Below are 283980 nucleotides of genomic sequence, written 5' to 3'. Positions count from 1 at the left end.
ATCCTAACTCAGCAAGGGGGCAGCGCTTCCACGCCCGCTCTGCCACCCAGAAAAAAGTTTGTCTCGTGACAGTAAAAACGACAAATTGATTTAATTATCAGAGCTGGAATTTAGGCAATTTACCTGCAGAACCAAAATGTGATGCGATGGTTTTTATTTGTGCAGTGGATTGGTGACCGGGCTGAGACCATCGGCTCTCTACGCTCGACAGCCCCTGTTTGATCAAACATGGGATCGAACCCAAACATGGGATCGAACCCAGGCTCTCGGCGGTGCAAGCTCATCCGCCCGTTGTAAGCTTACACGCGCCATCATCGCTGGGTCTTTGCGGTGGGGTGCCTTCTAATATTTATTTTTTATTATTATTATTCTAACACAGCGCCTCCCAGCATTTCGCTTACCGAATTGTCGGTGGGAGTTGATAGCGATCAGGGGATCAGGCTACCCGTGTTCCCGTGTGGTGTGTCCGGTGCAGGTAAGTGTGCGATAAGCCCGATTCGCGAGCCCGATTGCGAGCACACCAGCCGCATACGTCCCCAACGGCCGTTGAGCTGAGAACAGGCGTCAACTGGAGCCCTATCTGTCGCAGCTGCTGCTCCGTATCGTTGATTTTCTGGGGGGGGGGGGGGGTCACCTGGTCGCTGGGGAGGAAGGTGACTCTGAGTTCACGGCAGCAACAGGATCCACGCTGGCAACTCGCAAGCAATAAGCGAAGCTCATGCAGAGTGCGAGAATGCACTGGGGCGATGATATTGATAACGCGTCCGTTGGCACAGCTGAGGTTGTTGGACTCCGATGTCACTCCGCGTGGCGTATGTTAAGCGAGCCCCTGTCCTGTGAAGACGTTTAAGCCAAGTGTTTATAAAGTACGTGTGCAGCCATTAGTTGTGTCTGGTCAATCCACTGCTAGATCGAGGGCTTCATCGCACCGATCGGGTTGTGGGAGTTGTTTGACCATACTTCACCACACTGGGTCAGTGGGAGCGCAGGTTGGTGAAGGCGTGGGAGCAGAAGATGTTCGGGCACAGACCCGGCAGCACAGCAACCGATTTTGCAGCGCTGCCCTTTTGCTGCCCACAACGTGGTCAGGTTACATCTGCACAACGCCTATAACACCTGTTGTGTCATCTAACCTTGACGTACAAATCATGCCTATCATCACCATCGCCATCACACGGCAGGAGACGTCACATTGAGCACGGCCATACATCCATCACACGTGAAGCCAACAACGCTCGCTGGCATGTTTATATAAAACACGAGGTGGGGGGAGAGGAAAAGGAGCGGCCAGGTTGGGTGAGTCGGGGGGGTTGGTTGGGGAAGGAGCTGTGGAGGAGGGCAGAGTGGTGGAGGCGGGAGGTGGTGGCGGTGGTGGTGGCGGCGGTGGTGGCGCTTGGGTACGCGGTGTGGCTGGGGCTGCAATAATTAAGGCCGATGATTGATGGGAGCTGTTCGAGGCAGCGTGCCCTGAGACTCAAGGACCCGGAGCCGGAGATCCTTCATCTCATTAAATTACACCGCGGATTGTTGAACGAAAAAATAAAAAATATTAACAGACACTACCTCCCCCCCCCGCCCCAACACCCCGCTAACGTTCACCTGTGCTCCAGAAGTACGTGGTGGTTTTGGGGAACACAAAGGACGACTTGAGAAGAGTTCGTCTGGAGCTCGACTCGCAACCCCTGCGGGGCATGCTTCGAGTCCTCGTGATTTTTGGCGAATGATACAAAAAAATGTATAATAATAAAAAAAATACAATAACGTCGATTTGTAAATCTACGGCTCCGACACCGCCGCACGCGGTGTCCGCTCGCCGATTCTGGAGCGATACTGTAGAGGGCCACTCGGAGGAGCGAGGAAAACTTCGGACGACTACTGGACGTGCGTCAGTTGAACACGGAGGCTTTCGCGACCAATATCATCCATCTAACCCCAAAAATAAGTAATATTTAAAACTTATTTTATTAAAAACACGCTTTAATGAAATGTTCCGTACGAGTAATTGGCAGAACTCCACGACTCCAGAAAGTGGCCGCGAAGCTTGCCATAACGTAAGGGGCCGTGGTGATTTACAGCCAACGTCAGTTGAGCGTGGACAATTATAGCCAAGCCGAAACATAACATATAAAAAATATTGTTTTAAAATATTTTCTTTTATTTTTTATGATAGAATATAGCATTGTCATCAGTATGACATAAGTATACCAAGTTTGCAGTCGATACCACATTGGGAAGTGTGTTAAAATTGAGTTACAAGATTTGAGGATACGACAACGACAACAGAGTGAGTTAAATAAAATCGTGTGATAATAAATAAACTCTATGATGGACGACTGGATATTTGTGGAATTAGAAAGCTTCGAAGCTCATCAAATAAATTATCTGGTTCTGATTCCGAGCGGGATGGCAGCAGCAGCCACGCGGAAAGCCGGCACCACATCCCCCCTCATCGCCCCCACCCCTCCCCACGAAGCTCTGCGGTCCTCTATATATGAAGGTGTTATCAGTCAATTCATGAGTTGTTACACATTGGAGGTAACCGGGGCACCCGCAGAAAACCCACGCGTGCGAGGTGAGAGCACTGTATTCTCTCCCTATGGAAGCAGTGGCGTACACATTTGCTGTACTGCCTTCGTAATCAGACAAGCCAGGGTATCACACACCTCGATGCCCACGCGAAGGGAGTTTCAACCCTCGCTGCTGCCTCCACAGCGCTGGATCAACTTGCAACTCGACGCCGCCGCTGCACCTCCGATTAGCACGGTTGGGTGCGTACGGTGCGAAAGAAGTTCAACATATTTATGCATTAATTATAGGTCACGTGCATGGCCACCATGATGACGATGACGACGACAATTGCGATGCTCCATTGGAACCTGATTTGCCAGTAAAAAATATGATAATTGTTTTTTTACCCTTTTATCTGGCAACAAAACAGATACCTTTTTTTGGCGTCATCTGGTCCAACACCATGTGAGACTAGGCTCTAAGGAAAGCTGTCTCGGGTGTGGACCAATCAACTTCAAGGACAGTGCATACATTATCAGAGTTATGTTTTTTGTTTGCATTATGACTGCAGGTATTGTGGTCTATGTAAACTATGACTCCTTGTAAAAAAGGTGTCAGTTTTCTTGCCAGATAAAAGGGTAAAAAAACAATTAATTGCGATGCTGTCCCAGATTGATCACTGACAGTGCACGAGCTCCCCAGCTTGGGAACTCTCCACGGTAATCATTTACAGCTCCTCGACTCCGCGTCAAGTCCGCTATGCATAGTCACAATCGTCGTCGTCATCATTGCCATCAGCCATGTTCTATCCACTGCTGTGATGAAGGCTTTCCCAAGCCGCCGCCATCTCTCACGGTCCCGCGATGCGACGATTCGTCCAGCACCTGCACGCGAGCTGATTTCCTCTCTGGATCTCAGCGGTGGATGTCCATCTGCCCTATTTTTGGCTGCCACTCCCAAGTTAGTCTCGACCCACCCATCCACTCACTCTTCTGGACGATCAATATGATGTCTCTAACTTGAGTGTGTTCGCGAATTCACGTGATTCTCCAGCTGCGTAGTCGACCTTTTTAAAACTTAACAAACAGCAATTTTGACCAATTATTTTAAACGAGCATTTTTCTTCGTGGCAGAGGGAAACGTAAGAGTCCTAGGAGGAGGAAAAAAATCCACCACGCAATCTTTGCAAGGGATAACGGTCAAGGATCCACACGGGCAGATTCACGAATCATTCGCCGTGCAGTGCTTGTACTTCAACCGCAGCCCAGCGAGTCTGGGAGTTCATTCACAAATATCTGTGCGATCCACCGACCCTTGCCCGCGACGCGCTTGTCTCGGCAGGCGTCCGCCACGCGCCACGCGCCACTGTAACGCGCAGAGTAAGCGTCGCAGGGCGGGACAGACGTTGCCTTCGCGTGTCCCTCCACGTTCCTGCTCGCTCTGCCAAGCCTCACTTGTCTGACGCTCCAATTCACAGTCTGCCTGGGCTTGAGGTCTCCATGGGTTATTTTTCAACCCCTGGGTGGAAGGGCGCGGAGACGTGTTCTGGAGTTCAGCCCCAGACACCTCCAATGGAATTATAGGCTCTGTGTATAATGTTCCACTTCAATACCTTAGTTTAAAGTAGTAAACAAAAAAATATCGCGACGGTTGGGGGGGGGGGGATACTTTCCAGTACTCAGCCATGGACAGCTCCAACTGATATGTTGCCCTGTGTATAATGTGTCCATCACATTTAAATGAGATTCCAATTGGAATCAAATATTGGAGGGACATGCTATTACCAAATTAATAAAACAAATTGGAGGCGAATGGGACCACGGTGGCTAGGAGATGTTAACTACCTCGCCAGGCATGCAGCAGGTCGTGGGTTCTATCCCGACCCTGACACTTGTATATGTGCATGTTCTCGCCGTGGTCGTGTGTATTTTTCTCTAGGCCCTCCGGTTTTCCCCTCCACATTTAGAAACGTGCGTTTAGAGCACGTGGCTGCAATAAATGTCCACGTGATAAGCCACCTAGTTGAGCGGTCATTTGTGGACAGGTCGCTTCTGAAAAAAAAAGCTACGTAGCTCAGTGGGCCTTACCTGGTAAAATAAAAATTGTTTAATCGAATTCGGTAAAACAAAATTCAATATTTCACTGTGTGGTGAATACGAGACATTTCTTAATAAATAATGAGTCACGAAGCAGTCGTTAAAGAGCCGCATGCGGCTCTGCAGCCGCAAGTTGCCGACCCCAGGCTTGGGGGGGGGGATTGTGGGGGGGCACTGCGGCGTGTGGGGTGGCAGCAGCGCCGGTTAATCCGAGTAGCAAAAGTAGCTACAAATGCTACGGGCCCCGCACTTTCAAGGGCCCCGCGCTAAATGCTTTCAAGCTATCAATTCCGGTTCAGTGATTCTTCACTTGCTCTATTACTAGAGTACTATACTGCCTTCAACTTTTATGAACGACTGGGTGTTTAATAAATACAATTACTTTGCTATGCAAGTAAAACATGTATGTGTTTTATTATTTGCGTGTGTGTTTTTATTATATTTAGGACCCCTTTATAACATATGCCACAGGCCCAGCACAAGCTTAATCCGGCACTGGGGTTGGGGCGGTTAGTTTCCGGAGCTAAGCCTCGGACAGCTCCGGATGATGTTAGCCCCTGGGTGTCTCAAACTTTAAGGGCTTTGGGCCTCCCCCGTGAGCTGCCACTGGCAGGCAGCTCAGACGCGCTTTTGTTGTGCTCGCTGCCCTTGAACTCGCTGTCTCTGTGCCAGCGGCCGACCTGGCGTGCATTCTTCGGTCCTGTCGGTACAGGGGTCTCAGAGCGGACGACGCAACGCAACGCACCGGACCTGGCACTGACCAACGAGCTATTAATTAAAAGCGAAGAGGGCCAAAAATGAAAAAGAAAAAAAGGTAGACATTTCACGCATACGCCATACGGATGATGATTATTATTGTTACGCAACGCTCTCCAACGTGCACTTGTTGACGGGAAGTATTTAATTAGGCCGGACGGAAAACGACGGGCAGCTGTCAGAGAGGAAAAAAAATAATCCCTTTGCATTTTTACAAATAGTACGGTACTTTAAGTAATTATGTTTTCGCGTCGTCAAGTTTTGGGTAACAGTTTGATCAAAGTGGCCGCTTTTGAATTGGGTCAGTGTCTACTCGCTACACAGGTTCATAGCACAGTTTAAACAATAAATAAATATTGGATCAACTTTTAGGAGAGTTATCATGTGGATCCTCCCTCCCCCTCTCCCACCTCCGACAGAGAGACAGACATAGGGAGAGCACGCGAATGCATTGATCAATTCGACAAGTGTTTTGCTGAAGAGTCACCTTCATTCATGTCCGTGGAATATTGTGCGTCTTATAAATTGCATCATTATAATTACCGTCCTCATCGGGGAAGCACAGCAAGAATGAATGCACACATGCTTTCCTTCTTAGTTGCAAAACATGGGAAATACGAGTGTGTCGGCATCAGACACAATGCACTTAGACAGACGCTTTGTCACCCAGGATGTAATGAATAGCGTCATCGTCATAACGACGGCATTAATAGTTATTTTGAGTCACGTATTACTATATCATTGTAAGCCGAACTAGGACATTTGGGCAGTTCACCAGCGTTGAATCAAGCGAGCCTGACTGCTGATGAGACACTGTGTGTCGAACCGGGTCTAGGGTTTTGCTTGGGTTGAATCAACGCTGCTGAAATTATACACTCCCAGAAGGAACTAGGGCCGTTGGGTTGTGTACATTTTTTTCTAAGTGGAGACACGGAGATGATAACGGAGGAGACGGATCGTCTGCCTATCTATTCTGTTACCCAAGAAAGGTTACGGCTTGGGATGTTTGGCCAATTCCGTTTTGAGATGTGTATCGCCCTTGTAGCTGTTGTTGTTGTTGAATGTCAGAATCAATCTGAATACCCAGAGAGAAGAGTGGCATTGACTCTGCAGTGGTGTTATGGCGCAACGGTTCTTTAGAAAAAATACACCGAGACAACAGAGAGAAGCACGTGGGTCAGAGGACCGAATGTCACATTTCGAGACATCGTATTGAATGTGACTTCCTCGCCTACTTGATACAGCTATCGTGCTGTGACGGTTCCACCTGAAGACGGAAGCTTGTGTTGCCTCCGAAACGTCGTGATTTTTATTAAATTTTTAATTTTACTTTCATTAATTTAAATTTTTTTACCCACGTGACTTTACCGAAAAAACCTAAGAATATCAATACATCTCAGGCAAAGGTAAAGAAGGCGAAGCGCTGGAATTTCGTTGCCCTCTCCGGGTTATCGGCGCGAGCGAGCGAGCGAGTGCGAGCGACGCCAACCAACATGGGAAACGCGGCGTCGTCACGCCGCGCGCTGCCCTCGCATTTCGCTGCTCCTCACTCGTCGAGGGGTTCGGCGACTCAGAGATCGAGGGACGGCGATCGCATCGGACAATGTAAAACAAATTGCGTAAAGAAGCAACACAAACAGGTGGCGCGTACAATGAACAATCGATGCTTTGCCCGAGAGCCAACCCCTCTCCTCCATCCTCTCCACGTGTACCACCCCCATGTGCTGTCAACACGTGGGTGGACATGGGGAGCGGTGAAGTAGCGGTTAACGGACTGCACTAAGAGCCCGGCGACCCGAGTTAGATTCCAACACCCGTGACGATTATCTGAATAAGTCTGTCTCAATTCGCAAACACCGACACCGGGGAGACAAAGGCGGCCGGGCGCGGTGCATGCCATCCACCCCTGCGTGTGCTGCGCCGGCTCCAACAGTCTAAGATTGTATGGACAATCTGTCCCTTAGTGGGTTTGTGCTGCATGTTGTGTTTGTGCGTATGTGCGTATGTGTGTGAGTTTTGTGTGAGTGAATGAATGTGACGCTGTGTGTCTGTGCGTATGTGTGGGTCCGCATGTATGTATGTTAAAGGCTGTACAGGGGATCTTTGTATACAGAATATGTAAGTTTATGTATGCACGTGTATGTATGTGGGTCCGTGTGTGTTTGTGGGGAGCGGTAGTGTAGCGGTTAGAGCGCTGCGCTACGAACCCGGCGACCCGGTTTAGATTCCCGTTCACGGCCACTAACAGTGACAATGATCTGAACCGGTCCTGGGCCTCTCCTTGGTCGACTAAGCCTCAAAGACGAGTCACTGGTGCGATGTCTAAACATCGCAACTGGGGAGACAAAGGCGGTCGGGCGTGGTGCTGGCCATCCACCCCCTCGTGTGTCGTGTGGGCCTTCATAGCTGCTCGCTTACAGCACTTGCCCCAACGGTCCGTTGAGCCTATACGGGAGAGCTTTATTTTTGTTCTCGGGTGACCGGTACTCTGACCTGGAGATGACACATCCGTGGGCTCATCCCACCCCCCATCCCCCACACCCCCCACCCCATCCCCCCCACCCTCCACCCCCATCCAACACCCCATCCCCCACACCCCCCACCCCATCCCCCCCACACCCCCACCCCCATCCAACACCCCCACCCCCATCCCCCACACCCCCATCCCCCACACCCCTCACCCCATCCCCCCCGCCCGCCCCGCCCCATAATCAGTCACTTGCAGGTAAGTGACTTTCCCTTGTACTCGCCCATGTACAAGCGCCTCTTGCATTACAATCGGCGACTCGCGCGACTTGCAGGGCAAGCGGGCAAGCCATCCAGGAGGGTGCAGTCTACTTGAAGGCACGAGGACATAACATAACATGTACACGCTTCTCCTCCCAGTCTTATTAGACGGTACATTTCGACAAGAGTGGAAACGTTCGGCTATTTTCATTCGTCTTTGCGTGCACTCGGCGGCGGAATGGTTACACATCAGTGGGGTTGTTTGGTGATTGTGTGTGTGTGCCTTCGTCTTGTGTACGTGGTGATGGTGGGGAGCGATGGCTCGGTGGTTGACGCGCTTGGCTACGAACCGGCGACCCAAGTTCGATTCCCCGCAAATGGTCAACACCAGTGACGATTATTTGAACATTGTCCTGGGCCTCCCGTAGGTCAACTCAGACTCAAATGAGTACCTGGGAGACAAAAGGCGGCCCGGCGTGGTGCTAACCACCCCCTTGTGTGCCGTCTTCAGACGTGCTCGCTTACAGGACTTGCCCCAAAATATGCTGAGGCTATACGGGGTTTCTTTGTCTTTGTATATGTGGTGGGGTCACTGAGTGTGCCTAATTGCGTCTGCGTGTGGTTTGTCTGTCTGTCTGTGTGTGGACATAAAGTGTTGGTGGCCGTAAAATGTGGGTGTGCATTTGCAATCCACTGCTGGACGAAGGCCTCCCCGTATGGTGCGAAAGAAGTTTGGGGGGGCTGGCGGGCTGGTGGGGGAGGGGGGGGGGTTGACCTTACTTCACCACCCTGGTCAATGCGAGCTGGTGCACGAGGGAGAGCCCCAGGACACGTTCGGATACCGCTCGCCATTGATGTTAACCTTTGCTGGAAATTGAACTCTGGTAACCGGTCACATTTGAGGTGGCCTCGAGCTGTAGGTGCAAGTCATGGCAATATCGCTCGCCGCATCTGACGTCATCACCTCCACATTCATTCACGTTTCACTGGTCGGGCGGTGACACGGCCCAGGGGCAGCCGCGTTCGCCGCTTTTCCGCAGAGGTTCGCGGATGGATTCCTCTAGGCCACCCTGGTGAATGGGGCCGGTGCGCGCCGTCTATAAACACAAACGATATCAGGGCTATTTTTTTTCTTTACTCACTCTCGGTGGACGTCAATGATCTCCCGATGACGTTCAAAAACTAGGAAGGCCACTGCGTGCGCCGTTCAAAATTTTACCAAACCTTCCAAATTTGAAAAAAATTGACACCGCGAGCCACTCAAATGGGATTTCACGCAGCAGTAACATCGCCCGCCTTTTGAAAACCCACCGCAGGCAGTGTCGGTAAAACAGCAGCGCCTTCCTTCGTGATGTTCGCCCTGCAGCTCTCTAAGAATGATAGCGCCAATACAATAAGCACTAAATGATCACTACGTCTCCCATCAACCCGTGCGCTTTACAGTAGAGGTAGCGAAGTCGGTTTTAAATTCCGCATCTCTGCAATGGCAGCCACGTTTGAGTGACACTCGTTACGGTAACGTCCCACGGCACTTGGCAGTCTGGAGCGTAGTTTATCTGCCCCCGAGGTGATGTTCGGCTTGCCTCGCCTCTCCCCCCCCCCCTCCTCTCTCTCTCTCTTGACACCCGCCACAGACAGGTCTGGCTGTGCGGTGCGAAGCAAGTAGGGACAGGATGGGCGAGGCGAGTTGAGTGAATGAATGCACGAAGCTTCTTCTTCTTCTTTTTTGTTGTTGTTGCAAATCCGCAAGCGAAGTCGAAAAAAAGAGTTGGTCGAACACCAACGGCAATCTCCGGATTGTCAGAATATTTCGGATAATAAGACGCACCCCCGAATCAACTTGTGCCCGGTGTTTTAATTAATTTGGTCACGCAAATACCCCCCCCCTCCACCACAACTTTTGCTTCAAAATATAGGAGGGGGTAGTGCGGCTTATGATTAGAAGAGTGAACTACATTGGGGTCACAGATGAAACGTAATGTATTATTGAATACCATCCGATCGTATCAATGCTCATTCTGTTTAGCGCTTAACATTTTAACGTTCATTTGGTGAACATTGACTGTGCCGTGACCTCCCGGCCACCCTCCTTACGCAAGGTTCACGCCACCGGGGGCTTAGGCGGTGGCTGCCGGTTTGCGAACGTACGATTATCGTGTCTAGATCTGGGCTATCCGATTCATAAGTGATCGGTTACTGCGCGGAGCGTTCAAATAATTGAGCTTTAAATATCTCCCCATCGTTTTCACGTGTCACCACCGTTCCCACGTGTCACCACCGTTCCCCACGTGTTCACCAAGGTCCCCACGTGTCACCACCGTTCCCCACGTGTTCACCAAGGTCCCCACGTGTTCACCACCGTCCCCACGTGTTCACCACCGTCCCCACGTGTTCACCACCGTCCCCACGTGTTCACCACCGTCCCTACGTATCCTACACGACACGAGGGGGTGGGTGACCAAAAATAGACTGTAGGGGCAAGTGCTGTTAGCGAGCAGCTATGAAGGCCGGAACGGTACACGAGGGGGTGGGTGGCCAGCACCACGCCCGGCCGCCTTTGTCTCCCCAGTGTCGATGTTTACACACCGCACCAGGTACTCATTTAAGGCTGAGTCGACCTAGGGGAGGCCCAGGACCGGTTTAGATAATCGTCACTGGTGTTGGCCGTGAGCGGGAATCGAACCCGGGTCGCCAGGTTCATAGCGCAGCGCGCTAACCGCTACACTACGGCTGCCCATGCATACACACATGCCCACACACACACATATGTAGAGACACGCACACACGAACCCACACACCGCTCACGCAATACGTTTCTCCGGGTCTCATTTTTCCAGTTAGATAATTCCCACGCCGAACTTTTTTTACCCCCCCCCCAAACATTCGGTGCGCCACCTCAAAGGCTTCCATTGTCCCTCGACTTTGAAGTGCAGCGGCTAAGAAGCAGGATGAAGCGATTCGTGGTGGGGGGGGGGAGAGGGAGGAGGATCTTACAGAGAGAAGCCCCGATTCTGCGAGCTCTCCCAGAGAGTGCGGATGAGAGACAGAGAGAGAGGGGAGTAGGGGGGGGCACGTTTGGTGTGGAAGCAGAGACAAGTCGTGTCAGCGCCGCCCGCTCTTTGCCAAGAGGAAGACTTTGAAAGAGACTCGAGCAGTATCTCTGGTGTCGCAGTAGCCCGCTCGCTTTTGCTTGCTGCTCGCGTTCGACGCGAGATCGACTCCGTCTCGGTCGTGCGAAGTGATGCGGATAATTACGCGTTAGAAAAACTGACAAAAAAATAACCCACGAGCTTGGAAATCGTCCCACGAAAATATTGTTCGAGCCGCCCTCTCACCCCCCCCCCCCGAATTGTTTATCGCTGCTGCTGCTGCTGCTGTTGTTGTTGTGGCCGCCGCTGCTGCTGCTGCTGGCGTGTGCGTGCGTGTGTTAAGTGGTGCCGATCAGATATTGGGATTACTCGGGGAATATTATTGCATGGCTGCTTGCCCCAGCATTGTTCTGTGAATGCACTGCACTGACACTCGTTTTAGGTAAGGGCCCCTCTGTGTCTATGCTGGTATCACTCTCCCTCCCCTACCTCCCTCCCTCCCCCTACCTCTATCCCTCACTCCACATCCCTCCCTCTCTCCGTCTGCCTTCCACCTTCTCTCCCTCGACCTCCCTGCCTCTCGGCATCGCCTTACCTCCCTCCCGCACTCTCCCTCTCGGCATCGTTCTACCTCCCTGGCTTCGTCATTGTGCCTCAATCTCTCCCTCACCCTCACCACCATTCTACCCCCCCTCCTTCACCCCCTCACCATCTTTCTACCCCCCCCCCCCTTTCACTCCCTCACCACCTTTCTACCCCCCTCTCCTTCACCCCCTCACCCTCACCACCTTTATACCCCCCTCCCTCATTCTAAATCCCATCCCTCCATTCCAACTCCCTCCCTCATTTTCTCACTCTCTATTTTTACGATCAGTGGAAACAAGAATATGCTCGGTGTAGTCGGCACTTTGCTTCGTTCATCATTTCGTATTTTTTTTAATAACAACTTTGCTTTATGTAAACCCCCACCTCTCGCTCACTCTCTCTCTCGCTCTCTCTCGACCACCACCACCACCACCCCTCACTCACTCTCTCTAGCCCCCCTCCCTCGCTACCTCGCTCGTTGTCTTTCTCTCCCTCCTCCCCCGACGCTAATCTCACGGCAGGGTGGTTGGGGAGTGGGTAGGGGCCGATGCTGTCGCTGCTGCTTCTGCTGCTGCTGCCTGCGGCTCCGTTTGTTCCCTCGCTGTGTGCGCGCGCGTGTGCGCGCCCAGCAGTCGTTCATTTATCGGCTAAGATCTTCTCCAAAGTGGCCCCTCCCGTGGGGGGGGGGGGGGATAGACCACCCACGGAATCCTGTACTCGGCTGTCGTGGCAAAATATTAACAAACGATTGCAACATTGCTGGCGTGCTTGCAGGTGAAGCTTACCTGGGTCAAAAAAAACCCCCACAGGCTTACACTCGAGATTCTTTCCACACAAGTAGATGTTGGGATGAAACCGCTTTTTGCGTGTGTGTGTGTTTGCTCTCTTGTCCCTTCTCCACGTCTTCTCTCTCTCTGTCTCTCTCTGCTCCCGCGAGAGGAGGGCGACGCACGGCAGAGGGCAGGTTCCGTCGTGCGGGTTCACGGGTTGCGTTCGAGGGTGCAACCGCAACACCGGTGCCCCCCCCACCCCCCCCAACCACGTCCCCCCTCCCCACTCGTTCAAAGATGTGTTGTTTTTCTTTCTTGCTGCCTGTACATCCGAAACAAAGAGAAAGGGCGAGCCAGGGCCAGTCATAAACCCTTGACCTCGAAACCAAACAAGCATTGTCCGCGCGACGCCGCTCTGCTGCGCACAATGCCGTCGTGGCCAGACGTCATTTGGCGAGAGGCCGCGGCGACGCGAGGCTTCTCGTCGCCGACTCGTGATCACACGCGTGGCCACGCGTCTCCGCTCAGTCGGCGCGGATTTCCTCCTCCCAGTGAGCATTGATGCGGTGGCGGCGGTGGCGGCGGTGGCGTGTGTCTCCCGTTTACAGCCCTGGGCCAGGTGGTGGGAATTCCACATTGCTGTGGCGGAGGGGGTGAGCGTCTATCCCCGCGTAGGACAACCGCTGTAGATTTTCAGATAAAGTGGTAATTATTTTATCCACCCCCGGAGGGATGATGGGCTGAGTCAACCAACACACACCCCACCACATCCGCCCCAACCGGGATGTGAACTCGCATCCTTCCGCTGTGTCCTCCACTTAGGATTCTCATGGCCGATGCAACGATCCATGTTGGTTTTATGGAAGTGTGAAAGAGTAGGCCAACGTATCCTAGAGAGGAAGGGTGGCAGATGACGGGGAGCTCTGCATGCATTTATGAGCTACCCGTTGGAGGCCGTCGGACTGCGAGAAGGGCTGCGTACAGAACGAGAGAGAGCGAGAGAGTGAGCGAGAAAGTGAGCGAGAGGTGGGGGTTTACATAAAGCAAAGTTATTATTAAAAAATAAAAATTACGAAATGATGAACGAAGCAAAGTGCCGACTACACCGAGCATGTTCTTGTTTCCACTGATCGTAAAAAAGGAAGGGTAGGGGGGGTTCTCTTGAGCTCCCTCTGCAGTTGGAGCCCCTTCCGTCAGCATCTGGCTCCCAGCGAGTAATTGCAGGGCCTGTGCCTTAGCCAGTCTCGCCCCCGTTGGCAAGCGGCTCTGGAAGTGCGCCGCGGTGTTTTTGCGCGCACGGCTTCGGTGGGCGACGCGAACTGTCGTCAATGCGGCCTCGTCTCGTCTACGTGCGGCTCCATAATCTAGAACAAACTTTTCGTTGGCGCGCTTCAGTGGAATTGGTAGAGAAGAATTCGGTTATCTTTTGCATTCTGTGAGAGGAGCACTTTTCTCCTAAGCACACAACTGGCCGGGCCTCTCCCATCTCGAACACGAGCGGCTCGTGAACTATTAATGTAAGCGTTTCGCAAAAAACACACCAAAGTCTGCCTGCGGATTATTTTTTTCACATTTATTTTTTTGCCTTCCCCCCTTGTCCTCTCTCTCTCTCTCTGTCTGCCCCACACCCCCTCTCTCTCTCTCTCTGCTCGCCGCACCTTTATCTGGCGGCGCTGATGAACAAGATGTCTTTTGGGCTGTCGTGCTGGGCGAGCGAGCACAGTTGGTCGCCCAAGCGGAAAATGCAGATCAGCTGGGATAGGCCCCCTTCTCCGAGCAAGGCATGACACCAGAAGCACAGCCCCTGTAGGTGCCGTGGGTCTCCGAAAACATCGCCACATTTGTTGAAGAGAAGATCTCCCGTTACGTCTCAGCATACAAAATACACATGTTCCCGTTCACGACCCATCAGCCTTTTGGCTTTCTGGGTCAACGCGTATATACAAATACAGCAGCACTCATATAAGCGATCAAACTCTGGGTCGGTTTTTGACATTTTGGAACCCATCAGCAGAGCTGGGTTTGTTATTGATGCAAAACAAATTCCGCTGGATGAACAGATGTTATTGGTAAGGGCGATCCACGTAAAACGTGGGGCATTGTTCAATGGGAAAAATAAAGCGATACGGTAAACAAACTCATAATGCTTAGATGGGGCTTAGAGACAGGATCAAGACGTTGAACAAAAACACTCGTGTTTTTTTTTTTGAGTCCACGTTCTTTTTTTATTCCCTTCAACCTGTTGACAAAGGGCTGATTGTGATGACAAGGGGGGACCTTCCAATAACACAGCGTGGCATGAGCAGCAGCCTCGGCAACTGAGTTGGTAGCCCTTAGCGGTGTCGAGTTAGTAAAGTTATAGGCAGGCCTTAATTTATTATTGAATATCTTTATGCCCCCCCCATCCACTAACAATCCGGACTCCCTCCCTTATCACTTGTGGCGGGGGGAGGGAGCCAGGAGTTTTTTTCTGGAGCTCAGCCCCAGACAACTCCAGCTGAAATTAAGCCGTAATTATAGAACTCATCTTATCCGTAACAAGACAAAGTGGGACGATTGTGGAACACTTTACAGATTACTGTTTACGACGGCTTTTATTATTTATTTATTTTACCAGGCTAGGCCCACTGAGCTATGCAGCTCTTTTTCAGACGTGACCTGGCGACAAATGATAGCTCAACGAAGTGGCTTGTCGTGTGGACATTTATGGCAACCAAAGACTCGAGACCCGTGTTTCTAAATGTGAAAGGGAAAAAAAAGGATCCAGAAAAAAAAACCCACGCGACACAGTGAGAGAAAACACCCAAACTCCAAATATACAGCAGGCATAAGGGTCGGTATCGAACCCACGACCTCCTGCATACCAGGCGAGGTAGTTAACACCTCGCCACCGCAGCACCCAGATCCTACCTCCTAATCGATTAACCACTGGGACTCTTTTGCGAGTAGGTCACCCCCAACTTGACACTCGACTCACCCATGGCTCCAGTGCCTCACCTGCCTATCGCTGCGTCTTCCCTTTCTCAGGCGGGAATTTTTTTCAAGACACGTTTCTGCTCAGCCGTGTTTGCTTGTTCACATCAAAGTCAAGCCTTCACGTCGCAATCGTGGCTGGCGGCTGGCTAGTCTCCTATCGGTTGTCCCACACTGCACGTGATCCCACTTCATCGCTCCATCTCTGTCTTTCATCGTGGCACAGTGCTGCTTTATTATTATTATCGTTTGAAAATCACCCGAACCTGGCGTGTGATAAATCTCCATCATTCCGCGAGCTGCCCAACGACCCGTTAGCTAACCTAAGTGGACGCCGCAGGCAAAGACGACTTGGGATGAATTTTCCAGGAGACTGGCACGCGATACCCCAGCATTCTTGCCGTTCAGGAGAGAACACTTATCATTTCGGTGACGCACTTTAAGTATTTAGGGCCCTAATTTAGGGTTTATTCGGCATGAAAGCGGTTGTGGGTGGGGGGCTGCCGTGGTGGCGGCGGTGGTTCGTGTGCGGTGGGGTCGTACACAGGTCAGGCACTATCGGATCGGTCTTAATTGTGAAGGTGTGTTTTGGGATGTCCCTCTGGCTCTGCCAGCATATTGCTATGTCCGAGGCTCCTGGACCTGATCAGATAAACCCCCTGTCTCTTGTAGCCGGTACAGGGCCCATTGTCAGCCGAGACAAGTGTTCCTGTCACACACGAGCAGATTTTTTTTTTTGTAAAGAAATGTTTACGAAAATCCCTCGGCCAGCTCCCACAGTGACGCGCCACGGCCCGCCCGCTTGACACGGCGTTTGTTGGGGTCGCGCCTCTGTCGGTTTACACATCGCCAGCCGTGATCTTTCCACCGCTGGACGAAGGACACTTCCCCCGAGAGCCGTCCCCCCCCCCCCCCTGACGGGTTCCGACAATGTGTCGACCGAGCTGGCACCGGGGTGGACAGAGTGGCTCATTTCGGGAAACAATCTTCAGTTCAGGCCCGTACACGCAAATCAAAAACACTGCATGACACAATGCGTGAAGAATTCTGAGTTATTTGCTTTTCAACCCTTCGAGCCACGAAATGTCTCAGAATGTAACCGCTGACGAGTGGCGACCGTCTGAATATTTCGAGGTGGGTGAGAGGTCACGGGTGCTCATCTTGCACCGCCACCTCCCCCGCCCCCCGCTGGGCGCGACTCTGAGAAGTGGCGCTGTGGTTGTGAGCGAGCGAGCGAGTGGAAGAGCGATGGATGGGGGTCACCCCCCCCCCACCCACCCACCCCCCACGGTGTCTCGGCAGTGGGCGCGTGCTTCCAGCAACGCTTCGAGTTGCTGGCGAGAGTCGTGAGTTCATCGCGACCGCCCGACCGCCCGCTCACTCTCTCGCCGCGAGTGTCTCCGTGCCCCGGACACTGCGTACCCAACAGCGCAGTCCCTCAAAGTTCACTTTTTTTAATTTCGGAAAAGACTGGGGGAGGGGGGGGGTATTTGTTGTTGTTATTGTTGTTTACTTTCATCCGTAAGCATCATCCCGCACATCAGGGAGGGTTGCTGATGTGCAATGGTTGGAGCGCATTGGGCTTGCGATCCGCAGTGCCGCTGCTTCAGTTAAATCTCAACGGTGTGGCGGTTGAAAAATAAATCGGTCAGGTCGACAAAATGTTATTCTCTCCTTAAACAAGTTGGCACCATTCCGGCACAAATTTGCGACGGCGCAAATTTTCAGAAATTCCCCCAGCTCTGCCCGCCGAGAAGTGCAAACGGTATGCACCGCAGTCAATCTTCAGGTCGCGTGCGGTAGGGTAAAGTGTGTGTTTTTCCCCGCACCTCTTCCAAGACGTCTTGCAAGCGTGGAGGAATAGACCAAACATACCTTCGAGGGGAGGGGAGGCCCTTGGCAAATAATATTGGCATGAGAAAAAAATTGCAGGGCTTTGCCTTTACTTTGCAAGCGGGCACTTCTTCAATGATCACATCTTCCACTCAATCACTGACAATAAGGTTTAATGTGAGGATGAGTCGGTGTGCGGTTTAGAGGTACATTCCACACGTGTGCCATTAGAGATCCCACAATTTGTTTCCTATCGAGGATGTTCGAAAGTTTGCACGCGTGGAATGTGCGTTCTGTGTTGTGGCACCTATTTAACCGTGCGTACCTCTGGAAGAAAAAAAAGGAGGAGACCTGAAAATGGGTTCTCACCTGGTCCTGGTGCAATCACAAATCATCTGTTTGGTCAGCCAGGCACAACAACACTTGGATGTAACCCAGCACCACAGAGGCGATGGTTGATGGATCGGGCAGTTTTTATCTGTATTTTACCAGGCAAGGCCCACTGAGTTATATAGCTCTATTTTTCAGAAGCGACTCGGCCACAAATGATAACTCAACGAAGTGACTTATCACGTGGAAATTTATATCAGACAAATGCTCGAAACGCGTATTGATTCTAAAGTGGAGGGAAAAACTGGAGAGCCGGAGAAAAAACCACGCGACCACGGAGTCGAGAAATGCACTTTGTGTTTAGTTTGCTGTCCTTACCCCCGAACCTCCGATTAGCACGGTTGTCTGTGTACGGTGCGAAAGAAGTTCAACAAACGTACATACCAACATACCATAGTTGAGGAAGGCATGGGGAAACAACCTCGACTTTTCTTCCACAGCAATGCCTCAAATATTCTCGCAGGGGGCGTGGGAGACCCCCGTGACCATCACAGCATGGGGGAAGCTTCATCCATCCAGCAGTCGATCGGACAGGGGCTGTAAATTAACGATTGCTATTATGATTGAAGAAAAAGGTTTTAATGTGGTCACTGAAAAACGCTGGAGATAGCGATTGAGTGAAAATTGCAGGGACCGGTTTCAGGTTTCAAGTTGATTTGCTTAACCAGGTGAGCATTCAAGGGCCCAGGATAGAATCATTTGCAAGCGTGATGAACGCGGCTCACCGATATCACAAAAGCGACACGAGTGAAGGTGCAGTGACGAGGCGAGAGCGTGAATCAGAAGTTTTGAAGGTGCTCATTATAATCGCGACCTTACGCGACATTATCCCCGTCCTGACAGACGGACCGACGGACGCATGTCATCGCAACCTCGCGCGCATTACCGAGACGAAGCGAGAGGTATTTGGGCCGAGACGGATTGGGAGATTCGAGGGAAGGGGTTGAAAAAAAAAATCAAAGGTGACAGCTTTTATTGAGACCTCTCAGCTGGCCGCCTCCTTCATTCAGGTCACTGGAGGGCGTGACCTACGACTGGTCACATCTGACAATCGACTTTTTTTGCATGACTGAGCCCTTTTCTTTTTGTCCCTGGCATGATCCTCATGGGTGATTAGGTAAGAAATGCCTCTGGATTGTGCGCCTCCCAATGCGGTTCAGGACATTGGAGCAATTTTTTTTGTTCTGCTTGATAATTTCATCCGGTGATCTTATTTGACGCTCAAAAGGCAGCGTTGCGAGAGAGAGCGTGTGTGCGTGTGTGCGTGCGTTCTGTTATTCCCCACTGAAGTCTTCAGCCGAGCGGTCTTTGCGAGTGGTCACTTTGCGCGTACGCCTCCTTTCTTTTTACTTCGTGTCACGCGACGCTCTTTGCGTTAGCGGCTTCAACAGAAACGGCGATTCGTGCCATCGCGACCGCTCCGGCTACTTTTGGTGGCGAGATGTTAGCTCCCTCGCCCGGTGTATGCAGGAGGTCGTGGGGTTCGATCATGACGCCTGCATATTTGGGGATTGCATCTTCTCTCCCCGTGGTCACGTGGATTTTTCTCTGGGTGCGTCCCGGGTTTTAGAGTATTTGGCTGCGATTCATGTTCACGTGATAAGCGACTTCGTTGAGCTATCAGTTGTGGCCAGGTCGCTTCTGTAAAAAAAATACATTGCTTAATTGAGCTTTCCCGGTAAAATACAAATGTGTTTTGTTTAAGTGTATGTTGAACTTTTTCGCACCCTACATAGCCGACTGTGCTCATCGGAGGCGCGGGGGAAAGAAAGCAAAACTAAATACAAAACGCAGTTCTAAATAAAATTAGTTTTCAATCAAGATTTCAAAGTGCACAAGCTCCAGTGGATTCCTAATAGCGGAAGGAAGAGCGCTCCAGACGCATCTGAGATTGCGCGATGCGGTGATCGTTATTGTTCGATGGCGAGCCAAGATCCGCTGCTGCGAGGATGACCGGAGTTTGCGTGCTGATGGTTTGCTCCTTGACGACATCAGCGAGGTGGTTGCGGTTGATTTGTGGCAAGCACTTTGTGTGCAATGAGTGCGACCACAATGCCTGTATATGAATACGTGTGTGACGAAACGTCATTTAAATTAAATTTCGATTTAAAGCTTTCGTGACTGCAGGGATTCATATTCTTGGTTCTTTCGGTAAAGTCACGCAGAAGGGAAATAATAAAATAATAAAAATAAAAACTAATAATATAAAATAATTTCCCTTCTACGTGACTTTGCCGAAAGAACCAAGAATATCAATTAAATTGCCTAATGCTAATTATAAAGTTAAACGACACATGCGCCATCGAATCGTGCGTGTAGAAATAGTTATTTTAATATGTATATACGATGCAGTTAATGGGTTCACGTGATTAATTACCGCAGGGTAATAAAAAAAATCGTCAACTCTTTAAGGAAATAACCTTCGGTTGAATAATAATAATAATAGTGCTTACTATGTTTCCGAAGTGCCTTTTATCAAGGACCTCAATGCGCTGCCCAAGACACATCAGCAGACACTTGGCGTGACGATAGCTCGTGAAACGAGCAACTGAGACACGTCCAAAGGATGAAATGAATACTAACAGCCAATTCGCTGAATCGGCCAAATGTTGCAGAAACGGAAGTGGATAGATTCGATTCAAGACTAGATTTACAAATGTCCACAGATTCGGAGATCCTGAAATCTTGTGGGATTGAGTTGCAGAGTCCGGGGAATCCTTTGAAATAGTAAACAAATGGACTTTAGAAGGCTCATTCGTACAATGCTTAAAAACGAGATGAAATAACAACCACATTGCCAGTAAGTAAATGATATTCACCATCCGTTAACCGGCAATGTGACTCAGTGGTTGGGCGAGGGGCCCGCAATGGGAAGGTCCGTGAGTTCCAATCCTGCTTGGGGCGTTACTTCAGCCCCATCATCCCTCCGGGGTCGATACATTGGGGAACCACTTTGTGGTAAAGTCTACAATGCAATGGTTACTCTTTGGTTCTTTCGGTAAAGTCACGTAGGTGAATTAATTGTATTTTATACCTACGTGACTTTACCGAAAGAACCAAAGAGTATGGAGTCCTGCAGTCACGAAAGCTTCAAATCAAGAATGAAATGGTTGTCCTATGGATAGACCCGTCCCCGCCATATGCATGTGGAATGTTCTAGCACTTGCTGTAAATTAGGCTGTGAATAGGAGATGAACAGGAGCCTTAACGCCTCAATGCTCATTTGACTTCTGAGAACGAGGGAGAATAAATGTCAGTGTACCGTCACCTGCTGGGGCCGCTGCATTCATCACAATGTAGTAAAGTGACGACAACAACAAAAAGCCTCTCGTCTATTGTCGAAATCAATCGTGGCCGTGAATTACGACGATCAATCCAATCGCCATCGGGGGTGAATCGTTATGCCCCCAATTGGACCCCACGAACGGGGGGCGGGGTGGCTGGCGAGTGACGCAGCTCCATGTACATCATCGTTGACACGTGACCTACCCACTGCTGGATCAAGCCTTTCCCAAGTAGCCGCCGCCATCTCAAGTCGTTCCTAAGATGCAAACGAAAAAATCCATCTAACACGCGAGCGATCTCCGTAGTGGGCGTCTTGTTCAGTGCGTTGAATCCCTTGCCTGCCACTCCATCGTGAGGTTTGACCGCCGGTCATCATCCCTTCTCGTGAGACGTCCTGACCCAATCCCACATTGTTGTTGGATTCACCAACGCACAGAATCGTGTGATGCACATCCGGGAGCTCTCAGCCGATGCTTTATGCAAAACCACCGACTCCTGTGGAACTGCGTTGTTGGTCACCACGACATGAGGGACCGTCAACAAATTAAGCAGAATTTGATCAACCGACGGGCATCAGTGAGATAAAGAGACAACTTGCAGGCCACTTTCACCCTTATTTATGACTCATCAGTAGAGAAACGGCCACCAATGCTCACCGCCTGCCAAGTCTACCTCTGGGCATCTCGTACGTTTCTAGACGCCGCTTCCACACCACGGGGACCCATCAGCACTTACAGAACCAACAACTCGCTTTGCTCAACGGTCAGTGCGCACAAGTTCCCTCTTCCCGTCTCCCGGTGTCGTTCCAAAGCATGCGCCTCCCCGCGGTTCCTCTTTAGAGGCTTTTCAGCCTTTGTTCCGTTTTGTTTTGCCAATGTCCATGGTTCTGACCCATGTGTCATGAAATTAAACAAATTATTTGATGATTCTGCTGCTGCTGCTTTGGCAGGGGTGCACGAGCACAAATAATCAAAACACTCATTATATTCATCAATGACACTGTGTGGTCTTAAAAGAAAAACGATACGTGATCGCAATGGCCCTCCTTCATAGTACACAAATAGAGATGTATTAAGGGTCGGATACTGCACTCAACACCATTGGGCTCGATGAGAATGAAATATCAAAATATGCTTTCCAATGACGAGTTTTCTTTTTTAACTGCCATACGAACACTTACCTAAAAATAGCTGTTGAGTAACAGACAAACCCTCGAATAAGAATAATAATAATAATAATAAAAAGCTTGACTAAATAATCGCCTTCATATTGGAGCAGCGTAAAGAACACACCGATTGAAAACGTTTGTTTTCTGGGCACACCGCTCTCCATGGCGAGGGCTCACGAACAATCGCGTGGAGTAGCAACGCGTAACGCACGAGTCGGCACAACGCGTGCAAGGCCGTGTGAAAGCGATATCTTGGGCAGTGCCAGCGCGCTCCCGGTAATTGACTTGGCAGAGTCCGCAAGTCTTACACGCGGGCTCCGCTGTCAGGCTAATTTAGTGCCGTGCGTCGCGACCCGAGCGCTTCACGCCAACAGCGGGAGCCGGAGGGGGGGGGGGCTGGGTGGGAGGTTGTTACCCCCCCCCCCACACACCGCCCCCCCACCCCTGACGAAGTTGGCTGGCTGAGCGGTCACTGTGGCTCGCCGACTCGCTGGCTCGCTCGCCCGCACACTGGGCACACGTCGCGTCGTCTCTGCGAGCGGTGCCAATGTGGCTCGCGGAGTCGGTGACGGAAATATTCATCCGTGTCGTGGGGTGGGGGGGCTCCTTTTTATCCTTTTCTCATAATTTTAGTCAACGGTGACTGCGAGTGGAGGAAAACCTTCGAGCGTGACGATGAGTGCGACCACGGCAATGAGCCCGGCTGCCGTCGGGGATGCGCTCCTGAAAGGTGCGACGTCAAATATCGATACGACGGGAGCCGAAGCGGTGTATGGGGCAGCGTGGTGGAGGCGAAGGCTGAGAGGCGACGGATAACGACGAAGAACCGACGACGATGCTGTCAGCGACGCACGCGCGGGGTTGAGGCGACGCAATTCCAGGTGGTGGGATTAATGAAGTGACTACGCATTGGCGGAACGACGTTGAAGGGGGGAACGTAGATCGGGGCATTGCAGTACTGTCCAACTACGACTAACATCCGCGCTGGATACAATCTGTACCGTGGCAGCCGAACAGCCCTTCCTGCTGAAGTAAATACGATCTTTTTTTTCTTCTTCTAGATTTGAAGTTTTCGTGACTGCAAGGATCCATACTCTTTGGTTTATTATTTTTTTACCGACGTGACTTTACCGAAAAAACCAAAGAGTAGAACTACGATCTATCCTATCTGCCTGTCTGCCTGTCACCAAAACACCCAGACGTGATTGAAGATGATGAAAGGACGTGAACGAGTCTGCATGAGGCCGCTGACTGAAGCTGAAGTCAGATCGCAGTGGACGTTATCAGAGACCGCTTCGGCTGTGGGAGAGCGGCGATGTTAATGTAGCGACAGTACGTGCACATTGTTTTTTACCCTTTTATCTGGCACCAAAACTGACACCTTTTTTACAAGGAGTCATGTTTGCATTGACCACAATACCTGCGGTCGGAATGCAAACAAAAAACACAACTCTGATAATATATGCACTGTCCTTGAAGTTGATTGGTCCACACCCGAGACAGCTTTCCTTAGAGCCTAGTCTCACATGGTGTTGGACCAGATGACGCCAAAAGGTGCACAACTCAAAGACAATGCACCATCAGAGTATGAGTGCTCGGGGTAAGCATTTACACCATTGAAACCTAATTTGCCAGTAGAAAAATATGATAACATTATCAGAGTTATGTTTTTTGTTTACATTACGACTGCAGGTATTGTGGTCTATGCAAACATGACTCCTTGTAAAAAAAGTGTCAGTTTTGTTGCCAGATAAAAAGGGTAAAAAAACAGTTATCACATTTTTTCTACTGGCAAATGAGGTTCCAATGGAGTACGTGCAGAATCGTATTCAGTGACTTAGCTGCCTTTTAAAATAAATATATGTAGCGTAACTAGTCTTCACCGCTCACGCCGACATTTAAATAGCTGAGAGACGGCGACTCGGTTGGGGAATGAAGAGGATTAACTCACTGAACGTGTACAATCATATTCAGTGAGTTCACCGGCTTTGTTACGTTATCTCGCTGGCGACAAAAATTCCTCATCCCTCACACCGACATCTAAATAACTGAGAGTGTTTCACGAAACGTTTGACTGCTTTCGCCGAATAGAACAAGGGAATTGATGAATGAATGACATCCACAGATTAAGACTTCGCTAACATTCCACAGGAAGTCTGCTTCAGTTGAACAGCATCCGAGATCGTCTTAGAAGAAGAAATCCGCAGTGCTAAGACTGCCGGCCGCTTGTCGTCAACTCGACGGCCACTACACTAAAGGATGCCGGCCCATTCGACTGCCACCTCCTGTCTGGCCGCTCGCTCACCACACACCACGCAGGCGCTCGCACGACTGCCACCGCTGAAGCCACTCGTCGTCTACCGCTTGCTGCTCGTCCTGCGATTGCTTGCTGTCTTGTCTCTCAGCAGCAGTGGCAGCAGTTGCAGCAGTTGTAGCAGTTGCAGCGGTGGCGGCAGTTGCAGCAGTGGCAGCAGTTGCAGCAGTAGCAGCAGTTGCAGCAGTTGCAGAAATTGCAGCAGTGGTAGCAGTGGCAGCAGTGGCAGCAGTTGCAGCATTGGCAGCAGGGGCAGCAGTGGCAGCAGTTGCAGCAGTGGCAGCAGTGGCAGCAGTGGCAGCAATTGCAGCAATTTCAGTAGTGGCAGCAGTTGCAGCAATTTCAGCAGTTGCAGCAGTTGCAGCAATTTCAGCAGTGGCAGCAGTTGCAGCAGTTGCAGCAGTGGCAGCAGTGGCAGCAATTTCAGCAGTGGCAGCAGTTGCAGCAATTTCAGCAGTGGCAGCAGTTGCAGCCGTTGCAGCAGTTGCAGCAGCGGCAGCAGCGGCAGCAGTGGCAGCAGTTGCAGAAGTTGCAGCAGTTGCAGCAAGATCGTCTGGCCCTGTGGTTGGCACGGAGATGAGGCCGCACAAACTCATGCCCCCGCCGCCGGCGAGTGGTAATAGATTTTTTTAATTTCGGAAAAAAAAGAAACCTTTCCCCCCCTTCCGACCCCCCAGTTCTTGTGTCACAAGTCCATCACGGAGCGTCGTGCTCATTGTGCGCCACTGGGCCAGCACTAATGAGGTCAACACGCGGGCCTCACACAGTGCGGCAGTGACTTAGTCTCTGCAACATCGTCTCCACCAACCACCACCACCACCAACCACTACCACAACAACCACCCCGCACTCCTCCTCAACTTCTCACTCTGTTCTCTCCTCTCTCTCTCTCAGCCAAGTCTTAGAATCCTTTGGCTAACCCCCCCACCCACACCACCACCACCGTCACCCACCCCTTCCCGAAAGAAAAAAAACACATTATGAGCCTGCGGAAGTGCACGAACCATTAGCAGGCAGGCGAGAAAATGTGTAATCTGTGTACGAATGAGACGTGAATGTCTATTTATCACGAGCTGGCTCCGAATCAAGCATTACTTATGTCGGGCAAACAAAGGCAACGAGACGGAGCCCTGGAGTTAGCGGAATGGGTTGTCAGCTATAATATGCTTGTCTTTGTCCGGGAGATGATTCCAGCTCCACATAAATCTCCGCGCCTCATTCAGAGTTAATCGGACGTGAAGCTTGTTGCTATCGGTGTGTATTTGCAATGAAGTCCCTCCCGTTTTCTAGACTCCGTGCGGTTCTCATGCAGCGGTTGAATAAATAAATATATAAGTGAACAATAAAAAAAAACTTAAAATAAAAGAGTTAATCTGTTACAGGCCGTACAAAGGCGACGTAGGAAATGGATTGATGCCCTGCGTGGAGGAGGAGGAGGGTGGTTGTAGGTGGTGGCGGCGGCGGTGGTGGTGGTGGTGGTCGTGGTGGTGGTGTCTCAAATATTGTAAGAAGACGTCACCCCCTGCGAGTGGCTGGCTGAGGTGCAATCTGCTAGGAAGTACTAAAGGCGGTCTAGAGGCTGAGACCAGGAAAGGCACCGGCGGAGATGATCTCCCAAGCGAAATGCTGAGGGAGGGTGGCGTTTGTGCACAGATTGCCCGACATGACATCATAACAACAATCTGGACCACTGGACGGGTTCCACAGGATAGGAAGGATGCCCTGGTGGTCCCCCTGTTTAAGAAGTGGGACCGCACAGACTGTAACAAATACAGGGCATCTCACTCCTCAGTGTGCCGGGAAAGGTCCTGGCAAGGATTATTCCACATCGCCTTGTCAGGCACGCTGAGGAGAGGCTTGCGGAGCCCTAATGCAGTTTCAGGAAAGGGCGGTCCAGCACAGATGCCATATTTTTTGTCCGTCTGCTACAGCAGAGGTATAGGGAATTCCAACAAAACCTACATCTCTGCTTTATTGACCTGGTCAAGGCCTATGATACCATCAGAGGGTCAGGGAGTCCCTGACCCTCTGCTCACGACCATTAAGGACCTTCATGATGGTGAGCGGGCCCGGGTAAAACTTCGTGGCCGTAAGTCGGAGCCATACCCTGTTCACATTGGGGTGTCCTCTGGCTCCCACATTATTTAACATCTTTTTAGACCACGTAGTTCGTGAAGCCTTAGATTGCTGTACCGGAGGAATTTCCATCTGGTACAGATACAAATGTATGCCGATGACCTGGTAATTGCCGCTCACTCAGAGGAGGAGTTGGAGGCGCTGCTGCTGAACCTGGAGCTTGCCACTAAGAGGTGGGGCCTTACCATCAACCCCACCAAAACAAAGCACCTGCATGGGTATTTTGTACCATCGGACACTCCACCCCCACAACTCCCAATTGGTGATTGGGCAGTTGTGGAGAGAGTGGAGAGTTTCCCATACCTGGGCAGTGTGCTCATGACCGGCTCCAGTTTGACATCAGAGGTCTCACTCCGAATCAGTCGAGTGACATTATCTTTTCATCGGTTGCGTAACGCTGTGTGGAAGCTACCTGGTCTGTCGCTCCGCACGAAGCTTCAGGTCGTCCCGGCCACGGTCATTCTCTCCCTTCTCCACAATAGCTAAACGTGGACTCCCTGAATGGAACATCTTCGCTGGTTAGAAACATTTAGGCTGGCCCGCCTACGATCCATCCTGGGTTTAACCTGGCTGGATTGTGTGAGGAGCTCACAAATCCTTGAAAGATCTGGACAAAGTCTCATCGGTGAGCTCTTCCGGCAGGCAAGGCTGCGTTGGCTGGGTCACGTAGCCCGCATGCCAGTCACCGCATGCGCAAACAGCTTTTGTTCGGCCAGATAGAGGGGGCTAAACGGGTGCGGAATGGGCTAGAGAAGAGATGGAGTGACGTGGTACAGGAGGACGTGGAGCTGAGTGGACTTGCCGATGACTTGTACCAGCGGTGTCAAGATCGGCCTCTGTGGAGGAGGCTCGTGAAGGACGCTACTGGGCAGTTGAAGGCAGTCGCCCTCCAACAACAATAGAGGGCGGAGGAGCTACACTCACAACAGCGAGCGGAGCGCCGGGTGGCTAAAGCACAGCAAGTTGGCACAGTAGGGGGCACAGATCGTGCATCTGCTGGTCATCTCAGTCAGTCGACCCGTGGCACCTGGGTCTGCCCCGTGACCTCCTGCCAGTGGGCGTTCGACACTTCACGTGGCCTCAACGTGCACGTAGCCTGGCACAAGCGTCGTGGTGACGTCACCGCCACTTAGTGGCGAATGGGGGTTGTTGTTGTTGTTTCTGGTGGTAGTGAGAGCGCTGTAGTGGGAGCGCGAGAGTGGAGTTCAACGATGCCCCCTACTGCCCGCACGTCGCCCCGCTGGCTGGCTGCCTGCAGCTCCTGGCTTAACGCTCGGTTGGTCACCCATCCAAGCACTATCCAGGGTCAAATCTGCTTAGCTTTTGAGATCAAACGAGGCAGGACGTACAGCGGGTGATTTGGTCAGTGGCTGTTTGGTTCGGTCTACCAGCACATTACCAGTAATAGTCGGTAGCGTATGTTTTTTTTATTTTGTTTCATTGCGTATAAGTGCTCAGAATAATTGCATTTGCTTGTATTAATTCGCCGGTGTCTCGTTATACTCTTCTTGCATCGCTCTGTGAGTTGTGTGTGTATGGGGTCTAAATGGTTTTTTGACACCAATGTATTTGGTCTCAACTCCTGTGTGGGTGCTGCTGACAAAAGGTTTGCCCGCTGTAGAAGAATCACGGTGGCAAGATGTTAACTACCTCGACCGGTATACAGGAGGTCGTGAGTTTGATCCCGACCCTGACGCCTATTGTATATTTGGAGTTTTGCGTGTGTCTCTCCCTGTGGCCGCGTGGATTTTCTCCGGGTGCTCCGATTTTTTTCTCTCTACATTCGGAATCAACATCACGTGTTTCGAGCATTTGGCCGATATAAATGTCCACGCGATAAGCCACTTCGTTGAGCTATCATTTGTGGCCAGTTCGCTTCTAAAGAAGCGCCACAAAGCTCAGTGGGGCACTGCCTGGTAAAATAAAAATGGCTCAGTTCATAGTTTATTTACCGCGGCACATATCGCCCTCGTGTTTATATCCTCAAATCCAGATCGCGTACGGATAACTCGAATGCAGAGAACGACAACGAGAGGATCGTCTCGAGCGCGGTCTTAGCTTTGCAATGTTGTTTGTTTTGCTTTTGCACCGTGTATTTTTGTCTGCAATCGCTCTCCCTCGCTGAGTGATGAACCCTGGTACCATCTCAAATGCCCCCCTTCCTTTGTTTCAGCGCCTCGAGGTGTACCGTATGGGAGGCTTAGCGGTATAAATAATAAATGGCGATGATGATGATGATGATTTGAGAGATGGAAAGAGCAGCACGTGGATTAGAGAGAATGTCCCAGTTAATTGACCAAACGTGCCAATGGAAGACACTCGTGAAAAAAAAATAACTTTGGACTCGGTGTTTTCCCCCGAGTAATAGGGCGTGTTCAATACAAGTAGCATCATCCAAGGTATCAAGATAAGTACGTGGGTTTGGGTCGGGCTCGCCACCAGAAGAGATAATGACGCAGTGACGGCCAGAAATGCGTCCAAGGCGATGCGCACCGGGGAGATGGAGCGATGGAAATCTGTCGATTTTGCAGGCGCTGGATGGATTGTTGCATTGTGAGCAAGGCACTGGATCGTGGGAGGTGGCGGCAGCTTCGGCAGGCATCCATCCAGCAGTGGACCGACAAAGCTGATGATGATGAGTCTGACATTAATGAACAGAACCTCCATCACCCATACTCTTAGGTTGTTTCGGTCAAGTCACGTAGGTAAAAAATAAATAATAAAAATAATAAAAATAATAATAGAAATAAAATAATAAATCAAGATGTTCCGGAGGCATCACAAGTCTCCGTCATCAGGTGGGACCGTTACAGCTACATTTGCTGATGATGATGAGTCTGACATTAATGAACAGAACCTCCATCACCCAGTTGAACATCGGCGCTCCACACAAATTGATGTCATTCTCTTCCCACCGCCCCGCCATCCCATCACGATCCACACAGGGACAAGCACGGTGGTGGGAAGGGGGGAGGGGGGCCTGCAAGTTGCCGTATTTGGGAAGGTTGTGAGTGTGGACGATGGGGGTGGCATTGGAGTGAGGTAGTGGCGGTGGCGGCAGAGGAGGAGGGGGGGGCGTGGGTGGGGGCCCACAGCGGCGTAGGTCGACATTAAAATCGTTACACGATCATCCATTCTCGCGGCACCGCAAGACGCGGCGAGTAATCACCAAATGGGATTTGCCGGGGGGCGGTGGGGGGGGGCTGGGGGTCAGAGGGCGGCTTTTCTTCGCCGAGCATCCAGTTGGGTAGGGACACGGAAAACTCTCGTCGTTCATGCTTCTCTTTCTTGCGGCGACTTTATTGGTCTAATCCCTGAGCACCGTTCTCCCCCCCACCCACCCACCCACCCCCACCAAAAAAAATATCCCTACCAGATCTGGGGAGGGGCTGGGGGGCTGCTATGGAGATGTTGTGTGTCGGCAGCAGAACGGAAAAGCCGATGCATTTCAGTCGGGGTGGAAAAAAACAAGCCGAATTGAGGCGCTGGGAACAGGGGCGAGGATTGTCCTTGTAATCTCACATTTTAACCAGAGATTTATTTTCGCTGTTTTGTGTTTCCAAAGGCGCCAACGCTGAATAATGCATGAGGTTGCCTCGGTGCCTCTCTGCGGGAGCACTCCGTCCCTGCCAAGATCCACCGGCTCGTTACTCTTGCACCGCGTAATTGAAGCGATTGGGACCTGGGATTAGCATTTTAACAGCGCCGCACTTCCAAGGGCTTTGCGAATGGAACGCCCGAACACCCAACACGCAGACCCCCTCGCCCCCTACTCGCCTCCCCCCCCCCCACTCCTTTGCCCTTATTCTTCATTGAAATTAAAACCGCCAAAATATTTGTCAATTGTTTGAGAAGTAGCAAAGGAACCCGGGCGATGCTCTGAAGCTGAAGTAGCGAGTCATCTGCTGGTAATTTGCCTCTGGCAGAGCGTAACAAGTATGTGCTTTTATTATGCTGGTACGCCATGCAGATTTACATATCATTGTTTCGATGTTTAACACGGAGTAGGTTTTCGCGACCAATGGCATCGTGTTAGATCGCGTAAATATATGAATGTGTCGTTCAACCTGCCACCACCCGATACAGACAATAAGTAAGGTTTGTCACCGAACATGACAATTCGTTATTAGAGCAAATCCACAACATCTACAATCCCAGTACGACGTTTCGCCAGTAATGTCAATCTGGCTTGCCGCCTGATGGTGCCGGTATGAATCGGCACGTTCTGTTCACGTGACAAACCTTACTGATTGGCTGTGTCGGGTGGTGGCGGGTTGAACGACACATTTATATATTTACGCGATCTCACCCCCCCCCCCCCCAAAAAAACTGTACGATCAATTGTTTAAACGTTTTACCAATGTATACGCTGCATACATTAGCAGAAAGTCACGATAATTCCGTTTGGTTGTGGCTGAGTGTGACTACATTAATTAGTTAATACGTTAATACCCACGTCTCCATGACATGCCCACGCAAGATTAAAGCGTGGTTATTTAAGCGATCGCGCTCCCTTAGCCTGCTTGCTGCGATCTTTCACAAACTCCAACAGAGTATGCGTCCCGATGTCCGTGACCACATCGCCCCCAATGCACTGATCTCCCCAGAATTCGAAAACTACGTGGGATTGCGTCTGGAAAAAGTGCTTTGCATGGGCGCTGTATGTTTGCTGCTGGGCAAAAGTCGTCAAGTGAGGACAGTAGAGTACGTTCGTTATACTGCACTAAGCCCCAATCTCTGTGCTCCCCAACCTTCACAAACAACCCACACTCATTGGTGTGGTGATGTATGGTCAAATACCTGCATGCATGCACGTTGAACTTCTTTCGCACCGTACGTAGCCAACCGTGCCAGTCGGAGGTGCACGTGACGTGCACGGTGTGCGGAGGCCTCCATCCAGCAGTGGACTGACAAACAGGGCTGTCAACATTATTTGTGAAATCCCACTCCGCTGGTTCTGTCAGCCGACGTTTGCCGACGGTTCTCCTCTGCGGCGGAACACACCCTGCACTTGTGCAACATTCACGAGCACGAGGCAAGGCTGAGTCAAACAGCAAAGCCATGATCACCACGGTTTCACATGTGCATTTGGGGGGGGGGGCGGGGGGTTGTTATAACAGTGAGCGGTGTAGCCGAGTCGGCGTTGCGATTTTGGTGCTCGAAATTAAATTCCCGCGCCAATGCGGACATCTGCTTTGGCTCCGGCCCCGTCCGTCCGAAGTAGCATTGCAGGTTGTGTCAGTTTACAAGTTAAAGCACTTTCACTTTGTCCGTGCTGTATGTATATTATGAACACTTTAGCATGAAGGTCTCTGTAATGTTAATCGGGCGAGTGCTAAAGCTGTGACAGCGAACACCCGGTGGATGGACGCACGGCGGGGGAGGGGAGGAGGGCTCTCTCAAGGTGAGTTACAACAACAACAGCCAAAGAGAGCGCGTATAATTAAAGACGTTTCACTTCTTTATTAATTCCGTCAAACGTCCTCCCACGCGAAGCGGCCGATGTAAATTAATGCCCTTGGTTTGCCCATTGCGACGCAGAGTCGAGCCAAAATACCACAAGGGGTGGCATGCACCACGGCCACCGCGTGCAGACTCATGCCTCCGAAATGAGACGTCACCGCATCGAGGTTTTTTGTCGATTGGAATTTTTTTTTGGTGATTTTTTTTAGTTTTTCCCGACGCCCGCTCCGCCCTGCCAACCGCCCCCCCGCTCTCCCACCCCTCGCTCACCCCCCCCCCCCTCTCTCACCACAACCGTGATAGCAACCTCCTCTACGACGGAGAGCATTTAGTGGCAGCTTCAAGCGGCCAGCTTGTCGCGCTTGGTACCGAGAGAATGGTGGCCGTGGGGTTCCCTCTCGCCGAAGGGCTCGCGGCGGCGCTGAACATTTGGGCCGAGTCTCCGCCGGCCGTGTTTTTATTCGGTGAAAGCGTCGTGGCCCATTTCCAGCGTCACGTCAAATTTTGTTTTTCTCCCACCTGCTGAAAGCTCCATCTTTTTTATTTTATATTTAATTTCTCTCTCTCTCTCCACCTGCTCTGGTATAAGAAAGAGGTGCTGGCTGCTATCCAGAGCATCTGCCTGACCGGCACGCTTCGGCAAGTACTTATTTATTTTATACTCCCTAACATAACTGTGTGTTTCTAGATGCACACATATAAAGACAACGATCCCCCTATAGCCTCTAACAGACTGTTGGGGCAAGTGCTGTTAGCGAGCACCTATGCAGGTGCGGCACGGCCTATTGGGGGGTGGGTGGCCAGCAACCACTCCTGGTCGCATTTGTCTCCCCAGTGCTCATGTTTAAACACCGCACCAGGTACTCATTTGAGGCTGAGTCGATCTAGGGGAGGCCCAGTACCGGTTCAGATAATCGTCACCGGTGTCGGACTTGGGTCGCCGGATTTGTAGTGCAGCGTGGCGCTAACCACTACACGACCGCTCCCTCAAGACAAATATCCCCATGTAGCCTGTTAACAGGCTGTTCGTGAACACCACGAGCGTGTTTACACGAAGGCCAACGCATGCATTGAGAGTACAAATGTGCAGTCATTTTGTCCATCCACTGCTTGATGAGAGAATCTTCACGCCGTGATAGTGTTGAGAGTTGATGTATGTTCATAGCTCAGTGCGTTCACAACTGATCCACCACTCCACACTGCAGGTGCGTGAACATCCAGGGATTGAGCCCTGGTCCCATACCTCACACCACAGCAGAGTATGGGGCTGTTGCTACACTGTGTGCCGCGGTGGAGAGATGTTAACTTCCTCGCCTGGTATGCAGAAAGTCGTGGTTTCGATCCCGACCCAGACGCCTGTATAGTGTAGGTTCCAAGTTTATTTTGCTTAACTGAGTGAGAAGGTTCAGCCTCATTTGAGAGTGACCTCGGTCACCAGAGTACAGTGAAGCAAATCGACATCGGAACAAAATAACAAACTAGAAGACTAAAACACGCTACAGAAAGAATCGAAATCAGAGCACAAGTATAAGCAATTTTAAATAAAATACATTTTCGGTGGTTGGGTGGTTGGTGGATGCCACGGTGGTGAGATGTTAACTACCTCGCTAGGTATACAGGTGGGTTCGATCTCGACCCTGACACCTGGTGTATAAGTGGAGTTTGCACGTTCTCCCCGTGGTCGCGTGGATTTTTCCGTATTCTCTGGTTTTTCCTTCCACTTTTAGAAACACGCGTTTCGAGTATATAGCTGCGATACATTTCCACGCGATAAGCCACTTCGTTGAAGCTGTCATCTGTGGCTAGGTCGCTTCTGAAAAAGAACTACGTAGCTCAGTGGGTCTTACCTGGTAAAATAAAAAATAAATGTTTTTAGTTTAGTCTCTGCTGTCATTCCACACCCCACTGCTCGCCCCGCCCCTGTGCAATGCAGCGCATTTTGCGTTGCTGAGCTGGGGATCGTGCTGATTGTGTGATGCTTACCACCACCACCACATCCTCGCACGTTTCATTGCAGTGACTATTGTCCTGATTCAGCTGAAGCCCTCGACTTCTGTCAGAATTGTCAGATCATTGTAACCGCAAGTATTTCTTTTCTCCTTGAGCTGAGGTGTAGCTTTCTATCTGTTTTCATTCTTCGCAAAACGTTAGTCGCTATTTTTATTGTGCCAGCTAAGGCCCCGACTGAGCTGAGTAGCTCTTTTTCAGAAGCGACCTGGCCACAGATGACAGCTTCAACAAAGTGGCTTATCACCATCATCATCATCACCACGTGGACATTTTGTCGCAGCAGCCAAGCGCTCAAAACGCGTGACGTTGTTTCTAAATGTGGACGGAAAACAAGTAAACTCGCAAAAACAAAGTTTTTCACTATAAATCCTTTATATGCGTGGCATCGGGGCGGCTAGAGTCCTCTCGTCCTCTGGCTTGAGATGGCTGCCACCTATGGGTCAGATGATTGTCTGGCAGCATTAAACAATTGGTAATTAAATATTTAAAAACATTTCCCTAAACAGTGTAAAATTTTGGATTTTTTTTTCTCACGAAAATGCATTGTCACGCACAACGAGTCTGTGTGCAAAATGTCAGCTCGATTGGATCACGGGAAGTGGGTTAAAAAAACGACCGAAAGATTTGCACGGTCCTAAGCAAGCAAGCGAACTTAATATAAAGGATTTTAAAACCCGGAGGACCCGGAGAAAATCCCACGTGACCGCCGCGGGGGAGAACCACCGCGCGGGTTCCAAGAGGTAGCCCCGAGCCGCTCCGCAATGCGCGTGCAGGCGGCGTCTGGCCGCGTCGTTTGACCACACGGAGTCCGACGTTTCGCATCGGGTGCTGACGGCTTGTTTGGGGAACGTTGTGAATACTCTTAGTTTTTTCGGTAAAGTCACGTAGGTAAAAAATGAAATTTTAATAAATAAAATCATAAAAATCACGACGTTTTGGAGGCAACACAAGTCTCCGTCATCAGGTGGGACCGTCACAGCCAGATTTGCTGCATGAAGTGTGAACTCCGCGCGCTGGCAGCGAAAGGACGGATACTAACCTAAACAACAACAATACGATGGAAAGGCATTGTTTGTAAGAAATATATAAAATTATATTGTCTACTTCTATGCTTACAGAGTGCCAATCAAAACAAAGCTTTACATGTTGGGGAGGGGATGTATATTATACCCGCTGACGTTTTCTTTTCGCGAAGCTGTGGTCACGTAAAACCCAAGGTGCAATCCGCGACATGTTTACAAATCTGCTGAGCCTCCAGTAATTAAACAATGTCATCATCCATCGTGGCATATTCTTACATTTCTCGCTGATGAAACGACATTCCGAAAAAATGAAACAAGCTATTACCGTACAATGCACTTGATACCAGAAACACCTATTTATTGTAATTACTGCCCATGGGAGGCTTTGAAGCCTTCGAAAAAGTAATCATCGGCTTTGGTGGAGCCTTGAGTATTCGGGGCCGAGGCGCTTTGATATAAGGCGTGGCGGGGAGCCGAGTGCCTTCTAACTAAAGGATCAGACTGATCTTTCATCTTCATTAGAGTCGGAATTCCTCGAGGGCCACTGAAGAACTTCAAGCTCTCAGGGGCCGGCGCGCACAGCTGCGATCCGCCAAGCCCCAGTGTCTCGCATATTTATTTTTATTATTATAATGTTTTTACTCCTACTTATTTACTTAATTACCCGGGGAAATCCACCACTGAGTCCGAAGGCTCTCTTGTTCACCAGGAGGGCACTGTTGAATTGGGATGTTGGGCCGACAACCAATGACATTATAATGTTTTCACAGCTACGGATGGAAACGTGGGATCTTGGAGAAAACCCGTGCGAGAACAGGGGGAGAAGACACACATTCAGCGCAGGGAGGAGTGGAACCCAGGCCATTCTTGCTGTGAAGGGCACAACGGTTACCACTGCACCACCTTGCCCCTCTACCATGCTGTCATATCTATTGGCTCTACAGTCCCCATCTATTCACGCTCCCTTCTTCCATCTTAACCGCCTGCCTCTGCCACGGCCAGAGCGAGCCCCAGGCTGTTTAGCCGGCCTGACTCTGTTGACGTGACCCAGAATGTGGAAACCGGTCCGGCATTTTGCTCGTTTAAATACGCACTTTTGAACAATATTGGTCTGGAATGCCGATTGGCTGACTGACTCAAACATGTTTTCATTTATATTTTGAGACACGCGGTGGAGTTCTGCAATGCGTGCGTACGATTTTTACCCAATCCCCCAAACCCATATATAGTTCGCGAGATCGGTGCTGGCTTTTGTTGTGTATAACTTTGTTGTCCTTTCACCTGCACTTCCAATTGGCACGGTTGACTACGCACGGTGCGAAAGAAGTTCAACGTACACACAAACAAATAATACGTGGTTCATATTATTAGGTTTTTTCGGTAAAGTCACGTAGATAAAAATTATAAATTAATAAAGTTAAATAAAAATAAAATCTTTTTTTATTTTATTTCATATTTATATTTTATTTTACTTTTATTAATTAAAATTTTTATCTACGTGACTTTACCGAAAAAACCTAAGAATATGAATCCTTGCAGTCACGAAAGCTTCAAATCTAGAATACATACGTGGTTGGCATTGGCCCTGGTACAAGGATTTAAACTGAGCTCCCTTTTGTCCGAGCCCGACGCTTGGACCTCTCCATCCCCCGAGCCCCTGTGCAATTGCACCCACATCGCACACTCGGCAGCTACGCCGATGGGTGTGAGTTAAGCACCGAATTGGGCAGCACCTAGGATGAATAACGGATGGTATGGACATTTTTAAATTTTACTGGAATAAAATTGAGCGACTGTTTCGCAGGGTTTAAGTTGAAAATGCAAGGAGAATTGACTGCAAAGAAATGGTTGAGTGGTTTATCGCAGAAGCATAGAGGCGGTTCAAATATTCAGAAGGGAAACCAATGCTCAAGTCAGACTATGGCATCTTTCACATTCTCGGGGGTTCAACATAACACCTCAAAGCCGCTATCACGAGTGACACGGCCATGGAAACTACCTCCAGATATGATCAATATAGTAACAACAAAACAAATAGTCACGTAAAAAAAAAGAAGCGAAGCGAAAACACTTCGCCGACACTGTTTCGAGACCGTCTACGCAGAGATCAGAAGCTCCCATTGTCGTGTCCACTCGTCTCGCGCGATTGCAAATCCCCCGTCGGTCTCGGCCGGGTGGCGTTCGGCTTTCCGACGCGCGATGAAAATAGCCAAACGGTGCCGCTGGGGTTTAATAAATCAAGCGACGACTTACATTGTTTCAATAGTTTGAATATTTCCCGAGCGGACGTCGTCATGTCGAAGGTGGCGTGCGCGTGGTGGCGGCGAGCTTGGATCGGCACCGGCCACCCCACCCCGCCCTCGACGTGCGCCACCGCCGCGTGCTTCTGTGTCGGAATTTGGCGAGGCGTGCCACCAGAGAGACACACAGAGAGAGAGAGATGGGGCGGACTTGGGGGGGAGGGGGCTCTTTTGGAACCAGCAGTTGGAACTCTCCTCCTTGCTGGCCGCGGTCCCCTGGCGACGGGACTGCGGCTGTTGGGGCTGCTCTGGGCACGCTGCGCGCGGGTGACATGAAAGCCCCTTGGACGTTGCCGTGTTCAGCACAAATAAATAGAGCGACGACGCGACACGATGAGCCGTTGTGTCACCGAGGGCTGCAGGTGCGGTGCGGGGGAGTCTGTGAACGCTGCTTAAACCTTCAGACGAATTTGCATTCGCATGCAAATTCGCGTCGTAATCTCCGGCTTTTAGTGTCCGTGGTGCATGACTCTGCGGTGTGTGTCTGTATTCTATGTGTTCCGTGTGTTTTTGTTGTTCTGAACGCTGTTGGTTCCGTGTCTTGTTCTGTGTTATTGTTCCATGTATTGTTGTTCCGCATGGTGTTGTTCCGTGTGTTGTTATGCCGCGTGTTGTTCCATGTATTGTTGTCCGCATGGTGTTGATCTGTGTGTTGTTGATCTGCCTGTTGTTATTCCACGTGTTGTTCCGTGTGTTGTTGTTCCGCATGGTGTTGATCTGTGTGTTGTTGATCTGCCTGTTGTTATTCCACGTGTTGTTCCGTGTGTTGTTGTTCCGCATGGTGTTGATCTGTGTGTTGTTGATCTGCCTGTTGTTATTCCACGTGTTGTTCCGTGTGTTGTTGTTCCGCATGGTGTTGATCTGTGTGTTGTTGATCTGTGTGTTGTTATTCCACGTGTTGTTCCGTGTGTTGTTGTTCCGCATGGTGTTGATCTGTGTGTTGTTGATCTGTGTGTTGTTATTCCACGTGTTGTTCCGTGTGTTGTTGTTACGCATGGTGTTGATCTGTGTGTTGTTGATCTGTGTGTTGTTATTCCACGTGTTGTTATGTGTGCTCTTGTTCCGCGTACTGCTCGGCAAGTGACCGTGCCGAGCAACGCGCGGCGGGGCCCGGAGACGCACCGGAGAAGTCATCTCTGCGGGCTCGGATAAACTGGTCCCATTTTTTTCATCACTTTCTTTTGTTTCAGGTTTATTTTTGTGTTTTGCTACAGAGCACGCGGCAAGTGACATGTGGGTGGAATGGGGGGAGCAGGCTGACTTCAAATGAGCACTTGGTGCAGTGGTGTCTAAACATTTCCACGAGGGAGACAAAGGTGGTGCTGGTCACCCACTCCCTCGTGTGCCGTGCCGGCTTTCATAGGTGCTCGCTAACAGCACTTGCCCCAACAGTCTGTTAAGGCTATATGGGGTGGGAGGATCTTTGTCTTTGGAGGCTGCCGAGGTGTTTTTTTTCTACTCCTATTCTGCTGTTTTCTTCGCTTTTGGGCTCGAAGGTTTTCACTCCGGCCTAAGACTCAGTCTGACATCTCCCAAAGAGATGCCCATCATGGCCGTAACAAGTAACGCAATTTTAAATGTACGTAGCGACTAAATTACCACCTCGTCTCAAGGTACTGCACAGAGACAGTGGAGCGAGGGCAGAGGTCAGCCATCTCGTGTTTGATGAAGGGATAGGAGACAATCATAGGCAGATAATGGCGAAGGTTATTGCATTTGGACTTGAATATGGGCAGGCAGTCGATAGCACCGAGGGCTGGGGGAAGGGAGTTCCAGACCGTGGGGGCAGCAGAGGAAAATGAGCGACCTCCCATTGAGCGAAGGTTGCCTGGGGGCTTAGGCAGAAGCTTTGCTTGCTGTAGCGTGAAAGTGCATGGAGGGGAGTAGAGCGAGATGAGACGGGAGAGGTAGGAGAGTGCGTGGAGGAGAGTAGAGTGAGATGAGACGGGAGAGGTAAGAGAGTGCGTGGAGGAGAGTAGAGTGAGATGAGACGGGAGAGGTAGGAGAGTGCGTGGAGGAGAGTAGAGTGAGATGAGAGGTAGCAGAATGCGTGGGGGAGAGTCGAGTGAGATGAGAGTGGAAAGGTATGCGAATGCGTGGAGGGCAGCAGACTGAGACGACAGCTGAGAGGCCGGCAGGGGCAGACGCTGACTGAAATCTTCGAGTTGATCCGGGATTGGATTGGGAGCCAGAATGGGGATTACACGATCAAGCAAGTGACAAACGAGTGAACATGTAAACATTGCGATACGAGTCAGAGCAACTCCGGTAAAACAACGCATTCTGATGCTGCACGCCAAGGCACTGCTCCTAAAAGTTAGGCGGCAAATGGAAATAATAATAATAAAAGAATACTGGCCAATAACTTATTTGGCCGAAGTTAACCCTTCAAAACTCATGAAAGATTGCATCCATTCAAAGGCTCGTCCCCTCCTGCCAAGTTACACCAATAATGTTACGAGGCACTCGGGGCGCATATTAACCCTAATTCCTCCTTCTTGGAACGCAGCGGTCGTCCCTCACAGAAGCCAAATTCATCGCTGCAAGCGTCCAGCAGATGCCTATCGCGCGCGCTCAGCCTCAAGAGTGGCCGTAGGAACCACGCGCGGTTTCTTTTATAGATTGCAGCAGCCGACCCGAGATCGTTTTTTCCCCCAAAACGCCAAATACGTCAATGGCAATTTTGCACGCTTCGGAAGAAAAAAAAATCAATGAGAGGCTACCGCTTGAAAATAAATTAGCGTTATAGATTCTCATCAAAAGCAAAAAAAACAGGTCCGGGTTAGGGTTAGAGGTGTTGGTGAGCGAGCGGGTAAATACGACACGTCTGTGAAAACCTACGGCGCACACGTGACATAGAGCTTTAGAGCTCGTCGGATTCCTCCAGCGCGAATACATACACATTCTCATTCTGCGTTACGTGGACAAATATGTTACATAATCTCCGACTGCGTGAGCCGCGTGCAGACAGAGATGTATTGACTCGGTTGCAGTCACTAGTCTGGGTGGGTCGTGGGGGGGGGATTGTACGGGGCTTACTCTAGACCATTGTGCGAGCTTCTGTGCGAGACAGCTCGCGTTACGGGGGGGTGTGGGGGTGTGACAAGCGCGGTGCCGGCGATGCGAAGCCCCCCCCCCCCTGACGAGACGCGGTTTGTGTCGTGCGGGGTTTACCGGCGACGCCACAAAGCCCGCGTGGGGACCCGAACCCTCGGGCGTAGCTCGGAGGTTGTCGGCAAGCAGCGGGCGGCTCCTGTGCCGCATGCGGCTCTTTAAGGACCGCTTCGTGGCTCGTTATTAATTCAGGGCCCACCGTCTCGTAGATTTTTTAAACAAAATAAAAAACTTTTTTTTTTAATCTTAACCAGGTAAGGCCCCACTGAGTTATGTAGCGCTTTTTATTCAGAAACGACCCGACTCTCACGAATGAGAGCTCAACGAAGTGGCCTATCGATTGGAAATGCACAGCAGCCAAATACTCGAAAGGCACTCGATTATTTATTATAAATGTGGAGGGGAAAACCGGGCGGACCCGGAGAATTATCCACGCGAGCACGGGGAGAACATGCAAAGTCCAAATATACACGCGTTCAGGGTCGGGATCGAAACCACGACCTCCTGTATATCAGGCGATGTAGTTAACATCGCGCTACCAAGGCATTGCAGCTCTTGGAATATTATTTTAAAAAAAATTGTTACCGTACAAGAAACAAAACAATCGCTGCTCTTCTTATTTTGGTTGTCGACTCGTGGTCTAGCTGCACGGTGGAAAGGCAGTCCCTCTTAACTCACGGCGACGCGGTTGTCCTCTCTCACACCTGCCCGCAGTTGAAGCCACGGCTTAGTGGTCGGAGCTCTCTGGGGCTGAGCTCCAGAAAATGAGTGATTATTGCACGTAAACTAACACTCCCTGGACGTAGTGCACCGCGTGCCCAATTATTCTCTCGAACAGAAGCCCGTGGTAGATGTTGTATGCAATAATGTGTTTCTGGAGCTCAGCCCTGGACACCTCCGACTGAAATTAATCCAACGCTCTCGCTTCGGCTGAGACTGCTAGTCACGTGCCACCTCCACGACCCCGTCTCCCAGTGTACTGACGACTGAAAAAGAGAAGTTTCTCGCTGGGTGAAGCCCCTAATTCCTCTTTGCTGTGCTCAATCTGTGCACCATGTCTCGCTTGCACGGCCAGCGGGGAGTGTGCTCGGATGACGATGATGATGAGAATGATGATGATGAGTTCACATCACATCCCTATCAGGCTAAACATATTCTGTGAAGCCCCTCGACTTACTCATTGACCTGTTTCGTACGCTTAGAGCTGCACTGGTTCCTCGTCCCGTGGCTCTCTGAGCTTACTGACTGCGGCTGCTCACTGCCTGGAGCTGTTTTATGGGCCAGAACTGGACCAGTGAGGGTCAGTGGAGTCTGGTTCTCAGTGCTCATGGAAAAGAGACATCGGATAGCTCTCACGTGCCGCGTTTGGGTGACATCCTGGGGCTTAATTCCAGCCGGAGCTGTCCGGGGCTGATCTCTGGAAACCATCACCCCACTTCCACCACCACGTCGCACTCTGGTGACAAATTGAGCCTGGTGATGTCACTCTTCTGTTCGTACGTAGGTATGTTGAAATTCTTTTGCGCCGTACGTAGCCAACTGTGTTAATATGAGATGCGGGAAAGTATGTTGACACAACAAGTCATACTTTTAATAATCTCACTGTGGACTTGAAGCTTCTTGTAGCTGGTTCAAAGTGTGTTTCCCCCCCCTGACATGAAGAGCAAACCGAATTCTTGAGTCGTTTCATCTTTTTTTCATCAGGATTCTCGCTGTGAGTTTTTGAAAGGAAAATCTTCGCCCGTATTTGTTCTCCCTGAATTTATAGCGAACAAGTTTTGCCCACATGTCCCCCACCTCCCAGGTGAGCCGCGTGATGACTCCTGCGACCTTGATGATGCCCATAGTTGGCATCATTCTGATAACATGACGAACCCAACGCTGAGATGCATTGTAAAGTCTCATAATCATTAACCACGGTGCGAGGGAGCGAGGGGCGGGTGGAACATCGTAAGAACAGTTTAATACGTAGACTTTTGGGGGGGGGGAGGTTAGATCGCGTCAATATGAATGTGTCGTTAAACCCACCAACACCAGACACAGCCACAGATCTGGCTGTCGTGTGATGAAGCTAGTTGTAATTGCTAGCGAAACGTCGTTATCCGATTGCAAATGTTGTGGCTTGGCTCTCCAACACACCGGTGTGCTGTACTAGTGACGAATTGGCCACGTTCTGTTTACGCAACAAACCTTACTTGTTCGGCTGTGTCGGGCGGTCGCGGGTTTTCACGACACATTTATAATTTTGCACGATCTAACCCAAAAATAACCTCTATTGCGGATAGCAAGAGCAATTGGTGCAGTTAACGAGTAAGTGAGTTGTAACAGGAATGAGAGGTTTTAAAGAAATTGTTTAATATTAAAATAAATACGCCGTGGTCACGTATTATACAGGAAGAGATCCACAACTTCGTGAAACTACTTGGTAATAATTAAACGAAGCTCTTATTTTATTTCAATATATTATTAAGCTCATCCATCTGTGGATCTTCCAACACAAAGCCAAACGATGGATTCGTTTTTTTGCATCTTTCTATCTTTCGGGTATCATCGTCAGTGAGGCCTGTATTGCCAGATGTCATGGGAGCAGGAGATAGCGGTATTAGCAATGGATTCTTGAATCCATCTGTGCAGAGCTTTGGCTGTTGTCCCTCTCATGTATGTGTTGTGATTATCCAGTTTTGTGCCGCGTGTCAAACCCTCATCGGTGGAGTTCGCCGACTTTTTCAGTGCAGGACCCTCCTTGGAAAGGAGCTTTGAAACTCAGCGAGGCTTGCCTGAGTTTACAGCATCACAAGAATGATCATTCATTTTTAATGGAAAGTTCTCATTCCCGCCACACAGTGTCAACTCAGCCCCACCACCTTCATCTCCCTCAATGGGCCGGCAAATGAAATGTCAGCCTGCGAGGCAGCTCCACTGCATGAGATAACCAGTTGTTCATGGGTTGCCTTCAGCAGCAAGCCGGACTGCTGATGAGATCACTGAATGTCGAAACCGGCCCCGAGTTTGCTTGTATTGAACCAACGCTGCTGAAAGATGAATTTCCCATAAGGCCGTAGGGCCGATGGGATTTGTGAGGAAATCAAAAAATGTATTATAATACGTGACAGTATTGTTTTTTTTTATAGGTGGAGAAACACAGGAGGTGCTAAGTCTGCTTATTTACGTTTGCTGCGGGGGAGATGACTTAATGAACCATGCAACCAAACAACCCTCTTGTCCTTAACAGCGCAATTAGTTCCCGCGCGTAAACAAAGATCCTACATCCCGTGTAAATATAGATACATACAGTACACGTTTAAATATAGAGACGGCTCAAGTGGCCGGCTTAGGTTTAGAGGGGCCGCAATAAAATCACACCCAATCCACCCCCCCCCTCCTCCCACAACCTCAACCTCTTCAATTTTCCCTTTCGGCCAAGGGCTTCGCCTTTCATGTGGCCGCTTACATCACGGACATTGCCTCACAGTGAGAGAAACAAATACCATCAAACAGTGGTGGGGGGGGGGGGGTTTAAAAGCCATGGGAGGGAGGCTCGTGTGGAGCCGCCGAGCACGGCGAGATCTCTCTCTCTGTGATGGGATTTGGGAAGACTACGCACCTGCGTGTGTGTGTGTGGTGCAAGGTGTTAGCGGTCGTTGTGGTGGATGATGGTTGGCCTGGTGGTGGTGGCACATGCACACACACATCTTGGGGAGTGACTCGCGCAGCGGTTAGCGCTACGCTGCGGCTACGAACCCGGCCACCCGAGTTCGATTCCCGCTCATCGCCGCACGTTTATCTGGTGACGAATATCTGAACCGGTCCTGGGCCTCCCCTAGGTCGACTCAGCATCAAATTGGAACCCGGCGCGGTGTTGTAAACATCGCCAGCAGGGAGACAAAGGCGTGGTGCTGGCCACACACCAACTCGTGTATCCGTGCCAGCATTCGGAGGTGCTCGCTAACAGCACTTGCCCCAACAGTCTGTTGAGACTGCACTGCGGATCTTTGTCTTTGTGGTCGTGCAGGCGGTGGTGACTCGAAGCGGTGGTGACTCGAAGCGGTGGTGACTCGAAGCGGTGGTGACTCGAAGCGGTGGTGACTCGAAGCGGTGGCACGCACACACACATTGTGGAGAGGGGCCACTGCCCCTTGACCCCCCAGCCCCCCCAAAAACCCGCACCAGGTTGGTTTGCCCCCCACCCATCCACCCATGCCCCCCTAATCTCCACAGCAAGATAATCATCTCTGCGTACACAGGCAGGCGGTTGTTTTTCTTGCTGCCTCACTCATATTTTTGTTTACTTCTCCGCGTCTCCGTCTCTCTCTCTCTCTCTCGCTTTTTTTTACTTCTTCTCTGTTACATTTTACCTTTTGCCCGTTTCCCTCTTTGATCTCTGCGAAAGACCTCACGTATTGACCCCTGCAGCCAACATGCCTTCGCTCGTCCTGAGTGTGTTGGCTGCTCGCCGTTATCGTTGCGCGCAATGTGTGTTCAACGGTGGGGATTCGTGCTTCAACCATGTGCCGAGTTAGGACTGCGAGTGTACCTGCATCTGGGAGTCTACCTTTGCACGTGTGAGTGTGTCTCTGTATCTTGCGAGATCATCTCTGGCTCTGTGAGTGTGTCTCTGTGAGTGTGCCGCTGTATCTGCGAGCGTTATCTCTGCGTCTGTGAGTGTGTTGCTGCGTGTGCGAATCTGTATGTGTACGTGTGTGTGATTGTGTATGTCTGTATCTGTAGGGGGGAGCGGTAGTGTAGCGGTTAGCGCGCTGCGCTATGAACCTAGCGACCCGGGTTCGATTCCCGCTCACGGCCAACACCAGTGATGATTATCTGAACCGGTCCTGGACCTCCCCTAGGTCGACTAAGCCTGAAATGAGTACCTGGTATGGTGTGTGAACATCGCCACTGGGAAGACAAAGGCGGCCGGGCGTGGTACCGTTCCGGCCTTCATAGGTGCTCGCTAACAGCACTTGCCCCTACTGTCTGTTAAGGCTATACGGGGGATCTTTGTCTTTGTCTTTGTCTGTGAATATATATCTGTGTCTGTATCTATCAGTGTATCTCTGCTTCTGTGAGTGTATTGTTGTACAGTATGTAAGTGTGTCTCTGTATCTGTGCGTGTCTCTCTGTCTGTCAGTGAATCTCTATATCTGTGAGTGTGCCACGTCTCTGTATTTGCGTGAAATATCTTTGTGTCTGTGAGTGTATATTTGTATTGTACCTCTGTATTGTGAGTCTATATCTGTGAGTGCATCTCTGTATCTGTGAAAGCATCTCTGGAAGTATATTGAGCAGTATCTGGCAGAGAATCTTTGACCTAACATTTAAGCCAAATGTGCAGATTTACGGAGGTGCTGGAGCAAAGCTACTTGAAATACATTACTAGAACCATACTCATAAATAGAATATACTATTATTTTTAAGTGTATATCATTATTAAAGAAACATGATTGGAGTTACATTGTGAGACAAATGGCTGTACATGTATTTAAACATTGAATTGTGGCGTTCTGAGTTACATTGAATCCGACATTATATTCTTTTGTGATTCTAAAGCACCCAGCTCATCCCCAAGGGCTTTGTATCACCAGTCCAGGTCAGACAATGCCAGTTACAATGTGAAAAGTGTCAGATTGTTTTCCCCTCGTGTGCAGTGGCACACCCAGTCAAACAAACAAGGTCACTCATTTTGGGGACACCACTCAATGTACCGCGTGTATATTGAGTTTTCACTATATAATGTGGGGTGGGAGCGGTGGTAGTGTTTGCCGTGCCGGTGCTGTTAACCCGGTGACCCAAGTTCGAGTCCTGGCCACGGCTAATATCAGTGACAAGTGATATCAAGTGCTGGTCCTCGCCTGCACTCCCTTCCTCCCTTCAACCTGAACTGATCAGCATGGGGAAGTACGGTCAAATGTATCCCATAGCTTATAAAGGCATAATTGATTGATTGGGAATTCCTGCAATACGTGTGTGTGTATATATATATGATATATAATGTATAAAAAATGTAAGGATTATTATTTCCAATGTTTCATTATTGGAATGGGTTACAATTAACGACGTTCATTTCCACCTAGTGAAGGGCATTGTACGTGTGCTTAAGGCAACACTAAAACCCGTAACAGGTTGGCAATGAAAAGGCAACCGTTTCGCACTCGCCGTGGTCTGCAATCTTCATAAACCTTCATAAACCACTCTCGTCCGTCAACGGAGGAGTAATGGCAAAACTATACAAACTCTTTGCTGAATATTGTGGCTTGCAGACCCCGAGATTGGCATTTGCTGAACATATTTGTTTTATCATATGGGCTTAAAGAGAACAGAAATAATGGGAAGGGAAAAAAAACATCAAACATGGTCTGTGACATACACGACGACTGTATAAGAACGTCATAGGTGGCAACTGCACTCCCCCCCCCACCCTTGTGTCCCCTCCACCACCCCCTCCCACCAACCCACTTCCCCAGGTGCAGCTGTACGCGGAGAAAATCGTGCAGCGTGCGGTCAAAACCGCCACGGTTTGTGTTGTGCTCATCGCAAATCCATAACAGCGTCTGTGATGGAGTGTCCGCCTCTGTGATTAAAGATTCGTCAGGAGGGCCTTGCTGGGCCCCGCGCGGCAATGCGGCCAAATTAGAGGGCAGCCTTCACCGAAACCAGCGCTACCCCACGCCGGTGAAAGCGTTTCTAAATATAACGAGCCGCTTACTTCATCTTCCAATTATTTCTCGTCGGTTTTTTTTGTTTTTGTTGCTAGCGGTAGCCCGCGCGCGGTTTCGCGTTAATTAAAATTAAACCGGACCGACGTCTTCAATTTGCCCTCTTGGTGGCAGCGAATTGTTGATCATACATCGTTTTATTTTTTTCTTTAAGGGAGTCGTCTTCGGTGGCATTTTTAACTGGCAGGTTTGGCGGCGTGTCAAAATTACTTACAGTGTAAAATGTTTGTTTTTTTAATGTAGAAAAAATCTATGAGAAAAAAAAACCGAACGCTCACTCGCAATCTCCTCTGCGCGGGCACACACACACACAAAACAGGTTTTGCTTTAATATTCGCGGCGCAAAAAAAAAATCAACCAACCCTCCGCTGCGCTTTTGTTTTAAGAGCAGGGTTCTTAGATGTGCGCGACTTGAAACGGAATAAAACATTTTTTTTTTGATCCGCGAGTCAGCGCCACCCCCCCAACCCTCCTCCTCCACCCTTGCATCGTTTTCGGCGGCGGCAGGAAAAGCGTGCCCGCGTCTGATGAGTTCCCAAACGGTGTGTCGCGACCGCTCGGCGAAAACAGTCCTAATGAGGGTGCCCTCAATCTGGCGAGCGACCACAAGAAAGGCGTGCGCGGCCGTTTTATCTGACAAGGGGTCTCTCTCTCTCCTGCGCTGACGAGGCCCGCCGTTTGTCGTGCCTCTCGCTTCTGAAGTCCGCAATAAAAAAAAATGCAATTGACTGCAAATGTGTTACTTTTTTTTGGGGTTCGCACAACGCGCACGAGGTTTGCATTGGTGTGTTTCCCAGAGCTCGGGGTGCTAACCCCGATATTTGCCGAGCAAACACGTTGACCACCGCGCTAAACGGAGCCTCGTAAAAAGGTCCGCGCAAAGGAACGGTAAAAAGGTAAAACGCCCAGGTGCTTCGTGGGAATTCCATGCACATCGTCGTCGTCATTCGCAGGCAAAATGCATGCAGGTGTAACGAATAACAATCATAAAATAAAAATTATCAGGACAACTTACAGCGTCAAGAGAGCTGACCTTCATTAGACCTCCTTTGCCAGTACCAAAATATAATAATAGGGTTTTCCCCTTTTTTCTGGCAACAAAACTGAAACCTTTTTACAAGGATTCATGTCTGCATTAACCACAATACTGGCAGTCAAAGTGCAAGCAAAAAACACACTCTGATAATGCATATATTATAAACACACTATGATAATGCATATATTATCATAGTGTGTTTTTTGTTTGCATTTTGACTGCAAGCATTGTGGTTAATGCAGACATGAATCCTTGTAAAAAAGGTTTCAGTTTTGTTGCCAGAAAAAAGGGGGAAAACCATATTATTAGAGCTGACCTTGTCCACAACGGTGGCATCTCACCCGCATTGATTCGAGTGAACCTCACTCGACTGATGAGACACTGCGTGTCGAAACCGGTTCCTAGAGTTTGCTGGGATTGAATGAATGCTGATGACAATGTGCACTCCCACAAGGCCGTACGGCTGATCGGTTGTGCGAGAACTACTTTTATTTTTGCATTAGGAGGCGGATTGCGAGGGAGACATTGACCGCCTGTTTTGTTCGGCTATCTTTTTTTGCTAAGATATTTATTTGCCAAAGATTGCTAAATCGACTCACTGTGATAACACAATTGGCATTATTAGGTGGAAGTGTGGCTCAGATGCCGGAGCCGCTCGGCTGGTAACGCTGAGGAGCTGAGTTGGAACGCAGGAGGCTGCCTGTGAATCAACCGGGTGCTCCGAGTGTGGTGAGGGGACAGTCTCAGCCTGCTCACTGATGACTGCACAACAACACAAATCCCGACCCATTCATTTGGGTTCCGCACTTTCATTTGGCGAATTTCCAGCTCTCAGAAGTAATTGTGATGTATTTGACTGTCGCGTGGTAAACATTACTCCCAATGATGCAGGGGTCGTGCGGGAGGTCGTGGGTTCGATCCCGACCCTGACACATGGGACAACCGATAGGAGACTAGCCAGCCGCCAGCCACGATTGCGACGTGAAGGCTTGACTTTGATGTGAACAAGCAAACACGGCTGAGCAGAAACGTGTCTTGAAAAAAATTCCCGCCTGAGAAAGGGAAGACGCAGCGAGAGCCAGGTGAGGCACTGGAGCCATGGGTGAGTCGAGTGTCAAGTTGGGGGTGCCCTACTCGCAAAAGAGTCCCAGTTGTTATTCGATTCGGAGGTAGGATCTGGGTGACGCGGTGGCGAGGTGTTAACTACCTCGCCTGGTATGCAGGAGGTCGTGGGTTCGATCCTCGACCCTTACGCCTGCTGCTGTATATTTGCAGTTGGCGTGTCTCTCTCTCTCTCTGTCCCCGTGGTCACGTGGATTTTTTCTCCATGTTCTTCGGTTTTCACTCCACATGTAGAATCAACATCACGCGTTTAGAGTATTTGACTGCTGTAGATTTCCACGTGATAAGCCACTCTCTTAGAGCAATCATTTGTGGACAGGTCGCTTCTGAAAAAGAGCTACTGTATATACCTCAGTGGGCCTTACCTGGAATAATAAAAAATAGCTAATATATTTTTAAAGAATTTATAGTTTACTTGAAGGGATATCGCACACAGCTGCGTGATATCTGCCTCGTTGGGCCATTCTTTGACACGATGGGTCGTATGTATGTTTAACTTCTTTCGCACTGTATAAAGACAACCATGCAAATTGGCGGTGTTGGGGAAGGACAACAAACTAAACACAATAATCAGTTCTGAAGAAATGAGTGTTCAATGTAGATGATTTAAAAGTGCATAAGTTCAGTGGCTTCCTTAATATCGGAAGGAAGAGCGTCCCAGACTGCCGCAGAAGCGCATCTGAAAGCGCGCGATGTGGCGACCGCCTTTGTTCGATGCGCCAGCCAACAGCCGCTGCTGCGAGGACGACTGGAGTTCCCGTCATGGTTTATGCTCGCTGACGAGATCATCAAGGTATGGCGGTTCATTTGTGGCAAGCGCTTTGCGTGTGACGAGTGCGACATTCAGAACGTATTCGCTCGGCAAACCGCAAGTCGGTGGAGCTGGGCGAGAGCAGTGGACGGACACGGTTTTCGGATCTTGCAACGTAGCCAGAGAATTCGGTTTTAAAATCCTTTATATTAAGTTCGCTTGCTTGCTTGCGTGCTTGCGTGCTTGCGTGCTTGCGTGCTTGCTTGCTTGCTTACGACCGTGCAAATCTTTCGGTCGTTTTTTAACCCACTTCCCGTGATCCAATCGAGCTGACATTTTCCACACAGACTCGTGCTTGACAATTAATTTTCGTGAAATTTTTTTTCCTAAATTTTACACTGTATAGGGAATTTTTTTAAAATATTTTATTACCAATTGCTTAATGCTGGCAGACAATCATCTGACCCATAGGTGGCAGCTATCTCAAGCCAGAGGACGAGAGGACTCTAGCCGTCCGTTTCATGATGACGCAAATGTTGACTAACCACATGGCATGAAATCCCTGCCCCACGCTGTACAATGGAGACTATTTATAGAGCAGTTAAATTGAAGCCGCCAGGTTCTTGAAAGTGCTAAAACGGGTCAACGCTAGTGCCCTCGGGAATATACAGGGCATGTCAAGAGGTGATCTTTCATTTTTAAATCCTTTATATTAACTTCACTTGCTTGCTTGCTTACTCAAGAAAAACAGAAATGAATAATAAAATTAAACCGATGCCACGCATATAAAGGATTTATAGTGAAAAACGTTGTTTTTACGGGTTAACTTTTTTTCCTTCTTCTTCTTCCACGAGCTCGCAGCTCGCTCGATGCCGTCACGTGCCAACACGGGGCAGCCGCAATCGCGATGTCAAGACGCGATCTGTCGCGGGAGAGAGGGTGGCACCGCGCTCTGCGGGAGATACGAGCGTTGATACTTTCGTCTCGTAACGTGACATCAATAGCCGAATGGGAACATATATATATACACACGCGCGCACAAAAAAATGAGAATATAAAAGAACAACAACAAATTTTGATAAGCAACAAAAAAAAAACTGATTGATAAGCTTATCCGCGCACTTGTGTTACACATGCAGGTGGTTCCCGTGCGGTGCCTGGCTTTGTGAGTGAGCCGCCAGTGATGAAACTTATGAAGGTGGCATCAGCAACGCGGCTTTTTGATCAACAAACAAAAATACATCTTCATCCAAACCGATGTTCGTTCGCCCTGTAATAATGCATCTACACATCGGTTGACATCGATTCTACAGCCCATAGACTCGACACTACCCGTAGGTAAAAAATAAAATTACTAAAAGTAATAATAGAAATCAAATAAAATAATAAATCACGACGTTTCGGAGGCAACGCAAGTCTCCGTCATCAGGTGGGACCGTCACAGCTAAAATTACTGCATCAAGTGAGGCAAAGTTCCAAGAGACGAGCTCTTAAATACAAGTTAAGGGGGGAGGAGGTGGGAGGGGCTTATCTGAATGTGGTGACTTGTATTTAAGGGCTGGTCTCTTGGAATTTTGCCTCACTTGATGCAGTAATTTTAGCTGTGACGGTCCCACCTGATGATGGAGACATGTGTTGCCTCCGAAACGTCGTGATTTATTATTTTATTTTATTTCTATTATTACTTTTAGTAATTTTATTTTTTACCTACGTGACTTTACCGGAAAAAAAACCTAAGAGTATGAATCCTTGTAGTCACGAAAGCTTCAAATCTAGAACCATCCGTAGGCTCAACACTGCCCATAGACTCAAAACCGCACCTCCAATGAGCACGCTTGGCCACGTACGGTGCGAAAGAAGTTCAACACACATACATACAGAGTGTGGGGGGAGGGGGAGCCCAGTGGAGGGGCAGAGAGCCCAGGGCAGCCCTGGTGTTCGTGTTGGTCGGGTAGCGTGTGCCCTCTCCCGTGCTTCTTATAAGGCTGTCTGTGAAACGTCGGACAACCACTCAGGGTTCATACTCTTAGGTTTTTTCGGTAAAGTCACGTAGGTAAAAAATAAAATTAAAATTAATAAAAGTTAAATATAAAAATCACGACGTTTCGGAGGCAACACAAGCTTCCGTCTTCAGGTGGAACCGTCACAGCACGATTGCTGTATCTTCAGGTGGAACCGTCACAGCACGATTGCTGTATCAGCTGTATCAGCAATCGTGCTGTGACGGTTCCACCTGAAGACGGAAGCTTGTGTTGCCTCCGAAACGTCGTGATTTTTATATTTTTTATTTTTATTAATTTAAATTTAATTTTTTACCTACGTGACTTTACCGAAAAAACCTAAGAGTATGAATCCTTGCAGTCACGAAAGCTTCACATCCAGAACCACTCAGGGTTATTTTGTGGTTAAGCAGTGGAGAAGGCAGAGTGGTAAAGCAGTAGGGTAGGTAGGATGGTAAAGCAGTGGAGAAGCTAGAAGCAAATCTATACATGTGATCGTTGTTGAACAATACAGAGACGATACGCATGGCAAGTGAGATGAAGGAGGGTTAAAGTGAGTGTTGCACAATTCACACGGAAAGAGAAGACAGATTACTCTTTGGTTATTTCGGTAAAGTCACGTAGACTTCACCGCAGGAACCAAAGAGTAATTCCTGCAGTCACGAAAGCTTCAAAGTCTAGTTACAAGACAGATTCTCCGGCTGGGGAACCGATCTGTGCTGACGAGGTCACGTGCCGTGGATGACACGGGCTAGCAAGAAGTGACCGTGCACCAACCAAGCCCTTTGCTCATCATCAGCGCGGTGAAGACGAGACGCGTCTGTACGTCGGACGTTAAAGCAAAGGACATCACCATCGCCGTCGATCTAACACGTCAAGACCCGACTCACACCTGGACAAGTCGACCAACTGCATCAACCACCCGGCTGTCCGTACCCTCCCCCATCAATTCTAGATTTGATGCTTTCGTGACTGCAAGGATTCATATTCTTAGGTTTTTTCGGAAAAGTCACGTAGTTAAAAATTTTTTAATAAAAATTAATAAAAATTAATGAAAGTAAAAAAAAACTTTTACTTATTTTTATTTTTTCCCTACGTGACTTTACCGAGAACACCTAAAAATAAACTCCCCCATCAAGCCGTGACTTCGCGTTCACCAGGGACAGACGCTGCCATTGACTCTTCCGCCGTGGTGCTCTCACCTGCTTAGCGGTCGCGCGAGAGGCATTCTGATGCAGACCGTGGACGTGAAATCGATACAAATCCAGTCACCGCTCTCTCTCCCTGACGCCCTGAAACCATTCCATCACGGCGATGTCATGATCGCGCATTGTACATTGACGCTCGCCGGAACGTAACACAGAGGGCTCAGAAGTCTATTGGTGCCAGCGGTGTTCTGAATTAAGTAAATTGCGTACAATATTAACCATAGCTTGAAAGCTAAGGACCTTTGTTAGGTTCATCTTCTTGGTTCTTTCGGTAAAGTCATGTAGAAGGGAAATAATGAAATAATACAAATAAAACACAATACATTTTATTATGTTTTATTTTTATTATTTTATTTTATAATGTTTTATTTTTATTATTTTATTATTTCCCTTCTACGTGACTTTACCGAAAGAACCAAGAAGATGAATCCCTGCAGTCACGAAAGCTTTAAATCGAAACTTTGTTAGGTTATTTGCATCACCATATTCGCCGTACGACGCAGTCGGTAGTTTTGAGTGAAGCAATTGATAAGCTTATCTTTATTTTCATTGGACCGAGTGTCAGTTGTATACGTTATGACTGGTGCTTTGACTTTTAATCAATTAAGGGACGTGTTTCCATTAAAACTGTGTGTGTGTGTGTGGCAGGATGGTGCGTCAAGTGTCAAATCCATCCGTTACCTGCGAGATATCGAGGATTCTGGACAATAAGGTTTGCGTCTCTCATTGTGTATAACGCATCAATCATCCCCTAGACGGAGTAAAATATTAAAACAAATGACAGGTACCTTCCAGAACGAGAACACACACACACGTAGAATGTCGTTCATAAGACTCGGATGTTTTCGACTCAAGCAAATTATGTACTTACTGATCTTACATTTGGGCGAATGGGCCAAACAATGCCCCGACGAAGGGAGAGAAAAAAACAAAAAACAATGCAAAGGAGATGGAGAGAACGACGCAAAATGTAATTGATTCGCAAGTCAAATCGTGGTCCCTGAATTGCAACCAATCAGCGTTTTGCTAGGGTGGGTGGCGCTGTGTGCGTCCGACGTAACTGATGTTGAGAATCAGTTGCGCGCAATATTTGATGATTCTTTTTTTTCACCCTCGCTATTATTTCAAGACAATGAGCTGTACGATTCAGAAAAAAAAATCTACAGACGCATTATAATAATGACGAATGGATGAAGACCTCTCAGCACCGTGTTTGGTCATGGGAGTTTGCCTCTACGATCATACTTCACAACGCGCTGGTCATTGCGGGTGTCAGGAGGCTGGGCGAGGACTGGTTCCAGATATCGCCACTGAAGATAACCATGGGCCAGGAACCAAACTCGGGTCGCCGAGTGTCACAGCGCAGCGCGCTCACCACTGCGCCACCACTCACGCCCGTCGACACCGATGTACAAATGCATAGATCATTGCTTCCTCGGCACACACACACACACCGAGACACAAAAGGGAAGGGTTCCCTCCCTCCCCCCCGCTTGTGAATGGGACAGAGTCGCAAGCTTTTTCTCATGACGCGCAGACACACACACACAACCGATGATTTAACTCACCCTAGCGGGGCGATGGAGGGAGGGGGCATGGTGGGGTGGTGGTGGTGGAGGGATGAGGACCGATATTAAACCGCAGCACATTGCGAGGATGTTTCCCCGGTGGCCAGCACTACGGGACAAAAGGGTCTCCGAGGCCCGCCGCGCCCGTGCGGCCGTGTGGCCGGTCCTGAAGAATGTCGGTGGCAGGGCGGAGTGGCTCACTCTAATTAACGAGGACACTCGCCCCTCCGCTCTCGCGGCGTCGCGCTGGGCTCGCGAACCACTCCGCGGTTCCCCCAAAACCCGACGGAGCCATCCGCGATGTGAATCAATCGCTGACAAAGCCGCTTTGGTGTCGAGGCGTTCATACTCGTGGGGTGGGTGGTGGGTGGGTGGGTGGGGGGACAGCCACACTCTGTGGGTGTCGTGGATGTCCGGACAGCCGCAAACTGTTTAGACGTGGCTAAGATAGCCCATAATAATGAAGCCTAGGCGATAACCAACGTCTTCTTGGTTCTTTCGGTAAAGTCACGTGACTTTACCGAAAGAACCAAGAAGATGAATCCCTGCAGTCACGAAAGCTTTAAATTGAAAGATAGCCAACGTGTTTAACTAAGAGACCCCCCCACTGCATGTCTCGATATGGCCAAGAGACATCCATCCACGTGATGTGGGGGATCGTAGCTTGGACAGAATATCTTTCAGGCTGTCAAAGGGAGTCATAAATTGAGAGAGATTTTTTTTTAATTCAAAGTTTTGAGCAACTTCCGTTGTTCCTCTCTCTCTCTATCTCTTGCTCTTTTTTATTTCTTCCAATTCGTTATTTTCATGAGCTGACATCGTAGGCGTTTTCACAAAACGAAAGATAAACGCGTGCCAAAAATCGGGGCTGTCAGCGTAATGCGCATAGCGTGGCAGCGATGACCAATCACAGCATTAGCAAATACCGGCTCCTTGCGCGTCTGTAACCCTAACCCAACAACCACGGTGACCCAATCACCCGTGGAACACTCCCAACTTCTTACGGCGTGGCTGTGACCCTGAATCGAGATCTGTGAGCTGAAGCGATCTCGGTGCGCTCTCACAGAGACCGGTTAGCAGTAGCACAAAACAACATCGAGGGGTATCTGTGCATCAGCACTGCCTTAGGGCAACAACACTCAACCATGTCTCACTCTCCCTGGAGACGACACGGGCCCCATCAGGCAGGAGAGTACGCGCCAAGTCTGGCAACAAATGCAGTAGAATATCGCATGTCCGACTGGCTGGAGACTACTCAAGGTGTAGGCGGACATGTGAACAGGTCACGGACATGTGAACAGGTCGGACATGTGAACAGGTAGGACATGTGAACAGGTAGGACATGTGAACAGGTAGGACATGTGAACAGGTATAGAGAACGAGAGTTCCACCACCGTGCACAAACACCGCGCCGGGTGTCAGGCGGCTAATTGGCTGGCGACCACACTTGAAGGTCGGATGCGCAACGCTGTTGTACAAACGAGTCAGTCCTTCACGTGTTCTTCTTCCCCTGGGACTCTCTTGCCTCGTGTTGCTGGGTCTTCGATGGCTCAGGCTCGGGGGCGGGAGGGCTCTTGCGGAGACGAGGAGGAGAAGATGAGAGGGGGAAACCGGTGAAGGGGGCGAGCGGGCGAGCGAACGGGCGTGCCCAGACAGGGGGCGTTGGGCGGCTTGGCCCGGGCTTGAATGACTGGGGTGCTATCCCGTCCGCTATCAAGGGCTGTCATCTCCCCCGCACGGTAAACACAGCCTACAGCTGCTGGGAGCCACGACGCGCCGCTGCGCGACTGGAGCCTCGCGTTGCTCCCTCGCACGGCGGGGGAGCGAGCAGAGAGAGAACCGGCGAAGGGCGGGCAGCGCTCTCTCTCTCCTCTCTGTCTCTCGTTCGACGCGCGCGGGACCAGCGGGACAACATCTGTCGGTGTTCACCCCGGGCAAGGCTTCTGTGCGCGTCGTGCTCAACATCAACACGCAGCCGTCGTCGTGGTCGAAGCCCCGCTGGTGGCCACCGCGCGTACCTCGCCGACGCATCGCGGATCGACAGAGATCTGTACGGGACAGCGGCCGGCCTCTGCTCGCCGTGGGGTCTTCCCCTTTGGTCGCTGGACGCGTGGAGACCACTCCCGAGATCTGCGTCGGCAAACGGCCCGCCCTGCCTGCCCCCCCTCCTCCCCCCCCACTTCTTCCTTGCGCACACGTTGTCCCACCCAAAGGCAGCCCGTTTGTGGCTCATCATCGACACGCATCCACGGTCTTACGAAAGTCGTCGTAGGCTTTTGGGTGTGCAGCTCTCGGGCGTGCCGCGTGCTGTTTGTCACGACGTCTGACGTATCGCTACAGGTGGCGGAAGCTCATCTAGTTCAAACAAATCGGATGGGTTCTGTGCATCTGTTTGTATAACCCTACGACAAAATTGAGCGAAATGAATCACGCGGTGCCTCGGATAGGACACGACACCGCAGGGCTATGAAGTCAGCAAGCGGGCTGTACCCTGCTCGGCACCCCCCGCACAGACCGGCGTGGTGAAGTATGGTCAAATAACCCCCATGTCCATCACAGCAATGGGAGGCCCTCTTTCAACGTTGCTACGTAAGCCTGAGCCAGGGTTGGGCCTGGTTAGGGTTAGGGTGGCCGACATCCAGGGAGCATCAGATGTTGTAGGTTTGGGTGCCAGATGGTGAGAATAATCCAGCAATGAATTCGTGAATCTCTCTGTACGGAACTTTGAAGAGTGCTGTGCCCTTGTATGCTGCGTTGGCTGGGTCATGTAGCCCGCATGTCCAGCCATCGCATACCCAAACAGCTTTCGTTCGGCCGGATAGAGCGGACTAAATGTGCGCGGCACTGGCTAGAGAAGAGATGGAGTGATGGGTGAGTGAGTGTGTGAGTGAGTGAGGGGCATTGGCTCGGGAAGAGATGGAGCTGATGCGGTACGGGAGAATGTGGAGCTGAGTGGACTTGGCAATGACTGGTTCCAGCGCTGTCAAGATCGGCCTCTGTGGAGGAGGCTCGTGAAGGACGCTACTGGGCAGTTGGAGGCAGTCGGCCCTCCAGCAATAACGGAGGGCAGAGGAGCGACGCTCACAACAAGGAGCGGAGAGCCCTGCGTCTAAAACACAGCAAGCTGGCACAGTAAGGGGCACAGGTGGTGCATCTGCCGGTCACCTCAGTTAGTCAACCCATGGCAACTGGGTCTCTTCCGTGACCTCCTGCCAGCGAGCGTTTGATACTTCACGTGGCCTTAAAGTGCACCTAGTCTGGCACAAGCGCCGTGGTGACATCACCGCCACTTAGTGGCGAATGGCGGTGGTTGTTGTTGTTGTTGTGAGTTTTCTTGAGATACTCCAGTTTCCACCCCACATGGCAAACGCTCACTCGTGAAATTGTCGAAAACATGCTCATAGAGTACAGGACCCCACTGATAAAAAGGTCTTGAGACTCATTCGGCGTTTTGGGGTAATATAAAGGACATTCATTTATTATTACTATTATCACTCCTGTAATTCGTTTTTCAGACTCACTCACTGCATGGCAGTCGGTCAAACTTCCTAAGTTTTAATTTTAAAAGACAGAGCACACAAGCAGTCCTTTTGTACATGGCTCACGGCCTGTTCAACCCCCCCCCCCTACTCAATTAAAGTGAGCGTGTTTTTATTGAGGATGTAATTTTTTTTTTACATAGGGGCAATTGAAACGTCCACGCATGCTTTTCTTTTGGCTTCAGGAGTCAATTCGTATGAGTAATGAGAACCAAGCCCATGCCATAGTTTCACAGAGAATATAGTAATAAGTTACAGCCTTTCGTCACCATACTGCTAGATGGATGACTTCATCCAGCAGATTGTCGTTGCAGATTTATTAAGGGGGTGGGGGGTGGGGGAATTCCAGTTTCAGATGATCACGTGACACCGATGTTAGCCATGGCCAGGAAGCAATCTCAGGTTCGATTGCCAGCCATGACTCATGAGCCTCAGGGTTGAGTGCCATGCAGGACGGTGCTGCCGCTCTTCGTGGTTTGTTCCCGTGCCAGCATTGTTCCTCCCAGTGGTCATGGACACATGACATCAGGCTCCAAGCGGTCTTCGCCAAAGGGAGAGGGGGAAAAAACGATCAATGTATGAAAACTTTAATTTGACCAGGTAAGGCCCACTGAGCGATGTAGCTCTTTTTTAGAAGCGACCTGGCTACACGTCATAGCTCAACGAAGCGGCCCATCACGTGGACAATTTCTAGCAGCCAAATACTCTGAACGCACGTTTTAATTCGCAATGTGGAGGGCAAAAATCGGAGAAAAATTCCACGCGACCACGGGGTGAACATGTAAACTCCAAATATAGAGCGGGCGTCGGGGTCGGAATCGAAACCCATGGCCTCCTGTGTACCTAGCGAGGTAGTTAACATCTCGCCACAGGGGTGCCCGTCCCCCAGCAGCATCTCGACTGCTCTTTTACACTCAGGCTGCGCTTACCCGGCGGATTGGGCTATGGCAGGGGTGAGGCACCGTTTCCTTGCTGGAGGACGAACACGACTCTCAAACATCTGTGGGGGCCACACATTACGGCCCCCGGCAGTAACAGAAGTGCCGTAGCATGCGGGGAATTTAGAAACACGTTGTTGTTGTTGGCAGGTAAACAAAGAAAAAATCCCCCCTCTAGCACCCGATTAGTGAGGCTAGGATGCTCGCATCCTGATCAGCGCCAAATATCATTTGGAGGTCGTTCTTTCTTCGAGCTGACCAGACGATGTTAACGTGAAACGAGGTTGTGTGTGTGTGGGGGGGGGGGGTGACACGGGGGCAGCGATAGTGCAGCGACCCGGGTTCGATTCCCGCTCACGGCAAACACCGGTGACGATTATCTGATCCGGTCCCGGGCCTCCCCTAAGTCGACTCAGCCTCAAAATGTGTAGCTGGTGCGATGTGTAAACATCGCCACTGGGGAGACAAAGTCGTTCGGGCGTGGTGCTGGCCACCCACCCCCTCGGCCTTTATAGGTGCTACTCGCTAACAGCACTTGCCCCTACAGTCTGTTAATTCTATACGGGGGATCTTTGTCTTTGGGGTGACACAGGGGCTTTCCCCAAAGTCCACTTCCCATGACACGGCTCGTCTTTGATGCTCGCGAGCACAATTTGGCTTTAGAAGGGCCCTGTCCGCTATCTCAATCGGCCGAGCGCCGCCCGCGTCCTCGGCGTCGGCAGCGGCGCTGCTCCGCTTGTCCGCCGATCTCTGTCCACCGCCAGCATCACGCGTCGTAGCGCTGGGTGGCCTCGCACCGACAGAGAGAGAGAGTGAGAGAGCAGAGAGATTCCGGTTCAGCGGGCTGCTTAAAAAATCGCTGAGAGCGCTGCCACCGTGGGTTCTCGCGCCGAGCAGAAGGGACTCGTTGGTTCCCCATTCCAGACCAGTGCTGAACCGTGCGCCTCGCTCGCTACACCGCTGAACTGCACAGGTGTGTGTGAGTGTGTGTGTGAGTGTGTGTGAGTGAGTGAGTGTGTGAGTGTGTGAGTGAGTGTGTGTGAGTGAGTGTGTGAGTGTGTGTCACGGCCAACACCAGTGACGATTTATCTGAACCGTGCGCCTCGCTCGCTACACCGCTGAACTGCACAGGTGTGTGTGTGTGAGTGTGTGTCACGGCCAACACCAGTGACGATTTATCTGAACCGGTCCTGGGCCTCCCCTAGGTCGACTCAGCCTCAAGTGAGTACCTGGTCCGGTGTGTAAACATCGTCACTAGGGAGACAAAGGCGGTCGGGCGTGGTGCTGGCCACCCACCCCCTCATGTACCGTTCCGGCCTTCATAGGTGCTCGCTAACAGCACTCGCCCCTACAGTCTGTTAAGGCTATATAGGGGATCTTTGTCTTTGTCTTTGTCACGGCCAACACCAGTGACGATTTATCTGAACCGGTCCTGGGCCTCCCCTAGGTCGAATCAGCCTCAAGTGAGTACCTGGTCCGGTGTGTAAACATCGTCACTAGGGAGACAAAGGCGGTCGGGCGTGGTGCTGGCCACCCACCCCCTCATGTGCCGTTTCGGCCTTCATAGGTGTTCGCTAACAGCACTTGCCCCTACAGTCTGATAAGGCTATACGGGGGATCTTTATATTTGTGTGTCTGGGAGGGGGTGAGTTTGAAGCGCCACATGCGTACACTTTGCGCACACGACGTGGAAACCGTGTACACGCTTTGCATCGCTGCAGCAACTCGTGAGTTATTCGGCACTGCGCGCAAAGACGACCTCCAATCGCCCCGCCACCTTTGCAACTGCAAAGACTTATTGGGAGATGCTCTGTTAGCGAGCACCTATCAAGGCCGGCACGGCACACAAGGGGCTGGGCGACCAACCCCACACCCAGCCGCTGTTGTTTCAACATTGCTCATGTTTGCGCACCGCACCAGGCACTCATTTAAGGCTGAGTCATCTTAGACGAGGCCCGGTTCAGATAATAATCGTGACTGAGCGTTCGGCGTGAGCGGGAACTTAACTCGGGTCACCGGGTTCGTCGCGCTGCGGGCTAACCACTGCGCCACCGCTCTCCACACACACACAAAATACAAAGAGAAAGATCCCCCATATAGTCTTAACAGACTGTAGGGGCAAGTGCTGTTAGCGAGCACCTATGAAGGCCGGAACGGTACGCGAGGGGGTGGGTGGCCAGCACCACGCCCGACCGCCTTTGTCTCCCCAGTGGCGATATTTTTACACACCGCACCAGGTACTCATTTGAGGCTGAGTCAACCTAGGGGAGGCCCAGGACCGGCTCAGATAATCGTCACCGGTGTTGGCCGTGAACGGGAATCGAACCCGGGTCGCCAGGTTCGTAGCGCAGCGTAGCGCTAACCGCTACACCCACCGCTCCCCACGCTCTCACACGCTCACACACACACACGGAGAAACCACGCGCGTCGCTGTTGTGACACGTGCAGCGGTCCCTGCTGTGACCCCGCGGGATTGTGCGCTCGCGAACGTCGAAGCGCCACCGTCAACGCCGTCAATGCCGTGGTCGCGACGCGTCCTACGGCGTGGCACGGGTTGCCCCGAGCTCTGCCAGGCAGCCCCACGGCGTGGCACGGGTTGCCCCGAGCTCTGCCAGGCAGCCCCACGGCGTGGCACGGGTTGCCCCGAGCTCTGCCAGGCAGCCCCACGGCGTGGCACGGATTGCCCCGAGCTCTGCCATGCAGCCCCACGGCGTGGCACGGGTTGCCCCGAGCTCTGCCAGGCAGCCCCACGGCGTGGCACGGGTTGCCCCGAGCTCTGCCAGGCAGCCCCACGGCGTGGCACGGGTTGCCCCGAGCTCTGCCATGCAGCCCCACGGCGTGGCACGGGTTGCCCCGAGCTCTGCCAGGCAGCCCCACGGCGTGGCACGGATTGCCCCGAGCTCTGCCATGCAGCCCCACGGCGTGGCACGGGTTGCCCCGAGCTCTGCCAGGCAGCCCCACGGCGTGGCACGGATTGCCCCGAGCTCTGCCATGCAGCCCCACGGCGTGGCACGGGTTGCCCCGAGCTCTGCCAGGCAGCCCACGGCGTGGCACGGGTTGCACCGAGCTCTGCCAGGCAGCCCCACGGCGTGGCACGGGTTGCCCCGAGCTCTGCCAGGCAGCCCCACGGCATGGCACGGATTGCCCCGAGCTCTGCCAGGCAGCCCCACGGCGTGGCACGGGTTGCCCCGAGCTCTGCCAGGCAGCCCCACGGCGTGGCACGGGTTGCCCCGAGCTCTGGCAGGCAGCCCCACGGCGTGGCACGGGTTGCCCCGAGCTCTGCCAGGCAGCCCACGGCATGGCACGGGTTGCCCCGAGCTCTGCCAGGCAGCCCCACGGCGTGGCACGGGTTGCCCCGGACTCTGCCAGGCAGCCCACGGCGTGGCACGGGTTGCCCCGAGCTCTGCCAGGCAGCCCACGCTCAGCGGGCTGGGCTGGGCTGGACCCGGCGGTGAGGTGATGAGGCTGCGGTTGCCGTTCTCGGAATGCTTACAATGTAGACGTGTGGTGATTCACCCGCCCACCCACTCACCAAGCCACCGCTCACTCACCCACCACTCACCCAACCACCGAACAACCTATTTTGAAACGAACTGATATTTTTTTTATTTGAACAGGTAAAGTCCACTGAGCTATTTAGCTTTTCGTTTCTTTTCAAAAGCGACCTGGCCACAAATGATAGCTCAACGGAGTGGCGTATGACGTGAAAATGTATAGCAGCCAGCGTATTGCTAAATGTGGAGGGGAAAACCGGAGGACACGGAGAAAAATCCATGCGACCACAGGGAGAACGTGCAAACTCCAAATATACAGCAGGCGTCAGGGTCGGGATCGAACCCACGATCTCCTCCATACCTGGCGGGGTAGTTAACACCTCACCACCGTGGCACCCACTACCAACCCAACAACCGCCCACCCAACAACGACCCACCCACCGCAAATATATTTTATTTAAACTTGATTATGTATGTGCACTGTTTTAGATTCCTTCCGGAGCGTGTTTTTTGTGTTTAGTAACTTATTTTGTTCCAAATTCTACTTGCTCCGCTGCTGTTGTGTTGATGTTTTATAACACTTTGGTGACCCAGGTCACTCTAGCAAATTAGGCTAAGCCTTGTCTCTTTAATTCTCAAACGGTTGAAGCGAAATAAACTTGAATCCTGAACTTGAACGCACCGCAGATATTTAATGATCTATCATGGCAATAATTATTGATTTTCTTTGTCGTTTTTTGTCCTGCTTCATTTGGATTGTTTCTTATTTTACATGGAAAGTTAAATGCAAATGTTACGTCTAGGCTGGCAGTGTGAACAGAAGTGTAGAAATGAGACAGAACAAATGAGAAACAATATAATTGAGCTGCCATGATTGTGGGGCGATGATCAATTTCAAGACTCAATGATTTCATCATTGATTACCATCGTAATTATTAACATAATCAATAGCACAGCTATCATCATTGTCCTTTGCCAACAGCAACATCATCATCACCATGATCACCATCACTGCCTCCACGATGGTCATAATCACTCCCATCATTGTCCTCATTTTCGCCATCATCATCACCATCAAAGTCATCATCACCAGCAGAAACATCGTCAGCAATGAATCCACCTGTGCACGGCACCCGATTCTGGAATAGCCCCAAAACGGAGTTGGCACCTCTCTATGAATTCTAGATTTGAAGTTTTCGTGACTGCATGATGATTGCTTGTGTTGCAGTCGAAACGTCGTGATAATTTGTATTGTTTTATATTTCTATTATTTTATTATTTCCCTTCTACGTGACTTTACCGAAATAACCAAGAATATGAATCCCTGCAGTCACGAAAGCTTTAAATCAAAAATGTATGAATTCATTTCGATTTTGACCCGGGGTCCCGCCATGAGGTTGAATTGCAGAAAGCCACGACGCTCCGCTTGTTGGCAGCAGACTGCTTCGCTTCACGTTCACAATGTGCGTCTTGTTTCCCCCCCCCCCCCCCGTTTGCTTGATTACCGGAAAACGAAACCCGAACGACAAACAGCTCCTGCAGATAAGTATAACTACAGGGGCAGTGCTGATGGAAATTCTGGGCTTTGTTTTATTAATTTTTTTAAGTTATGGTCAGGTGTACCATTATACCACGCCAGTGACGTCACTGTGACGTCACTGGTATACCATTATACCACACCAGTGACGTCACTGTGACGTCACCAGTGTCACTTGTGTGCCATTATAGCACGTCAGTGACATCGCTGTGACGTCACCAGTGTCACTAGTGTGCCATTATAGCACGTCAGTGACATCGCTGTGACGTCACCAGTGTCACTAGTGTGCCATTATAGCACGGCAGTGACATCGCTGTGACGTCAACAGTGTCAGTAGTGTAACATTATAGCACGCCAGTGACATCACTGTGACGTCACCAGTGTCACTAGTGTAACATTATAGCACGCCAGTAACATCGCTGTGACGTCACCAGTGTCACGAATGTAACATTATAGCACGTCAGTGACGTCACTGTGATGTCATGTGTTCTTTGCATTAAAACTCTCACCCATTGACAGCAAAGGACACACAGAGCCCGGTTTTGTTTGCCGGTTTCTTTTTACTCCTTGAACCTTTAATCGCTCAAATTATTTCCTCGTGTACTTCATAAGGACACGTGGACGGGAGACACGCAGCAAACATTCTCATGTCTATGTTTGCGTAGAGGGATGTTCCGGCTACGATAGGGCGAACGCACATTGAGAAAACAACCTCGCCAAGCCCCCCCCGCCCCCGCCTCTGTCCCGTTAGAGTAGCAGACACCTGACACGTTAAGAAAGCCCCGTAGGCACGGTAATCATAGCTGCTTGTATTGCAGCAATTCAATGCACGCATTCGTCCGTGTGTAGCTGTGTGTGTGTGTCTGCCTTGTGGGGAGCGATAGTGAAGCGGTTAGCGCGGCGCTGCGCTATGAACCTGGCGACCCGGGTTAGATTCCCGCTCACGGCCAACGCCAGTGACAATTATCTGAACCGGTCCTGGGCCTCCCCTAGGTCGACTCAGCCTCAAGTGAGTACCTGGTGCGGTGTGTAAACATCGCCACTAGGGAGACAAAGGCGGTCGGGCGTGGTGCTGGCCACCCACCCCCTCGTGTACCGTTCCGGCCTTCATAGGTGCTCGCTAACAGCACTTGGCCATACAGTCTGTTAAGGCTATACGGGGGATCTTTGTCTGCCTTCATAAGTGGGGAGCGGTGGTGCAGCGGTTAGCGCGGCGCTCCGCTATGAACCCATCGACCCGAGTTCAATTCCCACAGCCAACGCCAGTGACGATTTTTATCTGAAACGGTCTCGGGCCTCCCCTAGGTGGACTCAGCCTCAAATGAGTACCCGGTGCGGTGTATTAAACATCGCCACTAGGGAGACAAAGGCGGTCGGGCGTGGTGCTGGACACCCACCCCCTCGTGTGCCGTGCCGGCCTTCATAGGTGCTCGCTAACAGCACTTGGCCATACAGTCTGTTAAGGCTATACGGGGGATCTTTGTCTGCCTTCATAAGTGGGGAGCGGTGGTGCAGCGGTTAGCGCGGCGCTCCGCTATGAACCCATCGACCCGAGTTCGATTCCCACAGCCAACGCCAGTGACGATTTTTATCTGAAACGGTCTCGGGCCTCCCCTAGGTGGACTCAGCCTCAAATGAGTACCCGGTGCGGTGTATTAAACATCGCCACTAGGGAGACAAAGGCGGTCGGGCGTGGTGCTGGACACCCACCCCCTCGTGTACCGTTCCGGCCTTCATAGGTGCTCGCTAACAGCACTTGCCCCTACAGTCTGTTAAGGCTATACGGGGGATCTTTGTCTTTGTCATAAGTGCTCGCTGACTGCACTTGCCTCAACAGTCTGTTCAGGCTATACGGGGACCTTTGTTTTTGTTATTTCGGGGGAGCGGTAGTGCAGTGGTTAGCGCACGGTGCGATGAGACCAGCAACATCGATGAAGAATATCTGAACCTGTCAGGGGGGGGGGGTCCGCTAGGTCAACTCAGCCTTCAAATTAATAGGGAGACAAAGGCGGCTCGGCGTGGTGCCGTGCTGGTCTCAATAGGTGATCGCCAACCAGTGCATATGGAACGTTGGGCCAACGTTGGGCCAACTGCTCCAACCACGTGCCAACGTCAGCCCAACGTTCCATGTTCAGCGAGTAACAGATTGGGCACTTGCCCCAACAGTCTTATTGAAGTCTATGCCGGGGCAATGCGACTCAAAGCATGGGCCGTATCGGGAACCACGACACGAAGTCTCTTTCTCTCTCTGCTGAAGCCCGCTCGTCGTGACCAGCAGCAAACCTCGACATTGCCATTTAGCCTCCTCAACAGATTGCCATTACGGCAGGGCTAGAAGGCCGGTCGAGGGGTGGGGGTTATGGTGGTGGTGGGGGGGAGATCTTTGTCCCTTTTTTCTACTTATTTAATAATTTACTTTAGCCGACGATCATTTGAAACATTCTGCAGCCTTTTGTCCAAAGCATGACTTGGCGATCTGTGGGGGTGGGGGCGGTCGGGGGGGTGGAGGGGGATGCTTCTGGGGTGGAGGTCGACTTCGTGTACTGGGGAGGGTGAAGACTCAAGCTGGCCAAACACTCTCTTCTTCCACGCGCCGACGAGTGGGGAGTCTTCAACCGGCGCTTTTCACGGAGGATGGCGGAGAAAGCACAGCAGCGACAACGCAAAAAAGCGCCCCCCCCGCCACCACCTAAATAAATAAATAACACACAAAAATCCTGGCCCGCCAAAGCAAACCCCGCGCGGGCGTGTCTCTGTTTTTGAGTAAAAATTTAAATTGACTTCAAAGTTTGTGTTGGCGGCCCCTCCACAGTTTCGAGAGGCTGCCGCTTACGGCTCAAGACAGTTGTATTTGAACTTGGAAGAAGGTGGTCAGGATCCCAAACTCTCATCACCTCCCCCCCCCACCAACTTTATTTTCTGGAGAGGGCGTGGGGGGTCAATGGGAAATGAATCCCCAGCGATGACGGCGCTTAGAAGGGCGACCTCCGTGCACAATCGGGGCTCGCGGGGCAGGTGTGGTAGGCAGCAGAGTGCGATTATTGCGCTGTACTTCTATGCTTCCGCCGACGCCTGGATGGATAGGAGGCTCAGAGGTAGAGCGGGCGGCTGGCAACTGGGAGGCTGCGAGTTGGGAGTCTTTACAATTCATGAACTCCCGAGTGGAATGACGTGACGAGATATAGGGCACCGCGAGAGAGAAAGAGATCAAGTTAGAGACGATGTCGCGAGATTCGAGGGAAGATACAGCCGACAAAAGGTGTCGCAAAACGAGAGAGATGTGGACAAGGGACAAAGGTGGAGTTAGACCAGAAAGTACAGACAGAGGTGAGCTAAAGTTGGGCTAAATTAGAGAGACACACACACAAGCAGACACACAGCCAGATCACGGAAGAGATGCAGACGAGCTAGAGATGAGCGAATTTAATGAGTGATATTAAAGTAGATAGAAAAAATATTATAAGTCTTACCCTGTCTTGCCATAAAAGAGGTGTTAATATGTTCAAACACTAAATAGAAACCTCTTGCAAGAATCAGGTTTGCATCAACCACACGGTACTTGTGGTGAACATGCAAACAAACATGCTCTGATAAGATATGGATTGTCTTTGAAACTGATTGGCCTACACCAGAGACAGCCTTCTTTATGGCCTAGTCTCACCAGTCTCAGACCAGAGAACGCCAAAAAAAAAACTATCCAAGTTTCAGAGCATTTATATCTCAGGTCCAGCTGGTTAGGTTGATTAGACAGTTAGGGTGATTCGGAATTGAGATTGAGCTGGTATTCGATATCACCTATGCTTTCATTAATCCGGACCGCCTTGAGCTATTTGGTTCCATGAGCGTTTTGCTCGGTCTCCTGCTGTCCAGCGCCATCTATTTCCATCCCCACTCTCCCTCCTCCCTCCACAGTTATGATTCCAACGCCGCCGCCGTAGTTTAACGCGGGGGTAATACGTTATCCCTCAATTTTAATGGGGGGGGGGGAGGCATTTGCACGTAATTTCCAGCGTTTATCTGCAGTCGAGGGGCCCCGCATTGAGATGAACAATGGAGTGGCTGTGAGCGCGATGCCAAGGAGATGTGTTGGCACCGAGGCGCACGTGGGATAACGGTCAAAATGCCATCGCCAAATTTGATTTCTAATGTCAAAACTGCTTAAAACGTGAGCGCGCAGCCCCCCCCCCCCCAATTAAAGCCTCCGCAGTTAAAATAGGAAATCCAAGAGGCCGAAACACGCCCGCTGTTGTATTAATTTACCCTGCCGTGCTGTTTCACCTGTCCGCACTGTACCCGCCTAAACACAGATGACGGCCGCTGCCAGGGAAGAGAGGGATAGTGGGGGCGGGGGGTCCCCCGGCACCACCCCGAGGAGGGCCCCCGGGGTAATGTTGACAACGACAAAGGTGTCGTTGTTTCCCTGCGTCAGTGCCACACATCGCTCCGTCCACATCCCGCCCGCAGCAGCCACCCCGCGGACCCCAACAACGGAGTCCCCGTCGCGCGCCCCACGTCGCAGCAAGGAGCAGGGGAGGAGGTGGATGGAGAGAGGAGGAGGAGGGAGGGGGGCAGGAGGATATCTGTAACGTAACCCCAACGTGTCCCGGGTCCCAGCGATTGCTATCGCGTCCCAGCTCGTCAATGCGGCCTCAGTGCGAGCGCGGGGAGGGAGGTTCGAAAGTCGTGGCGCTCGGAGTGAGTGGTGGTGGTGGTGGTGGACTGGCGACAGGACCCCCCCCCCGCCTGCCAACCCCCCCCCCCCCCCACATCAAAATCACCCCGTGACCCTATCAACAACCCTCCACCGATCGCGTGAGATCTCAGAAGCAAAAGCAGAGTCGAACCGTGTCGTTGAAGTTTCAAGATTGTAATTTCGATTTTAAGCTTTCGTGACTGCAGGGATTCATATTCAAGTCACGTTGAAGATAAACAATACAATAATAATAAAATTACATACTTTTATTTTATTATTTCCCTTCTACGTGACTTTACCGAGATAACCAATAATATTTCAATATTGTGTAGTTGAACCGGCTGAGAACTCACATAGATCCGGAACAGCGCTATTTGCAATAATGACGAAAGTAAGGTGAATAGGTAACTGACAGTCAGTTTAAACACGCAGTGGGCTTTCGCGACCAATACCATCCGTAATAGAGGTTTGTTTTTGGGTTAGATCGCGTAAATATAAATGCGTCGTTAAACTCGCCGCCACCCGGCACGGCCAATTAGTAAAGTTTGTCACGTGAACAGAACATGCCAATTCGTTACCAGTGCTCAGATTGTAAATGTTGTGGGTTTACTCTCCAACGCACCGGTGTTGCTGTACTCGTAACGAATTGGCACGTTCTGTTTACGTGACAAACCTGACTAATTTCAAGTGCTATACAGCAATAAAACAAATAGAAATCGGACACAAAAACAACCGCTGCGTTATCATTTGAGAAATCGAAAATTATTGCACAAACAGAACATCGATGGAAAATAACGAATTCCGTGCAGCGTAAGTCGGCTCTTTGAATTGAAAAATATGTTATAAAACGAAAAACATGAAACACATATTATAGTGATTATTGTACGAATACATATGTAAACATACAATGATATGCGAGTCAAATGAGAAATGTTAAGTCTTTGGGCTATGTCTTATGCAAAGTGAATCTATGGACAATGTCAGTGTGTGGTGACTTTTGTACTCGTATGTAAGTATGTACGAGTGATATGCAATTGCAATAAAAGTTATAATAAATAATTGACAGCTCGGCAGTAATTGTGATTTAGGTGGGAGATGAACCAAGGACATCCCACGTGTTTGGGGACTTTACAGAGAATGAGTCAGAAGAAAATTCTCGCACTGTGAGTCGGTTCGTTACGGTGGGGTAACGGATGCATTGGTCCAGCGCTTACAAATCAATGATTAGCGTTTTACAATGCTTGCATTGAATTGCGGATGTGGCAATCGATTGCGTATTTCAATTCATATCCCATGTACGTAATAAGTCCCCCGCGTTCCCTGCAGCCGCTGAACGCGCTGCAATGTAAAGACAATAATCGATCTTACAATGAATCACCACGATGTGGTGGTGACAACAACGCGCCGTCACGTGAGCAGTGGCACAACTTGTTAGCGGTTGTGTGGGAGACTGCCTGGGAATACCATGCGCTATTAGTTTGGGCTGTGAGGTGAGACCAAGAGACGACAGAACAGTGGATTCATACTCTTAGGTTTTTCGGAAAAGTCACGTAGGTAAAAAATAAATAATAAAAATAATAGAAAAAATAATAGAAATAAAATAATAAATCACGACGTTTCGGAAGCAACACAAGTCTCCGTCATCAGGTGGGACCGTCACAGCTGGATTTACTGTCTCAAGTGAAGCAAAATTCCAAGAGTCAAGCTCTTAAATACAAGTTTAAGGGGGGAGGGAAGGGGGAGGGGGTTATCTGAATGTGGGAGCCAATGAGTGGAACGTGTTGGGGGGGAGTGGGCGGGGCTAAAAGAGAACAGTAGGTGCATCTTGTTGATGTTTTACCCGATGTTGGTTGACAATCCAAATACACTGGATTGTTGAATCTATTTGTGCGGAACTTTGAGCCTTACCCTCTCATGCACGTTGGTGGGTTTTCTCCGGGTTTTATGGTATTAAATTCAATTGGACCAAACATCCCATTTGTAGCATAACCCTCCTGTAGACTGTCCAAGACTTTGTGAAGATTTCCTTGATAAAAAAAGGGAGTAAATATTTTTGTTATCATCATCATCATCCACCCTCAGCCTTCCTCTCTATGCTTGTGATATGGGTTGCCGTCTCTGTGCCTGTCCTAAGTGGCCACTTCACCTGTTGCCTCGTATCGAGAGGGCATCACAGGTCACAACTGAAGGAGGCCACCCTCTATGGGCATCTGAGCGCGGACACAATGGGGCGTTCAAATGGAGCCCCCGCCGCGACTGAAAACAGGAATGAGAAATGCAAATTTCCTTCAGAAACAACAACACGGGCGAGAAATCGCACACACACCAAACATGGCTACAACATTCAATTTTAGTGAATACATTGAATAATGACACATCAATGGGCAGCTTTGTATAAGGGCGATTGCCTGACACGCACCCGCCTGTTATATATATTCCTGTTATAAGGCGGTGCTAATGATGCATACGATGCGCTGTGTAATTCACGCTGGGCTCCACCGTCCACGCTGTTTCCTTTATTGTTGTTTTTGTTTAAATTATATTCAGGAGAGGCTTCATTTCAGCCGGGCCTGTCCAAGTCAAGGACCCGGCACACCACATCCGGTTTACCTGTCGCTGTGAAAGGGCTTCTAGTCACGGCGCCTCCTCAAATCCTTAGCAGTGACCTGCAACATATACCCATCGACATGAGCCCCAAATAAATCTACACTCTTCTTAAATGCTTGCCCATCACGCGAGGGACTCACGCGTGCCACTGATCGGCACTCTGCAATGTGGAGTGCAATGATTGTAATTCACCATCATCATCATCATTTTCATTGAGACGAAATTATTGCGTGGAGCGTCGGTTGCAGTGGTGAACGCACTGAGCTACGGACTCGGTGACCTGAGTTGGATTACCGGCCACAGCTAACATCCGTGGTGAGTGATATTTGAACCGGTCCTGCATTCCCTGCTTTTACCAAACCCGCACTGACCGGGGTGGTGAAGTGTGGCCAAACGACCACCATAACTAACTTGGTGTGGGGAGACCTTTATCCAGAATTAGATTGACAAATGGCTGACAGATATTGTCAATAGATGTATATTCATATCATTGTTGCCCATGACCAAATAATGTAGAAAATCAGATATCACAAGCTAAGCAGGTGTTGGGCTTGGATAGTGCTTGTATGGGGGAATTTCGCGCACAGAAACAGGTTTCCCCGCACCTTCAATTAGCACGGTTGTCCACGTACGGTGCGAAAGAAGTTCAACGCACATACATTATCACGGAGCGTGCGGGGCCTACGTGATGAGCACTGCAGACACATTCTCGGTTGTACTGTACGTGTATGTTTCCAGATCTACAATGCGTAAACAAATATTTGTTGCCGTAGGCTGCTTCAGAGCAACGTTGCCAACAGAGGGCTGCACCATGCTGCAACGTCTCTATGCTCGGAATAAAGTTGTTCTTGGGTTCGATCGCGAAGACAAAAATGTATCGATAAACCCGCCACCACCCGACACAGCCAATTGGTAAGGCTTGTCACGTGAGCAGAGCGTGCCAATTAGTTACTACTTGAGCACACCCGGTGTGTTGTAGAATAAACCGACAGCATTTGCAATTCGAGTACGGGGCCGTCCATAAATGACGTCACGCACCTGGGGGGGGGGGGTGTGTCAGACATTTGTGACGATGTGTGACGACGGGGGGGGGAGGGGGTGAGAAATGTGACGTCACATCAAAATGCGCAACTTCAAATAAATATAGACAACGCGTTCTACTTAATTAAATATACTTTTTAATAAATGTTTTCTCCTACAACATCAGAGTGCAGCGCCACATTAACTACGCGCTACAATGGCAGTAGTTTAAAGCAATTTGAAGCATGTTTTATTTGGGGGGGGGGGGGCAGAGCTTCGTGACATCATATTTGAGGGAGGGTCTGACTTTTTGTGACGCCGTGTGACTAGGGGGGGGGGGTCAAAAATCGTCCAAAATCGCGTGAAGTCATTTATGGACGGCCCCTACGACGCTTCGCTGGTGATTACAACCAGCTTCATCAGGCGATTCGCCAGGATGGTGAAGAAGTCCTCCTCTTTGGGTCTTATCCCCCCGACCCACGTCACAAACCCAGAATCTAAAATCGTTATTCATCCTGGACAAATCCGATGAGCGATTAAGCTCTTTTTATTTCACAGATGTCCAGCAGGCGGCGGCTCAGCAAGTTACACTCTGACCGACGTTGGTGAAAGTACGGGGAAGCCTCCTCCTCCACAACCCACAAGGCATAAGGGAGTCCTCATCCAGCATCCGGTTTGACAGAAGGGCTGAACATGCATGCCCGGTGCTGTACATGTGTTGCGATGCAGACTCAAAGGGTCGCTATACAATTGTTGCTTTACTGTAAGTACACGCAAACTAACATAGCAATTTTAAAGGGAACATGGGTTCATACTCTTAGGTTTCTTCGGTAAAGTCACGTAGGTAAAAAATAAAATAAAAATTAATAAAAGTAATAATAGGAATAAAATAATAAATAACGAAACAAATAAAATAATACATCACGAAACGTCGTGATTTACTATTTTATTTCTATTATTACTTTTATTAATTTAAATTTTATTTTTTACCTACGTGACTTTACCGAAGAAACCTAAGAGTATGAATCCTTGCAGTCACGAAAGCTTCAAATCTAGAAGGAACATGGGTTGTTGATGTCGTTGTGCCGTCACCGAGAGGAAAATGAAGATCTCGACGTTTCGGCTGACCGGCCTTCTTCAAGCGAGGCAAGCGTTGCCTGCGATGGGAGCTCTGCAAAACTCAACTCTTTCGCTGCACCACGAAGCATCCTCCGTCTTTCGCCCCGTGTACAGAGGCAATCATCATGGCAGCTCCACAGGCAGACAATGGAATGTTTGGTTATGAAAGCTCCGAGGCGTGGACCTCTATACCACAATTCGCCAGGGAGCTCTTCGTCAGTAGCGGCTCCTCGTGAAAGGGGCAGGGAAGTGTGCCCGTCTTACCGCAGAACCCAACACAAAGATAATTACAAAAAAATAGTCTCGAATTTTTTTTGTTCACATGTTTTCAACGAACACCGATGCCTGCCTTTCCAACGGCGAATTTTTGTTTTATTGAGCGAGCTAATAGCTTGAAAAAGTCAACAGCTTCGCTGTAAACGCTCCCCCTAAACATACCCACGATTCCAAAGGTGCCCCGACGTGAGTAGCACGGTCGGCTACGTGCGGTGCGAAAGAAGTTCAACAGACGTACAGAGAGTGAGCCCAATCACCCTTCCCCCTGCGCCATGGGCCACCTCAGTATTAGAACGTGTGTTTATACTGGAAAAATCCCGATGAGCTATGAAGCACTTTTTTCCACAATAGTCCAGGAGGGATCTGGCGTTGTCGTCCGCGGAAGATTTGTATCCCTCCACCCCCCTAACCCCCGTAGTTCGTGCTTTGTGTCCTGGGCTCTTGTTCAATAACAACAACACAAATCAAATTTGTTTTAAAGCGGGTGTTTGTGCTTGTGACATTAATAATGATAAAGTAATTTCCAAGTGCAATTCATTGCCGAGGTTTAGAGAATAAGGTGTGGGGCACGAGACAAGTTTCCGAGAGAAAAAAAAATGTAAACTGTATGTTGTGTTATATCTACGTGGCTTTACTGAAAGAACCAAAGAGTAAATATGTATTTACAAACTTTAAATGCCCGCTCTCCATACCCCTTCACCATCACGCTCTGAAAATATAGCATTTGACGTGGGGCATTCTTGAAAGGAAATGAAGGAAGGTTCTAACCTAATGTGTTTCTACAGCCATCTCGCTACAGTCAAAAAAGATGTCATGTTCGACTGTATTTAAATTCAGGAATTAATGTCACCTACTCCGTGACGTCACTGCCCAAACCATAGCCTCAATCGTGGCCACTCTTGTGGTATTGTTCCGCGGCGGACCGTTCGGCCAGCTCTTGCGAATACGCAGACTCCCCAATTAAACCAAAGGTGCAACACATCAGAGGTGCGGTCCTGCAATGTCTTGCGCATGCTACTGAAGGCGCGAAGGAAGAGTGGGCCGAATATCCACGAAAGGGAGCTCTGGAGAGCCCCCCGAGTGGATAATTGGCCTACTCCTCCACGCTAGCCGGACGCTTTGAACGAGGTGGGAGTACGCACAACTTTAACCCACCACGCACGGCCTGCCGATGGTTTCGCGCACTGCACTATGAACACAGCTACCCGAGTTCGATTGCTGGCACATGGCAAACATCAGTGGTGAGTGACAGCCGAACCGGTCCTAGGCACCCCCCTCCATCAACCCGCATTGACCAGCACGGTAACGAATGGTCACAAAGACAAAGGAAAATATCACCCGTATAGCCTTAACATACTGATGGGGCAAGTGCTGCTAGCGAGCACCTATGAAGGCCGCAACGGTACACGAGGGGGTGGGTGGCCAGCACCACGCCCGACCGCCTTTGTCTCCCCAGTGGCGACGATTTTACACACCGCACCAGGAACTCATTTTAGGCTGAGTCCTCCTAGGAGAGGCCCAGAACCGATTCAGACAATCGCCACTGGTATTGGGCCCTGAGTTGGAATCAAACTCGGTTCGTCGAAGTTCGTAGCGCGGCGCAGCGCAAACCGCCGCGCACGACCCACAAGGCCGACACGAGCTTTGGGCAGGCTTCGTCGTCGTCATCATGCAAAACATTACCCGTCATGCAATATATTGTCCGTCATGCAATACATTGCCCGTCATGCAATACATTACCCGTCATGCAATATATTGCCTCATACATTACCCATCATGCAATACATTACCCATCATGCAATACATTGCCCATCATGCAATACATTGCCCATCATGCAATACATTGCTCATCATGCAATACATTACCCATCATGCAATACATTACCCATCATGCAATACATTGCCCACCATGCAATACATTGCCCATCATGCAATACGTTGCCCATCATGCAATACGTTGCTCATCATGCAATACATTGCCCATCATGCAATACATTGTCCATCATGCAATACATTGCCCATCATGCAATACATTACCCATCATGCAATACATTACCCATCATGCAATACATTGCCCATCATGCAATACATTGCCCATCATGCAATACATTGCTCATCATGCAATACATTACCCATCATGCAATACATTATCCATCATGCAATACATTGCCCACCATGCAATACATTGCCCATCATGCAATACGTTGCTCATCATGCAATACATTGCCCATCATGCAATACATTGCCCATCATGCAATACATTGCCCATCATGCAATACATTGCCCATCATGCAATACATTGCCCATCATGCAATACATTACCCATCATGCAATACATTGCCCACCATGCAATACATTGCCCATCATGCAATACATTGCTCACGACCACTGACGTGTTGCCACCTCAAGCGGTTTGCTGAAGGCCGCTCGGCCCACGGGACCGTTAGAGCCGCGACAGGCGCGAGAGCGTCGTGGGGTTCACAGCTCAATCGAGCTCAGGGTTCGGTGACAACCCCCCCTCCCCCCTCGAGTGGCAATCAAAGGGCGAATGTCTGCGGTGCGAGGATTGAGTGGCGGCCCACGGCGCAGAGAGGGTGTGCTGGCAGACATCGAGAGGGCTGTTGTTTGACGAGCGCCGGGGCTCAACCCTGCGACTGCACCGAGGCTCAGAGCCCAGCCCCAGAGGCCACGTTCGACCGGGGGCAACGTGCTGGCAGTCGGCACTGGCAACGGCGTTCAACTCGTGCGGCAAATTGGTACGGCAGAGGCGTAGGCTGACAGAGTTGTGGCCAAAGCAAACACGGCTTACTGCTGCCTAAGTTGCACCGCGTAGCTCTCGGATGTGTTGTTCGGATCGATGTCCGACGGTTTGACTCCACGTGCTGGGAAAGAAGGTCTGTAACGCGTCGAGCATCGTGCCGAACGTCGTGCGGTACAGCGCAAAAAAACAAAACAGAGTTTTGCTGAAGAGCGCGTTTGATGAATGAATGAAGATCGGTCGAGAAAGTACACAACCTGGGGTAGTCACGTGACTGCCGTCTGTGATGACACTGGAACTGAGTTGTCATTCCTGTGGCCAGATCGCTGCTGAAAAATAAGCTAATAGCTCAGTGGGTTTACTTGGCAAAGATTTTTAAATATATATAGTTTAGTTTTACGTGGATTTTTTTTGGTCAGTGCTTTTTTATTTTTCCTATACGTTGCACTCGTGTTTTTGTATGATGTGTCGTTGTAACGTTCTCACCCGGTGCCCCTTACTTGGACATCCGTGCAAAAAGAGCCGATATTGCTCATCGGATTCCTCCGGTATAAATACAGATTCTGATCCAGTCGTCCACCGGGCAGAACCGGCGATCAGATTTATTCCCAATGGCAACAACAACAACAACTGCCAATGGCTCGGCAAATCATTGTCTGGCGACGGATTGTTCTGAATTGTAACCCCCCCCCCCCCCCGGTGCATCGCGGCCTTTGCGAGCAGAGCCCAGGGAGGGTACGCACGCTACATGGTTGGGGAGGGGGGGTGCAGGGATGGGGTGGGAGCGGTAGCAGGGGGGGGGGTCACTCGTAAACACGAATGGCAGAGAGGACGGTCTTGGAGCGGGCGGGGTTCGGGCAGGCGGACGAGCCCGTTAATGTGCGTGTTGGGATGTGGCCAAGACACCTGCCTGGCACTCCCAGGCCCCGCAGGTTTGTTCCACACATGCCAGGTGCATTACAGAGTGCATTTTCGTTAACCACAGACCAGGCGTAGAGGAGGAGAAGAGGGGGGGCAAAGGAAATAGAGGATGATTTATAAAACAATTTTTTTTAAACGTAAATCGCATAGCTCTCAGAATGTCAGCAAATAATTTAAATGTCCTCCAACGGGGCACATTCAACACGGCTTGAATTCGTTGTGCTTCTGTGCGCGGGGAATTGATTGAGCTTGGCTGCGGCTTGCTTGGAGGCATCAGTTTCTGTCTTAGACGTGCCCAGTGGGGCCCCATGCTCTCACGGGACCCTGGGTGAGCGCAAATTGCCTCTCTTTGTTAATTTAGAAAAATATATTACCCTGTTTATACAGTAATGCGCTAAGTTAATGCCTTTAATTACAACGTGCATTTCTCTTCGGTCGCGTTAAATTATGGGAATGTATTTTTTTAAGTGCTCTCCGGAATGTGATTTATTACTTTAAATAAACGTTTTGCCAATGTATACGTGTGGCGTTTCTAAAAATTGCACACACACGCACACTCACTTTGCAAGTTTCTATTTCATTTCACTTTTAACGTGTCAAATTAGTCTTGTTTTCTGTATATTAGTTCGTACAGATTTTTAATTTAACTTTATTAAAATCAAATTTTTGCATTTCACGTGTGATGTCAGTGTTTTATATTTTAAAATAATAAAAATTGCGGCATTTAGGCAGCTTGTAAGAACGGTAATACTGCTTAACATTGCTTAACATTGCCACTACACAAGCAATGTACAGTATAGCGATCCATTACAATTGCGCAGTACTAAGTGTTGCTGCACTACGAACTTCGCGAGCGACACGAGTTCCATTCCTGGCAATGGTCCACATCAGTGGCCATTGATATTAGACATTGTAACCGTTCCTGGGGGCCTTGAACAGCGATGGCCGACCAGCGTGGTAAAGTCGAGTCAAACAAGCAACCAATGACCAACATGGCACATGGAGACCTTCATCCAGAAATGGATTGAGAGAGCTGGAAATTATAAATCAGTTTAAATTATTATCATATTAAATATCCTGTATCGGATGGACCTGTAAACTCCGTTCATCTCCACGCCTACCACCAGTCCACCACGACTTTTCCCCTGTCTGTGTCATCGGATCTCGAAAGCTAAGCAGGCAGTTAAGCAGGGTTGAGTCAGGTTATCGTTGGGATTGGACACTGCCTGCGAACGTCAGCTGTTGTAGTCAAAAGTCAAGTCAAAAGTCACTTTATTGTCAAGTGTGTTACATGCATGACATACAACACAGATGAAATTACAGTCCTCTCTCTTGGTCCCACGGTGCAACCAAGCAATTAAAAAATGAATCACAATTAACAGACATAAATAAACAATAAACAATCGGCGATCAACACAAGATACATAATCAAAAATGTAATAGACTTAAAATAAGCAACAGTCAAGAATTATAAAATGTAAAATATTATTTAAATAAAATATTTAAAGAAATAAGATATTTAAACCGGTGTGGTAGTGCGATGTAGTGCAATGTGCAGTCCAGAGATCAGGATGTACGAGTGAATGTGTGTGTGGGGGTTGGGGTCAGGGGGCAAAGGGTATGAGCTGTGAGTTGGCCCAGAGATGGCAGCACAGCAGTTGATTCATGAGCCTATCTGTGTGGAGCTTAGAGTGTTACCTCCGTAATACGCACAGTGATTTTTTTTCTGGGTATGCCGGCTTCCTCTGGCATTGAGCAAAACATTCAACAGCAGAACTGGCCAAACAAATTCCAACGTGGCAGGACCCTTCTGTAAAAGGGTCTTGAGAATCACCGAGGCTTTCTTTGGTTAAATCAAAGGTATTACTCCAATTAGCACGGTTGGCTAAATACGGTGCGAAAGAAGTTCAACAAACATACCATTTCTTCCACATGGCACAGTCGTTACGTTCACGTCGAGACGACATTTCATTCGGCGCATCAGTTCGGTTCAATTACATCGTCTCATAATATGTATCATGGTGGGGGATGGAGGGGAGGGTTGGACCAAGGGTAGAAAGTAACAGAGGAGGAGCAACAATCGTTCTCATGAACAGAGTTGGGAACCACCAGTCCGGAGAGTGCTTTGCTGGTAGGGACTTCGAGCCCCTCACCCCGGTGACTTGATGGATAGTCACGATCTCAGGCTGCAAATCACTTCGAAAATCAGTTCTCATGCGTCCAAATTGAACCGCTTCTTGTGTTGTGTTTCTCTCGTTTGTGCAGTTGAGTGCTACATTATCTGAACGTGTTCTGAAATTAGTATGTACACCGTGTCCGAAGATGAACATGCCAAGGAAAAAGGTGAATGGTTTTAGTGTCATTCGAGATACTGACATCCATTTTTAATGAATATATGCATTTGACTTGTAGGTTTTAGTTTGTTGTGAATATTGATTGGTACTTTATTTCCGTCTCAGGAGACACCCCACTTTCTGATATGATAAGTCCACCCGTTCACCGACTTAACACCACTCATAAACCAAGGGACCTTGAAGAACTTAAACATCGTATTGCTGCTGCTGTGTCATCATACATCCCTACAGCTATGTTTGCAATTGTTTTCTCAGAGCTTGAACGCCGAATTAGATTGATTGGAAGCTTATAACAATGATAGCATATCTAATCAATACCATAACAAATTCGATAAACTGAAAATTTTCATTATATTCCATGTATTCGTATTAAATGTATGTCTGTATCTGGAATTTGTAAAAAAAACTATTCAACGTTATTTTGCTATATTCATTTTCGGACACCCTGCATATATACAACGTGCATAGAGTATTTGCAGGTGGCCAACATCTCTAGAAATGCCCCCGAGCTCATCACATCTGAATCTGGATAGCGGTTGGATGGGTGACTACCATGCACAACAGGTTGGTATAAGCTGCAGGGATACTACATGTTTGTGTCTCTGTTATCTTATTTTTCGTCTCATGTTCTATATTTCTCCTATCTCACGGCATGTCTATTTATTCTGTAATCGCACTAGGAGTTTATAGATGTTGCAGTGGCATAGCACTGACTGCTGGCAGGGAAGGGGATCTGCGATGTACGGCAGTCCTGACGTCAGCAGGTCACATGATACACCAGAGGGGGATCGAGGTGGAAAGGTCACAGAAGGGGCACACCAGGAACCCGCTGGTAGGTTCTGGAAAGGGGGCGTGGCCGGGGGCGGAGCCAGGCCACGTGACAGTATAAGAGGGGCCCTGTAGGGGATCTCGGGGCTGTTGTTGGAGTGGGATCCCAGTCGTGCTGCTCAAGTCCATCGTCGCCATTCTTCTTGTCGCCTTCACCATTCTTCTCGTCATCGTCTCCATCTTCACCATCTCGGGCGCCATAAGTCAGGCAGCCTACCAACTGTCCTGACTGAGTAACGTCGCCGACAATAGACGGACTAGTTATTATGAAGAGTGTTAACCCCGATGGTGCTTGTTAATAAAGTGCCTCTAAGTCTTATCATCTCCGAGTTAGTCACTACAGATGGAAAAGGGAAACCCCGGTAGAGTAGAAACTACATTATCAGTGGTGTAGTGACTACATTATCAGTGGTGTAGTGACTACATTATCAGTGGCGTAGTAACTGCATTATCAGTGGTGTAGTAATTACATTAGCAGTGGCATAGTAACTACATTATCAGCGGTATATTAACTACATTATCAGTGGCGTAGTAACTACATTATCAGTGGCGTCGTAACTACATTATCAGTGGTATAGTAAACTACATTATCAGTGACGTAGTAACTACATTATCAGTGGCGTAGTAACTACATTATCAGTGGCATAGTAGCTACATTATCAGTGGCGTCGTAACTACATTATCAGTGGTGTAGTAACTACATTATCAGTGGCGTAGTAACTACATTATCAGTGGCGTCGTAACTACATTATCAGTGGCGTAGTAGCTACATTATCAGTGGCGTAGTAACTACATTATCAGTGGCGTAGTAACTACATTATCAGTGGCGTCGTAACTACATTATCAGTGGCGTAGTAACTACATTATCAGTGGCGTAGTAACTACATTATCAGTGGCGTAGTAACTACATTATCAGTGGCGTAGTAACTACATTATCAGTGGTGTAGTAACTACATTATCAGTGGCGTAGTAACTACATTATCAGTGGCGTAGTAACTACATTATCAGTGGCGTAGTAACTACATTATCAGTGGCGTAGTAACTACATTATCAGTGGCGTAGTAACTACATTATCAGTGGCGTAGTAACTACATTATCAGTGGCGTAGTAACTACATTATCAGTGGCGTAGTAACTACATTATCAGTGGCGTAGTAACTACATTATCAGTGGCGTCGTAACTACATTATCAGTGGCGTAGTAGCTACATTATCAGTGGCGTAGTAACTACATTATCAGTGGCGTAGTAACTACATTATCAGTGGCGTAGTAACTACATTATCAGTGGCGTCGTAACTACATTATCAGTGGCGTAGTAGCTACATTATCAGTGGCGTAGTAACTACATTATCAGTGGCGTAGTAACTACATTATCAGTGGCGTAGTAACTACATTATCAGTGGCGTAGTAACTACATTATCAGTGGTGTAGTAACTACATTATCAGTGGCGTAGTAACTACATTATCAGTGGCGTAGTAACTACATTATCAGTGGCGTAGTAACTACATTATCAGTGGCGTAGTAACTACATTATCAGTGGTGTAGTAACTACATTATCAGTGGCGTAGTAACTACATTATCAGTGGCGTAGTAGCTACATTATCAGTGGCGTAGTAACTACATTATCAGTGGTGTAGTAACTACATTATCAGTGGCGTAGTAACTACATTATCAGTGGCGTCGTAACTACATTATCAGTGGCGTAGTAGCTACATTATCAGTGGCGTAGTAACTACATTATCAGTGGCGTCGTAACTACATTATCAGTGGCGTAGTAACTACATTATCAGTGGTGTAGTAACTACATTATCAGTGGCGTAGTAACTACATTATCAGTGGCGTAGTAACTACATTATCAGTGGCGTAGTAACTACATTATCAGTGGCGTAGTAACTACATTATCAGTGGTGTAGTAACTACATTATCAGTGGCGTAGTAACTACATTATCAGTGGCGTAGTAACTACATTATCAGTGGCGTAGTAACTACATTATCAGTGGCGTAGTAACTACATTATCAGTGGCGTCGTAACTACATTATCAGTGGCGTAGTAACTACATTATCAGTGGCGTAGTAACTACATTATCAGTGGCGTAGTAACTACATTATCAGTGGTGTAGTAACTACATTATCAGTGGCGTAGTAACTACATTATCAGTGGCGTAGTAACTACATTATCAGTGGCGTAGTAACTACATTATCAGTGGTGTAGTAACTACATTATCAGTGGCGTAGTAACTACATTATCAGTGGCGTCGTAACTACATTATCAGTGGCGTAGTAGCTACATTATCAGTGGCGTAGTAACTACATTATCAGTGGCGTAGTAACTACATTATCAGTGGCGTAGTAACTACATTATCAGTGGCGTCGTAACTACATTATCAGTGGCGTAGTAACTACATTATCAGTGGCGTAGTAACTACATTATCAGTGGCGTAGTAACTACATTATCAGTGGCCTAGTAACTACATTATCAGTGGTGTAGTAACTACATTATCAGTGGCGTAGTAACTACATTATCAGTGACGTAGTAACTACATTATCAGTGGCGTAGTAACTACATTATCAGTGGCGTAGTAACTACATTATCAGTGGTGTAGTAACTACATTATCAGCTCAGGGGGTGCGGAAATCGGTCAGGTGGGACCCCTGATTAGTCTCACACAGTCGCACCTAGGTCATATATCTCGCATCTTGCCTAATCACATCATCATTCCGCTAGCAGCGTCGAACATCTAACGCTGCAATGGGCGCTCCGTCTCCGCAAAATATAGCCACTACAGCTGCGTAGTAGTCGCAGTAGCTCTTTGCGATATAATTGACGCGTATCTAATGAAGTAAATATCCGTAAAACAGAGTTCCATGCCCAATGTTATTTTAGTCAAGTTTTATGGTGGTTGTCAACGGGGGGGGGAGGGGGGGGTGGGGGGTTCAAACTCGTAGCTTTGGCCACCAGGAGGGGTATGGCGGCCTGGCACCCCCTGCCCCCCACTCTCCTGGCTACTGGGCAAGCCCCCAAGAGCGATTTCGGCTTGGGGCCCCCCAGTGGACCGGCAGCCCCGCACTGCCCGCTGACTCGCCGTTACAGGGGACAACGCCAGGCAGCAGAGGCGCGCCGCGTAGCCCGGCATCATGGGGGGGGGGCGGGGGGGCAGGGGGGGTGTGGAGCCAGAGAAAATAGGGGAGTAGAGGGGGTGGATGGCGCGTTCATTAGGATGCCCCACGTGAGGGCACGCCGGCTTCTACGCGTCGGGGAGTCCCGCACCGCGTCGTCGTCGCCACCACAGAAAGACAAAGATACCACCCTCCCTCCCCTCGTATGGCCTTTTACAGACTGCTGGGGCAAGTGCTGTTAGCGAGCACCTATTAAAGGCCGGAACGGTACACAGGGGGGGGGGGGGTGGGGGGGCCAGCACCACGCCCGAACCGCCTTTGTCTCCCCAGTGACGATGTTTAACACACCGCACCAGGCACTCGTTTGAGTCTAAGTCGACCTCGGGGAGGCCCAGGAACCGGTTCAGATACTAATCGCCCGCTGGTGTTGGCCGTGAGCGGGAATCGAACTCGCTTCGCCGGGTTCATAGCGCACTCAGTGCGCTGACCGCTCCACAACCACCACCACAGCCACCACCACCGCCACCACCACAGCCACCACCACCGCCACCACCACCGCCACCACCACCACAACCACCACCGCCACCACCACCACAACCGCCACCATCAGCCCGTTTGTGCCTTTGTCCTCATTCGCTCTGCGGCCGCCCCGGAGTTCTCAACAATTTACGCCCTCCTCCTCCTCCATTCTGCGCGGCGTGAATGACCTAAACGGCCGAGAGGAGGGGCGGACGCGGGGCGGAGGAGACGGTGGAGACGGAGGGGGGTTGTGCCGCTTCGGAGACGAAGACACTGAGACAGAGCCATGGGGGGGGGGGGGGGGGTTCGAGACTTGGGTCGGTGAACATTTTCTTTTTTTATCCCACCCACCAATAGTGAATGGATCAGAGAAATGCACGGTGTAACAAAAAAAGGGGGTCAGTGAGAGTCGGGGGTTGGGTGGAGGGGGGGGGGGAATGGTGGGGTGTGGGGGGTGCGGTGGGAGGTGAACCCAGATTCCAGAGGTAAAGGGATCCCAGCTTGCGTTTTCACACGTCTGTCAAAGTGGTGACAAGCGAGGCTGCCCAGTGGCTATGACAAGGATGGCCCCACACTCGGCCGCGTCACGCTAGCGGGGAGTCAGCGAGCGGTCCCCTCACCCTGGGCCCCGTCTCCCGTCCCTTCGCCCTGTCGTTAAAGCGGCTCATTGATGGGGGGGGGGGGGGGCTTGATTGAATCACCCCCCCCCCCCCCCACACACACCGTGAGACATTTGGGACGGATTATCGTTTAGCGAGCTCACTTTTCACACATTTTCAGCAAACATTTTCGGAAAAGATTGCTTTGCTTCTTTTTATTTCGTGTGGCTTGGAAGTTTTTTTGACACCGAGCAAGGAATAATCACACGGTTTGCAACGTTTATTTTTCCAATTGTGTGGTTTTTTTTGGCCGAGATGCCTACGGTGAATTTCCATCTTATTTTTTGGAGCTTTCGTGACTGCAGGAATTATTCTTTGGTTCTTTCGGTTAAGTCACGTCTAAAGATAAAATAATAAATTAAAATAATAGCGACGTTTCGATTGCAACACAAGCAATCATCATCAGGCATAAGAGAAATAGCAACAAAAATCTAACTAGAAAACTATAGACAGACATACAAGCAGACAGACATCACAAGGACACACAGAGAGAGGACACATATCGGCACAGAGAGAGGGGTCGTTTCTGTGACGGTCCCTTAAATATAGGGAGGGGGGGCGGGGACGGAGAGAGGGAGGGGGCAGAGAAAATTAGCATATCAATGAGTGGACGGCAACGTGTTGCTGCTGCGCAAGTAAGACGACGACGTGGCACGGCACGCAAGCTTGAAAATTAGGAGAAAGACACACTAAAATTAAATAACCTCGCAAAATATCGAAATGTGATGTAATGCAACACAGAGAGTCGGTCAACACACAATTAACGCATAGCCTGGTTGATTACGTATTTCAAAGATTGCTAAGTTAGAATTTAAGTGTGAAAATTCCAAAGAGAGGACACAGGCAGAGAGAACAAATAGCCATAGAGAGAAAAAAGATAAGCTTAAAACTTCCCCGTAGAAGTGGTTCAATCTTAATTTTTGGAGCTTTCGTGACTGCAGGAAGGTGAATTTCCACTTCACCGACAGTTCGGCGTGGAACTGTTGATGTCCGTCGCTCTCACCGTGCTGCTTTGGCCTGTGACGGCGATGGTTAAACGAATTATGGTAAATTTTCTCCGCTTTAAGAAGCTTACAGCGCTGCTATACCTCCACGGATTCATCACACACCCCCCCCCTCCCCCGCCATAGCACACCTGAAAGGTCTCAGAGAATAAAAACACATATATCGGTGGCATCTTTTTTAAAGTACGCGGTTCCCTTGAGCAGCGCAAATTACCGCAGGTGCTCGGGTCGACGCCTTTGAAATGTGGGCAGCTCTTAGTGCGGCGTAAGCTGGTAATATTACAGGACAGGCGTTGCGGCTTTTGATTTAAAGGCCATCGTCATTTTCAACATTTGGAAGATCAATACCACTCACTTTTGAAGTGGGGAGTGCTTCGTTGGGACGAGACAGCCACTCTTGGTGATGCGTGCTCGCGATTAAGAGGGACGCGTTCTCCAGACAGGGCCCCCATGAGCTGAGCCCTGAGAAGTTGCGGCCTGGATTTTGCTCCATGGCCAAGTTTCTTGAAATGGGGGACCAATGGGGCCAGGTGTGCGTCGCGAAGGCACTTGGGGTGACCCCCACCGAGAGAGATGAAAATGAACAGATTAGAGGTACGCGAGAGAGAAAGATAAACAAGAGATAGACGTGTGGACAGTAGCAGCTGAGATACAGATTATTGAAATGAGAGAGAGCCAATGTAGGTGAGAGAGCTTTGGGCATGAGACGCGATTTAGTGAGACGAGAGTGTAACAAGAGTTGGGAAAATGTCGACAGAAGATACAGATTAGTGAGATGAAAGGGAGATAAACAAGAGCCGAGAGAGCTCTAGATGAGAGATACAGATTAGCGGTCACATGCAAAGCCGTTATGATCTCACAACGCCATGTGGCCTAATAACGCTCGAGCACGTGGCAAGGTGATGTCGTGTGGCAAGGTGATGTCGTGTGGCCTGCCCACACACAATAATCTTAGCGTGTGGCCTGCTGGGAAAAATAGTTGAAGAATCCTTACACTTTGGTTCTTTAGGTAAAGTCACGTAAGTAGAAAACATAATTGATCACGACGTTTCGATCGCTTGTTTTTGCGATCGAAACGTCGTGATCTATTAATATTTCTACCTACGTGACTTTACCGAAAGAACCAAAGAGTAAGGATTCCGGCAGTCACGAAAGCTCCAAATCAAGAATGAAGAATCCTGTTTCGTACAATTATTACAATTTAGCTTTTCGTGACGCCTTTTTGAATATTGTTCCTATTTTTTAGAAGCAGACTGAACATTTTTTGCTTTCCAGAATCCCCCTTTTGGCAGCAGGGGAAAACCAGGCATGAAGACCCAGGAGGTGACGTCAACAAATGTATCCTAATATCCAAATTATCCTTCAATGACCTATATTATCACATTCACAAGAATTCACTCTGTCATGCCCTGTATTTCACTACACAACTCACTGGGTCGATATCAATTATAAACTTGTCACTCATTAGAATCTGAGTTCATGTTGTGTAAGGGCCTAGATTTCAGATTCCTGATCTCATCGCGGGTGGCTAATTCCACATCAACACAGCCAGTGGGAAGTGTGCCAGCCAGCTGCACACAAAACTATAAACTGTTTTTACTTTACCAGGTAAGGCCTACTGAGCTATATAGCTCTTGTTCAGAAGCGACCTGACCACAAATGATAGCTCAACGGCGTGGCTTCAAACGTGGAAATGTATCGGAGCTAAATACTCTAAACGCGTGTTTCTAAACGTGGAAGGAAAAACCAGCGAACCCGGAAAATTTGACGCGACCACGGGGAGAAGGTCCAAACTCCACTTATACACCAGGTGTCAGGGTCGGGATCGAACACACGACTTCCTGCACACCAGGCGAGGGAGTTAACATTTCGCCACCGTGGAATCGGACAGATGGGAGGGCCCCACAGAAACCCGGCCTCCAAGGCTCACTCGTCCACCTGTGACGCACGCCGCTTTGAGTTGGATCCAAGCCGGGGCGGGTCGGATCGACCTCACGGGAGTCAACGCGAGAAAGCGAAGCGCACGCTGCGACGTCGCTCGATCGTGCTCAAAACCTATCCACAGCTATGCTACACTCCTGACCTCTGACCCGTGGCTATTGAGGGACGCGATTGGGAGTGGCTAGGGGTAGAGAGTTTCCCAGAGGCAAACTTTGCAGCAACGAGCGTTGGTGACTATCCTGTATCTGATCAGTCCTCGTAATGACGAAACTGCTCCACAGTTGTCTCTGTGTCTCACTTCTGTCAGTCGGTGGCCTACGAAAAGAGGACCAAGAAAATGCAGTTATTCAGGAACGTTTGGTGGTTTTCGCGTTACGCACAAAGGCCTTGTGCTTGTTCTACACGTGTGTGTGTGTTGTTTGAAACTCCTACAGAGAGGGGTTGCTGAGCCTATGGAGCCTCGTGGCTCATGGAGCATTTGGACTGATGGTTTTAGTTGTCGCACAGATCCTGGCCATTGCTGGACCAGCAGATGCCGTTTTCCCGGTGGTTGCATTGCTTTGCGAGAGACCCGGATAGATACTCTGTACTTTATCTCGGGACGTGATGCCAATAGCAACGTCGGGATAGCATTGGGCAAATGTACTAAAGTAAAATAAGTGTTATTTTTATTGAGTGATTTGGAGTGTATGGGATGAATGAAAAAGTGACTGTCTATTTAAAAACAAAAACTACTTGCACGGAGCATACAAATGTACACGCCTTTCATATATACATTGTAATAAATGCCTTTAAGATGCAGTGAATGATTTTTGGTTAAAGTAAAGCTTCTGCGACGGTTTCCATATATTCACAGTTGTCATCAGGAGGTCACTGTGAAAGAAATGCCCGAATCACGGCACACAACGCACAGCGGTGGACGTGAAAAAAATATATAAATCAACGTTTATAAAACTCTAAGTTCCTCAACTCATCCGAGACGAAACAAAGCAATCTTGAACTTGGTCAAGTTAAATTGCTTATTTCCTTACCCTTCTTTTGAACGGGCAACCTAACCCACTGATCAGCTCTCTCAGTTCTCCACTCGTCACATCTGGCAGCGCCGCTCGGTTTAAAGCTCCCGCGCGGCGTTCACGGGCCGGTTCGGTGGCGGGGATTCCCACCCATCGCGTCGGCCCCTGCACAGAGGGTCCCTGTCGCTGGCTCTAGGTCCCATTACTGAGCTGAGCGGAGCTGTTCTGGGCTCGCCACCGGCTCAACGGACCCCGTGGCGGTCGGATCACGCGTTCGTTCATTCGTTCGTCGCACAAGGCCAGCGAAGGTCCGTTGTGCCAAGCGTGTGATCTCGTGCGACCGCATGCGCATGAACTGCTCTCGCTTCCCATACGCCGGCGTGTCTCGAGTGATTTGTTTGATCCGCGCATCACGGCCCGGTGCGACCACGCGGGCGGCACCATTTCCCTTGAGGGTCGCGGTCCACCTCCGGACGTCGTCCGCCAACCTCGGTGCGCAATTTGCTGGAGTTTGCGCATCAAGCGCGTGGGCGACGTGCCCCAAAGCGCGGTATCCGCCCGCCTCGAACCGAGCTCTCGAATGGCGAGGAGACCCGCAGCGGACGCAAACGGTCACATTTCGGACGCGGTCGAACCGTCGCACGCCAAGAGAAGGGCGCCTTTGGCATCGCGCGTGGAAGCGCTGCGTCGCAACGCTCGAAATGAAGGACGCGAGGAGGCGCTCCAAATCGAGGGCAAAAAAAAAACACGCGAGGAAAACACTTCGAAGGGTGGTCCCTTCCTAATGTGCCGCACGTTGCAGCGGCGACGGCGACCGACGGCAGAAGCACAGCGCCGAGTCGCTCGGCCGGGCCCCGAGTGAAGCTGCGCGCCGCATGTTAATCGTCACCCAGCGCCTCGGTGGCATTGTTGCGTCTCTCTCACGACCGGGCTGGCGGATTCAAATGGGGGCTCATTATGCCGGATTACATAGCTGTCTCCCCGTGTGATGCTCCATTCGAATGTTGTTCCGAGTGTGTACAGTTGCTCTTGAGTGCCAGGGGATTTTGGAGCTTACGTGTGCCAGGTGTGTGGGGGGGGTAGTGGAAGGGTTACCGCCCTGCGCGATGCGAGTTCGATTTTCGCTCAAGCCAACACCAGTGACGATTATCTGAAGCGGATCTGGGCCTCCCGTAGATTGACTCAGCTTTAAATGAGTACCGGGCGCGGTGTGTAAACATCGCCACTGGGAAACAAAGGCGGCCAGGCGTGGTGCTGGCCACCCACCCTTAATAGGTGCTCGCTAACAGCACTTGCCCCATAATTATGTTAGGGGGATCTTTGTATTTGTATGCGACATATGCGATGTGTGTATGTGTGTTGTATGTGAAGCTATTTTTGAATATAAGCGGATCCTGTGTTATCAGCTGAACACATTTTCTTACTTAACGTTTTGGTGCCCAAAATGTTGAATGTTGTTTTGCGGCAGCAGGTTTCGTCCAACATCTATTAGCTTCAGTCTCAAACTCAATGGCAGGTGGATTAGTTGGTTCACTGATAATGGGGATCGTGTGTTTGTAAGTGTTTAGCGCGGGCCTTGAAGTAAAACAAACCTTGAGGCTGACCCTGCCCCCGGAGTGAAACTGAGAATCGTTTTTTCCGACAAAATTTGTTGGGTCCAGATACAAACAATTTCATTTCACGATCGTCTAGTTATCATGTCAACAAGCACTCACAATCTTACACTGCCAATAAAATTCATCATATTTGGGTTCTCCGGGGACTCACTGCCGACTCCCTCCCATGTCTCTTTACTCTCCTGCACGCACGTTCTGCTTCAGCAGATTATCGAGGTTATTGTTGCTGCTCAAAATTTCCACGCGATAAGTCACTTCGTTGAAGAGTCACTTGTGGCCAGGTCGCTTCTGGAAAAGAAGCTGATAGCGCAGTGGGCTTTACCTGGTAAGATAAAAAAAATTGTTTCGTTTTATTTATATATTTGAAAGTGGTTTTCTTCCCTTTCCTCTACTTTGCACTCCTATCGTGTTTTTGTATCGTTTGTTGTTACGTCGTTCTGACTCGCCCCCAACTGGACATTTGTGAAAAAGAGCTTTACAGCTCATCGGATTCCCTCAGTATGAATGAAGATGCTGACACCGTCCAAGCCCTCAGCCTTTGCTCAAGGGAGATGGCTCATTCTCTCCTCTGCTGCCTTCACAGTAGGAACTCTCTTCCCCCAGCCATCCTTGGCTCACGACTCCCTGCCCCTGTTCAAATTCAGACTCGGGGACCTTCCTTTAAAACAAAAACTCTGCCTATGACTGATTGCCTCTCTCTCGCTCCCAGTAGAAAATAGACTTTGCCTGTTTCCCCACGGCGTCTTGCAAGATTCTCGCATTTAGACGCGAGCAATATACATCCAAATTGCGTTGTGGTGCGTGTGCCGTCATCACGGTCCATGGGCAGATTGCCCGTCGGTGTCCACTGCACATTTCGTCGTTTGCTTCCACTTGTCGCTGTCTTCTGCCAACATGCTCAAGTAGTGCCACATCCTTCTCGCTACCAATCTTTAACGTCGTCAAATCATTCTCTGTTAGGTCTTCCACTCACGTGTACTCGTATGAATTAAAGAGCAGCCCTGACGAAGGGTAATTGCCTGGAACAACGGTGCCCTCGAGTTCCGGCGAGATATAAAACACACGTGGTGTATTAGTGGTGCGTGCATGAAATAAGGGTTAGGTGAGACTGCACACAGCTGTCAGTACCAGCGTGACTACTGCCACGCACAGGGTGCCTGCCTTATGTGCCTGCCTTAATTTCAGCCGGGTCTGCAGTGCAGCATGATATTTCCGAACCCAGTCACACCACCCCCAGCACACCCCTCACCACGCCTGTGGCTACTGGTCACGTGACACCTAGCCCAGTCAGACCACGCCCAGTATACCTGTGGGCCATTGGCTGGAGGTCACGTGGGGGTGCTGCTCGCGCTGACCACGTGCGTCTTGACCTTTGTGGCGGCGAATCGAGCGGCGAAATGAAAACTCGTGAGACGCGCGGGTTCGTGACATCGCTGCTGCTGTTTAATGGCACTCCGCTCCAGTGCAACGGGGGTGGGGGTGTGGTGTCGATGATGCTCGCAGCGAATCCGAGGAAAGAACGGTCGAGGGAACGCATCGAGGCGGACCCCTCGAGTGAATTTTACAGCGGACAGAGAGGGCTGCAAGCTTCCAAACGCGCAATTATCAGCAGCAAATTTAAACATTTAGGGTTTTGTGACATCGACCAGAGACGATATATTTCGAAGAAAATACATAAAAAAACAAATAACAGCCCCTTACTAGGTGGGCAATCGTTTTTTTCATTTTTCTTTTTAAGAAAGACGAAACTGATGAACGCACAAATGTGCTTTAATGTCACCTCCACACTTTATTTATTTTGAGTGACTTGCTTAGCGTTCCTGTACTTTGCACTCCTATCCGTTTTTTGTGTGCATCGTTTGCTGTTGTAACGTACCGACCCGCCCCTACTGGACATCCGTGACAAAGAGCTTCATAGCTCATCGGATTCTTCCAGTCTTAATAAAGAGCCTGACTCTGATTTTACATCCGACTCCATCCTCGAGATTTGGACGGTGACCTGGATGTGTGGCTCAAGATGAAACCAACGGATGCCGCCTGTGGGACGGTCCCACCTGATGACGGAGACTTGTGTTGCCTCCGAAACGTCGTGATTTTTTATTTTATTTTATTTTTATTAATTTTGATGTTTTACCTACGTGACTTTACCGAAAAAAACTAAGAATATGAATCATTGCAGTCACGAAAGCTTCAAATCTAGAAGGAAAATTAAAGGCAGGTTTCTCGTTTAACGCGGGACTGATGAAACTCCCCTTCCTTACGGCCCACCAACGTACAGATGTTTTCGACGTTTTCCAAAGCATCGGGGGTGGGTAGTGTGCGGGTGCTGAATTTTGTTTTGTTTTTTGTCATTGGAGAAGATTGCCAACTGTGAACATGCGAACCATGGTGGGGGGTCATGGTGCGTGTCGTTCGAGAAGTCCCGTTGAAATAAAATTGTAAAACGACGAATTACATTTTTTTATTCGCCTGACATGCACGTTCATTATTGCCATGTACGTCTACACTGCGCTGCCACGGTGCATGGTATTAATTGTTTTAAAGCTAATGTGTAATTTAAACGATTATTTTTTATTTTTTTCAATTAGTCTCAAGTGCCATCATTGACAGGAGCAGGGCCATGGGGATTGGGGCAGTCGGGGAGGTGAGGGTGGAGGTTGGGGCAGTTTGCCCTGGGACTGAGAGGTGGCTTTCATTCGGCGTTTTGCACAGAGGCCCCACCGAAAAACACAACTCAATAGCCCAAATCGCAGGTTGTTGAACCCGGGTCCCCACAAGCTTTTACGAAGCAACGTGGCCAACGACTGCTGAGAGAACCGGCTCGGGCCAATGTCCTTTGACCTTCAAAGCAGATATCACTACGGAAGGGGGACACGGGTCCACTTGAGGATAACTGCAAGCGGGCGTCTCCGGTCGGAGGTGGTGGCAGCGTGTCAGGTGGCAACGTCTCACTGGAATCAGCCCCTCGAAGTGTCGTCGTGTGCGCAAAACGAAGCCACCGTCGGGGGCCTTTTTGTTTTCGCTCGCCGAGAGGTCAAAATCCAGGAGGGGCGAGTGGGTTCGTGGCACGGCGGGAATAAGGGTGGGGTGAGGGTGGGGAGGGAAATTAGAGGACAAAAAAAAGGTATAAATAAAATATTTATATAAAAATATTCTCTCGCTAAATATATAATTACATCGCTAGCGTGGAAAGGTATCTTACAGTAGCCCTTTGTAAGTACGGACAGATGACCATTTTGTGCAAGTGGTATCACTCTGCAGGCCGCAGACACAAGCCACCCTGTACCGCTTAGACTTCAAACATATAAATTACAAAAAAAGCCCTAATGAAAAAATTACAAAAATCCAAAGCGCCCATGTCAGCGCTCCACCCCATTTTCAAGCCGATAAGAACCATGACGACGGCAACATTTTTTTGTCGTTTCATCGCCGGGTTAGTCGGTCCGCGCTCGCCGCTCAATAAATCATCCAAACAAGAAAATATACAGTTACGAATCATACAAAAAAAAGAAAAAAAGCGTTGGCTTTTTCGCAAACGACATGCAGACTGCGATTTTTTTTTTATAATAAAATAATAATAATCTCGAGCGCAGACAAAACATTTGTCAGTGTGTTTTTATCGCGGGGGGCGGGGGGGGTGCACACGTGTCCAGGATCTCCGTGGCTTACAGTGTTCGTTTCGCAAACTTTGACGTGACGCGAGCGGTTTTAATAAATTAACCTAACGCGAGCAAGAGATTATTAGCAAAAGTCGAGAGACGCAAACTAAAATAACATTTACATTGGGACGCCCCCCCCCCCCCCCACAGCCATCTCGTTTTTAATCAGTAGCATAACGTTTCACTGTTTTTATCGATACAAAATGCCTCATGCTATGGTCATATTTATCCGCAATGAGTGACGTTTTGTTCAATTCAAAGCTCCTAAATAAGTCAAATTAGCAACATTTCAATAATCATATAATAATTATACATTTCTTTTTAGAAAACAATCTGTCAAGAATTAGTAAGTCGCAACACGTTATACATTACACGCTTATAATGTGTGTTTTTAATCCCCCCCTAGCCAAAAAACGATAGCTTTGTATCCAACACCACAACGGGCCCTGACGACCCTCGGCCTCGGAGACTGGATCTGTGGCCTGCTGCTTTTCTCGCCACCGCGCTACTCAAATGTCACAAGGTCGGCGAATCAATGTCTCCACCACGGCAGGGCCTCCCGCTCGCCTCTGGCAGTCTTCGGCACCCCACGCACGGCGAACCGCCAGGGCCATCGCCGGGGCAAGCGGTTCGCTCGTTCCCCCGAAGCTCGGCTTCTGCGAGCGCCGTCGGTGAGGTGTGCAAATCAAAGGCGAAGCCGCGCGGGGCCCCGCGCTTCCTACGATCACGACTGTGCCCTCCTCTCGTTTCCCAAATGAGGGCATCTCGTCTTGTACGACGCCCTTCCGCGTGCGCACCTTCCCCTGTTAAAACACACGACCGTCGGGTCCACCCGTCTCCCCCGTGTTCGAAAGGCTCGCCGGGGGGACGCTGAGAGACACCGGGAGATGCTGCGCCCTGTGCCGGCGACATACGGGATTTGTGGGTCCTCGGAGAAGCGGCGTGTGGTTGGAGGGGCAGTGGTGATGGGGGAGGGGGAGGGCACAGTGAGCGATGTGGAACAGTCGACGACTCCTCACTCTCCCATCATGCTGAGATCTCAGTGGCCACTTTGTCCCAGGCTCGGGAGCCGATTGCTGAGCTCCCTCGCGTCGGCAATCACACAGGGTGTCGGTGGGTGGGGTGGTGAGTGGGGTGGGGTGAGTGGGGTGGTGAGTGGGGTGAGTGGGGTGGTGAGTGGGGTGGGGTGAGTGGGGTGGTGAGTGGGGTGAGTGGGGTGGTGAGTGGGGTGGGGTGAGTGGGGTGAGTGGGGTGGTGAGTGGGGTGAGTGGGGTGGTGAGTGGGGTGAGTGGGGTGGTGAGTGGGGTGAGTGGGGTGGTGAGTGGGGTGAGTGGGGTGGTGAGTGGGGTGGGGTGAGTGGGGTGAGTGGGGTGGTGAGTGGGGTGAGTGGGGTGGTGAGTGGGGTGAGTGGGGTGGGGTGAGTGGGGTGAGTGGGGTGGTGAGTGGGGTGAGTGGGGTGGTGAGTGGGGTGAGTGGGGTGGTGAGTGGGGTGAGTGGGGTGGTGAGTGGGGTGAGTGGGGTGGTGAGTGGGGTGAGTGGGGTGGTGAGTGGGGTGAGTGGGGTGGTGAGTGGGGTGAGTGGGGTGGTGAGTGGGGTGAGTGGGGTGGTGAGTGGGGTGAGTGGGGTGGTGAGTGGGGTGAGTGGGGTGGTGAGTGGGGTGAGTGGGGTGGTGAGTGGGGTGAGTGGGGTGGTGAGTGGGGTGGGGTGGGCGAGTTGAGGGCAACTGCCAGGTGCGGAACGACAGCCGTCCCATCGCGCAGCGACATCCGCTGCCACTTTTGTCCGGGCACGATTGTTGGTCAGCGATGCTCGTGGTGGGGGGGGGGGGCAACGTCCGACAATCGACCCGGCGAGCGATCGAGCCTGCGGAAGAGTCGGGGCGAGCGTCCCAGCGAGCGAGCGAGCGAGCGAGCGATCCGCCGCCGCCGCCGTCACTTGCACGTGTACTCCTCTGTCCTCTCGCTGCAAGTGCTGCAGCGCACGTAGCAGCACCAGTGGAACTTGCAGTTGCACTGCCACGCGCGCGTGTACTGGTGCGTGTTGTAGCCGCGGCCGCAGCACAGCAGGTCGCAGCCGTCGGCGTGCGGCGACGTGCGGTTGCAGAGGCGGCCGCGCGTGCCCACGCTGCCCGTCAGCTGGTCCTCCTCGCAGTAGTTGGGCGAGCGCTCGGTGAACACGAGCTCCGTGTCGAGCGGCTTGCGGTAGGCGCGCGAGCGCTTCACCTTGAGGAAGACTGGGTAGCGGTAGCGGCTGGCTCGCACCGGCTCCACGTGCACCGCCTCGTCGTACTTGTCCTTGAGCGCGTAGCCCACCTCGCGGAACTTGGGCAGCGTGGTCCAGCACGTCTTGGTGGTGCACGAGCCCGACACGCCGTGGCACTTGCACTCCAGCTTCATCTTCTCCTCCAGCACCTGGCGGCCGCGTGGGGTGGAGAGAGAGGCCGGGAGAGTGGGTGGGGGACATGTGGACAGAGAGAGGCAGAGAGGTGAGCGGTGAAGGCATCGCTAATAGCGGCGTCACTCGTACGAGTGAAGGAGGAGAGGGGGTCAAACAAATGTTTTTTTGTGTTTCTTACAAAACCGCTGTTGGTGTCGACCCTCTCTGATCCGCTTTGTGCCGGCTAAATGCTGCGGAAAACATAGGCATTGTGCCGAAAAAATGACGAGGGGAAGAGGTAGGAGAATGGGGGGGGGGGAGAGGTCAAGCGAGGGAGTGTGTGTGAGGGGGTCCCGCACACGGGGAGGGGGGGGGGAGTTGGAGACGGGTCTTGTTTTTGTTTTCACCCCCAAGACATTTCAGCACCTGCGTTGGATTGGATCTGGAGGAGTGCTCGGTTTTGGGAAATCGCCTGCAGAGAAAAAAGGGCCCCACAGGCGTATTATAATTCCCTGCATGCCACGTGAGCGCCTTCATTCAGATATGGGCCTGCAGGTGTGATAAGGGGGAGAGGAGACCCCTATCGAGAGCGGTCAAGGAGCATAGGGGCGAACGAGCTGCAAGGGCATCGAGATGTCGCTGTCTCACGAGGAGGAGGTGGGTGGGTGGCCACCTCCATCCGCGTGGCCGTGCAGGCGAGATGAAAGCACCGCGTGAGTTGCTATTAGGCTGCGCTCACCTGGAGGACATTGGAGGGAGGAGGTCCTCACTGGAAATGTGGCCAACAATGTCAGGTGCAAGGAACAGGTGAAGGTGCAGCCCTGCAAACTTGCTTTGTCGCACCAATGCTGTCGGAAGGTCCTCCACTCGAGGGAGCTATACTCTCCTACGCTGGCCAGACGTCTTGGAAGACGTGGGATAACCCCCGCACTTTACCCCAGCGCACGTGACCCGCAGTCGCCTAACTGCTGTGTTGTTCCTCATTTTTACTGCCGCAATTAGACCACCATGCCGCGCTGGGAGACCCAAGCGAAGACTTTTGTGTTGCTGACCCGTTACACCACCGCCGCACCCCACTACGATGATTGACGTCAACCTTTCCTATTCAAATCGAGAGTGAGATCTGTAAACGAAGTGAGCGCGTGTCGTCGTCGTCGTCTGCGACCCACGTGGTGCGGAGGCGGCTGATTGAAAGGCATCGTGGGAAGACAAAGAGCAAGGTGGTGCTTGAGTGATGTTAATTCTAGAGTGATGTGTTTAATGAATGCTTGACAGCGTAAATTATATCTCCGAGTCGAACCGGGGCTTAGTTTAAGTCGGGGTCTGTCCACCACATCCAGTTAACACCTCTAGGCTATGCCTGTGGCTTTTGAGTTGCATGCCTGCTCCAGTTTACCTACGACCCGGGAAGTATTCAGTGAGAAAATTAAGCCGCGGCGTGCGTTCGTGCGTGCGCGCGCGTGTTTGACGTACTGTAATTATCAATCATCAGGCGCGTGCGGCGTGCGACTACGATGTGCGTTTGAACGGACTAGATTGGTGAACATTGAAATGGATACCACCATGGCAGATCGCGAGCTCTCGTCTCAATGTTTTTGGAAGAAAAAAAAAATAAACCCACAACTCACGAAGCCAATCAACAATGGCTTCATTTTTAGGCAGGAGCTGTCCGGGACTGAGCTCCGAAAAATAAATTCCCCCCCCACCCCCCACGCACCCCCCCCCCCCTTCCCCTCCCCCCCACGACAGCCCTGCCCCGATCTTAATTTTGGAGCTTTTGTGACTGCAGGAATTATTCTTTGGTTCTTTCGGTTAAGTCACCGAAAGAACCAAAGAATAAGCCCTGCCCCGCTTGAAAAGTCGACCCCCACGTACGGACAGGTACTTGTCATTGGGTTTGCGGGGACCACAGTTCAGCCCAAAGCATGTATGTTGAACTTCTTTCGCACCGTACGTTGCCAACCGTCCCAATCGGAGGTGCGGGCGCAATTGGTACAACAAAGCGCTGTTTACACCGCACCGCTTTGCTTACACATCCACGTCACCTGCCAGGTGGCTCAGCGGTATGGCAAAGACAAAGATCCACCCGACAGCCTTGAAGAGACTGGGCAAGTGCTGTCAAGGAGCTCCTTGAAAGGTCGACGTGGCACACGATGAGGGGCTGGGTAGCCAACAGCGTCCCTGATGTTTCCGTGTCTCTGAGTGTCCTTTAAAATTAGTTCTTTTTTTGTTGCGCGTTGCACATTTGTATTAATTCATTAAGATCGTTTTACACACCACACCAGGTAATCATTTCAGGCTGAGTCTACCTCGCGGAGGCCCAGAACCCGTTCATATATTCGTCACCGAAGTTGTCCCGTGAGCAGGAATGGAACTCGGGTGGCCAGGCTCGTAGCTGGGCGTGCTCATCCACTGCGCCACCGCTCCCCAAACAAAGACCCCCCCCCCCTCCCCCGTGTAGCCTTAACATCCTTTTTTGTCCATAATAAAGGTTTTTGGGTTAGATCGCGCTATTTATAAATGTGTCGTAACCCTCCACCACCCGACACGGCCAAACAGTGGCGACTGCTGTTAGCGAGAACACACGAAGCCCCGCGCTTCGCACAATGCGTGGAGGTGTGTGTCCAGAGCCACGCTACACAGGCAAACATCCCCACGTGTAACCTCACCGAACGTATGGGGGGGTGGGGGAGGACGGGGGGGGGGGGCAAGCGCTGTTAGCGATCACCTACAAGCAAACCACGCACGAACGCGCGCGCGCACAGCCACGCACCTTGCGCCCTGCGGCGTTGTTGTGCAGGTTCATGAGCGTGCGCGCGTTCTGCTTGACCTCGCGCGCGTCCACGAAGAGTCGCGAGAACTCGAGGCCGTAGCGAAGGTCGGCCGAGCAGCCGCCCCAGCGCCAGCCCTCCTGCGCGTTGTAGAAGCCCTGCTTGGCGCGGTCGCAGCCGCACTCGCTCAGGTTGCCCTGGCTGCACGCCGCCGTGATGGCGTACGCGACTCCGGCCGAGAGGACCGCGTGCGTGAATGCCGCTTCTCGGCTACCTGCTCGTGTCGGGGAGTGCACGGGGGGGGGGGGGGGGGGGGAGCAGTGGGGTGGTGGAGCAGGGACGCGTGGGAGGTAGTGGCGGGGTGGGGGGGAATGTGGGGTCGAAATGATGGGGGGGGGATGGGGAGATGGGATTTGGATGGGAGGCACAGACACACACACACACACAGACACAAAAGACGAAGACACAGACACGCACACAGACACATACACACAAGATACAGACACACACACAGACACGCACACAGACACACATACACGAAGACGCACACACAAACACACACACACTATCATCCACCGCAGATGTCGAGTACAGGGCTGTATGTAGTGTCGGCAGTGATGATGATGACAATTTTTATAGACGATGATTACATCGTGTTTATTTACTCATTTAGTGAAGGTTATTCACCACCACTATGACGATTATATTTAAATACACTGATGATGATGGTTATAATAATATAATATGCCTGCCACCTATTTTATATTTCATTACATCACATTGCCAAGTCATTTGTCAATTTGCTGATAGGTAAAAACCTCCGTGAAGGTCACGAGCTAGAAGTCTCGAGGCAGCGGAGTTCACGACGGTGATAGCGATCGACAAAATCACGATGACATTTACAAAAAACGACATTCAGATTTTCCCTTCACAGAAACAATCGTTGTGTAAACTAACGTCGTATTAAAACGGGCGTAGAGTGTGTAGAACACAATCATCATCAAACAAACATACATGCACACAAAGACAAAGATTCCCCGTATAGACATAACACACTGTTGGGAGAAGTGCTGTTAGTTTAACACGCCGGCTTTCTCGACCAACATCATTCATAATGCAGTTTTTTTGTGGTTAGATCGAGAAAATATATTATTGTGTCGTTAAACCCGCCACCACCCGATACAGCCAACTCGTACGGTTTGTCACGTAAACAGAACATGCCAATTCGTGACTAGTACAGCACACCGGTGTGTTGCAGAGCCAAGCCACAACACTTACAAAGTGCTGTTAGCGAGCACCTCTGAAGATCATCACGGCACACAAGGGGGTGTCTGGCCAGCCCCACGCCCAAGCGAACTTAGTCTCAACAGTAGCGATGCTTGCACACCGCACCAGGTACTCATTTGAGGCTGAGTCGACTTAGGAGAAGCTCAAGACCGGTTCAGATAATCGTCACTGGTATTGGCCGTGAGCGGGAATCGAACTCGGGTCGTCGGGTGCGTAGCGTAACGCGCTAACCGCTACACTGCCGCTCCCCATCATCATCAGCATCATACAACACACACACACGTGCGTTCTCTGATACTCGGAAACGTCAAGCAATACTTCGTTTTATTATTTTATTATTTCCCTTCTACGTGCCTTTACCGAAAGAACCAAGAAGATGAATCCCTGCAGTCACGAAAACTTTAAATCGAAATGTAATACTTCGTTGTTTCTCTTACGCAATACATCAATAACAAACTGTTGGCGTGCCGTGCCCACGTTTCTCTCCCACTGAGTCCGTGTGGCCGCAACGCACGCGGTGCCAGGCGGTCGTATTTGTTTACATTGCTCACAGCCAGGGTTACGTGAAGTGTCTTCCTGTCCCCCGCCCACCCCCGGCTCCCTGCCCCGGCGCTTTGAAACTCGACACCGCGCCTCCTCAATCGGTGCGCGAGCCACCGGGCCGTGTTTCAGTTTGTAACCACTGCACCGTGACAGCCGTCGTAACAGCCACCGTGACACTCACTGTGACACCCACCGTCACATCTACCGTGATACCCAGCGTGACACCAAACCGTGACACCCACGGTGATACCCACTGTGACACCCACGGTGACACCCACCGTGACATCAACTATGACACCTACCGTGACACCCACCGTGACATCAACCGTGACACCCACGGTGACACCAACCATGACTCCCACCGTGAAACCAAATGTGACACCCACCGTGACACCCACCGTGATATATCGGGCCAGGAGCATGCCACAGGTTTTGGCCCCCCCAAAAAAGAAAATAAACCGCTCGCCCATCGTGTCTGCTCCCGAGAATCATTGCCGTTCTTATTTGAGGAATGGCTTCAATACGGGGGATGCGGCCGTCGCTGTAATGGTCAGCACACTATGAGACATCTCCTTTACCAGTGGCAAAATATAGTGATAGGTTTTTACCCTTTCAACTGGTACAAAAACTGATACCTTTATACAAGGCATCATGTTTGCAATAACCACAACAAAAGCAGTCAAAATGCAAACAAAAACAAACAACTCTGATGATGATAATGATATGCCTTTTGGCGTCATCTGGTCCAACACCAATGGAGACTAGGCTCTAAGAAAAGCTGTCTTGGGTGTGGACCAATCAACGTCAAGGACAGTGCATATCATTATCATCATCAGAGTTGTTTCTTTTTGTTTGCATTTTGACTGCTTGTGTTGTGGTTATTGCAAACATCATGCCTTGTATAAAGGTGTCAGTTTTCGCACCAGTCGAAAGGGTAAAACCTATTACTATATTTTGCCACTGGTAAAGGAGATGTCTCATAGTGTAAATGCTTACCCAGAGCTCTCCATACTCTGATAGTGCACTGTTTTTGAGTTGTACGCCTTTTGGCGTCATCTGGTCCAACACCAATGGAGACTAGGCTCTAAGAAAAGCTGTCTCGGGTGTGGACCAATCAACTTCAAGGACAGTGCATATCATTATCATCAGAGTTGTTTCTTTTTGTTTGCATTTTGACTGCTTGTGTTGTAGTTATTGCAAACATGATGCCTTGTATTAAGGTGTCAGTTTTTGTACTAGTTAAAAGGGTAAAAACCCATCACTATGGTCAGCACACTCTGACTTACAGGCCGCAGGTCGCAGTTTCGACATCCTGACGCGGCAGTGGAACAAACGGACATGACCCCACATCGCGATGCACACACACAGCGCAGTGCAGTCCATCATCAATTTGTCTCGTGGTTGTAGTTGTTGTTGTTGTTTGACTTGCATCCCACTGGGATTTTTGCACAGAGCGTTGGTGTATGGTGCTTTTTCGGGAATTGTTGCTGGTTTTTTTCCTGGATTTTCAGTTTGCACATAGTCACATAGTCACTTTAAGATGTTTTCTTGTTTTTGTTTTTTGTTTGTTGCGGTTGCACCCGATTCAAGAGCCGAATGGCTCACATGGCTATACCTAATAAATACACTTGAAACTTGAAAACGTGTGCCGCGTGGTGTGGCGTGAAAGTGCGCGTGCACCCGCCTCTTCCGAGACGTTTGGCGAGTGTGGAAGAGAAGGCCAAACACCCTTCAAGAGGTGTTCTCTCGAGCGCAATCGAGTGGAAGTCTTTTGCGGTGTCGCGAGAAGTTAATTGGAGTCCTGCGCCTTTGACAACAACACAGGCTTAACGAATGTAATTATTGAGGGCTTAATTCAAGACGCGTATTTTCCGAGTCGCTGTGACGCTCATGTCGACACGTGGCTATCGTCATGGCGATGTGGTGTACTCGATGTGGTGTGCGCCAGGTGCGAAACTAGTTTCCACCAGGACAGAATTGGCTCAAGTTCAGCCCGAGTGATCACGGGTGATGTCAATCCACTGCTGGATGAAGGCCTCCCCAGAAATCCGCCGCCATCTGCGAGGATCTTTGCTCATGCAACGATCCAACGCAGCTCGTGCTGAATTCATCGTTCCTCCATCTCCGAGGAGAGACGTCATATTAATACATACTAATAAAAAGAGGCTCTAAATGTACACCTCGCGCTGACAAATATAATGAAAATCCCACGATGAGATGAGCGCGGCACAATAGTGTCGTCGTCGTCGTTGTTGTCGTCGTTGTTGTTGCTAAAAGTCGGCGAAGTTGAGCGGTCTGTAATGGAAAGTGACCGGGACTCCCCGTGACGCTTGTGGGACAGACCGACAGAGACACAACGACAACTCCCCCCCCCCCCCCCGTCACAGCGGGAGGGAGGCGAGTGCGCCCCCCGCCCCCCGCCCCCCGCCTGTGCTTGTGAGCGCAGTGGGAGCGGTGGTGCAATGGTTAACGCGCCACCACCCCACCCCCCCTCTCTTCTCCCTGTGCTTGTGAGCGTAGTGGGAGCGGTGGTACAATGGTTAGCGCCCCCCTCTTCTCCCTGTGCTCGTGAGCGCAGTGGGAGCGGTGGTACAATGGTTAGCGCCCCCCCCTCTTCTCCCTGTGCTTGTGAGTGCAGTGGGAGCAGTGGTGCAATGGTTTAGCGCGCCGCGCTACGAATGCAGCAACCCGAATTCGACTCCTGCTAACAACAGATATTAAGCGACAGCGAGTATTTGGAACTGGTCTCGCTGCCTCCCCCTAGGTCGACTCAGCCTCAAATGAGAACCTGGATGCGGTGTGTTAACACGAGGGCCCGGGGAGAGCGAGGCGGGCAGGTGCGTAGGTGTCGGCCACTCCGCCTTGCTGGCGCGACGTGCCCACCTGCGCAGGTGCTCGCTAACAGCAAGCACTTGCCCCGACTGTCAGCTCGAGGCTATACGGGGGACCTTTCTCTCGGCGGGTGCGCGCCCGAAGCCCGTCACCCCGCGGGATCCGGGACCGGAGTGGAGAACCCTGTCTGGCGGCGTGTCCACCCCCATCGCGGCTCCTCGTGAGCGAGTGCTCGAATTAATCCACCACCAACACCACCACCCTCTCCCCTAGAGCTCCACCACCCACCACCTCGTTCATTATGACCATTCGTCCAGGAGCCTCATTCCCCGCGTCTGTTAGCCACGACGAGAGGGCTTCAGCAGCAAGAGAGAGAGAGAGAAAGAGAGTTCGTGTCGTCTTGATCCTCCTCCTCGTCCATTGAAGGAGCGCAGACTACGGTGGTTTACGATACGGTCCATAGTTTGGTGTGTCATCTTTGTGCATCGGTAACGTGCTCGCCAAATCGGCGGAAGGGCCGGTGGGTTTGGTTCTCAATGCGCGTGGAATTGCCCTGACTCCAGTCCACGCGTCCCACCACGACTGCCACCTTCGCTCATTACCTTCACGAGTACCACCACCACTACCACGACCACCACTACCACCACTACCACTACCACCACCACCGCCACCACTACCACCTCTGGCACTGCCACCACTACCACCACCACTACCACCACTACCGCCACTACCACCACCACCACTACCACCACTACCACCACTACCACTACCACCACTACCGCCACTACCACCACCACCACTACCACCACTGCTACCACTACCACCGCCACCACTACCACCTCTGGCACTGCCACCACTACCACCTTCACCACTACCACCACCACTACCACCACTGCTACCACTACCACCGCCACCACTACCACCTCTGACACTACCACCACTGCTACCACTACCACCACTGCTACCACTACCACCTCCACCACTACCACCACTGCCACCACTACCACCACTGCTACCACTACCACCGCCACCACTACCACCACCACTACCACCACTGCTACCACCGCCACCACTACCACCTCTGACTCTACCACCACTACTACCACTACCACGTCCACCACTACCACCTCCACAACTACCACTACCACCACTGCCGCCACTACCACCACTGCTATCACTACCACCACCACTACCACCACTGCTACCACCGCCACCACTACCACCTCTGACTCTACCACCACTACCACCACTACCACGTCCACCACTACCACCTCCACAACTACCACTACCACCACTGCCGCCACTACCACCACTGCTACCACTACCACCTCTGGCACTGCCACCACTATCACCTCCACCACTACCACCTCCACCTCTACCACCTCCAATCACTACCACCTCCACCAGTACCCACCTCCACCACTACCACTACCTCCAACACCACCTCTACCACCACCACTACCACCACGAACAGTATCGCCGATGTCCGATGAGAGATAAACGACTGTCTCCACGTGACTTTGGGAACTCTGGCAGAAGTTAAGATTGAATTCGTGCGTGTTGGTGTGTGTGTGTCTGTCTGTTCGTGTGTGGGTGGAGCGGTGACGCAATGATTAATGCATTGCGCAATGCACCCGGAGGCCTTATCAGTTTGACTCCCGGTCACGGCTAACATCAATTCCGAGTGCTCGACAAACCACTGCCTCGTACGCCGTGCAGGCCTTGGATATTTGCTCGCTAACGGCACTTGCCCCTCAACCGCATCTTAGAGGCTATACGGGGGATATTTGTCTTTGTCCGTGCGTGCACCCAGCGATGTCGCAGCACGCGTTCTCGATTTAAATGAGCGCTCTCCCACGTCTCCCACGTCACGTGGGACGCGCCTAGCAATTACCGGGCACGTGCAGCGTGCGTGTTAGTGTGTGTGTGTCTGTGTGTGTGCGTATGTGTGTACGTGTGTGTGCGTGTGTGTCTGTGTGTGCGTCTGTGTCTGTGTGTGTGCGTATGTGTGTGTGCGTATGTGTGTGTGTCTGTGTGTGCGTCTGTGTGTGTGTGCGTGTGTGTCTGTGTGTGTGTCTGTGTGTGCGTCTGCGTGTGCGTATGTGTGTGTGCGTATGTGCATGTGTCTGTGTGTGTGCGTGTGTGTACGTGGGTGTGCGTGTGTGTCTGTGTGTGCGTGTGTGTCTGTGTGTATGCGTATGTGTGTGTGCGTATGTGCGTGTGTCTGTGTGCGTGTGTCTGTGTGTGTGCGTGTGTGTCTGCGTGTGTGTGTCTGCGTGTGTGTCTGCTTGTGTGTCTGTGTGTGTGTCTGTGTGTGTGCGTGTGTCTGCTTGTGTGCGTGTGTGTGTGTGTGTGTCTACCTGTGTGCGTGTGTGTGTCTGCGTGTGTCTGCTTGTGTGTATGTGTGTGTGCGTGTGTATTTAACGACCTCTATATATAATTAATTTGCATTCGATCCGAGCGAGAGCATATCGGTCGATCTGAGAAGACGTGGCAAGGCGCGCACCGCGGTGCGTTGCGAGTTCTGGAATTTGGAGAGAGAGAGAGAGAGCGAGAGAGGACATAAAACAACCCAACCGCGCTTGCCCTAACATGACCGCACTTGTGTACATGCGCGCATCTCTCTCTCTCGCTCCTTCTCCCTCTGACTGTGTCGTTATCTTCACGTGTCGATGCTGACGATTAGCCCAGCTCAAGCTACTTTGTCGAAACCTCTCACACTACCAAAGACGAAGACTCCCCCATCCCCGCCCCCCCGTATAGCCTATTAACGAACCATTGGGGGCTGTCAGCGAGCACCTGTAGCTCCAGTGGCTTCCTAATATCGGAAGGAAGAGCGTTCCAGACGGCCGCGGAGGCGCATCTGAATGCGCGCCCATGCAGTGGCCGTCTTTGTTGCATCGTGTAAGCATGTCGGGGGCAGGCGAGACGAGCAACGTGAATGCATTGCGGGCAGCAGCAGGGCTAGACGACGGGAAACGTGTAGGAGAGTAATGCGAGAGAGAGAGAAAGAGGCGAGTTTGATGTCTTTGAGATCTCATGGGAAAACAAGAGACTGAAATATGAATGCGGTGTTGACGGGGGGGGGGGGGCGAGGAGGAGGGACTTTGAAGGTTCCGCACCAGGCCGGGAGATGACTGCAAGCGAATCAAGTCACGTGCTGAGCAATCTTCTTGACGCTGTTGGGACGCTGCAAACTGGGAGGAGATTTCGAGGGCACAGTTCTTGAGTCAATCTCGTGGAGAGGCCTCCATGGAAGGACGGCCATGATCACCATCGTATTTCAGATAGGACACGACACATGCACAGTTTATAGAGAGAGAGATACGGTATATATCTCATGTGCATTCGCATGATGTAATGCTTGCGTAAGGATCTTGCTTGATTTCCGAAAGCGCGGCTAACTAGACAGCCATGTGACTACCATAATTTTCGTAATAATGTTACTTTTTTCTCTCCGGATTATTAGACGAACTTTCCTCCCTTGCATTTGAAAGTAAAACGTTGGCTGATGCGTCCTAGAATCTGGAGAATAAAATTGGTCTTCTCGAAGACGCGTATTAGTAATCTTCCGTAAGACGGTTCTCCAGAGCAATACGATACAAAACCAACACAGAGGACAAGATACCATCAGCCCTTAAAAAATCGCGTGGATTTTTTTTATCCAGGTCCTCCGGTTTTTCCCTCCACATTTATAATCAACATTCGTTTAGATTATTTAGGTAAATTTTGCTCATGATAAAGGTTTTTTAGGGTAGATCGCGTTGTTTATAAATGTGTCGTAACCCTCCACCACCCGACACGGCCAATCAGTAAAAAAGTGTCACGTTGACAAAAGACAAAATAGTTCACTACTTTAGCCCACATATGTGTTGAAGAATGAATCCACAACATTTACAATTTTTTAGTTCGCCGTTTCGTTGGTAAGTACATCCAGCATCATCGGGCAATTTGCCAGACGAGTGAAGCCCTCCACCTGCTCCTGGTCTTAAATAGAGCAACAGGGTGACGTCATCATTTAACCCAATCAGGTGCAGAGATCAGAGGCGGAGAGGGGGGTATTGTAATTCTATGATAGATTAGTAATCAGTTAATTGTTATGATTAGTAATCAGTTGTAGATTAGCAATTAGTTGTAATGTGTCCTATTTAATAACTGAACCCAATCACTTTACCTAATCAGGTGCAGAAATCAGAGGTGGTGGAGGGGATTATTGTAATTATATACTACGTTAGTAATCAGTAAATTAGTATGTGTTTCCCCTTCAAGGAATTGCAATTGTGATATGTATTATTTAATAATACGCTTCCAGGCCGCACTAAGCCCGTAGCTCTCAGAGCGATTAAAGTTATTTGTATTTCTCTCAATTTTAATTTTGCTGCCATACATTTCCACGCGATAAGCCACTTCGTTGAGCTTTCGTTTGTGAAGCTAATAGGTCAGTGGGATTTCCCTGATGAGATTTTTTTTTTAAAGTGTAGTTTTGTTTGCACATTTTTTAAAGTGATTTTCTTCATTTCCCTATACTTTGCACTCCTATCGTGTTTTACTTTGCGGTTGGAACGTTCTGACCAGCCCCGACTGGACATCTGTGAAAATGAGCTTTGTAGCTCATCGGATTCCTCGGGGGATGAATATTCTGATTCTCAGTCGTCTTCTGGAAGACGGATCTGTCCATCGTACATCATTCTCCCTCTTAAAAGACACGCCGCTCACATTGCATCGGTGGTACAACAAAACGAGCCCTCGTTGGCCACTGAGTGGCGGTGACGTCACCGCAGCGCTTGTGCCAGGCTAGGTGCATTGGTGGTGCACACATGTGCAACACACACTCGCAAGGACATCTACACGCACACACACACACACTATCTATATCTTAAGCGAGTCAAGGCTGTTTACGCCAAGTGAAACGTGTTCAGCAATCATCAGGCGCGTGCAGCATGCAACGACTTAATTCGGGAAAGATCACTTTGGTAAACGTGTCGTGTTTTGACGACGGGAATGAAGTGTGGCAAAATCCGTGACGTAAAGCGTTCGATTCTTCTGAATAATCATCATCATCATGCCTTCAACGCGTCTCAGCCAAGCATCCTGGGTGCACAGCTACAAGAAAGCAGCTGATTGCTGCGCACGGCGAGTTGTGTTTCGTACAATTCCACGTCGAATTGGGGGCCGCAAATCGTAAAGGGAGGCAGGGTCCACCATGCCTGAAAGATCGCCAGTTCACCACCGTTGATTGAAGCAAGCCTGACCCTGCGGACGAGTCACTGAATGTCGAAACCGTTCCGGAGTTTGTTGCTCGTCTTGAAACAATGCTGCTGACATTACGCGCTCCCAGAAGTCCGTGCGGCTGACGGGATGTGTCAGAAGCGCGTTATTTTTTTCATGTGGAGAGACGGACACGTGGAGACGTATTGCCCATTCAACATTCCCCCCCCTCCCCGAATCTACTGCGTTCTGGGTCAACATTTTTTGAGACCTAATGTCTTGCAGAGACATCGCACAAACCGCAAGGGGAGTTTTTCACGTTGTTCTGCCAACGACAATCGCCCACCCTCTCATCAAGCAAGACCTCATCATCTTCACCTCGCACACCAACTACTCAGGTCCAGATCCCCCCCCCCACCCGACTCCCCTTCTAAGATCGCGCTGCCACCGCCGCCGCCGCTGTCACCATCCCAGAATCCCAGCACCCAGATCCGGGAGAAGGTTGGCGAACGGGAGTGGAACAACGCCGACGCCGAGAATATAAACACCGCATTCGAGACCCACACATCGCACGCGTCCTCCTGGCTTTGACACTCCTCCTGCTCGAGGACACTGGCCGTCAACGGCATCGCAACACCAATGGGACGACGCGCGCATCTCCCCGATGAATGAGAAATGAACGACGATTCCGCAGAAGTGCGGCTGTGGCCGTGCAACCCAAGCCATGGGCCATAGCAACAACATCCACCGTCGGCTGTAATCCTCCAACGGATGGGTAACAGACAAACTACAGGAACTCGCCCCCAGTCTCGATGATGAAGCCCTCTCGACATTCGCATTCGTCCCGTGAACATATTGCCAAACGCACGCAATAATATATACACATTGTGTGTGTGTGCATTATTTGTTTGGCTTAACGTCTTCTTTTAAGACTCGGGATGCAATTACAAAGTGTCTGGCGTTTCCGCGAGCGCGATGACGACAGCGGGAACAAAGCCGCTTCAGTTGAGCGCAGCGCGCCTCTTCGAGGGAGCGTGTGAGCGACAAGACTTCCCCATTTTCTCCGCGAGAGCCTTTGTCTTGACTTGATTGAAAGCGATGCGTGTGCGTCCGTGGCATGCGAATGGAACCCGAAATTGACCTCACGGACACCGACCACCACCACCACCACCATCCCCGAACCGAGGAGCAGAAAGCTATAGGGGGCTCGCCAAAAGTGTCAACCAATCGTGACCACGTGGAGAGGAACTCGTATCGGGGCAGTGTCGGGCAACAGCACCGGTGCTGAAATCTAAGTCCGGAACACCGTTCCCGAAATTAGTTTCGGCACGCCATATCCATCTCACTTTCATAATCATCATCATCACCACGACCCATGGGGCAGAGCGTCCGTCGAAACCCACTGCACATTGAGTCATTTGTTTCCACTTTCGTGTGCCTTGTGCCAATCTGCCTTGTGCAGTGGCCGCATCTTTCGCCGCCGTGCATGAGGAACGCGTACAGAGACAAAGGCAACGGGACAAAGGCTGAGAGGCGCAGTAAAGAAGCACGGGGAGGTCCGTGCTTGGGATTGCATTGAGGGGTAGGAAGAGGAACACGGGGATTAGAGGGCAGACTCGTGTTGAGAGGCGTCCTATCGAAGGTGGGCTACGCAGGGATGATGGGTGGCCAGTGGTCAAGTCTAACAACGTAGAGGTGGCTAAAGGTATGGGACGTGCCCGCGCGGACGTTCATCGCAGAGATGGAGCGATGAACATCGGTTTGTGTGCCGGTGCTTTACGTGGATTGTTGCGTCGCAAGACCACGATGGATGTCGGCGGCTTGGGGAAGTTCTTCATCCAGCAGTGGATAGATATAGATCGTGGCTGATGATGACGACGATGATGATGACATCTGCGATCCCCGCGTTTCTGCAGTGTAAATGTTTAACTTGTGAAGTAAAAGTCTGGTGCCTCAGATGTTGTCATGGGTGAAGACTCATCGTTTTCTGGGAACGATAATCTATCATCCAGTTGTGATGCCCGCATGCGTCATGCACACGTTGAGGGGGGGGGGGGTGGTCTATGCACTTCACGAGTACATATTTTCGTTGCGTTTATTTTGATGAAAAACTCGATTTTGCGCCGTCGATAATCGTAATTCTTGGTTTTTTTGCGCGCCGGCAGGGCCCCGTCTTATACAGGAAGTCCTCTTACCAACAACGTCCGGTACACCAGCGGTGTTTGGCTAGCGAGCCTGACTGCTTGATGAGACCCAGAACGCCGAATTACGGTCCAAAGTTTGCACGACATTTTGCTGCTGGTTAATCCGTCTGCTCGTCTTGGCGAGGGGCCTTTGGCGTTCGCCGTCGTCACAGAGAGACGGGCGGATGACTCGTGGGGCGAGCCGAGGTGCAGAGTGGCGGCCAAAGGATGGAATGCGTCCGAGAGGAGGGTCACCGCCGAGGAGATGGAGCCACGGAATGAGGTCTGGTGCAGGTGCGGATCACGATGGACTCCTCGCGTTATTGTATTCAAATGCGGGTCACCTGAGCTGCGCGATGTCCGAGTTGACGTCTGTCCGCGTCATTTTCCGACAGACGTCGCTTCGCCCCGCTCACAGACAGGGGTAACTCGGCAAGCTCAGTTGGGATAACGGAAGATGCGCAAGTAATTAATTGCGTTAATTTCTAATAAATTACGTGATACTTTAAGCAATTATTTCATCGATTCGAGCTATTAAATTCAATTATTCCACCGCGCCTACCGATTAAAGTATTGAGTAAACTCTGGAGTGGACGTGAATATAGAAATGCACTGAACCGCATGTTCCCAATGCCACTGATTATGACCGTCGTCATCGTCATCATCAACCATCGTCAATCTCGCGGCCTTGCGATGCCACAAATCCACCTCCCACGAGCTCGCCTCGCCGTTCCGTCTCCGAGCTGTGGTCGGCCTCTCGGGGCTGGGCGTTTCCTCCTTTGTGATGCACGCAACGCAACCTTCAATTCTGTCGATGTTTGTTGTTGTTGTTCGACAACCTGCTGAGCGGTGGCCCTGGGCCCCTGGGAGCGTTGGCAACTTGCGGCTCGGAAGCCGCGTGCGGTGGCTCTTTAAGGACCGCTTCGTCGTGGCGTCGTTCATGAAGGACCCCGCCGTCTCGTGTTCACCACGGTGCATTGCGGCTCTTGAAATGTTGATGTTATTTGTTTTGTTTTACCAAATTGGAAAAAAAATAATTTTCTTGTTATTTTGGTTTCCGATCCTTAACCCGGCCCCACCCCACCGCAATTCACGTACACTAAATCAACAATCGTTATTACCGCTGTCCCCCATTACTCATTGGCTCAGACCAAGTATTTAACTCGATGGTGCCACCATAGATGGCATGGTTGTGGTATCGGTCTTATCAAATGAGAGCGGTTATCACACGATTGAATTTGAATAGCAAAACCATAGAATTCTGGAACCACTAATTTTCACACAAAATAAAACGAAATAATCCACGTTACCGCTGCCGTACAAGAGTTTGTACGAACTGGCCATCGCCGCCGTGATGTAATGCGTGCACGGCAGGCGATGGGCGGGAGCAGTGGCGCAACGGCGCAGGGGGGGGGAGAGGGGTTCCTATCGCGCTTGGAATTCTGAGGTTTGATTCCCGGCTATGTGCTGACAACAGCGGCGAGAGGATGGGGAAGGATTACCCCTGGAACCTATCCTGACCACCCCAAAGTGCGGCTGATGCGCTGAACCCGGGCCCAGCGGAGGCGCGCTTTTAGCCGCTTGTCGCAGAGGTTCGCGGTTTGATCCACAACGGCTGCCCTGATTAATGCTGCAGGTGTAACAACAAAACAAACCACCACGCGCCGTCTGCTTCACGATGGGCGTTAAAGATCCAGTGACGCCATTCGCGCCATTGTGTGCCGGCGTCATGATGTGGCAAAATGTACCAAATTGGAACAATAACTAAAATACCCGCAAATTCCTTAACTGGGATTTCGCATCGCAATCACCCCCCCCCCCCGCCCCCACTATTACGAACACTTGGCAGGATCCTCTTTTTAAAAAATCACGAGACTCAGTGAGGCATTCCCCGTGTAAATAAGCGGAACAATGATAATAACAACAACAAAACAATAACAATGGTAAAACGACAACAACAACAACAACAAGAACAACCTCCACAACTCGCTGCAGTGGGGAAGACCCCTCGTGCGTCCGCTGATCGTCGACAAAACGCGCCGTGCGGTACACGCGCGCGCCAAACGACGCGCGCGCGTGCCACACGACGCACGCGCGCGCGCACGCACACGCGCGCGCACCACCACGGTGGCAAGCGCGGGCAACCGCACACCGCGGGTGAACTCCTCCGCCGAAATGAGGCCGAGTCGGGGCGCTTACCAACTTTGAGCTCCTGGCCGAACACCGTCTTCTCACCCAGCGCCGAGCAATTCCAGCGGCCGAATCGGAACTGGTGCTGGCACTCGCTGATTCCCAGCTGCGCGCCCTCGCCGATCACGATGATCGCGTCCGGACGGCTCTGGCACAGTGCCCGCTGCCGTGGCGCCAGTCCCGGGATCTTGTTGCAGATGATGTTCGCGCCCAGTGCCATGACCGTGGAAAGTGCCCTGCGGCGATCGGTCAAGGCAGGCGGGCGGGACGGACGCACGGACGGACAGAACACGCGGCGTGATGTTTGATGGTGCATTCTTGAAATGATTCATTCGTTCATTACATGTTTCGTTCGTTCACAAGGCGTGCGGGGTTAGGGTGCAGCCCTGTGAATGCTCGATCACTGGAGGGTGTTCTCGCGAGACAGTCGAGAGCGAGGCGTTGGCAACCTGCAGCTACGGAGCCGCACGCGGTGGCTCTTTAAGGAGCGCATCGTGACCCGTTATTTATTAAGTCGCCACCGCCGTCTCGTATTCACCACACAGTGCTTTGGCGGCTTTTGAAATATTGAGGTTTAATTTTTTTACCGATTTCGAAAATAAAAAATATCGGTAGCCGGCCCCTGATCTCGTGGGTCAGACGTCCCGCGAGAGATGCCCACACACTTTACCCCGACCACACGGGACCTGGCGATCAACTAGCTGTGGTTGCACCCAGTCATGCATACACACACACAGTATATATATATACTGTGTGTGTGTATATATATACTGTGTGTATGCCGCACCGGGAGATCGAAGTCGGAGATATTTGAATTGCGACTTCCAATGTTGCCAGCCATTCCCACCACCGCATCAGCATCGCCTGGTGCAGAAGGCAATTGACAAAAGGGCAATGCGTTTGGAAAGCCGGTCATGAACCTATATCGTGCAGAATACCGTCGACGCGACGGCTAGAGGACGTTGTAGTAGACGTGGTACTGACGAGGAGAGGGGAACCAACAATCGAGAGAAACACGTCGATGGACATGGAAGCACCAGGGTGGAGACCGAGAGGAAGGCATCGACAGCATCATCGTGATAGGTGGTTCCGAGCGGTGATGATGAATGACTTTGGGGCGGACGTGGAGATGATGGCCCAGTACACGAATGAGTGGAGAAAAGAGGGGCAGGAAGAAGGAGGAGCGTAAGCATAGCAGCGAGCGGACTTCGTAAACAGAACCTAGGCAATTCGTCACGAGTACAGCACACCACCGGTGTGTTGGAGAGCAAAGCCACAACATTTACAATTTGAGTACGACGTCTCGCCAGTAATTACAACTAGCTTCATCAGGTGACAGACATATGTGGCTTGGCTCTCCAACACACCGGTGTGCTGTACTCGTGACGAATTGGCTACGTTCTGTTTACGTGACAACCCTGACCAATTGGCTGTGTAGGGTAGTGGCGGGTTTAACGACACATTTAGATATTTACGCGATCTAACCATTCAAAAAACCTATTATGGCATGATATTGTTCGCGAAAGCCGACTACGTGTTAAACTTCATTTATTCCTTGACTTGAAGCTTTCGTGACTTCAAAAATTCATATTCTGTGGGTCTTTCGGTAAAGTCATGGAGGTAGAAAAATAAAAAATATATACATTTTTCTATCTACGTGACTTTACCGAAAGAACCAAAGAGTATGGATTCCTGCAGTCACGAAAGCGTCAAATCGATATGAATTTATTCCATTCGCACTTAACGCTCTTCCGCCTAGAACGAGGGGTGGGCCACGAGTTCGCATTGAGTATCTTATGCACATCATGCGCGCTTCTCCACTGGAGACAAAGTCAAGAAGGCGAGTGGCATGTCGTGCCATGAGTCAATTCTTTGCCTCGCTCGTCGTGTGCATGGTTTCCACACTCGGGCTGTCAAACAGCGAATCCACGTGTTGCCTCCTCTGTTGCTTATGGATTTATTTTGGTGATTTCGAAAAGTTTTTTGGTTTGGCCATGTTTGTTTGTTGTAGTACAGAGTTAGAATGATGGCTTTAATCTAAGTTGAATTGTGGTTGTTCTTGCTGTTTGACTTGCATCCCAGTGAGATTTTTGCACAGCGTTTGTATAAGGTGCTTTTTTTCTGGAAGACTTTGCAGTTTTTTCCGAGATTTTTCTGTTCGCGCATAGTCACTTTAAGATGTTCCTTGTTCATGTTTTTTGTTTGTTGCGGTTGCACCAGATTCAAGAGCCGAATGGCTCACAGGGCTACACCTAATGAATGAAACTGAAAAAACTTAAACTGTTGCAGGGACTTGAGATGCGGTTGTATTTCCTACGCTCCGTCTGCATATACGTAATATAAATACACACACACACATATATCCGCGTAATTGACAAGCGTTAAAATGAGATACTCAAATAGTTGGCGATGTGCTGACGGAAGAGATACCTCGCAGCGACGTTGCGTAGCGAGGGGTACAATGGTTCAGGAACATTGTCAAACGCGCCGACACCGCCTTCTCCTGATTACTAGACACTCGTCTCTTTGAATCTCCACTATTTTAAAGGCAAACGACGTCTTGGGTTGCGTCTCATAATGCGGCACGTGGGGGTTGATGTGACCAGATTTGAACTTTTTTTTACACCTGGCGCATGTTTGTTTGCGTGCCTCGTGTTCCCAGAGAGTGTTGTACTTTACTTACAGGCACCGTGATTTACGCATCGTGTTCCCGAGCGTGTTAGAACCCAGAGCGTGTTAGAACCCAGAGCGTGTTAGAACCCAGAGCGTGTTAGAACCCAGAGCGTGTTAGAACCCAGAGCGTGTTAGAACCCAGAGTGTGTTAGAACCCAGAGCGTGTTAGAACCCAGAGCGTGCGGCACTATACTTACACGAAACCGTTATCTACGACAACGCGCCGTTAGTCCCGTCGTGCGGGCATAAGCTCAATAGATGGGTGCGCGTGTTCGCGAAATACGTTGAATAACGGATTGCAGTCCTAACTGTGCGATTTTACTGGACATCTGTGATAAAGAGCTTCATAGCTCATCGGATTTCCCCAGGATAAATAAAGATTATGTGCACCGTATCATCTACGGAGTAGACATGCGCATGCGCAATACAATGATTTTGTTTACAAATACACGTGGAACATTTATGAGCAATTGTATTACTATCATTACAAGCTTTGAATAATTGTAACCAAACAAAAACCACACCCGTGAATTTGTGAACTTTTACGACAATGTGTGTAGAGGCCTTTAATTAGTGTAATTGGCCACATATATGTGTGTGTATACACAGACAAAGATCACCCAGTATAGCCTTTACAGACTCGTGGGGCAAATGCTGTTAGCGAGCACCTATGAAGGCCGGAACGGCGCTGTATATTTAAAATAAAGACAAAGATCTGCCATATAGCCTGATCAGACTGTTGGGGCAAGTGCTGTTAGCGAGCATCTATGTAGACCGCACGGCACACGAGGGGGTGGATGGTCAACACCACGTCCGGCCGCCTTTGTCTCCAGAGTGGCGATGTTTACACACCGCACCGGGTACGCATTTGAGGCTGAGTCGACTTAGGGGAGGCTCAGGACCGGTTCAGAAAATCGTGACTGGTGTTGGCCACGAGCGGGAATGAAACTCGGGTCGTCTGTTGCGTAGCGTAGCACAGCGCGCTAACCACTACACTACCGCTCCCCTTACATATATACACACACACAAACACGCAAACCATGTATGCGCGCGCGCGCGTGTGTATATATATATAAATGCACACACGATATGATAACCAAGTTTGATTCCCAGCCACGGCTAACACCAGTGACGAATTGTATCTGACCCGTTACCAAGTCTGGTTAAACAACTCATCTGTATATACTGCGACGGCGTGGTCGGGACTTTCACGCCAGCAGTGGATTGACACGTGGGGGTTTTTTTTTCTGCGCATTAATATTATTAATTTTAAACGTTGTTTACGCATAGCTATGAGTGTATATGTATTTATATACATACACACACGCGCGCCGCGGCTCAGCCACGCGTTAAATGTGATTACCGTTAAGTTAAACATTAAACGCAAACATTGCACATTGTCCATCAAGTCTCGGCTGGGGATGTATTTAATTGTATAGGTCAGTAGGTCAAACGGAGCGTTCTCTTGTAGACCGGAACAATGGACGTAACGGGCGAATTAATGAATTTGAATGATTCTGTAAAAAGAAGCAATTCACGGCGCCTTGTCAATGAGTTCCCTGCTGCATGGAGGCCTTTGGCGGACCCGGATTGCAACAAACATTGCCATTAAAACGACGTTACGCCGTTCAAAAATGTTACGCACAATACAGGTGTGTTGGGTTACATCGCGTAAGTATAGATGCGTCGTAACCCGCCACCACCCGACGCAGATCAATCAGTGAGGTTTGTCACGTAAACACAACGCGCCAGCTACTTACGACTTCAGCCCACCGTTGTGTTGGAGAGTAAACCCACAACGTTTACAATGTGAGAGTATCGTGACGTTTCGCCGGCGATTCTTGTGGGTTTACTCTCCAACACACCGGTGGGCTGAAGCAGCAACTAACTGGCACGTTTAGTTCACGTGACAAACCTTACTGGTTGGCTGTGTCGGGTGGTCGCGGGGTACGACACATTCATACTTATGCCATCTAACCCAAAACACTTTTTTACGCATAATATTGGTAGCGAAAGCCTACGCGTCAAACTGTTATGCATTTTACAATCCTACACCTAAACGGTTTCATTTGCAACGTCGTCGAACGCTGACTCGGCAGTTCACGTTGCAATTTCGGTGCATTCAACAGGACGTGGAGCGCGTGGGCAGTGGTTAGCAGCGCGACGCCACGACTAACATCAGCGGCGAGCGGCATCTGAACCCGTCGCTTTGCCACGATCATCCAGCGGTGGACGACATCGACACAGGGCCGCATGCGTCGTTGTGTCGAGCGCGGAGCGGTGACGCGGTGGTTGACCCATTGCGCTGTGAACGGGGCCACTCGAGTTCCATGCCGGGGCCACGGCTATCATCAGCCACGAGTGATATTTGAACTCGTCCTTGACCGATTATTCACGAACGCCTTCCCTCGCCGGCACCGGTGAAGCTGGAGTATGGTCCAACAACCTCCATGGCTGCTCGGGACGTGGGGAGACCTGCACCATGATGACCAATGACTAAACGTGTGTATGATTGCAGTGCTTGCATGTGTATATATGTGTGTGTGTGTGTAATTGTTGCAATGGTTATACTGTGGGTGACTTTACAAAGTGAGATTCAGAATCGCACGCCAGCAAATCACATTCAGTCCGTCTGGGATGTGGTAGCGCGCTAATCAGGACAACAATAACACGCAAACTCAACACATTCACCTTACAATAAAAACAATATAACACACGATATACAATTACTACAATATATAATCGCCTACGTTCTGTGAAATAAAGGAGCGTTGCCCGAAACGTTGCCTATTACGGTATATATTTATTTAAGGCCACACTGCTATTGAGGAATGCGTCTGAATTGTGTTTGTGTGCACTCCGCTTGCCAATGCAGCTGCAGCGGCACAGAAAATAATTCAATTACCCAAGACGCGTGTTTGTTTATTCACTATACGGCAGCTCAGTATATTATTTGCATGCCTGTTTTTTTTTTGTTCGTTTAAGTGGGTTGCTTGTGTTGCCTCCGAAACGTCGTGATTTTTATGTTATTTTTATTTTACTTTTATTAATTCTAATTTTAATTTTTTACCTACGTGACTTTACCGAAAAAACCTAAGAATATGAATCCTTGCAGTCACGAAAGCTTCAAATCTAGAATTAAGTGGAGAGCGTTGGCTCAGTGGTTCGCTCGCTGCACAGGGCTACGTGGATGAACCCCCGGCCACGGTTAGCATGAACAACACGTTCAACACACACACACAACGCACATACAACACACACACACAATACACATACAACACACACACAGAGACAAAGATCCTCTGTAAAAACTTAGCAGACTGTTGGGGCAAGTGCTGTTAGCGAGCACCTATGAAGGCCGGCACGGCACACGAGGGGGTGGGTGGCTAACACCTGGCCCGACCGCCTTTGTTTCCCCAGTGGCGATGTTTACACACCACACCAGGTACTCATTTGAGGCTGAGTCGACCTAGGGGAGGCCCAGGACCGGTTCAGATATTCGCTATCACTGATGTTAGCCGCGAATGGGAATTGAACTCGGGTCGCCGGATGCGTAGCGCTAACCACTTACACTACCGTCCCCACACATAAACACACAACACACACACACATGCATACAACACACACACACACACGTACAACACACACATACATACAACGCATATACATACAACACATACATCACACACATAAACACACACACATGCATACAACACACACATACATACATACAACACACACACACGCATACAACACACACACACATACAACACACACACGTACAACACACACATACATACAACACACACACAACACACACACATGCATACAACACACACACATGCATACAACACACACATACATACAACACACACACGTACAACACACACATACATACAACACACACACGTACAACACACACATACATACAACACACACACAACACACACACATGCATACAACACACACATACATACAACACACACATGCATACAACACACACATACATACAACACACACACATGCATACAACACACACTTATATGCATCACACACATGCATACAACACACATGCATACAACACACATACAACACACAAATGCATACAACACACACATACATACAGCACACACATACATACAACAAACACACGTACAACACACGTACAACACATACAACACACACATACATACAACACACATACATACAACACACATACATACAACACACACATACATACAACACACACGTACAACACACACATACAACACACATACATACAACACACATACATACAACACACACATACATACAACACACACGTACAACACACACATACAACACACATACATACATACAACACACATACATACATACAACACACGTACACACAACACACACACGTGCATTAAACAACACACACACACACACGCGCATTAAACAACACACAACACACACACGTGCACACACCGAGTCAGCGTGCCGGCTCCCCGTGTTCCGTGCGGCGGAGACGCATTCCGCGCAGGTGAATCGGGGCGTTTTAATCACCGCGACTTGAGTGGCGTTTGTTTTTTTTGTTTGAGAGAGAGGAAGAGAGAGAGGGGGGGGTCAGAAGAAGATGCCTTACGAGACGACGGAGCTCTTCATTCCGCCCTCTCATTAAGGGACACTCCGAGGAGGGAGTTTTCAAGTATCGATCCCAGCACCTTTCGGTTGTGTCACTCTCTGTTCCTCCGAGTGGCTCTACCCACGCGGCGTCGGTCACGGTGCCAAGAGCGGCGTGCTCGAGAACGGCTCGCGGAAGCAGGATTCACGGAAGTTATTTTGGAGATAAAACTTGATTCGAAGCTTTCGTCACTGCAGGGATTACTCGTTGGTTCTTTCGGTAAAGTCACGTAGAAAGAAAATAAATTAAATAATAGAGTACGACGTTTCGATTGCAACACAAGCAGTCGTCATCAGGTAGAACTAAATTTGAGCGAGAGAGAAAGACAAAACACAGACACGGAGACACACAAACAGACACACAAGCAGAGAAAGAGAGAGAGACAGCACAGAGACACACTGAAAGATACACACAACATAGACACACAGAGGGAGACCCCTTTCCAAAGTGAGCGTGTTTTTGCACGCACGTCTTCTCATTGCGAGCTCGATCATTTTACGTTCATTCTCTCCCAAATTTCGCTGCGTCGTCCCGAGACCAAGAATCCAGTTGGGGCCCTAGGTAGTAGCAGCGCAACCTCTCGGCGTGCTATGGAGAACGGCGCCACGGAAGCGGATATCACAGAACTTCTTGTGAGATGCCTCCACGTGACCTATATAATGTATCCATTCACACACCGGGCAGCGCGTCGCTTCGTACACTTCATAGACACTTCCTCCTTCTTAAATAACCTCAGCGTCATTACATCATGCTCACTCCGCCGTGCCTGCAGCTGTAATGAATTGATGACCTATTGGGCGCGATTGCGTCGTTACACATGGCACGCGAGCGAATCTGCCCAACAACCACGGCTGATATCCGTGCTTCGATGAAGCCACGTGAACGCCTTGCGAGAGAGAGAATGAGAGGAGAGGGAGTTCACGTGAACCTGGCTACTGGTCGTTCGTGTCGTGAGACAGCACGAAGTTTGATCGCTTTGCCGTATCGATGTGCGGAAGGAACGACGCTGCTTAAACTGCCGCTGCTGCTGCTCCAGTCATTCAATTCAACCTTCGTTTCTTTCCGACGGCCAATTATGTAAATGTCCCTCCTTGGCGCGGGCCCAAATTCGCATTCCTCCCCGTTATCTCGAGATGCAACTGGATATGCGGCTACCTGCATGCGTGCGCGCGCGCCAAGGCATGAGCCAACTTCCATTGCGAAAAGATCTAAAGAATGCGACCAACCACCACCACCACCACGACTACATTGGCGGCGGCGATGATGATGATGATGATGTGTATATCGCAGTTCAATCCGACATGCATCCTGGTTGCAATAAATTAAACTGAATCGCCCTCTTGAAAATCATACCACCCCCCCCCCCCTTACCTCCACCGCCCCCCCCCCTCTGCTCTCTCAACCACCTCGCCACTGTACATGAGTCGAGTCGAGGCGTTCGAATACCAAAGCGGTCACCTGTAGCCGACGGCTTTAGGGCGCGTTGCGTGTCTCCGTGTCTCCGCTTTCATTGCGCAACGCTGCCTCTGGGACCGATTCTTAGAATTGACAAACACGCTTTTGCTTTTTCTCTTTTTCTCGAATGCTTTTTTCGTCTTTCCAACTTAAGTCGCAAACGTTCACGCGCGGGGCACTGCTCCATCCGCCTAGCCGTGATTTTAGCGCGACGAGAACGCGAGCCGCGTTCCCCATCTTCGTGCGGCTCGCGTTTGCGGAGAGCAGGAGCCGAAATGTTACATCGAGGTGCCCTGATGGGCCAGATGATGCCTGCTCCAGGAGGAGTAGCGGTATGGCGACTCGTCGCCGTGATGATTGTGATGGTTGTGATGATTGTGATGATTGTGACGACGATGATGATTGTGATGACTGTGATGATGCCTCCCTCCTGAGTATTTATGTCCTCGTTAAAACGGACTCGATTAAAATCACTCACGTTTGGGCGCGAATGTCATTTGACAACATCGTTGCTGTCGTTATTATTACGTGTGTTTTTTGTTATTGAATTATGTTTATTGTGAAATAATTCGATTTCGTCTGCCGACCGAGTTCCCCATTAAAACAAAAAAAGAGAGAGATTCTTAGCTCAACGGGCTTTACTCTGGAAACAAACTTCTCATTCTGATGTGTGAATGAGCCGGTTGAGTCTATGTCTACATGTCCCACGGTTCTGTTCCGGGCTGTGACCACAGTCTCCACGCACTCCAGCAGAGATTGTAATTTTTCATGTGTGCATCATCATCATCATCATCATCTTCAGGTATCCATAGCTGCTGCTGCTGATGCAATGTGCGGACAAAGCGGTTTCTGGGGTTCCTGGCCCCGTGAGCTTCACGGACGATCGAACCCAGCGATATTGTGCGTCGTTTGTTTGAAAATATCATTAATCAAGACAATAATTAATTAATATCATTCGGGATTAAAGCGTACATTTTTAGAAAACTATATAAAATCGATGCGTACGCACGACTTTTCTTGTTAACTGAAAACATTCCACGTCCAATTGGTGGCCACTTTCCGTTCACTTCTCAAGCTACTCGCTGCGCGACTTCGCTGTGACCTCAACAGATTTACTCCGAACGCGCTCCGAAACCCGTCGGATCTCTGAAGCACGCTGACTCCGGCAAGCTGCGAGCTCGGTTGCTTTCTACCGCGAACACTGCGAGACCGCCGGCGAAGAGCCTCACGCCGTCCACTCGCGATGCGAGGTCGCCGGATGTGGGACAGCAGTTGGTACAGCAGTGGATTCTTGAATCTATTTTGTGCAGAGTTTTGAGCGTCGCACTCTTGCGTAACAATGCGTGCAGCAGTTGCACAGTTATATATATACACACATTCGTTAATGCCGCTTTCTTAAAAAGTAAAATATCTATAATAGGCGACGTTTTGGGTCATGGACCTCCTTCATAGCACACGATGTATCCATACGTATATATGTATAATCAACTTGACAGTCGTAGGGTTTCTACGGGCACTCACATTTCTTCTCACGTAAGCCCGAACGCTCATTAACGAGACTCATCCAAACATCCAAATCTTGGCGGCACCTTCCAAAAACAAGAGTCCTGAGACTCAGCGAGGTATTCGTTTGGACACTTTCTGGACAGTCACCCTGTGCACACTGGTCAGCGCATCGCGTGATGGACCAGCTACCTGGGTTCGATTCTCGGACTCGATTAATAACGGAAGCGCTCTCCTGTCCCCCCTTTAAACCCCACTCCCTTTAACACGCGCTGACTAGCCCGGCGAAGTATAGTCAAACACCCCTCCCCCGCTCCCGCCACGACCGACAGAGGTGTACATTCTACTGTCATTCATATCAGGTATCATCAGCTTCTTTATGGGCAAATCGCAGGCGTTTCCTGCAGGGCCATGGAAGTTAACGAGACCGCGCGGGCGCGCGAGGCCGCTCACTGATGTGGTCAGTGAATGTTGACGTTATCTCAACGAGTTGGGATAAGGAGGGTGGTTGCAAAAAAAAGGTGGGTGGGGTGGTGGGGCGAGAGAGAGAGAGAGAGACACGGGAGGGTGGTGTGGGGCGTGGAGTTGGGTGGCATGATGGCAGCAGGCACTCGGGTGTTGATCTCCGAGGGCAGGTTTCGGGCGTGCAGGTGAAAGTCGGCGGGGCCCGCGTGCACGCGCGCGTGCATTAGGCTCATTAGCGGGGGTGTTACGCGCCGTGCTAATCGCTTTAATTGCTGTTAACTATCCGAGCGATGTCCACATTTGTGAGGTTGGTGGCAAAGAAAAGTTACGACGTCCTGAATGACATTCTTTTTGACTGTTACAATTTTAGACTTTGTTTTAATTGACTTCAAATGCGTGGTTTGACGATGTATTGCACACGGAGGACACACAGGCACGGCTATTCACGACGTCCCATTGTTAGCGATATGGGGCATTGGTTGGCATCTCGATTTCGCTCAAAGTAATTGACGAAAAATGATACACTGTGGTACAGAGTTAGCGATTGGGTTTGTTAGCATGCGCCGTGTTCTAGCGACCTCACTGATGTCGGTATAGTTAAGTCGAGACACGCACACAAACAATGTCCACTTCTCGCAGGAGGAAACCTTCAATCGACACATGCCAATATCACATTTTCACAATGGCTCAGGCGACATAACTCGCGCCGAACTCGCTAGAGTCGACGTGAATCGTGCGCATGTGAAATAACTCAACCGTGTGTTGAGAGTGTCTGGACTGCATGGTCAAAACCACAGCGCACAGCGAAATAGAACATGGGCGAGAGTGAAGGGAGGAGGGGGGTTCCTACCCATCGCGAACGAGCTGAAAGAAAGTCGATAAGGGAGGAAAAGAACATCGGATGAAAGGTTGATGATGAACACGGTAAGCACCGGAACCGAGACAGAGACGCAGGGTCCACAGTGGCTGAACGAGGATTTGAAGGATCGTGGAGTGGACGCGGAGGTTGATGGCCCACGATCAGGAATGAGTGGAGACAGCAGAGCAGGAAGGCAGCACAGACCACCAGCCACGAAGCGGTGCCGTGACCAAGACGAGTAAACACAGCAGCCTGCAGACTTTTCGGCTTCAAAGCCTCCCTTGACGATCTTCACACCGACGCGTTCCGATTCATTTATTAGACATCATCATCATCATCGCCGCAGTGGCGCAGACGTCGCGTTAATGAGCGCGGTCGCGTGTGCCCGCAGACGCGCGTCATCGCAGGCTCCGCGTCACAACACCGCGCAACGAGTCCGCGTTTTAAACGAAAATCGAGCTCTTACCCGATACGAAAGTAGAAGACCGCAACAGTCAGGAGGCAATGCAGTATCCAGCGGCTGATGCGCGCATACATGATGCTGTCCGTGTCGCCGACTCGCCTCGCGCTTGGCAGTTCGCGGTGTGTGCGCGCGCAACGGGTCGACTGCTGATACGAGTTGAGCGTCCGAGGTGTCTTGATGCTTGCTTGCTTGCTGCTTGCTGCTGATAATGATGCAGCCGGGGTGGGTTTTCTCTCGTTGTGCTGCTGAGGCGCGACTGTGTCCCGGTTCAGTCACGCAGCTCGGCGCTGCTCAAACAGTTTTCGTCCCTCGGTGGAGAGAGAGAGAGAGAGATCGTTCTTCTGTCGTCTCCTCCACGCGCGGTCTCCGCATGACTCGCTGATTGTCGCCCCGGATCTTTCGTCCGACGTGATCCGCATTCGGGCTGCAGATGCCGCAGCAGAAGCCGCGGCCTCGTATATATAGAGACAAGCGTGCGCGCGCGCGCGCGCAAAAGCGCTGATGTAACTTTGTTAATAGTTTTATTTCGCTCGTTTTGTAATGCCACCACTACCACCACCACCACTACTACCACCACCCACCATCACCACCCACCGCACCCCCGCCACCCCCCCCCCCACCTTCTTTCTTCTACGTCTTGATTTTTCTTCTTTTTTTTTCCTACTTATTATTCGTCCTCGCCGTCTCTCGGCCCGGTGTCTAATAGCTAAACCGTGGCGCGCGCAAAAAACCGCAAAGCCGCGATTGACATTTGTTCTGAGTGGAGTAATTGTGTAAGTGAGCGAGTGTGTAGGTGAGTGTGTGTGTGTCTGTCTGTGTGTGTCTGTCCGTGTGTGTGTATCTCTGTGTGTGTGTCCGTGCGCGCGCACGTGGCCAGGTTAATGCGCGCGTGTCCGCGTGTTGGGGGGCGCGCAGGAGAGCGAGCGAGCGAGCGAGAGCGACTATATCATCATCATCATCATCGCTGGCTGTGTGCGCGCGGTGTGTCTGGGCGTGCACCTCAACAGTTGCTCCCGTCAACTCCCTCCCTCGCTCTCTCTCCTCTTCCCCTACCTTCCCCTCCCCACCGCAGCCAAACCACCTGTCAGAGTCGAGAGTGAAGGGGTGGGTGGGTGGGTGGGTGAGCGAGCGAGCGATCGAGCGAAAGGGTGGGGGAATTCAGTATCAGCGCAAAAGCGCTGACCACAGTACAGCACGCGTCTCACGAGCCGTCCCGTGAACTACTCGTGCTCCCTCTCCGAGGAGGATGAAACGTTTGCGTCTCTCGTGGTCGACTAAGCCTCGACCGAATGGTCCGGGAGAGAAGCGCACGGCCGCCCTCTGTACGGAGTTGTGCACGTTTCCTTTGCTTGTAAGCCTGAGGCTTCTCCGGGTTCCTTTTCTAATCGCCAAAAAATAAAAAATAAACGCATCGTAAATTATACAAACACGCTAATTGCGGAAACCCTCCTGGAAACCGGTCTTGAGACTCGGCGCGGTCTGTGTTCTGGCTCGCGGTGATCGAGCACGACCTGCTGCTCAGTGCTCACCACCGCGGAACAATCTGCCGATCCGTGATTTTGTTTTGATTTTGTTTTGTTCTTCGCTTTGTCCGAATGCGCTCTTCGTATACGCTCGCTTTGCACACCTCGGATGCTTATTCGCATGTTGTACATTGTGTTGGGGAGGCAGTGGGCCCAGTGCTTCGTGCGATGTGCTATGAGCCCAGACCTACCCAAGTTCGATTCCAGACCATGGCTTTAGTATCGGTGGCGAGCGATGTCTGAACTGGTCCGAAGGCTCAACGTTCACCAACTCGCAGTGACCAGAGCGGTGAAGTATGGTCGAACAACACCCATGTATGACCCGGCGCGCGGAGGCCTTCATCCAGCAGTTGAGTGACAAAGGACTGTAACATTCAAACTATGCAGTATGCATATATTCACTGGAGCTTCGTGGCTAATCATGACACGCGTGCGATTGAATGCTATGCAATTATTGTAATGGCCAAATGCGTAATTACGGCCCAAAGCAGCTATTTATCTAATAACGTCAATATCTCACCGCAAATTAGTGTGCCTCTAATGACACCCGCCTAAGCCTGATGGCCACAGTTGTCTCGAATTATAAGTTGGCGATGCTGCTGCGGCTGCTGCGTTGGCAGAGGGCGCACACAAGACAGCCTTGAAACAAAAAGAAAACGGCCACAAATATGATAGAACGGCGTTTGGGGCAATAGACCGTCGTCATGGCGAGATTGTGGTGCGATGGTTAAGCGCGCTGTGCAATGAAACCCGGCCACCTGAGTTAGAGTCCCGGTCACGGTTAACACCCAGTGGGAACTTATAGCCCAATGCGCCGTGGGGCTCCCCCCCCCCACCCCCACTTCACCAAGCTGTCTGTGCTCACACGGCTCAGTTGAGTCGACGCAACTCGAGCCGATTTGATTAATTCTACGTAAATCCTGCTCACGTGAAAAACGACCGCAGTTTATCTCGTCCGCAATGTAAACACTGCGTACAGCGCATTTTAAAACACGGGCGAGAGGTGAGGGCCTTCATCCAGCAGTGGATCAACAAAGGCGTTGTAGACGGAGACACTTCACCCATCCCATAAACAGTAAGAGTTGCTTCTATATTACACTATCTAAGTTTCGCAGAGGGATCTGTTCATTTCCATGGACCCCATCAATGTGCGTGCACGTAATTACGACAACCATTCCCTTTGTTGGATATGTATTTATTTTTCCCCAGGAAAGTCTCGCAGAATCTCAAAACGTCGGGATGTTTGGCCAAATGCCGTTGATGAATGTTTGGCTGCAAATGGGAGGAATTGGGAATTCCGGGAGAGGAAAAAAACCTCCACCAGCTCACACGAGGGCATGACACTGCGATGAAACCCACTTGTTTCAATCGACTCGCTGTACTGCCATCTCCTGGCCACCTCGCGGTAATTTCAAGAGATCTCAGAAGTAATTCTGTGACACCGTCTTCCGCGGACCATTCTTTGCACTGCTCTGCGAGAGAAATGCACAACTTCGTCTCATCAACACGAGAGTTTCACAAATGTCCGTGATCCACTCACCCCTCTTGGCATGGCCAACGTGCATGACCGCATGCGCCGTGGCCATGCCATACGTGGCAATTCATTTCATCGGAAGCTTAAATTAACTGTGCAGTCCGCGCGTGCTGCAATTGTGTAGGCGAGATAGAGAGAATAAGTGTCGGGGGGTTGTTCTGATTTGGAGTCACACCGCGCACTGGAAATTCAATCTGACGTTGACGAATGTACGCATTTCCAGACTGAACCATGGCTGGAGGGGTTGACGGTCACAGTCTCTGTCACCGATGACGGCACAAAAACATCACGTGACATTTTGGTGTTCACTTCAATCTGACCACAATGGCCAGGTCCGTTTGACTGCCGTGGAGATGAACGTGTTTGAAAGGGGAGAGAGATCGTGTTTGTGTGTGAGAAAGAGAGAGAATGTGACGATTTGGCTGACAAGGACAATTTGGAATTTATTGGACTATCATTGGAGGGGGTTGGTTGGTGGGGGAAGGAAAAAGACAAAGAGTTCAGACTTAAATTTTGACTTAAAACTTTCGCGACTCTAGGAATTCATATTCTTTGGTTCTTTCGGTAAAGTCGCGTAGATAGAACATAAAAGAAAAATGTTAAATAAAAAATTTAATTTTTTTAATACAAATTTAAAATTTAAAAACAAAAAACTCAAACTATTCATTTTTATTTTATTTTCTATCTACGTGACTTTACCGAAAGAACAAAATAATTTGAGTTCAGACTTGTCGTTTCTTTTTCTCGGCGCGCACCTTGGTGAACGCGACACACTGCTCAGTCAATAAGTCCACAGGCGAGCTTCTGAAGTCCGCGAAGGCTTTAGCTGCAAAGGAGGTGGCCGGGTGGTCGAACAGGTCGGGGCGCTGAACCCACGCCGCTGAGAACCTGGATTCGAACCCGAGTTTCAAGGCATTCGTATTGAATCCGGGAACTCGAGCGTTGGGAGTTGTGGCCTCAATCCGGTCACTGATGACTGCGCAACAGCAATAAAGGTGACGCGAATCGAGTGTTTTGTTATCGTTGCTCAATTGGTTCCACTTATTGAATTTGTGTAACGCATCATTCCAGCGGCGAGAGTCACAGAGAATCACTGTCGCTGACACGAACGATTTTTTTTCTTCTGTAGCACAGAGTGTGGGAAAGTGCGCTCCCTAGTGTTGTTTGGAAGGAAAAACAGAAAAGTCGATACATTTTCAGGAATAGTTCCTTGGTATCTCCTTCCGCAGACCGTTCTCTGACAGCAGAGCAACCCAAACTCCGGTCCAACGTCACGTGAAACACAGCGTGAAAGGCGCCTAATTAGTGCAAATTATTACAATTAACTGCTGAGCGCGTCACGTGGGATGTGTTTAACCATCATCGGGCGTGTGCAGCGTGGAACAACTGAATAGCTATTTGAAAAGGGAGTAAATTGATAAACAAAGAAAGCCGGAGTAGTATTAGTGTTCTTTTTGGTTCTTTCGGTAAAGTCACGTAGAAAGAAAATAAATAGAATACGACGTTTCGATTGCAACACAAGCAGTCCTTATCAGGTAGAACTACATTTGAGAAGGAGAGACAAAACACAGACACGGAGACACACAGACAGACACACAAGAAGAGAGAGACAACACAGAGACACACGCAGAGAGAGACACAACATAGTATTATTGTGTTTCATGCTTGTTATCCAGGAAAGCCCCACTGAGTCTTGCGACCCTTTCTCAATCCTAGTTGCGTAATTTGTAGAATATGTTTTCATCATTGCGATGTTTGACCAATCCCAGTTTCATTGCGTGTTTTACATATACAATATATTTATATACACCGGAGAACGCTGAAAACCCCAATGGGGAATAGTTGGAGAACATACAAACTGCACGCAGCAAGGTGCCCCAGTCGGGAATCGAATCCAGGGCCCGTCTTGATGGTGAGGCAAACGTGTTACCATCACTGCGCCACGCTGCCACGTGGTGATAACAGTGGTGGCAACAGTGGTGGTGACAGTCGTGGTGACAGTGGTGGTGACAGTGGTGGTGACAGCGGTGGTGACAGTCGTGGTGACAGTGGTGGTGACAGTGGTGGTGACAGTGGTGGTGACAGTGGTGGTGAGTGGTGGTAACAGTCGTGGTGACAGTGGTGGTGAGTGGTGGTGACAGTGGTGGTGAGTGGTGGTGACAGTGGAGGTAACAAGTGGAGTTGACGTTGGTTGTAGCGGGAGTGTAGCGCTAAGCGCTGCGCTACAAACCCAACGGGCCCGATGTCGACTGCCGTTCACGGCCAACGCCAGTGACGATTATCCAAACCGGTCCGGGCCCTCCTCCCCTAGGTCAACTCAGCCTCAAATGCCTAACCTGGTGTGTAAACATCACCGCTGGGGAGACAAAGGCGGCCAAGCGTGGTGCTGGCCACCCACCCCTCCTCGCGTGCCGTGCCGGCCTGCATAGGTGCTCGCTGTACGGGTCATCTTCGTCTTTGATGATGGCGGTAGCGGTAGCGGTGGCCGTTGTAGTCGTGGGTTCGTGGTGGGAGGACCGAGTGTGATGCCGCACCACCTCTGTGCGCGAGCCCCAGAGAGAGCGAGCGAGCGAGTGCGCAGCTCCCATCGTCAGTGACACGTCGCCGACAGCGCAACCGCGATAGAATTGTGCGAGACGCACAAAAGAGGGAAACCAACCCTGCCGACCCCTCGCGCGCTCTCGCCGGAGGGAATAAGCGACCGCAAGTGTCGCGTGAAGCGATGACATTTCCCGATAGGAGTCGTTCCCATGATGTCGCAACAGCTGGCGAGCGAGCGAGCGTGGATGAGCGGCGCTGCCGTGCACGGCAGGAGGGCATCGCCGCGATGTGCCCGCGGTGGCTAGGAGATGTTTACTACCTCGCCTGGTCTACAGGAGGTCGTCGGTTCGATCGCGACCCTGACACTTGCTGTTGATTTGGAGTTTGCGTGTCTCTGTCATCGTCATCACGGTGGCTAGGATATGTTAACTACCTCGCCTGATCTACAGGAGGTCGTCGGTTCGATCGCTACACTGACACCTGCTGTTGATGTGGAGTTTGCGTGTCTCTGTCATCGTCATCACGGTGGCTAGGAGATGTGAACTACCTCGCCTGGTCTACAGGAGGTTGTCCGTTCGATCGCGACCCTGACACCTGCTGTTGATTTGGAGTTTGCGTGTCTCTGTCATCGTCATCACGGTGGCTAGATGTGAACGACCTCCCCTGGTCTATAGGAGGTCGTCGGTTCGATCGGGACCCTGACACCTGCTGTTGATTTGGAGTTTGTGTGTCTCTGTCATCGTCATCACGGTGGCTAGGAGATGTGAACTACCTCGCTTGGTATGCAGGAGGTCGTCGGTTCGATCCCGACCCTGACGCCTGCTGCTGTATATTTGCAGTTTGCGTGTTCTCCCCCGTGGTCACGTGGATTTTTCTCCGGGTCCTCTGTTTTTTTTCCCCTCCACATTTAGCAACATGCGTTTAGAGTATTTGGCTGCTATACATTTTCACATTTTCACATGAACCAGATCGCTTCTGAAAAACAGCTATATATCTATCTTCAGTGGGCCTTAAGTAGAGACATACATTTTTTTTTTTAAAACGCGAATCTAGGCGCGTGTGTTGGTTGGGAAGACGACGTCCGCGTCTCACCGAGGCCGGCCACTGCTCGACAGGATCGCGTTACGGTCCGGGAGAAAACAAAAAAACAAAAAAAAACAAAAAGCGCGCGGCTGACTGACCCAGAAACGTTGCCGCAAGATGCCGGGGCAGTGATTGAATTGCGTTTTACTTTGTCCCATGCGGTGAACACAATAATTGCCCGAGCGCGCAGTATAGGTCGCAGTCTGACTCTAAGACTACAACGTAAGCCCTTTATTGTTTCGCAAGAATACGCGATGTTCCGTGTTTTTTTTTAGTAGCAAACTCTGCGTTGTGGTTTTTGGGTTGTGCTGCAAATGTGTTTTGTTCGGTAAGATTGATGTTACGATTTGATGCTGCGTGGGCAGATTCTGCACGATCCCAATGTTTGCCGGGTGAGATTGAGCACGAGATGTTTCGCCGCTTAGTGACGAAGATCCCAACAAGTGTAACGTCCGGACATCGTGCCGATACAACACGCGGCACAATAACAACAACAACAATAACAACACATCAGAGATATGCGGCAAAAAACAACAACAAAGATTCCCCTTAAAGCCTTAACATACTGTTGGGGGCAAGTGCTGTTAGCGAGCACCTATGAAGGTCGACACGGCACACGAGGGGGTGGGTGGCCAGCACCACGCCCGGCCGCCTTTGTCTCCTTCGCGTCGATGTTAACTACACACCGCCGCACCAAGGACACAAACGCTGGAAGGGGGGATAAAAACAAGTTTTGAGAAATCTGTTAGACGAACGAATTACGTTTGATACGATCTTGAACATATTGTTGATTACGCCTCTTGAAAAAAAAATAACAATTCAACGAACAAGATGAAGAAATAACGCCATGCATGTAAGTTGGATGACATATATGAAACTTAACGTTCGTAATGTTAAGCATATACACGTAAATCTGTGCCCCAATTCACGGGTTCGCTGACGTTCGTTTTCATCTTTCGTATAAATTTACAATCTTGCCAATTTGCTTTTTTTATTTGGTATATTCCGGCTCTTTCGTGAAGAGGTGAATCTGAACAACAATATTTTATCATTTAAAATCATTTACAACACGATTAGGATGAAATGTATCACACTTCAGGGTTAATTGTATTGTGCGAAATGCAACGCAGTGGCGTGGAGTGGCTGTGCGGAGAAGTGGGGGGGGGAGAGACGGACAACGTCTCTCACATTTCCTTAATTACATTACTTTATCAAGATCCCGGCACGTGTGTGTGCGTGTGTGCATTTCACAGGGCGATTTGGCCAATTAGAAATCACGACGGAATGAATTCACCTGCTTCATGAAGAAAAGCTCATATAGAATAAATCATTCTGAATGTGTTTGCGTGAATCGATTCACTTCCTTTTGTTGAGGATTTTACCACGGTCAAGTCACGCAATGAATGAAATGATCATTATTGCTGGGTTCCCAATCATTCAGTGCTCACAACTTAACCACTCTGTGTTCAGAGATAGAGTATGCATGGATACTCGCATGGTCGCGGTGTAGTCAGATACATCAGTCGCTCAAATGTGCCACGCTGCATTTGGATCGACGGCTGGGATTGCAATGCGCATGCATGTAGACACAGTGTGTGTGTGTGTTGGTTCGCCACCCTGGTTTTCAATAAGTAGTCGCCAATATTCCTGATAAACAAATGTAAAGATGTAATTATGTTGCTTATCCATTGCGTCTTAAGCGTACGTATACACACACACACAAATCAAGGACACGTGTGTTATCGACTTTGGTAAGAAACACATGGTAATGTAGTCGTTTTTAAATCGTTCAGTTATCGAATTTTCGGCAAATTTAACTGGAACTATGAACTAATTCTGGGAAATAATATGATAAATCATGAAACGTTCGTAAAGTGTCGTTCGACCTATTGACACGTTTTATGTTCAGTTTGCTCTGATTCCCCCGCACCTCCGATTAGCACAGTTGGCGACGTGCGGTGCGAAAGAAGTTCAACGCACGTACAGTCCACATGCGTCTCAGCAAGTTGCGAGTGATAGACACCTGCACGTGGCGTGACCACGCGTTCCCCCAAACCCGCATTGAGCAGAGTGAGGAAGTATGGTCAAACAATACCCTCGCCCGACACGTCCAGCCGTGTGTTGACACCAGAGATCTGCGTTAGAGATTGCATCAGCATATGCGCGTGTATACATACGCCGAAAGTATCATTCCTGGTTGCAATGTGGCTCAGCCTACAATTATCATCACTCGTTCAGTATGAATGTATTAATGACCGCAGATTACGAGCTATCAACAGGTGTTGCAATGCTTCCACTTTACTTGAATTGAATAGCAACGCATTCATCACGTTTACCGTGCACTGCATACTGTTTATAAACAATATATCGTGCAAGTATTGATTTTAAAACCCGTTTTTTGTAACCAGACCTTTAATGAAGACGTAAGACGAATCTCATTGTAATACCACAGTGCATTTGTTATACACTGTAACAGGGTGGCCCAGCTGTCTTGTGACCGCTAATGAATTGACCCCTAATAAGGTTTTTGTCCCTTTGCTTATTCATTTCTGTTCTGACACCCATTGGTATGCAAAACATGTTGAGGTTTGAGAAAATTAAATTCGCAAGACGTCTAGACCACCCCGTGCAATCTGATGCATCTGTGATGGCCGCTTTCATGTGTCCCAGAATCCCCTCCGCCAGGAATCAGTGCTGTTAACACGTAGCGGGCTTTCACGACTAATATCATCCATAATACATGTTTATTGGGTTAGATCGCGTATATGTGTGTCGTTAAACCCGCCACCACTCGAGACAGCCAATTGGTAAGGGGTATGTCACGTAAACAGAACGCGCTAATTCGTCACTAGTACAGTGCACCGGTGTGTTGGAGAGCAAACCCACAACATTGACAATCCGAGTGACTGTTCTAATGCATATTCTTTGGTTCTTTCGGAAAAGTCACGTAGATAGAAACATACAAAAGTGAATACAAATAAAATATAAATAAGACAGCCTAATCGAGCCTGAAGACCTACCTTCTTTTGGCACTTGCCGTCCTAACTGCCTCTCTACACACAAATAATCATGCATTCCGACGGCACGTGAATTCACATTGCATCGTGATATTGTACGACCGCATCACTAAACTATTAAAAGAACACACAGTTGATCGACTGAATTACAATTGGAAACTCTTGCTCTCTTCAAACAGTCGTGGCGGATATCAGCAAAGTTGAGCAAAACATGAAGTATGTCGTGCAGCTTCTCAAATGATAACCTCGATATGCATGGCGTGTTAGCTTATGAATGGATAACAGAGTCCCTACGCGGTTGTTCTGATAATGAAATTTCATTATGACCTTTGGTAATATTAAATACATTTATTGTGGTTGCAAATACCGTGAATAACATTGTGTGTATCTACCGCCATCTGCTGGTTCAAAGTGGAATGTTTGTGGACGGCAATTTCAGAACTACTCTTTGGTTCTTTCGGTAAAGTCACGTAGAAAGAAAATAAATGAAATGGAATACGTTTCGATTGCAACACAAGCAATCGTCATCAGGTACACACAGACAGACACACAAGCAGAGAGACAACACAGAGACACACAGCTGTCTTTGTGTGTCTATGTTGTCAAAAGGTGTTAGACCAGATGGCGCCGTTTGAGACGAGGCTCCAAAGAAAGCTGTCTCTGGTGCGGACCGATCACTTTCAAAGACAATGCATATATTATCAGAGTATGTTTTTTGTTTGCATTCTGACCACAAGTATTGTGGTTAATGCAGACACGATTCCTTGTAAAAGGTTTCAGTTTGGTGTTTTAACAACTTAACACCTGTTTTGTTGCCAGAAAAAAGGAGAAAACCTATTCTAATCCACATAAACAATATCCTATTAACAAAAGTTAGTATATTTACTGTACCGTACTTACCACTCTAATCTCAAAGAATCGGCATGGGGTGATGTACGTAGTTACTTACGCACTTGTTTCAACAAGACCATGTGTTTGACTCTAGATTTGAAGCTTTCGTGACTGCAAGGAATCATATTCTTAGGTTTTTTCGGTAAAGTCACGTAGGTAAAACATCAAAATTAATGAAAATAAAATAAAACAAAAATCACGACGTTTCGGAGGCAACACAAGTCTCCGTCATCAGGTGGGACCGTCACAGCCGAATTAGCTGCATCAATTCGGCTGTGACGGTCCCACCTGATGACGGAGACTTGTGTTGCCTCCGAAACGTCGTGATTTTTTTTTTCATTAATTTTGATGTTTTACCTACGTGACTTTACCGAAAAAACCTAAGAACATGTGTTTGACGATCGCCGGATTAGTTACAGCCTGTGGAGTGGTTTTGTCGGTTTCGCCGCATCAGCCCCCGGACCGCTGTACAATGTTGGAAGCAGACGGATAATCGATGATCGACAGCATTTTCGGGAGCTCAGCCCTGCACACATTCGGCTCAAAACAAGCCCCGACTAATACAAAATTGTGGCAACATAATTGGGGTACTTTTGGAAAGAGAAGCTCGATAATGAAAAGGAGCGTACCTCTGTCCCCAGAGAAGAACGCTTGAGTGAACGTTACCTGCTTTTCCACATGGCTCAGAATACGTGCATCACTTAATATGAAAATGGAACGGCTTAAACAAAAAAAGAGTAGCGGGAGAACGCTTGAAATTACATTTATGTAAACACGTGCATTGGAAAAATCACCGCATTATACTGAATGTCAATAAAATTGGGCTTGGGTATATGTCGTGAGAAATTGATGGCCGGTGGTTGACAAACGACAGATGGAAACAGCGCCCGAGAAGACATCCACCGAAAAGATTGAGATATGAAAATCAGATCGTGTGCAGTGCTTCATGGATTGGTACTTTGCAAGACCGTGATATGGCAGACACGCAGGCAGGCTTTCATGTAGCAGTGGATAATTTTCATACAAAACCAATTCAAACACCAGTTAGAAAGCCAGTTGCTGGGTTCCCACTATAAATTCATCACATTTTCCAGCAAACCTCGAATCTTGGGATTATTTTTTCAGGATGGTTAGTACATTGGGGTGTTGTGCCAATGCCAATTTCGGGCCTTTAGAAACCAGAGAAAACCCACACGCCAGGAGATAACACTCAAATCTCTGCAGATTATCTTCAATGCAGAATCCGACCAGTGAGTGGAAATCTACGAAACGCACTAACCACTAGTGCCATCTCCTGGCACCTTGCATCTCTCAAGACGCATGCCTACAACACTTCATTGTGCATTGGTGGCCACGCAAGCAGGAACTCGGCTCCTTGAGATTCTCAAATCCGATGAGATAGGGCCACCGAGCACGATTTGATAGGATCCTTAAACAATATATAAACGACCTTCAAATAATTAACCTCACCTCAATGCATATTCACAGGTCTTTAATGTTGGAACAAATGCATGTATGACCTAAGCAAGACGATTTCATCCATACTTAAAAATCCATTACCGCTTGTAATGGCAAATTAGTTGAGTAACGAGTGAGTGTAATTAACTCTACAAGTACGATTGGAATTGTAACGAAACCAAGTGCAGTGGACCTTTCTGGAACTGCGGTTTCTTTGAAGTGCTAAATGTCTTATGCTAAAAAACACGGAACTCGTGGCCAAGACAGGCTTGGAGGTATTATTGGAGCACTGCCCACCACACCAAGCAATGCCCTCCTCACAAGACATCGAGTGTTATCGCAACTAGCACCCGATCCAAACATGGGTCTGCACTTGCCTCTGTTGGTGGAGGGATTCATTACAAGCCCCAGGGGGACGTTGCTTGTTGACGAGCTGGATTGCTTTGTTTGTGCACACCTGTGTAGCGCGATTTAGGGCTGTCTTGACACGAATTATCCGTCTTGGTTGTGGGCACTCGCTTGCTTAAGAGAATGTTCATAATGAATTTATTCTGTTGGAAGTCTTGTGGCCAGGAATATTCAGACTGGAAGGTGCAAAAACCGGTTGGCATAACCACAATCACGATTCCACTTCCACAAGTGTTTAATAATTACACTCTCTATAAGGCTAATACTTATAAGCTGTATATTATTTTGTCTGCATAAGCTTCGGAAACGTTGTACAGACGTCTACTTATGTTATACTATAGAACATGACGAATCATCACATGTTAGTTTACAACACGTTACAGTTTTGGCTGTGAACCACTTTCAAATGGTATTTAATGTTTCGCAACGCATTATTTACGTCATTACACTGTATTGAACTCTGTAAAAAGTGTAAAAAATAAAATCTGTGTGACTTCTGCATACATCAGTGCTGTACATTCGTAAAATTACTATAATCCAACAGATGCTTCTGAAACAATATACAACTAATGTGCACACATACTAGAGTTTGCAATGATATCATGCACCCGACCGGTAATCAACGAGCAGCCCTTTGTGCCAATGCACGGGATGGATGAGGGTTCGGCCACTCTGCAGGTCGTGGTGGGGGGGGGGGGGGATCTCACCACGTTGGTCACAGTGTATGTTTGTGAAGGTGAAGAGCAGAGATTTTGGACTCCAGTACAACGGAGTTGTCTGCACTGCTACCCCTCTGCTGACAACATGCAGCCGGCATGTTTCGTTCATGGTGGTCACACGTGCACGCACTATGGAGGCAAATCAATGCCAAGCTTCTAAGATTTGACGAGATTGGGAGCATTCTGGGTGGTCGAAGGCAACTGGCTATAATTGACCAAAAACAATGTAACAGGCGAAATTGCATAAGTTCTGCTGCCAAACCTCAATAGCTTTTGGCTACATTGTATCTGCCTAGGATAATCCAAAAGAAAATTAAGTGAATTGCACCACAATTTATCTGAGTTTCAATTATTGCAAACAAACTGTAATATTGGCACTGAGAAAGCAGTGTTCAACCGAATGTGCTTTGCACGTTTTAAGTTCCCTAGAGCAGAAATTATCGTATACTATATCCCATCCCGACTTCTCTTTCTCAGGGCAACATTTAGTCCTCCACTCCATTCACTGTACGAACAACGGTTGTGATTGTCCAATTACTCCAAGGTATGTGAGGAATTAACAAACAGGTGCTTGACCCACCAATACCGTAATGCTATGCTGATCCTGATAGCACTGCATTGCAGCTGGCCTCGCGCAAGGCTGCGCTGATCAATGCCAAAAATGGCAATTTTCGGGTGTTTTCATCTCTTAATTACACCCACCGTGCCAAAGGGCCACCACTGACCATGCAAAAAGAGAATGGAGAATGGCTGGCATCTGTGAACGCTTGAGCACAGGTTTTATGGGATACTTTAAAAGAGCTTTCTCAGCTGCCTAATTGGTGTATTGCAACACCTAACCCATTGTGCCTACAACACATTAGGAGGCTTTGTGGAATTGTAGAGGTTAATGTGCTAGTACAGCAATGTGTCAATCCACTGCTGGATGAGGGCCTCCTCACAGCATCGTGGGCGTTGACCATATTTCACCACGCCAGTCAATGCAAGTTGAAGACGGAGAGCATCGACATGCGGCATTGATGTGCAGCACAATGCATGTTCATGCACTGCCCTCTGCAATCCACAATATAGTCGCGAAGTAGCCTACAACACCCGTTTCATGCATGCCAGTTACCCCACCTAAGCACGACACAGGCTCAACACTGCATAACTTCAAAGGTTCAACGAGACTGGGCGAATTTCGGGTGACACGATCATCGGTATCTGAAAAAAATATACATATCAAAGTGAAATTTAATTGTTCTATAAGAAACACCCCAGGCAAGCACCAGCACTAAAGGGGCCACCACTGTGGTTATGGCAGTAATTAATATGCATGCAATTAATGTATTGCTTCAAGATTGGACGCATTCCAATGCAATGTACTTAATGGAAATGTATCCGATTATATTTATAAATTCATCTCAGAAGCTAAGCAGTCTTGAGCCTGGATATTTCTTGCATAGGTGACCACCACGTATAAGACAGGCGCTGGAAGCGGTGGCGACAAAGCCACTACTGTCCTGTACTATGCTTCCATGTCTATGCTCCCTGCCTTCAACAGACCCAGTGACCAGCATGGTAAAAGTAGCACAAGGCCCACGACCGATGAGGCATGACGAGGTCCACATCCAGCAGTGGAGTGACTAAGGTACCGTCTATGTAAAACTGAATGCTTGCACAGAGCATGCCAACTGTATATGCCCCAACCATGAGGGTCAATCCCAAAGGCAGATTCACACATGGTAACCCAATTAGTTGAGCTATCATTTGTGGCAAGATCACTTATGAAAAACACATTCCTGCGGAGGGAGCTGGTAGGAACACGTTGGGTTGCTTGGTCAATGACCAGGGTCATCCCGCAAATATGCCCGACTGTGAGGGCGGGCACAAGCCGGCGTGAGTAGGTAAAACGTTGAGTTTTATAAGGGCACCACGGGGTGACCAGCCCCTCCCCATCCAGCCCCACCCCTCCCACCCCCCACCCAGCCCCACCCTCCCCACTAGTCCCTCCTCCCCCACCCAGCCCCACCCTCCCCACCCAGCCCCTCCCTCCCCACCCAGCCCCTCCCTGCACGACGGACACAATAATCCCCTGTGGGCTGGTGTAACCAGGAGGTTCCTACCAGTAAAAGAGCTATACAGTATAGCTCAATGGGCTTTACCTGGTAAGATAAAAAAAAATAGTTTACTTTACATTATTTAAAAGTCATTTGCTTACATTTCCTATACCGTGCACTATCGTGGACCATATGTGAAAAAGAGTTCATCGGATTCCTCCAGAATAAATCAATATTCTGATGCTGACACCGAGTGATCAGTCAAACGAGCAAATCCCTCTCGCAATCGCGCAACGAGATCGCCTACAACCGCTTTCTCCACATCGGAGCCATTAGTTGGTCAAGTAACTTTCCACATTTCGAAGTGTGGAGTTCTATTTTCTGCTAATCACAGCAATGATATTTTGGTGCGCTCAGTTCTTTTTAATCAAGGGTTTTCATGAATTAACGACTTCATGGAAATGTGCAAGAATCCCGATTGCAAAATCTTATCTTATGGGCATCGCTGCGGCGAGATATTATTAGCCACCTTGCCTGGTCAACAGGTCACACGGGTTCGATCTCAGCTCTGACACATGGAAATTTACAGTTTGCATGTTCTCCCTGTGGTCGTTGATTTTTCTCCGGGTCCTCCGTTATTTTTCCCCCGCATTTAAAATCCACATGTGGTCTGGCCACAAATGAGCTATTCTTTGTGGCCAGGTCACTTCTGAAAAAGAGCTATACAGCTCAGTGGGCCTTACCTGGTAAAATAAAAAAAGTTACCATTAATCATATTATTGTGAATTTACCAACCCTTTATATAAACAGCATATTTAGGATTGTAACTCATAATTTTTATTTAAAGCTTTCGTGACTGCAGGGATTCATATCGATAAAGTCACATAGAAGGGAAACAATAAAATAGTACAATTATAAAACAATAAAATTATCACTGAGAATATTATTGAGAATTTTTTTGTTTAATAATTTTATTATTTTATTGTTTCCCTTCTACGTGACTTTACCAAAAGAACCAAGAATATCTCATCATTTGTTGGCACATATATAAGTGATGAAGTACGTCACTACAGTGGATTCGCTTGAAAGTAGACCGTCTTTACTGCAAGCAACTGATTGGTGCAACTGCTCGCAACTGGTTGCAGAAACATCCAGACCTGAGCGATCAGTTGCATTAAACTTGAATGCATGCAGTCTTAATGCCTTCATCATTGTTGCTCCACGCTACTCGTGGTAGAACTGAATGCGGATTTTGTTGTGATCCTCCGGATGCGTGACCGCCATGTCGAAGCGGAGAAGTTTCTCGACAAACGGAGGCCAGAAGTTGTCCTGCACAGTGATGTACGGGTCGTGCGGAGAACTTGTCATCTGGTTCATCAGCAACTGTGGCAAGGGAAGGTGAAAAAAGTCGGTGAGTGGGGCTCATGGTTTATACACCACAATCTCTTCCAGTCTAATATCAGGGTTAGTTAAACTTTTGCCTAGAATGCCACGTCAGGGATATAAACGGTTTTACAGTGGTTAGCGTGCTGCACTAAGCTGCCAACCTGAATTTGAGTCCTGGCCATGGCCAACATCAGTGGCAAGTGATATCCAAACCGGTACTGGACACACCAATCCGCACCGACCAGCATAGTGAAGCATGGTAAAAACAACCCTCATTACTCATTCCATCCAGCAGTGGAACGGAGAAAGCGTTGTCACTTTGGTGGAAGTGATTCCCTGCTCATAATGAGCAATGAGGCTGCGATCCTCTCTTGTTAACAGCACAGACAGTGGTGGAAACTTCACATTCTTACGGCGGGCACCAGTCTTATCGATATGGCAACCGCTTGACTTTCCCGCAAAGTGGGACCCCCCATTTATTGACCCTGGGAGGGATGATCGGCTTGGTCAATCCCCAACAAAGATTTGAATTTGTAACCTTGTTCAGGTGAACCACTCACTCTACTGCTGAGCCACTTTGCTGGTTAAATGTCATCTGAAGCAGTGTATGGGGGGGGGGGGGGAAATTACCCAAGGTATATTATGCAACCAGCTACAGATCCATAAAGTATTCAGATGTTCAGTTGTCTTGACAATAAATAAACCTTAGAATGTTGCTGTTACACGTGCACACAAACACGACACCACATGTAAAACATATGAATCGTAAGTTACAACATCTGCAGAACACTTCCAAAATTAATTTACGGAGTTGGTAGGAAGTGATTGCAGCAACGAATTCACTTGCCTCCAGTATTTCGTGGATAGCAATGTAGTCTATGTTTTTGGTGCTGTTCACATTTGTAGATTTCTGCCATGGAAAAACACACAAATAAAAAGTAATTACATTTATATATGTTACATTTATACATGTTATAACACTGTTAATGTGTATCCAAGTGTAATGTAGCTCTCAGAGACACCGTCGTGTTCAGTTATATGTATATTTATTATGAAGTCCTCCGACTCACTAATAACTTAACGAGTAACCGCGAGTGACTATATACACTTGGGTAACTAAGATAACTCTATTCTGAGAGAACATAACTCTCGCCTTCCAAGACAACAAGGTGCCCACTCCAGGATAATGAAGACGACACGCTCCAAGGTGGCGACGGCAGTTCCCCACAACAGCAGCCCAGAGCCCCGGTTCGTGCCGGCTTTTATCCCCCTGACGACCCGGCCACGCCCCTATTCCCGAACCCGCCCCTATTCCCGAACCCTCTCTCACCGCACCTGGCCCTGTCTGTCTCTGCCCTTGTTACAATTTACGTCCGTTAAGTCCCATGCTTCCCCTCACGCGACCCTGTCAAAGCTTGTCGCATCAATCATTATTAGCGACCACTTAGGTCCCGCATTACCCGAACCCGTTACGTTAATTAGTAACCATGGCCACGGGGAGACGTACTGTCCGTACATCCCCACGTATTGTCCTTACACAGGTATATAATATTGACACTCAATATGCTGTTTGCTTATATCCTGTTAACACATTGGAAGTTTGCTTAAACGTGCTATTTATGTAGTAATAGGTTTTTACCCTTTCAACTGGTACAAAAACTGACACCTTTATACAAGGCATCATGTTTGCAATAACCACAACACAAGCAGTCAAAATGCAAACAAAAATAAACAACTCTGATGATGATAATGATATGCACTGTCCTTGAAGTTGATTGGTCCACACCTGAGACAGCTTTTCTTAGAGCCTAGTCTCCATTGGTGTTGGACCAGATGACGCCAAAAAAGGTGTCAGTTTTTGTACCAGTTGAAAGGGTAAAAACCTATTACTATATTTTGCCACTGGTAAAGGAGGTCTCATAGTGCTATTTATGTGTTAACAGCATTCACCAACAACCAACACCTTAACACAACAATGTAAACGCTTAGCATTTGGCGTTAAGCCATTCACAACAATGGTTTAGATGTAATTATCATATATTGAATGTATTTCAAAACCATTCAAATAACTCAACGTACTAATATTGAATGCATCTTACCGCACAATCACATGTGACCTGCCGGTTTAACTGTGGTGTACCCATTTATACTGCTGGGTGAACCGTGCATGGGGGGGGAAACCTGACCATCGTTTCAACTGGCTCACAGAGAGATCAGATCAGCGAACTCTAGATGACAAGTGCAGTGTGCCAACCATTACACTGGGGCAACGTGATGATGATGCATGTTTCATTTGGACGTACTGGCGGTACACCGTTGCAGCATAACACACCGGACTTCCTAAAAACAGTCTAAAATATAAGTTTTAACTGACAATTGTCTTCCGACTGCTTCGACATAACGAGAATTGATTTTGATGTGCACTGCAGGATTTTTTGAATGGGGTTCCGAATTGTGGGAGAATAAATAATTATTGCGAAAAAAAATTGCTTTATTTTTTTAATACCGCGCACCGGTGGACTGCCAATACGTTCATTTCACAATCTTGTATCACTCTCACCATCCAGGCAGCCGAGAAAAGCTGAACTTACCTTCTTCCTCTTGCCATGAACACCATTTTCCGTTGGTAGCGGGAAAAATTCATTTGAAAACTCAAAGAGAGCCTTATTCAGCTTTTTGTAATGCAGCATAGCCTTGCGCAGTCGCTCCTGCATTTCTCTGGGGAGGCTAAAAGGCAGGGGGCAGTACAACCATTACTTACTGCTGGCAAAAGATGAAGCCACTCATTGCTAACATTAAGCCTCCCCTATATGCAGGGGTTTTATGAACATCGACCTGGAACTGAAGGTATATATTTTTCAAAACCGTATTAGTTTTATGAAAGAGTTAATAATGTTGTTAATGTAGTAAAACATTATGCAATTTCTGCAATAGATAACCTCTGTTTATTACTGTAAAGGGGTAACCACCATATAATCACGTGCATTTAGCTATCCTTAAAAAGTTATATCTTATCAAAGTATGCTAACTTTACTATTGAAACACTAACGAAACATATATAAATAACTTTACAAAACTTAAATGATGGTTAGAAACAGTCTGAAACCAAGTGAGAATGTTAAGAATGGTCTTTAAAATTATTAGTGTGCCGACTTTACATAAATGTGGGCGATTAAACACGTGTTCCAGCATACTCTTGGCTTGATGACGTGTTGGCGGTATCCGTAGCCAGCTGAGCCAGTTTCTCTTTAAGTGCTTGTTGAATTTTCTTTTGATCTTCCAGATAGGCCCTCTCTCTGCAACAACACTCATTGTGAGACACGATCGATATACTTCACACAGATTCATCCAGATAAAAAAAAACACCACCAGCAAACAGGAAAATACGCTTTCAGGTCTCGTACCTTTCAAGTTCGGACTCGAGGGCTTTTGTTGTGGTTCTATAAAATGACAATGTTTCCTCCAGTTGACCGATAACTTGTTTAAGCTGTTGGTGCAAAATACAAAAAAAAATCACCACTTGCAAAGTCATCCACTTGCGAGAATTATTGGAAGTCTCAGGAATCAACAATAAAAAATACATTAATTAATACTCTTAGGTTTTTTCGGTAAAGTAACGTAGGTAAAAAATAATACAATAGAAATAATAATAGAAATAATTTTTATTATTATTTTACCTACGTGACTTTACCGAAAAAACCTAAGAGTATGTATCCTTGCAGTCATGAAAACTTCAAATCTAGAACATAAATGTATATCTTACCTTCTCTTCTGCCACCACAAGTGCGCATTCAGGATATTTAAGAGGCACTAGAATACAGGAAAAATATTTGTTTAAGATACAAAAACAATATTTCAGGTATTTTAATGTCTTGTGGCAAGGTCACTTTTCGAATATTACAAAAAACATGTCTTACTCAGCTGTTTTGTTTCCGTTGAAATTTCAACTTCAGCATTCAGCAACCATTTCTTTGCCAAAAGTATATCCAAAATCTGATAGAAACACACAAGTACATCTAGTATAAGTTATGACGATGAATGTAACCTTCATTTTCCTGTGCTAAGAGGTGAATTCAATTCCATGAACTAGGCACAGCTGTTTGACACAACCTGGAACTGCAGTGGTACTTCCATTATGCACAGATTCTCAACATCTGGTAGGAACCACCTGGTTCCACCAGCCCACAGGGGATTATTGTGTCCGTCCGTCGTGCATCTAAAAATGGGAGGGGTCGGGCTTGGTGGAGAGGGGAGGGTGGGGAGGGTGGGGAGGGGCTGGGTGGGGAGGGTAGGGCTGGGTGGGCCGGGGCTGGTCACCCCGTGGTGCCCTTATAAAACTCAACGTTTAACCTACTCACGCCGGCTTGTGCCCGCCCTCACAGTCGGCCATATTTGCGGAATACACCACGCCGCCGTTGACCCTGGCCATTGACCGAGCAACCCAACGTTCCTACCAGCTCCCTCCGCAGGGATGTGTTAAAGCATGTATTATATTTTAAATCAGTGGGGATGACCGCATTATCAATTGTAGCTGCACTGTTAGAACTTTCAGGTTTTATCTCAGATGCGGTAATGAAATGTAATGATTTCAAATCTTACTGGATTCTCAGGAGACACAGGAGTGGCTTCTTGCATACAAATTCTTGCTTGCATCTGCAAGAGACAAGGACAATTTTCACAATTAAAATCGCTATATTGAATATTATTTTACGTTAAAGATCTACGTATATTGCTACTTTTTTGTAAAAAAAACATAAATTGTGTTCATTTAATATACAAAAGCTTATTCAGTGAACTCATCTAATGAATTACAGGGTGATTAAAAATAAAAAAAGGTTTGTTACTATCACACAGAAAAATATAAAAATCTAAAGGCACACGGTTAGCGAAATCAGAGATCTTTCCAGAAGAAAGCAATTCTCCACAACATTGAGGCCTTTCTTTCTTCTCAATGACAAAAAATAAGCCGCTATTAATTGTATTATTCAGGTTTGTGATCAAAATGGGCAACTACGGGAACCAAATTGCAAACTCATCGACAGTGTCCTCAAAATACTGGGATCGTTTAGAATGGAGGGTTCCTTGCCACGTCAATTGTATTTGCAAAACCCCGTTATTCCCATGAAGACCAAATGCATCCCATTTCTTTTATGTTTGAGCGCATAACAAAGCAAAATATATAAAAGCATAAAAAGTATACAAGGTTAAATTTAGCTTAAACACGTGATTGTCCTGGAGGTGTTGATGGAGCAGTACTACCCTGGCATGTGACATTTCTGCACAGCATGAAGACAGCTGACAAGCTTTGCCTTGATTTGCAGTCATTTCAAGAGCACACTATACAAATAAAAGCTGTCAAGATGTCTGTTAAGAGGATAGATTTCAAAGCACCGTGATTGCCTCTGCGTGCATTGAAATACTCACTTCATTCACCTCCCTCCAGACGGATTCACAATCCATAATTATCTTCTCACGAACGTCCTTGTTATCTGTTGTCTCCTTTGGTACATCTGGTGCCAGGAACTCCTGGAATACCTGGGAGCGCTTGGCCAGCATCTGCACCTGTAACCACACGACAGTGTAGAGTAAGTATGTTGAACTTCTTTCGCACCGTACGTAGGAAACCGTGCTAATTGGAGGTGAATGCTGTCTAGATTCCCTGTATAGCCATACACTGTTGTGGAAAGTGCTGTTTGAGAGCACATTAAGGCAGGTGTAGCACACAAGGTGGTATGGCTATCCCTGGTAATCGCCACGAGTGGAAATCGAACTTGGGTCGCATAGTCCGTAGCGCAGTGCGATAACCACTACAATACAACTCCCCACTCACTGAAGCATATGTACACTCTTGGAGATGCATCACCACCGGCACACTGGATGTTTGGTCCAGCAGTAATAGTTGTTACAGACCACGTACCTCATCCAGGAGTTTCTTTTGCCGTTTTTGTAGATGCTGCAGTGCAGAAACGCCATGCTTCACTCCATTTGTTTCCTCTGAAATGTCTCCAATCGTTTCTTCATCAAGGCTGTCCATTGTTGTCGGCAGAGTTCAGTTCCCACACTCGTTATTCAAAGTGTGGTCCAACCCTGTTGTTACACGGCCAAGGGGAGGCTCTGTTATTACAACAGTGTACTTGTATAGCCCGTTGTGGGTTGGGTTGAATGCGTGCTAATCCAAGTTGAACCACGTGGAGACGATCACGTGATGCGAAACTCAAAAAATATCTGCAGTTGCCATGGGCAATCAACATATAGCAAAAGTTGGTTCATGACCAACTTGCATGGATTTTTGTGTTAAAATACGTAGATTTTTTTTTGGGAGATAGTTTATTCCCCCACTCGAAACATTTAAAATGGTAATCAAGTAAACATACTCAGAGCAACAAAAAAACGCGTTCGCAAAGAGAGTGGCAGTGCACAATCAATTTAAAATAACATTTCCAGTAACACAAGTTGACTCGAATAAAACACTCATAAAAAAATATTTATACTAACAAATAATCGTGCTGTCTAAAAACCCGTTCCAATGATGAGACAGTCGTGACAAGGATACATCCTTAAGCGACAGTAGTTCTATATTATGATTTGCACCTATTAGGCGCCATTCACAATATCTCAAGGCGCCACTCATAAAACAATAATACTGTACTATACATATATAAATACGAGCTTTACTACCAAGCTTCGCCTGGGACTTGGGACTCACGACGCCCGGCCGCCTTTGTCTTCCCAGTGGCGATGTTCACACACCACACCAGTTACTCGTTTGAGGCTGAGTCGACCTATGGGAGGCCCTGGACCGGTTCAAATAATCGTCACCGGTGGTGGCCATGAGCGGGAATCGAACTCGGGTCGCCGGGTTCGTAGCGCAGCGTAGCGCTAACCGCTAAACTACAATGCGTTACACTTCCACGTGCGCGGGTCACGTGACAGATTTGACGTCATAGCTCACCTGCTGTGAAAAAAATATACAGTATGCATTACTGTATTGAGCTCCCCCCCCCCAAAAAAAACAAAAGTGTATGTTTATAATGTGTGCATGGTGTACATTCTGGAAAGTACCCACATGGCAAATTTCCAGTTTGTTGCATGTCGGGAAGTACGCTAAATATGTTGAACAGGTACACATTATATTCTTAGGTTTTTTCCGGTAAAGTCACGTAGGTAAAACATTAAAATTAATAAAAGTAAAATAAAATAAAAATCACGACGTTTCGGAGGCAACACAAGCCTCCGTCTTCAGGTGGAACCGTCACAGCCACGACAGCTGTATCAAGTAAATGAGAGATATCAGGAGCTACCACTCCGTTTATATAATGGTTGGAGAGGGGGGAAGGGGCAAGTGCAGCACACTTTTTATTCATATGGTAAGGTGAGGCTTAAGAGGGTGAGCCTTTGTTATGGAGAGGTACGGTTTGTGACTCAACCTGGCCTACCTAACAATAGTGTGAAAAGGAGAAACTGAACATGGTAAACCTGTAATAGTTGTCTGTAAAATAAGATTGGTCAAATAAGTGTAGTTAAATCTTTTTTGCATGGTTAATTACATCTTTCCAATGATTACTCAGTTTGTAACCATCATCACGGTTGAAATTATGTCTGTGTTTGTATATTTGTATGGCTTCGTGTACAAACCTTTGATGGTAGCCAGGAGGTTTGCAGAGAACCTTGGTCTCAGAATAGACAATTTCATGAGAGCCCACCGAGTTGTATATAAACGGAGTGGTAGCTCCTGCAATCTCTCATTTACTTGATACAGCTGTCGTGGCTGTGACGGTTCCGCCTGAAGACGGGGGCTTGTGTTGCCTCCGAAACGTCGTGATTTTTATTTTATTAATTTTAATGTTTTACCTACGTAACTTTACCGAAAAAACCTAAGAATATGAATCCTTGCAGTCACGAAAGCTTCAAATCTACAGATACACATTCACAACTTTGCCTTTTATATACATGGAGATTACATACCGCCTGTAATATACAGGGCGGCCGCTGGCTTCAAACCGTGAACGTCTGCAACAAGTGGCGAAGGCGCTACTGCTACGCCATGTCACTGCCATAAAGCAGTGCATTAGGGTAATTCATATACTTTATATATAAAAAGAACGGCGATGTATTTCGTTGGAAGCTGCCCGTGGGGCGGCAAGATCGCAGGGGAGAATGCGCCAGAGGCTGTCTGCCGCTGTACGTGTCCACACGATGACAAGCCACTTCGGCGAGCTGTCAGCTCGCTCCTTTAAAAAGTATAAAGCTACGTAACTTAAAAAAGTGAGCCTTACCTGGTAAAATAACAAAGAGTGAGTGGTGAATAAAGAGAGAGAGAGCAGCGATGGCACCCCAAGGCATCGGAGCTCAGCACCTCGCAACACCGCAGTCAACTCTTAAAACCACCTCGCTCACCAATTTAAGACGAACCGCAACGTTGCAGCAGCAGCAGTAGAAGCAGCAGTAGTAGCAGCAGCAGCAGCAGGGGTATAGTCGTTACCCTTTCAGTAATTCTAGCACCCACTGCGAACGCGTTCGTTCGACAAAATCACACGCGAGGCCTGCACCTCGCCTAGCGCCGCCACACCACAGGCAACTCTTTAACACGACCGCCGCGCTCGCCGATTTGTGACAGAGGGCAGCGTCCCACAGCACGCACGGCAATTGCGCGTCCACTGCGCTGTGTTTGTTCGACGAGATAAAGTGGAGAGAGGCGAGAGAGATGGATTCGTCTACGCGCGCGTTTAACGTTGAGGGAACGCGATTCAAGTTGCCGCCTTTGGGCTTCCCAGGACGCACCGCGCGTGTGACGACGTCACCGATGGTTGGAGGGTGGGGGCGGTGGTCAGTGGGTGGGGGATGGGGGGGTGGGGGGAATGGACGGGGGGATGAGGGGTGGGGGTGGGGGCGGTGGTCAGTGGGTGGGGGGAGGATGGGGGATGAGGGGTGGGGGCGGTGGTCAGTGGGTGGGGAGATGGGGGTGGGTGGGGGGATGGGGGTGGGTGGGGGGATGGGGGGGCGTGGTGGGACGGGTGGGGAGCGGTGGTGCTGCGGTTAGCGCGCTACGCTGCGCCAACGAAACCCCGGCGGCGTCCCGGCCACCAACACCGGTGACGATTATCTGAACCGAGTCCCTGGGCCTCCCCTAGGTCGACTCGGCATCAAATGAGTACCCGGTGCGGTGGTGTAGTAAACATCGCCACCGGGGAGACAAATGCGGCCGGGCGCGGTGAATGTCACCAACCCCCCCCTCGTGTATCAGAGTGCCGGCCTTCATAGGTGCTACTCGCTAACAGCACTTGCCCCAACAATCTGTTACAGGCTACATGGGGGATCTTTGTCTTTTTGGTGGGGGGGGGGCGAGACCACGTGCTCGCTCAACGTTTCAGAATAATCAGAATCCGATTTATCCATAGAACACTTTTTTGCCAGTGTCAAAGTACGAAAAATAAGGGTTTGTTTGTTCCCTTTCTGGCAATAAAACGGGTGTTAAGATGTTCAAACACCAAAATAGAAACCCTTTTAAAGAAATCAAGTCTGAATTTATTTGTGGTGGACATGCAAACATTAGTTTAATTCCAGAAAGGGTAAAACCTAGTTCTAGATTTGAAGCTTTCGTGACTGCAATGATTCATATTCTTAGGTTTTTTCGGTGAAGTCACGTAAGTAAAAAAACATTAAAAAGTAAATTAAAATAAAAATCACGACGTTTCGGAGGCAACACAAGCTTCCGTCTTCAGGTGGTACCGTCACAGCCACGACAGCTGTATCAAGTAAATGAGAGATTGCAGGAGTTACCACTGCGTTTATATAATGGTTGGAGAAGGTGGTGGGGCAAGGGCCGCATACTTATTATTAATATGGTAAGGTGAGGCTTGAGACTAAGAATAGACTGCATAACAAAGGCTGAGCCTTTGTTATGGAGAGGTGCGGTTTGTGACTCAACCTGTAACAGGGAGACCACCACTAGACATGGTAAAACTGTGATGGTTGTCTGTCAAATAAGTTGGCAAATAAGTGTAGTTAAATCTTTTTTGCATGGTTAATCACATCTTTCCAATGATTACTCAGTTTCTAACCGTCATCACGGTTGAAATTATGTCTGTGTTTGTATATTTGTATGGCTTCGTGTACAAACCTTTGATGGTAGCCAGGAGGTTTGCAGAGAACCTTGGTCTCGGAAAATACAATTTCATGAGAGCCCACCGAGTTGTAGCAATGATCGGCAACGGCCGAAGAATCAGTTCTGCCGTGTTTCAGATCTGACTTGTGCTCGCGGACACGATCAGAAACATGACGTTTCGTTTCTCCAATGTAGCAATCACCACAAATGCAACTCAATTTGTAGACTCCAGGATACTGTAAGTCAGGAACGACATCCTTCACAGATGAAATCAAATCACGGATTTTATGCACTGTACTGAATCGGACTTGGATCTTATGTTTGTTTAGAATTTTGGAGATCTTTTTGGTCACGCCTGCTATGTATGGCAACGTGATAGTTTTGGTCGGAGTTTCATGTGGCTGTTTCTGTATGGTGGGAGAAACAGCTTGGCGGATAGTGCGGTCAGAGTATCCGTTCATCCTGAGGGCCCGATGTACATGTCTTAATTCACCGGCCAGGTGGTGTTGGTCAGAAATGCCATGGGCTCTGTGGTATAGCGTTTTGATGAGAGAATTCTTTTGAGATGGGTGGTGGTGGGAATCCGGTTTCAAGTAGGAATCTGTGTGGGTGGCTTTCCTGTAGACAGAATGTCCCAAGGATCCGTCAGGCCTCCTCTCAAACAGAATATCCAAGAATGGTAGTTTACCGTCTTTCTCCACTTCCATGGTGAATCTGATGGATGGGTGTCTAGAATGACTATATCATCTCTCTTTTTTAGGTCCGCGAGTTCAGAGCGTTCGTTTTTGCTGATGTTACTAGTGGGTTTCTTAGCATTCTTAAGAATAGTAGCTATTTCAGCTCTTGCTACATCCGCATGGATGTGTCCTATGCCTCTGAGGGCTACATCAATCTTAGAAATCATATCCTCTACTGGTATATATTTAGGGGTGACGGCGAAATTTAGTCCTTTGGCCAGTACCGTTTTTAGATTGTCAGAAATTGGGATGTTACTCTGATTAATCACGGTCTTGTTAACATCCAGCTTTGCGATGTGTGGCTCTGGTTTCTTCTTAGATAGGAGGTTGAATTTAGAAATCAGGCTAGTTATTTTACCTGCGTGACTTTACCTCTCGGCAGACAAGGGCAATGCCACGGTCATCATGGATAAAGATTCATACAACAACAAAATCCTGGACCTTCTTAATGATGGGAGTTACTCCAAAATTAAAAAAAGATCCCACTAAAAACCTAACGACAAAAACCAACAGTATCATCACGAGTTCGACTTCCCTAATCGAACCAAGCAAACGTCCCTCTCTAAAACCATCGGCGGCTAGACCTCCCAGACTCTATGGTCTTCCCAAAATCCATAAAAAAGGCACCCCGCTACGACCCATCGTGTCGGCGATAAACTCTCCTACGTACAAACTAGCCCGTTTTCTATCAGATACTCTGCTCCCCTTCACAGGCAAGACCTCTTCGGCAGTACTCAACTCAACCCAATTAGTCTCTATGGTTAAGGACATGGTACTATCTCCTGATGACATCCTCGTCAGCTTTGATGTAGTATCTTTGTTCACCAAAGTCCCAGTACCGAACACCCTAACAATAATTGAGGACTTAGTCCAACATGGATTGATTTCTGATGTACCTGCGCTGGTTAGGCATTGCCTCACCAACACTTATTTTACCTGGAATGGCACCTTCTACAAACAGAATGAGGGTACCCCTATGGGCTCCCCCTTGTCATCAGTTATAGCCAACATGTTCATGGAAAAGTTTGAATCAGACGCCATCCAGACATCCACCCTGCGTCCTTCCTTGTGGAAGAGGTATGTGGACGACACTTTCGTCATCTGGCCACATGGCCTCCCAGCATTGAACCACTTCTTGGACCACATCAATTCTAGACACCCATCCATCAGATTCACCATGGAAGTGGAGAAAGACGGTAAACTACCATTCTTGGATATTCTGTTTGAGAGGGGCCTGACGGATCCTTGGGACATTCTGTCTACAGGAAAGCCACCCACACAGATTCCTACTTGAAACCGGATTCCCACCACCACCCATCTCAAAAGAATTCTCTCATCAAAACGCTATACCACAGAGCCCATGGCATTTCTGACCAACACCACCTGGCCGGTGAATTAAGACATGTACATCGGGCCCTCAGGATGAACGGATACTCTGACCGCACTATCCGCCAAGCTGTTTCTCCCACCATACAGAAACAGCCACATGAAACTCCGACCAAAACTATCACGTTGCCATACATAGCAGGCGTGACCAAAAAGATCTCCAAAATTCTAAACAAACATAAGATCCAAGTCCGATTCAGTACAGTGCATAAAATCCGTGATTCGATTTCATCTGTGAAGGATGTCGTTCCTGACTTACAGTATCCTGGAGTCTACAAATTGAGTTGCATTTGTGGTGATTGCTACATTGGAGAAACGAAACGTCATGTTTCTGATCGTGTCCGCGAGCACAAGTCAGATCTGAAACACGGCAGAACTGATTCTTCGGCCGTTGCCGATCATTGCTACAACTCGGTGGGCTCTCATGAAATTGTATTTTCCGAGACCAAGGTTCTCTGCAAACCTCCTGGCTACCATCAAAGGTTTGTACACGAAGCCATACAAATATACAAACACAGACATAATTTCAACCGTGATGACGGTTAGAAACTGAGTAATCATTGGAAAGATGTGATTAACCATGCAAAAAAGATTTAACTACACTTATTTGCCAACTTATTTGACAGACAACCATCACAGTTTTACCATGTCTAGTGGTGGTCTCCCTGTTACAGGTTGAGTCACAAACCGCACCTCTCCATAACAAATGCTCAGCCTTTGTTATGCAGTCTATTCTTAGTCTTAAGCCTCACCTTAGCATATTAATAAAAGTATGCGGCCCTTGCCCCACCACCTCCTCCAACCATTATATAAACGGAGTGGTGGCTTCTGCAATCTCTCATTTACTTGATACAGCTGTCGTGGCTGTGACGGTACCACCTGAAGACGGAAGCTTGTGTTGCCTCCGAAACGTCGTGATTTTTATTTTATTTTACTTTTTAATGTTTTTTTACCTACGTGACTTTACCGAAAAAACCTAAGAATATGGTAAAACCTAGTGTTGAAAATCTGATTTATTTATACTGGAGGAGGAATCCCATGAGCTATAAATCTTTGTACTGTTGGTCTTTTATCGTTCTCTGGTCTAACACTGGTGAGAGAAGGCTTTAGACGTTTCGGGCAATATCCCTTTTTCGTATATATAGAGGCCTGGGAGATATAATAAGATATAGGAGACTTTTAACCATGGGGCCTTATAAGAATTACATTTAAACCACATTTCCTGATTAAACTTTTTTTTATTAGAGGCTCTTGAGTGACAAACATGTCAATAAACTAAAAGTGTTTCTCAATAAAACGAATTTGTATGAAAAGAATAGTTATCCAATGTTTGCTGGTACATTGCATTCTGAGTGGACCTGTTTTAATGAGGGCAGTGTAATATGTGAAAACAGCTTCGTCGGTCATCGGATTCCTCAAATATAAATAAAGATTCTGATTCTGATCGATTACAGAATAGTACTGTATTAGCATAATCCACTTCGTGATTGATCACCTGCTGATTTACACTTTGATGCAAACGGGAGAGTCTGTGTTTGGCAGGGAAAGTGTGACTGGTCCTTTGAGATACATTTGACTCAGGAATTCAAACACAGATTATCACAGTCAGTCAGTTATTTGGGAGACATTCGTCACTGATTTTAAAAAAAGCCGTTGCATTTTATCACGGTCGTGCAAAGTCGCAATCCACCCAACATCCACCAAGCACCTGCACACGAGCAGATTCCATCGTTCCATCTCCTACGACCGCCAATGTGATGTCGGTCAATCAGCGCAATTGCTTCCTCACAGTCACACTTGATGGCTTTAATGGATTTAAAATGCGCAATCAGCTCGACGTCATTTTCACGAGCAGCCCTGACCCTATTCCTCTGACGAGGGCGAGTTCATACATAGGGGAACCTTGTTTGAATTCCCACACTAATTTGAATGTATTAGAGTGTACTGTATATAAAATGTATTTACATCTCCGTGTTAAATTTATTTTAAATCTAGATTAAAAACTCGTTTCTTTAGAACTTATTTTTTGTGCTTATTTTGTTGTCCTTCCCCCCGCCACGTACTGTGCGAAAGAAGTTCAACCTACAGTACATGTGTGTATATTGTGTAATAGGCGTGTATTGATGAGGCCTTCATCCGCCAGTGGATAGATCATGGCAGATGACGATAATGAGTTTCATACTAAAAGCACTCAGGTGTGCCATAGTTTGTGAATTAAGCTCATATACTCTTTGTTTCTTTCGGTAAAGTCACGTAGGTAGACATAAAATAAAACAAATCACGACGTTTCTATCGCAACACAAGCGGTCGTCATCAGGCAAAAACTGATGACGACCGCTTGTGTTGCGATCGAAACGTCGTGATTTGTTTTATTTTATTTCTAACTGTTTTTTTCCTGATGACGACCGCTTGTGTTGCGATTGAAACGTCGTGATTTGTTTTATTTTATTTTACGTATTTCTAACTGTTTTTTTCCTGATGACGACCGCTTGTTTTGCGATCGAAACGTCGTGATTTGTTTTATTTTATTCTATTTCTAACTGTTTTTTCCTGATGACGACCGCTTGTGTTGCGATCGAAACGTCGTGATTTGTTTCATTTTATTTCTACCTACGTGACTTTACCGAAAGAACCAAAGAGTATGGATTCTTGCAGTTACGAAAGCTTCAAATCAACATGTAGCTCATGTCAATGTTTCTTTACTTACACTTCTGATCTGGTCCACAAGAGAGCGCACTAAGACTCCTTTTGGCGGCTGAGCAACAACACATTAAAGATGACCTCTGAGTCGGCTCTATGAATGCTGGCACAATCAGCCGTAGTTGTTACATTATTAATCGCCCAGACATGATAGCAGTGATTTTTTAAAAAAGCCAGGCGACACATTCAATTTAAGGCAGGAAAGGCCTATAACGTTCCAAGTTAAGAGCTCGTGTAAGCATTCAACTGTACATGAACACTCAACACATTTGTCCATAACACCGTCTTTAAAGAAAATATATACCGTGTGTAATAGGCAATAAACTCTTGTTAAATAGATATAATAGGAAATTATGCCAGTTCTATATATTTTTTAGTTCATGCTTGTGCACCACTGCCAACGCAGGATCACCAAATAATGTCCTTAAATCGTACAGTAATTCCAAGCTGCACTTTGCGAACACATTAAGTATATCCTGATAAGCCTGGCGTTGGCATTGCCATCCAGTTACGGCACAGTGGTCACTTTGTTGTACGGGCTCGCATTAAGACACTTAGCTATGCCAACGATTGTGAATTCATGTTGAATTGTTCGATCGGGAAAGCAAGCCGATTTAGGGGAAATATAAATCTGACAACGGCCATCCGAAAATGCATTCTTGCTAGATGTTCTACAGTTCAGTTGTCTTCATATGGAACTCCTTGATTAATCTAGGGGTTTCGATTTTGGTTTCTCAAATCAAACACTTTTTTTATTTTCTGGATTATGGGACGAACCCCGAAATTGTAGCCGCTGTCAATAAAGTTAAGCAAATCTAGCCACACACACACGCACCTACCTACAGGAATATAATATACTATACGGTGTGTATATATATTCAGAATGAAGGTGGCGAATGCGGGACACATACTAAAGTGGGTCATGGCTGGAGATGTGACGATGAAGGTGAAAATGGAAGAGAAGAGAGTGGAAGAGGGAGGAAACGCAACGGCTGGTGGGCAACTGGACAGAACTCTCCATGACAAACACTGAAGATCACGCAAGGTAGAACGTGTCTATCTTGGACATCAGCCGTTAGTGATGAGGATGACAATACATATATTTTCAGAACTATAAACCCCATCTCTCAAACCCAATCTGGCTCTACCATATGTTATATTTGTAATGTAAAGAAGACAATTACGGGGGATGTGATGACACAGTGATTAGCACACCGCGCCACGAACCCGGCAATCTGGACTCGGGATTTTCCCAGCCATGGCTAACATTAGCGGCAAGTGAGATCTGAACCAGCCCTGTGCCCTAACTTCACCAAACCGCATCGAACAGTCTGGTGAAGTATGTTCAAACAATCCACATGAACGACATGGCATGGCGAGGCATTCACCCAGCAGTGTATTGATGATGGGCTGTGAATTAAAAATGATAAGATTATATGCTTCGGGAAGAGTTGCTTTCTTGCAGCATGTTTACAGGCAGAGCTTTCCCTACATGTATGGGTGGTCTAAGGGGTGGTTTGCTCGTTCTCATTCACCTCTGCTGCCCCTATTGTCTGGAACTCCCTTCTACCATCCATCTGTGCTGTCGGCTCCCTGTAACTGTCCAACCCAAAGCACAATACATTCTTCTTTTCCTCTCTCAATGAAATAAATACCATCCCCCACTGCTTATGAAGTGTCCTAATACGCGTGCGCATTTATACGCTACGGGCATCCAAACTGTGTCGTATTGAGACGTGGCTCTGCCGGGTCACTGGCAAGCCCTGCCTTGCATTGATCTCGACGCCGTTAGCAAATGGCAGTTCACTGTTCGCCCTACTTGCTGAAACCAGAATCACTCGTCGGCGCAGAACGCTTGCCACCATTCGGCGTCTTCAAATGCTTTGACAAGGGGATGACCTGACTGCCTTCCCGTTTCAAACAGCAGAAGGAAGAGCACTTAATTTTGCTTAGCTTGCTTCCTGCCCTTTCCCACCGCCTTGACTCCGCAGATAACAAAGCAGACCCTTAAAATGCTTCCCTTTCCTGGCTTCAACGAGCTGGACTTATCAATCTGCGCCATCCCTTCCTGCCACTGGTGGCAAGTTGACTGCGAGCAGAGCGAGCCACCGGACCGTTTTCAGAATGTTTTTCAAAGTGTGCAAGTTGCATGGCGAGACGCATCCTTGTAATTATATTCAGAGGGACACTTAGATGAAATAACGTATGCAGGTTAAACGCAACATTTTGACTGCAACGAAGAGTAACAGTGCGACATACCATACAAAAGTCTTAATCAAGCACTAGTTCGACAAAGGTCTGTAAATAATATTTTTTTATTATATGAAAACATACAGTACAAATTGGCAAAATGTTAATGGTATTAATAAGGAATGGACAACGAAATTCAGTGTATGACATAACATTAACACATGCTTAATAATACTGGAATGGGTTGTGGCCGTTTGGTCATGAAAGTCACATTGTTTTTTTAAATGCCATAAAAAAAGACATTTTAAGAATTTCACACATGAAACAAACCGTATAAAATATTCGGCATTTTGGCGTATAATAGCTAGCTTGAGACTTTTAATAAGTGAGTGCTCATTAAAAATCAAACGTCCGCACATTTAAAAGAGAGCATGTACATGCACACACAGTAGACCTCCTCTTATCCGTGGTGATGTGGGGGACAAACATCGAAAATCCCTATTATCCGCAATTGTACTCCACTTATTCACAAAAAAGATCATGGATAATCGCGGATTTTTGGAAAAAAAATTGGGAGCAGGTAAATAGAAGTATTTGGCAGACCCTACAGCTCATAGCAGATCGTAGGAGTCGCTGGTAATAGGGTCACGGATAATAGGAGTTATACCGAACAGCGTTGGCTGGAAAGTATTTTTGTTTTCAGTGAGCTTTACCTCACGTGGCATTAATTCCAAAATTCAAGTCACCAAAAATGATAATATCCTCCAGAATATACTCCACTTGTTACGATTTAAATTACAATTCGACAGTCATCAACGACAGGCTGCCAACCCCGAAAGTTTCTCCTACCAAACGAACAAAACTTAAATAAGCGCCCACACAAAAACGTAAATACACCAAATTTTCACACTGTGGCCATCCTGTGCCACGCGTGCGTACGTTCGGTTAAAGCCAGAGTTTTGATTTCATCTGAGTTGTTCTGGATCGGTGACCGGCAAAAAAAAATGCACTCAGCATACCACATCCGGTATGCCTCCTGCTATGTGCCGTGGCTGCTAAGTCACGTGCCATCCCTGTCGAGTTTGTGCTGCGAGGACTCTGAACTCCGCCTCTGGTATTTCTTCTGCCGTGAATCACAACGGAGGCCCGTTGTGCCTTGGTATGACGGAAAAACCCGCAGGACTGACACAGTGTAGGGGAGGCCTTCATCCAGCAGTGGATTGACAATTATGAGCACAGATGAGCATCTACTAAGCAACAATAGGCAACAACGTGTAACTTCAACATTAGTGTAGTCCCCACGCTTCACAGAGATAAAATAATAATAATAATAAAAAATCAAACGTGAAATATGAATATGTAAGCATTAGTTCGCAGTTCTTAAGCACAGATCGTTTGATTTAATCACTTTAGACATTCATCAAAAAATTTAAGCTTTCTCACGTCAGCCCACAAAAAAATAATTTGTGCAAAAATTTTAAATACATTGATTTTTTTTGTCTTCTTGCATTATATTGTGCTAAGCATGATTGAAATGTTACTTCACAGAGCCAGTCTGTATAGGAAAAAAAAGCCCTTATGTTATTTATTATTCAGTTATAATGTGATTTCGCGACTTCAAGTTACAATACAATATCTCCAATCATCTTTTAAAATCAGTAGTTTAATTTTCTCCTATTTTATAACTATATATATAAAAGCACGCGCCCCTGAAGTGATAAGAGGTTTGATGATTGTAACTTTCTAACACTGAGGTAATGTACAAGGCAATATCTGCCGGGCATCAATAAGAAAACATCTGTTTCGGCTGCAGCACTGCTAAAGTGTGAGCAGGTGTAAACTCTTAACTCGGGTACATTCTCACGATTTCAGGTTTTCCCCAAACAGAAACACAAAAAAACACGACATTTCTACTCTCGAGTCTGTGGGCACCATTCCTTATCCAACCCTCGTTTCCACATTTACTTTTTTTACACCAATGCTAGCAACTATCACTGCGTAGGTTTTTGTTTTTGCAGTTGTGGACGTAAAGCTCTCTGGCGCGTTTCCGGGTCGCGTTGTTGTTGTTCGGCACGTTGTCCGTCGTTTTTCTCAATCGAAGAAGCGCCCGGTACGTATAGCGAAACGTCAGCTCATCGTGCCGAACACAGCGGCATGATCCCCACAAACACATCAGAGAGCAGTGTCAGTGGCTACGTGTACTCGTCTCAAAAATCGTTGCGCGAAACAAATTTGTCGGAAAATTCTACACGTGTAGAGAAATGTTTATATATATATAAAAGACTGCGTTGGGAGTGCAATAGGGTGCTACTGAAAAAGGTAGTAGTCATCAATACTCTTTTTTTTCACCAGGAACATCCTGCTTTGGGATGTCTGCCCAGTTCCTCTGTCAAACATTTCCGCGTATTGGAAGAAACCGGAGCGTCCCGGGAAAATCCTCAGACATGAGGAAAGGGCCCTCACACTCTGCGGTACAAGTCATGGGGCTATTTGCTGTGCCGCACGTTGGAGTCTCACACAGCGCATAACTCTCGACATCAGGGTTCTTCAGCTAGATTTTTCGACGGCCCAAAAATGAGCACGTGCTGCCAGGCGACGTGACGTAGGTCCCCGTCATAGTGTCATGTGCACAGGCGTCATGACGTCACGCGGTGTCGTGACGTCGTAGCGTCTGTACGTGACCACCCATGTTGGAGCTCTCGTCTCCAGCTCTTTCATCTCTCTCTCTTTCTCTCTGGGTTATCTCGTATCTCACTAATCTGCATACATGTATGTCTCGGCAGGCAATCGTTTGGTAAGCCATTGGTGGCCGGTGGGCTGCCAGGTGAAGAACCCTACACTAGACTACGAACCCTAATCCGAGTACAACTCAACCACCACAACTTTGCTGGATTATAAGCGCGTACCATCCGATGTACTAGGGGCATGACGAATTCACCCAATATTCAACATGTCTGGACACTCGATAATTTGTCTTCATTCAGGGTCACAAGTTGATTCATGTGTAATGAATCAAGTGTTTCACATTGTGTTTCGGTGTTGATTCATGTGTAATGAATCAAGTGTTTCACATTGTGTTTCGGTGAGCCCATTGCTTACGACATATGAGCCGTCCATAAACGACGTCACGCGATTTTGGACAATTTTTGACCCTCCCTTCGTCACACGGCGTCACAAAAAGTCCGACCCCCCCTCAAATATGACGTCACAAAGCTCTGCCCCCCCCCCCCCCAGTAAAAATAAAACATGCTTCAAATCGCTTTAAACTATTGTCATTGTAGTGCGTATTTAATGTGGCGCTGCACTCTAATGTTGTAGGAGAAAATATTTATATAAAAAAAGTCTATTTAATTAAGTACAACGTGTTGTCTATATTTATTTAAAGTTGCGCATTTTGATGTGACGTCACATCTCTCAACCCCCCCCCCCCCCCCATCGTCACACATCGTCACAAATGTCTGATCCCCCCCCCCCTAGGTGCGTGACGTCATTTATGGACGGCCCCATATATACGAACCAACAAACATCGACTCTTACACGCGTGACTCGTCGCACGCATCCCGAGGTCGATCATGGCCATTACTGGCTGAATCCATGCTTCGTTTCGCCTTTGATGGACACGACTCTGCCACCACATCTGGACATTATGAGGGCACCGGTTTGTAATGTTTACGTGCTTCAGCCTGTGTCGTTGTAGACAAGCAGGTGCCTCAGGTTAAAAGTACTTTTACAGATCGTTAATCACAAGGCATGTAACAATAGATGACCCCAGCAATTCGATGAATCGTCACGATTCTTGGTCACAATTTTACTTAAACTTCTTCATCGTATGGCGTTTGCGTGGTTTCTTTTATTGGTCTAATTTGTCCAGAATTTTGTTTTCTTTTTCGATTAGGTGATCAAAACTGTAATGACGAGAAAACCCCAATCACAAGAGAATCATGGTGCAGAAAGAAAACACCCCGAGCTTCAATCAAGGTCGTAAAATGTGTCAAAAGTACACAACCTTTGTGCATATGCAATAACATCTTTAGCATTTCCTGCATAATTGCATTGTGCTCCTCCTCTGCTTATATTTACTGTTTATTGATGGTGATCTAAGACAATTTCGACTTCTTCAGTAAATTCTGATGGTTTTTTGCACGTTAACAAAGACCATGTGCTTTTTACATATCACTAGCATATGTATCGTGCGTGAATTACCAATAAATTATCCTTCCGTGCACGATCCGATGCTGCGAGAATCAATTTCAATCCGTGAAATTATGGTTCGTTACATGCCTACGAACCATTCGACGGGCAGACTTCAGCACTTCACATTAACCGAGGGCACAGCTCCACCTCCCAAACTGATCATTCTGTCGCCAATAAACACTGCATTTTTAAACAGGAAGCAATACAAGGCAATTGCATGGCTAAAGTGCAATCTACGCAGACTGCATCGTTCGTGTATACATTTTTTTTTTGCGCAGCAAAAATTTACTTACAGGTTTTGCGCACTCCGCACCACTCGACAAACCAGGCCCAGCACATTGGACGGGGAGTCATCACCCTTTTTTAGCTGAATGCAAATTGCAGAAATTCCACGGTGGAGTAAATTCACTTACCCAACAGAAAACTATCGCTCTTCTCTCATCACTTCCCCGGCACTGCCTTGCCACGTCATTGGGTGAAATCCTTCGTTTCACAGTTGAAGTGGTCTGTCGTGCAAATGTAAATAGCGAGCTGTCCATTATTTATCGACGCTGGGCGTAACTCGGTTACACGAACGCTTCGATGCAACCACAGAACGGGGCAATGTATCAGCTGTGAAATGTGCTATTTCAATCGAACAATTCAGAAGCTTCCCTCCACAGCTTGTCTGCCGTTCTCCACCGATCGTGAGATGCAATTTGATTGAACGACGCTTTGCAAAAACGAAACGTTATTATAATGAAAGCGCAACCTGTAAAATAAAATAGCAATGCTAATGCAAATATATATTTTTCAGCAGGCTCCTGCTACATTGGGTGTTTAGCTTCATCTTTGGAGGAAAACCTGAGTGCGCAGACAAAACCCACCACACGTTAGACACGGGGGATAACACTCAACAATGCCATCTCCTGACGACGCCGTGCAACTCCACGACTACAACGCCTGGCAAGCCCCGATCTAAGCGCTAAGCAACGTCAAGGCACTGCTTAGCTTCCGAGATCCGATGAGATCAGGAGCATTCGGCATGAATTGGCGGTAGCTCGTTCACCCAATGTAGGTCGGTCCACCCAGTGTTTCCGGAGAGGCGGTCTTGGAAAAATAAGTCACGCTTCTTTGCATTATTTCCAAGAACCAATGAAAGATTGAGAGAGATTTGGTCACACAGTCGGTCCACCTGATGCTCTGGGCCCGGCGCTGCTTGGCGAAGGGGGTCACACTTCGCTGCAGGTTTCATAGATGTTGTCTTCCATGAGGACGATGACCTGCTCAAACTTGTGGGCCAGCTGCATCTTGCGCGTCGTCAGATTCTCTTCCAGTGAGTCGACGATCTGTCGTGGAAATGCCACGCGCACGCACACACGCACAAAGATTTAGAACGACAAAGATCCGTTGTGTAGCCTTAATAGACATTTGGGGCAAGTGCTGTTAGTGAGCACCTATGAAGGCCGGAACAGAACACAAAGGGGTAAGTGGCCAACACCACGCCTGACCGCCTTTGTCTCCCCAGTGGTGATGTTTACACACCACACCAGGTACTCATATGAGGCTGAGTCAACCGAGGGGGAGGCCCAAGACTGGTTCAGTTAATCGTCACTGGTGTTTGCCGTGAGCGGGAATCAAACTCGGGTCGCCTGGTTCGTAGCGCAGCGCGCTAACCGTTACACTACCGCTCTCCCATACACACACGCACACACACACACATCATACACACACACACAGAACACACGCACACGCGGCACGCTGCTTCACCCAGCAACTGAACAACCTGAACCACATAACCGAAAATTATTTAAATTTCACGTCAAAAAGTCAAAAGTGATCATCTGCTTCAATTAGCATTGCGGCGGTTGGGGAGGTCTTCATCCAGCAGCTGATAGATCATGGCTGAATAATTGCATTTGGGTTTGAATGTAAAAACACGAAACCCGAAATAATATCAACGGAATGATTGGGAAACGTTGAACGTAATGTGAAAAGACTTCAGCAATTCCTGATTCAAACGCACCCTGGACAAGTGACGCCTGGATGGGAATGGGGGTTTGGTGGATCACAACCGTTTAGAGTCCTCAGCCATTGGTGGAAATTCCACATTCTTATGGCAGGGGCAAGTCTCTGCATAGGACAACCATGGGTGACTTCCCTCCACGTGGTGGGCTGAGTCAACCCCCCGCAGCCGCTTGCTCAACTGCTCAGCCGCACGGCTGGATTTTGCGTAATGTGCATAATTTATTTTACGTAGATTTGCAGCCACAACAAAAAAAATTGCGGATACCGTCAAAACTGTATCGCACACTCTAGTGCAACTGGCACTTGATGATAATAAAAATAATGACGACATATTCTGTCGAGTGATTTTATTGTGTCAAAGCTGAGTTTACACCACTGAGCAATCTTTTACGCGAGTGGATACAGTATTTTAGCCGTGCTGTCTAAGTGGTGATGGGTTGTTAAAGCAAAAACGTTATTTCCCAGGAAGTATCGCTTACCTCGTGTCGATACCTCTTTGCGTACTTGTATATTTCTGACATGGCGTAGTTGGTGTTGAACTCATTGGTGTACCTCTGGTGACAAAAAATATAAAACATGTAATCAATCTCGGGAACTGAAAACGCAGAATTGTTCATTACCATCAGTAAAAGACAAAAAAAACATTGAGAAACAAGTTCATTCGACATCATATAAATATCTTGATTTGAAGCTTTCGTGACTGCAGGAACCCATACTGTTTGGTTCTTTCGGTAAAGTCACGTAGGTATAAAATAAAATATGTATTTAATTTTTTTCTACCTACTTGAGTTTACCGAAAGAACCAAAGAGTATAATATAAATAGCCACATTGTCAAAGCGGCCGGGTGGCAGGGGGTTCATTTCCTGACTCTGAAGCCTTTTCTACGTGGCATACGTATGTTCTCGCCCTGTTCTGCATGGGTTTCTTCTGGTATCAATGGTTTTCTTCCATATAAAACACACACACACACAATGTCGTTTGTCTTGGCCAAACATCCCCAATCAGCAGGGCCCTCCTGAGAAATTAGTCTTTGGAGCCACTGTGGCATTCTGGGGTAAATAGGTAATAATCATTATAATTGATCGTTATAAACACCGACTGGATTCATTAATTGGATGAAACAACTTCGATCATTGCTACTGGGAGTCTCATTATGCTAGACAGCTGGAGGGCAATGGAACGGTTAAGATGAGATGTGATGGGAGGCACTTTGAGATGCTGGTGAGTTTTATAGCCCTGTCAGTGCAAATCATCACTTATCCTCATCCTGAGTCGAGTCTGCCTCTCACCAGTTTTAACTTGTTCAGAGTCAAAGGCAGGAACTCGTCTGAGTCACAGCACGTGATGCAATGGTGCCACAAAACACTTACTGTAAATTGGATGGCTGAGTCACAGCTGTGTACAACTAGACAACATTTCAATTAAATTTCACAGCGTAAAACGAAACCCAGGATGGCTGAGCAAGCTGCCGCTGTTATACTGCCGCTCATTCGCAGGACGTGTAGTAAAGCGCATTTTTTCCAGTGAGCGGGTTTCCGATGACACATCGGTGACCTCGTTTAACTCCTCTCCGATGGGATTTTTCGTGGTTGTGCCACGGGCGTCGTTTTTGCACAACGTCCCGACGTTTCGCTCCCTGTGCTAGGAGACTATTCGGCAAAAAACAGAAGTGGACCTCCGGGCCATGTGGAGCGGAACGTCGGGAGGAGGTAAAACCGGAAAACACACGGCATAGACTGTACAGCGGCACAGCCAGGAAAAGCTCGGCACGGCTGCGGGTGCTTTGGTTGGCGAGATGTTAACTACCTCGCTAAGTATAAAGGAGGTCGTGGATTCGATCCCGACCATGACGCCCATAAATTCGCAGTTTGCATGTCTCTCTCCCCGTGGTCATGTGGGTTTTTCGCCGGGTCCTCCGGTTTTTCCCTCCCACATTTAGAATCGACGTGCATTTAGAGCGTTTGGCTGCTATATATTCCCACGTGATAAGCCACTTTGTTGAACTATCATTAGTGGCCAGGTCGCTTCTGAAAAAGAGCTCCACAGCTCGGCGGGCCTTACCTGGTAAAAAAAAATAAAAGTTTGGATTTTAGTTTAGTTTATCACGCCACTGCACCGCGCGATGCATTTTCGCGCCTCCGGCAATGCTCCGACACGCAGCTGGAGCCACGTCCGCCGAGCGAATAAACGCCCGCCGCGAATTTGGCGGCACGGCTTCGCTGACAAGGCGGTTAATTTCCTGTGGCGGTGTCACTCTCGGAAAACATGTTCTGCCTGGGCGGCTGGGAGGATGGGGGGGGGGAGGGTGCGGGGTTGGGAGAATGGGGTTGTGGGGGGGGGGATTGTTCAGGAGGGGGGTGGAAGGGCAGGAAGGGTTGGGCTGGATCGGGTGAACAGAGTCTCTTGAGGTTTCACCCCCCCCCACCCACAGCTCCCACTGCCCGCGTACCAAGGCCCCCCCCCAACTCCCTCGCAGCCAGGGGGCACAGCCACACTTTGGAAGTCGGAGGGGTGCCTGACTAGCGAATGATTCCCGCTGGTTATTGGTTGGTTAGATTACAGATAGGACCCATGAAATCTGCCTACACCCCCCCTCCTCCGCCGGCAACTTCTTTGCGGACGAGCGGGTGCTGGCTCGGGTAACGAGCATCGCCTGGACTGGCTGGTCAACGGATGCTGTGACCGCCGCCCGTAAAACAGAGGACGCGAGATGTGGGCTGCTGTTGGGGCTACACGGTGGGCAGCAGGGGGCGAGGCAGAAAAAAAACATCCATTGTTGTAGCAAACTGTTTGTTTCTTTGGTGCCAAGGCGTACGCTCCCTGCCTTCACCAAGTCACAGCGATCGGCTTGGTGAAGTCCGGTCGAAACGACCCCACCCGCCCCCCACGAGTCGCACCGACTTAGATGGGGAGGCCCTCATCCAGCAGTGGAATGCTTGACATGTGTACACACACCCAACAGAGATCAGCCCGTTGTTGCCTACGCAGGTCGTAGGGGCACACGGCACACCGGGTACTCATTTAAAGCTGAGCCAATCTGGACAGGGTGGCCCAAGGGTTCAGTGATCAGTTCACCACCACTTAGCCGTGGCCCAGAATTCAGCGCGGTGGCGCTGTGTTCATTGCGCGTGTCCAAAGGTCCCCCCGACAGCCTACACAGGCTGTTGGGGCATGTGATGTTAGCGAGCACCAATGAAGGCCGACACGGCACACCAGGGGGTAGTGTGACCAGCATTACGTCCTGCCGCCTTTGCACGTCTCCGCCAACGTTGAGATGTTTATGCACCGCAAGGCTGAGGACCAGTTCAGAAATTCGTCACCGACGTTGAACTAAACCGCGCGTGCGTGCGCTCGCAAAAACACCCACCATCGACTCCTCGGCCATGTACGAGTTCATTTCCTGTTCGCTCAGCATGGGCAGCTGCTGGATGTCTTTGTAGTACTCGAACACCAGGCTCTTGTACTCGGGGATCTCCTTGGCGTAGAGCAGCTTGTTCGTGGGAGAGTCCTGGGCGTGTGGGAACAAAACGGCAAGAGGCACGAGGTTTCGGTTAAGGGAGACGGGCGCATAAAGGGGCGCCTTGTGAGTGTGCCCCGCTCGGCTGACGCGCCCCGCCATCGCCGATGACGAGGTTTTTACTTTTTTAAATACACCAGGCTCTTGTGCACTCCAACGCTGCCCCATCACAACGGAGCGGCTTGTTCCGTGAGATGAAGCCGGCCACGTGGGAATGACAAGGGCACGGGCGTTCCTGCTAAAGCAGCGGCACAATTACACAACTAGACAAACAAAGACGACGACCCCTCCGCTCCTCCGTATATCCTTCACAGACTTTTGGGGAAAGTGCTGTTAGCGTGCCCTTATTAAACTAAACAAAAACTAAACAGTTTAACACGTATGCTTTCGCGACTAATGTTATTCATAATCAACGTTTTTGGGTTTAGATCGCGTTATTTATAAATGTGTCGTAACCCTCCACCACCCGACACGGCCAATCAGTAAAAATGTGTCACGTTGACAAAAGACAAGTAGTTCACTGCTTTAGCCCACCGGTGTGTTGAAGCCACAACATTTACAATTTGAGTACGACGTTTCGCTGGTAATTGCATCCAGCATCATCGGGCAATTCGCCAGAATTGGGTTACGACACATTTATAAATAACGCGCTCTAAACCCAAAAACGTTGATTATGAAAAACTAAATTTTTTTTTTTTACCAGGCTGGCACAGCACACAAAAGGGTGGGTGGCCCTACATCACGCCTCCCTAGTATCAATGTTTACGCACCGTACCAGGTTCTGATTTGAGGCTGAGTCGACCTAAGGAAGGCTCAGGACTGGCACAGATAATCGTCACCGGTGTTGGCCATGAGTGGGAATCGAACTTGGGTCGCCGGGTGCGTAGTGCAGCGCGCTAACCGCTGCTCCACCGCTCCCCGTAACAACCCACACACACAACACACACAACAAACAAAACACACACACAGGCGCGTTTGGACTGTTCCCTATGGGAGAATGTTACAGCTGGACTTTTTTTGTGACTACGAAGGAACAACTACGACTCTCGGGATGCACCCATCGAGATTAAAAGTCCCAGGCTTAAAACACTGCCTTAGACTTATTATTATTATTTCCAGAGCTTAATTTCCAAGCTGCAAGTCTGGCTTGGAGTAGAGATTACGAGGCACAACTACTAGAGTACAGTCCAACGTATGTCCATCCACAATATGTACCTACATTGATCGTGGCCTCTATTCTTACAATCCTATGTGCATGTTTATAGGCGTATAGGGTATAACAATGAGGGCATAATAAGGCGAGATGGATGTGGCCTTGCCCAAAATAATTGCCGCAACGGTCTTCTGGACAAGGCCGACCGAAATTGAGCACCGATTAATTTTCCGTCAACTCAACACTCGGCAGACCGCTCTATTTATGTTGTCAGATAGAAAAAAAAAGCGGGCGAGCGAGGATGTACTTTACCGGCAAGAATACGGTGAGGAAGTTTCAAGTTCAAGTTTCAAGTTCATTTATTAGGTATAGCCCTGTGTGCCATTCGGCTCTTGAATCGGGTTCAACCGCAACAAACAGAAAACAAAAACATGAACAAGAAAACATCTTAAAGTGACTATGTGCAAACAGAAAATCCAAGAAAAGACAGCAAAATATTGCAGAAAAAGTACCGTACACCAACACTGTGTGCAAAAATCCCAGTGGGATGCAAGTCAAACAACAACAACAACCACAAGACAACTTAGATTAAGGCCATCAGTCTAACTCAACAACAAACAAACATGGCCGAACCAAAAAACTTTCGAAAATCACCAAAATAAAGCCATAAAAGCAATGACACAGTGATCATAGGAACTGTGACCGAAAGATTACGAGTGGGAGAGGGGGCGTCAGAGGGGGCGGCAGGGCCGTGGTTCCGGCGGGGCCTGCCGCGCCCGCGCGTTATTGAGTTGCAGCTGAGGACGGTCGCACCGTTCGTCCACTCGCGCTGATAGACAACGCCGACGCACCTGCTTCCGTGCCCTGGGCACATTCTCAGCTTGAGGGATAAGATTAAGGTTTTGTGTTTACTAAAAAAAATCAATAATTTTTTTTTTACCTTACCAGGTAAGGCCCACTGAGCTATGTGGCTTTTTGGTTTGTTTTAGAAGCAACCTGGCCACAAAATGATAGCTCAACGAAGTGGCTTATCAGGTGGAAATGTATAGCAGTCAAATACTCTAAACGCGTGTTTCTAAATGCGGAGAAAAAAACAGAGGACCCGGAGAAAAATCCACACGACCACGGGAAGAGAGCCATGCAAACTCCAAATATACAGACACCAGGGTGGGGATCGAACCCACGACCTCCTGCATACCAGGCGAGGGAATTAACATCTGGCACAATTTAATGGGCGCTTAAATGGGTGCTTAAATGGGTGCTTAAATCCCGCAGCGCCTTGCATCTAATTCCCGTCATTACAATTGCCAACTCGAGTGTGTTTTTATCCTCTAGTTTAGCCGGGGGCACCCCCAGTTGTAGCTGTCTTTGTGCAGCACAATGCCATTTCGCACTGGCCTGCCAATGGGCATGAGTCTGTCATGAGGGGGCGAGGATTGGTCACGCGTATTATCAATCGAGTTATACGAATAATGTCGTCCGTTATCAGGGGGCGATGTTGCCATCGGTTATTCCAATTCAGTAGTTATTTTTTGTTTGTGTGTGGAAACATTTTTTGGACCACGAGGCCCGGCCCTCAAGTGAAATTCCGACGAACAAATCGCCATGGATGCACCCTGCGATAAGCCCTCCATGGGCTGTGAAATTCTACCACTCGCCAAAAAATAAAAATAAATAAAAATGTCTCTGTCCCTCCTTCCCTGTGCATCTGCACAGCATCTTGAGATGCTGTGACATTTAGGCACTGGCTCCGATCCACATTCATTGTCATAGATTATAATGCAACGTAATGTAGAAATGCATGTCTGTAAACAACTGAAATTATATTGTACAGGTTGTAAGATAAACGACGGGGGAGCAGCATGTTCAATGTGAGTGCTAATGAGGCTGCTACACTTTGAAGTAGATTTCTAGGAAATGCGCCGTGTTAATGCTGTGTTTCACAACTCCAGGTTATTAATAGATGCAGAATCACAAACTCAATGGACACAGACACACACACATGGGGAGGGACGCTATCTCAGACGGCAGAGCCATTTCCATTGACCTCATCCAACAATTGGGTAGTGTTTCAGATCCAGAATTGTTATACATCGACTTTTTTGTTGTTGCAATTTAACGATGAAGGGGAAAAAAACGTGGTGGGTAGCGGGGGGGGGGGCTGTGACGGTCCCACCTGATGACGGAGACTTGTGTTGCCTCCGAAACGTCGTGATTTTTGTTTTATTTTATTTTATTTTCATTAATTTTGATGTTTTACCTACGTGACTTTACCGAAAAAACCTAAGAATATAAATATACAAAACATTCATTTTATTCCAAAGTGATCCCCGCAGGAATTTTCTTGGAAAACATTCCCACGCTGCCACCGCTGCTGCCACTAGGTGAGCGAAAAAAAACCGAAAACAAAACGCCTAAATGTGGCCCCCGTCGCGTGCCTAAAGTGGCACACGAAGACGCCGGACAAACAAAGCAAAAACAAAACAGAAGTCCGTCTGGCCGTCCGCGTTTCCCTCGGCTGATTAATCCAGACTTCCTGTGGCCGTGATTCAAGCGCACGCTTCCTTCCAGCGCCCGTTGCTCCGCAGAGCCCCGCGGGGACGCGAGCCGTGATGCGGCAGCCCTGTGGTTCCACCATCACCACCACCACCACCCCCACGAGGCCTGATTTGTGACTTCCGCGTATCAGCCGCGCTTGGGTCGAGCTGAAACTGCCGGCGCGTGGATTTACAGACACGATTGAAGTCGCTGCAATGTGCGTAATAATTGCGAATCGGTGCGGTGAATTGGGAGAGAATTTCATAAATGTCACACGCCGTAGAGGGGGAGGAACGGTGGCAAAGTGGTTGGCACACTCTGACCTTGATTTCATAATGCTCTGTTATAAGCTAAAGGGGAGGTATCATTATCGCCATCATCATCATCAGCCATGGCCATTCCACTTCTGGATCCAATTTGCTTGTCTTGAATCAGCACTGCTGACATTACGCACTCCCAGAAGGGCGCACAGCTGATGGAATGTGTAGAAGTCTTTTATTTGTTACGTGGAGAGACAGATGTGTGAAGGAGACAAGTTGTCTGCCTATTTCCACTGCTGGGTGAGAGCCTCCTAAGGCCATCGCTATCCCTGACAATCCTGCGATGTGGTAAATCCGCCCAACACCTGCACATGAGCTGATTCCATCACTCCATCTCCTCGGTAAGACGTCCTGTCTGACACGTTCCATTCCCTGCCTGCCGCTTTGTTATTATCCTTGGCCATGGGCCATCAATAAAGGACATCGTATTTTATTAATATTTTTGAACCAGAATGAACATTCCTCCGCACTCAAAAGCCAACCTGCCCGCCCGCCCGCCCATGTGTTCGCCCAGCCGCTTGCCTTGCCAAGGGTGAGCGACGAGAGGGAGCAGGCGTCGATGAAGGCCTGCGCGATGACGCTCAGGCAGGCGTCCATGTGCGTGGTCTTCTCCAAGTCGAACACGAACTGCGGGTTCTTCAGGATGTTCACCCAGAAGCGCAGGGGCAGGCTGTGGGGACACGGCGGCACGGCACTGAGCGGCTGATGGGCATTATCGAGATGAGCTGTGATGGCACGTGTACCCCCTTCCCCCCCCACTACTTCTCCCCCCCCCCCCCCACTATACCCACCACCGTTCATTTGCCACAACTCATACGGGTAATTGCCTTCAGGGTCTCTGTCAGCCGTGAACAAATGCAGCGGGGTTAGTGTCGCGCCGTGGCACCCACGTCGCCGTGCAATCGGTGCTGCTGCTGCTGTTTAGATAATTTTTCACGTATTGCGGTCGCGCACAAAACTGCACACCTGGTGGACGTGCGTGTCCCGTTTCTTTATTTCTTGTGCAAGTGTAATAAAAGACTTGACCACGATCTCTGGCTCAGTGTCCTTTATTCGGTCCGTACTGCGTTCCCACACGGCTGTCTCTCTTATTCTCTCAGTGCTGGTTCCGATGTCACTCCAGCCACCATCAGCAGCCCCGCTGCTGTTCTTGTCGCTCTTGCAGCCCCACAGCAGCTCCGCTGCTGTACTCTCACACAGCTCCCTTGGCTGTTCCTGCTGCAGCTCTGACAGCCCCGTGCTGTCTCCTCTTCTCGTCGCTCCTGCGACTCTTGGCAGCCACCCCGCTGCCCCTCACACACAGCCTTACTGCCTATCTCTATCTGCAGCTTTACACCTCCCAGTAGCTCCCTACTGTTCCCGGGGTTGGCCCCCGCTTCGACGGTGCCCCCTCGGCTCGTACGCCCGCGTGGCCCCACACCTTTCCATTCACACCCCGACTGCCCTCTCTTTCCGGTTTACCCGCTTAAGGACCCCAACCTTTCACCCACGTCACCTGGCTCCGCCTCCTCGTGACGTCACATCCGGAAGGTCGCTTTCGCCCGCATTACACCACCCTCCCCCATAGAAAAAACCCAGCCGACCTCGGCTGAACAATACCAAAGCGTAATGCGGTGAACCGACCTTCCCCCTTAAAGGACACTAAGCATGCAATATAACAACAAGAACAACAACACAAGTAACATCGACGAACGTACGAAAGCATGCGATAAATACGACGGCAAGAACAAGAACAATAACAACATACAATCAACGAAACGTAAGCGATTTGGAACGAGTGCGGGTCGCCGGCCCGTCCCGGACGGTCGGCGGCCCACTTGTAGAACGGGGACGCGATGGAACACGAGGAATGACAGGGGGTAATTCCCCTGCTGCGATTGGAAGTCCACCGACGTCTCGTGTCCCTGACGAATCAGTCTTGGTCGTATTCCGCGAATGCGCCTGCAGCGGGGTCGGAAGGGTCGCCGGGCTTGAAGGTCCCGCAGCCCTGGCAGGCGCCCTCCGAACAGGCCCACTCCTCCCCCGCGGTGTCACGGTCGGCCTGTCTGGAACAGGTACGACAGGCGCTCTAGCAAGATCAATGGACGCAGGCGGGGAAGAGTCAGAGTCAGCAGCAACAGACCCCGGCAAGGCAACATTGGGAGATGACGCATCACGTAGGGGAGCAACATATGGTTTTAACCGCGACGTATGAACAAACCAACGGCGAGACCCAATCTGAACGCGCGCCGACTGTGGATTGGGAACCTCAATGAGGCGCACAGGACCATGCCAAGGTTTGTGCAATTTAGGAGAGGTCCCCGGCCGCACCTGCGGGCAATGGAGCCAGGCCAGGTCTCCCACCTTCCAGGGGCACTCCCCCTCAGACCGCCGAGCATACCGCTCGTTCCGGGCCTGGGCTTTGGCCGTAGCCACGCGGGCGTTTTCCCGCGCCTCCGTAACCCGGCGAACCGTGTCCTGAATGTATTCAGGGAGTGGCTTACGAGGTCCCTTCACCCCAGTACCCAATTGCACATCCACCGGAGGCACGTTTTCCCGACCATACATAAGGTAAAACGGCGAATACCCTGTAGCCGCATGGGGCGTCATCCTGTACGCCGAAAGCACTCCGGGGATGTGCAGATCCCAATCTGATTGCTGTTCACTCACAGTATGGCAAAGCATGGCAGACAATGTCCTGTTCAGCCGCTCAACCATACCATCCGTCTGCGGATGGTATGGAGATGTCCGTATTTTCTTAGACCCAAGGCCTGCGCACACTTCAGCCAATAATTTAGAAGAGAAATTTCGGCCCTGGTCCGTGAGGAGTCTCTCAGGCGCCCCCTTGTCCATAATGTACCCAAACAAAAAGGCGTCGGTGATGGCCGCGGCCGACTGATTGGGCAACGGCCAGGCCATCGGCCAACGGGAGAGATACTCAACCCCTACCAGCAAATATTTATTTCCCCTCGCCGATGGTGGGAAGGGTCCCAATATGTCCAGTGCCACCAATTCATTGACTCGAGACACCTGAATCGACTGGAGAGGCGGCACGTAAGGATGTTTAGGCGGCTTACACCGGGCGCATTCAGGGCACGCGCGCACGTGCCCTACGACATCTGTCGCCATGCCGTGCCAAAAATAATGACGTTGTAACGTCAACAAAGTCTTCTGCACCCCTAAATGCAATAGTGTGTCACAATGGAGAGTTCTAATCAACTCAAATCGCAAGGACGTTGGTACCACCACACGCCAGCTTTCCTGGAACCTTTCTTGCCACATAAGCAGACCATCTCGGAGAGCGGTTCGCGGCCCCACAGCCGAACTCGGACTCCCATTGTCCCTCATAGACCGCTTCCGCATGGACAACAACGACTCGTCCATCATCTGTTCCCGAATCCAGACAGACCGCGGCAGATTCAAAACCCCATCAGTCGGTCCCGGTTCCATCGGAGTATCCGACTTCCCGACGGCCAACGTAAGCGGCTGAGGGGGGTTCAGAATCGGCGAACACCTATGCGTCCCCGACGCACATTTACAAGGGGCGCGCCCTGGTAATCTGGAAAGTGCGTCAGCGTTCGCATGGCGCACTCCCTTCCGATGTTGAATTTGGAAGGAAAATTCCTGCAGCGTGTCCAACCAACGTGCCCACTGACCCGATGGCTGGTCCATTTTGAGTGCATATTGCAAGGCCGCATGATCCGTACGCACAATAAACGAACGACCGTAAAGGTACGGTCGAAATTGGCGTAGGAAAAAAACAACCGCCAAAAGTTCTCTACGAGTGACACAGTAGCGTGTTTCCGCAGGCGACAAGACTCGGCTACCATACGCCACGACGCGCTCTACGCCCCCTTTAGACTGTGATAATACCGCCCCAATACCTGTGTCACTCGCGTCCGTATCAAGAATGAAAGGGCGATCAAAATCGGGATAATCCAATGTCGGGGCCGTAGCCAATAGATCACGCAGACTCCGAAAGGCCGCCTCTTCCGGCTCTCCCCAAACAAATTTCCGTCCTTTACCCGTAAGGAGATGCAAGGGCCTCGCAATCGTCGCAAACCCCGGCACAAATCTTCGGTAATACGAGGCAAATCCCAAAAACCGCCGAACATCCCCCACGGAGGCCGGAGTCGGCCAATCCCGGACGCACGCCGTCTTTTCCGGATCCGTGGACACCCCCTCTGCACTCACAATGTGCCCCAAATAACGGACGGACCGTTGCAGTAGGTGGCATTTCTTTGGTTTGAATTTCAAATTGGCAGAGCGCATCCTCGTGAACACTGTCTCCAGCCGCGTTAAATGTTCCTCGAATGTGCGGCTGAACACAATAATATCGTCCAAATATATAAGACACGTCTCCCACTGCAACCCCGTCAAAACGAGCTCCATCAACCTTTGAAACGTAGCAGGGGCCGCATTCAATCCCATCGGGAGGCAGTTGAATTGAAATAACCCCTGCGGCGTACGGAATGCGGTTTTCTCCCGTGAGGACTCGTCAAGGGGAAGCTGCCAAAATCCCGAAGAGAGGTCCAGTGTGGAAAAGAACTTAGCCCCCGACAATGCGTCAAGGGAGTCGTCCATACGCGGCAGGGGGTACGCATCTGCCACCGATATCTTATTCAATTTCCGGAAATCAACACAAAATCGCAAGTTGCCATCCTTTTTCTAAACCAAGACCACAGGAGCGCCCCATGGGCTGTTAGATGGCGATATAATGTCCGCAGCCAACATGTCTTCCACCGCCCCCCGAACGTGTTCTCGCTCCGCTGGACTCATCCGATGCGAATTTAACCGAATAGGGGCAGCGTCGCCCGTCTCAATGTGATGGGAAAGCAACGATGTGCGTCCCAAATCCAAATCGTCGGAGCTGAACACATCCGAATACGTCAGCAACAATTTACGCAGCGCATCACGTTGCCCCACGGACAGGGAAGAATTTTCGTCACATAAGGTAGCGATCCAACGATTATCCGAACCCCTTGGCTCGGAAACACCAGCGACCACTCCCCGGCGATGCGGACAATCGTGCGTCGCAAACGCCGTAGTGGCATGTGCCACAACCGTACCGGCCGGAACACGGATGTTTTCCACCCCCGCATTAAGCACCTGTAAAACCGGTAATTGATCCGGCCGGACGATGGTCTGTGCCCCAACTAACGCCAATCCTGTTGTTATCGTGGCGGATGGTGACAACAAGACCCCTACCGCTCCTAGCCGATTGGGCAGGGGCTTCCGATACCGCAAGGGTATAAGCATCTGTGAACCAGGTGGGATGTCCACAGATGCGACGGACAGCGCCTGCACCTGTACGGCCGAAGCAGGTCGCCCCCAGGGCGACGGCAGAAACGAGATTCGACGGCCCCCCGGCAATTCAATACAATTCTCATTGATTTTAATCAAAATGGGCATCTTAGCCAAAAAATCCGTGCCTAGTAAGCAAGGAACCGCCAAAGATCTCGATATTAACACAACGCCCGAAGCCGACACATCCCCTATAGATATCTTAGCATCCACCTGGCCCACGATACCCATACTACCCCCGTTCGCAGCGACGCAAGACCCATAAACCGGACGCACAGCCCCCGGCGGAATGCCCAACAGATGGAAAATGACATCCGATATAATAGTCGCAGACGCTCCCGAGTCGACCAAAATGCGCACGTCCACACCTTGTATAGACCCCGGTACAGTGGACGAACCCGTAGCGGCCGCGACAACTCTCCGTGCCAATTTGCGCCACTGCGTAACTGAATGACAAGGCCCCGTCGATGGCCTTTCTTTAACAACAACAATAGGATCGCGCAACAAAGGTGGTGGGTGAGGTGTAAAGCCTTGCCGAGTGTCTGGTGCATGCCGACATGCCTGTTTCGGAGGTTCCTTGGTCGGCTTGTCCGGTGTTGTGGGCTCCTGCTGCGGCGGACCCGGGAAGCGGGCCCAGCAATCTTTGGCGTAATGGCCCCTACGGCCGCAGCGGAAGCAATCGGCCTCGTTGCGCCGAAGCGCAGGTCTTGCATCCCGGCGGCCCCGTCCCGATGGCGTAGCGCGCGGCCCCGGCCTTCCGCGTCCCGACCATGGAGAGGAGGCGGCCGTCAGCTCCCGAGGACCCCGCTCATCCGGCACATAGATCGCCCTTGTGGGGTCCCACCCCATCGCGCCTCCTTCCTTGACGGGCCCACCCGTCCATGCCGCCACTTGCTTCCAGCGACGGAGATTAAACTGCGCATCCAGACACTTCGCTGCCGCCCGGGACGTGAGCTTCTCATGCCCACACACAGGCATGGGGATCCCCAGATCCCGAGACAGCTCCAGCATTTTTCCCAATATGAGAGGCTCGAGCAGATCCTGTGGCGTGTCAGGATATGCCGCCATGGCCAGCTCCAACACCGCACCCCTGAACGCCACGGGCGATTCTTCGGGTGCTCGTTGTCGTTGAGCGAATCGCCGATGCGCGTCGTCAGGTGGCTCATAGGCGTCGGCCATTTCCTCAAAAACTCCACATAAAGTCTTCTTCTTATCGGCCGTTATGGAACGGAAAAATCGAACAGATTCGTCGTCCAGTAGAGTCGGCAACACTTCCAAGGCCTCCGCATCGGTCCATCTTGCTGAACGAACCGCCGCCAAAAATCGGCAGGCGAAAGCGCTCCAATCGCCCCCGATAGAGAATTCCTTAACTGTAGTAAGGTGGCGACTCCGACTCCTCTTTACGCCGTCTTCCAATGATGGTTGTTCTGGAGGCAAATTCAAAATGGCGTCGGCCCGCGGCGTGGCCAAGATGGCGGTTTGGCGCCGCGGAGCGCGCAAGATGGCGTCTTCTTGCCGCGTGGCCAATGGCGGCGGCAGGGCAGGCAACGTGGCGGTCCGTGGAGCACCTTCTCGTTCCATCGTCGTCCTTGGCGTAACGAGGTGACATAGATGCGCCAGGACATCCTTGAGTGTCTCCAGTTGTTCTGCCACCTGTTGCCATCTTTGCTCAGCGTCCGATGTTGTTGACGGACCCGCCATCGCGCCGACATCTTCCACGCCCGTCCCCGTGCTCGCCTCAGCAGGGCTCTCCTCCACCACCCCAGCAGAAGCCGTGGTCGGAGGGAATTCGTCGTCGTCGGACGAAGAAGCCGATGCTGGCGCCGGGGGAATTTTCTTCTTTACTTGCTTAGACATGCCGTTTCACTTCTGACCCCAGTGTAATAAAAGACTTGACCACGATCTCTGGCTCAGTGTCCTTTATTCGGTCCGTACTGCGTTCCCACACGGCTGTCTCTCTTATTCTCTCAGTGCTGGTTCCGATGTCACTCCAGCCACCATCAGCAGCCCCGCTGCTGTTCTTGTCGCTCTTGCAGCCCCACAGCAGCTCCGCTGCTGTACTCTCACACAGCTCCCTTGGCTGTTCCTGCTGCAGCTCTGACAGCCCCGTGCTGTCTCCTCTTCTCGTCGCTCCTGCGACTCTTGGCAGCCACCCCGCTGCCCCTCACACACAGCCTTACTGCCTATCTCTATCTGCAGCTTTACACCTCCCAGTAGCTCCCTACTGTTCCCGGGGTTGGCCCCCGCTTCGACGGTGCCCCCTCGGCTCGTACGCCCGCGTGGCCCCACACCTTTCCATTCACACCCCGACTGCCCTCTCTTTCCGGTTTACCCGCTTAAGGACCCCAACCTTTCACCCACGTCACCTGGCTCCGCCTCCTCGTGACGTCACATCCGGAAGGTCGCTTTCGCCCGCATTACACCACCCTCCCCCATAGAAAAAACCCAGCCGACCTCGGCTGAACAATACCAAAGCGTAATGCGGTGAACCGACCTTCCCCCTTAAAGGACACTAAGCATGCAATATAACAACAAGAACAACAACACAAGTAACATCGACGAACGTACGAAAGCATGCGATAAATACGACGGCAAGAACAAGAACAATAACAACATACAATCAACGAAACGTAAGCGATTTGGAACGAGTGCGGGTCGCCGGCCCGTCCCAGACGGTCGGCGGCCCACTTGTAGAACGGGGACGCGATGGAACACGAGGAATGACAGGGGGTAATTCCCCTGCTGCGATTGGAAGTCCACCGACGTCTCGTGTCCCTGACGAATCAGTCTTGGTCGTATTCCGCGAATGCGCCTGCAGCGGGGTCGGAAGGGTCGCCGGGCTTGAAGGTCCCGCAGCCCTGGCAGGCGCCCTCCGAACAGGCCCACTCCTCCCCCGCGGTGTCACGGTCGGCCTGTCTGGAACAGGTACGACAGGCGCTCTAGCAAGATCAATGGACGCAGGCGGGGAAGAGTCAGAGTCAGCAGCAACAGACCCCGGCAAGGCAACATTGGGAGATGACGCATCACGTAGGGGAGCAACATATGGTTTTAACCGCGACGTATGAACAAACCAACGGCGAGACCCAATCTGAACGCGCGCCGACTGTGGATTGGGAACCTCAATGAGGCGCACAGGACCATGCCAAGGTTTGTGCAATTTAGGAGAGGTCCCCGGCCGCACCTGCGGGCAATGGAGCCAGGCCAGGTCTCCCACCTTCCAGGGGCACTCCCCCTCAGACCGCCGAGCATACCGCTCGTTCCGGGCCTGGGCTTTGGCCGTAGCCACGCGGGCGTTTTCCCGCGCCTCCGTAACCCGGCGAACCGTGTCCTGAATGTATTCAGGGAGTGGCTTACGAGGTCCCTTCACCCCAGTACCCAATTGCACATCCACCGGAGGCACGTTTTCCCGACCATACATAAGGTAAAACGGCGAATACCCTGTAGCCGCATGGGGCGTCATCCTGTACGCCGAAAGCACTCCGGGGATGTGCAGATCCCAATCTGATTGCTGTTCACTCACAGTATGGCAAAGCATGGCAGACAATGTCCTGTTCAGCCGCTCAACCATACCATCCGTCTGCGGATGGTATGGAGATGTCCGTATTTTCTTAGACCCAAGGCCTGCGCACACTTCAGCCAATAATTTAGAAGAGAAATTTCGGCCCTGGTCCGTGAGGAGTCTCTCAGGCGCCCCCTTGTCCATAATGTACCCAAACAAAAAGGCGTCGGTGATGGCCGCGGCCGACTGATTGGGCAACGGCCAGGCCATCGGCCAACGGGAGAGATACTCAACCCCTACCAGCAAATATTTATTTCCCCTCGCCGATGGTGGGAAGGGTCCCAATATGTCCAGTGCCACCAATTCATTGACTCGAGACACCTGAATCGACTGGAGAGGCGGCACGTAAGGATGTTTAGGCGGCTTACGCCGGGCGCATTCAGGGCACGCGCGCACGTGCCCTACGACATCTGTCGCCATGCCGTGCCAAAAATAATGACGTTGTAACGTCAACAAAGTCTTCTGCACCCCTAAATGCAATAGTGTGTCACAATGGAGAGTTCTAATCAACTCAAATCGCAAGGACGTTGGTACCACCACACGCCAGCTTTCCTGGAACCTTTCTTGCCACATAAGCAGACCATCTCGGAGAGCGGTTCGCGGCCCCACAGCCGAACTCGGACTCCCATTGTCCCTCATAGACCGCTTCCGCATGGACAACAACGACTCGTCCATCATCTGTTCCCGAATCCAGACAGACCGCGGCAGATTCAAAACCCCATCAGTCGGTCCCGGTTCCATCGGAGTATCCGACTTCCCGACGGCCAACGTAAGCGGCTGAGGGGGGTTCAGAATCGGCGAACACCTATGCGTCCCCGACGCACATTTACAAGGGGCGCGCCCTGGTAATCTGGAAAGTGCGTCAGCGTTCGCATGGCGCACTCCCTTCCGATGTTGAATTTGGAAGGAAAATTCCTGCAGCGTGTCCAACCAACGTGCCCACTGACCCGATGGCTGGTCCATTTTGAGTGCATATTGCAAGGCCGCATGATCCGTACGCACAATAAACGAACGACCGTAAAGGTACGGTCGAAATTGGCGTAGGAAAAAAACAACCGCCAAAAGTTCTCTACGAGTGACACAGTAGCGTGTTTCCGCAGGCGACAAGACTCGGCTACCATACGCCACGACGCGCTCTACGCCCCCTTTAGACTGTGATAATACCGCCCCAATACCTGTGTCACTCGCGTCCGTATCAAGAATGAAAGGGCGATCAAAATCGGGATAATCCAATGTCGGGGCCGTAGCCAATAGATCACGCAGACTCCGAAAGGCCGCCTCTTCCGGCTCTCCCCAAACAAATTTCCGTCCTTTACCCGTAAGGAGATGCAAGGGCCTCGCAATCGTCGCAAACCCCGGCACAAATCTTCGGTAATACGAGGCAAATCCCAAAAACCGCCGAACATCCCCCACGGAGGCCGGAGTCGGCCAATCCCGGACGCACGCCGTCTTTTCCGGATCCGTGGACACCCCCTCTGCACTCACAATGTGCCCCAAATAACGGACGGACCGTTGCAGTAGGTGGCATTTCTTTGGTTTGAATTTCAAATTGGCAGAGCGCATCCTCGTGAACACTGTCTCCAGCCGCGTTAAATGTTCCTCGAATGTGCGGCTGAACACAATAATATCGTCCAAATATATAAGACACGTCTCCCACTGCAACCCCGTCAAAACGAGCTCCATCAACCTTTGAAACGTAGCAGGGGCCGCATTCAATCCCATCGGGAGGCAGTTGAATTGAAATAACCCCTGCGGCGTACGGAATGCGGTTTTCTCCCGTGAGGACTCGTCAAGGGGAAGCTGCCAAAATCCCGAAGAGAGGTCCAGTGTGGAAAAGAACTTAGCCCCCGACAATGCGTCAAGGGAGTCGTCCATACGCGGCAGGGGGTACGCATCTGCCACCGATATCTTATTCAATTTCCGGAAATCAACACAAAATCGCAAGTTGCCATCCTTTTTCTTAACCAAGACCACAGGAGCGCCCCATGGGCTGTTAGATGGCGATATAATGTCCGCAGCCAACATGTCTTCCACCGCCCCCCGAACGTGTTCTCGCTCCGCTGGACTCATCCGATGCGAATTTAACCGAATAGGGGCAGCGTCGCCCGTCTCAATGTGATGGGAAAGCAACGATGTGCGTCCCAAATCCAAATCGTCGGAGCTGAACACATCCGAATACGTCAGCAACAATTTACGCAGCGCATCACGTTGCCCCACGGACAGGGAAGAATTTTCGTCACATAAGGTAGCGATCCAACGATTATCCGAACCCCTTGGCTCGGAAACACCAGCGACCACTCCCCGGCGATGCGGACAATCGTGCGTCGCAAACGCCGTAGTGGCATGTGCCACAACCGTACCGGCCGGAACACGGATGTTTTCCACCCCCGCATTAAGCACCTGTAAAACCGGTAATTGATCCGGCCGGACGATGGTCTGTGCCCCAACTAACGCCAATCCTGTTGTTATCGTGGCGGATGGTGACAACAAGACCCCTACCGCTCCTAGCCGATTGGGCAGGGGCTTCCGATACCGCAAGGGTATAAGCATCTGTGAACCAGGTGGGATGTCCACAGATGCGACGGACAGCGCCTGCACCTGTACGGCCGAAGCAGGTCGCCCCCAGGGCGACGGCAGAAACGAGATTCGACGGCCCCCCGGCAATTCAATACAATTCTCATTGATTTTAATCAAAATGGGCATCTTAGCCAAAAAATCCGTGCCTAGTAAGCAAGGAACCGCCAAAGATCTCGATATTAACACAACGCCCGAAGCCGACACATCCCCTATAGATATCTTAGCATCCACTTGGCCCACGATACCCATACTACCCCCGTTCGCAGCGACGCAAGACCCATAAACCGGACGCACAGCCCCCGGCGGAATGCCCAACAGATGGAAAATGACATCCGATATAATAGTCGCAGACGCTCCCGAGTCGACCAAAATGCGCACGTCCACACCTTGTATAGACCCCGGTACAGTGGACGAACCCGTAGCGGCCGCGACAACTCTCCGTGCCAATTTGCGCCACTGTGTAACTGAATGACAAGGCCCCGTCGATGGCCTTTCTTTAACAACAACAATAGGATCGCGCAACAAAGGTGGTGGGTGAGGTGTAAAGCCTTGCCGAGTGTCTGGTGCATGCCGACATGCCTGTTTCGGAGGTTCCTTGGTCGGCTTGTCCGGTGTTGTGGGCTCCTGCTGCGGCGGACCCGGGAAGCGGGCCCAGCAATCTTTGGCGTAATGGCCCCTACGGCCGCAGCGGAAGCAATCGGCCTCGTTGCGCCGAAGCGCAGGTCTTGCATCCCGGCGGCCCCGTCCCGATGGCGTAGCGCGCGGCCCCGGCCTTCCGCGTCCCGACCATGGAGAGGAGGCGGCCGTCAGCTCCCGAGGACCCCGCTCATCCGGCACATAGATCGCCCTTGTGGGGTCCCACCCCATCGCGCCTCCTTCCTTGACGGGCCCACCCGTCCATGCCGCCACTTGCTTCCAGCGACGGAGATTAAACTGCGCATCCAGACACTTCGCTGCCGCCCGGGACGTGAGCTTCTCATGCCCACACACAGGCATGGGGATCCCCAGATCCCGAGACAGCTCCAGCATTTTTCCCAATATGAGAGGCTCGAGCAGATCCTGTGGCGTGTCAGGATATGCCGCCATGGCCAGCTCCAACACCGCACCCCTGAACGCCACGGGCGATTCTTCGGGTGCTCGTTGTCGTTGAGCGAATCGCCGATGCGCGTCGTCAGGTGGCTCATAGGCGTCGGCCATTTCCTCAAAAACTCCACATAAAGTCTTCTTCTTATCGGCCGTTATGGAACGGAAAAATCGAACAGATTCGTCGTCCAGTAGAGTCGGCAACACTTCCAAGGCCTCCGCATCGGTCCATCTTGCTGAACGAACCGCCGCCAAAAATCGGCAGGCGAAAGCGCTCCAATCGCCCCCGATAGAGAATTCCTTAACTGTAGTAAGGTGGCGACTCCGACTCCTCTTTACGCCGTCTTCCAATGATGGTTGTTCTGGAGGCAAATTCAAAATGGCGTCGGCCCGCGGCGTGGCCAAGATGGCGGTTTGGCGCCGCGGAGCGCGCAAGATGGCGTCTCCTTGCCGCGTGGCCAATGGCGGCGGCAGGGCAGGCAACGTGGCGGTCCGTGGAGCACCTTCTCGTTCCATCGTCGTCCTTGGCGTAACGAGGTGACATAGATGCGCCAGGACATCCTTGAGTGTCTCCAGTTGTTCTGCCACCTGTTGCCATCTTTGCTCAGCGTCCGATGTTGTTGACGGACCCGCCATCGCGCCGACATCTTCCACGCCCGTCCCCGTGCTCGCCTCAGCAGGGCTCTCCTCCACCACCCCAGCAGAAGCCGTGGTCGGAGGGAATTCGTCGTCGTCGGACGAAGAAGCCGATGCTGGCGCCGGGGGAATTTTCTTCTTTACTTGCTTAGACATGCCGTTTCACTTCTGACCCCAGTGTAATAAAAGACTTGACCACGATCTCTGGCTCAGTGTCCTTTATTCGGTCCGTACTGCGTTCCCACACGGCTGTCTCTCTTATTCTCTCAGTGCTGGTTCCGATGTCACTCCAGCCACCATCAGCAGCCCCGCTGCTGTTCTTGTCGCTCTTGCAGCCCCACAGCAGCTCCGCTGCTGTACTCTCACACAGCTCCCTTGGCTGTTCCTGCTGCAGCTCTGACAGCCCCGTGCTGTCTCCTCTTCTCGTCGCTCCTGCGACTCTTGGCAGCCACCCCGCTGCCCCTCACACACAGCCTTACTGCCTATCTCTATCTGCAGCTTTACACCTCCCAGTAGCTCCCTACTGTTCCCGGGGTTGGCCCCCGCTTCGACGGTGCCCCCTCGGCTCGTACGCCCGCGTGGCCCCACACCTTTCCATTCACACCCCGACTGCCCTCTCTTTCCGGTTTACCCGCTTAAGGACCCCAACCTTTCACCCACGTCACCTGGCTCCGCCTCCTCGTGACGTCACATCCGGAAGGTCGCTTTCGCCCGCATTACACAAGTTAACTGCGGATGAATAAAGTGATAAACCTGTGTTGTTTGTTTAATCACTGTGATGGGTTTCGCCACACCTTTGCAATCTTGATACCGGGCTGTCTTGAGATTGGGGCATTGATTTAAAGCAGCGGGCAATTCTAAACGTGTCCCAAGCAATGCGATTGCACGTGAAGGGTTTTAAAGCCTTAGTCTGACACTGTGAACCCCTGAGCAATAACACGGAACCCTAAGGATCACAAAGGTGCCTTGGGTTTCTCCTAGGTTCAGACACGTGATTGTGTGTGTGTGTACAATTTGGGGCAAATGGTCATGCTGAATTCTCATTTATGCAGTGCAGCGGTTAGCGCGCTGCACTACGAACCCGGCGACTCGATTTCGATTCTTGTTCATGGCCAACACCAGTGACAATTATCTGAAGCGGTGCCGGGCCTCCCCTAGGTCGACTGAGCCTCAAATGAGTACCTAGTGCAGTATGTAAATATTGCCACTAGGGAGACAAAGGCGGCCAGGCGTGGTGCTAGCCACCCACTCCTTCATGTGTGCAGTGCTGGCCTTCGTAAGTGCTCGCTAACAGCACTTGCCCCAACAGTCTGTTAAGGCTATAATACAGGGGATCTTTCTATTTGTACATTTGGGGCATATGCTCATGCTGCATTGCCAACATTCATTTGAAGCAATAATAAAAAATGAATGTGCCTGAGCATCTTCATGTCGTGCATGTCATTGGCCGCCTAGTGAAGGATGCAATTTGTCAATCCAGACGTAACAGCCCGTTGCATTATCCATGTACCCTGTTTACAAACAGATCTTGAGCAACAGTAAAATACAGATTCACAAAAATTAAACGGACCAGGGTGACGCAGCCCTGCAGTAGCTCGTTCGACGCTTGTTGCAGAGGTTCGCGGTTAAAATCCGGCAGGCAGCCCTGGTTAATGCTGCAGGTGTGTTAACCATAACACGTGTGCCGTGTGCATCACAGTGGACGTTAAAGATCCCATGATGTTATCTTAAATGAGTGGGCCGTTGTGTCTCGGCATTATGGTCGAGATTTGCCAATTTCGAATAAAACGATTTGCAAATTGCTCAATTCGGGATTACGCATCGCAGGGGTCATCGCCTACTAACGGAAGACTCATGCCCGCTTGTAGGTACACCCACCGAGTCGTTCTGTGCCACAACGGGACAGCTGCCACTGGGGGTGCCCTTTCAATGCGCTGAGATGAGATGCAAGTCGCTTGTCGCGTCTAAAGCACTCTGAGACGCCACCGGCGTGAAGCCGGGTGGCTCTTATCACAAACACATCATCAATCCCTTGTACAGTAGAACCTCTGGTCACGAACGCTTATGACCATGACCAAATCAGGTTCCAACCAAAAAATTCACAAATTTTTTTTATCTGGTCACGAACACATACTCGGGTGGCGATCAAACACGGCCGCGGCCGATTTCTCCTTCTGCGCCATTTTTTTTGTAAGAGCCAAATTTCCTGTTATTAATTTTGTGAGTGTAGTCATACCCCTCCCCCCTCATTCAAGCCGTAATTTAACATAAGAACCCGTTAATCTCTTCTCGCATCATTCATGCGATGATGCGGTGAAGTAAATGTTCATACGATATTACGGTGAATGCTTCCAACGAGACACACGTAGGGAACTGTGATTCGTGAGATTCACAGGTGCGAGTATCTAATCGGTCGGTCGGTTGGGCAGCCTGCGTGGGTACCTGTTGGTCTTCCAGATGTGCACGGTTTCCGGGTCCACAATTCCCCGACTCTCTGCCTGCTCCTCCAGGAAGTCGAAGAAGAACTTGATGGCCATGGGCGGCTGCTCCGTCGGGTACGTGAGGATAGCCCGGAAGAGGTCGGTCACAAACTTCTGCAGCGTGCCCTGCGGTGACATGATCCAGAGGGTGGGTGGCGCGTTTGCCACTAGGCTACGGAGGATCGCGGTCCGAGGCTAGCGGCCGCCCTGGTTAACACTACGGCGGTGCGTGCAATCCGTTTCACGGTGGACGGTAAAGATCGCATGACCGTCAAACGTCGCGAATGTTAACTGCATGCTACTGAAATAGGAAATAATTAAATAAGGAAAAACAGGGGTAGCTGAAGGATGGGTCACCGAGGCTGCTGCTGCTGCTAAAGCAAACTAACTCAGGTGGACATGGGCAGCACGTGTCATGAAAACTTCTGACGAGAGATGAGAGGCAAAACTCCAGAGACCGAGGGAAGGGAAGACAAGCAGAGGGGCTCAGTGGAAGAGAAGGCAGCAGTCAGACGACATCACAGAGTTCGGAGGCCACTATTGTATGGTGGCAACTGGATGGTTTACTCACAAACCCGACAACCAAATCAACTTAAATGCACCCGGTCTTACCAAATCTTCGGAAGTTAAGCGGTGTTGAGCATGACTAGTCATTGGATGGGAATATGTCTGGCGATACAAGACCCTGAACACTTGGGCTTACAGAGTGGCCACGGGAAGATAATACGGAAATCTTTCTTGAAGGGTGTCTGTGTGGGGCTCTGGTTGTGTTGCCCCCTCAAACGCGTGGGTATTTTCTCTGGCTATTCGCGTTTACTCACGCATGAAACCAAACACTCGCGAATTGAATTGTCCAGGACCGTCCGGCAAAAGAGTCTTGAGATATACTAAGGCCTTGTTGCAATAATGGTATTATTATTATGATTTTTAGTTCGCCAAATCGGTGAGGCTTTTCGTGCTATAAACGAGCACAGTGCATCAGGACACCCGAGCCTCTACCTTCGTCGACAGAAGCCTTGTGAGGTAAACCTCAGGCAGGACTTTCTTCCTTTTTCCTTGTTGAGATTTAGACTTCTTAACCTCCATCATCTCATCAGCTGGAGTCACCTGGAAGGCAAAGAAGTCAGTGCTGCAACATTCAAAAACTTCCCCGCAAATGGCATGAACAAATATATTTAGATAAAACATATAAAATATAATGTGAAAATATCAACTTACCAGGTGGAAATAGTTGTCATTGTCCTTAACGTTATCTGAAAGATAAAAATTTACAATGTAAATAGGAAGATGTATCTTAATACACAATTTAAAAAAAAAACCTCTGAAATCATGAAAAAAATACGACAAGGCAGCCTTGTGTGAATACTCCTAGGCATGGCCTTCTGTGAAACACTGACCAAGCAAGATGCCTGGTAGTTGTTAAAATCAGTGTAGCCGTGAGTCCTAAACTTGAATCTGGAGAACGGGGCGGGCATGGGGACCGAGATGTTAATCCCAGCTGCCAGTTAAAGTGCTGTTTTAAGAAACTCCCTCTCTCTGTGCCTTCATCAGTGTGACTGAGTGTTCGAGTACGTGTGGGTGTCCATCCGTGCGATAGGGCGCTCTGTCAAGAACGTGGGTTACAGTGTGCGCCCGTGTAACATCGTGCACCTTCGTTCGGACAGATGCTTTTCTTGTCCTTGAAGCTCAGCGCTAAAGACGCCCCATCAGGAATCTGTAAAAATGAACACGCCCATCAGAGAGAGGCCCGCCGAGGATTTTACAAGGCCTCACCAAGGCCCCCCTGTGTTGCTGGAGTTGGGTGACAAGCTTATCCCGTCCTTGAGCTGTTGTTTTTGGTTTTAAACACGTTATTTGTTTCTTCTGTTGCTGCTGCTGCTGCTTGACAGTGGTGTACAACCACAACTAACAAAAAATCTCAGCATCAGGAGGACAGATGCGTTGAGTGTTTTTACTATGAGCAAAGTATTTTTGTTTCCATTACACATTAGCTGAGCACAGGCTCCAGACTCTCAGCGACGAGCAGCAAACATCAATACTGAAGTTTTAATAGATAACTATCGATACTTCAATTGAACACGGTTATTATACCAGCTCGGTTAACGTCGAATACATTTTATTTTTGCTTAACCACGTGGCGCCTTGGTGCCACAAATCTGCCACTCGAAGCGCCATCGCACATTAACACTCATAAACATGAAAACAGAAAAATTCTACACAATGAGAAAACATATATACACTGTCTACACTTCTTACAAGTGGCTGTAAAGGAGCCGTTGGGGCGGCGGGGGGTGAATTATAAACTCGAGCAGTGCGAGGGGAACTGCAGAAAGAGAAGTGCTCTTGTGGTACGCTGAGTACTCAGCATGGAGGAAGCAATGCGTGGAGTTCGCGGAAACAGTGACCGTGGGCGTTGAGGAGGCGACGACCTCGAGTGACTCAGTGAGTGTTGGGCCGGTGATGCGTACACCTCGCGCCGCACAGGGGTTCGGCTGCCACTGGCGGCTCCAGTTGGCTAGACAGCGGCAGTTAGGTTTTTTCGGTAAAGTCACGTAGGTAAAAAATACAATTAAAAGTTAATAAAAGTAATAATGGAAACAAAATAAAATAATAAATCACGACGTTTCGGAGGCAACACAAGTCTCCGTCATCAGGTGGGACCGTCACAGCAAAAATTACTGCATCATTTTAGCTGTGACGGTCCCACCTGATGACGGAGACTTGTGTTGCCTCTGAAACGTCGTGATTTATTATTTTATTTTATTTCCATTATTACTTTTATTAACTTTTAATTGTATTTTTCACCGTCCGTCACTTTACAGAAAAAACTTAACAGTATGAATCCTTGCAGTCACGAAAGCTTCAAATCTAGAATTAGACAGCAGCAGGTCGATGCGAGATGATGCGTTGTAGGGTGCTCCGGGTTTTGCCGACGCATTCAGGCAAGCGCCACCGTTCATGCGAATCCTAAGCCTTATCCTCAGCGCGACTTGCGACGAAAGCGTCCACGCGTGAAGCCCTGCTCGAAGTTGTTGCCTGGGCAGTTACTCACCTGGTAGACGGACACGCGGTTTATTTTCTGCTTCTCCCCTTCTACTTGCGAGATGTCCACCAGGTTCCGCAGCATGATGCTCCCGCCGGATTCGGGGAACCACTCTGTGGGTGCGGTTGAAACGCGGCCCGACGTGGGAGGGGGGCGGCAGGGCGCACAACGCACGCGAACTTTGAGGAGCGATTTCACTTCCAGGCCAGTGAAGTTCATGCGACTGACAGAGAATTTGTTGCAGCGCGTCGCTGAGTCTCGAGCGGCCGAGTTTCGCGTTTGTATTCACAGCGCACACGCGTGTGATCTGCGCAACACACTCATGGTTCATCTTATTTGTTCTTTCGGTAAAGTCACGTATTTTTTTGTTATAATATTATTTTATTATGTTTAATTTTTTTAATTTTATTATTTCCCTTCTACGTGACTTTACCGAAAGAACCAAGAAGATGAATCCCTGCAGTCACGAAAGCTTTAAATAAAAAAAATACACTCATGGTTACAATTCTCAGTTCACGTGGCTCCTTCGAGTGAGATAGCTATATACAGGGTGTCCATGAAGGTTGAATTCATTATTACGTAATGATAATAATTGTAATGATTGTTGTTATTTTTTGACAGTGGATTGAAATGTGGGGTTGAAATGTTGGCAACGTATTTCTGATAAACAGTTTACAGCCCGAAGTCAATCTACTGCTGGATGAACGCCTCCATTCTCTCTGATCATCATGGGAACTGTTTGAACTCATCACCGCTGGCCAGTGTGGCTTGGTGATGGAGCGTGGGCCAAGAAACCGACAGATGACTCTTGCCACTGATGTTAGCGTGACGAGGATTCAAACTGAGGTCGCTGGGCTCACGGTGCAGTAAGAGAACCACAACACGACTGCCCCACCTCGTGTCTACTATGCACGCACGTTTTAAAACCAAATAACCATCAAGTGATCTCCAACAGCACGCAACAACTCAATAATTCGAAAACAACCTGAGCTGAGATGCTGGCATACACCTGGGACTCACTAACATCTTGATATGATGCATGTCGCCAAAGCCATGGTGGACAAATTAAGCTATAGATGGAGGTTTCCGGTGGTTAGCTCACCGCACAAAGAACCCGGTGACCTGAGTTTGATTCCTGCTCACAGCCAACAGTGACGAATATCTGAACCAGTCCTGAGCCTCCCCACGTTCGATTCGATTCTAAGTGGAGTAGCTGGTTCCATGCGAAAACAGCAGCACTGTGGAGACAAAGGCGGCCGGGCGTGGTGCTGGCCACAGCACTCTTTCGTGTGCCATGCCGTGCATATTCCGGCCTTAATAGATGCTCGCGAACAGCACTTGTCCCAACAGCCTGTTGAGGGCTATACGGGAGATATTTGTCTTTGTACTTTGTATTGACCGAGCTCAACATGCAGCCCCATTATGAGTCTTTGATAATGGGCGATATCTTTATGGGCACACTTTCGGTGAAATTGTAAACTCATTATAGTGTGCACGTGGAGGCCACAAATGATGTGTTTACATTTTTAATGAACGGGGCAGGCCCAGCAGACACAAAGATCCTCACTTAGTCACTTCACAATGACCCATTAAACACGGTGCCCTCCGCTGCCTTGTCACCTCGAGTGGCTTGCATGTACTACTTCCTCCTGAGTGGCCCTCCCGCCAAAGCACTCAGTAGGCATTGTGCATGACTCATATATATATAAAAATTACGTCCCAGAGTTAATAACAATAATAATACCCTGAATAAAAAAAAAATTGGGGGGGGAGTGGTGGTTGTATGTATGAATGTTGAACTTATTTCGCACCGTACGTAGCAAACTGCGCTAATTGAAGGTGTGGGGGAAGGACAACAAAGTCAACACAAAAAGCAGTGGTGAGTGCTGTACGCGATGAAACCGAGAATACTGAGTTCGTTTCCCGGCCATGGCTGAGGTCAGTGGTGAGCGATATCTGAACTCGTCATGGCCACCCCCTTCCCCCCCACCTTCACCAACCAATCGTCACTGACCAGGATGGTGAAGTATGGTCAAACCCCCGTGACTGACACGGCATAGGATAGACCTTCATTCAACAGTGGATTGACAAAGGGCTGATTTCATTATTGTTATATGTGTCAAGACACATTTCCAACAGGGCCCTCCATTGGGATGCTTGTCCTATCACATCAATAAGCGTTCGTGTTCATATGGGATGAAACCAGAGTACCCAGAGAAACCCCATGTATACAACAATGGCAATACACGTTTATATTCCACACTGCAATATCGGACTACCGCCCTGCAGATTAACCTCGTAGCCCAAGTCTACAATACCAAGTAGTCCCAGGCAGTCCGCCATGCGAGTATGAACCGGGCTCAACACCTGCTTAGCTTCCAAGATCGGATGAGATTGAGTGCATTCTTGGGTGATTTAATTGGGAGGCGAATTGGGCTGGTTCACTTCACCAGGAAGCAAGGGAGAAATACGATCACCCTTCAGCATGACTTCAAATTGCGCACCCCCCCCCCCCGTCCTTCTTTCTTCGGTAATTCTGAATAAAGCGCAGCGGCAATGCAGAGGCCGTTGGCTCAGCTCCCCAGCATCCACACATTAAAGCCGAGAGCTGGCAAGCCACCTTCGATTTACGTTCAAATGTGGAGCCAGCGAGGGGAAGCCAAATCCTTTTGAGGCCACATCATCATTATTTAGCATTTGTGCATTGCATTTAAAACTCAAAATGTGGGCAGTGCACTCATCGCAGGGCCACTTTATGATCACGAGAAAGTCTCCCAGTCTGCCGCCCACTTGCTGTGTTGGCTCTTCATGCGTGGCATTACTTGTGCACGGCCAACAGCTCTAGAGTTCCTGCTGTGATTTGTTTCGCTTAGGAACCGGTGCGTTTGGAGAGATTGATTGAACAAACTCACGGTGCTGACGATACACGCTTCGAATGACTACACACGAGAAGATTATAATTATTTTCGATTTACACGTCCGAAAAAAATGTTTTAGTTCACGTGAGTCCCAAGATAGATGGAAGCACATCACATCGTTACCCATTCTTGCACCGCATTTTCATGGACTCTAACCCGAAAACCTCTATTATGGATAATACTGGTCGCGAAAGCCGAGGTGTTAAACTCATATTGACACCTGTTTAACGGTTAACTGTGACCGTGTCATGCCTGCCACACACTGCCCTCCCCACCCCGATGACTTTCCACGCTGCATGGCTGTAATGGCAGGGTTCATACAACGCCACGCAAAGTTGGGAACAGGCCAAGAGCCTCACCTAGGTCGACATCTTCGACGCGCGGTCTCACGGAGCAAGGTGAGTTTTTGTAGAATCCGTCCAAGATCTTCTCCTTCACCTGCCCAATGGTGTCACAGTCCAGAACCTTGACGGCCAACGAGTCCATACCACAGCCTTGGAAGGACACGTTGATGTTCTGGGGAAGTCGGCAAAGGGAGAGGGCAGGGGGGGGAGGGTCAGGTGCGGTGGCGGCAGCAGCAGCAGTCTCTAAAAACGGGGTCACGCTGCTCGCACACGGAGAAAAGTATCAAGTGTATTTTGTGGAACCAGGTGAGAACTCAAGAGACCAGCATAGGCTCATTTGCAACAGCAACTTGGAGCATCGGTCTGCCTGTCGGGAGGGAGGGGGCGATGAGTGCTTCTTTGTGCGTGCCATCCCGACTGGGTACATTTGACGGCGTAATTTCATACCGAATTCGGCAAATTTGGAAACCTGATGCCGGCATGCGATGACGGCAGCCTCTTCTTGCGAACGACGTTGGGCGACATTTAACGTCCGCTGTCGAGGCAGACTGCGTGCAGGATTATTTCAGTTATCTCCGGGGTGGCTATCGCTCGATTCGAATCGTGATCCTCCGCAACAAAGCGGCGAACGCGCCGCTGCTGGCCCGCGTCGGCGCCCCGCGCCGCGTTAACTTTTTATCCTCCCTTGTTATCAATCAATCGATCTTTATTTTACGTGCCAATATTGCCCTCGATGAGGCAGGCATCAGCAGTGCACGTTGCAATGGAACGGGAGCGGGAGAAGGGGCGTACATGTCGACAAAGAGCCAGCCTCCATTTCACGCATGTAAAGGAACTATATCCAAGTCTTATTAATGGATTTGAAATAAATAAATCAATATTTATTACGTTGCACATTCGATAACATTTCAATGGGGAAGTTGTGGCACCATGGTAAGTGCCCGGTTCCATAAGAGAGAAAAAAACATCCACAGCAACGTTGTTTTATTTCTGTGAAGTCATTAACAACCGGGAACCCTGAGACCACCAAATTGCTACAATTGTGAAAGCGGGTTTAATCAAGGTTGAAGTCCATCTTCGAAAAAAAACAGGAACTCGGTCAGCAGTGATGCCTCAGCGCTCCGAACCCTGAACGGCCCCGGGCACTTCTGTGTGAATCTGGACGGCGAGATTCTTCATCCACGGCGATCGTGCTGTGATGGAGACGTGACCTACTTCTGGAATTTGAAGAGCGGCGTCTCTTGGTCGTGCCCCTTGCCGACCGAGATTCCCTTTGGGTGTTTCACATATTACGGTTACAGCTCCTGATACAGCTCCATTCTGTCTGGGGTGTCGGTGCTCGAGCATTCACTCCTACAGGCATGGGAGTCTCCGACGCTGGACATTTGATGCTCATGGCAGTACCCCGGGGTACCAAATAATACAAAATGGCCGAGGGAATCAAATATTTTATTTCTGGGACACTATTTTTTTCTAGGGGTGTACTTAACTCCGCGACTGGGGTACCAACCAATCCAAAATCAGTGCCACTCCGCGATGTCGGAACGCCAAACATTAGCATACAAAAATCCGTTATCGAATAACACTAGTCAACACGCTTTTTTGTCTATCACATCAGGTTTTTGAGATATCAAATATTGCATTTTCAATAAAAACTGCAGAAGAAAAATATTAAATAAATGTGGATATCTACATAAAATTATATTATAAACACACTATCCTAAAAATACAGCACCATATACACTAAAGCAGTCACTGACTCGCAACAACTTGCAATCATAAGTGACAGAGTTAATTTCAGGTAAAATCAATGAAAATGGGGTATGCCGATAGCATAAAAAGGAAATAGGCTTGGGCAGGATGCATCATAGCTCCAAGGGACGATGCCTGGTGACCAAGACTGGGAACATTCGTGTGCAAGAGCCAGGTTGTTTGCATCGTGAGACCACAAGGGATAGCAACAGCTTTTGCAGGTCTTCTTGGTTCTTTCGGTAAAGTCACGTAGAATGGAAATAATAAAATAATAAAAATAAAACATAATAAAATAATTCTCATGACGTTTCGGCCACAACGCAAGCAGCCGTCCTCAGGTGGAGAACAGGTCTGTCGAGAAGACAGAGTCTGAATGATTAGTACTACTTGTGGCCGAATCTGAGATCAGATTTGGAATCAGCACCCTGAAATTAGTCTAAAACAGCTGCAAAAGTCCAGGCCAGAAAAAAAAACAAATTTTGTTGTTGACCAGTGTAATTTTACTTTGAATAGTGCATCGTGCACAGCTCGTCGAAATGAGTCGATTGCCGCATCGCCGACCATAAACAGACTAAAAATTACCGCCATAAGGTTAATTTGCAAATACCTAGATCCATATCTCCCAGTCACCCGTGAATTACAAAACTATTTCCATCCAAACTGCACGCCAACCATCGGTAGACATTGTTGGACATTGCAAATCACTAACTCCAGCTTGCCTACCTCAGGTGAAGCTCTTTACGTTCATTAATATTCTATATTGTACAACATTTTGCGTAAATGAACCCGCGTTTGATTCCTTGCCACGGCCAACATCAGTGGTGGCGTGACATCTAAACTGGTTCTCGGGGTCCCCATCACCAACCCGCACTGGCCAGCGTGAAGGATGGTCGAACAACCCCCATGATCGATTATTACCTGTGGGGCGGCCTCCATCCAGCAGTGGATGACATATTTATGTAAATTACTCTTGTTTTCTTAACCACTGAAAAGGACTTTGTTTGATCACATTTATCCTGGAAAAATTCATTATTTACTGGCCATACAAAGCAATTGGTGCCATACACAACATATACCTCAAGTATCCATTGTATCCATCACAATTATTGTCGACGAAGCACGCATAATTGGTACAATTGCGCTCACGCGCGCTCCCCTGACCGCCTTGTCCCCCGCTCTGAACCGTGTAAACACATTTTGATATTGCGCAAGCACATCATGTACCACACACGTCGTGGGATTTTCAAATGTTTGTACGCGTGTGGTTACGTGTTTGTTTCCCTAAGCACGTGTCCCTTGACACCCCGGGACACCCTTGCAAACGAGAGGGCTCCATCTCAAGTACTTATCCAGGCAAAAAACAAAACACAAAAAGTATATATATACACAAAGTCAACATGTAGCACTGGATCTCCAGCCCAGTTATTGTTTAACGCTACCTCTCTGGCCTCTCTATGTCCTGTGAAGAAGGGCCATGTCCACGAAACGTTGCCTCTTGTTACATACTCCCCCCATTTTTAAGGCCCACGGCGTTCTTGACGAATGCGTCGAGTCCCTGAGTTACGTTCGCGTGCCGACCGCCACTCGCGGGGGACAATAATGGATTGTGACGGCGCTCAAAACAGTCATCGGTCGAAGGTCCGTCGGCGTCGCCTCCCCGCGTTAACCCTCGGGCTGGGCAACCTCCCGCTGGGAATTAAGCCGGCGTGGACATCTGCGGTTAATCGTCCCGCGTTGTTTACAGCCTCGCCGTTCGGGTTGAGGCACCTCGCTCACACCGACGATGGGCTCCGCTGGGTCACAGAGCACAGGGGGTTGTAACCGCTGACGCTGTTTGGTACGATGTAAACCGACGGGGGGGAAAGGTGGGGCTCTGCAATTGTTTTACAACACAATTTAGAACTGTAGCAACGGAACGCAACTTCATTCCCTTGATTGCGAACGATACAACAACAAAAAAGTCCTACTCTGAGGTCTATTTTTTTTTAATTCTGAACTGGAAATGAAATCTAAAATATCCTGAATCTTCAGAAGTTTCACATTACTGGACATCTGTGAAAAAAATATCTTCATAGCTCATCAGATTCCTCCAGCAAAAGCAAAATTCCAAAGGTGCAGCGCATGGACTGTGGCTCTGAAGGCGATACGGTATTATAACGCCCAGGGCTGATGCAAGAGCCTTTAGCCAGGTTTGTCAAGCTCAGCCCTGCATGAAATACTTGCGTCGCCCAGCATACGACATCCGGCAATGGGTTCTTGCCATGGCTCCAAGTCGGCGGACCACACCCACCGTGACAGTGACCATTGCAGTCCACATTGCCTACTGGAATCTGCAAGCCCCCCCCCCCGGCCGGACGATACGTACGCAACGTACGATCGCAAACGTACAAACGGACGCTCATCTAAGTGCGCTGTCGCATGACTACGTTGCGAGGGGTGCTCAGTGGTGCAGTTGGGCAACGCGGATGCAGGGTGTGACTTGCACGAGCAGAATAGGCCGCGCTCGGGGTCAGATAATGTCGGGCCCGGGGTTTCCTGTGGTCACCAGTGTGGGGAACTGCTGCAAACTCCTGCCAAGTATAAGTATGTGGGCAGCGGGTGGGACCACGTGGAATGTGCGCGTGTGTGAGTGTGCTGGGTGGGGAGCGGTGGTGTAGCGGTTAGCGCGCTGCGCTATGAACCCGGCGATCCTGGTTCGATTTCCGCTCACGGCCAACACTGGTGATGATTATCTGAACCGGTCCTGGGCCTCCCCTAGGACGACTCAGCCTCAAGTGAGTACCTGGTGCGGTGTGTAAACATCGCCACTGGGGAGACAAAGGCGTTCGGGCGTGGTGCTGGCCACCCACCCCCTCGTGTGCCGTTCCAGCCTTCATCAGTGCTCGCTAACAGCACTTGCCCCAACAGTCTGTTAAGGCTACATGAGTGATCTTCACGTGTGCGTGCTGGGATGTCGGAGACAGAGAGGGCGGTGGTAGTGAGAGACAGAGGGGGGGGGCAGAGACAGAACAGAGGGTAAGGCGTTGGTGGGAAGGGGGGCAGAAAGAGGGGGACAAACAGAGGGGGGGAGAGAACAGGGGTTAGGAGTTGGGGGGCGGGGAGAGAGGGGGGCAGGAAGAGAGGGCAGAAGGGAGATGGGTCAGAGAGGGTTGGGTGCAAGGAAAGCAGATTTGAGGGAAAAGGGACACAGCAGGGAGGGTATGAGTAGGAAGGGAGGTGGCTGTAGGGGGTAAGGGGGTCAAGGAGTGTCTGTAAGGGGTCTCTGAGCGCAGCAGAGAGGTGCTTCTAAGAAGGGTGTCTGTGCAGTGAAGAATCAAAATCTTAATTTTTCGACTGGAGGAGGAATCCGATGAGCTATGAAGCTCGTTTTCACAGTTGCCCAGTCAACAGTTACACCATAAAAAAAACAATACGAAGAAGAATTGTCTACGAACGGTGCTTACGCACAGTGAAGGGATGTCTATTAACGTGGCTGTGTGCAGTGAAGCGGGGTGGGAACCGTTTCCTGAGCGAGAGCCAAAGAGGACATTCCAATGCCTTCGGCAGCAACGACACATCAACAACACATGAACGTCCACACGCACCTCGGTCACTGGCTGAACCCCCGCACATTCGAGGCACTAAGTTGTTGTCACATCGAAAGTGTTCCGCACGGTGGCAAGATGTTAACCACCGCGCCTGGTATACAGGATGTCGTGGGTTCCATCCCGATCCCGACGCCTGCTGCATATGTGCAGTTTGCATATTCTCTCTCCCCTTGGTCGTGTGGATTTTTCTCCGGGTCGTCCTGTTTTTCCCTCCACGTTTAGAATCAACACGCGTTTAGAGCATTTGGCTGCGACAAATTATCACACGATAAGCCACTTCGTTGAGCTATCATTTGTGATAGCCGGGTCGCTCATGAAAAATATCTATATAGCTCAGTGGACCTTACCTGCATCATAAAAAAAATAGTTCAGTTCAGTGCCACCCTGACGAGTGGCCAATGAGGGCAGCGATGACGGGAGGACATCGTTTTTTTGGCCCACGCAGCTTGGCTGCAAGGCCACGTGAAATTAAGTCGCGGGCAGTGCCGGATTATCCCCGTAGCAAAAGTAGCTACATATGCTACGGGCATGCTACGGGCATATGTAGCTAAATGCTTTCAAGCAATCAATTCCGGTTCAGTGATTCTGCACTTGCTATATTACTATAGTACTATACTGCCTTCAACGTTGATAAACGACTGGGTGTTTAAGGTTCGCTATGTGTCGTATTATCTGGCTGTATAGCAAATGAAAAAATCCAATTACTTCACTATGCAAGTTAAACATTTGTGTTTTTATATTTATGTTTTTTTTTGTATTCAGGGCCGCTTTATAACATCATGCTACAGGCTCCGCTCTAGCTTAATCCGGCACTGGTCGCGGGCCACATAGTTTCCAACTTCCACGGCCAAGGGAAGTCTAAGCGGTGTGTGATCGTGGGGGGTAAACCGTGTGCGGCTGTTTCCTCTACCCCAGAAACTGTCAACGCAGTCACTTCCCGCGCACGTGGTATCGCCACTGCTACAGCCCCAGCGCCACGGATAGGAGTGCATTGTAAGTCAACGTGTGGGTCACATTGCGGCCGTTGCTGTTTGGCTCCGTTGGCTTCGTGGCTTTAAAGGTTAAAGTTCCAAAATGTGTTTCACACCAATGATTTCGTTTGCGGCCCAGAGCCAGCTATGTGAATTACACATTCTTACGGCAACAGAGATGTAAATGGGATGGAGCTTGATAATTGTTTTTTTACCCTTCTATCTGGCAACAAAACTGACACCTTTTTACAAGGAGTCATGTTTGCATAGACCACAATACCTGCAGTCATAATGCAAACAAAAAACATCACTCTGATAATGTGCACTGTCCTTGAAGTTGATTGGTCCACACCCGAGACAGCTTTCAAACATAACTCTGATAATGTGCACTGTCCTTGAAGTTGATTGGTCCACACCTGAGACAGCTTTCACTGACAGCTTTCACTGTCTCGGGTGTGGACCAATCAACTTCAAGGACAGTGCACATTATCAGAGTTATGTTTTTTGTTTGCATTATGACTGCAGGTATTGTGGTCTATGCAAACATGACTCCTTGTAAAAAGGTGTCAGTTTTGTTGCCAGATAGAAGGGTAAAAAAACAATTATCATATTTTTACTGGCAAATGAGGTTCCCATAGGGATGGAGCTTATTCAACTGTGGCACCATCATCAGCCATCATCTATCCACTGCTGTATAAAGACCTGCAAAAGCTGTTGCTATCCCTCGTGGTCTCACGATGCAAACAACCTGGCTCTTGCACACGAATGTTCCCAGTCTTGGTCACCAGGCATCGTCCCTTGGAGCTATGATGCATCCTGCCCAAGCCTATTTCCTTTTCGTAACAGTTCGATGTGATGCCCTCTAACTTGCGTGTATTCTCCGTTCCACGTGCTCCTCTTCCTGTATCTCAGTATAATTTCCACGCACACGCTTCCCTCCACGCATATTTGCGGTCCCACCAGATTATGTTCCTATATTATTCCTCAATGTCTAATGGTTTGTAGACATGTGCAGCATGTGGTGCGTTTAAATGTGACGCGCGTTATTGTCCATGTGGCGAGTCGACAACCACTCACGATGGACCAATGTTTATATTAAAACTCTGCTGACGCAGTTTTTCGTAAGTAGGTCACTTTAAATGTTTATCGCAAAGCAGTTTTTTTCTTCAACGATAAAAAACATTTGGAAAGTACTCTAAATTATGTACTTGTATTGTTGTTAATTTGGAAAGGACAAATATTTTGCATGGCAGTGGCATGAGTAAATGATTGCAAGCCTGCACCTTTAGCATATTTTTGTTAAATATTAATTACACTGAATTAGATATAAATGACATTGAGCTATAAACCCGACGACCCGAGTTTGATTCCTGGCCACAGGTAACATCAGCGGCGCTTGATATCTGCACCGGTCCTGGGTGACACGGCCCAATCTCGAGCCACTGGCAATGACCAGCGTGGTGAAGTATGGTAAAAATAAAGCCATGATCTAAACGGCATTGGGAGGCCTTGATCCAGCAGCAAATTGACCCAGGGCTGTAAATGTGTTTTATTATTCTTGCTATTAATTACACACAAAAAAAATCTGTAAATGAAATGTAAACAGCGTTTATAACCATCTGCGTAGTTTAACTAAGATATACGCTTTTCATTCTGCCTTCTATTCAGTTATTGCAAAATCACAACGGTGATGAGTCTGCAAACGATTTGGTTGTTCCCAATTGTTTCTAATAATTTCCCTTAACAACTCATGACGACAAAAACAAAGCAGCCTCACATTACAAATTCCCGTGATGAGACACTTGAAGGTTACGTACTCATCTTACACAAACCTCTCACTCTCGCAAGCCCTTGTAATACCCAACATGCATTGCTCCTTTACGACAGCCCCGATAAAAATATCCTCCGAGTAAAAAATATAAACAAAATGTGAAAATAAGTAAATAAATAAATGAGCATTGTTGTCCGGCACCTTGCAGCTGGGATGCATGGCAATGAAGAGAGACGCCCCGCTTCCCTCGCTGTGATTGCACCGTCTCTCCCTCTCGCTCTCCCCAAGGACACAGCCCAACACAACTAAATCTAAACTAAACTAAATTTTGATTTAAAGCTTTCGTGACTGCAGGGATTCGTATTCCTGGTTCTTTCGGTAAAGTCACGTAGAAGGGAAATAATAAAATAATATAAATATAAAACAATACAAATCCTCACGACGTTTCGACTGCAACACAAGCAATCATCATCAGGTGTGAAATCCACAGCAAATTTTCTTGCTGTGGATTTCACACCTGATGATGATTATATTTATATTATTTTATTATTTCCCTTCTACGTGACTTTACCGAAAGAACCAAGAATATAAACTAAACTAGTTTTGTTATTTTACCAGGTAAGGCCCACTGAGCAATGTAGCTTCTTTTCAGATGCCACCCGGCCACCAACTGATGACGTGGTTTATACATCGAGTGGAAATGTGTCGCAGCTAAATCCTCTAAAACGCACGTCAATTCTAAATGTGGAGTGGAAAACCGCAGGATGCGGTGAAGAATCCACGCGGCGACGGGGAGAACACGCAAACTCCAAATACACAAGCGTCAGGGTCGGGAACGAACCCACGACCTCCTGCATCATACCTCTGCGGCACCCCGCGCGTGTCCCATGAACCCCCACAAAGCCTCCCATCAGCGTCCTCAGACGTTTCCTTTCTCAGTTGAAGGCTTTCGCAATGTACTCAGTGTTCGCAACATATCAACGTGTTATTATTAGCAAGATATTTTGAACGAAACATGACCTTGATTTTAATTTTAAGTTCCTTAAAGGAATAAGCAGGCATAAAATATATCACTATATTTAGGGGTGAAAGGGTTTAAATTCCCTCCTGGATGTGCGATTAATTGTTGGAATGCAGGATCGCAATTTGATACAAGAATATATGATGATATATATGATTTACACTGCGGTGAATGATAGCACCTCTAGTGGCTATAGGGGTACAATAAGAAAAGACCGATAGTTAAACAAGCAATTCCATACTCATACTCTTAGTTCTTTCGGTAAAGTCACGTCGGTAAAAAATTAAATTAAAATTAATGAAAATAAAATAAAAAATCACGACGTTTCGGAGGCAACACAAGTCTCCGTCATCAGGTGGGACCGTCACAGCCAGATTTGCTGCAGCAAATCTGGCTTGCAGGCACGAAAGCTTCAAATCTAGAATCATTTCCATACTCTTTGGTTCTTTCGGTAAAGTCACGTAGGTAGAAAAAATAATAGATCACGATGTTTCGATCGCAAAACAAGCAATCGTCATCAGGTGAGACAACCACAGCAAGAAAACTGCTGAAAGAGTATGGATTCCTGCAGTCACCAAAGCTTCAAATCAATCAATTCTATGCCTATATCATGACCTTAAACATTGATATGGATGAAGTTACGTGTCATTATCATCCATGATCTATCCACTACTTGATGCAGGCCGCCCACAAGTTGTCAGCCATGTCTCGCCGTGGTCTGATGTAGCAATCCAACGAACACCCGCACACCAGCTGATGTATTTCGCGCTCCATCTCTGCAAGTAGACTTTTTTTAGCGCCTTCTCTCCCTTAGCTGTCGCTGTCTCGACCGCCGGTCATTGTCCCTGCCCAGCCTGCTAATTTTTATTATAATTTTCTATTTCTTCAAAGTCGTCAAGATATATTTTACGCGTATGTTCTCCAATCTAAGTGTCTCTTTCTGCCTCTCATTGTACTCCAAGAATGTTTGCATTATTTTGTACAATGTTCAGCTTTTGTCCAATTATATGTCAATGTTTATGTTGCTCACCCATAATATGCACTGATGATAGCATTCACTCACTGCACACTTTCAATACAATAATATATGTACAGTCCTCTTAACCACGGCCCTATTATCCGCAACTCCTATTATATCTAGCAGCTGTACGATCTGTGAAAAACCCTATTATCCACTACTCTATATCTTCCTATTATGCACGATTATCCGCAACATTTCCCATAAGCCTTTGCGGAATGGCATCCTGTCATCTGCGATTTCTTTGTGGATAAGGGGTCCTGCGGTAAACTCGTCCTATTATCCGCATTAACCCACGATGTATCACCCCACACATAAACTATTTACATTTTTTTCGGTGAGGCCCAGTGAACTATATAGCTCTTTCTCAGAAGCAACCTGCCCACAAATGATAGCTCAACAAAGTGGCAAATCACGTGGAAATGTATGACAGCCGGATACTCTAAACACGTGCTTCTAAATGTGGACGGAAAAACCGAAGCACCCGGGGAAAAATCCACGCAACCACGGAGAGAGGACATGTGTCAGGGTCAGGATCGAGCCCACGACCTCCTGTATATCAAGCGAGGTCATTAACATCTCGCCACCGTGGCACCATGCTATGCCCCTAAGAGGAATACAATCAAGGATCATGGGATCTGCAATATTGGTCGCCCGTATCACGGCAATTAAGAGGAGTTCCATATACATTGTTGGTAGCTGGTAAAAAAAAATTGTTAAATAGTTTAGTTTACACGCGACACCCCCCTTCCACATACGCTTTCCTGCTTCTGCCCGCTTGTTGTTATAGACATTGTCTCAAAGGAAGTGAGGTCTTCCTGGCTGGGGGCTTAACTTAGCAGCCTTACAAATGAACTAATGGACCAGTGTTCTACTGGACCACATCAAGTGTAAGTAAACAATAGCATCTGCTTCCCCCCTCGCCTCCGAACTTTAGCTGTGCAATAGTTCCCTGCCATTCAAGCGTTTTTCCATTCACCATTCACCCAGGCAGCAAATTGGCAGCAATTGTCTTGTTGTGACGCGCCTCTATCTCATCACATCTCAGAAGCTAAGCAAGGTTTGAGCCGGGAGAGTGCTTGGATGGGTGACCACTGTGCACAAGCAGGTGTTAGTGAGCCTACTATACATTTCCACGTGATAAGCCACTTCGTTGAGCTGTCGTTTGTGGCCAGGCCACTTTTGAAAAATAAACTAATAGCTTAGTGGGCTTTACCTGGTAAGATTAAAAAAAATTGTTTTTTTTTATTTGTCTAACTTTGAAATTGATTTGTTCACCTTTCATATACTTTGCACTCCTATCGTGTTGTTGTACTGTTTGTTGTCGTAACGTTTTCACCCGCCCCTACTGGACATATGTGAAATAGAGCTTCATAGCTCATCGGATTTCTTCAGTGTCAATACATATTCTGATTCTGTATACCCGTGGCTGTACTCTACTTCTACGCTTCCGTGTGGTGTCTGTGCTCGCCGCGCTCGCCAACCCACAATAACCCAGCGTGATACATTTTGGGGGGAGTGGGGGGGCCCTCATCCAGCAGTGGATCGATGAAAGCTCTGTACAGTACTTGTACACGCGTCCGTTGTGAAGCTCGTGTTCAAGAGTTGTGCTGTGCTATTTGTTTTAAACATGCTTGCACTTCTGCTTGAATCGACTGGCTCAAGCGAAGCCCAAGTGCAGGGCGGAGGAAGTAGTGATCTGTGGTTTCCAATCGAGTGGGTTTCATCGTCCCTGTCTGGAGAGGAATGAGACGCGGGGGTCTCTCTGGGCGCGACTTCCCTGTGCTCTGACGTCAACGTCTACTGACTCACCAGCCTGCTTTGCTTAAGCGTAACGAGCATGGGACCATGAACACGCCATGCCCTCGATTGTTTGTTTATTGCTCTTTCCATTGACAGTTTGAATAAATCGAATCAGAAAATATGTATATATCGTACACATATATGTTTAAATCTCTTACAAGACGTCTGGCCAGCATGGAAATTAGGCCAATATATCATGGGGCTCTGTACAATTCCCTCTCGTGCAGGCCCATGTTAACACTGTACATATTTGTTCTCTAAGCACTATTTTTTGCCTGCACCTCTGACACGTTATATTCCATCGTTGCCCCGTTCCTCTGCAAGGGTGGCTCTCGCGGTGCTTTTTGTGCGCTGATGCACCACACATCTCCCTTGCAAACGATAAACTACTTAAAAACGAAACTATTTCTATTTTACAAGGGAAGGATCACTGAGCTATGTAGCTCTTTATTAAAAGCGACCTGGCCACAAATGATGGCTCAACGAAGTGGCTTATCACGTGGAAATTTGACAGCAGTCAACTTCTCTACACGCAATTTTTCTAAATGTAGAGAGAAAAACCGGAGAATTCGGAGAAAAATCCACCCGACCACGGAAAGAACACGCAAACCACAAGTATACAGGTGTCAGGGTCGGCCTCGACCCCATGACCTTCTGTACACCAGGTGAGGTAGTCAACATCTCGCCACCGTGGCACCCAAAACATCTGGGTAACTGAGTAAACGGAACTTTCCGTGTAACAAATAAAGAGTGATTGATTGAGCCGGTGGCGAGTCAGCAGTAAAATTACAGGGACTGGTACTGACAATGGTGTGAAATCACCCATCATAAAGCTCGCTCAGTGAATGATTGACAGGAAAAAAAAACATTATCTGGAGAGAGCAGAGGGACTGACTGACTGTCGGCTGGAGATTGCATTTGCAGTGTGTTAAACTTTGAATGAGCAGCAAACAAACGCCTCCACCTGTTAACAACGAATAGATAAAACGGATGTCAATAAACTGCTCCTGTTTTTTTTATTTTAAGCCATTGCAATTGCATGTTTGTCAATGACCAAAGTTAGACCCGTAAAAGTTAAAGCAAAGCTGAGCCTGGATAGTGCTGGTTAGTGCATAAAAACAGCTGCAGTAGGCGACCGCCTGGGTCTACTACATCGTCTGCAGAGTCAGTGAAGTAAAAGCCGGTGTTGTTATGGATGATGCTCAAACGTCGTATGTGCTCCCCAACTTTTCCAGCGTGAAGTACTTAGAACTATTTGAACTATGTTGTTCATTTACCAGGAAAGGCCCACTGAGCTATGTAGCTCTTTTTCAGAAGCGACCTGGGCCACAAATGATAGCTCAACGAAGTGGCTTATCGTGTGGAACTTCACAGCAGCCAAATACTCTAAACGCGTGTTTCCTAATGTGGAGGGGAAAAGCCGGAGTACCCGGAGGGTCGGGATCGAACCCACGACCTTCTGTACACCGGGCGAGGTGGTAAACATCTCTTCACCACGGCGCCCTTCTCGCAAGGGTGGTCACATGACACCCCCGTGGCCCACACAGCACAGAGAGAGGCGCCCCATCCGGCAGTGGATTGACAAAAGGGCTGTCTGTACTTGTACTGTGCTTGCACTGTACTTGCGTGTTGTTCATCTAAATCAAAATATATGAAAGGCAGGCTTGTGTCAATGGGTTGTCTCTCACCTGGCCAGAAATACATTCGGCTAATCTGTGTGTGCACGAATGATATCTACCCAAATGTCCCTATCAGGGAACAAAACTCACTCGAGTGACAGGCATTCCAACAACTGATAAATAATCTGGACTTACCTCCTACCTCCCCATTAAACAGGATTATTACATTTCCAATTTTTTTATTAACGAGATTGCTGGCCGGTATTCACGTGAATTTGATTTTTTCATTCACTCATTTGCTGCCGCCACTTGAGAGATGGACAACGCCGTGGGATAAGTTCATACAGCCAGCGAGCATGTGCAGGGGGGAGGCATGGGAGGTGGAGGTGCGGTGTGGCCGGGACGAAGCTACAACACGGCCGTGAGCGTGCGCGTGACGCCGGGTTGCAGAGAAAGCTGCTAAAGACCGTCCGGCATGGCGTCGTGGGCTTATGTCACCCACCAGGGGGGTCGCCTCGATGTTCTCGCGCAGCAGCCAGTCCTCGCTCAGCGTGTACTTGGCACGGCCCGTGACCGCGTCCACCGGCCCCTTGCTGATCTGCTGCCGAATGGCCGTGAGCAGCAGAAAGAACGGCTCCCCAACTCGGTCCTGTGTGTGCACAGCGCGGAGGAGGGGGAGGAGGATGCACGTACGTACGTATGCTGAACTTATTTCGCACTGTACGTAGCCAACCGTGCTAATCGGAGGTGCGGGGGAAGGACAACAAACTAAAGACAAATAAGAGTTCTGAAAAAAATGAGTTTTCAATCTAGGTGACTTAAAAGTGCACAGCTGCAGTGGCTTCCTAGCATCCGCATCAGAGGGAGAGCGTTCCAGAAGCACGTCTGAAAGCGCGCGATGCGGTGACCGTCTTTGTTCGACGGCGAGCCAAAAGCCGCTGCGAGGATGACCGGAGTTCGCGTGATGGTGGTTTATGCTCTTTGACGAGATCAGCGAGCTATCGTGGTTCGTTTGTGGCAAGCACTTTGTGTGTGTTGAGTGCGACCTTAGAATGTATTCGCTTAGCAACCAGAAGCCAATGCAGCTCAGCGAGCCCTGGACGGACATGGTCGGATTTAGCAGTACACGGTACGATCCGTGGCAGAGAGTTATAAGCAGCATTGATAGAGGCTCTAGAGGGACACCACATTGGCAAGATGTTAACTCCCTCGCCTGGTATATAGGAGGTCGTGGGTTCGATCCCAATCTTGACACCTTCATATTTGGAGTTGGCATGTCCTCCCCATGGTTGCGTGGATTTGTCTCCGGGTCCTCCACATTTAGAATTAACACGCGTTCAGAGTAACTGGCTGCTATAAATGAGCACACTATAAGCCATTTTGTTGAGCTATCAGTTGTGCTCAGTGTGTCCTACCTCGTAAAATAAAAAATAGTTTGGTTTTAGTTTAGGCTCACAGGCACCGGTGTCTGATAAATCGCCCGAAGAGGAGGAAAAGGCACACCACGAGAGTGAGGGCTTGCTCCAGTCTGTGTCCCCTGTCTGCCTCCTTCTCCCATCACACACATCCCTCGACATGACCCCGAGCTAAATGTGGCGGGCGACCTGTGACTAATCGCACGACTGTGATGACGTTCTGTGATGTGCACTCGTTGTGCGGGGGATCTTTGTGCAAATCCAGGTTAAAACTGGCATGCAAAGTGACCCTGTTGAGATAAATTTGGAACGTGTGTCTGTTATAACACCTTTGTTCAGTATTTCTATTTTACTTATTCGTTATATTTAATGTACGTGATTCGAACGAAACACTTGTTTCATCTAGTCAAAACAAGTGCGTATATATATATTTTTTTAAGTACGGTGTGTGTATATATGGGTTTCCTTCCCGTGCGTGACTGTGAAGGGCCGCGGTGTCTGTGTCCGTGCTCCCATTTCGGGGTAATTTGGTCAAAGTGTTTGGGCCCTCGGTAAGACCAACCCTCCCTCACGCTAACCCCAAACAACCACCTACCGACCCGCCATCCTTTCCTTCCCCACACCCTCTCCCGTTTACAATCTCCATTCACACTCCCACCTTCCCCACCCCCCCCTGCCCTGTCCACTCTCTCCAATCTGTCTTGGAATGTAGACAAAAATAACATGGGGGAGGGGGGGACTAATGACTGCCTGCCGTCTTGCAAAGGAGTGCCGCTTTAGAGGCAGATTAAGATTGATGCCTTGGCCAGCCTTTGTCCTTATCTAGTTTGCCATACTTAAATAGAGCCAGAAAGCAGATCTACACGGTGTAATGGCGTGTGTTTATATATATAGGGTGTGGAAGTAAACTGCTCTGCAGCGATAAGCCTACAAGCTTTAGCACTTGTCCGGTTAGCCAGTGCTTTCTGCATGTTACCTGACATTACGTACAGATACACGGACACGCGTACAAACACAGGCACACTGGCAAACGGGCCGTTGGGCAGGAGGTTGGATGGACAGCCATACGCTCATCGGATTCCTCCAGAATAAATACATGTTTTGATTCTGATGCGGATGAGTTTCAGACTTCAACATTTTGCATTCTGGTCAGAATTTTAAGAACAATTTGAATGGTTGTTTTTCTTCGGATTTTCATGCAAATGACATGGTGCTAATAAAAGTGACGTCACCAAATGCCATGCCACGTCACTTTTTGCAGAAAAGCTGTGAAAGTGACGTCATTATAGAGACATCAGTTTCATTTGTAAGGGGAAATAATTGGAATAATCCAAAACAATTATTTCACTTGAAATCATCAAAAATGTATCCGATCTTAGGATTATTCAGATGAATCTGAACATCAGCAGTACATCCCTAACTGAGAGACAGACACACAGGCAGGTAGGCAGATGAACAGCCAGACATGCAAAGAGATAGACAAATTATAATTTGTGTTTGATAGAGTCACTCTTTCTCTCTGTCTGTATGTTTATTTGTTTCTCTGCCTGTCATTCTGTCTGCCTACGTGTCTATCTCTTTGCCTGTCTGGCTGTTTATCTGCCTACCTGCCTGTGTGTCTGTCTGTCTCTCAGTTAGGGATGTGCCGCCGATGTTCAGATTCATCTGAATAACAATGATAATTATCATCAACGACAGGGAAGGAGGGTGGACAAACAAACAGTCGGAGAAACGGTCAGACAAATAAAACGACAGGCAGTCCCGTCGACACACGTAAACGTATGGACGGACGGACGGTCAAAGAGACGGCCGTACGTACAGACGCGCAATCACGCGGACAGACGGGGAGGGGGCCGCCTCGACCCTCTGTCCCGTCGCCTTCACCCACCCGCAGGAAGCCGTACATGCAGATGGACATCCAGTTGGTGAGCATCTTCTCCACGACGGACTCGGTGCGGCGCAGCATGAGCTTGGGGTGCTTGTTGGTGGACGACCTGATGAGGTCGACGAGCAGCTCCTTGAGCACGGCCGTGTAGTACTCGAGCTTGCCCTGCAGCGCCGCCGTGAGCCACGACGCCAGGTAGCACCTAGCGCACGCCGTGGGGACGACAGCGCCGGCGCGGGGCGCAAGCGGAGCCAGTGTCGGCAAGCAGCTCAAGGCGGTGGGGGGGGCGGCGGCGGCACCGGGTTCGTGACACAAAATCGGGGTTCGCCCCAAAATATCGAATTCAAATTCCAATTAACGAGCTGACTCATATGCAGAGGTGACTAGTCCCTCTCTTCTCTCATCATCGCCGCACCTCTCTTTCGTCATCCCACGAGTATTTTACGACTTGAAGTTAGGGTCCTCAATGGGCGAGTTCCACCACAGCCAGCCCGAGCAGTGAAAGAGTAGGGGACTTATCCACTCACCGCCGCCGAGATACTTCTTAGACTCACCCCCTCCTAACCTCCCCCTTCTCACTCTACTCACTTCCCCATGCCTCCTACCACTTCCCTCTCAGCTCGCCCTTCTCCGTTCCACACACTCTCCGCTGCACCCCAGAATGTTTTCTGTAAAAGCCCTCCAAACAATCTTCGCTCGGTAGGAGGTCGCTCATTTTCCTTTGCCGCCCTCAATCTAAATCTCTCTGCCCCCAGCCATCCGTGCTGTCGACTTCCGGCCCCTGTTAAAGTCTAACGTCAAGTCCTTCCTTGTTTCTTCCTCCCATGAATCGTTGCCTCTCTGAATTAACGAAACATGCCAGATCTGTTGTAGCTGTATTGGATGCGAATCGTATGGGTCTCTAAGCCTGTGGGTCCCCATGCAAGTCTAATCCCTCTAAAAATGTATGGGTCTCTCTGAATGGCCGCATTGGGATTGTGTACAGGAACGCAGCATTCCTAGGGCATTGCAAGGAGTTGTGCTGTGCACCTGTCCTTGACCGTGAAATCCTTCTGCTGCTCCAGCGTGTGGATGAACGTGATGAGGAATTTCTGGTTGTTGAGCAGCGTGGAGAAAATGCCGATTCCCTCCTCCATCATTTGCCTACGCAATTCGGGAACCTGCGAGAAACACCACGCACAACACAAAGACACGCATCCCCCGAATGCCCTTGAACAGACTGTGAGCACGGCACACCAGGGGATGGATGCAGATACTAATATGAGGCTGAGTTGACCTAGGGGAGGATCGGTTCACATATTCGCCACTGTTATCTCCAGGACAAATACAAATTCTGATTCCGGTTCAAGTGTTCGCCACTCATATTGGTCATGAGCAGGAATCGAACTCGGGTCGCTGCGCTAACCATTAAACTACCGCTACCCTCACATACATACGCACCACGCACGTAACATACAAAGACAAAGATCCGCTGTATAGCCTTAAGAGACTGTTGGGGCAAGCACTGTTAGTGAGCACATATAAAGGCCGGCACGGCACACGAGGGGGTGGGTGGCCAGCACCACGCCCGGCCAGATTTGTCTCCCCCAGTGGCGATGTTTACACACCGCACCAGGTACTCATTTGAGGCTGAGTCAACTTAGGGGAGGGCCAGGACCGGTTCAGATAATTGTCACTGGTGTTGGCCATGAGTGGGAATCGAACTCGGGTCGCTGGGTTCGTAGCAGAGCATGCTAACCGCTACGCTACCGCTCCCCACATAACATGTACACACAAAGCATAGACGCCACAACCCCGCTGTGTAGTTTTGTTGTATAATTTGCGCAATTGTTATTTCATATACGTGCATTTGTGTACAGGGGCGCCCAGAGGTTAGCGGAGACCCCCGGGCAAAAAAATGTCCATGTGGGGGCCCCATTATTTCGTGGCTGACAAAAAGCCCAGGGCTGTTGTGGGGTCCTCTTTTGTGTGTCCCCACCCAACCCACCTCTCTGTGGGCAGCCCTGTATGTGTACACAGAAGGCGAGAGAGCGAGAGTAGAATGCACATCTTACCAGACATTTGTTCAATATCGAATGTGCATGTATGTTGAACTTCTTTCGCACCGTACGTAGCCAGCCGTGCCAATCGCAGGTGTGGGTGTTCAACGCTGGCCGAACGTTTACTTTAGAATGACTCTGCCCAGTGACGGATTAAGCTAGTGCGGGGCCTGTGGCATATGTTCTAACGAGGCCCTAAATAAAAACATAAATATTAACAACACACATTTATAACTTGCATAGTAATTGTATTTTTTCATTTGCTATACAGTCAGATAATACGACAAATCGCTAACCTTGAACACCCAGTCGTTCAAAAAAGTTGGGCAGTATAGTACTATAGTAATAGAGCAAGTGCAGAATCACTGAACCGGAATTGATTGAAACGTTGTGATATATTATTCTTTTGGATTTTATTTTTCTACCTACGTGACTTTACCGAAAGAACCAAAGAGTGCGGAATTGATAGCTTGAAATAATTTAGCGTGGGGCCCTTGAAAGTGCGGGGCGTGTAGCATATATTGTATACTTATTCAAAATTTTTACATACTTTAGCCCCTTAGTATTAGTTAGACTTTGTAACGTTAGTATAGTTAGACTGAATACCACTTATTTAAGTTTTAAGATTCCTACATGTTGAATGTATGCACCTTCCTGCCATAGTAAATTCCTTGTCTGTGCGAACTTTCATGGCGAATAAAACCCTTTCTGATTCTGATTCTGATATGCATATACTTTTGCTCCGGGGATAATCCAGCCACTGACTCTGCCGTGCTCCCCTGATTTGTTGTATGCCGCCAACCCTCGCCTTTAAACTACACGGTAGGGGTGGGGGGGGGGTTTATTCACTTGCTTCATACTCTTAGTTCTTTCGGTAAAGTCACGTAGGTAAAAAATGAAATTAAAATTAAAAATTTTACCTACGTGACTTTACCGAAAGAACTAAGAGTGTGAATCCTTGCAGTCACGAAAGCTTAAAAATCTAGAATCACTTGCTTCACTTGCTCAATTCATAGAGCAACCGCTGGCAAATCGCCGCTTCTCACCTGCCACTCGGCGGCGAAGAGCGGATGGTCCAGCACGAGCGCGCTATCGGTGGCGGGGATTCTGCGCAGTTGGCGTGATACTGTGTGAAACTGCTCCACTGTCTGGTTTGAGGGGGACAAACAAAAAGGCAACGACAACAGAACAACAAACGCAAGACAAAATGACGACGGAGCCATCGGAAATTTCGCCACAACCGTGATTGCGCTGCAACTTTGTGACCTTTTTTTTAATGTTTTGCGGGTGGTGGTGGGTGGGGGGAAAAGTTGATTGATGTTTATCTTGGGTTGGCACTGCGGTTTATAGCGATTGACTCACAATCGGGGAAAGGTTTTCCCCGCGAGTTCAAATGCCCCCTCCTGGGGCCGATTACCCCCAGCCAATTATCCCTTCGGGGGGGCAGTCACTAAAATCAGGACCACTTTTTAAATAAACATCAACAGTTGGTTGTCCTTTGGAGAGACTGTTATACCACTGGCGTTTATGTGTGTGTGTTGAACTTCTTTCGCACCGTATATATCCAACCATGCTAATCGGAGGCTTCTACAGATAAGCGCCACTGCATTGCTCTTTTGAGCAGGGAGACACAGGCCTTGCATTCTGAGAGAGTGTAAGGGTGCGATCCTCTGACCAAATCACCCAGAACGCACGCAATCTCATAAGATCACAAAAGCTAAGCAGGGATGAGCATGGATAGTGCTTGGAATTGGCAACCGCCATGAAAAAAAACGTGGTTTTGTAGGCAGCAGCTGTTAGCATAATTTGTCAGCAGAAGGCATTGCAATAAAGTGCATTGTTGTACTGTACTCCTATGCTTCCATAAACTGTACTGTGGTGAGATGGTAACTACCTCGCCTGGTATACAGGAGGTCACGGGTATGATCCTGACCCTGACGCCTGCTGTATATTTGGGGTTTGCGTGTTCTCCCCATGGTCGTGTGGATTTTTCTCCGGGTCCTCCGGTTTTTCCCTCCACATTGAGAATCAACAAGAATTTAGAGTATTTGACCACTATAAATTTCCACTTGATAAGCCACTTCCTTGGGCTATCTTTTGTGGCCAGGTCGCTTCTGGAAAAGACCCAAATTAATTAGTTCATCGTGTGGACATTTATAGCAGCCAAACACTCGTAACACATGTTTCTAAATGTGGAAGGCCAAACCGGAGGACCCCAGGAAAAATCCACACGACCACGGGGAGAACACGCAAACTCAAAATATACAGGCGTCGGAGTCGGTAACACGATCAAATCTGCGACCTCCTGTATACCAGGCGAGGTAGTTAACATCTTGCAACCGCGACACCTCATTGTGCTCAGACTCGGGCTGTGCGTGTCTGCTCGTGCTGCGGAGACACACGGAGAACAATGCGTGCATAGTCCCCCATGCCTTTCCCATTCTGCCGTCTCGAGTCGCCGATCTCCCTGGGGCGAGCAGGGTTTGAGTCTGTAACCGCTCTACAGAAGGGAATGCGCGTGTGTGTACGGTTTATTTCTGTTTTAATGCACAGAGAGCCTGCTCCATAAAGATTCCCGCATTACGTAATCGGAATAACAACCCGCATGTGTTGCCCAGCACTCTGAATCCACGGACTTAACAAAATGTTGCTGTTCTCTGGCACACAAAAACGAGTTTCTAATATGATGTATATCTGTGGTATGTATGTGTGTGTGTGAACACTCCAGAGACGCTGTCACTCAGGAGAAGGAGCAATGAAATCGTTTGGTGTGCCAGGTGCCGGATGGAGTTTTACATCGCGGGATCGATCGCGAGAGGTAGCAGCAGCAGCAGCTTTTGGAGGTGCCTGCGTCCAGCGGTGGATTGACCACGGCTGATGATGGCGACGTACAAGTGAAGACAACTTGACATGTCCACAAGAAGTAAAGTTTCCATCTGGAGAATGCTGCCTCCTTGAGTGCATGGGTTTTCTCCAGGTTCTGCGGTTTCCTCCCACATTTGTATAAACGCCTTTGCATTATCTTCTTGGTTCTTTCGGTAAAGTCACGTAGAAGGAAAATAATAAAATAATACAAATAAAACATAATAAAATAATTCTCACGACGTTTCGGCCACAACGCAAGCAGCCGTCCTCAGGTGAAGAACAGGTCTGTCAGAAAGACAGCGTCTGAATGAAAACCACCAGGCGTGGCAGCGTATATTTAAGCTGGGTTAGAAGGGGAAGAGCGCCCCGACAAAGGAATTCGCATATCAAGAGGAATCTAGCATACCCATGGGAAATGCAGGTATGCGACCAGTACCACTTATTATTTGGTTCTTTCGGTTAAGTCACGTCTAAAGATAAAACAATAAATTAAATTAAATAATAGAATACGACGTTTCGATTGCAACACAAGCAATCATCATCAGGTATAATGAAATAGCGACATAAAATCTAACCAGAGAACTATAGACAGACATATTAGCAGACAGATATCACCAAGATACATAGAGAGAGCAACACAGGTAACAGAGAGAGGTGGTCGTCTCTGTGGGGTGGCCTTAAATAGACAGAGGGGGGCGGAGGCCTGGTTGATTACGTATTTCAAAGATTGCTAATGCGTTAATTGTGTGTTGACCGACCCTCTGTGTTGTATTACATTACATTTCGATATTTTACTAGGTTATTTAATTTTAGTGTGTCCTTCTCCTGATTTTCAGGCTTGCTTGCCGTGTCATCGCACTTGCAGCACCACGTTTTGTTGTCCACTCATTGATATGCTAATTTTTTCTCTAACCCCCCTCCCTCTCTCTGCCTCCGCCCCCCTCTGTCTATTTAAGGCCACCCCACAGAGACGACCACTTCTCTCTGTTACCTGTGTTGCTCTCTCTATGTATCTTGGTGATATCTGTCTGCTAATATGTCTGTCTATAGTTCTCTGGTTAGATTTTATGTCGCTATTTCATTATACCTGATGATGATTGCTTGTGTTGCAATCGAAACGTCGTATTCTATTATTTAATTTAATTTATTATTTTATCTTTAGACGTGACTGAACCGAAAGAACCAAATAATAATTCCGGCAGTCACGAAAGTTCTAAAAATTAAGATAGTACCACTTATGCCCGTGCATTATGCCGCTTGAGTTACTGCGACGATTGAGGACGGCTGCTTGCATTGTGGCCGAAACGTCGTGAGAATTATTTTATTATGTTTTATTTTTATTATTTTATTACTTCCCTTCTACGTGACTTTACCGAAAGAACCAAGAAGATGAATCCCTGCAGTCACGAAAGCTTTAAATCGAAATTTATACGTAACAAAACCTTGAACATAAATCTTTCATGCCTCTTCTGTCCTCCGTTATAACAACGTACCTCCCTGTCAATCTACCACTGGATGAAGGGCTCCACGTGCGGTGTTGGTTATGGGGATTGTTTGACCATACATCACCACACTGGTCAGTGCAGGCTGGTGGATGAGTGTAGGAAGGATCCAGGACTGGCTTACGCTCATGTGAGCTGCACCCAGGAACCAAACTCAGGTTGCTGGAATCGTAGCGCAGCGGCACTCACCACTCTGCCCGTTCATTATGAAAGCACTGTAAAACCATAACATCATTACATCCAAACGGTTTTAAAATCTGGTAACGATAAATGTTCAACGTTTGGCGGTTGACGTAATTGTGTAAGCTAATCTGTAGCATGCATCAGCCTCTCAGTTCCTTCATTTCATCATTTTTGTGAGGTTGGGAGACTGGCCAAAGGCTTTCGCAAGGATGACCTCAATAAAGTACGAGCGGCAGCTGCAAGTGGACTTGTGGGGAGATAGAAAGTGACCACCACGCAAGCACAACTTCACAATAAAAACCCGCTGCGAGTTGCTGAACAATTTATCTCACTGCGCCTCATCCTCTAAAACATTGCGTTAAGAGCAAACAAGCACACTGCACGTGAACTGCCAATAAAAATGAGCAATCAATCGTCGCAGTAACTCAAGCGGCAATTTTTTTTATAATTGTTTAAAGTAAAGGTGCAGCCCTGCAATTGGCCTGCTCACGCCACTGCTGGCACGAGTGGACTTGGACAGAGGCAGCATCTCGAGAGAGCCTCTCCAACAGGGTATTATCTCGGCCGAACAAAAAAACCAAACTATTGCAGGTTACTGATGGACAGCCAGTTTTGTTTTACCAGGTTTAGCTTTCTACCAGGTTTAGCTTTCTTTTTTCACACTTTTGTTATGTAGGCTAGGCGTAGTCACAAACCGAACCTCTCCATAATAAAGGCTCAGTCTTTTGTTATGCAGTCTATTCATAGTCTCAAGCCGCACCTTACCATAATAATAAAAAGTGGGCCATTCCTGGCCCTTCCCCCCCCTCAACCATTATATATACGGAGTGTTATCTCCTGTAATCTCTCATTTACTTGATACAGCTGTCGGGCTGTGACGGTTCGACCTGAAACGTCGTGATTTTTATTTTATTTTACTTTTATTAATTTAAATTTTGTACCTACGTGACTTTACCGAAAAAACCTAAGAATATGAATCCTTGCAGTCACGAAAGCTTCAAATCTAGAATTAATTCAATTGAATCCCAATCGTGACAACTGGCGGTATCGCCGGGGGACTGAGCCATGAACCATTGCGCGCACGCGTACTACCCCGGACCCCCGCTGCTGGCGCTACCCCCGCTGACGCGAGCCGTGCCCTCCGTCGACGGTGACCGGGTGGGCGACGCACCTCCGGAAACAGGATCCTGATGGCGAAGTGCTTGTACTCGAGGAAGGGGATGCCCTGGTTGCCGTTGAACTCCGACGCCAGGTCCGTCATGTCCGTCTGCAGCTCCGCGAATCCTTTTTACGCCGGGGGGGTGGGGGGGGGGAGTGGGGTGTGAAGGCAATCGTTAGAGAGTGAGCAACGACGTGGTTTGAGCATTTCCCATGACGAGCTCCGACGGCGTTCCTTGGCACCGTCGCGATGTCGCGGTCGCGCCCCGCAGATTGCCGCTCGTTCGCCTCGAACGGATGGAAAGTGGGCGGTGTGCAGTTCCCGTTCTCTCACTTTTCCTTGTCCAAACGTGCACTATTGTGCATTGCCGAGTGTTTGATACACACGGTACCTGCTGCTTTGCGACTCGCAGATGGCAGTGAGGCGGTGGTCACCGAGCTGTTAGTTCTCTCTCCGTTAAACATGTTTGCTCGCTGCCCCAAGCCAGATTTGTTGTGTGTTGCTCGTTTTTGCAATGCTACGGGAGCATATAAAGTAGAGTACAACAATGGATTTTGCTGCACTGCCCTCTGCTGCGTGTTGGTCACCCAATCAAGCACTATCCAGGCTCTAGCCTGCTTAGCTTCTAGGGATCTGACTATATCGGGCACATTCCACGTGGTTTGGTGACAGGTGTGTGTGTGTGTGCGTGTTTAACGTGCAGCGATGAAGCGAAGAATTCTGTCCTCACCTTTGCGGATTTCGTCTCGGATCTGCGCCTCCATGTCCGCCATCTGCACGAGGATTTTCTTTAGGTTGTGCTTGGCTCTCTTGTTTTTGATGTAAAACACCATCACCAACACTGCCGAACAACGGTAGTCATGTGGCTGATTAATGTGACCCCCTCCAGCAACTAAAGGCGCTGCTATGCATCACAACAGTAACACAAATGTTTCTTGAATCGAACCTGAATTGTGACAATCAATTAACGTTTGTGATAGCGCGCAGCCACGGGTGTGCCCCTATATCCACCCCGACAAGTTTTATGTTCTTTGTTGTAATTCAAGAGCCCAGAATACAAAGTATGTTTCGAAGAGGGGGAAACAGCAACAAACCCGAAGCGATGCACCCGCAAAATTACGGTCCGACCGGGGCCGTCCGTGCTCGCTGCCCTGCCGCGGTAGGGGGCGACGATCGGGAACAGCCTATTTAAGGCGGACGGGAAGAAGACTGAGGAAGGGAGAGGAGGGTGGGATTCACCCCACCTGAGGACAGCTGCTTGCGTTGTGGCCGAAAGGTCGTGAGAATTATTTTACTTTTATTAATTTTAATTTTTCACCTACGTGACTTTACCGAAAAAACCTAAGAAAAATGTATTCTCCAATTGAATCACAACCACAAATTTCAACAATTCATCGAAACTCCGCTGCGGAGACAGGGGGAGGAGGAAGGGGAGGAGGGGGTTAACGGTTCGACCTCCGCTCGTTCCTGCGCAAAGAACCCCCTTGCGTCGAGTTTGCCGTCTCGCGCTAAAGAGGGAAAGCCAGGGGGTGGGGTGGCACGGAGGCAGCCCGAGAGCCAGGGGACCTGCCCTTGGGCAGAGAGCTCACAAAGACGACGACGACGACGAAGAAGGTGAGCCGAGAGCTCGCTCACCAATAATGCAGACGATGAGCAGGGCCAGGAAGAGAGCAATGGCAGTCGTCAAGTTGGATTTATCCACCGTCAGCATTTCCACCGTCACCTTGTAGTGCCCGACCTGAACCTGCGGGCACAGACAGCCGAGGGGAAACGCAATGTGAGGGGCGGCTGTGGAACGTGGTTGGTTGGTATCCCCGCACGAAGGCCACTGCAACCCATGGGTCCCAGTGCAGTGACACTGCCTGTAAAGTCGAGAGCTATGCGACTGCTCAGAGACAGAATCAGAGTTCATGAGGTGTCCATCGGAATCTGCCTCACGTCACTGCACTAATATCATTGTTTACTGACCCAGGAAAGCCTCACTCAGTCTCATGACTCTCTTTCAAGAGGGCCCTGCCAAGTTGTCAGTGTAACGGGGCAATGGCCGCTCTGTATGTTCCAATTGAGTTCACACTGATTTGCCCCATGACCATATCACCGTGAATGTGACCGATCTTGTCGAATCTCAGCTTTGCAGACTTAAGCCTGCTTAGTCCTCGGATGGGTGACCACCGTGGCTTGCCAGGTGTTGTAGGCAGAGAGACCACGAGGTGGCTGCATTGAGTGTCACCCTCTCGCGCGTGTGGTAGGTTTTCTCCGCGTTCTCCAGTTTCCTCCCAAGTGCCTTGTCTCGTATATATTTGTATGGCGCCTTATTCAAGTAACGCATAAAATGGGACACAAGATGACAGTGCTTGAGATAAAGAGTGAGTCTATCATCAAAAGTGGTGGTGACGTAGTTATGCTGACAGAACAAGTGCAAGTGGTTAAGAAGGGGATGTGGTAGGCCTGGTCGTAGCTGGGGGGCAGGGAGTAGTGGTAGCATTCAAATATTAAACTTTAATTTTATTTTACCAGCAAAGGCCCACTGAGCTATGTAGCTCTTTTTCGGAAGCGACCTGGCCACAAATGACAGCTCAACGAAGTGGCTTTTCGTGTGGAAATGTATAGCAGACATATACTCTAAACGCGTGATGTTGATTCTAAAGACCCGGAGAAAAATCCACGCGACCACGGGGCGAGAGGCACGCAAACTCCAAATATACAGCAGCAAGCTTCAGGGTCGGGATTGAACCCACGACCTCCTGTATACCAGGCGAGGTAGTTAACATCTCGCTACCGTGACGCCCACATGGGTCAAACAATCGTCATTGGAATAGGCCAAACATCCCAACGCAGCAGGGCCAAAACTGAAACAAATTCTGATCATCATCGATTCTTTCCTGGCCAAACGATTCGGCATAATGAGCCAATCGTTGGAATAAGTTACTGGAATGTATTTGGCTTTTCAAGGACGTTCCTTCAGTGCAAAGGATGTGACGGTAAAACACAAAGAGAATCCATGACAAATGCCTGTCAAAGGCATCTCTTGACGAATGTTGTGTTGCTGTTGTCTCTCCTCACTCACACGTGTCCAGGGTTTCACAAGAGTGCCAATTGTCATGGAAGGGCTGCTTACATGTCTCAGTGAGAGCGATGCCTTCAAAGGCAACAAGAAAACGTTGCATCCGTTTTTTTTTAGTTAACTGAATCCAGCTTAAGGAGGAAGCAATTACTTCACATGTGTTTGTTATCACTCCACAATATGGATATTATCGTAAATCAACGAATACATCCTTTATCAAAACCAGCGGCAAAGTCCACGTCTCTCTGCTTTGCGAAAATATACTCTGAAGATGTGAATTACCTTTGACCAACTGTAAAGTGTCCCATCATCATCTACCACGATCTATGCACTGTTGGTTAAAGCCAGCTCCATCTCCCACCAGGCTCACGACGTGTCGCCACGTTGAGCAGCACATGGGCCGGTCTAGTCGCTCCATCTCCGCGATGGAGGTCGTGCTCTCACGAGTGCTCATTACTTGCACTGCTGCTCCGTCATTATTCACGCCCACCGCCTGTGGTTCTCTTGTTCGGGAGTGGTGTGTCTCCTGCCCAAGTCAAGTTGTGTTTTTATGAACGGTCAATACGTGACATCTTTAACCTGCCCGTGTTCTGCAATCCACGCACTGTTGCTTTCTCCACCTCTTAGCGCATCACAATCTAAAGATACGTAACCGGCTGATGCCTCATCTCGAGACAGGAAATAAAAACTTAACAAACCAAAATAATATAAATATAAAACAATAAAAATCTCACGACGTTTCGACTGCAACACAAGCAATCATCATCAGGTGTGAAATCCACAGCAAGAATAATTAGAATTTTTTTTTTTAAACAAACTTTTTTTCAAATTTTCTTGCTGTCTATTTCACACCTCATGATGATTGCTTTTGTTGCAGTCGAAACGTCGTGAGAATTTGTATTATTTTATATTATTTTATTATTTCCCTTCTACGTGACTTTACCGAAAGAACCAAGAATATGAATCCCTGCAGTCACGAAAGCTTTAAATCACAAAACCATGTTTTCGTTACCAGGTGTAAGTCCCACTGGCCAATGCAGCTCTGTTTCAGAAGCGATCTGGCCACAAATGATGGCTCAACGAAGCGGCCTATCATCACGTGGACGTTAATAGCAGCCAAATACTCGACGCTCGTCACGCTGATTCTAACTGGTGCACTGACTCTACAGGTGGGCGGAGGGAGGGCGCACTGAGAACACTGGGAATCCCGAAGGGCAATTGACAAAAGGTGACGACTTTTGAATTCACCAATATGAGCAGCTTTCCAGCTGTAAATTCTGATCATCTAAATCAAATCTTACTTGAATCAAGGTCGCAAGTGTCCAACGGCGTGTTTCTTATTCATCGGGGCGATCCATTTACAGACACCCCGCTGATTTCTCAACCTCACTCTTTCTCTCTTCACGACGGCCGATTGAACGGCCATGAAGGCGACGTCTCCCACGCCGCATGGCGGAGAAGAGCAGCTGCGGATTTAATGAGCGGGTTGAGATGGGTCGGAGGTGACGTGCGGAGGCTTTGAATGAACTTGTAGCTTCTTCTATAATTCCCCCCCCCCCCACCCGCCTCTTTGATTTTCGTGGGGTATCTATAAATGTATCGACCTGTAAGTAGAACCGACACATTCTGCTGTTGCTTGCTTGGCGGAACGCGCCGCAGGCTGCGGTTGAGCGGCAAAAAAAAAAGAAGCCTGTGATGCGTGCAAGGAAGAGATAAGTCGTCCGTGGTCGAGTTTGTGATGCAACAGCCTTTCCTGCATGTGCTAGAAGCAGCATGTTTCATTTGTGTTCATCTTACTGTAAAATAATATGAACTAAGAAAACCTCCGCGACATTTACGGTGCGTTTATGCGGCGGTTGCATAATACCATTTAAGGTAACACACGTTCATCTTCTTGGTTCTTTCGGTAAAGTCACGTAGACGGGAAATATAAAATAATAATAATAAAACATAATAAAATATAATTCTCACGACGTTTCGGCCACAACGCAAGCAGCCGTCCTCAGGTGAAGAACAGGTCTGTCGGAAAGACAGCGTCTGAATGAACCGTGTCTTTCCGACAGACCTGTTCTTCACCTGAGGACGGCTGCTTGCGTTGTGGCCGAAACGTCGTGAGAATGGTATTTTATTGTTTAATTTTTCTTATTTTATTATTCCCCTTCTATGTGACTTTACCGAACGAACCAAGAAGATGAATCCCTGCAGTCACGAAAGCTTGAAATCTAAATGAAACACACGTTCCAATATATTTGCAATGCAGTAATGGTTAGCACACTGGATTCCATATTCACACCATGAATTAAGGGTAATTTGAGCACAATTAACTAAAGTACAATTTGTGCAATGAGGAAACTTAAGATCAATTTGACAGATGCATTCTAACACTGGAATGCTGCCATGGTGTAATGGTTAGCAAACTGGACTTGCAATCTCCTGGGCATGAGAGTGGAAACAATGGAGCAAGATGTGAACTCCCTCGCCTGGTATACAGGAGGTCGTGGGTTCGATTCCGACCCTGACGCCTGCTCTATATTTGCAGTTTGCGTGTCCCTCTCCCCCGTGACGCCGTCGCTTATTCTCCGGGTCCTCCGGTTTTATCCGTCCGCATTTAGAAACACGCATCCAGAGTATTTGGCTGCGAAACATTTCCACGTGATGATAAGCCACGTCGTTGAGCTATCATTTGTGGCCAGGTCGTTTCTGAAAAAGAGCTACATAGCTCAGTGGGGCCTTATCTAATAAGATTTAAAAACTGAAAATGTGTTTTTATTGCCACAGCCCGGCCTCGATTGCTGCCTCTGTTCGCCCAGCAGTAACCGTGGGTACAGCACAGGTAGTCGATGGGCACGTCATCTGTTTTAGGGTAAAGTTTGTGTACTCCCAAAATCTTTGCAGAAGCGTGGAAAAAGTTCGCCAAAATAACCCCTTCGAGAAAGCTCAAGTGGCGGGCCTCTCGGGAGCTCCATCTCGCACAGCGGTAGCCAACTGGTGTGTCCCGAGCCGCGTGCGACTCTTTAATCCACCGCACACGGCTCTACCGAAGGGGCATAACGTAGGACGTACGATCACAGTGGCAACGAATAGTGAATGTCTCCCGTGTTGTGCCGAAAACTGTCAAGATATATTACACTCGCGTATACGCTTGGCTCTTTGCAGAACTCATGGATAACCTTTTGGCTCTTGGTCCGTTGCAGGTTGGCCACCCCTGCTCTAGTGCATGCCGTTCTGCCAGCAGTGGCATGCGCAAGCAATACCTTTGTATATGTAAATATATATACGCATTTTGTCTAGAGATATTTGCTCGCGTAAATCCAAAGCAGAGAGCCACGAGTTGGCTCAGGAAGTGGGCTTGGTGGTTGCAGTAATCTCATGCGGCCAGTGGGATTAGCAAACGAGCCGATGGGATCTCTCAGTGGCTCGGATGCTGCGCTGTGCAATCCTCCGGTGTCCCAAGGTCTCCCTTCTACATCTGGATGCTTTCGCTTGACTCAAATGAGCCTCAGACAAGTCCGAATGCCAAATAAACCCGGAATGTGACGAGATCTTGTCAGTTGTTACGAATTAGCGCCGGGTTCGTAAGTGGATGGAAGATTTCCAGGGAGCGCTCTGCGCTGTTGGCTAGGGCTGCGAGATGGCCAGAAGGCAATACAGCAAACGGATTCTTGAAGCTATCTGTGTGGAGCTTTCAATGCTATCTCCTGCTGTGCGTGGATTTTCTCTTGGTAATCCAGTTTCCTCCCACAAGAAGCCAAATATTGGCCAATAACCCAAAAGCAGGACCCTCCTGAAAAAGAGTCTCGAGACTCAGCGAGGCTCTCCTGGTTATCAGGCACTACTCAATATCAGGTACAATGACTACGATGTTAACCTGGCGCGTTGGCTCAGCGGTAGAGCAATAGGCTCGCAATCACAAGATTGCAAGTTCAATTCCTGGTTGGGGATTGACTCGGCTAACAATTTGTGGGCAAGGTAAACAGTGGTTATCCGATGGATAGACTCAACCCCGTCATAAGAACGTGGAATTTCCACCATTGGCTCGGGACTGAAAGTGGCTCAGGACTGCAAACAGGAGATAAGCACTGCCTTAAAGTTCATTTGAAAAAAAGATATGGCTTTGACATTTTTGGACTAAGATGTGAAGATTCTTCACAGCGACAACATTGTACCACGACCGCGAGGCGGTGAAGAAACTTGTTTTTTTTCTTCTTCAAAAAGGAGGCTGCACTTACTGTCACCGGCAGAGACGAGTCCTCCACGGTGGAGAGGTTGACGGAGCAGGTGAATCTGTCTTTGTTGTCCAAGAATTGAAGGCTCAGGCAAGGCACGTGGCCGACAAAGATGTAGATCTCCGACAACGCGAGGTCCAAGTTTGAAGAGAAATTCTTTACAGGCGAGGGGTGGGCGGGAGGATGCAGAATTAAATAAATAAACAACAATTCTTAACGCACAACTTCTCTGAGTGGCACGTGGACAACATCGTAATATTTTTTTTTTCAGATTGGTGGATTTCATTTTACAACACAATGCCTCGCTGTGTTTCTAAATATAATAGCTCCATTGTTTGCAGTAAGTAGTTTTGCATGGCGCACGGACAGGGTGGGATTAAACAGTGCAACAAAGCACCAGAGGCACATCTGTAATGTGTTTTTAATACACAACACACAATGGGCTGTCACAGACGCCGTGTCTCCTTCCCACTCTCTAATAAAAATGCCATTATTCGATTGTATTAGAACTAAGCAACAGCACACACACATGCGCACATGCAATAGATTTTTGCGTGTTTTTGTTCTCCGACAAATGTGCTCAACAACGTGATTTTGGAGTCATTATTTAACAATGCATCAGAACGGAGACAAAACTAAACACATAATCATGGGTTTATAATAATAATAACATGATTTATTTATTCAGGAAAGGCCCACCGGGTCTCTAGAGAGAAGGGACCTGCAATGGGAAATGTATATGTTAAGGGGTGGTGTTCTCTGTTTGGGATGATAACTGAGCACCAGATTCCTTGCCATCACATCCCACATTGGACCCAATACCAGAAGTGATTCGGAGTCCAAATCAGTTGCATTTAGATGCTATCATCATTATCGCCAGCAATGCTCAATCCACTGCTGGATGAAGGCCACCATTACAAAAAAATGTCCCTCTAACTGTGCTGATGCACCACACATCTCCCTTGCAAACTAAACACGATTGTAAAACTCGAATATTGATATGGGACCAGGTAAAGCTCACTGAGCTATGCAGCTCTTTTTCAGAAGCGACCTGGCCACAAATCACACCTCAACAAAGTGGCTTATCGCGTGGGAATTTATCGCGGCCAATCACATGTTTCTAAATGTTGGTGGGAAAAACCGGAATACCCGGAGAAAAATCCACATGACCACGGGGAGAACATGCAAACTCCAAATATACCTGGGTCAGGGACGGGATCAAACCCACGACCTCCTGCATACCACGCGAAGTAGTTAACATCTCGTCACCGGGGCACCCATCTGATGTGACGTAATTACACCTGTGCATGCTTCATTTGTTTGTTACATTTTCATTAATCAACATCTGTATTTTGTAAACCGTGTATCGTAGCAGGAACAGTAATATGCTTTCATAAGATATGTTGCTTCGACACTCTATGAATCCAATAGATATTGTAAAAAGTGTCTTGCATTGTAATTCCTACTGAATAGATTCAAAATACTATTCAACGCTGCGCTCACTTCAAGCCACAGTCAATGGGAGTGTTCTGCTCACATTAACACTGAGGCGGCACTCATCCCCAGTGTACAGCCCTGAGCCGGTAGTGGAAATTCCACATTCATTTGGCGGGGAGCGAGTACAGGTAGTCCCCGAGTTATGATGGTCCGATTTACGATATTTCGATCTTACGATGGCGATACGACAAAACTGCCATCAACAACCTTAACATCGTTCAAGTATGCAGACGACGCACAGGATCTTGGTGAGTACAGTACAATATGATACGTTACGATACGTTCAATGCATGTATGATACGTAGCTTTAGCGATTTCATTTTAAGGTTACCACGATACGATACGTTCAATGCATGTTAAAAGTTTTTATAGCAGATAGGATTGTTTCCTGAAAAAACTTTATATTATATTGCAGTTCATATAGACAGGCTAAGAATTTACTTTGGTTTTTTTACTTTACATTTTACTGTGCAATACAGTATGGTAATTAATAAATACATACAGTGTATAGTTTACACAGTACGGTACTGTAAATTACTCTGTTTTGCTAAATTATCACCATTCTTTAAGACTCCTGGGTAGGCTAGGCCATTTTCGACTTACGATATTTTTGACTTATGATGGGCTCGTCGTAACGCATCTCCATCGTAAGTAGAGGACTGCCTGTACATCCATAGGACAACCACCGATGAACTTTCCCACAGAGTGGACACTCATCCCCGGTGGAGCATTGCCTCACCTTGAACGTCAGCTGGATTAGCTCCTTTTTCTGCAGCGTCGGCTTGTTGATCAACTCAAACCGTGGGTTTTCGTAGTAGTCAAAGTCCTGGATGCTGATGTGGTTGTCGAAATGAAACTGCGCTTTGACCCGCAGACGGCTGCCCGTCGTCCTGTTGAGCCGCGGGGACGGGCACTCGATCATCGGCTCTTTCGACGACGACGAAATATTGCATTTCTGCGGACGGGAAGCAGAGCAGAAGCGGGGGGCAGTGGGGGCGGGGGGGGCACGAGGGTCCGTTCAAGATGTACGGAGGGAGAACTAAACTTTTAAATAATTGTATTGTTTAGCAGGTGAAGCCCACTGAGCTATATAGCTCTCTTTCAGAAGCGATCTCGCCGCAAATGATGGTTGCAAAGAAGTGGCTCATCATCCAGTGGATATTTATAGCAGCCACATACTGTGAAACGCACCACGGGGAGACGGGCGTCAGGATCGAGCTCGAACTCACGACCTCCTGTGTACCAGGCGAGGTAGTAAACATCTCACCACCGTGGCCTCCCCTGAATTGAGTGACCCGTGAAGGTTGAAGTGTGGGTGCGTTCTGGATTATAGTATGTATACAGGGAAGAGTTCACTGCCATCCCAGCCGCGAGAGTTCCGAATGGAGACTTCGTCTAATGACATCAAACCGGAAATGCACACCTCCTCCATAGAGGCCACGTGCGGTACTGTACAGACAGGACAGAGGGCATTGCTGTACAGGTGAGACGTGTTGGGATGAGATTGCTCAGATGCCACGATCGTAACAATCTTCAAGAAAGGAGACACGTACGAACGTGATTGCTTTTCTGTCCAGCACAGGAAAGATCACTGGGAAAACCCTCCTAAAGCAGATTGCGCTGTGAGTGGGATAGACCACACTGTGTGTGAGTGGGATAGTATGTGCTGTGTGTGAGTGGGAGAGACCACACTGTGTGTGAGTGGGATAGTCTGTGCTGTGTGAGTGAGAGAGACCACACTGTGTGTGAGTGGGATAGTCTGTGCTGTGTGTGAGTGGGAGAGACCACACTGTGTGTGAGTGGGAGAGTCTGTGCTGTGTGTGAGTGGGAGAGACCACACTGTGTGTGAGTGGGATAGTCTGTGCTGTGTGTGAGTGGGATAGTCTGTGCTGTGTGTGAGTGGGAGAGACCACACTGTGTGTGAGTGGGAGAGTCTGTGCTGTGTGTGAGTGGGATAGTCTGTGCTGTGTGTGAGTGGGAGAGACCACACTGTGTGTGAGTGGGAGAGTCTGTGCTGTGTGTGAGTGGGATAGTCTGTGCTGTGTGTGAGTGGGAGAGACCACACTGTGTGTGAGTGGGATAGTCTGTGCTGTGTGTGAGTGGGATAGTCTGTGCTGTGTGTGAGTGGGAGAGACCACACTGTGTGTGAGTGGGAGAGTCTGTGCTGTGTGTGAGTGGGAGAGACCACACTGTGTGTGAGTGGGAGAGTCTGTGCTGTGTGTGAGTGGGATAGTCTGTGCTGTGTGTGAGTGGGAGAGACCACACTGTGTGTGAGTGGGAGAGTCTGTGCTGTGTGTGAGTGGGATAGTCTGTGCTGTGTGTGAGTGGGATAGTCTGTGCTGTGTGTGAGTGGGAGAGACCACACTGTGTGTGAGTGGGATAGTCTGTGCTGTGTGTGAGTGGGAGAGACCACGCTGTGTGTGAGTGGGAGAGTCTGTGCTGTGTGTGAGTGGGATAGTCTGTGCTGTGTGTGAGTGGGAGAGACCACACTGTGTGTGAGTGGGAGAGTCTGTGCTGTGTGTGAGTGGGAGAGTCTGTGCTGTGTGTGAGTGGGAGAGTCTGTGCTGTGTGTGAGTGGGAGAGTCTGTGCTGTGTGTGAGTGGGATAGTCTGTGCTGTGTGTGAGTGGGAGAGACCACACTGTGTGTGAGTGGGAGAGTCTGTGCTGTGTGTGAGTGGGAGAGTCTGTGCTGTGTGTGAGTGGGAGAGTCTGTGCTGTGTGTGAGTGGGAGAGTCTGTGCTGTGTGTGAGTGGGATAGTCTGTGCTGTGTGTGAGTGGGAGAGACCACACTGTGTGTGAGTGGGAGAGTCTGTGCTGTGTGTGAGTGGGAGAGTCTGTGCTGTGTGTGAGTGGGAGAGTCTGTGCTGTGTGTGAGTGGGAGAGTCTGTGCTGTGTGTGAGTGGGATAGTCTGTGCTGTGTGTGAGTGGGAGAGACCACACTGTGTGTGAGTGGGAGAGTCTGTGCTGTGTGTGAGTGGGATAGTCTGTGCTGTGTGTGAGTGGGAGAGACCACACTGTGTGTGAGTGGGAGAGTCTGTGCTGTGTGTGAGTGGGATAGTCTGTGCTGTGTGTGAGTGGGAGAGACCACACTGTGTGTGAGTGGGAGAGTCTGTGCTGTGTGTGAGTGGGATAGTCTGTGCTGTGTGTGAGTGGGAGAGACCACACTGTGTGTGAGTGGGAGAGTCTGTGCTGTGTGTGAGTGGGATAGTCTGTGCTGTGTGTGAGTGGGAGAGACCACACTGTGTGTGAGTGGGAGAGTCTGTGCTGTGTGTGAGTGGGATAGTCTGTGCTGTGTGTGAGTGGGATAGTCTGTGCTGTGTGTGAGTGGGAGAGACCGCGCTCCGTTGTGTGGATACTCACACTCACTTCCGTGCTGTCCAGGTGAATGCTCATAGCCACTTTCTGCGCCACGACTTCGCCCGTCAAGGACACCTGGATTTGTCGTCCTCCCCTAAAGTGCGGCAGTGAAACGAGAGATGAAATGCACGCCGACAACTTGATAAACGACAACTGCACGATAAATCGACATCGTGAAGCTGCGTCCGTCGCCAAAGAGCAAACGGCACGTAGGGCACTATGATGTCACAGCGCACAGGAGATGCTCCCACCTGCACGTACACCTATGTATGCGCAGAGCTCTCGGAGACAGTTTAGAGATCAGCATAGCCACGGTAGATCTCCTATTCATCCATAATGAGAAGAGCAATAATCATAAAAGACATTGTGAGCACGCGGTGCGTGTTGTGGCGCATTGGTGGCTTCAATTTTGTAACCACGGAGCCTCCACCCTTTGGACCTCCCTCCACAGGGACCTCCGTTTGGCCTCCTCCCTCTCTCTGCATCAAGTCTCTGCTCAAAACCTTCCTGTTCAGCGGCGTGCCTTCGGACTCCCTTAACCGCTTCCTTTCTCTCCTGCCCTTGCTAAGCCCCCGTTCGCTCCTATTCTCCACATGTAATCCTAACCATCGGAGATGACCGGTAAGTTCTAAGTGCGTTACACACGTGAGTTGTTGTTTATTTTAACGCGTGAGGTCTTGCGGTCACTTGTAACCCAAGTGTTTGTTTTCTGGGCTGGGCTGGGCTGCGCATCGAGCGTTTCCTCTCTCATATGCCCTCGACCATGCATTACTGTGGGCAGCTTCGGGAGTTTAATTGAAGATGTTCGCAGTAGCGCGTGGCAGAAGCTAAAAAGAAGAAATGCTCGGCACAGAGCCCAACCTGGGAACTTGCACATGGAGTACGTCATTGTTGTTGATGTTGTTTTTGTTTTGATTTAAAGCTTTCGTGACTGCAGGGATTCATATTCTTGGTTCTTTCGGTAAAGTCACGTAGAAGGGAAATAATAAAATAATATAAATATAATACAAGAATTATTATTATTTTATTATTTCCCTTCTATGTGACTTTACGGAAAGAACCAAGAATATCTTGTTATTGTTGTTGATGTTTTTATTGTTGTTGCTGTTATTGTTGTTGATGTCATTGTAAGCACACTCACTCTTTGTGGCTCTTGTACGGGTGCAGCTTCACCACCATGGGGTTGTCGATGATTTTGAATTTATCCGTCTTTTCCAAGAGGCACTGCCTGCTGTCATCGCAGTGCAGGCAGATGTTGGTCTCGCCAACGCTGTCCCATTCTGGCATCTTGCACTTGATCACCGTGCTGATTTTACTGGGAAGAGACATACATTTGTTTAGTGAAACAAGTCCCAAGTTGATTTCGTTTCACAACTTGATCAACTCAAAATACCAGGCTAAGTTGAATTTGCAAAAGTGACATGGGACATTAGTCTTCGAGTAGGGGGGCGATGATCACCATGTGTATGGTGGGCGCCGCAGTGTCGAGATGTTAACTACCTCGCCCGGTGTACAAGGAGGTCGCGTGGATTTTTATCCGAGTCCTTCAGTTTTCCCTCCACAATTAGAATCAATGTGTGTTTTAGTTTTAATACGTGAACCAGAACGCTGCACTCTGTGCCGAGGTCTCCGACACGGTTCAATTTGGCCACTGCCCTACCAGGCAGTTGGCCAATAAGCCAGTCCTGGAGTTGGTCAGTGGCCAAATATTTTTATTTTACCAGGTAAGGCCCACTGAGCTATATAGCTTTTTCAGAAGCGACCTGGCCACAAATGATAGCTCAATATAGTGGCTTATCGCGTCGAAATTTATTGCAGCCAAATATTTAAAACGCGTGTTTCTAAATGTGGAGGGAAAACCCGGAGGACCTGGAAAACAATCCACGTGGCCTCAGGGAGAGAGAACATGCAAACTCCAAATACGGCAGGCGTCAGGGTCGGGGTTGAACCCACGACCTCCTGTATACCCGGCGAGGTAGTTAACATCTCGCCACCGTGGCGCCCTTTGTGCAGCAGATGGGCTGCGTGGTATCAACTCGAGGCGTCCTCACTTGAGTATCGTGCAGGATTTGTTCGCATCAAGTCGGACATCAAGACTGGAGCCAACGTCGAGGTCTCTCCCCCTGATGGTGACCACCATGCCACCAGCCTTGATCCCCTTCAGGGGCTCCACTTTGTCCACCTTGGGGTCCTGTGAGTGGGAGAGTCGTTGGGCTATGTTTTGTGGTTGTATTTGAGTTGTTTCAGGAAACCTGAAAGGAAATTCTTGGGTCTCATTCCGGCTACAAATGGCCGCGTGGAAAAATTTCGTCGAGTGTTTGAAAAATGCCGAGAAATGTTAAAGTTTAAGTTCCCCCAAAGTCTCCATTTGGCCATTATTTGTTTGACTTGGATGTATATACGCACCTCCGATTAGCACGTACGGTGCGAAAGAAGTTCAACATGCAAACGTCCATATACAACACCATTCCCAACTCTCGGCTCAATAAAACGGCGTAGAATGGCGAGAGAGTTGAGAAGGTCGTGAGATTATCGTGGTAGAGAAATGCTTTTTTACCCAATTTAAAAGTTGCATGGTACATATGGCTCGATAATCATCATCTTTCAGAATCTTAATTTTAGACTGCAGGCGGAATCCCATAAGCTATGAAGCTCTTTGTCAACACGTGTCCCGTATGGGCGGGTCAGCAAGTTGCAACAACAAAACAAAAAGCGATAGGAGTGCAACATAGAGAAAAATGTGAGCAGGTCACTAAAAAAAAAAGAATAAAAATGAAATGTACTTATTAATTAAAGTCTGCTTTATCAACCTTGAGCAAGGCAGAAAAAATAACAATGAAACAGTCGCAGACCACACCGAGACAACACACAGCAATAGGGGTCTCTCAATAAAATATGAAATTTACAGTGAACTATCGATATACTGGAAAAGATCAAGTTTACAAATCGCATTTGCAAATGTGGCTGCGTCCAGCACTAATGTTTTGCTTCAGGATATTTTTTTTTAGAATGACCTCTTAACTTAACAACCCTTTAAGTAAAAAATGACACGAGTTTTCGGAAACGAATTTCCAGATATAAAGTCTCATAACCAACTCCAAGTCAATCAATCTCTCTGTCCTCTCTGTGTGCTCTCAAGAAAGGCCACGAGTGAAAATTCCATCCCAACTATGTGTTTTAATGTTAAAAGGCAAAGTCAAACGAGTCTTTTTTGTTGTTGTATCAACTCTGTAAATACATTGTCCGGCGACACTGCATCGGCAGGGGTGCACACTCACAAACAACCAAAACAAGACTGCACACATTCGTCAAAAATAACACCGTCGCTTTAAAAGGAACGCTCTGTCATCGGCGGTGATTCAGGCAATGGCCCTTCAGTGCTGTGGAGGACCATTGCCCCAAATTTAGACTCTGATCTATTTTTCCTTTTAAGGCTAAACAAATACAAAGATCCCCCGTGTAGCCTTAACAGACTGTTGGGGCAAGTGCTGTTAGCGAGCACCTATGAAGACCGGCACGGCACATGATGAGGTGGGTGGCCAGCACTACCCCCGGCCGCCTTTGTCTCCCTCGTGGTGATATTTACACACCACACCAGGTACTAATTTGAGACTGAGTCAACCTAGGGGAGGCCCAGGACCGGTTCAGATAATCGTCAATGGTGTTGAGCGGGACTCAAACGTGGGTCACCAAGGTTCGTAGTGCGGCGCGCTAATCGCCACACTACCGCTCCCCACACAGTGTCCTCGACGAATGAGTTGAGTTTTTTGCTATACGTATATGTATACGATACGAAGCTTGTGTCGAGTTAACGAGGCACCCGATAGGCAGGGCTACCATCCGGAACTCACCGCGTATGTGTAAGTGACGGTGGACTCCGACACTCTCCCATGCACGTGCACGCGCACCTGGCTCCCGGTGACGTTGCTGCGACTCGTGACGCACACGATGCTGGCGAAAAAAAGGAACGTGGCATTTTTTTTTTACGTTCGATGTCCCCCTAGGTCGACTCAGCATTAAATGAGTACCTGGTGCGGGGGGGGGGGGGGTAATATAGGAAGTAAAGGCGGGCCAGGCTTGGTGCTGGCCACCCACCCCCACACATGTACCGTGACATTCTCAATAGGTGCTCGCAAACAGCGCTTGCCCCAACAGTCTGTTAAAGGCTGTACCAGGGATGTGTTTTTAAAATGTATACAACTTTACAGGAAAGGCCCACGGAGCTATAAAGCTCTTTTTCAGAAGCAACCTGGCCACCAATGATAGCTCAACGAAGCGGCTGATCACGTGGACATTCCTAGCAGCCAAATACTCGTGAAACGCTGATCCTAAACGTGGAGGGGAAAAAGCCAGAGGACCCGGAGAAAACCCCACGGGGAGAACATGCAACCTCCAAAATACACAGCAGGCATCGGTGTCGGGATCGAACCCACGACCCCCTGTATACCAGGCGAGGTGGTTAACATCCCGTCTACCGCGGCGCATGCATAGAGCCACACACACCGCTTGGACACTTCGTAGAACTCCTTCAGCGGGCTGCAGTGGGCTGCTCCGATGAAGAGCCCTTGCTCAATGTCCTCAAAGCGGCCGCCCATATTGCTGCCCGTGATGGTGACGCGAGTGCCTCCTTGGAGTGGACCACTCTGGGGAGAAATCTAAACAAACAACGGGCAAACGACGTAAGTAAGCAAGGCACGAGCTCTGTGGCGCTGCTGCGGGGTTAACGAGGTGAGAGGCCACCCACTGCGATCGGCACGCTCGGCGGTCACTCCCCCTCGCGCAGCCTCACGACGGTGCGTGTGTGTGCACGCGTGTGTGTGTGTGCACGTGTGCGTGCACGTGTGTGTGTGTGTGTACGCGTGTGTGTGTGCACGTGTGTGTGTGTGCACGCGTGTGTGTGTGTGTGTGCATGTGTGTTTGTGTGTGTGCACGTGTGTGTGTGTGCACGCGTGTGTGTGTGTGCCCGCGTGTGTGTGTGCACGTGTGTGTGTGTGCACGTGTGTGTGCACGTGTGTGTGCACGTGTGTGCACGCGTGTGTGTGTGCACGCGTGTCTGTGTGCACGTGTGTGTGCACGCGTGTGTGTGCACGTGTGTCTGTGTGTGTGTGCACGTGTGTGTGCACGTGTGCGTGCGCGTGTGTGTGTGTGCACGCGTGTGTGTGCACGTGTGTCTGTGTGTGTGTGCACGTGTGTGTGCACGTGCGCGTGTGTCTGTGTGTGTGTGCATGCGTGTGTGCGTGTGTGGGCAGCGGTAGTGCAGCAGTTAGCGCGCTGCGCTACGAACCAGGCGACCGGGGTTCGATTCCCGCTCACGGCCAACACTGGTGGCGATTATCTGTTCTGGCCCTGGGCCTCTCCTAGGTCAACTCAGCCTCAAATGAGTACCTGGTGCGCTGTGTAAACATCGCCACTAGGGAGACAAAGGCGGCCAGGCGTGGTGTTGGCCACCCACCCCCATGCGTACTATGCCGGCCTTCATAGGTGCTCGCAAACAGCACTGGCCCCAACAGTCTGTTCTGGCTACATGGGAGATCTTGTATTTGTAAATGCTTTCGTATGCATCTCTGCATCATAACATACTTTCCTGAGCAGGTGATCACTAGCTGCACTTGCCACTACAGTTGATCAGATTAAACGTTATAAATTTGCCTTCCTGTTTTGGGTGGTGCTGTGGTTAGAACACTGTACTGCAAACTTGTCATCCGAGTTCCGTTCCTGGTCTTGGGTTCAACTCTGGCGAGTGGTAGTTGGAACAATCCTGCTCCCTCCACCGCGCCTTCCCTCACCTTTTCGCCAACCCAAACTGACCGGCACGGTGAAATACGGTCAAATATTTAAAAAAATGCCAAATTTCAATTCACAGCAGTTATTTTTGTTCCCAAATCTCTCATGGCGTTACTGGTGTCCGACAGTGTACATTAAAACTTGACCAATAGTTTTCAGTGCGAGAACAAAACAGAAAAAAAACTAACGACTATCACATCACTACAGAAAAGCTACATTTTAATTAAAAATAATAACTTATCTAACCCCACACTGACCAGCATGGCCAAGTACACAGCTTTGGATGGCCGCCATCCAGGAGTGGATCAACATACAGTGCTGTATATCATCAATAAAATGATTTTCATTCATGAATCAATGTCTACAAAATAATAAAATTCACAAGTGTCAGTTAAAAACCCTTCACTTGTCAACTTCCTTACAACTACCCCGTTTTCTCACGGCCCTTCCAGCGTAGGACGTCATTTACAACTAACAACGAGTCAATTCCTTCGCGCTCTCTCTGTCTCCGCTCAGAAGAAGCAGCAGAAGAAAGAAGAAGAGAGGCCATTGCATGGGTGAGGAGACGTAAACCAGCGGTAGAGCGTTTGCCGCTTGTTACAAAGGTTCTAAGTTCGAATCTGGCAGGGCACCCTGGTCATCACTGCAGTGAGTGTTAACCATTGCATAGAACGCGCCGACAGCTTCACAGTGAACGTTAAAGGTCGCGTGAAGTCATTCGAGGTGAGCAGGACATTGAGTGCGCGTGGGCGTGATGGTAAAAAATTGGCAAATCCGAAATACTTCAACTGCAAATTGCTCAGTGGGGATTACACGCACAGCAGCATCGTCGCCCGTCACTGGCAGACCCATGCCGACTTGCAGGCAAGGTGTCGCCTTGTGCCACACGTGGACAGCTGTCACTGGGGGTACCCATAGAATTGTGGAGATGTGGTGCTTTGATTTGCGGAGGCAGTTATACTTTACATGTAAATATTTCGATTTAAAGCTTTCGTGACTGCAGGGATTCATCTTCTTGGTTCTTTCGGTAAAGTCACGTAGAAGGGAAATAATAAAATAATAAATAATAAAACATAATAAAATAATTCTCACAATTATTATATGAGAATTATTTTATTATGTTGTATTTTTTATTATTTTATTTTTTCCATTCTACGTGACTTTACCGAAAGAACCAAGAACATGTAAATATTCTGAATGGTTTTTAAAAATATATATACCATGGACCCCCATCTTAATTATATTGCTGAAGACCGCCGGACTTTTTGTTTGTCCTGAACCCCGCCCCCCCCCCCCCCAACAAAGCAAGGTCCAGTCAGTACTCGTCGTGACCGCGAGTCTGACCTGTGTCACGACCGGCGCCGGGCACTCCCCGATGGGCTGCCGGCACGTGGTGTTGAGCCTGCAGCCGGGGACGGCGTCGTCGGGCGTCGCGCACCACTCGCACCGCAGCTGCCGGTGACGCATGGCCGAGCATTGGCCGCAGTCCACGGTTGCTCCACCGCACGTGTAAACCTCCACTGCGTTCGCGGCCGGGCCACAGCGGGACACGCGGGGACAGAGAGAGAGAGGGAGGAAAGGAGAGAGCGAGAGGGCAGGGCTCACTCAACACTCACAGTGAGCGTCGTGACCCAGGGCCAGGTCAGCGCAAGCGCTTTGGGTGCCACGGCCCGTTGGGGCCTTGGATTTTGAGGGTCCCCCAAATGTATACGTACAGCTTTATAATAGTTTCAATACAAGATTTTAGCACTATGATAAATCCTACAGTGTCATTTGGTCATTGAAACCCACATCTTTAAGTGCCAAGAAGATACTTGGTGCAGTTTCAAGCGAAAACGTCGCGTTATATTATTCAACTTGGCGGTGAGCTCAAACAACAACAATTGCCACGTTAAACTCTTGTACACCGCGTGAACATTTCATTTGTTAGCCCATGTTGGGTGGTGGTGGGTTTCATGACGTAAATTTGGCCAAGACATTACGTGGCTGCCTAACCTAAAAAAAATCGCTTATGAATCATACCATCGCAATGTTTATTCTGACCAGTTTCGTGGCGAAAATATGAATGTGTTCTGTTAATTTTAACTTTGATGGAGCTTTACAATTCGTGAATCACATTTAAAAACTGGACTTAAAATAACGAAAGGGAACAACCATGCAGTGTTTGGCTTTGGGCACGGGTGGTGATAAACCAGTAGAGGATTGGCCCCCCAAAACTAGAACAATGGGCCCCCCATCAAACTTAATCTGACCCTGATAAATGGCAATCACCAATGACGGTGATGATGGCGAAGAAAATGTTGACGACAATGATGATGATGATGGTTTATGATTCTGATGATAGGATGATGATGATGTTAACAAAGTTACTTTGACAACTTCTGCTGCTGATACTGCTGCTAATGAACATAATGTGGCTGTTGACGGTGGTAAAAATGCAGCTGCTGATTGTGGTGATGAAAATAGCCATCATGATGATGATGATGGTAATAACATTGAAGGCAAGGATGATGATACAATTGACAATGATGATATGGCTACTGCTACTGGTGCTGATGGCGATGCTGATGGTAAGAATGGTGCGGATTTTGCTGCTGTTGACGCTGCCGAGAATCACGCTTGAGTGTTTTTTTGTTAATGTCGGTGTACCGCAGCAAACCTTGTATGTTATCTGGGTTGTCAACTGAAGCACCGTTGCTCTTCCAAGCCAAGTTCACCGGAAATATTTCCGATATCATATTGGTTGTCAGCTGCAACACAGCGAAGAGAACGTCATGGTCACAATTCACACGCAAGAATGAAGACCCCACGTACCATCAACCCCACGTACCGTCAACAGCTCTCTGACGTCCAGGCAATGCATCAGCATCGGTGCCAACTGATATTTTGCTGTTAATTATTCGAAGAACCACTTGTGTATACATTTGAACGTCACTTATCCGCCCAGACCAATGAACTGCCCATACCCAGCTTATTTTAGTCGGTAACCCCCCCCCCCCCCCATCAGCTATCCAATTCAATCCCTCTTAACTTGGTTATTGATGGTTGGAACGTCTATCAAGACCATGAGATCAACAAACTTTATCCTTACAGCCCCATGTCAACAGAACCCTAAATAACCTCTTTTCTTTCCACCTGAGAAACACATCTTGGCTCCAACACATCCTTAACACTGCAGACACTGAAAGAGCAATCCACGCGTTTGTTTTCTACTGTATTGAATACTGTAGTGCCCTGATTTTTGAAACCCCGAGGAAACTCCTGCACAGTCTGTGGTGCGTTCAAAACGCGGTGGCCAGGTTGCTAACTGCTCACACCTTTCAAGGATTACATCACACCTGTCCCTTCATCGGCTCCCTGTCCGTAGCCGTAGTCATTTTAACATTTCCTTGCCGGTGTTCAAGCACTTAAATGGACTTGGTCCTCCTTGCATGACCTTCTTCGGCCACGTATAACGGTTCTCAGATTGTTGTTTGCTCACTCTCACCACGGTCTCGGCGCCTTCGCAATTGTGGCACCTGAACTGTGAAGCTCTTTGACCTTCCGAGGTCAGGGGACTACGCAGACACGTTACAAACCTTCAAATCTCGACTAAAAACGTATACGTGTATGATGGCTTTCTCTCTCTAGTTATTTGCAAACGTCTTTCTCACTTCGTCTTTCCTTGGTTGTTGTTCAACTATTTCCACCTTGCCACGCATAATGCCCTGAGAATTATTGTTTAAGGGCGCTAATTCTGATTATCAGTGTCTGTGCACGGTGTATCTGTCATTTCCTGCAGATGGTCACAAATCCAACCTTTTTACAATAATAATAATAATAATGCAATTTATAACGCGCGCAAATTTGCGGACGTAACGGCCGCAACTCAGAGGCGCGGAGCCAAGCTCAGAGTCACTCAGTCGCGTGTTCTAAATCTCGCGGACGCTCACTTAAGTCTAACGCACCGTAAACAGCATTTCACGTCTCGACAGGTTTTCACTTCACTTTTGTCATTTCCTCCGGATGTTCGCGTGTACAGTCTGCGACCGTTTCACATATCCGCCTGCATCTCAGTCCCCAGCGAGTAAGCTACGCGACGTTTAATCCTAGTTGAACACGTAGGTTGTCGCGACCAAAGTTATTCATAATAATTAACCCCCCTCTGGTTACCGACATTTTGCGTTTTTTTTTTTTAAAGACCGGAACCAAGAAGACTTCTTCACAATTGTGGCAAAATGGCCTGATGAAGCCGGTTGTAGTTACAAGCAGCGAAACGTAGTAGTTAAATTGTAAATGTTGTGGGTTTACTCCAACACACCGGTGTGCTGAAGTCGTAAATAGTTTTGCTCACGTGACAAATCCTACTGGGTGTGTGGGGTGGTGGTGGCTTAACGACAACATTTATATTCACGTTATAACCTTACTTGGGGGCACCTGACGTACGGGGCTCACCTTTACGGGAGAACATTTGATGGTGTCTGCGTCGACCCATTCTGCATCTACGATGATTTTCGTCCCAATCTTGCACACAAGCTTCACATTCTTGTCCTGCAAAGAGGCACGCCCATTCATTAAAAAAACTTCCTTTTTAGCTGCAACTATTTATTTCAAGGGAACACCTGAGAAATTATTAGAAGCATAGTGATCTATCCACCCATTCATACGTATTTATTTTTCGATATGAATCCAAATAACACAAAATGGCTGAGGCAATTAAATATTTTATTTCTGGGACACTATTTTTTCCAGGGGTGTTACTTAACTCCGCGACTGGGGCCCCAATCAATCTGAAATCAGTGCCACTCCGCGATGTCGAAACGCAGCGAGGACCATGATTGCGCTGAGACCCTGAACGCTCGCGGCACGCACCATAGTGGTGCATCGTGTACACCATAGTAGTGGTGCATCGTGTACACCATAGTGGTGGTGCATCGTGAGTACAGCTCGTCGAGATGAGTCGATTGCCGCATCGCCGACCATCAACAGACTAAACGTGACTGCATCACGGACATTATGCGAGAGCCGGGCTACTATGGTACCCCCCCCCCCCCCCCCCGGGGTACCGCCATAAGGTTCATATATGCCAAAGGGGTAATGATTTCAACACTGAACTTTTGATCCAAAGGCCTCTGCTTCGATATCCCGGCACGGCAGTTGAAACAAGGGTGCAAGTTTCTTAGATCCCCCCCCCACCCCGCCTCTTGTCTGCCCAGCGGCACACGTGGGTACATGGCAGCCGTTCAGTCGGCACGTGGCATGCGGTGGGGTAAAGTGTGGACACTGCCACCTGTCACAAAACATATTTGACAGCGAGGACGAGTTGGCAAAAAAAAACATTGTAAAGGGCCTCTCTAGAGCTCCCAGTGGAGGCCCTTCCACCAGCAGTCGTGCCAGCAAAGTGCAATTGCAGGGGCTGCACCTTCAGTTTGTGTGTGTGTAATGGGTTTTGCATCACCCCTTGCAGCCACGAGAGGGGCCTCAACATGTAAATTGAGAAACTGAACAAAGATAACAATTCACAGAATCTATGCACTTGCGTCAAAGTGGGGGAAGATGAGGTGAGGGAGAAGGGGGAGGCGGGGGTGTATCATTTCACTCCAATGAATAACAGACGTGAGAGCTCTTTGTCGAGAAAAAAAAGAAACCGCTGAGTTACTGAGTAACTATCAAAATTTGGGATTAGTCACGATGGCAATTTGTGGGCGATGGCCCACGCCTGCTAACGGTGCCGCGGTGTGTGTGGTTAATGTCCCCCTACGGCGTTGGCAATAAACCCACAACAGCCAGTGGGCGGCTGCGGATATCGCAATGTTGACCCAAGAGCAATTACTGTACACATCGGGAGTGAGCGGCTCCGACTGCTGGTCTACGCGCTTAGTCCGAGACCATACGCAGCTGCTAAGCTGTCACATCAAACGGGAAAATAACGCCGAATGAACAGCTACCGGAGGCGGCGGACAGTTAAAGGGCTCTTGTGGGAGTATTCGTATGAAGATGGGTCAAGATTAAGGACGAGCTATGTCTGCAGTGAGAGCAGATGCTGCTGGCAGGCGCTGGTGGGTGGACTGGGATTGGACCCTTTCCCACCGCACAGTCTGCAGTGGGCACGTGGTGAATGCGTTGTGAGAAATCAGATCTCTTTAACATTGTAATAGGTCGTAAATCTAACGCATGATTCTCTTAACTGTGGTCTTCATTGCCAGAGCCCAGCTGGGTTCAGAGAGGATTCTTAATTTAATTTTTCCAGGCCCAAGCACTTTGGGTTGTTAGTTGGTTGTTTGATTACATCTGGAAACAGTGGGATGTTGAATCTCCAGTCACTTGCTCACTGGCAGTCAGTCGCCCCCTTATCACCGTTGTTTCCCTTCTCGCATGGCTTGTGAACTTCACTCGTTGATTTATCCACCCATGTTGAGGATTCAGGATAGAAGACGCGACTGTTTCGTGTCATCCATAAAGTATGCAACCGCCAAACTGTAGATCACAACAGCACTTCTCTTCCTGCTTCCCACGCACTGCTCCACTTTGGAATTCTCTCCCATCGCCTCCTTTCTTGAGCTAGTATAATAACATCGCTCAATTAAAACAACGTGTTTACCACCCACCTCCCGTTCAGGATGGACACACAGATGGACAGATAGACAGACAGAGATGGACAAACGGATGGACAGATCGAGCTAATGCCTAAATGTTTTTTTATTGACTTAGTTTCTAACGTCAACAGGAAATGTATACTAAATTTGGGTTCATATTGGTTCACATCTTTACAGGATTTAAAACAAAAAAAATATGTATTTCAGAAGCGTCCTGGCCACAAATGATAGCTCAACGAAGTGGATTATCACGTGGACATTTACAGCGCGCCAAATACTCTAAAACGCAAGTTGATTCTAACATGCAAACTTCAAATATACAGGTGTCAGGGTCGAGATCGAACCCGCGACCTCCTATATACCAGGCGAGGTAGTGCACATCTCACCACCGTGGCACCCCATCATGCCCCTACCCCGCTATGAACAGACAGACGGACAGAGATGACGGACACATTCTTCCACCGTCCTGAGTCGAAACGCTGAAACAAGAGCCACGGGGTGTTGCCGAGTCTCCGGGCGGCAGTGGGGTACCTTGATGGCCTTGGTGTTGGTGGTGTTGAGGAAGAGGGATGTCGTGCTCCCACTCGCGGAGGGCTGCCCCGCGCTGGAAGAGGCCGTGATGCGGGGGCAAGCACTTGCATCCTGGCAGGAAATGGCAATCACGCAGTGCTTCGCCACGCCAAGACCGCGCCAAGCAGACGCACCGGCCGCACGAAGCGTCGGAACATCGCCGTCAATCAACGGCGTTGGTTGATCGCGCGCACTCGCGAAACTCCCTCGCTAATTTTTTTGCTAAAACTGATTTTTGTTTGTTTATTTGTTGTCCTTCCCCCGCACCTCCGATAACCACAGTTGGCAACGTACGGCACGAAAGAAGTTCAAGGTACTGTACCTACAATCCCTACCCGTAGGCGTCCAGGTCGCTATCTCCAGGGTTGCCAGAGCATGGCAGTACGCCAAGTGTGTTAATGTCCATCTGTATTCCATCTGTACGATGATTGAGTGTTTTAACCCCCCCGCCACCACCACCGCCACCCGCCCCCGTGGGTTTTTTCCAGGCCCTGCGGTTTCCTCCCACATGTAAAAACACTCGTGAATGGAGTTGGACAAACTTCCCAATGTAGGACTGTAGAGCTTGGGAAAATGTTGTGGCACCGGCCATGACTGCCTTCCTCACCAATCTGTGGTTTCCCGCGCCTCTGAATCATTCTCTCTCTCTCACTCAGAGGCGAACGAAAACTGTGAGCGCTGCACATTACAAATTATTAAATTGTTAAATATGATCCCACTAAGCAACGTAGCCCTGTCGTGATTTAACCTGTGACCTATTCAATCAACCTATTAAGTTTATTGAAACATTATTTGTATTTTCCCTATTTGTGCAGTTTTTTTTCGGTTTTGTTTTTCTGAGGAAAACATTTTCACTTGTGTAGGTGAGCATATAAATTGTCTGTCCTTCCCTTACATGAAATTTAGTGGTGGCTTTTTATGCAATGGAAAATTTAATCCAGACGGGTTTCTCATTCTCAGATGAAATACACATGGGTTGGCGGGTGTGTGCGTGTTCCTAGAAAAAAAGCAACACGCATGGCTGCCCAAGATTAAAAAGAAGAAGAAAACGGACGGAAACTCATGCAATTACATTGCAGACACTTTGACAATCAAAACATATGTGAATTATTAATAACAAATAATAGCGAAAATAATGTAAATTGTACCTTCACTCAATCCGCTGCTGAATGAAAGCATTCGCATGCATATCAGTCGTGGGCGATTTATTTCAACTCGATAGTAAGTCTTCTTGGTTCTTTCGGTAAAGTCACGTAGTAGGAGAATAATAAAATAATAAAAATAAAACATAATAAAATAATTCTCACAGGTGAGAATTCTCACAGGTGAGAATTACTTTATTAGGTGAGAATTCTCACCTGTGAGAATTATTTTATTATGTTTATTTTTATTATTTGATTATTCTCCTTTCTACGTGACTTTACCGAAAGAACCAAGAAGATGAATCCCTGCAGTCACGAAAGCTTTAAATCGAAATCGATAGTAAGTGTGTATTGGTGAGGTTATCCATTGTTTTAAATCAAACTAAAATTCAGTCAATGGACGGTGTTAATGATGATAGTTGTGAATATTTGTGCTCTCTTTTGTGGGTCTATTGTATTCATTCGAGTGTCCATACGCACCATTGGCAAGATTCGATTCTGCAAAAATAAAAATTGGCAATTTAGTTTTCGATTATTTGCCAGTAGTTCTAGCCTTCAAAATATACCTCTGGTAAACAAAACACTTTGTCACGTGTGACCAGTTAAAGATTTGAGAGAGGTCAGAAGTTTAATCGGCGGAGCGGTGGAGCGGAAGTCTGAGCACTGTGCCGTGAATGCAGACAGTTTTAACTTGATTCGTAGCAATGGTTAACATCAGTGTCGAGTGATCATCATAGCAACATGCGTTTAGACTATTCAGATAATTTTGCTGCTTTAAATGTCCAAATGATGCGCCACTTTGTTGAGCTATCATTTGTGGGCAGGTCGCTTTTGAAAAATAAGTTCATACCTCGGTGGGCTTTGTCTGGTAGGATGAGGAGGGTTCAGTGTTGTATTTGTTTGTGTTTGGGTGATTTGTTTACCTTTCTTGTACTCTGTACTCCTATCGTGTTTTTGTACTGTTTGTTGTTGTAACGTTCTTACCCCGTGCCCCGACTGGACATCTGTGAAAAATAGCTTTACATCTCATCAGATTCCTCCTGCAGTCTAAATAAATATTCTCACTGATTCTGGTCCTGGTCCCGGGCCCCCCTCTCCCGTTCCTTATCAACCCGTACGCTGACCAACGTGGTGAAGTATAGTCAAACAACTCTCAAGACCGACACGACTTGCATCCCACTGGGATTTTTGCACACAGTGTTGGTGTATGGTGCTTTTTCTGCAATATTTTGGATTTTCTGTTTGCACATAGTCACTTTAAGATGTTTTTTTGTTCAAGAGCCGAATGGCTCACAGGGCTATACCTAATAAATGAAACTTGAACGACGTCTGACAAGGCTTTCATCCAGCAGGGGATTGACAAAGGGCTGTGTAATTATTAATGATTAGGTTACTTATTAGACTTGCTTGCCTAGTTTGTGTGTTTTTTAAAACTTTTCTCTTTCTCCCTCAGTGAAGCAAAGTGAATGGCCAAAACGGCAGCCAAAAGAGAGAGATACTGCACCGGCAATCGCGGTAATCGATGCACACTCGCGTCATTACCGACATATCTGGGTTACTTAAGCATTTATTGCTTCTTCAGAATGACCACTTAGCCGAATCCAGCAAAGAAAGCTTCAACAGCAGATAAACCGTTTGGCGAGTTCTCACCGTGACTCAACTCGTTCAAATGGGCAGCCCTCTGTGATATTTCTTTGCAGCGGTGGCCATTAATGGCGTTCTAAAGTAATTTCGGCAAAAAGCAGATCGGCGCGGCATTCGTGCACTTAGACGTATCGGCGGCGATAAAGCGCGGCGCGCGCAGCCTCATCATCCTCGTGTTACGTACCGTAACCACGTTACTGACGTCGGAGCACTGCGACGGCGCGGACACGCAGCTGTGCTCGCCGGCGCACCAGTGGCAGGCCCATCTTCTGTCCGTGCAGCTGGTGCAACTGCTCGTGGTGGCAAAGCAACAAAAAAAAAGGAAAAGGCGCATCGACGCAAACGGTTGGGCGCGACGCGGTCCAGGCCGGGTCACGCGGCGAGGTGGCAACGCGAGCTGAGCGGTTGGCGTCGCTATTTCGCCGGCATTGTTGCACGGATTCGCGGTTGGATACCGGGCGACCACCCTGGTTAATACTGCGGGCGTGTTGGCCGCGAATGCGCGCCGTCCATAGGCGGAGTTTGGCTTCTATATTTTGGGGGGCAGGCGGGCGGGCGGGTAGGGGTTCGCTTTGTCCCTCACATTAGGAATCCCGGGTGAATATAACTTCATTTTGTTTTATCTGAATTGTAAACTACTGAAAATAATTGTATAAAGGTGCCCATTTTGGTCGGAGTGTCGCCCCCCGCCCCCGTGCAAACTCCGTCCACGGCACCGTCCCTGCGAGTTGTGGACGTCACGGATCCCGCGACGTTGTTTGACGTTGTGTGAACAAGCGTAGGCCATGCGCGCTGGCGTCACGCTCAAAATAAATGTACCAGCAAGTCAACAACTTGACTAATTACTTCATTTGGTTACCCCCCCCCCCAACTGGCAGACTATACCCCCCATCTGTGAAACATAGCGCCTTTGTGGTAACCGTATGCTATGAGAATGGTGTGATTGCCAAATGTACGAATAATTCTCGTTGTTGTTGTTATTAGTAGCATATGGTCACTCGACACATCACCCCACTTGTAGCAGGCCAAGTGGTGGCTGAGACACAAAGAAGCTGTTGCCTCTACGACTGCTGCCTCTTTCCAATCTCCGTGTCTCACGCTGGCAGCAGATGACATACAACAAACATCAGTTGGAAGCAGCGTTCAAAGTGGTTTGAAAAGCGCCAATATGCCCGGAAGAAATATACACCCATGTAAGAGCATTCTCTTCAAAATCATCATCGTCATCATCTCAGCCATGTCCTATCCACTTCTGATCGAAGGTCTGCACCGATACCGCATGATCCTGCAATGTAACAATCCGCCTAGCACAGTCGGTACAGGCTGATTTCATCACTCCAACTCATCAATGGACATCTTTCCTGATGCGTTCCATTCGTAAGCTGCGACTCCCATCATTCATGTTCCCCACCGACGGCCATCGACCCTTCTAACAGTGCATTACATACTGCATAGCGGTATGAGTGACGTTTCTGTACTTTGCATACTACGTAAAATTATTCTCACGCGTTCAAATCATATATTGGCCGCCTTACAAAAGGTCATTTTTTTTGATAATTGGTTCTTTACCCTTCTATCTGGCAACAAAACTGACACCATTTTACAAGGAGTCATGTTTGCATAGACCGCAATACCTGCAGTCATAATGCAAACAAAAGAACATAACTCTGATAATGTGCACTGTCCTTAAAGTTGATTGATCCACACCCGAGACAGCTTTCCTTAGAGCCTAGTCTCATATGGGTTGGACCAGATGACGCCAAAAGGCGCCTTTTGGCGTCATCTGGTCCAACCCATATGAGACTAGGCTCTAAGGAAAGCTGTCTCGGGTGTGGACCAATCAACTTTAAGGACAGTGCACATTATCAGAGTTATGTTCTTTTGTTTGCATTATGACTGCAGGTATTGCGGTCTATGCAAACATGACTCCTTGTAAAAAGGTGTCAGTTTTGTTGCCAGATAGAAGGGTAAAGAACCAATTATCATATTTTTACTGGCAAATGAGGTTCCCATAGTGTAGATGCTTGCCCCGAGCTCTCATACTCTGATGGTGCATTGTCCTTGAGTTGTGCGCCTTTTGGCGTCATCTGGTCCAACCCATATGAGACTAGGCTCTAAGGAAAGCTGTCTCGGGTGTGGACCAATCAACTTTAAGGACAGTGCACATTATCAGAGTTATGTTCTTTTGTTTGCATTATGACTGCAGGTATTGCGGTCTATGCAAACATGACTCCTTGTAAAAAGGTGTCAGTTTTGTTGCCAGATAGAAGGGTAAAGAACCAATTATCATATTTTTACTGGCAAATGAGGTTCCCATAGTGTAGATGCTTGCCCCGAGCTCTCATACTCTGATGGTGCATTGTCCTTGAGTTGTGCGCCTTTTGGCGTCATCTGGTCCAACCCATATGAGACTAGGCTCTAAGGAAAGCTGTCTCGGGTGTGGACCAATCAACTTTAAGGACAGTGCACATTATCAGAGTTATGTTCTTTTGTTTGCATTATGACTGCAGGTATTGCGGTCTATGCAAACATGACTCCTTGTAAAAAGGTGTCAGTTTTGTTGCCAGATAGAAGGGTAAAGAACCAATTATCATATTTTTACTGGCAAATGAGGTTCCCATAGTGTAGATGCTTGCCCCGAGCTCTCATACTCTGATGGTGCATTGTCCTTGAGTTGTGCGCCTTTTGGCGTCATCTGGTCCAACCCATATGAGACTAGGCTCTAAGGAAAGCTGTCTCGGGTGTGGACCAATCAACTTTAAGGACAGTGCACATTATCAGAGTTATGTTCTTTTGTTTGCATTATGACTGCAGGTATTGCGGTCTATGCAAACATGACTCCTTGTAAAAAGGTGTCAGTTTTGTTGCCAGATAGAAGGGTAAAGAACCAATTATCATATTTTTACTGGCAAATGAGGTTCCCATAGTGTAGATGCTTGCCCCGAGCTCTCATACTCTGATGGTGCATTGTCCTTGAGTTGTGCGCCTTTTGGCGTCATCTGGTCCAACCCATATGAGACTAGGCTCTAAGGAAAGCTGTCTCGGGTGTGGACCAATCAACTTTAAGGACAGTGCACATTATCAGAGTTATGTTCTTTTGTTTGCATTATGACTGCAGGTATTGCGGTCTATGCAAACATGACTCCTTGTAAAAAGGTGTCAGTTTTGTTGCCAGATAGAAGGGTAAAGAACCAATTATCATATTTTTACTGGCAAATGAGGTTCCCATAGTGTAATTTTTTTTGCCAGGCAAAAGAGGAGCAGGTACGATGTTTCACAGCCGTATAGCATATAGACTGGCACGGCCCACGCATTTTCATGGGATACACGGCCCGGGGTGCAAGGTGGGTAGGGTGGGTGATGATAAGCGCAACACCCTGTGAGGTGTGGGTGACGTCACTACAGGTTCACTCTCACTTGCGTGCCAACCAGCGAGTCAGTCAAAATGTTTTTTTTTTATATATGTAACGGTGTGATTTTCCCCAAATAGATGTTTTATTTCTTTTGCGGGCACGTCGTGACAACCGTTAATTTGTTTGTCCGCATGCATTACCGGCATGCGTTGCCCCACTCTAACAACGAGGTTGCAAGCTGCGACGTGCACACAATTCACGAGGTTGCACGTGTCACCATATAGGTGGGCTGTGGCGTAAGTGACGGTGAATTGAAAAACACGTTTTTTTTAAGAGAGAAAAAAGGACAACGCTTGCGAAAAAAAGGGGCAGATACCTAACAAGCAATAACAACCTCGACTAAAAAGAAAAGCAACTCGTTAAACAAGAAGTTGAACTTACGGAATGTTCACATGTATTGCTCCGATGTTTGAGCACTTGTAGAATGTCACGTTGCCTGACAGTATTCGGGTTTGGTTGTGCACCATGAAGACTGTCACCGTCCGGGAACCTGCGGTTGAGCGGGAAGCCACACGTTTCAGCGTTTCAGTTTGGCTACGCACAAGCAAACTGCTTTGTGACCGTTTGAGGAAATCCAGAATTGCGCTGGAATGTAGTCATCTAATGATCGACCAAAGGCTGGTGAATTAATATTTTTTTGTCTCGTTTTGTATTACTCATTTCTTCTATATTGTTTGTTCTGTTTCAAGTCTTCTTAAGATGTTAACTCCCTCGCTGGGCAGGTCGTGGGTTCGATCCAGACCCTGACGCCTGCTGTATATTTGGAGTTTGCATGTCTCTCCCCGTGGTAACATGAATTTTCTCCGGGTCCTGCGGTTTTTCCATCCGCATTTAGAAACGTGCTCTTTGAGTTTAACACGTGACCAATATCATACATAATAGAGGTTTTTGGGTTAGATCGCGTAAATATATAAATATGTCGTTAAAACCCGCCACCACCCGTGTGTTGGAGAGCTTGGCTGTACGAGTGACGAATTGGCACGTTCTGTTTAAAGTGACAACCCTTACTAGTTGGCTGTGTCGGGTGGTGGCGGGTTTTAACGACACATTTATATATTTACGCGATCAAACCCAAAAACCTCTATTATGGATGCTCTTTGAGTATTTGGCTGCTATACATGTCCACGTAATAAGCCACTTTGTTGAGCTATCATTTGTTGCCAGGTCGCTTCTGAAAAAGCGCTTTTTAGCTCAGTGGACATTAACTGGTAAAATACAAATAATTTTCAGTAATATCGTAGTGTTTCGTCTAAGCGTGATTGGATGCATGCACAATGAGCTTCAGATTTGGCCTTAGCCAATGAATTGTCACGTGACTTCTAAAGAGTGACGGTATATAACATCATCTCTCTTTCCACTGCTGGATGAAGGCCTCCGCACACTTTTCAGTCACGGAGGTTGTGTTACCATACTTCATCACAGGGCTGGTCAGTGCAGGCTGGGGGAGGGTATGCATCTCTACATGCATCTACGCCATGGTAGGGCACTAAGGCTTATACAAATACAGCGAGACTCTGCTTGCCCAAGCGTAAACGCACTCACACACTAACCCACAGGAGATGAGGCTCACAATCGACACTGTACGAATCCCAATTGCATGATCGCATTTCATTCCGCGGAGTGTCTAATGCTCGTGACCTTATTGATGTCAAGTTCAAGCAATTTGCATCGTGGCGTGCATCAAAAGCCAAAGGGATACTGAATATGATATTTATATTGACAGTGATCGAAGGTCAAGGCCTTGTACAGTTAGCATTGTACAGTCATCCCGGAGGAGCAAACGCGAACAGGAGCATCTGCGTCGTGGCACCTGCCCGATGGCAAATTCCCGCGAACCGTAAGTGAACAACGTGACACCAGATTAACCGTGGTGCATTGGGGTGGGGGGAGGGGCAAGCGCTGGTGGTCGACTGGTGGCCCTGGCACTGTCGGCTTCAGGTGTAGGCAACGTGGAAACGTTCCGAGATTCCTGGGAGGTGCAGCAATGTCAGGTCCTGAAGTCGGGTGGCTGTGATTGGCGGATGCGTGCACGTGAACTGCTCGCGCGACACCACCGAGGGCGCCTCGGTCTACATCGTAGGAGGCTGGGGTTGCCACCTGTCCTGGTTGTAATCACCAAATAAAACATCGGCACTCACATTGTAAATGTTGTGGGTTTACTCTCCACCACACCGGGAGTAACTGGCACGTTTTGTTCACTTGACAAACCTTACTAATTGGCATGTATGGGGTGTTGGCAGGTTTAACGACGTATTTATATTTACGCAATCTCACAAAAAAACGTTATTCTTGCGCCAGGGCCCAAGACTGCTCATGCCACGCGACTGCTCATGCCACGTGACTGTTCACGCCACGCGTCTGCTGGGCACACCTTCGTTTGAGGAGAGCTGAGAGAGGTTGGCGGGTGGTGGGAGGCTGCAGGCCAGCGTGGAGTTTACGTAGCTGAGCTTGGTTTTGGTCGCCTCATACTCACACCACAAGTCCAAGTCTTTGAGCTCAGGGACAAGGCCTGACACCTGAACCTTGACCTCCTGCAATCGCGCCAAGCATATCACGTACAGGCACACGTCGGTGTACAGAGGAGCACACAGAGAAAATCTCGCGCACACTCAAAGGTACGGAGAAATTTGCTCACCTCCGAAAAGCACGGTTGACTACGTACAGTGCGAAATCAGTTTAACATACATACATAGAGAAAGATATACATACAGAGAAAAGCATGCATACATACAAAGATAAACGTACACACACACACAGAAACTCACCCAAGTATGTGCAGACAGAGAAACTTACACAAACGTACAGAGAAACCGACACACGCACGTCTAAACTCCCCCACATGAAATTCATTCAGAGAATCTGACACACACAAAGACACCCACACAGAAACTCACATATACACACGTAGATAAAAAAAAAACACTCACAAAGTCTCACACATACAGAAATATAAAGGTTTGCATTTAATGGGCACTTACATGCCACAGCATCTCAAAGTGCCTTACATCTTATCACGATCATTACAATGCCAAACTGAAGTTTTTAAATTTGAGTGCGACGTTTCGCTGGTAATTACATCCAGCATCATTCAGCAATAGCCCGATGATGCTGTATGTAATTACCCGCCAATCGTCGCTGTCAGCAAATCAAGTGCAAGAACTTTCGTTTGATTTTTACAGAACTTCTTGTTAAACTATATATATATTTCTTCACCTACGTGACTTTACCAAAAGAACCAAAGAGTATGGGTCCTTACAGTCACGAAAACTTCAAATCTAGAATAAACTATAGGCGTCCACTTCAACACACAATCACTAGCTTAAGAACAATCACGTGGGGCTGACCTGCGGTCTCTCATCCGCGTTGATGTACGTGGTGGTAAACTCCAGAGTAGGACACAGAGTCATCCCAGAGCCAATGTCCACCCAGTGTGAGGCCACGCTGGAGTGAGGGCACCTATTTTGCAACGTGCATCTGTTTGCGCGCACACACAGCCACACACACACAGCCGTCATGCACGCAGAACGCCACGGTGGCCAGATGTTTACTACCTCGCCTGGTATGCAGGAGGTCGTGGGTTCGACCCCGACCATTATCCTATCTTAAAGGAATGTATATACCCCTGACCACGAGTCCATTCATCCCACAGTGACTTGCGCACAAACAGCATAACAAAGAGCGGCTTAATCGTATCTAATTCATTTATCCACCCAGCAGTATAACAAAAAGCAGTAATTGACCACTTCACAACTCCTCCTCCCCCGCTGCCCTTCCTGGCTCCTCCCCCCTTAACCACTATATAAGGTACAGATATTTTGCTGTGACGGTTTCACCTGAAGACGGAAGCTTGTGTTGCCTCCAAAACGTCGTGATTTTATTGTTTTAATTTTATTAATATTAATTTCATTTTTTACCTACGTGACTTTACCGAAAGAACTAAGAGAATGTATATAGTGCCTTAACCAAGGCGCTTTACAGATGATTAAGAACGGTGCTTATGAATGAAATGGTGGAGATTAGGTGAATAACATAGATGAGAGGAAGCAATGGGGCAACACTGTGTACGCGTGAATTTGTTGAAAGTGAAATTGGTGACAGTAAATGATGATGAATGGGGAATGAGTGATAGCCATATAATGAGAATGTGAAGAGGGAACGGTAGCGGTGGTGGTTATGAAGGGGAAATTAATGGGTTGCGGGGTGAGCTCGGGATAACAAGTGAGTTTTGGGTGAGGAGTGGAAACTGGTGAGCGAGGGTGACCGTTTAGAGTATTTGACCCTGATGCCTGCTATATATTTGGAGTTTGCATGTTCTCACGGTGGTGGCGTGGGTTTTTCTCTGGGTCCTCCGGTTTGCCCTCCGACATTTAGAAACGTGCGTTTTGAATTTTTGGCTGCTATACATTTGCACGCGATAAGCCACTCTGTTGAGCTATCATTTGTGGCCAGGTCGCTTCTGAAAAAGAGCTATGTAGCTCAGTGGGCCTTAGCTGGTAAAATAAATATATAGTTTATTTAGTTACCTTCCCATCATCCAGATGGAGATTTAAACGAGCCACACATGTTTAACAAGCCTGATTGCTGTCAAAACTGGTCCAGAGTTTGCTTGCTTTAAACGAATGCTGCTTGGTAAGATTGGTCTTGGAAAGCTGGTCGGATGATGGACTTAAGAGATATTTTTTAAATTGTAGAGGCAAAACGGAATTTAGATTATATTTGCTGTTTCCCATATCCGCCCCCCAGAAAAGCGTAACGAGATTGGATGCATACACGTAACATGTCCACTGTTGTTGCACTTCTCAAACAAAGTAATTGGGCAAAACATTCCAAAGCAGCCGCCCTCCTGAAAATATCTTGGAGGCATTCCTGGATAAATAAATAACATTTATAATTAGTGACTTCAAAACAATCCTTTGCAGCTGTAGTTTTGCTGTTCAAGCACACAGCAACGGTGAAAGGGAAATGTTCCTGGGGGAGTTTGAGATGCAACAGCTGTGCACTTCTGGCTACGGAGGATTCATGGGGGTCATCACTGCTAGATTTGAAGCTTTCGTGACTGCAAGGATTCATACTCTTAGGTTTTTTCGGTAAAGTCACGTAGGTAAAAAATACAATTAAAAGTTAATCAAAGTAATAATGGAAATAAAATAAAATAATAAATCACGACGTTTCGGAGGCAACACAAGTCTCCGTCATCAGGTGGGACCGTCACAGCTAAAATTACTGCATCAAGTGAGGACAATTCCAAAAGACCAGCCCTTAAATACAAGTTAAGGGGGGAGGGGCTTATCTGAATGTGGTAACCAGGGAATGGAACGTGGGGGTGGAGGGCGGGGCTACGTCTAGGACTACGTCCAGGACTTCATTTCACTCGTTGATCGTCTGGAACGCTGGCTGCTCGGCTGGCGTGGAGTAGGGATTATGTCAGCATAAAGCACTACTACCAGTGGCGTACGGAGCACACCTATTCACAGCAATGCTGTAGTGCTGTTATCCTGTGTCCTTGATTGGAGGTCATCCAATCAAGAGGTTTTGGTATCGAACGAGAGAATCAAGAGGACGGAAAACGAACGAGTCGGTCTTTCGGCAGGTTCGGAAATAAAGGATGAGGCCCGATGTCAACCTTGCCAAGAAGGCAACGTGACTGGCATGTTTTGTCAGAGGGGAGGGCTTACTGCGGGATGCTCTGGTGGGTAGGGTGATTGGTAAAAAAAATGTCTGGAGGTCGAAAGAGGAAGGCGCTGTTTGAAAGATTGCAAAGTGGGGAGGTGTCCTGGGAAATTCAACGGGAAGCACAAGATCTGACTGGTTGGAGGAAGAGTGGGTCACTTAGGAGAAAAACTCAAGAAGGATGTTCCTGTACTCCGATATGCACAAACCACCGCACGCATCACCATGGTTATCACGGGGACAAGGCAAGGCGGATGTCACGTCCCTGATTAGCGCGATTGGCTATGCACGGCGCAAAATAATAAATACATACTCCGAAAAGATTTCCCGGAACATCGTTCCGGACTGCTGCGGCTGAAACGAAAAACCGCGCCGCGCAGGAGGGCGGGAGAGGGTGCCGGCTCACCTGCCCAGCAGCGTGCACCAGCCGCAGTATGGGTCCCCGGCGTGCAGGCAGCTTGCGCACGAAGTGTGGTGGGCACACCGCGTCACCTTCACTCGCCCGATCTGCGGCGGGTAAGTGCAGGAAACGAGATCATTCACAGCGCTGTAGGACACCAGGGAACGCAGTCACCGTTCCGAAATTGGCACAGTCTGACTAACGGTGGGATTTGTATGTGCGTCTGTGTTTAGGTCGACTGAGCCTCAAATGAGTACCTGGTGCGGTATGTAAACATGACAACTAGGGAGACAAAGGCGGCCAGGGAGTGGTGCTAGCTACCCACCCCCTCGTGCGCCGTTCCAGCCTTCACAGTTGCTCACTAACAGCACTTTCTCAGAAGTTTGTTAAAAGGCTATAAGGGGGATCTTTGTCTTTCTATGTGCTGGGGAGCGAAAGCGCAGTGAGTAAGCACACTGCACAACACAACCCGGTTTCCCAAGTTCGATTCCCGCACATGGCAAACATCAGTGGCAAACATATACCAGTCCTCAGCCTCCGCTAAGTCGACTCAATCGTAAATGAGTACCTGGTGCAGTGTGTAAACATCAGCACTGGGGAGACAAAGGTGGCTGGAAGTGGTGCTAGCCACATCACCCCCTCGTGCATCGTGCTTGGAAACAGCACTGCCCCAATATCTAATGTAGGCGATAAGGTGAAAGTCGTCATTGAATTTGGTTGTGTTAATGTATGTGTGTGTGTGCGCTAACTCTAAATGTTGGTGTGTGTTGTGTGTTCATTGTGAATGTGTGTGTGCTGATTGTGTGTATGTGTGCACTGACTCTAAATGTTGGTGTGTGTTGTGTGTTCATTGTGAATGTGTGTGTGCTGATTGTGTGTATGTGCGTGCTGACTCTGTGAACGTGTGTGTTCATTGTGAATGTGTGTGTGTGCTGATTGTGTGTGTGTGTGTGCGCTGACTCTGTGAATGTGTGTGTTGTGAGTTCATTGTGAAAGTGTGTGTGTGCTAATTGTGTGTATGTGTGCGCTGACTCTGTGAATGTGTGTGTTGTGAGTTCATTGTGAATGTGTGTGTGTGCTGATTTTGTAAACGTGTGTGTTGTGAGTTCATTGCGAATGTGTGTGTGTGCTGATTGTGTTTGTGTTTGCGCTGACTCTGTGAACGTGTGTGTGTGTTGTGAGTTCATTGTGAATGTGTGTGTGTGCTGATTGTGTGTATGTGCACGCTGACTCTGTGAACGTGTGTGTTCATTGTGAATGTGTGTGTGTGTGCTGATTGTGTGTATGTGCGCGCTGACTCTGTGAACGAGTGTGTTGACCGTGCGTGCTAACCAGGGGGAGGAAAATGTTTGCAACCGTCCCTCGGCCACATCCATAGCCCACACAGCATGCGGGATTTATTATTCGTGAGAACGTCGGTTGGCGCGTGCAGTCGAGTGCAAGTCCTGCTGCCACGTGCCCGCACACCACACCACCCACGCACCTTGCTGGAGGTCATGACGTACAGGAAACTGTTGTCCGCCGGGTCAAAGAGCATGTTGGGGTGAACTGGGTTCCCGTAGTCGAGCAGCTCCGTGTCCATCACCTTCACGCCGCTGCCAGCGTCACCTTTGACTGCCTGGCGCACACCAAACGCAGTGCGTGTTCACTCCACTGTTGAATCAAGAAATGTTAACTACCTCGCCTGGTGTACACGAGGTCGTGGGTTCAATCCCGACTTTGACGCCTGTATATTTGGAGTTTGCATGTTCTCGCCCGCGAAAAATGTCCACGTGATAAGCCACTTCGTTGAGGTATCATTCGGTGGCCAGGTCGCTTCTGAAAAAGAGCGATATAGCTCAGTGGGGCCTTACCTGGTAAAATAAAAAGTTTTGTTTAATTTAATTGCCCGCGAAGGCAGATCCACGAAGTCAGATCCACGCTTGAAATATGTGCGTGCTCGTTATCCTAATCACGAAGTGGCATTGTATTTGTGCACGATGTGTCAGCCAATTAGAGGCTGTAGTTCTAATAAAAAACACATTTTCCACCTTCCTTGATAGAAGATAAATGTTCATTAAGTACCGTGGCGTTGGATGTACTCAGACGAACTGACATTCATCCGTGCTGGCACGGTGCAGTCAACACTTTTGTTCGTACCATGTATGCCTAAGTGTCAAACTATTGACTTATAACTAAGCCCCATGTTCTTAAACTACGTACGATTACTTTTAAAACGACCACTTACAACTATTATTAGGATACGGACACTGAGTTTTTTTTCATTGTGAGGCTGCTTGTATTTGGATCCGTCCTCGCAACATTCATTGCAAGGCAGGATTTCAAACCTGCGCACCATTACCCTACGTTACCCTACATCTGCAATGCGCTCATACTCCTCGAATCAGCATCGATTTCATTGGACTCACGCGGTGACTGCCAAAAACCCCCAGAGTTGAACGTGTTGCGGCTCAAAGGTGTGAATACCATGAAAATAATTTGCTCATTCACCTGCACATACTCTTTGGTTCTTTCGGTAAAGTCACGTAGTTAGAAATAAAATAAATCACGACGTTTCGATCGCAAGAACTTTGCCTGATGACGACTGCTTGTGTTGTGATCGAAACGTGACTTTACCGAAAGAACCAAAGAGTATGGATTCCTGCAGTCACGAAGCTTCAAATCTAGATATTCACCTGCAATGAGATAAACAGCTGTTACACGAGCGGGGGGCGGTGACGCGGCTCAGCGGTGACGTGCTCGCCGCTTGCTGCAGAGGTTCCCGTTTCGAATCACGCAGCTGGTCTATGGTTAAGCCACCACGGTGGCGAGATGTTAACTACCTCGCTTGGTAAACAGGTCGGGGGTTCGATCCCAACCCTGACGCCTGCGGTGTAGAACTTTTGGATGACCTTGTCCTATCGGCGAAACAAATTAACCGCCGGAATATCAGTTTTGGCGGGCACAAATTAGAAAAGGCTAATGAAAAAAATCTGGTTGTAGGCATAGACTCGATTATATTTGTGTGAATGTAATCTTAATATCCCCTCCAGAAAATAATTTGCATTTTCATGAGGCACTCGCTCAGCTCCAATGTGCTAAGTGCAGGGGCAGCAAATTGTAATTGGAGAAGCACAGATGAGATACATTCTCATCACAGTAGAATTTGGTTATGTTTTTTTTATTTATCTCTTTAATAATTAAACATCGCAGCTGTTTAGACGAATGCAATTACACCGCTTGTAACCCAATTTCTTTCCGATCGTGCAAACCAGCACTGATCGCAACGAATTAACAAAGAAGCATCTGGGGGCTGAGTGTGTGTGTGTGTGCCGTGCCGGCCTTCACAGGTGCTCGCTAGCAACACTTGTCTCAACGGTCTGTCCAGATTTTACGGGGGAACCTTTGTCTTTGCGTGTTGCGAGAGCATAAGTGCAGAGATTAGCGCCCCAGATGGCTGTGATCCCGTTGGAGTTCGATTCCCGGCCACGGCTAACATCGGCGGTAATCATCTGAACCGGTCGTGGGCCTCCACTGGTTCGACTCTAAAATTAGTACCCGTTGTGGAATGTAAACAGCAGCACTGGGGAGACAAAGGCGGCTGGGTGCGGCGCTGGCTGTACCACCACCCCTCCTGCTCCATACCAGCCTTCAAAGGTGTTCTGTACAGGGCAGCTTGGTGGTTGTGGGGTTGTGCGTGTGAGATTGGGGGTGGATGGGTCATGCGTTCAGTGCGTGGGCCGAGGTCGGTTGCCCTCATGGCACCACCGCTGTGGTTGCGCTCACACAGAACCAAACGTTTGGCTACCGCAATTTTCAGTCTTTCGCCCCCCCCCCCCCCCCCAAAACTGTGTTCCAACCGTGCTCGGGCGTCGTGACGCAAGACGAAAAATCAAACTCAAAACGGTCTGCACAAAGGGATGTCACGGGACTGCTTCCGAAAATCTCTTCAAGTTGCTACTCATCCTTGCGTGTGAGTTGGGGAGGCAGGACGGCGCAGCGCTAACGCTTGCGCTTCACAGCAAGCGCCATCTGGGTTTGATTCCTCACTAGGATGTATTACTGTGGAGTTTATTTATTCTCCCCTTGTTATAATTGATTTCCGCCGGATTCTCCCAGTTTCTTCCCACGACCAAAAACAACACACACAATGTCAATCTTGCTAAAAATTGAGAAAACTTTCGAAAAATGTACCCACAATCATTCACACAGCGATCGCCGGCCACTACTGGCAGACTAACGGCCAGCGCCACCCTTCGCTGCGTCAGGTTTCGTTACGCGACAGATCAAGTGAAATGTAAATGCAAGCTTCATTCTATCATGATTGACACTGGGCGGCAGCATATTCCTACCCACCTCGCTATGGTCGCGAGATGTTAACTATCTCGCCCAGGATACAGGAGATTGTGGGTTCCATCCCGAACCTGACGACGTCTGTTGTATATTTTGAGTTTGCGGTGTTCTCTCTCCCATTGGCCGCGTGGATTTTTCTCCGGGTCCTCCCGTCCTTCCCTCCACATTTAGAAACGACTTGCGTTTAGAGTATTTGGCTGCTATAAATTTCCACGTGATGATAAGCCACTTCGTTGAGCTATCATTTGTGACCAGGGCACTACTAAAGAAGAGCTACATAGATCAGTGGGCTTTAACTGGTAAAATAAAAATATATATATCAATAATACATTTCCAATATAAATATGTGCAGCATTACCTGTGCACAACAAGCCATGCTTATAAAGGTATTCCGATCGTAGCTGCTGAAGCGTATTCTCTTCTGTTTCATGGTATGCATGTTGAACTTCTTTCGCACCATACACAGCCAAACTTCTAATCTGAGGTGTGGGATTCATGCATCCACACAGCGATCGCGTTACGTTAGCCATGCGGTGTAACAACGATGGCAACATGCTGCCAAACATCTAATCACCACGCCCAGACAATGTCATGCAGAAGTGCGTTTTCCGCTGGTTGCAGAGGTCCAAGGCGGTCGCGGTTCCATATACACTCGCCGTGAAAACAGGCCGCCGTCTGATTCGCGGCAGACGTTAAATATTACACGGCATTATTCAGAAAGAGCGCATCACGGTCCAATTCGCCAAATGTATCGATTGCACGTAAATTACTTAATTTGGAAACCACGTGGCAACACCACCCTCCGTCTACTGGCAGCGCAATGTCCACTTGCTTGCCAGCGCTAAGTTCACCCCGTGCCTTGCAGGGACAGCCGCCACTGTGTGTCTGTCCCCTGCTGCGGGGTGGCTAGAGACGTACCGCGTGGGAGGCACGGTGTAAATATCACGCGGTGATGATGACGACGACGACAACGACGGCGACGACGATGACGCACCTTTATGAGATGACCCGTGGAGTTGCCCAGGAAGAGCACGGTGAAGCCGTGCAGCCTGATCGCCGCTACGGCCGTGAGGTTGGGCTGCGTGAAGACGAGATGGCCGCTCACAGGTGCCAGCACCACCAGCAGGTTTTCCATGTGAGTCCCACCACAGTTGGCTTGCTCGGGGGTCAGCTGACAAAAGACACAGACAAAGATCCCCCCCCCCCGTATATTCTTAACAGTCTTTCGGGGCAAGTGCTTTTAGCGAGCACCTATGAAGGCCGAAACGGGCCAGCACCACGCCCGGCCGCCTTTGTCTCCCTAGTTGGCCATGTTTACACATTGCACCGGGTACTCAGTCGACCTAGGGGAGGCCCAGGAGAGGTTCAAATAATCGTCACCGGCGTTGGACGTGAGCGGGAATCAAACTCGGGTCGCCGGGTTCGTAGTGCAGTGCGCTAACTGCTGCACTACCGCTCCCCACACACAGACACACACCGGGATCAACAAATTAAATGTGAACCACAGGTGAATTCAAAGCGACAGCATCACATGCAGGTGCAGTAAATAATTAATGCACTCACCATCATCCCATATTCCGTGTTCGTATAACCTTGATCAAATTGACTGCTACATAAGAACACGTTAACAGTGATGTTTTTTCTGGCCCCCTGGCGTTTTGGGTCTCTGCTCAGTAACCGTGATATAAACCCAACTTTAAAACCTAAAGGGAGATACACTAAACCGCTGAACGTAGTGCAGTGTGCTTCCTTGTTTTATTCTAATGTAAATATATCTAATGAACTGACCTTTATGGGTTGATTTACTTCCACTGTACATATATGTTGTAGATTTAAACATGCATCCTCGAAAAGGAACACTGGAATGCAGATTTGTTAAATATAGATGACCCCAGGAATCGTGCACACATTCGCTCCAGCAAACGAATCCCTTTGTTGAAACTCGAAGTCATTCTTCATTTTTCACTCATTGGGAGTGTCGCATCCTCTCGTGTGTAGGCCCCAAAAGTTTGGAATTCCCTTCCTCTGACCAAAGTGCACTTCCATGCCGAAGGCGCAAGGTCGTCTTCTTCCTCTTGTCTCTTCTCTACGATTGACGTTTGGCTTATCAGTTCCGTCTCTGGCCTGCATTTCTCTTAATCTCGTTTGTAGTTTAGATTCGTATTTATTATATATAATGTTTAAAAAAATATATATATTGTGTGTTTGAACGTCTTTATGTATTAAGGTAAATCGCAACACTTTTCAAAAGCCGTTGATGCCGGCGAATAGATATTCTCTCATTCTTGAACAGCAAAAAGTTTACCAACCGTGTATCGGCATCCCAGCAGCGTGCACGGCAGTGTTGCGAAGTGCACGCACTAGCTAGTTTAGTGTTACGAACATGGACGACTGGAGCAATCAAGGCATTCTGTGAAAGCCTTGAAGTCAACCCGCACTCACTGAGAGAGGTCGATCCATCTCTGCTGCTGCTCCCAATGTCTGGAAGCCCCTCCCGTAGGTGTGTCCCACTCACCTCCTCAATCTCGTTCTAGTCTAGGCCCAACACATCGTTGTCCTCTAGCTGCGACTGAACGTGTCATTTATATAACACATCTTTGGTCGCACGTTCTGTGTAGTGTACTACCATCCCCATCGCCTTCACCAACAACAAAAAATCTGTCATCTTCTCGTGTGCCTGATAATAATTTCAACGGGTGTAAAGCACACGGTAGTCACTCACTCCCAAAGAGAGAGAATGACTCAGAGGCGCGAGGAATCACGGACAAGCAGGAAAGGCAGCAAAGGTGGTGATCTGGCGCCAAATTCCCCCTAAACCTCTGCGATCCGCTCAATATCTGAATGTATTTTCGGTCAATTAATGAGTGTTTACTTGTGGGATGAAACCGAAGCACCTTAAAAAAAACACGTGTGCGAGGGGGCAACACTCTATCCCATACAGACGGAACGGGCTGAAGTCCACATTTGCTGTATCGCCTTCTGCTGACGAGCCACAGAATGGCATCTCACCGCCCCACGGGAAGGAAGTCTCACAGTGCCGGATTACAGGAGGCGTGCATAGCCACCACCCTTGTACAGCGACTTATGATATGGTCACAGTCACGCGTTACGTATAAATTAAACACCCTTTCTGTATGGCAACCATGGTCAATACACTGCTGGATGAACGCCTCCCCACGCCGCCGCAATCTCCACGATCCAGTGATCTAGCAACCCTACCTAGCACCTGCACACGAGCTGATTTCATCACTCCGTTTCCATGGTTGACGTACTCCCTCGGACGCCTTCCTTCGTAAAATGTTTTATTAAATAGTTACATTTAACTTGTCATCTCAATTGCTCCACAGAGGTCCCGCTGAGTGTAAACACTTTTTTTATTTGAATGTTTGGACAATTCCACCACAGTGCGTATGCACGTTGAACTTCTTTTGCACACATATGATGGGATAACACTCAAAGCTGGACACACATTTATTCAAATAATCAACTTGCTGTATCACCACCCCCTAGCGACCTCCATCAAGAAGTCCACAGCAACTCCGATTATCACGGTTGGCTACGTACGGTGCGAAAGAAGCTCAACGTACATACACACGCCGTGGCTACAGCTGATAATTCACTGGTCAACACACTTTTTCTGGCATAAAGTATTCCAACGGTCTGGCATCAGTTTTTGTCTATCACATCAGGTTTTTGAGATATCAAATATTGCATTTAAAAAAAACTGCAGAAGAAAAATATTAAATAAATGTGGATATCTACATAAAATGATATTATAAACACACTATCCTAAAAATACAGCACCATATTTTAACACTAAAGCAGTCACTGACTCGCAACAACTTGCAATCATAAGTGACAGAGTTAATTTCGGGTAAAATCAATTAAAATGGGGTATGCCGATAGCATAAAAAATTTAGATGTGATAGAGCAAATCTGAGATCAGATTTGGAATCAGCACCCTGAAATTAGTCTAAAACAGCTGCAAAAGTCCAGGCCAGAAATTTGTTTTTTTGTTGACCAGTGTAATGACCACACTGCACCTCGCCAATGCTTTCTTACACCTCCTCCATATCGCCACAGCTGCTGCACGGCACACACGCATTCCAAATATCTGCCGTAGCAGTCTCCATAAACAATCTGGTCTTCAGTCTATCCCTTTGATCGCCAGACCCAGAGCTGCCCTCCTACGTTCTGCACACGTGTTCTACGCAGCATCAGCGTTCTTTACTTATTCATTCATTTACCACATCTACAACGCTGAACACTGGGGGCACTTTCACGAATATCCATGCACCGACTCGAATACACTGCGTTACTCAAGGAACCCTTTCCTCGCCTCCAAAACGCTGAAAACACAGGCGTGGCCAACAGACAGCGTGCCCGCAGACTTCCACGCCCTCTGCAAAAGTGGCAACAGCAGCAGCAGCAATCAACTTTCCCAATGGGTGAAAACAAAATAGAAATAGCCTCTTATCATTTTTGGCAATAAAACAGCTGTTAAGATGTTCAAACACCAAATAGGTACCTATTGCAAGGCACCCAAGTCTGCATTTGACCACACATATTTGTGGCAAAAACGTGTTCTTTTTTCAGCTTTTTGAAACCGGCAAAAAAAAGGTCACGTAGATATCAACTCTCCTAGTTGATCCACTCACCATAAGCGACACTTTCAATGCCCTTTCAAAAGTGGCAGCGGCAGCGATCAACTTTCCAAATGGGCGCAGCGGTGGCCAGATGTTAACTCCCTCGCCTTGTATACAGGAGGTCGTGGGTTCCATCCCGACCCAGACGCCTGCTGTCAATTTGGAGTTTGCGTGTCTCTCTCCCCGTGGTCGCGTGGATTTGTCTCCGGGTTACTCCGGTTTTTCTCTCCACATTTATCGAAACACGCGTTTCCAGCCTTTGGCTGCTATACAATTTCCGCGCTATCACTTGTGGCCGGGTCGCTTCTGAAAAGAAACGAGAAAGATACGCTTTCCCACCTGATGACGGACGCTTGTGTTGTGCCCGAAACGTCGCGATTTATTTCGCTTCATTTTCTACCTACGTGACTCTACCGAAAGAACCAAAGAATTTGGATTCCTGCAGTCACGAAAACTTCAAATCAAGGGAGAAGCAGTCCAGCCCAATGGTTACAATAATTTTGAAGGGGGTGGTCTGGGAGGAGGTTGGTGAAAACAGATGAACTTTTACCGTCAGCGTGGAGGTCGTTCCGGCCTTTTTGCACGTCTCCGACTTGTCCATCTTGAAATCCAGGGCGGTCATGACGGGCAAGTGACGGGTGAAACAGTCCTTGCGAGCATTGGCGATCCGGGTGTCGATGTCGCCCAGGGGGAACTCGCACACGATGGTGCTGCCGTTCTTGAAGCTCTTGAAGAGGACGTAGAGGAGGTCGCGGCTCACGAAGGCCGACTGGATGTTGTCGTACTTCTCGCCGCAGTCGATGCTCAGCTGCACGTACGATTCGTGAATGCGCGTGTTGCTGAGACAGATGCGGACGATGGATGTCTTGTAGTTGTTCTCCTTGGCGTCGCCCGTGTTGTTGTTGACCAGGATGTACACGTAGTTGTCCACCGCGAACATGTCGACGAACTGCAGCTTGCTCCTCACCTTGTTCTCGCCGCTGATCTTGAAGATGCTCTCCTCCGAGTCGTACTCGTAGCTGAAGAGCCTCTCCTTCTCGCTCACGTTCATGCTCCTGAAGGCGATCTCGGGCGTGTTCTCGTAGCGGTAGTCCGGCGGACTGCCCGACGGCTTCCAGTAGTCCGACCCTTGCCCCGTGAACGTTGCCCCGACCATGATGCCGTACTTGCTGCCGTCGATCCTCACCAGTACGCCCACCGTGGGCGCGTCGGCGTGGTTGGAGGCCATGTACAGGTTCTTGGTGTTGAGCTTCTCCGTGCTCACGACGACGTCGACGATGCTGCCCAGACGCCTCACCTCGCACGCGCCCTGGTGGACGCTGCCACAGCTCAGCAAGATCTGCTGCTCCGAGTCCACCACCAGCAGCTTGTTGTAGTTGTCCGTGCTGGTGCGCTCGTGCACGCACGTGGGGGACACGGTGGGCGCGTGGCACAGCATGCTGTCGTTGATCGGCCCGGTGGAGACGCTGTCCTCTCGACGCAGCGTGTCGCTCAGCTGGTAGATGTTGTTCACAGTCCCCACGTACACCTTGCGAAAGACGCCGTCCACGGCGAAGTTGTTGGTCTTCTCGCCGAACTGGAACTTGCCGTGCACGTGGAAGCCGTGCGCGGACCGCGTGAGCAGTTGCTGGACGATGGCTACGACAACGATGATGGTGGTGGTGATGGAGAAGACGCTGGGCAGGTGAAACGCCCGGACGGTGGCCACCGCCGTTCCTCCTCCCGCTCGCATGTTGAGCCCCCTCGGGGTTTTATTTTTTCTCCCTCTCCACCACCACCTCTCTATCTCTCTTCTTCTTCTGGTCGTCAACTCGCCAAATCGCTGCCGCGCTCAAACGACGGTCATCACTCGATGTGGTTCCACTCCTTTACGAGAACGGCATCAGCCACTGGCGCTACAGAGAGCGAGACGGGAGTGAGGCGGTCGGGCGGGGGGTAGAGATGTCCTCGGCTCGCGAACACAAATACAAAACAAAAGTTTGGCGTGAGTTCTCTCTCTCTCTCCGCTTTAACTTACAACTGCGTCCGCTTCCTAACAGCCCATTGTCCCGTGTGCACGTTTCCTCTGGCGTGCGCGCGTGTGTGCGTGCGGTGTGTGCGGTGCGCGTGTGTGCACGTGCGTGTGCGCGCGTCTCAGCGTGCGCGCGCAGTGTGACCGATATCGTGACAAGGAAGAGCGGAACTTCCCCGAGCTCATGATCTTCATGAGGCTCTCTCTCTCCCTCTCTTTCCTCTCCGCCTGCCCTCCCCTCCCCTCTCTCTCTCAGCCTCCTCTCTATGCATTTCCACCCCTTGCACGCAGCCAGCCAATTGCACACGCACACTTAGACACGCACGGTCACACATACACACGCGTGCGTAACGTAAGGCAGTGATGTGCCATATTGCGTTGCGTGTAGCCATCCGCTCTGCCAGCCCTTCTGTTTGTTTACATAGTGGCTACTGACTACTCCATCCTTCCTTGCACGGCTCTCTCTCTCTTTCTCTCCGTTCTTTCTGGGGGAAAAAAACCGTACGTTGATTTTTGTTGTTGATGTTGTTGTTGCAAATGTTATATGCCCTCTCAGTGTTGCCCGTATTTGTTCAGTATAATGTGCGTACGTCGAGCGAAGCCGGAATAATCATGGTGCTGCTTGCTGCTGCTGCTGTGATATGTGATGCGATGATGTTGCTAGCTATGGTAGTTTTATCTCGAGAAAGGCGGCACTGTGCGTCTCTTTGCGCGCGTGTGTGTACCCAATGAAGTCGTGTAACACTGCTCGGTGAATTATTTGCAAGGTCGTGAGATATGTCGACTGCTTTGGGTAAGGGCAGGCCTTCATCCAGCAGTGGATTGATCATGGCTGCTGCTGGTGATGATGGTGATGATGATGATGTATACGTGTCCTTGTGTTGTTGCTTTGCATTTGGTTGCTTCTGCTGCCCACTGATGGATTGCGTTGTTTGCGGATTATAAAGGATGACTGTTTAGTTGTCATACAGAAATAGAAGTTGCATTTTTGTTAAAACACACACACACAGATCCCTGTGTGTTTGTGTTTTATCTTGCGAATCGCTGTCCAATACACCAGTACGTACAGTATATATATGAAATATACTGTTTTTATGACAGCTTAAATTATGCGTGTCCTTTGCATTTTACCTATTTTCTAATGAACACTTTTGCCGCTCTACGTGACATTAATTGACGATCAGTAATTCGCGTTATAGACTATTATTGATTTTTGATAATTATGGAGTAGCAATTACGCATTTAAATCATACACAGTCGTCTTCATTACAGAACCACGTGAATCACTAATGACTAACAAACAATTCTTTCCCGATGATGTGTTTTTTATCTTCTCTCTCTCTGGGAATAGCCCTGTACATGATTAACTCTTGACTAAACCAACGTTATTATTTGTTTACCTTTCCGAAGAAAATATTTGTAACCGACGTGTACATTTAATCTGTAAAATCCCCTTCCTTAGACCACGTTCCGTTTTCACTCGGAAAAATTTGCATTACGCACGATTAAATATATTTATTTGCGATCAGTTACTCAATTAAGTGTTTAATAAAATGTTGTCCACCGTCTTCATTGCAGCACGCACACGGCATTTTGTATGAATATTCAACTCGTTTGAGCATTGCCGTGTGTATTTGGTATTAAACCAACATGCAACAGCTGCAAATCCTCGGCAATCTCATATCAGCGTCAACAAAGATCAAACAAAAACAGAGTGCTTCTGCAACCCTGGGCACACTCAGTGCATTTTAATTTCAGGGTGAACCATTTACAGATACATCATTGCTTTCTATTGAGCCACCTTTTTTTTTACTCAACAGGTGACGATTGCATTACGGTTTTGTGAATGCTGCGTTGGACAAAGTGTATCATCAGGAGAGGTATTGAAATATTTAAGAAGTGCATTGAGATTGGTGGGGGATGCATAGAGGTCTGAAATTCAAATGTTTTCTCTTTACTGGACTGCAATATTAATCTCCCAATTGGTTTGGTTGGGTGTCTAAAAATGGATCACGTTGTGTTTTTGTAACGGAAGCTGATTAATTATTTACGGTGCCGCGAACGCATCTGCGCGTTTCTTGGGGGGGTGGGGGTGTTGCAAAAGTTAATGAATACTTGGCATTTATTTAAACAGGAATTTTTGCCCCCCCCCCACCCTGAAAATGCAGCGTGGAGATGGGATGAGTCCTGCGCTTGTATTTCCCATTCATTCTGAGGCTCTGTACCAAAATGCAGTTCCAATGCAGCACAGGCGTCTCGGACCAATAAAAATGTGGTCGCTTGACCAGTGCCTAATTTCAGTCCGGAACGCTGTGCCGGAAATTATGTTGTCTTTATTGTATATACCCTATATGTCTGATCATGAGAATATAGGGTACAATAATATAGGATCATTATGGATGGGTGTACCTTGTACTCTGGTGGTAGTGCCTTATGTGGATAATCCCTAATCCTCGAAGCCAGCCCAGCAGCGTTCCGCAAAATGTCGAGTGAGAGATTAAGCCCTGCGCATGACTCAGACTCCATGGCACTTGACGGACGTTATGTACACATGCAGACAGCATCGTCACGCTATCCAAGCAGGCAATCCATGCAGCTCAATGAAATGCAACAGTGGCGGTGATAGCCGAAACAATTAACAGCACTTGCTTGTCAAATCGGACAGTCTCTCACTGCGTTCACTTATTGCCTTCTAGAAGTCTGCAATGCACGGCTGGTTTATTGAGGCCACCGTTTAGGATGAGTGCCACGCACCATTCTAACCACGTAGCATGGTTAGAATGGGCGCTGCTTCAAATAATGAAATGAGGCCCCCAGTGAAAATTCCCTCGACTCTTTGTAGACCTGCTTCTGAGCCCGTCGTATCCTGACTGTGGGCCCCGGTGCAATCTCACCGCCTGCACACTCAATAGCTACGACACTGCTTTCAAACGATGCCGTGTAGGGTTTAAACCCATCTTTTCCGCCGAGGAGATAATGCGACTCAAGGTATTGTCGAACACTCCGTAGCATGCTTCTCTATGCTGGTTACAGTGCACTTATCAGTTTTAGCTTTCTCTTATATGATTCCGTATGATTGTTATCGGTGAGGTTACCGATATCAGACGAAGTGAATCTGGATTTAAAGTTTTCCTGACTGCAGGGATTCATCTTCTTGGTTCTTGGTTCTTTCGGTAAAGTCACAACGCAAGCAGCCGTCCTTAGACGAAGAACAGGTCTGTCGAGAAGACAGAGTCAGACCTGTTCTTCACCTGAGGACGGCTGCTTGCGTTGTGTCTGAAACGTCGTGAGAATTATTTTATTATGTTTTATTTTTGTTATTTTATTATTTCCATTCTACGTTTCACTTCACGTCCTTGGAGCTTCTTCAAAGACTGAATTTTCTTCAGCGGAGAGATTTTCAACAGAACCGTTAACACCCACCCAGCAGTTAGACCTCGCTATTTTAAGTTTGAAAACGTATTAATTTAGCCACGCCACTTATTTATGCGTACCTCATTTGAACTGAGAAACGTCAGTTCAATTCCCAGCCATGGATATTATCAGGGGCAATGTGGTAACTAGTGTAAATTATTTTAGGCCATTCTTTTTCACGTTAATATTTTATTTAACGTGTTTTAGTTATGATTCATAATATGATTCATTACCCTCACGTGCAATGCCAATGTGTTATTGTTTGCTGATTTTGTAATTGATTTAAGATCTGGAACCAATGACTCACTGCAATCTCTCCAGGACCTCCCTTGGAAAATAATATTACAAATCTGAAGGGTTTATTCTGCATGAGAAAGCATTATTATAAAACGCTTACAGGCATAATGCTAGATGTTCTGTAGATACTTTAAATGGTAATGCCTTTAAGAAAACAGTCTCTCGTCTTAAACATCTACGCCTTTTCAAAGAGTGATTTTTCATCTCAAGGACAGTATTTCACAAACGCAATGCATTCTCTATTTTCCAGCTCAGGTATATTTGCTTTAATATAAGCAACAATGGCTGCTTTTGTGGTGACTATAACATTGCAATCAACTGACAAAAAGGGAAATATGGTATGCATGTAATGTTCTTCATGCAATTCCAGCATATGTGGGTAGAACGGTGGCACTTTGGTTGGTGCTCTAGTCTGCACGAAGAACCTGTAAACTTAGGATCAGTTCCCAGCCACAGTTTGGTATCGGTGGAAAGTCGTCACTGAACCGGAATTGGCCACTCCGTTTGCCAACGCGCAGTTGACCGGTGTGGTGAAGCGTGTTCAAACAACCCACGCCACGACCGACGAGGCAGGCGTATGGGAGGCCTTGATCCAGCAGAGCGTATTAATAACGCGGATGTGCTTGGTGGCGAATTGGCGACCTTGCCATTAATGACTATTATTTAGCATGTCCTGGTGCTGACAAGCTCGGCTGATGATGTGTTTTGTTGTTGGCCCTTACATTGTTAGATCGTTAAATGGAAATTAAACGCTAAACTGAACACACAGTGGCGGTTCGGGTTTTAATCTGTCTGCTTGATAATGGGAGGTTAATTCGGTCACCGCTTGGGGCGAGCCATGCATTCGTACGTGTAATCGCCCTTTGTCAATCCACTGCTGGATGAGGGCCTCACCACGTGACCATGTTTCATGCTGGTAAGCCAGAGTTGTCAGGTGGGGGAACTATAAAAGCACTCAAACTACAGCACCAGTGCCAACGTAGCATCGCTAAACAATTTGTTGACGTTGAAGTCTTCGGAGTGAGTGTTGCTCGACTGCCCTCTGGTGCCCAGCGTGTAGCCCCACAGCCCGAGTTTAAAGTGCGACCCGATGTGCGTGGTGGGTCGTTCGTTCATCAGACCACAGTCGAGATTCAACCCCCGCTTAGCTTCTGAGATCTGACGAGATCGGGGACATTCTCCTTGATTGGGTCATAGGCTTGTGGAAAATGTCTATTGTTATGACATTGATTCAACAACAACAACAATGCCCTGTGTTTAGGAACGTGTCGTCTGAATCACCATGAGGCTCTTTGGTCGGGAGTGTTCAGTGTGTGGGGATTAAAGAACAGCGCCCAGAGAAACATCCAAAGTTTCACGTAGATGGATTTACTCACTCCCCCCACCGCCATATCGCCTTGTCTTAGCTACCTTGAAGCTCAAGCCTACAACACGTGGTATTCAAAAGCAGTATTCCATTTAAATACCAACCAGGCTTCCACCAGCGTTAGCTCTTGAGATCTGGCAACGATTGGGCACCTTCGGGGTGATCAGGTCTTGCGTCTCCGGGGCCAGAGGGAGCCAATATACTTGCTGTACTGCCATCACATGGCCATCACGGAGCCACGCGAGATGTGGAGTTTCACACGTTGGGTGTGAAGATCCACAAAGCCCCTCTCCTCCAGAGTGCTCGATGAGGAGCGGCCATCACCACGCTCGCCAAAGTGAAACCTTGGGGAGTCTTCACGGTGCTCCGAGTGAGACAATAAGCATTTGCGATTCCACGCTTGTTTGTTTAACACGTTGGCTTTCGCGGCCAGTATCATCCATAATATAGGTTTATTTTTATTCACACTTGTTTGTGAGTTCACTTAAAGGCATACGTGGTACAAGACGACCGCACTTACCTTTGTAGCGCAGAGAAAGCGCCGCTCCCCACTACAAGAATCATGAATATCACACCAGACATGCACAATGACTCGTGTCACATCATAACGCCGGGTTGCCACCTACAACGCCACTCCGCAGCCAAGTAGCAAAGGTGATTCTGTGTTGGGTGACCGCTGATGGCATCCAACACGCTGGAGGATGCACTGGTAGCAGTGGTGGAATTTCGTTTGGTTGCTGTGAAGTTAAAGCAGCAGATAGCACGATATCTGCAGCATTTCATTTCGTGTTCGTTATTAGCATCGTCATCGGTGATGGTCAATCCACTGCTGGATGAAGGCCTCCTCAAGCATCCACCAACTCGATCTTGCAATGTAATCATCTACATGTCACGAGTGCATGAGCGGATTTCGTCACTTATTCCATTTCCGCGGTGGGTGTCCTCACAGATAAGTTCACTTCCTTGGCCGGCACTCCATCATTATTTTTGACACTGTTAGTTATATCACGCAAACACGCACATTTTACACTTTTTTCTACTAAGTAAACATTTTCCCAGACGCTTTAATTGTAATGTCACAATTTATACATAAAAAAAAGTATTTTGCAGCTGTGATGAGTATATTTTTAAAATTAAAGGTCAGACATTGTCCTTTCTCAAATGAGCACATTGACGTTTTGATCTCTTGCATGGTCCTGAGCCAGTGCTGGAAATTCCTCATTCCTATGGCGGAGGCGAATCTTCCTTAGAACAACCACTGTTGACTCATCTCACAGGGTTACCCATTCATATTGAATTCGTCAGGATTTTCACTCAACAGTACACTTTTTCTAACCTCTACACCACCTGCTTAGTCTTCTTCTTTCGTGTGGCTGATGTAGATGTAGATCAACAACCACAATTTCACATTCAGGTGGTCAAGCTCCGATAACCACGCCGGGAGTAGCGGGGTGTGATTGCTGTGACGTCTCCTTCGTATTTGTGGATCGTCCACTGCGTCGTTGTACGTTGTACGGTCTGTGCTAGATGACACACAGTCGCACACTGGAGACTTTTTAATTTTCCATTTGTGCATCAGGTATCCGCATGCTTTGTACGGATGCGGTTTAGGATGGACCGTGAGCTTCGTGTAAAATCACAACCAGGGATACTGATTAGTGCAGGTTGGTGAATGGGTGTAGGAAGGATCCAGAACTGGTTCATACTCGTGTGGTCTTAACCGGTTCAGATATCGCTCACCACTGATATCAGCCAGGGCCGTGAATCACACTGTGTTCAGAATGCACTGCACTCAGCACTGCATCAGCTCCCATTCTCCCTCACTCACGTATGCAATTTTCAATGCTATTATATCACAACATATTTCATTATGTGCTTTGAAGCATTCAACAGGGGCTGGGTGGAATTGCTCGAATAAAACAGGCTGCCCGACTGCCTTCGGGAACGTCACCTATTTGATATTTGTGACTGGGAAAAAAATCATATCCCATGAGACCGCGATGTGCGTAGGCCGCCCTGATGGAAGCCTGTCAGCAATGAGCAAATCACTTCGAGGTCCATTTTAAATGGAAGACGCTCAAGAGCGTCTCCTCTCCTCTTCGCCTTGCCGTGCGGCATGGGGATAGCAATCCGGAGCGAGCGACAACTCCCGAACGTGGTTATCTGCGAGCGGTTTTTTTTGTTTGTTGTCAAATTTAAATACGTTTGATGCATCGGTGCTGTATCTCGAAATGCAAATCTCACGCCGAGTGCGTCACAGTCTGCACGCGCCGTTTTAAATGCACGCATTGCACGGCGAGATTGACTGCGTGGTCTCGACTTTGCAAGCGAGAGGGTCCACGCCGCAGAAATCGGTTACCTCGTGCAGGATTAGCGGCTGCTCTTGTCAGAGGGAAAATACGAGGAGGGCTTTTCTTTTTTCCGTCTTCTAATCGTGTGAAAAGCGCTGCAAGCTTTGCCTCCCCAATTAACAGTTTGTCGTAAGTAGAACACGAGCCCCAGTTCTCGGGTTGTCTCCGGTTAACCCACATAGCTTGTTTTGCTGAAGTGACTCACATTTTACACTTTTCCATCTCCAGTTAAGTTCTGGGGTGGGTGCCGCTTGCCCCTTTGTAAACAACATCGCAGCAAAGCTGATAACAAGGCAGTGACAATTGTTGAAGAGCAAGCTGCAGGGATCCCATTAGGCTTAGCCTAAACCCAAACAAATAGTGTTGGCAGACACATAGGGGTGCATTAATAATAATTGACGGTCCTCTATGTGAATCTGTTTGCTGTGTAGGTCATGTTTTTTTTATCTACTTCACCATGCTGGTTCGTGGGGGCCCGAATGGCTGGTTAATGCATCCCTCATCACCGATGTTCGCCGTTCCTGGGGGAAAAAAAATCAGGATGTTGGTTTCAGAGTCCAATGCGATAACCACTGCACCACTGCCCCATCACACGTATATATATATTTTAAACGTGAAGCCCCCAAGCCTCTACATGCCGTTTTTGTCATGCGGGTTGTTTTACCATACTTCACCGCTCTGTTCAGTGCAGGTTAGTGAATGGGGTGGTGGTGGTGGTGGTGGCAAAACTGGTCCATAGATAACTTTCCATAGCATAGAATTGGACCGTGACAATTAAAATGAACATGCCAATGTCTCTTATGAAGAACTTTTGAATCAGTGTTTATTACTATGGCATGGTTCATGGGGTCATGAATTTAAATTAGAGAAAAAGTGTGCGAAGCAGCATGGTGCGGAATACTTTTAATGTCATTGACAGAGGAAAGCGTAGATTCGGGAACGTACACGATTTAATGACATCATCCAAACTCTTAAGAACAGTGTGTGGGCTTGGGCAGGACACGCCGCTAGAAGGGATGACGAGTCACGGTGGCGAAATGTTGACTACCTCGCCTGGTATATCGGAAGTCGTGGATTCAATCCCGACCCTGACGCCTGCTGTATATTCGGAGTTTGCGTGCCTCTCGCCCCGTGGTCGCGTGGATTTTTCTCCGGGTCCTCCGGTTTTTCCTTCCACATTTAGAAACACGCGTTGAAAGTATTTGGCTGCTATACATTTCCACGTGATGAGACACTAAGTTGAGCTATTGTTTCGATTTAAAGCTTTCGTGACTGCAGGAATTCATCTTCTTGGTTCTTTCGGTAAAGTCACGTAGAAGGGAAATAATAAAAATAAAACATAATAGAATACAATTCTCACGACGTTTCGGCTACAACGCAAGCAGCCGTCCTCAGGTGAAGAACAGGTCTGTCGGAAAGACAGCGTCTGAATTCAGTCTTTCCGACAGCCCTGTTCTTCACCTGAGGACGGCTGCTTGCGTTGTGGCCGAAACGTCGTGAGAATTGTATTTTATTATGTTTAATTTTTATTATTTTATTATTTCCCTTCTACGTGACTTTACCGAAAGAACCAAGAAGTTAAGCTATCGTTGTGGCCAGGTCACTTCTGAAAAAAAGAGCCACGTAGCTCAGTGGGCATTGCCTGCTAGAATAAATGTGTAGTTGTATTTATGTTTGCTTTAATTATTTGGTGACCTTGTTGTAACGTTCTGAGCCGCCCCTACTGGACAAATGTGAAAAAAAAAATGCTTTATAGCTCATCGGATTCCTCCGGTACAAATATTCTGATTCTGGCGACATGTAGTGATGAGGTCAGTCTTGACGCTCAGGTGCAGGATGGATTGCTGCGTGGCGGGATCAAGGTGAAGGTTGCTTGCGAAAGCCTTCATCCAGCAGTGGAGTTATCATGGCTGACGATGATGAGTCTAGAATGTCAAGGGCCAGCAGGTTCACCACGAAGTGTGCTCACCACTGCACCCAAACGCCGCCTATGATATCCATCCATACAGTATATAAAAGCCGTGTTAAAACGAAATAATAAAAAAAGTTAGATTTACACACAGTGCCCGCAACTGATTTTTCATCATCATCATCGGGTAAAAAAAAAAACATCCCTCAAATTTTGAAATGTGGCCACTTGTGAAATTCATTTTGAAACCCTTCCGTTTCAAAGGAGCTCGCAATCGCGAGAAGCTGCCTCCATTTTCCCGTGCGGTCTTCGAGACAGAAAGTAGTGCCCCTGTGACGTCAGCACGTCGAGCGTGCTGGAGGGGGGGGGGTGACCCCACCCCACCCACCTCGCAAGCCACAACGTGCTATTCACGAATACCAGCGAGAAAACCAAAGAATATGGTATTCACGAAGTCTGCAATCGTCATCACTCACGAAAGCAATTTGCTGCTCAAATGGGCATTGAGTTGGTGTTCAGCTCCTGTTTGTTTGTTTGTTTTTTACAGCGCTAAGTGAATGGTGGGAATTCCACATTGCTATGGCAGGGGCAGGTCTGGAATTAATTGTGGATTTCTCTGCTGTAGTAAAAAATATTTTAAAAAGTGGTTTCCCCGCTCCATTTGAGCCATGCGGCTACGACACTCGTGTCTCCCGGTTGCAGCACTGAGCCGTGTTATTGTGGTGGGGGCAAGTGTGTCCGTAGGAAAACCACTGTTGATATCGCCAAAATGTGGTACCAATTGTATCGACCCGAAAGGGATGATGGGCTGAGGCAACCCCCAATCAGGATTTGAATTCGCAAACCTTACGATTGCAAGCCACTGGCTTTAGCCCGCGTAGCCACCTGGCCGGTTAGAGAGTCATTAAGGAAAAATACCAACTATGTGAACCAGATACATTTCTATTGTTCATTTATAATTATCGCTTACTGTAGTTTACAATTGTTATTTTTACGTGGATTTTAGTTTTGGGGGTGATTAAACTTTTTCTGTTGAAAATAAGATGTTCATACGGGTCTAGCACAGTGTTCTTAACTAATCTTCAGAGGGAGAGGCTACTTTCATCGATAAGACATCAGTGTGAAGCAAGGCCGTAGCCATGGAGTTAACATTGGGGGGGACCAAATCTAAATTTGAAAACGAATTTCCTGCATAAAATATTAAAACATTCACTAATACATAGGATGGACTTTTTCTTTATTTTTTACAATAATATCCAATAATGTATTGTATTACATTGCTTTTTTTTTTCTTGTTTCACTGTATGTAATGGCAGAGATGAGGGATTAATAAAGTACAACCATAACCACAATAATATAAACAGAAATCTATCTCATAGCAATATATTGGGGGGGGGCATTTTGAGCCAATTTGAATATTGGGGGGGATGTGTGGATGTGGCCCCCCCAATATCTATTATAATAACGGCCTTGTGAAGGCTGCCACACATTTGAAACCATTGGGGGTTTGACAGCAGCACGATGTGTTTGTGTCCTGTTGGGGGCCGCACTAAAGGCCACCAGAGGCTGCCAGTGGCCCGCGGGCCTTGGGATGAAGAACACCGTTCTAGAAACTTCCCAAAACATTCTCAGTGAATGTGTTTAGGAACGATTCGCCCCTCCTGTAAAATACATTGAGATGCTGTTACCTTCAGTCAAACTCCAAGTGATCCCCTGCTCAAATCAACACTGAGGTCGCGCTCAACTCCCGTTAACAGCCCTGAGCCAGTGGTGCCAACTCCACAGTCATATGGCGGGCGCGGGTTTATCCATTAGAACGGTTGGCTACGTACGGTGCGAAAGAAGGTCAACATACACACCACCACGTTTGACTTGTTCATTGTCACGGAGTGATCACTCATCAGATGCTGGATACATTTTAAATTGTGTATGTCTTTACAGAACGATATATCTTTTTTAATTGTCCATCGCATTTATGCATGAATCATGCATGCGGTTTGCAGGGTCTGACGCTTGGGAAACCCGACTTCAACTTGGTGGGGTTGACATTGCCTCACTCGGCCAGAGGGTGGTAATGATTTCCAATACAGTATGCACATTGCCTATTGATGGTTCTTAATTGTGCGACGCGTGTGCATTGGGGGCCACAAGTCAGCAGTGAATCCCGGTCAAGTAAGTGTTGTGTTCAGTTAAATCACCAACGGTCGTGCCGTTAATCTATACGATTACATGTTGGGAAATACGACTGATATTGAGTCTTTATGTCATATGCTTTCATTGATATTAAATCAACGCACTAATTGCTGAGGAGTGTGGTGGGTGGTGGTGGTGGTGCAATGGTTAGGGCACTACGATGTGATCCGAGATCTTGGGTGCCCCCATTCACTAAACCCGCACTGATCAGTGTGGTGAAATATGGTCAAACAGCCCCCATGATCATCCAACAGCGGATGGACACATTTACGGGAATTATTTTCCAATGTTGATGAAACTGTCAATGGCAATTACGTCACATCTAAATGTTGAGTGATATGAATGATATGTGCACATGTACAATCACTATCCATGTTCAAAACCCTGCTTATCTTCTGAGATGTGACGAGAATAGGTGCAATCTTTGTGAACTGATGATGTGCATGCCACTCATAACTGGATCATATCTCTAAATGTTGGGATAATGCCACTTACAGCTGAGTCATGTATGAAAGTGTGAGATTAAACCACTGATAAATGGCTCGTAAATCTCAATGTTGGGCCGTAGTACAAATATCACGATGATGAATCGTGGTATTAGATTATGTAATTAACACCTAAATCGTGTCTCTCAGTGCTGGCCCATATTACAGATAACACGATCAGGCAGCTAGATACAGTATCAGATTGTATCATTGATAACTGGCTCATATTTATCACTGCTGGATTGTGTCGTTGCTAACTTCGACCATGCACCTCCGATTAGCACGGCTGGTTACGTACGGTGCGAAAAAAAGTCCAGCATACACTCACGTATCCAGCGCGTGACAGGCGACAATGCCGACAACTGAGTCATCTCTCTGAATGTCGCCCAATAACCGGCTCACATCACAGTAATAATAATCTCCCCGGTGAGGCCGCGGGGGGCTACGCCACTCGAAACTCACTTTACGCACTGACCCAAAACCCGACCGTGGGTGCCCCCCTCCGTGGCTGCTTCTTATTCGTATTCATCCTCCTCCTCTCGTTGTTGTTGTTGTCCCAGCGTGTGGTTGCCACGCCGCTGGTGCCATCTCGTGGCTGCGTGTGACCAAGCGGGCCCCCCCCCTCTCTCTCTGCGTGCCCCCCTCTCCCCGTCTCTCTCCCTTCAATCGGCTCGTGCGCTCGCGACCCGCAAAGATGGCAGCGACTGCGAATGGAGTGGTGGTGGTGGTGGAGTTGAGGTGAGGTGATGAAGCGTTATTGGATTTTTTTTGCCTCGCCTGACCATCGCATGCAAACACGGTGTCGATACCCCCCCCCCCCACACACACACCCGAGCCCTTCTCCTTTGCAGGTGCGTCGACTGAAACGTTCATTTGAATCGTTCGCTGGGGGGGGGGGGGGGTGCAGCATGGGATTGCGCATTTCGTGTGCAGTCATTCACCCTGTTTTGTGATCACCAATTATTATTCTTCTGCCACGGGTATACAGTATTTTTTAGAAGCAGTATATATATATTTTTAAATCTGCCTCGGATATGTTCCGTCATTTGATCATATCGTGAATTCGTTTGGCACGTCGCTCGCTGCCCATATAATAAATCAGGTCGTGTGGCCGAGCGTGGTTATAAAATTGCAGAAATTGCGTTGCGGCATTCGTAAAGTCTATTTTCATAAAAAACACAGCAATTGCTGACATTGACATTTTCAATAACGCATTCCAACTGCGTTCGTATGACTGTACATTCCATTGTGTATTACACAAGCTTCGAGGTTTTGTGTTTCCTTTCTTTTCAAAATTAAATTTGGACTGCTAGCATCAAAATAAAAATGCATTTCAATGGTTTAAACATCAATAGTATGAATGCAATAATTAGTGAATAAATACCAGCCCATCTCTTGCAGTCCTCCTGTCACTGCGTGTATTTGATAACAGTAATGGCAATTGATTTCGTGTGCCCATCACAATGATTGATGTTTTTATCTTTCTTAATTCAACACTGTAAACTAAAATGTGATCACCTGAGTATTAAGGACTTTTTGACATACATTGCATAACTATTTAATACATAAACAAACCATTGTACAACTTGCTATTGCATGATAAAAAAATATATACATACAGGATATATAATTTTAAATTTTCATAGTGTATTCTTATTCTTATAAACATGGTTATGATTATATTATGTAATATCCTCGTACTGCTTGAGGCTTTGTACGCTGTTGGTTTTGTTCATCTGTTAACACATGTTTACTGCATTGATTCGTTTGACCCAGGCCTCCATTGAACTCGAGTCAGTTGATATCAATGAACCTTTGCCTGGCTCCGAAGTTATTTATTGCTGATATGGGGGGGTGAAGAGGCATTGGAAGTGCCTAAGCAGCGCACTGCGCAAATAAAGCCGGCCGTTTGAGTTCAATTCCTGGCCACGGCTAACATCTTCCATCAACCTACAGCGACCAGCATGGTGAAGTATGGTCAAACAATCTCCCGCGATCAACACGGTGTGGGGAGGCCATCCAGAAGTGTATTGACACGAATATTAATCATTCATTACGAATTCCATATTCATATACAGATTGGGGTGATATTGGAATTGACAACTTCTAGAGCTGTACTTTATAATATACAGAGGAGTGGCTCAGATTTAAAAAAAACGGATAATGCAAACCTTGCGTCAGGCTATTAAACGTGTGTGCCCGCACCTCCAACTTGCACGTTTGGTTACGTACGGTGCGAAAGAAATGCATCTTACATTGCATCGCGCGCTGTCATATGCACTTCTGTGGCTGTCTGGAATGCGCGATATTTGGAAGCCACTGGAGCTATGCACTTGCAAACTTCGATTGAAAAACTAAATCTTGAGAACTGCTTTTTGTGTTAAGTTTGTTGCCCTTCCCCCGCACCTCCGATTACACGGTTGGCTATGTATGGTGCGAAAGAAGTTCAACGTACATAAATACATATTGCTCACCTTCCGTGGAGTGTGTAGAATGTTTGTTATTGTTTGTATTGCCTCTTCTTAAGAGTCACCGGCTTACATTCCCGCTACGTGCTTGAGGTCACTTAGGACCTCGAGTCAATGACCCTTGAAAAGTGAGGAAAATTTAATAATTAATCAGCGCAGGTGTAAAGATGGTTTATTTATTTTATATTTTTGCAAGCATGGCTCATGTCACCTGCACAGCTCATCATCAGTTAACTGGGTTATCAATTTTACGTTTCCTGCAATCACGAAAGCTCCAAATTAGGAGTAATTTAACGTTTGTTAACATTGTTCGGAGAGTGTTTTCGCATTACCGGTAGCTGCATGAAAAACATAATAGGTTTGACCCACACACATGTAGAAACGTCTTTGAATAACTGTAACGCGCTTATATTTTAAACTGAGAAACGAATACAGCTGCCACAGTGGTGTTACGATTAGCAGAAAACTGGACTTGCCATTCTTTGACTTAGACCGCCGTGCCGTTTGTACTTGCTAATGGGAACATTGGCACCTTTCATAGAGTGCAGGCGAAGATGGGAACATTGGCAAGTGCACACACACTTATCGGTTCCTGACTTTCGGAGCTGGTAATCGATTATGAATGCAGTTATCAGTTTAGCGATATCGTTTCACAACCCGAATGTTCGTATACAGATGTGGACGCATTTTTGAATTAGCAGTTCGTACACTGCACTAGAAATCCGGAGACATTAATTTGATTCCGAGGCGTTGCTAGCGATCAGTGGTAAGTGGTATCTAAACCCATCCTGGGTCACACTCCATCTTCACCAACCCCTTATTGTCCAGCGTGGTGAAGTATAGGGAAGCAAGCTCCATGACTCGTATGACATGGGGAGGCATTTTTCGAACAGTGATCGCCAAAGGGCTGGAAATTCCGAATAAATTGTTGAAACTGTCACTGATGTAAATGTTGGGTTACGTCGCTGATACTAGTTCATAGCTAGCTAAATGTTGGGGTAATCTCACTTGTAATTAAGTCGGATATCTAAGCGTTGTATTATATCGCCCACACTGGCTGATGCGGCTGCACGTTGTGTTACATCGCTGATGTACACGCACAGCCCTTTCGTCGACACGCTGCCGGAATAGGATCCCTCCCCTTGATAAAAAAAAAATCGCACGAGCAAATCATTTCGTACTAA

General features: G+C 48.8%; 3 protein-coding genes across 5 annotated transcripts; all 3 read right to left on the bottom strand.

Annotated features, from left to right (window-relative positions):
* Nucleotides 1–96186: 96186 nt before the first annotated feature.
* Nucleotides 96187–126571, bottom strand: LOC144730104 (protein Wnt-7b-like). Its single transcript, XM_078610666.1, has 4 exons — nucleotides 126026–126571; nucleotides 113948–114174; nucleotides 99698–99969; nucleotides 96187–96959 (listed from the first exon to the last, which is right to left on the bottom strand). Exons 1-4 carry the CDS (start codon nucleotides 126094–126096, stop codon nucleotides 96480–96482), a joined length of 1050 nt encoding a protein of 349 aa, XP_078466792.1. The 5' UTR covers nucleotides 126097–126571; the 3' UTR covers nucleotides 96187–96479.
* Nucleotides 126572–142312: 15741 nt separating this feature from the next.
* Nucleotides 142313–151436, bottom strand: CENPK (centromere protein K). Of its 2 annotated transcripts, none has more exons than XM_078610665.1 (11): nucleotides 151403–151436; nucleotides 148539–148708; nucleotides 148046–148183; nucleotides 147221–147274; nucleotides 146539–146614; nucleotides 146385–146431; nucleotides 146026–146108; nucleotides 145816–145917; nucleotides 145213–145348; nucleotides 143469–143531; nucleotides 142313–142618 (listed from the first exon to the last, which is right to left on the bottom strand). In XM_078610665.1, exons 2-11 carry the CDS (start codon nucleotides 148653–148655, stop codon nucleotides 142460–142462), a joined length of 975 nt encoding a protein of 324 aa, XP_078466791.1. In that variant the 5' UTR covers nucleotides 148656–148708; nucleotides 151403–151436; the 3' UTR covers nucleotides 142313–142459. The 2 variants fall into 2 exon arrangements, with proteins under 2 accessions (XP_078466791.1, XP_078466790.1); XM_078610664.1 differs by having other exon boundaries at nucleotides 151019–151409.
* Nucleotides 151437–159848: 8412 nt separating this feature from the next.
* Nucleotides 159849–268558, bottom strand: PLXND1 (plexin D1). 2 transcript variants are annotated; one of them, XM_078610662.1, is made up of 36 exons: nucleotides 266853–268558; nucleotides 262651–262827; nucleotides 258808–258942; nucleotides 257331–257431; nucleotides 254599–254728; nucleotides 253626–253785; nucleotides 251636–251744; nucleotides 248026–248131; nucleotides 245017–245127; nucleotides 242345–242440; nucleotides 240570–240660; nucleotides 239255–239430; nucleotides 236630–236781; nucleotides 235978–236077; nucleotides 234178–234317; nucleotides 233268–233441; nucleotides 232130–232220; nucleotides 229509–229724; nucleotides 227276–227428; nucleotides 221618–221726; nucleotides 220713–220823; nucleotides 219995–220107; nucleotides 215320–215421; nucleotides 213264–213394; nucleotides 212238–212436; nucleotides 209437–209583; nucleotides 195408–195564; nucleotides 192140–192243; nucleotides 190738–190801; nucleotides 190306–190340; nucleotides 190087–190194; nucleotides 189050–189213; nucleotides 173992–174139; nucleotides 169309–169449; nucleotides 166420–166494; nucleotides 159849–165261 (listed from the first exon to the last, which is right to left on the bottom strand). In XM_078610662.1, exons 1-36 carry the CDS (start codon nucleotides 268032–268034, stop codon nucleotides 165145–165147), a joined length of 5625 nt encoding a protein of 1874 aa, XP_078466788.1. In that variant the 5' UTR covers nucleotides 268035–268558; the 3' UTR covers nucleotides 159849–165144. The 2 variants fall into 2 exon arrangements, with proteins under 2 accessions (XP_078466788.1, XP_078466789.1); XM_078610663.1 differs by having other exon boundaries at nucleotides 232136–232220.
* Nucleotides 268559–283980: the final 15422 nt, after the last annotated feature.

The sequence above is a fragment of the Lampetra planeri genome, chromosome 34, assembly GCF_965212315.1.
Source record: "Lampetra planeri chromosome 34, kcLamPlan1.2.h2, whole genome shotgun sequence".
NCBI classification, from domain to species: domain Eukaryota; kingdom Metazoa; phylum Chordata; class Hyperoartia; order Petromyzontiformes; family Petromyzontidae; genus Lampetra; species Lampetra planeri.
Note: the sequence above shows the minus strand (reverse complement) of the source record. Positions and strands in the feature narration are given on the sequence as shown.

Bases quoted from the DNA above. Each gene is read 5' to 3' on its own strand.
- PLXND1 (XM_078610662.1), bottom strand. From the start codon at position 268,034: ATGCGAGCGGGAGGAGGAACGGCGGTGGCCACCGTCCGGGCGTTTCAC. The intron at 232,221-233,267 runs GTGAGTGTGCTT...GCCGCACTTTAG, and splicing joins CCGTACAAGAGCCACAAAGA to GGGAGGACGACAAATCCAGG. The intron at 229,725-232,129 runs GTGAGTATCCAC...TCCCGTCCGCAG, and splicing joins TGGACAGCACGGAAGTGAGT to AAATGCAATATTTCGTCGTC.
- CENPK (XM_078610665.1), bottom strand. From the start codon at position 148,655: ATGGACAGCCTTGATGAAGAAACGATTGGAGACATTTCAGAGGAAACA. The intron at 146,109-146,384 runs GTAAGATATACA...TTGCACCAACAG, and splicing joins TTGTGGTGGCAGAAGAGAAG to CTTAAACAAGTTATCGGTCA. The intron at 142,619-143,468 runs GCAAGTGAATTC...CCCTTGCCACAG, and splicing joins CTATCCACGAAATACTGGAG to TTGCTGATGAACCAGATGAC.
- LOC144730104 (XM_078610666.1), bottom strand. From the start codon at position 126,096: ATGTATGCGCGCATCAGCCGCTGGATACTGCATTGCCTCCTGACTGTT. The intron at 114,175-126,025 runs GTAAGAGCTCGA...CGATCGCCGCAG, and splicing joins GTCTTCTACTTTCGTATCGG to GGCACTTTCCACGGTCATGG. The intron at 96,960-99,697 runs GTGCGTGGCTGT...CGCGGCCGCCAG, and splicing joins ACAACGCCGCAGGGCGCAAG to GTGCTGGAGGAGAAGATGAA.